Consider the following 288,358-nt stretch of genomic DNA (forward strand, 5'->3'; position numbering starts at 1 on the left):
TTTGGTTCCAACCGCTGTGTCTTTGTGAGACGCAGAAAAGGTGAACGGATGGATTCCACATGCCTGGTTCCCACTGTGAAGCATGGAGGAGGAGGTGTGATGGTGTGGGGGTGTTTTGCTGGTGACACTGTTGGGGATTTATTCAAAATTGAAGGCACACTGAACCAGCATGGCTACCACAGCATCCTGCAGCGACATGCCATCCCATCCGGTTTGCATTTAGTTGGACGATCATTTATTTTTCAAGAGGACAATGACCCCAAACACACCTCCAGGCTGTGTAAGGGCTATTTGACCAAGAAGGAGAGTGATGGAGTGCTGCGGCAGATGACCTGGCCTCCACAGTCACCGGACCTGAACCCAATCCAGATGGTTTGGGGTGAGCTGGACCGCAGAGTGAAGGCAAAGGGGCCAACAAGTGCTAAACACCTCTGGGAACTCCTTCAAGACTGTTGGAAAACCATTTCAGGTGACTACCTCTTGAAGCTCATGGAGAGAATGCCAAGAGTGTGCAAAGCAGTAATCAGAGCAAAGGGTGGCTATTTTGAAGAAACTAGAATATAAAACATGTTTTCAGTTATTTCACCTTTTTTTGTTAAGTACATAACTCCACATGTGTTCATTCATAGTTTTGATGCCTTCACTGAGAATCTACAATGTAAATAGTCATGAAAATAAAGAAACGCATTGAATGAGAAGGTGTGTCCAAACTTTTGGCCTGTACTGTATGTTATAAAAAGCAGTATTTCCACTTTCTAAGAAGGTAATATTCTTCATTTTTCTTGTGATGAAACCCACAAAAATATTAAAACCAACAACGTGTACCTCTCGTAGTGCTTGCTGACATCCTTACCTGTCTGTGGCACTCAACCCTGGAGTGGTTCCTGCGCCCCTCTGCTCACACACATACACATATTCTGTCTGTCTCTTGATGTGCAAAAACAACAAAAAGGCTCACACAACAATGTGTTATTAGTGCTTTTATGAAAACTGTATTTTCTCTTGCACACATAATACCAGCTCCCATTCACACAACATTGGCGTTAACACTGCAAAGTCATACTTCACATTTGTTACATGCTGCTGAAACCCATTCTGATCATATACACTGTAATTACAGTAATCCATGTGCAGCACCTTTCATTACGGCACCATTTTATTAACAGGGAAGCTCCTTTTAAGAGTATTAAGTGATTTACTGTAGCTTACAGTAATTGGTGGTTGTATTAAATTGTTGCAATTAGTGTTTAACCACACTTTTCTAGATGTGAAGGTAAGGACAAGAGTTGGCAACAAACATAATTACACAAAATAGAAAAGAGGCCAAGGAGCCTTCAAGTAAGTATCATTAATATTCAAACACATAAAAACTTCACATGTAAATGCAAAATTGAAATAAGATTTGAAATTTTAAGAGTATAAGTAAATATCAATCGGCAAGTTAATACTGTTTATATTTCAAGTTCATTTGTAAGTTGTGGAAATATACTGTCACAAAATCTCTCTCTCCTGAGAGAAATGAAAAGTGCCAGGAGTATATAATAAGACTAACTGAAATAAAAGGCTCTCATTATATATTAAACCTTCGTGGACAAACTATGAAACACTATTTAAGTTGTATTACATCACGATGAGTGCTGAAACAATAATACAAAACAATAATATTTGTCATTTTTTGATATACATGCTTGAAATCCTACTAATAGCACTTATGAGACAGCCTTAGTTAAGTAAGTACTATTATTATTATTATTATTATCATTATAGTTATTGTTTTGTTAAACAATCCTCAGTCTTTAGGTCAGGCCAAATACTTAATGGAAAAATCTTAGAATATTTCTAAAATCAAAAATACAAAAGGATGAAATGACACATCTTGACTCAGTCAATAACCGCCTACACATGAGAGATAACAACACTGAAATTAATTTGGTAACGAGTCCCAAATTGGTGTATTTCATGAACCGCAATCCACAGTGCCCTGTTTCCAGAGCACTCAGAGCTGACAAGACCAAATACTCCCACAGTGTATCATGGACTCATTATCCAGCCCGAGGCAATTCATTTGCTAAGAGCCAGCACTCTTCTTCATCTCTGATAAACGACATCTTTCCTCCTGCATTGGGAAGTGGTTCAGTGTAAATTGGACCACTTGAGGTCTGGGCTGTGAGACGGGCTGGCAGCAGCAGCCGTCTCTTTCTGCTCACATTCAGAGCTCCTTTTCCAAAGTCCTTTGTTGTCAGAAAATGCAGCTTTCCGTTTAGTTCAGATGCCCATCATGCCTTGCCTTTGGCAATGGCCATGCGCTCGGACACGGTTTTGATGGGAACTCCTCTGCGGGTCACTTTGACATGGATGAAGAGCGTGCCGGGGGAAAGACTGGAACCATCTGCCTTTAATAAATGAACATGGCGATAACCTGTGAAGAAAGAGTATATGACACACATTAGCAACAGCATGCCTCAGTGATGGCTGCTTTATATACAGGGGATCTTTATGAGCACCTGTTCGTAGGCTTGTAAAAGGTAAAGTGAACTGCCCCACAAAGTCATTTTTGGCAGTGTGATCATGGTCCTCCACTACAAAGCGCACCAGGGCCAGTTCAGGGACCTGCAGCTGGAAGCTCAGCGTGCAGTCCCATCGCGGGTTGAAACCTGTAGAGGGCGTACAAGAGCTGTAAATACATCATCCAGGATGGTAGCTTTCAAACAAACTAATCATGGCGTTGGGCAGGAAAAGGATTTGTGCTGCTGTCATCTGTGGCCTTCTGCATTTAAGTCATTACAAAATACGACAATAATGGACACAAAGCACAACAGCGAAACATTCTTTCACAGCTATAACAGTTCAGCATAAAAATACAGTATTATTCCTCTGCTTTAAACATTCATACAGGTAATAATATAAGATTTACACTCTGTTGTTTTTGTGTTTTTTAAGTGAATTGTGGCATCTCAGAATTACCATTGTTGTCAATGCGGTGGGTTTTTTGCTTTGCATTATCAATAGATACGCCATGAATTTCCACCACCACCTGCGGGTCCACAATGGAGCTGGCCTTCTCTGTGTTGATTTTTGGCAGCTGCTGTGCAGATATTATCTGACAAGCAAAGTGTAAGAAGTCAGTTTTCATATCAAATGTCAAATTCTGATGGGTTGTAAAGTCCAAAATCACAAAAATGCCTCACAACATATGTGGCATGCGACACCCTCCATCTTTAGAACCGCATTTCAGAAAAAAAACATAAATGGATAGTTCCGATTTTTGAAGCGGGGTTGTATGAGTCACTTATCCATAGTCAGTGTATTACTCACAGTAGATAGTGGTCAGCATGCCACCAGTTTGAAGCAAGCAGACAGGAGTACTGACACAGAAGCAAAGCAACATACTGCTGTGGACAGGGCAGGAGCAAAACATATTTTAGCCACCTAAAAATGAATCAGTATTAGTTAAGTATATGCTGTATTTAGATTTTTTTCAGACAGCAGTTTCTGACAGAACTGAAGCTGTTACATCGCTCTCTTCAAAGCCAGACTCCAGTGAGAAAAACAGTGATTTAACATAGCTAAACACAGCAGCTGCTGCGACTAAGGCTGCCTCGATCAGTTGGCTTTTTGAGTTATGGTGTGACTTTGGCATTCAAAGTAGTTAATTCAGATTTACCAAAGTCACACGATAACACTAACTACTTGACTGAGGCAGAGGCATACCTGTCAAGTTTTGGATTTGAAAATAAGGGAAATTTTTCGGCGCCCGGGGATCAAAATAAAACAAAAAAAATAAAATAAACCAGCCACCCTCCTCCCCTGACAGTCCCTCCATAAGTAAAGAACAGTCCCTAAAGTGCAATGAGGTTTGTGGACCGTTATCTGTCACAATGAGAGAAATGTGAACGGCTCGTTTCCCCTCTGACACGCCACATACCTGTGTGCCGCCACGGCTCGGTTGTCCAAGTACTACTGGGCAGTCATGACACCAACGAAAGAGGAAATTACTGGACCTGGAGTCGGACTTCTCTGTCGCCAGTAAGCCGTTATCTTGCGCTGCAGAGCACTATGAGCCTCCACCGTATTCCTGTCTGTGACCCCCGTTCAACCCACAACCGCCAGGATTCGCCTTTCATTTCTGCTGCTGGTTGAAACGTGATAATAGGGGTGCCCCAGCGCCCACTCCACTAACTTGATGTGGAAATGAGCGGTAGTCTAGAAAACTGGCGAGTTTTGGAGTTTTTTGTTTATTTTTTTTGTGCGCCCTCACATAGATTGCGCCCTGGGTGGTCGCCCACATTGCCCATAGCAAAGCCCATCGCTGGGTGTACAGGAAATCTAAAATAACCACTTGTCAACCAGACCCGCTGTTGACACTAACCTCGCAAGGCTAGTGACAGAGTTCAGTTTGGAGAGGCAGAGGAATGTTTTGTTTTTTTAAATTATATTATAATACGGGAGATTTACGGGAAAATACTAATACGGGAGGACGGCGGGAAAGAGGGGTAAAATACGGTAGTTTCCCGGGCCAAAACGGGAGACTTGACAGCTATGGGCAGAGGTAGACCAGTAGCCTTCATGTTCAGTGAGCCAAAGTTACTGTTTTTATCAGTGGAGTCTGGTCGCTTTAACGAGAGCATAGATAGGGAATGGAAGCCGTTAACAGCTTCCTGTCAGAACTGGCTGTCTCACAGAAAAGTGCAGCATTAAGAATACTCTCAATACAGCGTACACTTTAACACTTGTCATACATTTTTTAAGTGCAACTTTTTTAAGGTGGCTAAAATACTTTCTGCTGCTGGCCCCCATCCACAGCAGTACATTGCTTCGCTTCTGTGTCGGCATCCCTGAAGCTTCTCCAAACTGGGGGCGTGCTAACAGACATCTACTGTAGGTAATACACTGACTGTGGATAAGCACCTCATACAATTCCATACTATCCTTTTAATAAGAAAAAGGAAGAAATCTTAGGAAGAGGGACAAAGGAAGGATACCGCTTGTACAACAAACATAAAATCACTACTGTATGTACAGTAGACAGAAACAACAATAGTACAATAGAACAATAGTATTACATTGTGGAGAAACAAAATGACAATACTAGGTAAATAAAGTGCAACCATATATGAAGAGAATTAATCTGGATGAATGGCGTCTATCAAAATTGTATTGCAGTTTGTCAAATGACTAACTATGACCATCATTAAGGGTGGACTTTAGTCAACTAAACAGAATTTGCTGTAACATTATTAGTCAATAGGTTACCACTCACTCGTATTGTTAGCTGGGTGGGGATGTGACCGGGGCCTCCGCCCGTGTTCTCAGGGTTAAAGTTGGACGTGAGGCTGCACAGGAAGTCTGGTTTAAGAATGTATCCACAGCGACCATTGGGGAGGAAGCGACCTTGGTTCAGGTCCATTTGCTCCCCGGGGGTCTGGAAGTTCAGAGCCACTGCACGGGAGAGAAAGCGGGGTCAGTAACGCAGCAAGCCTGATCACACGCCAGTAAAGCTCCAACGATTTATCAATTGAGTAGCTGTCAACTATTGATTTAATCATCAACTAATTTAATAATAGTTTAATTGGTTTGACTCATTTTTTAAGAAAAATAAAATCAGAATTCTGTTTCCAGCTTCTTAAAGGTGAATATATTCTAGTTTGAGAGTAAACTAAATGTCTTTGGGTTGTGGACAAAATAAAACCTTTAAGGATGTTGTTTGGGCTTTGGCAATCATTTTTCACCAGTATCTGACATCTTACAGATCAAACAACTAATCGATTAATCAAGAAAGTAATCAACAGATTAATCCACCATGAAAATAATCGTTTGTTGCAACCCTACGTCACCCAAAAGTGGGTGACATCAATGTGTTGTGTTGTAGTAGCAATTTGCAGAAATGAGAGTCAGTATAACACTTCCTTGGCACTTACTGACCACATAATGTTTTCCAAATGAATTGCCTTAATTTGCTGCCATCAGAACAGCATCCAAGCTTCTAGTCTGGAGTACTAACCCATCTGGCAGCCACCGTTCCACATTTCCTGAGGATCATAGTTGGATGATTGGAGGCGCTGGCCGGAGGGGTAGATCCGGCTCAGCTGCCTGCTGTTGTGTCTCACAAAAAGCTTCCCTGTGAATGAAAAGAAGAAAACCACATGCCATGATACACTGGAGGCTGATTATATTTTGTGTAGAATCAGCTGCAGAAAAGCAATGTCAGAAAATCTTTTTGACTTTCTCTCTGTAATGTCAAAATGCAATTATCGCCACCGTTGTACCCGAGTCTTTGATGAGCCTGAGGGCTTCACTTTCGGAAAAGGAGGACATTTCATTTGGAGGTTTTTCAGATGCATTTTCAAACCCGCGGAAGGGGACACTTGTGCAGTACACCACCAGCTCTGATAGCTCTGGGCTCAGTTTAGGACAGACCTGGAAAGGGCAAATGCAAACATAAAAGAAAATTGGCAGATTATCGAAAAAGTTCACTGAACAGCTTCTCTGGCTTAATGACAAGTCTTTCTGTTCTGACCTTTGCAGGATCCTTCTTAGGTGTGTTCTTATTGCTGCTTGCAAATTCATCTTCAGAGCTTGAGGAGAAGCTGGCACAGCTTCCATTCTTGCCCAGCTGGCCCAGGTGGGGATTGTGCTTCTTCCCTTTTATCAGAATGCGCCCCTTCAGCTCCTGCAGCGAAGGTCATTGGAACAAATTACTTCATTAGAAAACCAGACAGCCAGAGGTCTCTGGAAAAGGATCCAACTGTGTGTATGTGTTGCACCTCAGGAGAAGGCAGATCCTTTTGCGACTGGGCACGAAGTGGTTGGGTGAGCAGTTTGCTGCCGAGGATGGTGCGGAGGTGTTTGGCCATAACAGCCTGCTGCTCCACAGAACAGTGGTTCTCCAAGGACAGGATTAAAGGGTATGGGGACGCCTGCAGGGAGAAACACAAGAAAAAAGTCATTAAAATGCAGACATAGCACTGTTATGGTGAAGTATGTCAAAACCAAAATGCCACAGGGTTGCCTCTGAGCCAAGTATGCAACCACAAGAAGCGCAGCAGGCTGTGAAAGAAAGAAGTCTTACTGACTGCCCACTTATTTCATTAGCAGTGACTATGGGTGGATTATGAGACAGTGGGCCCCTCGGCACAGATATGCAAAAGGCCCCACCACTTTTTCTCTGTAGGAGCAAGACACACAGACTTTGTGATGATTTCCCCCGTTTGTTGTTGTTGTTTAGATCTTTTGGTAGTCCAAATGTATCTTTTTGTATTTTCTATCTCTTTGTAGTCATTTTATATGATTTTGTAGTCACTTTGTACTTGTTTTGTGTCTATTTGGAATCATTTCTTGTGTCTTTTTGGTTATTTTGTGTCTCTTTGTAGTCACTTTGTGATTGGTTTGTGTTTCTTTGTAGTCACTTTGTGTCTCTTCGAAGTCGTTTTGTGTCACTGTAGTTGTTTTGTGTCTCTTTGTGGTCATTTTGGGTCTCTTTGTAGTTGCTTTGTGGTTGTTTTGTGCCTTTTTGTAGTCTTTTTGGTTATTTTGGATCTCTTTGTACTTGTTTTGTGTCTCTTTGTAGTCATTCTGGGGCTCTATCAGGTCAGTACGTGTTAATTTGAGTCTCATTTTGCAGGTGAAGGCCACAAGGACCCAAAACACTTTGGCCCTTCTGGGCCTAGTAGGCCATTCAGTAACCCATCCACGGCAGTAACAAAAAGCAGCGAGCATACTTTCAAAGCTGAGGGTTTACACCATCAAATCACCTTGAAGGCATACTGGTTGATGGTTTCGATGACCTCCTTGAAGGGCACTTTGGAGGTGAGAGTGTGGCCATGGTAAATGACAGGTTCACCTTTATCTCCATCCCAGCAGTCCAGCTCCACACAGCGACAGCCCTGATTCAGAGCCCTGCCAGAAGAAGACACACTTAATCTCCCGCCACAGCGAGATCATAAAGACATCTAAATAGGTTTTGAAAATGCTAAAATATGTTGATGTTTTACGAGTCTCTGTCTGAATACCTGATGTATGGCTCGGTGCTGCTGGCGCTGGTGACTTGGTCCTTGGTAAGATAAGTGTTGTGTGAAGAGGAGATGAAGTAGTGGGCCAAAGGGTGGCTCATGTCCTGGTAGACTCTGGCATGGTCAGGGTTAACCACATCATTCTCCACGGACAGCATGTACATGGTGAAACCATTCTGGGTCATGAACTGGTTCTTCTGAGCTGCAATAAACGGCAAAGTGTTTAAAGGATCTTTTAGCTTGTGTATCAGCAAAACTGGTGTGAGTTAAATTAACGGGTTTACACAACATATATTAGGAGTGGGTACAACAAGCCAGGACAAGAGAAGGTTTACACTGATTCACAGCCTCCTACTCACACACATTGAGCTAAATAATCTAGGTAAAACATACCTTGACTTCTTATACTATTTATTTTGACAATAATTTTAAGCTGTCAGTATTGTGATGTTTCTGCCCTGCTCTTCACTTGGCAGTCAAACAGTGTTGGAATCATTGTGTTATATAAACTGCTTTATTTTGGAAACTACTCATAAAAATCACAGTTACTTATGACACACAGATTCTCTCTTTCTGAAACCAGACAGTCATCTGGTCTCCAAATGAGAAACACATCTTTCCACGTACAAATAAAAAGTCAAATTCATAATAAACAAAATGCACCATTGCTCAAGTCAACAGTCCATATGATCGACATTGAGAATATTGGTTTTTAGTGTTTACTTTTTTTATTTATTCATGAATCTGCTGCTTTATACAGGGGTTGACAGGGGCAAACATGCTACAACAGCCTAAAACACATCCAGGAGAAACGTGCTGCAGATTTAGAAACGATGCCAATTCAGGAACAGATATGAATATCCAACACAAGTGCAACAGAAACATGTTACAAATGAAAGATGACTAATGGCAGGAAGCCAAATAAGATGCATTATCAGCAAACACGTTGCAAATACAGAAACGGTGCAAACGCTGCATATCTAGTCAACACAACAGAAGTTCTCAAGGCCTCCAGGGGGAACGCTGGAAGGAATAGCTTGATTTTCAACTCCAGAAAGAGAGAGACCAAATGACAAAATGTGTTTGTTTTCGAAAGCAGTAAAAGTGGAGTGAAGAGGCAACATATAAAACTACGTCTTTACTAAGACCAAATGTAAAAAAGCATATGTACCTTTTTATGTTACCTCTTAACTCCACTTTTCTTCCCATTTCAAAAACAAACTTACTCTCTTGTGTGGTCTCTCTCAACTCCCCAGGAACATCGCCAGGCTTTGAAGCCAATTTTACATAGAGGCCATGGAATTGCAACTTATGGGTCCGTCACATGATGCCATGGCACCAAAGACGACTTTTTCCCATAGACTTACTCTGTGAGAGGGACTGTAAATCAGTGGATACATTTTTTTGAGCATCATCCCATGGAATGACTTGTCTCACTATAAAGATTTGATCCATTCGGTCCAAAAACATACTGAAAGTCTACAAAGTTACAAGTAAATCATTTCATCCCCATTCTAGTTAGAGGAGGCCCTTACTCTTTGGGCCCCACAATGCAGAAGATCCGGGTCCAGGGGCCCGCAGCCAACGCAGTTGAGACGAATGCTTTTTGAGTCGTAAATCAAGCTGTTCACTTCACGCTCCCCCTGGAGGCCTGGAGAGTGGAGAACCTCTGTTGTTCTGGCTATAGTAGCAGCGTTTTCTGTTGAATTTATTTTTCATTTGTGTATTTGCAATGTGTTTATGGTTGTTTTTTAGTGCTGCAACACTCTTCTTGTAATGGAAATGGAAATGGTTTTGGGCCATTGTAGTGTGTTTGCCCTTGTCTGCCATTGTACTTTCGGGCCTTTCTTCTTCTGAGTTCTGAGCGTGTGGCATTCTGTTATTTTTCATTCTAGCCATGGCAGCTTTTATTGCTCATACTACTGCAACTACCTCCTAAAATGTCTTCTTCCTTGAAATAAATCAATCTCACTGCTGGAAACATAAAGTGCATCACATTACTGTGCCGCAGAGGATTCTGCCTCAGTGTTTAGAATAGCAAAGGGTTTCATAGACATAAACTAAATCACTGTTTTGTCACTGCATCAAAAGAAACATCCACAATGTTTATATGAAAACATTGTGGGATTATCCTTTAAAGCCTTTAATGACTGCTTTTAGGACCTACCCCAGTCGTTGAGCTCATAGGTGAGTATGAGACTCTGAGCATGACTCAGAGAGGCGTCTTCTCCTTGGTCTCCCAGGAAGTCTCGCAGCTCAGCGGTGGCGAGCACACAACCATTACTTGAATAGTGTCTGAACACAGCGTCCAGCTCGGGCCGTCGCAGCAGCTCCCTGCAGAACTCCTCGATCTCTGTATGATCCAGGCGATTATCACCAGATCGGTCGCACCTCTGGAATACATGGGGATAGGGATCAGTTAAAAAAGACAAACAATAAAAACACATGCAGAGACACATATCAAACACAGTACTTTTATTTTGGGAGTGCTTCAGAATCCCTGTGGGGAAAGCATCTTCATAATAATTCAACCCAGCTGTGTACGCTATAGGGTTCTCCGAGGAGGGTCAGTGCTGTAAGCTGCATTGGGACGGAGCATAAAAACCAACAGTTGAGCTGTAATAGAGAGCTGAGGGACATAGCAGGCAGTAATGCCCCATAATAAAGAAATAACTGGCTCTTGATTTGTTGTGGGGAAGACAAGGAGGAGGGGGTAAAGATGAAGAGCGGGGCTGGCGGTTGGCTTGCCGCTGGCTTGGTAATTGAACACAGACTCTAGACTCCAGGGTGTCCCAGTAAACTGACACTGGCAAAACTATCAACAGCTCTGCATCTCTGTGCAGTTATTCCCTCTCTTCTCACAATTAATGCTTTCAGCATTCAGCTCATGTGAATTATATCCACTGACGATATTTTACAGGTGCTACAAACGCACACAGCGTACACATCATGACCCTGACCTTGAATAAACAGCGGGCATACTGCTCACTCAGGTCAATGTTGATCATCTGGAGCAGCCGTTTGACCTCGTCGTAGCTCATCTTGCCGTCCTGGTTCTGGTCCGCTCGCTTCAGGTAGCCTCGGATCCAGGTGTGGAGGGTTAAGGAATAAAGCAGACTAAAATCTAGAGACTGCAGTTTATCAATTGAGGCTGTTGTTGTCTTCATAATGTGCAGAGATATGGTTAAATGTTACACTTTTTTGCACTTTACAGTTTCTGTTATCTAGCCTGCCCTCACTGATATTAATTGGGTGGACAAAATAATAGAAACACCGCTCAGCACCACAAACTGCAGCCTCCAAAACAGCGCCGCCATGTACACTGTGCGTAGGGTATCAAGCGCTGGAGGGGGCACCAAAACAGCCAACCATCATCATTTATTATCATAATGATGAACTATTTACATTTAAGATGAAGCACAATTTAAAAAGGCAGACTATTTTAGGAAATATGACATTTATCATTTTCGAAATAAAAAATAAATCAGACATCAGGGTGATTACGTAAAAAAAAAAAAAGAGAGAGAGACAGCAAAAAAATAAAGATTATGGGATTGTTTTGTCTGTCTCTCTGCTGCTGCAATCCTGCTCCTCATACTGTGCCACTTGGGAGTAAGGGGTCAGTGGTAAGAAGGGGTCAGTGGTTAGGTAACTAATAAACTGGCAACTGAGTGTACACTGTCAGGCATAATCCAACTTTTGTTCATTTCAACCATAGACTGTATATTTAAACAAATCTATGATGTCAAAATTGTCTGATTTGTTACCTTCTTCAATTCAGCTGTCGCCTTAAAATCTCCAGGGAACCAGCTCTTAGGTGTTTGTTGGGAGAGATGCAACTACATGTAAATAATGTTTTCAGGCCGAAGCCAATTATTGTAAATCACTTCAGACAAAAGCATCTGCCAAGTGAATGTAATCTCATGTAACTGCACTAAAGAGTCGATAGCAACAAGAGACTAATAATAGTTTGTTGTCACCTGAGTGTGCAGTTGTGCAAACTGTAACACAGAAAGCCCACACATACTCATTACACCGTTTAAGATAAACATCACGCGGGCTGCTGAGAGACTACAGTATGAAACATAATGAATTAGATAACAAGAAATCCTAAACAAGATAATTGCCCTGATGATTTTTATGTTCAGGGAGCTATAAATAGATTAAAAGAGAAGCAGAGATGATGTTAGTGTTATACCTGACACCTACAGTCATATTATCCTCTGGGTATGAGGATTTGCAATTAACAGTGATAGTCGCACTATTTTTAGGCAAGGCTTTTTTATCTAGTCATTACTGCTCATCTTAGCTATGCTGTGGACGTGGGATGGCACATGTGACAGCAGAGTCAGTCACCATAGCAATGCTGCGTCAGCTACACTATATTTATTCTGGCATATTGGAAATTGGGTAGGATATTGGTCCAGTTTTTGCTTCTGACTCATGTTGGCCACGTGCTCCTTTAAAGTGCGGAGCCCTCGTACCCAGCGCCGAGCCTCGTCCTCGCATGGGCACAGCAGGTCCAGGCTCTTCCTGGCTCCTCTGAAAACCACTGTGAAGCACTGGCTGTCCGGCACCAACCCAGACAGCGGCCTCAGCGCCTCGGACTGGCAGCCCTCACGCACACACTCCACCTCTGTCACTGCAACTGGGAAAGGAGAGAGGAAGAAAAAGTTCTTGTTGAGTAAACACAGCCAGGAGATTACAACAACACGAGCAGCGAAGCAGCTAAAGGTCAAATGTGGAGTGTTTTTAGGGATGCATAAATCCAAGCAGTGTGTCATAGCAACAGGATTGTAAAATATAACACATACTTTACATACGTCTCAACAGGATAATTTTAACCTGCAACTTGACTTTTACAACACCCGAACTGGCATGCAAGTGAAAGTTGCACCCTCAGTTTGTGCTCTCCATGCTGAAAGTCAAAGAGCAGTCTTCTTATAGGTTTTATAGTGGTTAACTGCAACCATGTTGTGAAGCTGTGTTAGCTAAATGCTAACATCAGCATGCTTTCATGCTCACAATGAAAATGAAAATGCTAATATGTGGATGTTATGCAGGTATAAACCATGCTCGCCATCTAAGATGAGCATGTTAGCATGCTACCATTTGCTAATTAGCACTAAACACAAAATAGCCTACTAGGCAAGGAGGAAGGACACTAATGATCCAGCTAGTGCATCTGTTAAGTTCAGTAATATAATTGTGTTATACTTTATATTATTACATCCTTGGTAGGAAATCTATGTAAAAAAAAGTTGCTAGACTGAAATATTGTTGATTTGCCATGAAAATTTTCCGTTTTTAGCAATTAATAATTTTACTAATTTTTCAAGCATAAGTGGCAAATATTTGCTAGTTCCAGCCTCTTACATATGAGGACTGGCTGCTTGGCTTTTCTTTTCTTTTTCTTTTTCTTTTTCTTTTTTAATCGCTTTGACAATAAACAAAATATTTTTCTGGTTTTAAACTGCTGGTCGGATGAAACAAGCTACTACGAATATTATTGTGGGAAGCTGTGATGTGTATTTTTCACTACTTTTTGATGTTTCATTGCCTAAAGAATTATTCGAGAAAATAATTCATACATTAATTAATAATAAAAAAAAATAATTGACACCATCTTGATTTCTGGGTGTCTGAGTGACCACATTTGGTCGAGAGGTTGGAGCTGTGAGGGAGCGAGGGGTGGATCTGACTGAGAAGCCGAAGACACTATCGGCAGTCAGCCTGTCACTCAAAGCAAACACACCCTTAATGATGCATAACTTTTAACCTTAATAAAATGTAAAGGAGTGAGTTATATAAAAGTTCACCCTCTGAACAGTTGTCATGAAGGGGGAAATTGGCTATAAAGTCCAAAACCATTTTTTGTACCAGGCTGTAAACATGTTCATTTCTGCTGTAAAGATAAGACATTTTAACATGGTGGTCAGTGGGGACTGACTCGCTTCTGGAGCCAGCCTCAAGTGGCCATTAGGAGAACTACAGTTTTTAACACTTGTGCATTGGCTTTATTTTTCAGCCAAGGTGTTGCTTGCTCTAAACCAAGGTATTGGAAACACTGATGATGGTGCTAATTAAGAAACCGGGAAATCACCTAGATACGTTCGATTTATTTTCTGGGAATCTAGAAGGTCCAGAATGATGTGCCAATACATGCTGTAAATGTTGAGATATTTCCCAGGACAAGTGAAAAAGTTGATTTGCTCTGGGTGCTAGTGGAAAAGTCAGGGGATTACCAAAGTCAGAATGATCCATCCTCTGGGTACGATTAATGTGTGCACCAAATGTCACTACAATCTAGCCAATAATTATTAAGATATTTTACTCTGGACCAAAGTGGTGGTAAAAACATCTTTCTACTTTCCCCCCTTTAATCTGGGTATGATTCTGTCGAAGGAGTCACAGGCCAGGTTGACAATTTTATGTCATCTGTTTATCTCATATTTGCAGAGCTCTGGCAAGTCTGGGCAACACTTTCTGCCCAGAAAAGACAGCCAAACACACACACACACACACACACACACACACACACACACACACACACACAAAGGCTAGTCTAGCTGATCCTAACACAACAACTTTATTCAGCACAGGAGCTCATCTATTTCTGCTCTGGGATGCCTGCTGCGTGGTGATCACTCAGTTAGGGAATAAGCAGTGTCTGCCCCGACAATGGCCTCATTCTCTTGCTGGAGGTCATAAAGCCTCCGCCGTCCACCTCTTTAAAATTACTCCACATTCCTCTTTTGTGGTTATCCCAGAGACATGATGAAAGTGACATGAATGTGTGTGTGTGGTTTAGAAAGGAACAGCAGAAGTGTTAAGTGTTGTATTCTAATGCCAAGTGCTTTTTTGTGCATCAGACGCAGCACTGAACTACAGGCGCCAGATCACAATGGACCTGGAGAACCGCCTGGAGCTCGGAAAAGAGGAGCCGAGCCAATCCTTCATCTCGGATTCATGCAAACGCACACTTAGACACACAGAGATATGGTCCCCAGCAGGCTGCCAGTGTGGCATTATCAGTATCTGCCCGCTGAAGAGGCCATCCTGTTCTCACACTGCTTGTCATCATGAATGTAAGGAGTGTTACACGGTGCAACACGACCACTCTGCAGCTATTTCTGGAGGTGCTGCAGCACTATCAAGACAGCCTTCACCACCCGCTGACCCACAAACCTGCCCTGCACCCACCCTGTCTTTAAGGCTAGCATTAAACTGCATTTCAACATCAGGACGGAGAGCGCAAACAGTGGAGAGGTGCACAAACAGAGACAAGGTGGGAGAGCTAAAGGTCAAGCAACAAGGAAGAAAATAAACTTGGGTGAGAAAGATTCATCCCCCACTCATGTGAAGTAAACATGCATTCCAGGAGAAGATTCAACTCCAAAAAAAGTGACATGTAAAGCAGATTTAAGGCTGAATACACACCTGTACATTCTCTACAGAGTCTAATCTCTTTGTTTAAATACTTCTCTGTGTCAATATGAGGCAGGTCAAATACCTCTGCTGAGATTAGAAGAGCTAATACTGCTCTCTAAAAAAACACCATCTTCTCAGCATTTATATGAATATTTTTATGATTATTACCCCAATCAGTATCTAGAATAAAGTATCTCTTGCAGTTCCTTTATGGTGTGAAAGCAAAAGAACCAACCACATGATTTTATGGTAGCAGATATGTGATTTTAGGATTATTTCAAAAGCCAAACTACTAATTTATTCATCTGCTGATCATAAAATCTGTTCGGAAAGCGATCTTATAATTGATTGTCATAATTCATAACATGTAATCGATTTGCAGTCTAATAATACTTATAATGCTTATGATCAGTTATTTCTTCCTGAGCTCTCTGTGACACCAAAGAACATAAATGTAAAGATAAAAGCATTTAAGTGCTGCAAAAACTTCTGTCAGTCGCCAGAATTTGATTTCCCCACGTGGGTCCTGGTGATGCAGGATAACAAAACTGTCCAGTCAGCAAGGTACCTGTCAGTCTCTACAGCTTCATGTTTACCCCTCTTGATTTGTTTGTGAAAAGTCAGAGTAAACAGGAACTGCGCCTACGCTAAATACAACTAAGTATCTCTTTTCATGTGCATGCCTCAAGGTTCTTTTAGTGCTTCCTTACTGAGAGTATACGTGCCTTTCGTTTGATCATTACAGTTTTGCATTGTTTCACCCTTTTCTTTCCATTTGCAAAGTTTACTGCTATCTTGCACTCGTGTTTGGGTTAAGGCTCCGTCCAATACACATGTTGTCGGCAGAAATAACATTTCACCTAAAAAGGAACTTCACTACCAAATGTCAGATCCATCTTACGTAACACAGGCACCCCAGTCAACCAGTAGGTGGATATTTAAAGGGTCAGTCCACCCAAAAAATACACATAAAATGTCAGTTTGGTACTTAATCTTATCTAGCCATGCAGACCTCAGTCTAAGTCTAGCTAGATCTCTGCCACTACCAGGATACTGGTTTTGAAAGTTCTAAAAGCTGCCCACAGTGACATCTATAGCTCATTCTAAGTAACCTGGAAATGCATTTTTGAGTATTTTCTGTGCATTGTGGGTGCATCAGTGAGCTCATGGCAGCCACTAATCTGTGACTTTACACAGCAGCTTAGCAAAGCAGAAGTGACTGTGAGTGAGTGTACCTGACTCTATGGGAGTCCAGGTTTATGAATCAGTACATAAATTACACATGATTATTGTTTAGCTAGATTTCAGAGCCCATGATTACTCTCCTCACTCACCATGGAAACAAACAGCTCTTTTAATAAGGCAAAGTGGAGAAGAGGGCATGAGATGGAGCCAAGATGAAACAGCTCATCAGCTCTGAACAATAAGCTGGCTGAATGAGTGCGCTGACGCACATCCCAGTTTGTACTGGGCTGGACGAGGAAGGCCTGCTGGTGTGTCTCTAGATTACTGCCTTGTAGATAAGTTTCCTTCCAGGCAAAGCCCTTTTCCTCTAATCTGATCTCGCTTAAGTTTCCTCTCTCAAGACCAATTCTTATTCATGAGCGCTCTAACTTTCAGAGCTCATTTTCCTCCTTAACCCTCCTCACTTCTGATAATTAACTCTTGGTCCTTTGACTCTTTTCCACCTTAAATCCTCCCTCCTGATGATTAGTCTGCTCAAGCAAGCCCCCCCCAACACACACACACACACACACACACACACACACACACACACACGTCTCCGTGCGTCTCCTTTCCTGCTCTCCCTGATCATGAAGCCAAGTTGCAGCAGCACTTACACGTCTGTTGGGCTTTGGCTTTACGAGAGCTCTTGGTGGATTCACACCACACGGTGAGTCCATCTTCCAGCAGCCGCAGGTTTCGGCTCTTCTGCCACCTCGAGGAGCGAACTTTCGTCATGTTGGAGCCCTGCATCATCAAACGTATGTCGTCATTCTCCAGCAACCCTGGAGCACAAAAAATGGAAACGCACACAAAACAAAACAGGAAGTTTTAATGTAAAAATAAACTGTGATTCAGTTTGATGTTGTGTTATCAGCAGCAGAGGGGTGAAAGGAGTGAAACTCCTTTGCACAACTCTTCAATCAGCAATCAGTCCTTATCCATCTGTAAAAGATGCGACCTCTGTCTTCCTATTTGCAAGCATGGATCAAAGAGGCCAAAGATCCAAACAAATGAATAATGAGTGTGATAAAATGAATAGAGAACACTTTCTAATGCATCTTCCTTTACAGTGTTTCAACAGGGCAGCTCAAAAAAGTGTTAAAAGCAAAGTGCCACTTCGCCAAATGTGTCTTTTTAAAAAGCTTGGCAGTGGATGTAGCTTTTAGAAATGATTAACTCTCATAGAACAGCAATATCTCAAAGAAAAAAAGACCTCGCTGACTGCATTTGTCAAGCCGACCTTACATATACAGTCAACACTCTTCTGCTTATACCCTAAACCCAAGGCTGTGTTTGATATACAAACCTCGGAGGAAATTACCTGTGCTGAAGGTTTCAATTTGCTGAGAATGGCTGTCTTGAAAAGTGTTTTATCAAGTTTTTCTGTGCGTTTTCTTCTAGTCTAGACTTTATGAAAATGAACAACATACTTTAAGAGTAAAGCCGAGAGAGATCGAATGCTGAGATGTGATTCAGCCATGATAATTTGCAGATTTATGTCTCTCTTGGGGCAGAAGCAGCCCAACAGACAGTGTTTGCCTGGCCTGCACTGTTCATAGTAGTTCTCCCTTGCTAATACCATCATATGGAAAATTCATCAAGGAGCTAAAACCAATGCAGAACCTCAGAATGGAGGCATGTGATACTATTTGTTGTGAGTACTGAAAGGAACCAGGTGTGTCACAGAGGGAAATAAAAGATGAAAGCTGGAAGGCGATGGAAGGACGTAGGGGAAACACAATACAGGTTGGGCTGGGCAATATGGAGAAAATCAAATATCACAATATGTCTTAGATTGTTTTTTAGGGGTTTTGCCTTTCATTGTTAGTACAGATGGAAAGTGACAGGAAAAGGGGAAGAAGAGAGAGGGGATGGCATGCAGCAAAGGGCCTCAGGCTGGAACTGAACCCTGGCAGCCTTTGAGCATCAAACATTTAATTTCCTGCATTCTGGGGAATTTTTATGCACCAATTTATTACTACTTCCATGTTTTTTGGAGGAAGACAAATGCACATGTCCTAAATATTGAGGGGGAATGATATTGGAACAATATTGTAGGTTTGACTAGCCCAATGGTTCTCAAAGGTGCTCCACAGCACACTGTTAATGCCAATCCAGTGTGCTGTGGGATTTTGTGACAACCACACATTATCATTGCAATATTGAACTGGTCAAATACAAAAGTCATGAATGAATTTTTAATTGACTGTATTAGTATCTTGTGCACACCCATTTCCTCATAAAGAGGCAAACTATAGCTAAGAATGTAATTTAATTGAATTTGACTTAAAAAACCTTCGCTGGAAACCTGTTTGTCACTGTTCAGGCATGGGAATCGCAAGTGTGTGACACATCAAAAGCCCTGACTGGCAGCCAGTGTGAGGGATGATAACATTTAAAAGATGAAAGCCATGAGTGGGACAATGCATCACTTTATTGTACGGAGTAAATTCCAACAAAGCACCAGGAAAGACGACCTACCCCCGAAAGAAAAAAGAAAAAGAATTTATTTTTATTGTCTTATGTCATGACAAGAGTGATGACACATTTTATAGATGCTGTTGTGCACAAATATAAGGTGTCCCTGGAGATTGTGACTTGCCCTTTGATTGCCTTGGGCACAAAAAGTTTGAAAACCATTGGACTAGCCTTGTCATGATGAGATTTGTGATAAATAATCATCAGTAACGTGTGTAAGTGGGTAAAAGCAAATAACAGAAGAGCTGGAACAGTCTGATAAGTTCTGTTGAAGTCCATCACTTTACTGTAATGCAGCCTTTAAAACCAGGAAAAAGACAACAGTTTGATATTACGATATCCAAAATCTAAGACAATATCAGTCTCATATCACAACATGGATAAGATATTGATATGTCCCCCTGCCCTACATACAGGTGTACGTTGAGAGTTGACAGTCAGATAAAGTCCAGTCATGTGAGAGGAAAACAATGTCCTGCAGTTTAGTGCATGTGCCACAGTATATTTTCTAAAAACTAACAAGAGAAGTTTTATGATCAATGACAAAACCAAGTGCTTGTGTGAGATAAGACTCTTCAAGCAATAAGGCATTTCAACATGAGCTGGCTCTGATTACATCTTAATGAGATAAGGACTAAAGTAGAGCTGACACAATCTAATTAATCACCAACACATGATAACTGGTTAAACATTATGCTTCTTATTTGTGAGGATTTTGATTGTACACATTAACATATTTGGGGTTTGGTCTGTTTTGTCCTGCTGGCCTCTGAGAAGCTGTGACAGGATTTTTTATTTTTCTCTGACAATCTATACCCAAACACTGAGATGATTAATCAGGCAAAATAACTGTCAAAATAACTGAGAATGAATAAAACTGTTAGCTGCAGCTCTTGTCTAAAGCTAAGAAGGATTTCGGACTGCAGGGTTGAAGTTGAAAGGACATGCAAGGAGTGTTTACACAATAGTTCAAACATGCCAGACCCACGGAGGGCTCGGGGTGCAATCCAATACTGTGGCGTAGACATGTTTGCATAAGTGAGATGGAAAATTAAATAAAATGTACTCAACTTTTTGTTAATATTTCGACAACTATTTATTTTGGTATGAAGAGTGTGTTTTAAGAAATTACGAAATGAAGTTGCTGTTTCTTATTGAGTTGAGTGAATAGAGTTTTTTGCTATTAATTGATAGCAGCTATCTTAGATTTATCAAAAAGGAAGGGGAGGACGTGTTAAAGGCCCTGAAATTCTGGGAGGCCCTGAAAATGTCAGACATTCAGACTAAAACTGGTTCATAAGTTCTGCATAATGCAAATTTACCTTTCACGAAACGGGTGTAAAAATTAAAATTTACCACTAAAATCAACTGACAGTTTAGTTTTTAAAGGTTAAGTTAGGCTTGTACCTCACTATGACAACATTATGCAACTACAGCTTTACAGTACATGTTTTAATAAAGCCAATCCAGCTATGCCTCATTGCATCCTTTGCAGGGATAAATGGGGCCTCCCACAAAGCATTCCTCTCTTTCAGGACTGTTCAAAGAAAAAGTCCAAACAAACGCTCATTCTTGTCAAGTTATTCTTTGAGATTTAGTCTCTTCTGCTCACCTTGAAAGGTTTGTCCAGCCACAGTTGGCATAACTTTCCCTTAAATCACAGTCCTCATACTGTCAGTGCCAAATGGCTGGAGTTCCTCGCAGGGCCCCCAAAGCTACAGCACAACAGAAACTGCCCTCAGCTCCCTCCCCCCCTACTCAAAACAAAGTGGGTGCAGCCGAGGATCTCTCCCCATCAGGGTCAAACACAAAGAAGTCCCCCCACCAGCCCTCCGTCCATAACAACCCTGTTTTCCCAAACTGTTACTACATGCAAGGCATTCCCACAAGCAGGGCACATGGGCCTGATTAACTGCAGGTCATTGACCACGCTAAGCTGCCCACACAGCCTTAACTGCCTCTCTCTCAACCCGCTGCTTCACCTTTTATTACTGCCTCTCCAGCCTCAACCACATTCTTGCTTTTCTGCCTGCATCGTTTTAATATCTAACCGCAGAGCAGAACGAGTGAGCACAAGCCTGCAAGTATTGGCCAATCCTCACTTCGGTTAAACAAAAGCACATTGACATTTTGATACACTAAACGCTCCTGAGAGTCTCTTTATAAGGGTGTAAATGGAGGGATGGGCATGATTCTTTAGGCCGGATAGATGAATTGTGCTTTCTTTTCATCGTCTCCTGCAGAAAATCTGGTTGACATCCACTTCATCAGATGGTTAAATCCCTGCATGCCGACTGGCTAGCAACCATTTTGATGCAAGCATTTCGAAAACGCACAGAAATTAGAAAAGCAGCAGAATTAGTAACATTGGAGGGGGAAGAAAGCTAAGGCCATAGCTAGCTAAGCTATAGTGTCAGCATACGAAGCATATCAGTTTAGCACAATTGCACGCTAATGTTTGCTAAGTAGCACTTAACACAAAAAAGGCCTACAGCTACACCTGATGGGAATGTCATAGATTTAAAAGAATTCAGTCATAAACGAAAATACTGACAAATAAAAACAGTGGCTTGATAATGGTGCTAGATGAAATGTTGCCACACTTGCAGCTCTGTCACTTTGCAGAGTTGTGTTTTGAGCTAAAAGCTAACATTAACGTGCAAACACGCTTGATGTTAACATGCTTATGTTTCCCAGGTTGCATTGCATTACATTTATTCAGCTGACACTTTTATCCAAGATGGCTTATCTAAGTGCATTTAAACCATGCGTTTGGCCTACAGGTCTAATGTTTACCATGTTTACCTTCTTTGTTCTGTTTTCATGCTAACAATTGCTAACTTGCTATTAACCAAAAGTACAGCTGAGGTTGATGGCAATGTCAGTAGTCTTGGAGGTATGTGGTCAAAATCCAAAGGTGGGTAGGGGACCAAAAAGTGATCATCCTGTGGTGGAAAGGTCAACTGTGTGCACTAAATCTCATGACATAGAATCTCTCTAGAACAATTGTTGAGATAAAAATTGGCGCCGGTCCATTCTGGTAGCCTCAATGTTGTTATAATTCACAGGAAAGTTTTTTTATGCTGCTGGTGGAGCTGGAGGAAAAGTCGGGCAGTCATCAAAGTCCCAAGGATGTAGGCCTATCCACAGAGGACTATAACTGTCCGGACCAAAGTTGTGGACCTGCTAATCGACAGACCAACAGAGGGCAAAACACTTATAAAACAGCTGAATCACTTCAAGATCCATGTGAGAAAATCTGGCTAAAAGAGAAAAAGAAACACTGCTGGATCAGCTGTGAGGAAAATAAACATTCAAATCAATCCTATAAGGAATATGTCTCTGAGGGTGTGTCGACACTGTGAGCAGCAGGAGCGCCTTCGAACCGAAAGGAGGATCAGAAAGAAAATAACCGTATCAGCTGGTCAGTAATAGATTGTGTCTGCATGAGTCCTCTTCACTCAAGCCCACATACCAGCTCCTCCTGGGACACGGTTCACATTTCTCTCAGCATAACAACTGTCACGAGAGCCAGCTAGCGAGGATTCTACACTTGCTTAAAGATAGACAAGTTGGAGTGTTGTTGATGTGATACGGGTGACGAGTCAATTCAATTTTCTAAAATTCGGCACCACAGCTGTCCCCACGAGACGGGTTGGGCAGCAAGTAGGACACCTCTTAACACAAGGTCCAGCCTTTAATGAAAATTATAATATCCAGAGTTAGAGGATGATCTGAGGGGAGATCGACTAAAAAATGACTGTATTCTGGAGTTGTGACTCACAGCAGCTGATCTGAAAACAGATTCCCCAGAAAAAGGATGAGAAACAAACCGAACGTTATTTGGAAATCCAGAATTACTGCCAATGGTTTTTTGGACAGCACACAGTGGAACATGAAAACACATGCAGCCGCTTTGTATTCAGCTGAAAATATGCAGCGCCCAGTTTTTACATTCTCTTTGTTATTCATAATGAATGCTACATCATTCATTTACACATTAATAAGCAGGATATGAACACAGGGAGGAGTCCATAAACAAGGCGAGGATGTATTTGTTGTGTGCAGCTGAGCTAACAGATTGATTTTAATCCGCAATCACAACCTTAATATCTGTACTTTGGTTTTTAGCATCTTTACTAACATTAAAAAAGGTGAATTACCTTGTCAAAACTTAAATTAAGAACATATATGCATATTGAGCACTCATACAGCTCTGAATCATGAGACGTGTCTCACTTATCTCAAAGCCAAAGATCTTGAGTTGCTGGGATTTCTCCTGCGGCTACTGAGGATGGCAGATTAATAAATATTCAGCAGGAAACCAGACTGTATGAAAAGTGGACGCTGAGTCCCAGTTTCTTTTGAATTGTTGATATCATGAGGATTTAAGTATTCTGGTGTACAGATTATCCAAAAAAATTACTTTTTCTTGACTAAAAGCCTGGAAAAGAAGGCAATGTGAACAATTTTATCGGCATTAATTCTGATTTCTGCAGAATTATGATTACACAAAAGTCAAGTATCAATTATTTATGAATGTAAATATGAAGGTCCATGATCTAATTCCTGCCAGACCTCTCTAGAGATGTTCTCATACCATTTTTTCACCAGCCAGTACAGAGTACCAATTTGATAACACTGCTGTATGCCACTATATGGTATGGATGTGAAATGATTACTATCATTGTTGTACGGCACGTCTCAGGTTAAACCCTAAACTGGTGAGACTTTACAGGATAAAAAATTGCCAAATCACTGACATTTTGCTAATAGCAAACGTTACGCTACTTTCAGAAATCAATTCTTCTTCACCACTATACAACAATAGTTGCCAGTGGCTGCACAGCGCAGCTCTTTGTGTAGGTTACAGTTTGAGAGGGTTAAAGAAGAATCAAAAACTGCCATTTTATCTGGGTGTAAAACATCTTTACAGTTTATTAATAACAGTATAAGATTGGTGCATAAACTTGGACACTCAAGGTTACCTAAACAAGGATTTTAGGCAGTATTGGAGGCATTTCCTATACTGGTATCAGCATCACAACAACTCTAGACCTCTTATGAACAAACTGTATGCCAATAACAGCCATTCAGACAGACTTATTTGGGAAGTAATGCACCACTTTCTGTAGCACACATACCTGCAGAAACATTACACCAGTCAACATCATGTTCACTGGGGCTGCAACTAACGATTATTTTCATTGTCGACTAATCTGTCGATTATTTCTTCGATTAGTCGACTAATCATTTTACCGAAAAATGTGTTAAAATGTTGAAAAGTGTCGGTCTGTCTCTCCCAAACCCCAAAAAGTCATCTAATGTCTTGTTTCGTACTCAAGCCAAAGGGTTTTAGTTCACTGTCATGGGAGAGTGTGTAAAGCTGCCAATATTTGAGCGTAAGAAGCTGCAATAAGAGTATTTTGGGGTGCTTTTATAGTACTTTTCTATGAAAAATGACTCAAACCGATTAGTCAACTACTAAAATAGTCACTGATTATTCTAACAGTTGATTAGTCGACTAATTGTTGCAGCCCTAATGTTCACAGGTAATTTTAAAGATAAACTATGCAGGATTCTCTGAAAAAACAATGTATAGACTCATACAGAAGTAATCCCTCTCAATCATCACTCATACACGCCCTCAGTGGGTGGTGGTGTATTTTTCTGCAGAGACTCTGTTTCCTGCCTGTATTTTCTTCTTATTTTCTGTGTTCGGTATGTGTATGGGTGTGTAACCCCACAGTGCTCAGAAGTCAGGGCTTTATAAAAAAGGTAGCAATGGACCATAAGCAGCAGACATCCAAGAGACACAGTGCTGAAAAAAATGTAAACATAGTGAGGAAAAATGCCATATGAAAGTGAACCTGGGGTTGGTCTTTACTTTCACTTTCATTGGTCTTTGCAGTAGTGTTTGAAAATGGAAACACAGCATTCTGGATCTGGTCTCATATGAATGTGTCATGACTTGTAAGTTGATGTAGGCGTGTCATTTGTATACATGACACAATAAAAAGAATTCATTCATTCCGACGATATTTTTAACACGACAATAGATGTTGACTAAGTACAGCTCACAAACTCAGCCCGTAGGTGCAACCTGTGAACTCATAACCTCAGTCCAAACTCTAAATTTAAATTTAGGATTCTTACATTTCTTGAATTTATGGATTCTGTTTGTGTGATTCCTGCTTGTTCCCACAATACACTAATTGGTGTGTTACACTGTCACAGCTCCACAGAGTTCCAGAGTTAACAACACCGCCGACAACCTCGGACTCTCTCTGAAATCAAATCCACAACCCCCGCCCCAGGGGACGTCTGTGGCTGAGAATATATTTATCCATGTGTGCGCTTGTCTGATTCAAACATAGATTATCTCAAAACTAACAGACCTCAACTTCACAGAAAACTTTATCTGTTGAAGGCAGGAATCATTTGACAAACAAGTAGGACGAGTCCTGTGACACACACCACATGACACAAAACCTCTGAACTCTCCTCATTCCATTCTGGTACATGAGCAAACTATATGGTGTGTTTTCCATCTGATGTAAGTAAGGATTAAGAAACCGCTGGGACTTGCTGGGTTGAAGGCCACCTGACTGATTTATGACGACACATGGCAGTAAGGGGTCGGGGTTGAGCAGGCGGGGGGGTGGGTGGTGACCTCACTGGCTTCATTATTCAGCATTAGCGGGACGCTCAAATATAGAGTTGACAGTTGCGTATTACATTTTCAGGCACAGAGATACAGTGTCACAACTCAAACATCAGTAATGCTTCAACAAGAGTCCGCATAGTGTCAGAGTTTCAACATGGTCGGCTGTGTCAATGCCACGGCCTGGACCCCTGCACACACACACAGCTGTGAAAACATGGAAAAGCAGGAGTTCAATGATCAGGAATTGAATGTATGGAGCAGGATTTAGTTACCTGAATCCTAAAATAAATACTGGTGACATGTTACCAGGACAGGATTAGGTAATCAGCTATCATCAAGTTATTTTTGATTTTAAAAAGTGATTAGTTGTTTGTTTTTTTGGAAACTTTGTGCAGGGAAATACTGCATACTTGTAACTATAATTCCACAATAAAATAGTTACAATTATTGTCTTGCATATATTTTAAATGCCTCAAATACCATTGTCAATATAGTTTATATACAACTTTCTATTCTTGATTGCATACTGTTAAGAATATACATCATTTAACAGTGTTATCGGCTGCAAGCATGGTTTACATTTGTGCAGCATATATAGGTCAAATGTCAGCATCATCGGTGGACCAGATTTCCATACATCCAGCGTCTTCTCAGAGAGTCTGACAGGTGCTTTGTCCTGCTCAGCAGGTGTCTATTTTGGGGCGAGGTGTGACCATGAGCTGTGAGGGCTTGTGCGAAGGGGCAGCAGCCCATCAGTGCTGGGCTGGGAGCCAGTATATGCTGGGGTGGACATGGTGAGGAGCCTGAATCACACAAGTGGGCTGGTGCACTGGTGAGTGTGATCAGCTCTTCATAAACACATGATCACTTCAACTTCCTACACCCCCACACACACACTGTCCTGATGTGTCATTATCATGCTGATTACCAGCAAACTGTCATCTTAGAAAAAAATATATTGGACATCTGTCTTATGCTCACTCTATTACTTGATTTTTGGATACAACCAGGCAAGTGTAGGTCACAAGCACATGGCGAGACAGTAAACACAGTCCTGTATGAGCACACAAACAATCCTAACAAGTAGTAACAAGGGACAGTAAGTATTCGCAGCATGTATTTAAAAGGATGCAACACTGGTAGCCTCATAGCAATTATTCTAATAAGACTGACTGTGGAAAATACCAAAATAAAAGCCTCTTTATCACTACAAAAACAAAACAGATATCAGCTGAACTGTTACATTAAGTGTGATTAAGACCACTGTACTCAGATAAGTTCATATTAACAGTCTCAAGGAGAAACTACCACAAGGAAAACACTCAACACTTCAGATACCACAATATGTTTTATATATCTTAGGCTGGAGCACACAGTCACCATCTGCAGCAACAGAAAGGAGCTGAAAAGTTTGGATGTTTCCTTACCGAGTCTCCTGATGGGGTCCATCGTCTTCTCGTCCCCTTTACTCTTCTGCTCCCTGGGACTTGGAGCCGCCGACTTTCCGCTGCCTAACATGATTACAACTCCGGCGAAAATAACTGCACGCTACAACTTTAATACTCGAGCCTCAACTCTGGGAAATACTAAATCTAAGGGGGTGCAGGTGTCTTCCCGCAAGTGCAGATTTGTGCTGTCCCAGAAAAGCCCCCCGAGCAGAGAGAGGAGCAGCCAAGCGCAATGGTTATTCGTTTTCCACATGTGTGAAGTCCCTCCCCGGCGCTGCTGCTCTCCATGCCTGGGCGTAATATGACTCCAAACAAGGCGCACACTTTACGCACTCCCACCTCCTGCTCCTGCCCTAACAAACACTGACAGACTGAGTAAACGAATCATGCACGAGTACATTTACTCAAGTACTGTGCTTGTGTACAGTTTTGATGTACCTGTACTTAACTTTAGTTTTTCCATTTCCTGCTACTTGGAGCTGCTTTCCCCACGCAGGAGACATCATGCACATGCATGACTGGAGCCCAATACTGCTGACACAGCTTTGCTGTACTCAACTGCAGTGATTTAAATCAATTAAAAGTTGCAATTTATAGGCTACCAATTGAGTGTCTGCTAAGACAAATTATATCAGTCTTATTTCTTTATTACCAAAATCCCATGTAGGGGAGAACGGGGTTGGTTGTCACAATGCTTATTACAGCCACACTAGAGGGCACTGTGACATGATGTTGACATCAAACTTTAGGCCTGACATCCTGCTCATGTTGCACTGGCCATTTGGATCACACACAAAGCATTGAGGTGAGGAGACATTTCATAATTTTTATGGGTCAGAGTCATTTTTCATGTTGGTGTTGTTTTTGTATCAACAGCTTGTAGGTTATTAGTCATTTAAAAATCAAACACTTATCAAAAAGTCAAAAGTAATAGCTTTCTTTTGAGTCACCTTTTAGCTAGCAAGCTAAAGCCATGCTAGCTTAACATGTTTGTCAAGAGGTCAGTTGGGGATGGTTGTCTCACTGCTCTGGGGGTTGGTTGTCACATGTGTTGTTGTCCAAGTTAGGCAACTTATTCATAATGATTTGTCTGAAAATAGTGGCTTTAATTAAGAGACTTTTTAGACAATCTCATTGTTTAAACATAAGGGGTATTGATGACAACTATTATAGAGGTGGTATTCATTTCAAAACTTATTTGGTGTGTCTAACTTAAAAAACTAAAAAGTTACACATCTTCTTTTAAGATCCTAATTTATCACTGAAACCCATTGAACCTCTATAGGGACAACCAACCCCATACCCTGTGACAACCAACCCCGTGATGGGGTTGTTTCTTGTTGCAATAAGTTCTAAAAATGAAATGGACATCCATTTCAAGCCAAGACCGTAAGCTTTCATTTAATGTAGGAAATACTGTTGAAAGATTTTTTGACGATGAGCAAGTCATACATGGGTAAAAAGTGTGACAACCAGCCCCGGTCTCCCCTACATTCAAGCTGATTAACAAAACAGAAACTTAACTCTTGTCATGTCTTGCCTAAACTCATACCTGAATAACCTGAATAAACTACAGAGCTGTGAATTTGGAAAGCCTGTTAAACTCAACCCACTCACAGCCAAACCTGAAGATGACCCTCTAACAAACAGTGAGTTAAAATGTAGTGAACGCACTACTCTTCCACCAAGAAAATTAATCCTGTGAAATCATTTAAACACTGGATCAAATATAATTTGAGGTTTTGAAACTTAGAGAAGATGAGATTTGCTATTCATGGGTCTAACCAGTTTATTTATCCTCTGTCAAATCAGTGCAAAATGTACCTTTGTAACTGCAACGTATGTTAATGTTTGTGTAACTTTTGTAACTTTTATTTTTTTATCTATCTAATTTTTAATTTAATTCGATTAATTAATAATTAATATTAAATTATTAAATGATTAAATTATTATAAATAATTAATTTTTATTTTTATTTATGTTATTTTATTTTCTCTTTTTTGCAAACAGGAATGCTGTGTATTGAAAAAACAAATGAATAAATTGTCTTAAAAATAAAATACAAATAAAAAGCTCCAAAGCCGTAAAAACCTGAGCCTTTTTGTACTGAATGTCATTTTAATTTCCACAATTTCATTATAATTATATGTGTATTCCCTGTAACCATATCTTTACTATATCATTTATAGTTTTCTTGCCTGATATATGGCCCTGTTGTGAGTTACCCACTAAATGTAACTCACAACAGAGTAACACTCTGAAGAACAAGATTCAAGATTTAAATGTTTAAATTCAAAATATAAATGCATCACAGCAAAACTGAGTGAGGCATCTCCTGAGAGGCATTGTAATAAAAACCCGCAATAGGCACTTGCTTAGAAGAGGAAGACTAAACCATGAAGCACACAAGAAGGTCATCATGGTAAGTTACAAATAATGTAATTGTATAATATAGTAATGCAAATATAGTTCGACATTTTTGGAAGTATGCTTGTTTGCTTTCTTGCTAATAGTTGGATGAAAGTATTAATACCACTCTCATCTTAATATGAAGCCACCACAAAGTATCATTTATACACTTCTTTTCTACAGGTTGGGTGAAATATGGTGTGCTGGGTGCATCTGAAAGGTGCTGATTTTTTTTATTTTTTTTTACCCTTGGGAAAAACCAGGCTAGCTGTTTCCATCTGTTTCCAGTCTTGATGCTAAGCTAAGCTAACTGTAGTTTCACATTTATTAGCTAGCTAACACTTGGCAAGAGAGCAAATTTATTTACCAAATTATCAAATTCTTCTTCTTTCTTTACTGCAAGTGAGAGTAATGGACTTAAGACATCATTTCCAAATGTTTTTGACCTTGCCTGTCCCTAATTGTGAGGGTGAGAGGTCATTTTCCATTTTAACAGTGAAGTGTTAATATGGCCTAGGTGACATGTAACTGTTATGCAATTACAGCCCGGAGTTAGGTGAAACTGGTACAAGAGTCTGAAGCTGATCGCTGCCAAATACCACATCATGTCTCAAACTGATGATAACACGGAGCCTCTATGATGGCCCATAGCTCCAGATGGCTACATCCCCAACTCTGTGATCTGAGGAGGAGCCCAAGATGGATAGAACTGTCCCGCTGAAGCAGACCTACGACATCCAGACTACTCTGCAGAACCAACTGAAAACACGTGATGATGGAAGAAAGAAGGTGGAAGTTGGTTCAACATACAATTCAAGAAAGACTGTGACTGTGTGAGGAAGCTAACCGAGACAGAATTCAGTACAGCAGAGATCTGTTGATTCAGCTGAACTCTGTGAGCCTGCTGAGCGTGGCAGATGTAACGCTACAGTTAGCGGAATTTATACGGAGAGACTCTGACGGAACCTGTTACTCAATAAGGGAGAGGAAAAAGAGGAAACGAGGCAAACGGAGGGGTCCGACTTCATTTGAGAAAGCGGTGTTTGACCCGGATCCCCCTGCCCTCCATGATTCTGGGGAACGTGCAGTCGCTCAGAAAGAAGGTGGACGAGCTCCAGGGAAATGTCCGGTTCCAGAAGGACTTCGGGGAATGCTGTGTCTTGGCCTTCATGGAGACTTGGTTGACCGTCCGAGACCAGAACCACGATCTGCTCATTGACGGGTTTGGCCTCCCTGTCCGGCTGGACCGACAGGCCAAAACAACGGGAAAAACTCTTGGTGGCGGGGTATGTGTGTAACTCAACGGACGATACTGTAACACTGTGACTGTTAGAGAAAATATCTCCACATCAGACATTGAACTTTTATCTTTAACCTATGTCTTGTAGCGAATTTTGCTCTTGGCGTTTTTAATTATTTGCTTTTATTTCATGCTTTTATTTCATGGATAAAACTCCTTGTGAGTGTTAAAACTGAATGATAGTTTGCAGTTATTCAGAACTTCTTATGTAAGTTATACAAGTCCCCATAATAACTGAATATATGTTAAAATTTAAGAATTTCTAGACCAACCACCTGTCATGAAAATTGACCTAAACAACTGAGAGAGCAAAGGGAAACCATGACGCTTCATGAAACCATCACATCCAGTTTCATTCCCAAAGGTACAAGCAAATGATGTCAGTATGGTATTTTTAATAGTTGTTTTCGCCTGCACAAGTGACAATACAGTTTTCATTTTGAATATTTTTTTTATTTCAATAGAGCGGCCGAAACGTGCGGTGGTAAGTCCTGTGGTTTCTGCAGATCCTGTCATCCCAAAGCACAGTAACTGTCCTCAGGATTGCATACTGTATATATTCATTCAGCGCATTAAGACACTGGGCCTCAGGCAAGAACCACTCACCTGAACAAAACTGTTCCCAAGTGGCAAGTCCAAGTGATTTAAGAGAACGTATCCAGCAGTTTTGTCTCATACAGCAGGTCTGGACTTGCTGTATGACTTACATACTACTCACATACACTTACTGGGAAGTCTGGCAACATTTTTATAACACTGGACAGTGTAATATATCCTTATATGTAGTAAAATGTATCCTCTCTCCATGACCATAATGTCATCTTGAACATCTGCTCTTTGAGTCAGGGACAGCTTTGCTTTAGCAAGACATTTTTTGCATCTACCTTAATGTAAAATATAGCTCCTTTATGTTTGTCACAGTACGGCCCTGCAATGACACAGAATTCTAATTTGTATTTTTTGGTATTTTTTGTACAGACATTCATTATCCTCAGAGGATAAACCCCAATGACGCTGGTGATTCCCAGACTTTCCCACTTCATGAGGTTGACATTTGTGATTTTAAGTAAAATATCTCAAGAAAGAAAAAAAGAAAAAAGATTCCTGCACACTGTTGCCAAACTTGCAAAATATTTAATGGGACAAGGCAGCTACATTTCGGTCATTACAACCTTCATCAGGCAGAGTGCCAGTGAAAAATGCCAGTGTAATAAGCTTTTCCATTTTACCTCCAAGCTCTGTAATAATAATAATTTTAGATGACAATTTCAACTCTAGGGCGGCACGGTGGTGTGGTGGTTAGCACTATCGCCTCACAGCAAGAGGGTTCCCGGTTCGATCCCGGGTGTGGGAGCCCTTCTGTGCGGAGTTTGCATGTTCTCCCCGTGTCAGCGTGGGTTCTCTCCGGGCACTCCGGCTTCCTCCCACAGTCCAAAGACATGCAGATTGGGGATTAGGTTAATTGATAACTCTAAATTGGCCATAGGTGTGAATGTGAGCGTGAGTGGTTGTCTGTCTCTATGTGTCAGCCCTGTGATAGTCTGGCGACCTGTCCAGGGTGTACCCTGCCTCTCGCCCGATGTCAGCTGTGATAGGCTCCAGCCCCCCCGCGACCCTCAAGAGGATGAAGCGGTTAGAAGATGAATGAATGAATTCCAACTCTACATTATTTAGGACAGAAATTTGTACCTGCTCTATGTTATTTGTAATCTTATTTCAAAACTCATATCAGGGCTTCAAAGTCTTATTTTGAGTAGGGATGCACCGAAATGAAAATTTGTGGCCGAAGCCGAAGCCGAATATTATTAAACGCTTGGCTGAATACCGAGTACCAAATACCGAATATCATTGTTTAGTTTTTCATTAGTTTTTGCAGATGAATCCCCTCCAGATTAGTGTTGTCACGGTACCAAAATTGGGACCCACTGTGCGATACCAATGAAAATATTATGGTTCTGAGTAGTATCACGATACCACAGCAAAAATGAGGCAGATGTGCCTTTTGTCATTTATAAAAAGATAAATCACTTTTCTATAATACATCAATGATATTTCAATGGAATAAATTACTTATTGACTTATTCATACTTCAAAAACAGCATCAATAAGTGATTAACATAGGGGGGATCAAAATAAAATAAATAAATAAAATAAAAATCAACCAGCCACCCTCCTCCCCTGACAGTCCCTTCATAAGTAATGAACAGTCCCTAAAGTGCGGTGAGGTTTGTGGACCGTTACCTGTCACAAAGACAGAAATGTGAAAGGCTCGTTTCTCCTCTGACACGTCACATACCTGTGTTCGGCTGGCTCGGCTGTTCAGGTAGCCTACTTCTGGGCAGCATGACACCAAGAAGAGGATATTATTGGAGTCGACTTCTCCGTCGCCGGATAAGCCGATGGCCGCCGTATTTGAAAGGAATACATTAACGTTACTGTCTGTGTCTGTGACCCCCGTTCAACCCACAATCGGTGGGGTTCGCCTTTTGTTTCTGCTGGTGGTTGAAATCTGTAGGCTGCTTGCACAGCGTGCTGAATGATTTAAGCCTACTTTGCTTGCTCAAAACTATTTTTAGTCGCAAATGCGAGTGCAGTGACGGGCGGATCGCCACACTGCCGACATTTTATTCCGGCCGTCACCGCACGCTGTTTGATTGCGTTATCAAAACACACCGTTATTATTCGGCCTTGCTTTTAACTTATTCCACCGAATACCAAATGTGTGTTTTTTTTGCAATATTCGGCTGAATATATTCGGTTACCGAATATTCGGTGCATCCCTAGCTGGAATGCTAAGGGTCTAAACCACCCTGTTAAAAGAAGAAAGGTCTTTTCACATTTAAAACACCTTAAAACAGAAATAGCCTTTCTACAAGAAACCCATATTCACAGTTCAGACAATGTCCGCCTGCTTTCAGGATGGTCGGGGCAGGGATTTCACTCCTCATTTCAAGCCAAAGCCCGAGGATTTTCAATCCTTATCAGTCAGGATGCTTCATTTGAACTGCATAATGTGATCTCTGACAAGTTTGGTCGATATGTGATTATCTCTGGCAAATTATACAACACACTAGTCATACTCGCAAATGTTTACGCTCCTAATATGGATGACGTAGCTAGTTTATTTTGAACGAGTAGCCTATTCTCACTGTTCCCACATCTTAATACATATTCTCTCATACTCGGTGGGGACTTTAACTGTTGGCTTGACCTGGTTTTGGACCGATCCTCTACAAACCCCGGCACAGTGAGTAGGTCAGCCCGTTTTATTCAGGCTTTTCTTTCTGACTATGGTGTCTGCGATGTGTGGTGCTTTTTACATCCATGCAACAGAGAATACTCTTTTTTTCACACATCCATCACACATATTCGAGGATTGATTATTTTTTTATCGATAATCAACTGATTCTCCTGGTTCATTCCTGTGCTTATCAGAGCATTGTCATCTCTGACCATACTCCTATTGTCCTAACCATATCCCTTCCTGGCCTGCCTCAAAGAGTCAGACAGTGGCGATTTAATTCAACTTTGCTGTCGGACAATAATTTCGTTAGATTCATGGAAAAGGAAATAGCCTTTTTTCTCACCACTAATATGTCTTCAGACATATCTAGTCTAATTGTCTGGGATTCCCTCAAGGCTTATCTCCGGGGGCAGATTATATCTTACACTGCTCAAGTGAGGCGAAAATCCTTTCAGGAGCGATCAGACCTTGCCCACCAAATCAAAGAGATCGATAAGCAATATGCTCGGACTAAGTCTCCGGATCTTTACAAAAAGCGGTTGGAACTCAAGACCAAATTTGACCTGCTCACCACTCATTCACTTGAACAATCACTTTTAAAAAGTAAAACCATGTTCTATATATATGGAGACAAATCAGACAAATTATTAGCCAACCAACTTAAAGGCTCCAAAGCTAAACAAAATATTTCTAAGATCCAGTTACCAAATGGCCATATAACTACAGATCACTTACAAATTAATGAAGCATTCAGGGACTTCTATACCCAGCTATACACCTCAGAATCTCAGACTGATTGTGATGAGATTTTTGATTTTTTGAATGGTCTCAGCTTTCCTAGTCTTTCACCAGATCTAAGGAAGAGATTAGAGGAGCCTACATCCCAGGCAGAAATAGTGCTGGCCATTTTCTCAATGCAGTCGGGTAAGTGTCCAGGTCCTCAGGGCTTCCTGGCAGAATTTTTAAAGAAATTTTCCTTGCTGCTTTCCCCGTTGTTATGTTCAGTTCTCTCAGAATCTTGCAGACAAGGTTCGTTCCCTCCTTCATTTACCGAGGCCTGTATTACTCTTATAGCTAAAAAAGGTGAAGACCCGACGGAATGCACCTCCTACAGGCCTGTCTCCCTCTTAATTACAGACTTTAAGATTTTAGCCACAGTCCTAGCCCATAGGTTGGAGAATGCCCTTCCCACAATCATATCCAAAGACCAAACCGGCTTTGTTAAAGGCAGGCAGTCCTACTTCAATATAAGACGACTGTTCAATATTATTTACTTTGCCTCTGAAGATGTCCCTGAATGCATTGTTTCTCTCGATGCAGAGAAAGCATCGATCGTGTCGAATGGGTCTACCTATTTGCTGTGCTAAACAAATTTGGTTTTGGTATAAATCTTAGTTCATGGATTAAACTACTCTATTTGCACCCCACAGCCTCAATTCGTACTAACTCGCAACGGTCAAGACCCTTTAATTTACATCGTGGAACCTGTCAGGGGTGCCTGCTCAGTCCCAATGCTTTTCGACATGGCTACTGAACCGCTTGCCACAACACTCCGCTCTTGCAAGGATATATCTGGTATCTGGAGAGGTGACATGGAGCATGAAGTCTCACTTTATGCTGACGACCTGTTGCTTTTCATCTCTCATCCAGCTGCCTCATTACCCCCTGTTCTGTTGCTGCTCAGTCAGTTCGGTAAACTCTCAGGCTATAAATTAAACCTCAACAAAAGTGAGCTCTTCCCCATCAACAATGAAGCACGTGCCTTGGACCTTACCAGATTGCCTTTCAAAATTAAGAATGACAAATTTTCCTATTTGGGCATATCCGTGACAAGGAAGCACGAAGATCTATTCCAAGAGAACCTTATCACATTGTTAAATAAAACAAAACAAATCCTAACACAGTGGTCACCCCTGTCAATGTCTTTTGTGAGTCGCATCAATTCAGTCAAAATGACCATTCTGTCTAAATTTCTGTACCTTTTCCAGGCCTTACCACTCTATCCCTAGATCCTTTTTTCAACTTCTCGACTCTGTTATTTCATCATACTTATGGCAGGGTAAATGACCACATTTGAACAAGACTCATCTTCAAAAGACCAAGGCTACAGGGGGTCGGACCCTTCCAAACTTTCGCTTTTATTATTGGGCTGCTAACTTACGCTGCCTTGCATTTTGGTCCTCCTGATATGGCCAGCCTGACTGTCCTGACTGGGTGGCGATGGAGTTACAGTCAAATGATAATTTGTCAATTCTTGCACTTCTTGGATCCTCACTCCTACTTCCCTCAAATCAATCCAAAACCCAGTGGCTAAACATTCTCTAAAAATCTGGGCCCAATTAAGTATTAAGTATTTTGGTTTTCACAGCTTTTCTCTCCTAAGCCCCATTGCATCAAACTACCTTTTCAAACCATCCTGTTAGGATTCTGCCTTTCAAGAATGGCACAGGAAGGGTATTATACGTTTTAAAGATTTGTTCATAGACAATAGTTTGGCAACATTTGAGCAGTTGAGTAGAAAATTCAGCCTCCCTAAATCATTTTTTTTTCATGTATCTTCAGGCAAGGCATTTTGTTCTTTCTCAGACACCCAGCTCTATAACATCAATAGACTTGACTATTTTGACACTGTCCTTTCTATAGATCCACTTAAAAAGAGGCTAATTTCAGCGCTCTATGGCAAGCTGTTGAATTTTAGGAGTGCCCCCACAGATAAGCTTAAAACAGCATGGGAGGAGGACTTGGGTATCTCTTTATCAGAGTGGTACACAGGGCTCATATTTCAAAAGCAAAATTGTCCTACATATACCCCGATATTAGTCCATACTGTGTCAAATGCAAACATGCGGAAGCTTCTCTCATTCATATGTACTGGTCCTGCTCAAGACTAAACAAATATTGGAGGGAAGTTTTTCATACACTTTCTTGGGTGCTAAACGTCAAATTAGAACCAAACCCATTGACTGCTCTGTTTGGGGTCATGGAAGGGGAGAAAAAGTTAACTACAGCAAAGCACCGCACTTTATCCTTTGCCTCCCTTCTAGAGGGATCTGCCCATTGGACCGACAGCACATTATTCCGACCATATTGTTCCGAAGTCCTGTTGTTCCAAATTTGACCTGCTCACCACTTGAGCAATCACTTTTAAAAAGTAAAACCATGTTCTATGTATATGTTGTTCCGAAGTCATCATGATGCCCTGTGGTTAAGGTCTGGTTAGGTTTAGGCACAAAAAACACTTGGTTAGGGTTAGGAAAAGATCATGGTGTGGGTTAAAATGAAAAAGAAAGTGGCAAACACATAAGCCGTGAGCCTGCTCCGCCTCAAGCCTTTCCCAGCTGACCCAGAGCCGGTCGCGGCGCACCATCAAGGCAGAAAAAACGCCCGCTGGGAGGCGTTAAGCACCACGGAAAGCTCCCCACACAACCCCGACCCCAGAGTTAATAACAGGGGGTTATGGTGTTTCACTCTCTTCTCTCTATGACACTTGTATCTCGACCAGTAGCCTTCTTTTGTTGCGTTTGCTGATCCTCTATGGTACACAAATACAGTATAGCCTAGTATAATCACATATCGGAACAACGGGACGTCGACTAATGAGAGGTCGGAACAATGAGAGGTCGAAACAATGCTACGGCACCCCTTCTAGCTCAACGAGCACTTCTGCTCAGGTGGAAAGATACTTTCCCTCCCACTCATGCACAATGGCTGGAAGACATCATGTCCTGCTTGAAACTGGAGAAAATTAGATACTCACTTCAGCAATCAAATAAGAAGTTCCAGAAAGTGTGGGGTCCCTTCCTAAAAGCATTCCAGACCCTGTAAAGACATGACCCTTGAGTACAGCTTAACTATGCTGCACACTTTATACTCACTCCTAGCGCAGGCTTCTGGTGTAACAGTGATCTTATGCTATGACTAGTACTCTGGCAGTGACAGGGGAGGGATTATTTTGTACACTGTTTGATTTTTATTTGTTTTTTTATTTTTTCTCTTTTTGCATTTTTGTACATCTCTTATCACCCTCCATCTTAATTTTTACCCATTCACTTCATGTTTATTTGGGTACATTGGTGCATGCTGTGATTGATGTATGCCCGTGCTCATTTCATGTCTCTGTAATGACTATTCAGCACTGCACCTTTGTTATATTGAGAAAACTTCAATAAAAAAGATCTTGAATTAAAGAATCTACACAATTAGCAAACACTATCCTTCCCACCAATGACTAAAGTTACAAGTCCAGGAAGAACCTGCACACAGCAAAGTTGGCTGCCAGAGAGGATCTGGTCCAGTCTTCTGATGCCAGACAACTTGCGGAAACTGTTCCGTCGCTGCAGCATGGCCAGGCAGCAGCACCGCTGAGGGTGGTGCAAAGGATTCCGATGACAGACACCTCAGAGCCAGCCTCCTCTCACCTCCACCATATCATCCCAATGGCCTCCCGGCAGAGCTTCTTCAATTTGGATCCCTGTGGGACGACCCAGTATGGAAGGCTGCAGTTTGACTGGGTAAGGGGACATGATGAGGATGAGCAGCTGAGTGTGTCTGGAGTTAAGATTCAGGATACTGCTTATAAAGATGGCTCTGTGCCACCTTAAGAGGTCTAAATACTGAATCGATTGGCATAAAAGGTTCTACAGGTATTCATGGTCCCAAGAGATTGAATCCCACTGACTTTGATGACACCCTGACTTTTCCTTTAGTTCCTGTCTACAGGTCACAATTGTACATTCTTGACATCGTTGGTTTCATTTGACATATTGGTTACAGAAGTGGCAAAACAAAGACACTTAAGGATAACATTTTATCACTTATTAACATGCATTTCGGTGATCCCAGTACACATCACCATTCACACCTGACATTGTTACTACCTATGTCACTTAAGCTAGAAGGTCAAAGAGCCCTTCATGTGGGTATTATGCCCACGCTCTCACTAGCTGCTCACTTACATGCTCATTAGTCATGTAGCACATGTGTTGGTAAACCAAAACGTCACACAACACTTAGTCCAACCCCCCGTTCAATGATTAAGTTACAGAATGTTAGCGTGCTGTCACCTAAACAACCACCAAGTCCTGCATTGCCAACAAAGTTCTTGCTGGGTACACATCAGGTCACAATAGTGTTCACACTAGAGAAGATATGTGGTTAAATGTGCCGCAGCCCACCTTCGCAAGTGGTTTGAGTGATCGGATCACAACGTGTCTTGGTGGTTGTTTACACTTGTAATTAGTGCTGTCCACGTGTGATCAGATCACCCATTACGGATATTGATACCATGTTTAAACCAGCTTAATAAGGACTGAGATGATGAATCTGAATACAGAAACTCTGTATGTTCACTTATACAGACATTATAGCTGATTAACAAATATAGCTGACATCACCTGCATTGTCTCAGGAGGTTTGAATTAAGTATACAATAAAGACCTATAAAATGAGATATACAATAAGGCATCACATTAACTACAGTGAGAAAACCGAAGCTAAATGAAGGAAGAAAAAAGGCATTGTTCTGTGCGAGGCAGATATGCAGAAATTATACATTTACTGAGATGGCCCTTTGATAGAAACTAATCAGACAAATAATATAATTCAAGACATATGTTTATTTCACAGGACAAGTCATCAAGGTCAACAAGTCTGACAACATGTTTTTTTTATTCTTGTCTTTGTTATATATATTCAATGACATTTTGGATAGCTGTGGATAAACTATACAAAAATGCATAGCATTCACCGGTGTATATTCCTGTACCTATGACTCCTGTATCTCTTACGACTTAACATCTCTCAAAATTACATTACAAGAATCTTATAATTACAAGACTTATCTCATAAAGAAAAAATACATCATAAGTAAAAGATCTGCATCTCATAATTGCCAGATAAAGATCTCATAAGTAGGAGATATGGATGTCGTAATTATGATACAAAGTCAAAATTACAGAATTGCATAATTACGAGAATGTTGTCTCATGACAGATCTTTATCTTGTTATTACAGCAAAACAATCTCATGAGATAAGGTTTCTCATTTTTGTTTTGTTTGTAGAATACAATGGTGCTTTAGTGGAACAACATACAAGAAAGATGTGCATGAATGAGTCCATGATGGCCATTAAACCAGATTAGAGTCAGTGTAATGAGTGTGGCGATACAGCTGTAAAACACTGTTATGGTTTAAATGAATAGTCTTTTACATTTTCAGTTAAGTAAGGTTTATTTGGCTTCTTACATTCATACCACAACAGTAATTCAGCCCAGTTCATAACAGCCAGTGAGCTATTCATTGCTGTTGCCTTTATATTTTATAAAGTTGGCTATACTAGAGGCTGAGGGCGTTCCAGAGGGTCTCCGGAAAATAAAGAACAGTTTATTTTGAGCATTTAATTCACTATAGAAGTGAGTCCAGTGTGAGTAAGAGTCATAAGAGCAACCGTTCTGATCATAGGTTTCACTTCCTCCACAGTTATCTCCTCGAGTGTCGTCAACTAAAGAATTCTGGTGTAAATCATATCCAACAAATACACCAAAATCTTTTCAGATGGAAGTCCCTGAAGTAATAACTTATCAAATGGAGGTCTGTGACTTAATATCTAACAATTTAGGGGTTTTTGACAGAAAAAAAGTTGAGAACCAATGGGTTACACTACTGTATATCCACAACTGTGAAATTGCACCCAAGAAAACTGTTGCTATACAACAGCCCAGAGCAGGTAACTGAAAACAGATGCAGGGATTGCTGCAGCGTTAAACAAGTAATCTCCAGTCATCTAGTGGGACTGTACTTCATATAGGCTCAGTACAAAGCAGCTATACAATCACTTGCTGTGCCACAGGTGGGGTGAAACAAAGCGTTCGCTCAGCTCCTCTGTAACAAAGTTATAGCCTACTCTTAAAAGCAGTGAACCTTCTCGGCTGAAAATGCTGCGTTCAAAATGAGCTGCGTGAGGAAGTGAAGCCATGCACAAAAAGCTCCTTTTATTTTTCAGGAGTCCAACATGATGAAACACCACTCGATCTGAGACCTACACTTCATTATTTCCATGGATAAAGTCTGCTGACTCATAGAGCTGATGGGTGAAAGACTGAATTTACATTTATATTTACATTTCTAAACTTTCACAGCTAAATGAGGCCCATTTCACTGCAGCATCGCCTGCTCCAAACCACAACATGTGCACACATGCTTGGAAATTCATCTCTGGTACCATCAGAAGTCAACTTTTCCAAATGAGAATGCAGCTAAGGGCTGAGAGAAAAACTCCTGAGGTTAGCTTCTCTTCTGCTCCTGTCTGTAGGGAGCAATAATGGATGCTGATGAAACATTCTTGGTTAGAGTGCAGCGTCCCCTGCTGGTCATGACAAGACCCTGCACACATCTCAACAACAACAATCAATTCTGTTAAAGTCAAATTCATATTCTGCGGCCAGATGTATGCACATGGATCTACATGGTAATGTGCTGAGTGAAAGAGAAACCCTTGACTTAAATCCTCTTTGTGGGTGGATGGAGATATGCTCACAGTACCAGAGCGGTGGCTGGAAACTTAATTAAGTCTTTGTAATGGAGTTATAACAGAGAGCAGAGAGGGACAGACCTCAGCTGGGTGGTCCGAAACTGGTCCTGTCAGGAAAAGCAAAAAATGTGATTTCCCCTGATCTGCACCAATCCACAAGCTCACACACACACACACACTCAAACACACACATACATAAACAAGCAGGTTTGGTGGGGTGGGTGGGAGGCACTTAAAGTGGCATGTTTCTTTCACTCAGTCATTTAATGCAGCTGATGTATCCACTGTTTTTTCTCTTTGTCACACTGTCGCAAAAACATGGACCTGCTGTCTCCATGAAAATCTAAAAACAACCCAGCCCTCCTGCACTCAGATGGATATCAGCCATTGCTTAAATTTACACTTCAAGGCCACGCGTAAGCCCCAAAAACAATTTCTATCTTTCATCTCCTCTCAATTGCAGCAACAACCATGTTAGACAGGGTGAGAGATTAAGTCATGCCTGCTAATCCTCACAAGCTGTGATCTATGCAGGAGCAGCTCTGGCTCTGTAGCTGCACTGCTCCTTGATTTGAGAATATGGGAACCCTTAGTATGATTTCTCAATCTCCATGGTCGTTAGGTTTCATATTAACTGGAACGTATCACGTCTTCCTCAAAGGAGTTCCAGCTCGGCTTGCTTATTTGCCAGAGCTGAAACTCTGCCTGCTTCTATTAGTAGAAACAGTAGGCCTGTGTTGTTTGTAGCCATTGGATTCCCAGTCTTTACATGCAGTGTTTTGGAGAGACCCACCATAAGAGGTCACAGACTGGATAATACATTTTACCATTAATACAAGTTAACTGTTTTGTGGAAACTGGAAAAACTACAGTGACACACAACACAGTTTAAGATGAAGTCAGTATATCAACTAACAGTGATCAGAGGGGCACTGAGTGTGCAACCACTTTAAAATGTGTATGCAAAGAATATGCAATCAACCAGAACAATACAAACCCAATATTTTGATATTTATACTCCATAACAAGGATGCCATGTTTTATTTATCAAACAATAATGAGTTGCAGCAGTTCACATTATACACAAACCAACAACAGTTATAAATAAAAGTTATGGATAATGAATAAGTATATCGTTAGTTAAGCGTGTAAACCACAACTAGAGCTTGCTAACCAGCAGTGAACTAAAGCTTCAGTGCTCCTTTGCAAGATCAGGGACCGTCTACTTCCTGAAACTAAAAGAGTTCATTCAGGGTTCCATGTCACGGATTAATACGAACAAGCGCTGTTTTTCGATTTACTTGCATATCTTCACAGGTTATGGTCTATATCGATCAGGCAGAATGAAAGAATGCAAATATTGAAATCAATCGTAATTCTGTAGTGGGAAACCCTCGCGGGAAAAGATTAGGTTCCAGCAATTACGCTGACCCAGTATAAACACATTGGCCTAGTTAGCAGATGGCTAATGTTAGCAATGTCTGAAGCTAGTGGTATTGTGTATTTACTTTGTTGCGTCGTCGTTTGAGCTCTATCTACAAAACAGGTTTTAATAGAACATTTTGTTTAAGACTGGTCCACCTTTTGTGTTTTATTAGTTAGCATTAGCTAGCTTTGCTTTGTGTACAGTATGGCGTTTTAGTTAACGTTTCACAGGACCCGACTAGATACTCCTTGCTTTGTCAATGTCGTCGTGCTCGAACTGACGTTGTACATTTATTTTGTCACGTTAATGCGAATGGCTTCTCATTTTTATGAATTTATTGAAGTGTTTAGTTTGTGAGCGACACAACGCATTTGCTAACTAACGTTAACATTTGGCTAACGTTAGCTAGCTAGCTAGCTTATCCTTAGCCGTTACCACGACACAACCAGTGTAAATCTACCATTGCATATCAGAACATGGGCTGCGCAGAAATACTCAAAACTGATCTACACCACTCCGTCCACTGCTAACAGGATTACTGAGCAAGTGTGAGATCGCCTGACCCACCCTTTAACAACGAGGGGCTCGGAGCTGTGCTCGTAGCTGCAGCTGCACAATAAATGTCGTTTGTTTACGCTGATTCCAGAGTTCCCCCCGAGCCCCTGCCCCACAACGTATCACTCCGCACAACACACAGCATATTCATACAGAAACATTTAATGGTCCAGCTGACACCAGAACGACGCGGTTTTATAATACTAAACATAAAAAATAATTGCGACATGAAAATGAGCAGTATTTATTCATTTTCCTGTGTGAACACTTAAAAAGGACTAGTTTCCGCAAGAGGTTTTCTTTATTTTGCTTCAAGTACAGGGGGAGTTTCATTGTATTACTAATTTGGCGTTAGACTGTGTGCTCTGTAAATATAAATAAGCCAAATCATGTTTAACATAAAACATGCTAATTTATTCCGTTTATAATATGGTGCCATTTGAAAGTATTTAAATTAACTTTTATATTATAACTTTAGTCCATGTCCCCTTCATTTGCAGATAGTGTCGTCCATAAAAATGCGCCGGACTGCTTTCTTGGTGTGGATTACGTACTTTTGATTGACTATTGGACTGTCCAATCAGAAAATACTTTAAGCTTAGCAACAGCAAAGTTGCCCTCTTGTCCAATCAACAAGGGGAGGGGTGGGCTCTATCTCGCTCAAGCTTCTACCATTTGATTGGTCAAAAAGCTGGTCAGTTATAGTAGACTTGTGGACCATGTAGTTTGACGTGTGGGCCACTGACGGTGTTTTAGTGACATTTAAACCACATGACCCACAATGCAACGGGCGCTACAAACAGCAGCATGCGCACGGCTAGAGGCGGAGCAGCTATATAAAGAGCAGCTCCCTCTTCTTGAGCACCACACTGGACACTGTTGTGACGGTGAGACGTCGTCTCCGAGTGAACGGTAGTTGTGACAGCATCGAAACAGTTAATGGTAGTTAGCGACAGTTGCTCTGACAAACCCTTGGAGGAGTAACAAGTGTTTACTGTTCAGAAGTTTACTTTAAATTTGCGAGAGCCTGTTTTCAAACTTTAAAACTCGAACTTTCTGTAGTGATTTCGGCTCATTCTGGAATACCTACATTTTTTGTTAAAATTGAATTTGACGTCTTTTGGCGAACTTTGAAGCTCGGTTCTGAGAGCATGAACATGATCTAAACAGCGCTGAAGCGGAGCCATCAGAGCGGATCACCAGGATGACAGAGCCGGCGGAGCAGCAGACCCATCACCTGAAAACTTCAGGCAGCCCATCAGGTGGGAGCAGCGGAGACGCGTTGGAGCATCTCCCAGCCAGAAACCGTGGTGGACCGGAGCACGGCAACAGGGGGCGACAGAGAGAGCAGAAGCAGCGGGCGGAGAACTGTGGGGATATCAACACAGACAAGTTATGGCAAATGAAAGGCGGACAGAGGGAGGTGTGCCCTGCCGTAGCAGCCGGAAACGAGGTCCCGAAGTGCCCGATTGCAGCTCAGCCCCACCACAAAGCCGATGTTGATGCAGCGGGTGATGGCCATCACATCCAACAGGGGAAAAACGGCGAAGACAGACCGCTGGAGCACCAGGGGCAGGAGGACAGCCACATTGACTCCGACACTGGCTTCGATGCGCGTCTGGGCAAAAAGAGACACAGGCGCAGGACCTCCAGGAAGAAGCGCAACTGGAAACCTTATTACAAACTTAACTGGGATGAGAGGAAAGCCCTGGAGGAGAGGGAGACCGCCAGGGCTTCCCGGCTGAGGGAGGAGATGTTCGCCAAAGGGCTCCCAGTGGCACCCTATAACACCACCCAGTTCCTGATGGACGAGCACGACCGAGAGGAGCCCGACCTCAACACCGAGACCGGGGTCAGGCGGCCGTCAGGGGTCGGTGGCCGCGTGGAGGACACGGGCAGCGAGGAGGATCTCTTCGATGCCGAGGAGGAGGACGATGATGACGGCAGCGGCGGGGGCAGCGATGGCATCGGGAGGCCTGGGAACGCAGGTGGGGAGTTTCTCCAGAGAGACTTTTCCGAGACCTACGCGATGTACCACGTCGAGAGCTTGCAGAATATGACCAAGCAGGAGCTAGTGCAGGAGTACCTGGAGCTGGAGAAGTGCATGTCCCGGCTGGAGGAAGAGAACAACCGGCTGAGGCGCGCCGTGGAGCCCGGGGGTCCGACCGTGGAGAGCTCCCTGGTCCGGCTCGGAGAGCTGGAGAGGGAGCTGGAGAGACTGAGGGCCCAGAACACGGAGCTCCTTCTGCAGAACCAGCCGAGCAGTGACAGGGGCCAAGTCACAACCAATTAAAGGACACGATCCGAGTGGGGAACACCCCTCTTTCTAAAAGGTAAAACATGGGACTGCTGCATTTTTTTTTTTTAAATTGTCACCAGTTTTCTGTAACAAGTTTGTCATCTGGACTCCGAGTCCTTTGCATTGCAATGCAATACTTTACGTTTCTTTTCTATTTGGACTGTAAAGGTGTCCTGTTCCCAAAAATGTTGGTTTTTTTTCTCAAAAAGAAATGTAAATATTTCAAAATAAGATTCTTTTTATAAAGAGAATGTATTTGACAACAATATTTTGTTTGTTCCCGGTTATCATTGACATAAACTGTTCCATTTTTGAATTTACAAACAAACATATGTTGTATTTCCCCTCCAAAAAAAACAACGAATAACAAATTACAGCTAATTGGTTCAGCTTGCAAAGGCTGTTTTTTGCAGAAGTAAATTCCAGAGTGAATATTTTAACAGTTGTGTGTTAACATAAGTTCAAATAAAATTTTGAAATCCTGCTGTCATGTGTTTTAAAGCTCGCCCTAATACACAGGAAGCTGCTCACAAAAGCTGCGGTGTGTGAAACTACTGTAGGTGGTTTCTGTCAGCAACACAAATAATCAACGCTTTTTCTTGTAAGGATCCTGAAATGGGCCAGACAGACATCAGTGAGCTCTGAAGAGGAAGAATACACAGACTGTAGCTGTAGCAGATGGGGGGATGGGATATGATGGAGAGGCTCTTTATGAAGGTTAACCCACTCTGAGTTTAATCTAGTGAGGATATGTTGCAAGAATAAATATTAAACTGATTTATTCCAGTCTTTTGAAATTGATTTATCCCCCAGGATGAGCAATAATCATATTAGAATCCAAATAATCTGCTGGAAATGGTGCTTTAAAGCTCCATATTTGAATAAAATAATCACATTTGAGTATATTTCCAGTATTACAGCTAATTTCCGCAGATTTCATAAATATTAAACCGCTCATAAGTTAAAGCACAGAGCTGCAACAGTTCAGATGAAGTTTCCTTAATGTGCTGAGGCAATCTGTGCCATTTGGCCTGAAGAGACCTTATTCATGTGCAGCCTCTAGAGGGCATCATTCAGCTCCTATTTTAACTTGCCTGGCTTTAAAACATGAGCCTCACTGTAATAGGCCTGCAACAGGCCAATAACAGAGTCCCAGATAGTAATTTAAAAGGAAGACTGAGGGATTAGCCTGAACTAAACATTCACTTTGAAGATGTCACAAGAAAGAAGCCATCATGATATATTTTTAGATACTTTTTCTATCCACTCAGTTTATCTGCAGGACCTTAGGGTGACAGTACTCTGCAATACAGTGCTGCAGGGGTGATGTTTCTCTGTAGGCCTATTGGAAGTAAGCGTCACTCTGATTTTTTTTTTTTTTTTGGATTTGGATTGCAGAAAATAAGCTCTGTGGCAAACACATATTTATGATACTGACACGCTTGGTTCAGCGAAATAATCCTCACAAATTAACACCACTTTTATGATGTTTGAAGCTTAAATGCAATCGGCAGAGGTAAAAAGCTAATGTTCTTCGGTCATAAACGAACTACAACCTGGTTGCATGGCTTCAACGTTGCCATCACAGACCTTATTTCAGGCATCTAACCAAAAACCCAGACTCATGTCAGGGTTTTAGGTCTCCCTACTGGAGGACTCTATTCGGGCCCTTCAAACCCCACCATGTCCAAAAACGAACACACGTGTGCACATTTTTTTTTAAACATAGTTCTGTTTATTTACATCATATAACCGTGCTTTAAAGCACACAGCCATGAGGGAAATGGTTTCAGGCGGACAACCTTTTTTTTTTAAGTCCAGTCATTTTCATATTAGTTATACTCAAAAAAGCAAATTCCAAATGTACACAATACAATATGTTACATATTAAGATAGTATGTACAAAAAGATTCTTTAAAATACAACAAAGAGACATTAGGTAAAAATCACATTTCAGACAACACGCGCCAACTTGAGTTTTTCCTTTTTGATGACGGGCTGTTTGTTCATCTGTTAAGAAATCGGATGTTGTCTGACATGACCTAATGCCGGTTCAGGGTAGGGCTTGTTAGGTGTACCATATTCACACATTGTGGATCACTAGGCAGAAAGAGATGACCTCAGTTTGTTAAGAAAAGCGGCTGAGAAAGTACTATGCCGCTTCCCTCTTAGCAGCATCGGTAATAGCTGTTAACGCCTGTGTTAAAGGCGAAGAGAGTGCATAGACATGTCCTTGGCTTGAAGTGTGCTTCTTTTTTTTTTTCTTTTTACAGCCTCTCAGTTAGACCGCTTGTAATAAATGTACACATCTTTGGGTCAGTGCCTCAGTTATACCGTCAACCACAGGAGAGGAGGGCGGAGACCCAGAAACAACAAAAGGAAACGGAAAGATAAGAACCGACCATGGCACTGCAGAACAAAAACACATTCCAGAAATCAGGCACTTGTAGAAAAAATCTTGAGGTAAGACAAGACTATAACTCATCATTTATTATTATTCATATTATTATTATTATTTTTCACCGGGGTTATTTGGTCAGATGAAAACAAGCCTCATGACTTTTGGAAGTTGCGGCTCCTGTTTATTTTGTGATGTGGAGATGAAAACAATAGATTCATTCTGTTTCCTCTAATGTACCATTTCTGCAGTCAGGCAGGATTTATTACAGCCTGACCGTATGCAAAACTCCTCCTTGTGTAACCCCAAGGTAATAAACGTGCCGACAGATGAACCCTCAGAGGAGATGTGATGAAAGCAAAAAGATCACCACCAGCTGAGGTGAAAAATGCAGCCGTTCGTATGCACGGCACAATAATTCAACAGTCTGTTAAACACTGTCGGGCTTCTCTTTGACGAGAAGGGACATAGTTTGTCTTGAGCTCGGTAAATATGAGCAGATCTGTGGCAATGCTTTGTAATCCCAGACATGAATAACAAAACAAATGAGGTCAGCGTGGCGCTGAGCTGCCTGCAAACTGCCCAATATAATGTAATGATTACCAGATTTATTCTCCTGCTACATGTCGTTGCTAGATAGTTTGTGCACGCGTTGATGCAACCCGCTGAAAGTCGAGTCACCAGAGAAGCGTGTTTCTAAGACTGCGTCTGGTGAGATAAAGGTTTTCTGCACAGTGCTGAGAATCAGAGAGAAAGGCCATCTATGAGGAAATAAGGAACAGGTCAAGTCATGTTTATCTTGTCTCCTGTGAACAGGTACACCCAAGAGGTGAAATCACAATAAAAGTACTTTTTTTTAACTTTAATACAAAATATATATAATATATATATATATTGAATATAAAAAAAAAAGAATATATTAAGGGAAACATTTCAAGTAACGTCTTGAAAGAAATGACTGTGCACTTGTACGCACTTTTTGTAAACCATAAAAAAAGGAACTAAAAAAAAAAAGTAAAAACAAATATGATAACATAATATTTATATTTACAAGGTTAACTTAACAAGGCTTTGTACAAATGTTACAAAAAAATCATTCAACACAAACACCTGCACACTCGGACATGGTCACAAATATTGTTGCACAAACACACAAACATTAACAAGTAGAGAGAGACCACTGTGTTTCGTGTGTCCGTCGCCGACTGTGTGTGTTGTTTATTACAGTGTCTGTGGTCTGAGGAACAGATCAGGAAGACTGATATGACCAATCAGCTGAGATCCCTCTTGAAATGGTTTTAAACTGACCAATAAGCTTTTTGTGAATCGAAGTGTGTGTGACGGTGTCCTCTGGCTCACTGAAGTAGGTTCAGAGAACATTTGTAATAGTTACTGTGAAGTTACTTTGATAAGAAGCACCATTCTCTCAAGAACCAGAGGGACACTGCATTTCAGCATCCTGCTCTGGTCACTTGAAGGGATTTAACCCTTTAATTTATGTCGTCTGTGAGCAGGAGGGTCGAGAAGATGGGGAGGATGCTCGGTTTTTGCTCTAATGAGAATTCTTGGCTGTAACATGGACTGTGATGAGGTCTGTTTGTGTCTGTCGCTGTATTATTTCTATAAAAGCACACATATAGGAGAAAAAAAAAAACTTTGGCAACACTGGAATGCCCCTCGCCATGCAAATGGAGCAAAACAAAAGGGTGGGCTGCACTAACAGACCTGGTCATTGGTACACCGTGTTGCACCTGCCAACTAACCACGACCCTGTTTACGCTGCTGCCGGTCTACTGACCTGCAGGGAGTCAGCGGCTCAGCCCGGACCCCCCTACAGAAGCCACTCTTGCTGAAGCGTGGGGTCAGCTGGCAGGGCTCACAGGTACTCGTGGAATCTAGAGGTGGGTGCTTGACGTGTCGCCGCTCCTTGGTCGAGCCCGTCTGCATCCCGAGGCTGCCCTGGTGGTTTGACCTGGTTCTGAGCGATAGGAGACAGGGGGAACTCAGTGACAGTCAGCGGGGGTCTCTTGTCAGAGACCTCAGTTGGGGAGGCCACCACGGTGTGTCTGCGCCAGGCCCGTCTCTTCCTCCGTGTCTCCGGGGACAGCGGTTTTCGTAGTCCCACGCTGCGCAGGTCGTCGGCTGAGCCCAGCAGACGAGCGCGGACCTGCTCTGCCAGAGACCTGCCGCTAGGGCCGATCGGGGTGAAGGAGGCGGCCTCACTGGGTGGCAGGGAGGGCTTGGGCCGGCTCAGGCGCAGGCTCTCCTGGCTGCTGCCGGAGGAGGGGTTGGTTCTGGAGGTCTCCCGCCTCACTCTGTGTGCACCGTCTGAGCCAGAACCAGCGCCATCAGCCTCAGCCGCAGCCCCAGACAGCTCCATCAGGTCCAGGGAGCGAGCCTTGCCCTTCTCCGACTTCAGCTTCTTCCTGGCCAGGGTGTCACACTGGATCAGCTTGTGGGAGTTGAAGGAAGGCCGTGAATGCAGTCTGTGAGTAGTGGAGGAGGAGGAGAAGGAGGAGGATGAGGGCGTGGTGGACCTCGCCCCTCCTTCGCTCCTGTCTGCAGAGTCTGGTGTGTGTGTGAGCGCTGTGGGTGGGGCTAGCAGGTTTGTAGGTGAGAGTACGGGGGGTTTGTAGTGTGTGTAGAGGAAGCTGCGTGGGGCTGCTGGCTGTTGTGTGTTCACAGGTGATGTTGGGTGTTTATCAGGTCGTTCCTGCGTGAGGGAGCGCGAGGCGAAGCCACTCTCGTTGTCCGTCTCACTCACCAGCTCGCTGTGCTCATCATCAGCATCGTCCCCCCTCCCTTCTGACCCCAGGCTCCGCCCTAACGTGGAGAGGGTGGAGTAACCAGAAACAATGGAGCGAGCATCCTCTGGAGCTCTCCACGTCGGCCCCTTCACCTCCGCCCGCGCCTCCTCCTCATGCAACAACATGGCTGCCTGCCCTTCTCCTGCCTCCTCTTCCTCTTTACAGCGTGGCCGACCACCACTGGGAATAACCGCCACTGCCTCCTCTTCTACCTCCTCTTTCGCTCCGCTCTCAACAACTTCCTCGTCTTCCTCTTCCTCCTCCTCCTCCTCCTCTTCCTCTTCATCTTCGTCGTCGTCCTCCTCTCCCTCTGCTCGAGGAGCAGTGTCCCCTACGGGCGACTCTGCCTCCTCTTCCTCCTCTGCCCCTAAATGTCCGGCTTTGATTGGCTCGTGCTCGGAGTCGTCGTCGGTGCTGCTGCCCACGCGGCGGGCGTTGTGGCGCTTTCTGCGTTTGCGGCCCGTAACAGCTGACATGATGGACAGAGCCAGGAAGTCCTTGGGTGTGATGTCTTTCTTTGACCCCCACGACCCCTGAAAAAGAAATAAAAAAGTTAATGTGACACTGTCATACATCACACGTCACACTTGATATGTTTTCTATGTTAGTACATATGAAACTGCTGCTGACAGTATGTGAGTGGATGGAGATGTTACCTTCGATTTAGCTGAGTCACTGTTGGTTGAGTCTGGGGAAAAGAGAATAAAAACATCAGCGGGTCAGAACCACTGAAGGTAACAAAAGGCCAGAACAGTCATGGCAGAGGACACAGAGGCAGCTGGTGTCATCATCACTTTTTTTGAAAGGACAAATCTGCAATAAATCACAGGAAGCTGCGACTGCATGTTGCACTTCTGTCAACACCAAACCTTGATGTCACAGCGGGTGTCTTCCACCAGCTGTAAAGCGGAAAACACCTGCTCTGACATCACCAAGGGGGAGTGGCTAGACTATAAAATTTTGAGGAACACGTCTTCCTCTGTGCCCTCTGACCGTGACGGACCCCAGCACACAGAAACTGATTTACTCTCTGTGATAGTATGTGGAGGGGAAACAATGACTGGGGGAGCGGGGGTTTGGTGTTGGAGGCATTAGGAAACCACGGCACACACCGATGACATCACCGAAAAAACACTGATGACATCAATCAGTGAGAGAAGCGTTGGAAGGCGTGAAGGCAGAAATTATTTTGAGTTGAAAGTATGAAAAGAAACATTCCCTCACAAACACAAACACACCGATGCAGAATAAAAGCTGGTTTTGTCTTTCATGTAGCGTTTAAATCAAAGTCTTTGGAGAAACCTGGAGACGCCGGCGAGGTGACGCCTGTGTAAGTGGCTCTAGATGGAAATGTTTCTCATGTACCAACAATAATAATAGTAAATATCAGTACAGTTTATTTTGTGCTGCTTCCAGATGGTGGCCAAGCTTTAATAAAATATTAAATCAAATGTATCTCTGATGAGACAGGTCAGAAACGGCGCCACCTAGAGTCCCCTTAGAGCTAAGAGTGGGGTTAGGAGCCTGATGATTGGACTACACCAACGGAAATTGCCCGTAGGATGAGTGGAGCTCAGTGCCTGACAACAAGACCACCAGTGACTGGGAGTTGTCTCTCAGTGACAGACCAGTTTACACTCCAGTGTCAGATACAGAGAGCATCCAGTCAGCCGTTAATTCATTAGTCAATCTGAGGCGACACTGACGTGACATGTTCTTACAGAGACCTCCGCCTGACACTGAGAGGGAGTCACTGATTTTAAGAGAGGTAATGGAGACCATGGAGACACAAACCATCACCAACACTAACTCTCTCTCACCCACACAAACACACATTATCTCACTTTCACAGTATGATGCAGACTCAGTTTGTACACACACACGCACACACACACGTATTGCCAGGGGAGTTTCCATCCTACCGCAGTGGCTGCTCCACAGGCTCAGCTAAGAGAAGGAAATGCAGAAACGTACAGAGAAAGTGAAAGATGAGCAACGTGGAGGGAAAAAAGAGGTCAGCAGAAAGGAGAGAAGTGTAGGCACGCTATCAAACACAGAAACAGTCCGAGTGCTAACACTTTCATTTCTTATGCTGCGTTCCAGTTCGGTTGGAAAGTAGGGAATTCTGGCTTTAAACTGGGACAAACTTCCAAGGAGGAATTACAGTCAAGTGAAGATCTGACGTCATGCCAACATGTCAGCACTTGAGATAATTAACTTTAACATGTTTTTAAATAAGTTCCATGTTTAGTCATTTAGTTTAAGAGACTCGTAGATATGTGTTTACACCGAAACAGGATTAATTTACTAACTTGCTGAATCTTTATCTTGAGAATTAAGACTCATTTCTGCAAAACACCTTGATAACATCTGACTGCTGGTTTCTTTTCCTCAGTTCACTGGAGCGCACAGATCATAACTATGACACACAAGTGGGGAATTTCCTACTTCCAGCTTCAAACAGAAAGCAGCATCAATTTTGGGTGTGCATTAAAGCTACCCCAATGCTATTGGTCGGATGGTCAGAGCTAGCAGCCATTGGTTCAGAGCAGTAAGCAGCGTGCTCACCTGAGGCCTCCCCGAGCAGAGCGGTCCTGCCGATGTTGGATAGCAGGTGGTCGATGTTGGGGGCAGGTTGCACGTCCTCCGTGTCCACCGGCGTCTGAATGGAACAGACACAAAACCAGCAACATTCAATGACACAACAAAAGGCTGCGATTTACAGTGACTTTAACACATTAAAAAACAAGGGGCACCTTGGATGATCAACTGATGTGATTTCTCGACAGATACGGCTTTGAATAGATTTCTAGCAATGTTTTGCTTTATCTGTGCTCTCGATCCCGAAGATAAAAACTACAAGGTCACATTTAAAGTCACTTTATGTGTCACCTTGCAAACCGCACATTGACTTACTGGTTTTATGAAACAGCACGGGTATTCAATGAATCTTTTACTTTGACTGTGAATATGTGACTCATGGTCATGAATGAGTGCAATCATAATGACTCAGCACATTGCTATTTAAATAAATTTCTTACAAAAGTCATTTCCTGACAGATTCAAGGCATATTTTCAATGTTCAGGGACTTTCTTTGTCATCTTAAAACATGATAAAAAGGGGTTGCTGCAGAAAATAATATTTTGCAACACGTTCAAATAGAGATTCTGAGTCATTTCACACCATCTTGGAAAGATGATCAGATAATTAAGTCACAACATGCTGCATATTACTTGCAGGGTTTCAGAGCTACTGTACATCCTAAGCTAAATCTTTGAATTATTAACTCTGTGGTACATTAAAGGGCCACTTCACCCCAAAATTATAATTTGTATATCAGTTACTGACCCCTTAGAACACTGAATTTGAGAGAAAAACATTGTTTTTCTTGCATGCCTCTAGGGTGATGATGAATCCAAAAAAATGGAAAAAATCTTGATGAATTGAAGTCATAGGGGTCCACGTTTAACAACTGCAAAACTATGTCAAAACATCGGTTTAAAAACCAAAATCTCACACAACCCGTGCAGAGTAATCAATGTCACCTCCCAAATAGACAGCCCTTTCAGACAGGGAACTGAACTACAAGTGAAACTTGTCTATGCTCTCTTCAAAGCCAGACTCCACTGACAAAAACAGTAATTAATTTTACCTGAAAAGTGAAGCTGCTGGTCTATCACTGCCCTGATGATTTATTAAGTCTGTGTGACTTTGATAAATCCAAACTAACCCTTTAAAACACTAAAGTTACACAAACAACCTAACTGATCGGGGCAGCATTAGACCAGCAGCTCCTGTCTTCAGTGAGGTAAAATTACTGTTTTTGTCAATGGAGTCTGGCTTTGAAGAGAGCATAGACAAGTTTCACTTTTAGTTCAGCTCTCGGTCAGAAAGGGCTGTCTGTTTTGAAAATACTGGGCATACGGCTGGATTAATAAGACTTGTATTATACAGCACAAGTTGTGTGAGAGTTGGTAAACAGATGTTTTGATATAGTTGTGCTGTTGTTAAATGTGGGCCCCAATGACTTCAGTTCATTAGGAATTTTCTCAGTTTCTGGATTCTTTGTTCACAGGAGGTATATGAGAAAAAAGTTATCTTAATGAATTCAATGCAAAATGGGGTGAGGACCTGATATGCAAATGGTCATTTGGCATTGAACTATATCTTTAAGGTCTAAATTATTGTCCATATGCTATAAAACAACAATATGGGGAACATACCTTTTCATCCTTGTCTTGCTCTTCAGTGAAAAACCAGTTGCACTACAAGAACGACATAGAGAAGAAACATTTAGCATGGAGATGAGTATGAGTAATGTGTGTGTGTGTGTGTGTGTGTGTGTGTTGCCTCTCTCACATGTTGGATGAGCGTCTCTACTATCTTGTAACGGTCGGGCATGTGTGTGACCATATCTTTCATGTTGTCCTCAGACGTCCGAACGAGAGTTGGCCCAAACACCAGAGCCAGGTTACGAGGCTCCATCTGCACAAAGGCAAAAAAGACATTAATACCGAAGACATCACGGTAGTTCATGATTATATTTTCATGACATTTACAGACTCTCTGTCACACACGTACAGCAGACACACACCTTGTTTTTATCAGAGTTGTCGGCTACAGTCTTCAGGTGGACAACAAGGAACTTCAGAGTGTGGTAATAATAATCTGGGAGGTCTCGAATCTGCGAAACACAAACAGGACGAATGGCAATAATGGTAAACCTGTTGTACCTGCCACACCTCGAGCCCAGTTGGTAAATCAAAATGTTCAAATTCATTCATAAATAAAAACAAATACGTACTAGTTTCTTCATGGTTTTTAGTCGTTCTGATGCACTTTCCATTCGATTGGCATCAATGAAGTCGTTGTACTTGTCTGTGCAGATATAAGAAATATTAAAATACATGTAATGGTTTGATATGAATGCATTGCAGTGTTAGGTGTGCATGATGGCGTGTCCTGACATGTTTGGACTCACCGTTGGTGAAAAGAGGCTCTGGAAGTTTCCTGAAGAAGGATTTAAGTAAACTGCTGACAACATTGAGGTCTTGCCACTTCTGTTGACGGCAAAAGAAAGAGAGAGGAGTCAGAGGTCATCGAATTTTAACGTTTGCTAATGATACAGTTTAGTTGAGTAAAGCTGAATGAAACCTCTCAGTTAAAATGTTTATGCTCCATCAATCTAGATATATTTTTCTCTCTGAAGTGGCTTTTCTGACAGTCAGAGCACACGTGTATTTGTTGTTCCTCACCTCCTCTGCAGGGTTGATGTCGACGCCCTTGTTGAGCTGATCCTGGAGCATCGACACCATAGCGTTGTTCCCGGGGACTCTGTAGATTCCCGTGTACTCCAGACCCATGTCCTCCACCAGGCCGCAGCAGATCTCCACAATCAACGGGATGAACTGAGAGGGACACAGACATAAATTAATCACAAATAAAACCTTTAGTAGAAAATCTGTTTGAATGTGTTTAGGTAAGATACAGGACATGAAAACTAACCTTGTTGTTTACTCCCGGCTGACAATCCTCCAACCTCACACCAAAAGCTTTAGGCCCGGCCTTCTTTGCCTTCTTCATGATGTTGATTCCCCACGGAGACTTCGGAGGGCCGCTCTCATCTAAAGAACAAAAACGTATGAAATTCCCTGTTGGACACAGAGCCTCAGTATGTGCTTCTTGGTTTACCTGATCCTTCTGTCTAAGGCTGTTAAAGGGACGGTTCACGCCAAATAAAAAATACACATTTTTCCTCCTACCTGTAGTGCTATTTATCAGTCTAGATGGTTTTGGTGAGAGTTGCTGAGTGTTGGAGATATTGGCTGTAGAGATGTCTGCCTTTTCTTGAATATATTGGAATTAGATGGCACTTGGCCTGTGGTGCTTGAAGCGCCAAAAAAAATACATTTGAAAAATTCAACAGCAATGTCTCTTTCCAGAAATCATGACCCAGTTACTCAAGATAATCCACAGACCTTGTTGTGAGCAGTTTCATGTAGGAACTATATTTCTATCTTTCTACTGAACTACACTCCGAACTGAGAAAGTGTGCATCTATTCAGGGACGAGAGGCTCCAGGTCATGACAGTGAGAGAGTAAAACATTAATGGCGTCCTCCTCTGCTGACCTGTAACGTCAGCTAGCTCAGTGGTGCTAGGTGAGCTTGCAGTAGATGCACGGCTCCTTCTGCACAGTGATATGGTTGGCTGGTGTAGTTCAGTAGAAAGAAAATAGTTTCTACATGAAACTGCTCACAACAAGGTCTGTGGATTATCTTGAGTAACCAGGTCATGATTTCTGGAAAGAGACATTGCTGATGAGTTTTTTGATTAAGTATTTTTTGACACACTGAGTGCTACAAGCCGAGTGCTATTTAGTTCCATTATATTCAAGAGAAGGCAGTCATCTCTACGGTCGTTATCTCCAACACTTGGCAAATCACACCAGAACAATCTAGATGGATAAACAGCACTACAGGTAAGAGCAAAAATATGTATCTTTGATTTTGGGGTGAACTGTCCCTTTAAATATTCTTATGGCAATAGATATATTCCTAAAAGTGATTGGTAATACAACACCTGCAAATGTGGGATGACATAAACTGATGTCGGAGCTAATACCTGTGGAATATCTAACATACGGATTTAGATTTAAAATAGATCATTTCTATAAGACTGGGACATCTTTCATGAAATGTACTGGTCAAAGAATCACAAACAAAGGGATGACATGTTGCATCAATGAAAACTAATGATGTTATTGATAATGGTTCATTTCAGTCTTTCCTAAAAAGTATGAAAAGACATCATTATCAGTGCTGAACCTTGGCTTTAGGTCAGATAGTTCTTGTGTCCACATGCCTTAGTATTAGTAATAAGCTGTGAGTAGTTTACTTATAAGTAGTGTAACAAATTAGACCTATTATTTTTGACATTTTTAGTTAAACTATTAAACTATTTACCCCTTATTTTTGAATACTAATAATTCCCCATGACCGTGCAACCATAATTATCTTTAGGTCATCAAAAGAGAAAGCCTACCCTCTCCAGGTGATAATCAATCTCACTAACATTTGACATTTAATCAAATGTAATGTAATGTAATAAGGCAGTTTTATTTTTGCACTATGAGTAGTGCGTCCATATACTGACCTTTGCCCTCTGGTTTTGGAGAGCGTGGTGCCCCTGCTGCGTTTTCTGTCTTGGCAAGCAGGAAGGGAGGCTTCATGCGGGGCATTCTGGGAGAGGAGTCGGGCTTGCTGCCTGTTGGACTGCAGGGGGAGACAGAGAGACGGGTTTAATTCAAGCTGTCAGTGAAGGCAACTTCATTATGCTCGATTTACAATCGCTTATCAGGTGACTCACCTCTGTTTCCTGTAATCATTCAGCTTCTTATTGATGAGGGCCTGTCTGGAGAAGCCGAGCTCCTGCAACAAACAAACACACCTGCGTTATAGCCACACACTCCACACACAGTCACAGAGGAGGTTGAACAGGTGAAGGTGTGTGCTCTGACCTCGCTGTCCGTTTTGCTGTTCTCCCTGATGACCTTGATCCAGTCCAGCATGTCCTCACGGTCCTCCGCCTGCAGCAGGTACTCGCAGAAGTCCTGGGTGGTCAGCCGCAGCGCGTGCTTCCGTTTGGTCTCACTGTACGCAATATCCACCAGGCAGCCCCGGATGCTGATTGGCTGCTCGTCCTCAGCCGCGCCTCCAATCGTGGCCCCGCGGAGCACCGCCTCCCTCTTGTCCTTGTAGAGGAACAGCGAATGGGAGCGAAGCACCGAGAAGACTCGCTTCCATGGACGCATGCCGCTGCCCACCTTCTGTGAAAGGAAGATGAAATATGAGTCTTTGCCGAATGCTTTTCTGCTTTAGTTACTTTCTCATCAAGCCTGGCGTGCCCACCTTGCCCTTCTCTGTGAGGATCTGTTTGAAGTGCAGCCATCCTTCTCGCCGTACGTCACTGTAAGTGATGTTTCCCAGCTCTGAGGTGGAATGGCGTTTAGATCGAACCTCCTCTGCTGTCCCGAGGTTGTCCAGAGACTGAAACACAAACAGGGAAATAATCAGAACATTTTCTGATGCCTTGAGACCTTAAGAAATATGTTAAATCTAACTTTTTTCACTTTTATTTCAGTACGGTAATCAAAAGGTATGATAACATAAGGCCACCCATTCCTATTAGAACCAGAAAACTCCATCGAAAAAAGGATAAATCTTATAAATCTTCATCTCTCTCTTGCTGGACTAATAATAACGTTTTTGCGGAGGAATCAACATAATGTTCATTTTTAAAGCCAAAATGTTTCCTGTCATTCAGTCAGTGCCAATGAGAGTTTAGTTGTGACCTTTGCTCCTCATGACCAGGTGTTTTCCAGTATTTGATATGAATCTGAGACTTCTCCTCTTACCACATTACATCATGTTGCAACTGTTGCATCAGTAGCTGAAGCAGCGACTATCTGGCCTCAGTTGCCAAATCCTGCCATTAAAACTCACATCGAAAATATGATTCCTGACACAGCTTTATTAAGTTGACGCAGACGGGATATGACTCATTGTTTTGATTCAGGTTTGAAGCACCTTGTCTGCAAAATAAGAGTATGCATTGCGATATCTGATGTGCAGAAATCCCCACAGGCACCGACAGGATGATGATGAAGATGATGAAGATGAAGATGAATGCAAGTTACTAGAGGATTGCAGATTTTTAGGCAACATTTTTTAAAGCAAAACTATGTCACTTTTCAAGCTAGAAATAATAAATGTTTCCTCTGATAAATAAAGAGTTAAGTAAGAAAGCAATAAAACTCTCTCTTGCTTTATGCAATATACTCAGGAGTTTTGCTGCCACAGCCTCACTTGCTCTGGTATGACCACTAGCTCATGGTGGCTAATGTTAGCAAACGTAAGACTTATGTACTTGTATAAGTCAGCTGGCTGACTTTGTCTGTCTAGCACTTGTCTTGCCTTAGCATGCCACAGGTGAACATTTCAATATTTTAATGGCAAAAGTAAAAGTAAAAGTAATGTCTTCAGTGACAAGGTAAGGAGGAAATGAAACCATCATCTTGTAACTGTGGCAACAAGTGGCGCAGGCTCACATAAAACATAAAAACAGATCAGGTGTTTTACAGCTGTGATTTTAACATGGCCGCCGTTTATGCAAAAAGTTTAACAATTAAGTTTTATGCCCTAATTTGTTTAGCTAATTCCAGTTAACTTTCTTTAAGTCGATGAACATCTGTTAAATTTATCTGTGAAGCTGCAGGACGCCCATTTTCATTTATAATTTGTTTTCCTGGTTTGATTTACTGTCTAGATAACACGTGAAATGCTAAACTTGTCACTGCGGCCTCCACAAATAAAGCAGGGGAAAGAACAAGATTTGTAAAAATAAGGTTTTGATGATGAAAAGTTAGAAGAAGAACTCACCCCATCTGTGAAGAAACTCTTCACTCTCTTTGGTAGCCTCCTGTGAAGTGCAACAACACAACGGAGAATTAAATGTCAAAATATCTGCCTGCATATGTAATTTAATAGATGCCATTTAAATCCCAGCCGTCTCAGTCTGACAGTACTCACGAGAAGACTCGGCCTTCCTCTCTGAACGTGTTGAGTCCCTCGTCACACGACTTGGAGCGTTCGGTGGTGATGGCTAGAAGATAGGAGGAACGGCGACCGGATTTAATACTGCCTGCTCGATGAGAGGATGAATGAGCAGAGAGAGAAAGAGAGAAACAAGAGAAAGAGAAGAGAAAGACAGAATTTTGATGTAATGCCAATCACCAGAGGTGTTGGATTATCAGAGGGGATAGTGAGGGAGGGAGCAGGAGGTGGTGGTGGTGGTGGTAGAGGAGTAGGTTGGGTGTGTAAGTGGCATGGTTAGGATGGACGGTGTGGAGATGAGCTGGAGCAGTGGGTTAGATTAAATCAACTCTGGATACTTTTCTCACCACTGGCATGCAGGTGTCGCCTCTGTAAACAAACTGACATGCAATTTTTAACAAAATGTATCATGCAAATCTAAGTTTGTCCAACTTAAAGAATTGACTTGCAGAACCAAACACTCTGAACACACATGTTTGTATTCTTTGTGTCAAACATGGAATCTACAAATTCAGCATGCAAAAAAATATTGAAGTCTCATCTTTGCAAGATTTTTTGTCTTTTATTGAGCCTCAAAAGTCTCATTTTGAAGTGCACTCTGATTATTTCAACCTGCTTCTAGTTGAAATCATCTAAGGATTAAGACATTTGCATAAATTAGGGTAAGTGTCTGCCACTTAATTTTTGAAAATTCTTTCAACAATTTGATGTGAATCAGAAACCAGCTGAAACTGGCACATTTTTCACACCTCATTTGAGAAAAAAATACCTTAAAGACTCAGTAATTGGCAAAAAAATACTTGATAAGATGCCCTTACACCCTCTGGATATTTATAATGTAGTACAACAACCAACTAAAAGGGTTTTAAAATCTCATGCTTCATCAGTCCCTCTGAAATAAACAGAGGGATCATCTTCATCGCAGGTAAACACCACAAATAAGATACTTTTCAGCTATATGCAGCGGGGAGGAAGGGAGGGAAGGGGGGAGAGGAGGGGGACACTCACTGCAGTCGTGTGAGAAGAGCCTAGTGAGGGGGAAGGTGAAGGTGGGGGAGGCGGGGCTGGTGACCACGGCGGGTGCCGAATTCATGCCGCTGGACACCACGGAGGACGCCGGCACGTGGCGTGCACGCAAATCAGCGCCGGGGCTGGTCGGCTCATCTGTTGGAGGGTGGAGGGAAGGAGGGGAGGCAGGAGGAGAGGAGGAAGGAAAAGGCAAGGGGGCAGGGGGGGGATAGGGGTTAGGTGTTAGAGAAAAAAGGTCAGAAAGGAAAAAGAAGTGAAGTAAAAAGGGGTTAGATCAGGAGAAAGCGTGGAAGAGGAGAGGTTTTTAAAGGAGGCGTGGAACCGCAGGGTTACCTTCAGAGATACAAGATAATTCATTTCACAGTTTCCATTTCTTTCACCTTTAAAATCTTTCAAACTGCAAAATCAAGACATACATCAGTCATACTGGGACATGAGGCACATCTAGATTCAAGTGAGACGTGCACAAAACACCACAAGAACATATGATCACTCACAAATCAATTAAAGAAACCGATCTAAAACCTGTGCAGCTGTTTCAGGAAAGAATAAAAATACAAATGCAACCAAAATAAGCAAAGAGTTAACAGATGCACTACCTGTGTCTCCTGTTGCCATACGTAGAGCTATTCAGTCGCTAACATGGGGGGGGGGGGTTTGTTACAGAGCTCTACAGGCTGCAGGTTTCAGTTCTTTATAAAATCTACAGTAGTGTGTGATCTGATACATGTGAGGGTACGTACAGGAGAGAATATCACGATCCGACAAGCACAAAAAAATATTGTGAATAACTGAATATTTAGAGGTAGTTTTGATGCTGAGAGTGAAGCTTCAGTGTTCAGAAGACAAAAGGCATAAAGCAGTTTTATAGGTCACACAGGCTACAAGTCTTTAACTGATTTAGATGATGCAAAGGGATATGAAACCACAACACACACACACACACACACACACACACACACACATACACACACACACTTCCTGACTGACAGTGAGGATGAGAAAGTGGCCTGATATTTGCATAAAGCAAGGAGAAGCTGGATTTGCCGGTGACATTTTAAACTGTCAGAACTGAACTGCTGCGAGGCTTCGGTGTGTTCTCTGTGGAAACTACAGAGGGCAGCACAGCTTCTGCAGGCTGGAGGGACTCAGCCTGAGATCCGCCCCAACAGACCACCACAAAGTCTTTCTCTAAATTCTTGCTTCGGTTTTACCTCATTACTGCTCGGATTTCATTGTGTTTTTTTAACCTCTCCGTCCCTGCAACTTCTCGCAATCATCCCTCATCCTTCACCTTCCTCTCTTTCCCTCTGGCTCTTATCTTACATCTGCCACCTACCACTGCTGCTCTATCCCTCACTCCTGTGCACACTAGAGTCCGACATCAGGCGGAAAACATTTCCAGTCTGGGATGAGGAATCTGCCTGTTTACAGCACTGCCCAGAAATAGCCCGGCTGTGGGTTTAACAAAGGCCGTCATTAACAGAGAGTGAGCTCAGAGCCACGAGACAGAGATGGACCAGCAGAGGGGAGCAACATACTGCAGCATACTTTGCCTCGACTCCACAGGACAACATACATGGAGCTCAGCATTCAGGGAATACATGGGGAAGAGAGATGGAGAAAGACAAGAGAGCAAGAGTGGAAGTAGAAAAAAGTTAAAGAGGAAAAAGATAAAGGAAAGAGGAGCTTAAAATAACCTTAAAAGCACACCTACTGTACATATAAATTTTTTTAAGTGTGAAAATGCACCAAATCTCAATGTCTGGTGATTTTTACTTGTTTAGATCAATTAAATGGAGGAATACATGCCAAAATTAATTCAAAACTCATTACCAAAAGTATAGCAACGCCATCTTTTCTTTCTAGAATTGGAGTCAGGGTACCAGCACTAAAATCACTCAACAAAATAAGCCAAACATCTCAAATATTAAATGTGGTACAGCTGTACGATAACTTTGCATAAATTAAATAGCCTACAATCGACAAAAAAGACAAGACAGGTCGGGCTGTAACTAGTGTTGTTGCGTTACTGGAATTTCTAACTTTGACAAAATACCTTATATCATTTTGATACCACAGGAAAAAACTGACATTAAGGCATACATTTAAAAAAATTAAGGGTTAAAACAACAAGGGTATAACATGACAATAACTTTCTTTTCCTAATTAGCAGGAGACAACACTAGCCGCAACACTGTTAAACCATTTGGTCGATAAAATGGTGAAAATGAACATCGCAATCTTCTGTAAGACGAACGTGATGACTCCATGTTTTCTCCGCCTTACAGTCCAAAACCCTCAGGTATTTTGTTTATCGTCATACAAGACAAAAACAAGCTGCAAATCCTCATAAAAACATCTGCAAAAAAAATCTCTTATTCCCTCTGCGATCTTTACCCTGGATAAATGAAAAGAGGCACTGTACCCTGACCTGGCAACACTGTCCTGGTATTGTTGTTGTAATTTTACTCCTATTTTAAGTGCGTGTATCTATTGTTTTAAGTGTGTTTTAAATGTGCATTGTTTGTTTGACATTGAGCCTCGTCAAAGGGGAATTTCTGTTCACAAAAAAATGTGATCTTATCTTATAATGTAGCAGCTTTTTTTATCAAAGCAGTTGCATGCTTTGATTTATCAGCTGATCATCCTATTGATTAATCAGCTAGTTGTTTCAGCCTTGCAAACAGGACAATAAATCTGACCAACCATCAGATGGCAACTTTTTCCCCTTTTTCCACGATTGCATTGTACGAACAAAAAAAAAAGTTTAATGCTGCAAGCCTAGTAAAACAGCGAAAAGAATACTAGCAATCTAGAATGAGACAAAAAATAGAAGCTGGTGCCTGTAAGACAAAACAAGGGGACGAGAGGCCTTGTGAAAGCAGGACAGAGGCCAGCACAGAAGGTCTTGGTCCTGGTCTGTTGTGTCCAGGGTCCAGCTGGTAAAGATAGTCACGGATTGGACCCTCTCACACCCAGGCAGACACACAAACCCCTTCATCTTCCACAGCAGCACAATAGCAGCATTGAGGGTGGGAGCTGAGTGTATGGGCCCCTACTGTTCCCCACAAGGACCGCCACAAAAACCTCCTGCTAATTTACAGCTTAGATTCATGTTGAAAGACTTCAAGTGGGCAGAGAGTAAAAAGCTGCATCTGTGGACATGCCCATTCTTGTTTTATTACATTGTATGAGCTCCAAAAATAGAAAACAAATACTAAACTTTCTATAGCTCTATACTAGACGTCATAAAAACATATTTTGCTGCAGACATAGCCCGCCTTTGTGCGCTCTACCTCACAGACATCTGTGCTTTGCAGACAAGAACGACAACAGCCCATTAAATCGCATGTTCCCAAACAGGCCCAGATCATATCAGCATCTCCGTCAGAGAGATGAAAAGATGGAGAAAGACAGAGAAGTGAAACACTAAGTTCTCGTCTATGGGGAGAAACTAGCCTAGTTTCAGTTTATGGCCTTCAAACGTGTCTCGGCCTGCAGCTCTGACTGCCTAGTTTCGTTTAATTCAGGTGAAGGTACGAGACAAGAATGTGCTCTGACAGATGGACCGAGAAAAAGAGGCAGAAAGATGCGTCCTGGTTTGCAGATTGCTCTGGATTTTCTCTCTTTAAATGACTTTTTCTGACCGAGCGTGGCTTGGCATAAATATCGATGGTCGTTCCATGTTGGGTCAAAGTGAGAGTCAGCTGATTTGAATCTATTCAGCATTAGGGTAAGCAGCGGTTGTTTTCCTCGGGCTGTGACAGGGTGATGGAGGCACGGCTCGCCTGATTGACGTACTTCATTTTGTGTATGGTTTGACTTCATGGGTGCTGTACATGTTAAGTGATACGAGCCAACATGCAGCCCGTGGAGCCCCTTCTCTTTGAGTCTTTTCAAAGCAGGAAACAAGCCGAGACAAGACCACAATCAGCTGTCACTGACACCAACATATGCGGGCCATAACTGTACAGCAAATATGCATGCAAACAACCTCATACAGACATACAGTTACGTATAGTGCATACACAGAAGCTACTATAGATCATGTTTGTCCATTTATGGCAAAATGTGAGTGTCAGATTTAAAGGTTATGATTTAGGTTTTCCTAATTATACAATTTCATTTGATCTAATTCACTTAATCCAACTTTCATATTAATCTTGTGCCAAAATTACTGTAAATTAGGTGCAAAAGTTTCTGCTTGGTCCATAAAAAGCTGATAATGTCTTTAAATAAAGGACTAGAAGTCATCTTGTCTTTCCACTTATATGTTTTACAGCCAAAATTACATAATGGTCAAAGTGAACCAAACTGTAATGAAGACACACATAAAAAAATATTTTCAGGAGCCCTATTCTATATTCATAATTCCAAATATCCAATAGTTAAGACGAAACAAGGCTACGAGTCTAAAGCCTCGCTAGCTGCTGTGTGAGGCTGTGCTTCGGCACAATGGTGCTGTCACTATGCTAAAAACAACAATGCTAACATGCTGGTGTTTCACAGGTATTATGTTTGCACACTTCATTTAGCGTGTTAGCATGCTACAGTACAGACCAAAATACTAAAATAATTGACAGATTTATCAACAATAACATACTCTTGAGCTGTGGCTCTGTTTATGACCGCTAGCCACTTTTTCCTTCGAAACTCCTCAACTGGTGTGACAACACTGGAGACTTGGGTTTTGGTTAGTTGTACAACCAGTCACACAGCAGCTCTTGGGCTTGCTGGCGTGATGAAGTCACAAAGAAAACCATCCTAATTTGCTGCTTCATGAGCAGTTCTTTGCACTGCTACAAACCGTACCGAAGTTATCTTTACCCCTTGACCCCCAGACTGACAAGCAGACTTTGAGAATACAGTAACTGACTAAAAGATCGGAAAAAATAATAAAGAAAAAGATGACAGGCCGACATACTACAGGTATTAGAGTAAATCTTCGTCACTACCCTGCTCACACACAAACAAAAACACACACACATTCGGGAATCAAGACTCCACCTCATTTCCTCAGCACGGTGAAGTGACCTAAGACTCAAGGCAGTCAGCAGGATTAGGGAACTCCCTTCAGAAATGATTCAATCAAGCTACTAATACTGTCTGCAAGACTATGGGAAGTGCCAGCATTACCCAATGCAAACATTCACAGACAAACACATGCACAATCACAATGAAAGAATGGAAACTGCATCTGAGAAGAGCCTGGAGCCTCAATGGACAGACGAGAAGGAAATTAAGGTAACACACACATTCCCCCCAAACTCATAATTCTGTCTGAATTATAGCCTCTGCATTTCCTCTCTGTTAGGCTTTCATTAACATTCAATAAACACTCAGTGTGGATTACAATTTATAATGGCAGCGATGAAGTCTCAAGGTCAGTTGGAGTTTTTGTGAGGGGATTAAGATGTCAGAGGAGGGACATGAGATGAAGCTCAAACATTCCTTGCTTACCTATGAAGGGGATGGAGGCCAGTGAATCATCCTCTATGGGGAGGGGGGCCAGGTTGCCGTTTGGTTTACGTGGGGCTACATCTCCCATGGAACCAGGGGCAGGAGCTGAGTCCTGGGGATCGGGAGAAAACAAAGAGGGTTCTAGCCCATCCAAGGGCAGCGCATAGTGGGGGTGGCGCATGCCGTGGGCGTTCCTTCGCCCAGTGGGAGGTTTCTGCCTCAGCACCACTTCCTGGGTCTGTGCTGCCACCTCTGCCTGCCCCTCCACTGACCCTCGTTCCCTCTCGTGGTTTGTTGGCCTGTACGCTCTGTCCTGGGATTCGGGAGTGGCGGAGGCGAGAGGGGACGAGGCAGAGGCAGTGAGAGGTGCCGTTGTGCCCTCTGGGGGGCTGGTTTTAGGTGTGTTCCAGTTCATGTGAGGGCCAGAGTACGAAGGGTCCCTGAAAGAGTGGGCTTGCTGCATGATGCGGCCCGTCTTGCGGTAAAAAGAGGGGCTGTAGCTGCGGTAGCCCACCGGCTGGTCGTCCATGCTCTGCCCAGGTGGGAGCCGCCTGCTCTGAGGGGTAGCCTGCTGGGGCTGAGGCTGGGAGTGGGCCTGGGTATGAGTCTGAGGGTGGTGTTTAGAATGTGACTGTGCGTGTCGGGACACCGGAGGAGCTTGTGCCGCACCATGATGGCTCCCTTGCCTCGGGTAGGCATCAGGCCTCGGGGGCGGCTTGGGAGCCTGCTGGTGCCATGGAGGCCGCTCAAACCGAGGCGAGACCAGTCCAGCTGCTGCTCGGTCTAGCATCTCTAACGAGCGGCCATGGCGATCATACTGGGCCAGCAGATTTTCAGAGCGTGTTCGCGTATAGTTAGTGGCAGGGTGGCCCCTTCCCGGGCCACCCTCCCAGTCTCCATAGGACCAGTACGGCTCTCCATGGGGCCCTGGTCCTGACTGTTGTAGTAACAGCAGGGTGTCCTGGGAGGCACTGTGCGGCCAGCCGCCTGCCCGCTGCTGCTGCCTCCTTGAGTCAATGAGCCGATCCTGAGAGTAGCTGCGGTGGCGGGTCTGCATGTTGCGTCCTGGGCGCTCCGGCTGCTGGTTGTAGTACCAGTCAGAAAGGGCCTGCTGGCAGCGCTCGTTGCGGCCGTGGCTTAGCTGGGGCAGGGGGGGACTGGTCCAGGCTGAGCTGGACTTGCGTGGCTGAGCCTGAGAGGAACTGGCAGCATGGTGGTTAGGGTAGTGGACTTGCAGCGGGCTGGACAAAGGGCCTCCTGATGAGGAAGAGGAAGAGTAGGAGCGCCCTCTTGTCTGGCCCTGAGGCTGTTGGCCGGTCATACCGTACTGGATCTCCTCTGTGCGGTGGGCCGGGCTGCTGTGACCCACACCACCTGGCTCTCCTGCACGTCCTTCCTGCCAGCTGGCAGGGCTGCACACAGCAGAGCGGTTGTCCAGGGGTGAAGAGGGGCTGGAAGAGCCTGCCCAGCGACTCCAGTTATCCAGCTGGTTCTGGCCCATGGGGGGAGGTGGAGGGGCTCCAGCAGGGGGCGTGGCCTTTGTGTGTGGGTAACAGATAGGTGGCGGTGGTGGGAGGTACTCAGCTCCCCCTGTGTAGGGTTCGTTGCCTGTCAGGTAGGCATCCTGGGAGTATGCCTGGAAGAGGGAGGGAAAGATGGAGGAGAAGTGAGATGAGACATGACAGGAAGGTGAGTGTGCGCGGCAGTGACGACTTTAAATCTTGTGCTCTTACTATGAACAAGTTTGGCGACAACACACACCATAACCATAAGTCTCTAAGACAACTGCCAATGTACTTTACACAACAAGCCTTTAAGTGGAATGATGTCTCGACTCAACCTCTTCACCACAGTTTGTCCCCAGGGCCTCAGCGCTCAACACAAACACATGCTAGCTAACAAACTGCATGAACTGCCTCAAGCAAAAGCCACTACTCTCACTGAAACAGCAGCAAATGTCACCAGCAACGCTGTGTATACACACATACAGGATACTTATCCACACTGCGTCTCCTTAAGACTATTTCTGCAAATAACAAGTGTATAAACATTTTAACCATTGCATACAATTTCGACTCAACCTCATAACGCCAGAAAAACAAACATACTCTTGCTGACAGTCAGTTTTCCACAGCACGATTAAGAAACACTAAATCACTCAGTCAAGTTTTTAAAGGTTTACCTACAGCGGTCAGCAGAATCTTTCCTCAGCCTGCGTGCTGAGCTTGTAGTCACCATAAACAGATACAGAGGAGGAAGCACAGAGGACGAGGCAGAAGACTGATCCTCACCAACACCTCTGCTGCTGAAACCTGTCACTCCTCTCCCAGAAACAAAGTCTGTTGCTTTTCTTTCTATTACTTTTTTCGTGAGTTTTCTATCTGTTGAGCTACTTGTTTTGTCCTCTGACGGATCCTTCCAAACTCCTTCTCTCCTCCCTCTCATTCTCTGCCTTACTCCACCCTGTGGGAGTGTGGAAGGAGGCGCAGCACTAGTGATGTCATGCTAGGAATGCAGCAGATACAGGCGTAGCAATGAGGGGAGGAGTGTGAGGACAGAGGAGTAGCTTTATAATTTTAAGACATGGCAGTTGTACGTAAATGAAGAACCAAGTTTTGGGCTTTTTCAGCAGGAACACTGACATTTCTGCATGTGTGATCATTTAAACCTGCTGGTATCTGGCTTTGTGTGTTGACATGTTGCGCTGGGTTAATGGGAGGGGCCAGGGATGATGCATGTCTCATCATGTGAGTGATCCATGGAGCGACAAAAATGTGTTGTACAGTACATGGGTGTGCGAATGAACACTTAGCTTTTTTTCTTTTTTAATGTTAGCTTCAACAGTGAGGACAGCAGTAGCTTTAATGAATGTGTGTTGTCATCTAAACACAGAGAATGAAGCCTCTTAGTCACTCTGCAGCTATTCTAACAAAATCTTAACATTCTTTGACAATGACAGGGTGAATCCAGGTTGAACTCTGCTGACAGAATATATAATTTCATGCACTATCCTGAAAAAAACAAAAAAAAAACAACTAACAAATAACTGCCAGTTTGCTCGCCAAGCCATGTGTCTCAGTGTGTAATGCATGATACGTGTAGGTTCATTTGTTTAGAGAAGGTGCGTGAAAAAGCCCATACTCACACTTACCAACTGAAGCACGTCTTCATCTTTTGGCATAATGGAGAGCTCCAAAACACTTTCACTGCAAGACATGTACAGGGGAGGAAGCGGAGGGGAGGACAGGAGGAATTAAGACAAATGACACATAGATGGTGAAAGCTAGGTTCACATCCAATATCCTGACCTGGTGCTTGTTACAAAGTGTGAGACACAGAAATACAAAAAGTATTCATCATCAAATTCAGCTCATCCCAAAATTCAAAAATACATTTTTCCTCTTACCCGTAGCGCTATATATCAGTCTAGATTGTTTTGGTGTGAGTTGTCAAGCGTTGAAGATATTTTCCGTAGAGACGTCGGCCTTGTCTCGAATATAACAGCACTAGATGGCTTGTAGTGCTCAAAGTGCCAAAAAATACATTTGAAAAACTTAACAGCAATGTCTTTTTTTAGAAATCATGACCCAGTAACTTAAGTTAATCCACAGACTTTGGCTGAGTTCGTAGCAAAGCTTTTATTCAAATGAACGGTGGTGCGTGGAACACCCTGTTGCATTAGGCAGGTGTGTTAGGCAGGTGTCTTTTAGTAGGGTGGGGTGAAATTCAGTTAAATCTAAAGAGACTGTACATTGCCAAGCACACAGAGAACATGTACAATAAAGGTGGGTGCATACTGTTGCAAAAAAACTAAATCATAGCAAAACAGTGCACATACTTTTGAGATTGAAAATGCCTCTTCACATAGATCAGTTTCGCACACACTTATTCCTGTAACAATTATGGTCAGAGATCATTTTGTCACACTTACACTAAGATCTGGACCAAGATCCCACACTACATTAGAAAAATAACCTTTATTATACATTTCAAACATGCATATAAACACTATATGATAGAGGGACATATCTGCAACCACCAATTTAAATCCCATATCCCATTTTACACACTCCACTTCAGTCCGCTACTCTGCATTGTCTATGTAGCTGCCTACGTTTAGTTGTTTTGTCTCTGTTGATTGTTTCTGTATTTACTTTGTATTGTAGTGTGTTTTTGTTGCCTAACAGGAACCTACTGAAAACCAGTTTTTAACTGAGTCAGGACAGTTGGCTGGTGTAGTTCAGTAGAAAGAAAATAGTTCCTACATGAAACTGCTCACAACAAGGTCTGTGGATTATCTTGAGAAACCAGGTCATGACTTCTGGAAAGAAACATTGTTGATGAGTTTTTTTAAATGTATTTTTTTGGCACGTTGAGCACCACAAGCCGAGTGCCATCTAGTTCCATTATAATCGAGAGAAGGCAGACATCCCTACGACCAATATCTCCAACACTCTGCAACTCACATTAAAGCAATCTAGACTGACAAACAGCACTATAGGTGAGAGGAAAATAGCCTCAGTCCTGCTACAGTGTGCACCAGCTGACCTGCTGACTCTGTATCAGGCTTCATTGACTTCATCAGGTGGATCAGATATCAGCCAAATGCAAGTGATCCGCATCAAATACACTTTCATTGTCGATGTCTTATGATATCACTCTTTCCGGTTTGATTTACATTTAGTAAATCCCTGGCCTCATGTTACCTTACATAACAGAGACCCTAATGAGTTTCATGCTGTGAGGTACACAGATTTAAATTTGGGAAAAAGAAGGCTCTGGTGTGAGTTGAGGAGTCATATTGGCAGATAGCCTGAGTTCAAGTTTCTTAATTGCTATCAGCAGAGAAAAAGTCAGATTGTACATTCCTAAAACCAGCCAGCTGTAATGTAGCTGATGCTGACCTGTGGATTTCAGGTCCAACAGAAGGTCAGACATTAATATGAATGATAAAAATAGATTTCAGAATCTAACCAAAGCCTTCAGACAGAAAGAAAGCCAAAAAACATCATTAGGATAAAAGAGTTTCACCAAATAAAACCTTACTGGTGTTCAAACATAAGTCCCGTATATGTGTTAGTTCTTCAAACCCCTAATTTTCCCTCTGGAGCGCCGTGTTGTCTCTGTGAGTGCAGAGAGTCCATTGCTTCAGGCTACTCTTTTTAAAGGCAGAGAAAACTAAAACTAGCGACGATGTGTATGCATGTACCGGTATGTGTATGTCATCTCTATGGTAAGCTTGCAAAGCAAAAGCAAACGGATGGTTCACTAAATCAACAAGCCGAAGGCTCGACGCGCTGGCAGGCAGGAGGTCTTACCTGTTCTGAATAAGGGCTATCACCTGCGAGTACGTCTTTCCTAAAACGCTCTCTCCGTTCACTTTCACCAGCCGATCCCCTGCAAGACACAGACATATTATATATATTCAGCACATTTGACAACATACAGGTCTGTGCGTTGACCTCTGACCCCTCGAGCAGGTGTAAGCTGAGAAAAAAAAGTACTTAAATTTTCTACAAACTAAAACTGAAACTAAAACTGAAACTAAAACTGAAAACATGCAAATAAGACACAAATAATATTATCTATATTAGGTGAGGTATTTAAAGTACCTCAGCCTAAGCCAACTCAAATGTAATCTTGCAGTTTTTAGCATTATAAAAAAAATGTAAATGTCTCAAAGGCAGTTTCTTCTGGTGAAACTCAACACATCAATCACATTAAAATATGTCTCAATTTGTCCCCAGACTGCAGATGTCAGGACATCTTATCCTTTTCTGAACTAACGCCCCAGAAAAAATGTTAGATAACTATATGTTCAAAGATTGTAGGAATTCCTGGTGACTTCATGCAAGCTGAAACACATACAAATAGCTCAGAGTATGTTTGCATGTGTTCACACTAGCATGTGACTTTCTGGATATGACAGCTTGTGTTACAGCGTGCACACTGGAGTACTGGTTGAGTCTGTCTGAGCTGCTGGCAGTGGACTGCTGTCCTGCCACAGCAGCAAGACACAACAGGAACACTTCAGTACATCTGTCACATTCACATGGACTTAACTGTTTGAGTCGTCAGACTGGTATCTGTATTATATCACCCAAAGGCGTTAAAAACTAACCTACAACATTGGGATAAATAAATTCTTCATGTAATCTTGTGCCGTTTTCATTCTCGGCTGCACCTCCTCCTGCTCTGAATCGACAGCGTCACATGACCGGAGCTCTCTCCAGCAGATTTCCAATGCAAATCAGGATGTTCACACTCTTGCACCATATATGTTCCCTTTACCTGTGCACAAGCCCGCCTGGTGGGCCGGACCTTTTTCTCTCACACTCTTCACAAATATGGTGTCCATTGGCTCCAGACGACCTTTCTGATACCCTGCATGACAAAAGACAAAGAATAAAAATAAAAATGCATATGAACTTTTTAGAAATAAAACTTTAGGTTGCTACTGGTATTTAAAGATGAGAACTTTTCAATTAATGCTTTTGAGAACTTGTGTTAATGTTTATCCTGGTTAAGGGAATATATAAATCCTAAACATTTACTGGCTATCATTGCTTTCATGTAAATAACTTAATGCAGTCAGACTTGATCACTTTAGATGCAGTGCTGCATGATGTCCTGTAGGGGGCACACATAGGCTGCAGAGCAGAGGTGAAAGGAGGGACTAGAGGAGATCCCAGTTCATTACATCATCATTATCCCGCTGGGCAAGGTGTTCAATTGTTGCCTGATGAGAAAGAAGATAGAGACCACTTACCCTTTCCGTTGCCGTTCTCCTCATCCTGCAAACAACAGAGACAGAATTTATACTCAAATTCAAGCCAGATTTATTTAAAGAGCACGCTGAAAGACAACCAGTGAAGACCAAAGTGCTTTACAGAGGAATTTAAAACACAATTAAATCATTAAAAAAGGATATACATAGGAAACACAACACTGCATGTAAAGATGAAATGGTAAAATGAACTAAATGTGAATATTACAGAAGAGAAATGGCTGTGCATTTGGAGAACACACTCAAAATAGCCATGTTGGAGAAGATGTGGGGCAATAAATGAAGACAATTCAAATGTATTTTCACTTTGAAATTGTACAGTTATGGGGAAATGTCCATGACATACCTCAGCCATATATAACACTGCACTTTGGTAATACATCAGAAGATATTGCGTTAGGGGAAGACAGATATCTGCTGAAAATCTTGTAGGCAGCTTGTAAAAAGGCCATTACACAGAGATGACACAAGGCAGAGCCATTAACACAAGATGGATGGCGGAAAATTGTTAAAGATCTATATGATACAGAACAATTAACCCATAGGTTAATACCCAAGAGGATAAGCTGAGAGAAATGGGAGAAATGGATGATGTTTACATGTCAACAAGATAAACAGAAGAACAACTGAATAAGTCGCAGGAATGAAATGCTCTAAATTGATAAAAAGAATCTGTCTTATTTAGCTTGAGGACATTTGGGGTCATTCATTGACATTTAGGCAAAAAGTCTATCGCCGCCTTCACACAAACAATTCCTCATACACGGAGCTGTTCTGAAGTGCTTATGCTCCAGGTTTAAACTTTACCAATAAAAGTTTGACTCTACTATGACCAGATCTGTAAGGCTGAGTCAATTTCTCCTAATCAACTCTTTCCACAATAAAAAGTATCTCTCAGGTCACAAGTCCACTATAAAGGTATGAGTGACTAGAGTCGGGAGAACTTGAAATCTACACCTCCATAAACCTCAGACCAAAGCAGGAGTTTTAAGTGTCCTTTATGTCACGCTAACCTGCAGTGAGTTGGTTTACTGGCTTCCTAAAATGCCGGTGAATTCCCTGGTATCTCGAGCCAAACCTCCTGAGTCAAACCTGTTTGCTTTTATGTGTTTTACATATTGGAGTGCAGCACCGACACTGACAGTGACTTTCAGGTTAGACCGTCTGCAGGTGCTCAACGTGACGTCATGCGCAGAGTCCGAAGCACATGCACTGAGCTGTCAGCAGTGAGAATGCTGGTGGGGAGATTTGATAGCTGCAGTTTGTCTGATCATGCCCACACACACACACACACACACACACACACACACACACATACACTTACACACGCAAACACACATACTAAGCTGAGTGGACAGTTTGGGGTTAGGGGCACGGTGGGCTGACTGCTGCCTGGCTTTATCCTACGCTGAGTGGGCTCATTCCTGGCTCTGCAGACAATGGTGGGGGGTTTAGAGGCAGAGAAAGGAGAGCTGCCGACCCCAGAATGGAGCTCCGAGCTGGGGACACTCGACAACTGAGCAGCCCCAGTGTGAAAGCATCCCGTACAGAGGAGGAGACAGTGAGAGGTGGGCACAAGACTCTGGGTATATGGGTCAAATGTACACACTTGTAAAACATGAAGCAGCTGGAGGCGATTATACACACATTTAAAACTAGCTATCCTCATATTTCTATTGATACCTGACATTGATAATAAAAATTATGAGATCGGGATTTTTTTTAAATCTATAACACTAATTTTGTTCATTGAAAGACAGAGAAGAATGACCTTCTCTAGCCCTACGCATTCCCAGTTCAGTATACAAGGGAATTTGTAAACGTAATGCTGTATCTTTTTCTCCTCTTCACTATCTTTTAATAAACATGTACAGTCATTTATTTGGAAGAAGTTTTAGTCTAAAGTGATGTACAAATAAGGAAGAATTTAAAAAGTCACAGTAGGTCAGAAGCTGTTGAAAATAAGTGCCACAGGGGTGGGGCTGGGGGCGATCAATTAAAGGCAAAAACGCCCCAAAAAAAATCTTAAAAAAAAAAAAAAAAAGGTCAAAACTCTGTAAAATCTTTAAAAGTAGTAAGAGTATCTGTTAAAGTGAAATCTTGAGCTCCAAACGGCTAATGTTTTTTTTTTTTTTTGAAAAGTTAAGTTTTGCATACATCGTTACATATTAACATGAAAAAGTGCATTTTACTTCTCACTTTACACATTTTACCATCATATATTACCTTAAGTGAAAACAACTTTATTTTAAAAAGGGTGTCTGCCATTTGCATTTAAAAGCCTCCAGGCTCTAGTTTCACACTAAATACATATTTGTTTTTCATATTGCTTTGAGGGGTAGGTCAGATATCAGAGTACTATTAATGCAAATTGGAACAACACCCAAGCAACAGGTGAAAAAGTACATGAGGTTAACTCTGGATTTATGTGCTCTTCAGATGGTGAAGTGATTCTGAGTCGGGAGATTGTTCCTCCAACTTTGGTGTGTTCATGAGCTTTAACTCGTAAAGTGGAAACAACATGAACGCTACACAGAAGATATGTTGTGTTTTATTGCTCAGAGCACTGAAGCTTTGTTTTATCAGGTGATTTTATCCCAGACTTGTTGCTGCACCAGTACATCCCCTGAAACTCCAAAAATATTGCTTTCCCTGGCTAAAGCTAATAAAGAACATTTGTAACTAACAGTTACAGCCTAATACCATATTACAAATTACATGAGATCAAAAAACTGACAAGCAAAAAGTGAATTAATTAAAGGCTTATTATCATCAACTGGACATTTATATTTGTCCGCCATGTTTCTGCATATACGACCTATGGTTTCAGCTTGGTGACTCATGTACCATAATTCTATTGCTCCGACTTGAGGAGGTGTTTATGTGAATTTTCCCGGTTGGAAACTCACTTGTCTGATTATTCAAACACCACATAAATGCAGTATAAATAGCTACCATCACTGCCAGAGTGGTTCTATAGTGTACTTTTTCACCAACTGAGTGGGTTGAGTCAATATTTTGATCATTTTCATTGCTTGTTGCTGTATTTTGCTGTTTAAAATGGCCCTCCATTTTATGAAGGGGACATATCAAAATTATTAAAAAACATGGTAGTGTTTCATTCTACCTAAGGTGTCGGTGTCTGAAAAACTAAAGCCCTTTTGAGGGTTTGTGCCTGTATTAACTGTGTCCTTCACCTTTGAAAACAAAATTCTGACTCCGAAGTGCCAGTTTAAAATTCTCAGTTTAAAATTCCACTTGACACAAAGTTAAAGGGTCACATAGCATGGCAGAGGTGCACTGAATATTCTTTTTTATTTTTAATTAGCAGAGTGCCAGAAAGGTCCTCCAGCTATTTTCAAAGACAGAGGGGAGTTCTGCTGGGACCACACAGGAGAAGGATCCCTGTTCTAGATAATGTAATTGTAGACTCTTGAAGACTGTCAGGACCTGCAGACACCATGAAATGAGTGCCCAACTGGGTCATGCACCCGCTAGGCCTCTGATAATTGGACACTATGAGGGTAATTTGGGAGACTTCCACCAAGTCTCTCCAGATAAGAACGGGCGGCTCTATGGGTCCAATTGTCCCAAAACACCATGTGACCCTCGAGGCAGAGGAGACGAGGACAGAACCGGGGCCAAAGGCCAGCAGTGGGCCTATTGTTCGGGGCTGGCCTGGTACAGCCGGACTGCCAGAGAGTGGTACCAGGCTAAGACAACAGATCTCATTCAATCTGTGTTCCTATCTGCAGCTGCTGGATGGTGGGGTGGTAGAACAATAATAGACGCCTTGTTTCAGCTGGCCCACCCCACCCCAGCCTCCATATCCTTCAATTTCACATCTGGAGCCGTTTGCCCCCACACCTCAAAGAGCTAAATAACCACTCATTCCAAAACACCAGAACAATCCCGACTTCACCAAAGACTGAAAACAAGGCCCGTAAAGAGTGAGACACTGAAAAACAATTAGGAGTTTTCAGTCCGTCTGGCAGAGTATGGACATGCTCTTTATATCCTTCAAAATGTGAAAGTTTGAGTCCTTATTTAGTCTCCAAATCTAGTCCCTCCCTTCTTTACACACACTTTGACGTGCTTGGTTTGTTCGGTCTGTTGTCTCCAATCAGCTTGTTTTCTTTCTGTCTGCGAGTTCTCTCTGCTCAGCTCAACCCAGCTGACCCTCCACTGCAGCATGATTGGCTTTATCTCCGCTCAAATTGGCTCTGTCCTGGGTTCAGCAAGTTAAACGTAAGGCTTTTGAAACCCTTTAAATGCCAGCTAAGATGAAATGGAGACCATGTGTGCTGTAAAAATAAACATGGAAGTTGGAAAAAAAGGACTTGACGACACTTGACACTAAATCAAAAGAAAGAAAAACACTAGATCTGTCTGCAAAACTGTTTATATTTAAAATAATTCAGCACACTTCGACATCTTGATACTCAAATCTTTCAAGGACCTATAGGTCTCACCTTGAGGTTGGTGTGCAGGGCGGACTCTGGGGGGTAAACGATGAAATGGCGTAGCGTGAAGCCGAAACCCTGGGAGTTCTTATGGAGGACCAGCGTCCGGGGACCCTTCCAGCCCATGCCGACCCCCTCCCTTCCCGGCCGGGTCGCCATCGGCGGCCGAGGGTTGTCACCGGTTGAGGAGAGACCATCCCTCCGCCCCTTACCCTGTGGACACAGACAGAGAGATTCAGTCAGATTCAGGATGTTTTTAACACATATTTTCTTATTCGATTAAATGATAAGTAAAGTAAAATCACCAAATCTTAGATTATCACATTTACAGATGAAGAAAACATACAAAATTATTCCCATAATTAGCACAATGACTTAAGAAATATTCCATTTTTTTGATGCAACACTTCCTGATTCTCTGGAGATGCACAAGGCCACTCCAGAAGGACACACCGGTGACATCAACCCCTGACTGCTGGGTATTACATTAGCCGCTTCCTCATGCAGTCCTGAATGTAGCTCAGAGTCAAGTCAGACTTACAACAAGAGCCCATCGCACCTGAGGGGTGCATCCAGACATGACAGAGGAGGGAAACCCAGTTCTGACCACACTGACCTCGGTTGTATCACAGGAAGAGAAGGGGGGAATCTGAACGAGGGAGGAATGAAGGCAGATTTCCCTCCCGCAGTTCTCTAAACATTTCATTCCTGAGGCGGAGTAAATAAGCCCAGCTCGCTCAGCTGACAGACACACGTGAGAACTATCACCCTCATGCTGCCCCAACGACCCACATCTGTCAGTCAGACACAATCACCTGACCAAACAGGCAGGAGCGAGAAGCAGGAGGAGGAGGAGGTCAAGTCTGTTGCGGTTTAGTTATCTTGTGCTGCATGTTCAATTATCAAACTTTTCTTAACTCTGTCTGACTTAAGCAGATCATAAATTCTGGAGACAGCTCAACACTATAATTATCATGTCGTCCCAACCCATCAATCAATCAATCAATCAGTGCACTGTACGAACGCTTCAGCGTACACTATATGTTGGGGCTCACTAGAGCGACAGCAATTTTTAAAAAGCTGTGACTGCATTTCATACAAGTCACAAATAATTGCACCTGGATTTTAGGAATTTTTCTAATACATTCATCCTGAAAAGTGACTAAATTAAATGCTCCTAGACATCACCATGCACATTAAATCTTGAAATGTGCCATCAATAGACACTACTGTCCCAAAATGCATGGAAATGTACAACTGGAGCATTTTAAACAAATACTGAGAAAGAAAGAAAAGAAAGTATTTCACTGCTGGAAACTCAGCTGTCTGACATTGGTGCTACGTGACCGGAGGAAAAGGGCTGTGGCTTTCGCTTTTGCTCAAGCAGTAGAAAAACCTGCTACTACCAGAATGCATTGTGCTGCACCGGACCAATAAATGCTCCCGCTGGTGAGTGATGCAATGCAGCTTGGAGACACAGGAGACAATATGGCGGCAATATGTTGTCATTTTTAATGTAGAGCTGAAAAAAAAAAGTCAAATATTTGATTAGTCAGAATATTAAACTTCTGACATAACATTTTTTTTTTTAAATCCATTAGTTGTTCGAATTATATTTTAAACACAAATGCCCAAAATTCACCAGTTCCAGTTTCTAAAATATAAATGTTCGCTGATTTTCTTTGTATTCTACTATAGTAAACAGAATATATTTGGGTTTTGGACTGTTTATTGGACAGAACAGACAATTGAAATCATTTTGTTTACTATTTTCTGACACCTTATAGACCAGAGTAAGTACTTACACAAAATAACAGGCAGATTAATTCATAATTTGAAAAAGCATTAGTTGCCACCCTAGACTGCTTCATAGCTTATTAAAAATGGTATTGATATAGTTTAGGATGCTTCAAAAATAAATGGTGAATAACCTCAGTAAGAAATAACAGCACTAGAACTCTAGCCCAACAGCTGCACTCATCTCTGCTCCTACACAGCCCCTCTGTTTTAGTTTAATCCACCAACAGCTCACGAGAAACGGGTTTAATATGAGTCATGCTGGAAATCACCCATTCTTGTTATACTAAGATGATGAAGAGTATGACAATGGGGGAAAAGGTCGCCACCTCACAGCACCTCAGTCCACAAGAACATGGACAGACAGCTATATTTACGGCACTCAAGGTGCAGTTTGGTACGCCTGTTTTTCTTGCCAGAAAACTTCAGCCGAAATAAAAGAGAGCGCTCCAGGGGTCTGATTAAACAAAGACAATCAGGTGAACAAGACAGTTGTGATCATGCCCTTAAGGATACAAAAGTCCGGCTGATTCATACATTTACTAAAAATCTTTTGACTTAATACCAGTGAGCTAACCAAAAGACCAACCTCCGAAACTTTTTTGTTTTACGTGTGAGAATGTGTGTGTTTTAATGTCAGTGGGTCAGAGGTGAACATGTCTAGACTACAAGCAACATCCTCCCCAAAATGCACACCCCACATTCTACCTTCCACACACAAACACACACTGATATGCAACAAATACTGACACACACACACACACACACACACACACTTGACCTGACAGGCCTGTATGTATGTGGCTGCACAACAACAGGAAGTGGCAGGCTGGAGGCAGGAAGTGTGGTAGGGTTGTGGGGCGGGATAACCAAATGCTCCTATAAATAAAACCCCTCAGAGATCTTATACTCTCCATCATGGAGGCACATCCACTCGTTCACTCCTGTTTATCCTTCCTTCCATGTACCTCCGCTCACTTCTCCTCCCATCTACCTCCTCTTCCTCTCTCCCCACATGCTTCCATGTGATGAAAATTCGGCTGCGCTAACTTTTCTTCCTCCTCTACTTCAAACGACATTTAGATTTCCTTCTGAAATATGTTTTGCAGATACATGTTGGAGAAAACTTGTTCTATATGTACAAATACCCCTCTCCAAAGGAAATTCTTAAGTTATATATGAAGCGTATATTTTGTAGATGAGCTACATAAATCTTAGTGACACTCAGAGGCTGATCTTTAGTCTGGCAGTCTAAACAATGTAAAGTGACCCCTGCTATTTCCTCAAAAAGGCAAGCGTTGAGGTCTATTATGTTGCATGAGAGCAGCATAAAGAAGTGAAAGGAGGAGTGTTTGGGGTGTCATATAAAAATAAAGAAAAGAAAGAGGAAATGAAAGAGTAAGAGGGTGAAAAGGAGGAAGACACAGAGCGAATTCCTTAGAGGGAGCGGTTTGGCTTGGACAAGTCGAAGCACACACTGTAACAGGCAGAGGAGGGGAGGGAGCACGGAGAGAGAGAGAGAGTGAATGAGAGGAGAAGGATGAGGAGGACGAAGAGGAGGAGTATCGGGCCCCAGCGAGGGACAGGCTCCAGCACGCTGGTTTCGACCGCATGGCCCCTCCCGGCGCTGGGAATACCAAACCCTGTGATTACCCAAAACACACAGGGTCTGACTGGGTCTCTGAGCCAGCACTGTTTCCCACTCGGCTGATCTGGACTCTGTGGGACGTGAGTCTCTGCTCAGCCTTTCTGCCGAGTCTACAGTTCACCTTTTTTCCCCCAAGGCCAGAAAAAATCCACTCTCGTACCTGCCACCTTGGCACAACCAGTTTGTCTTTTACCAGTTTCACACAAAAGCAAAAAAAAGATCCAAACTTGCTGACGCGCTCTGACTTCTTCAGACACTCTATTTAACCAACAAGGCACTTGGAAAAAATTTAGTGGTTTTTAAGTCTAAACTTGACTTCCTATGCAGGCTTCGGGTGCAGAAAAGGGAAACCTCGCTCTTGTTATGCTGAGAAAAGAAGACATTTAGTATTTCCTCCGCTCCGACTGGGAATTTATCCTTCTAACACTCTTTTTGCCCGACACGTTTTCGCCTCTTGAAGCCAATTACAATAACAAAATAAACTCTGAATTCCCTTCAGATAATACAGAGCCTTGAGGGAACCCATTACCACCTGAATGATGTCATTAAAACACACACGCAAAAAAAGCCGCCCTGAGAAACAATTGCTCTTCAATATGCAGAGCTGCTTGTAATGCCACACGACAGCTTCCTGCTTTGAGTGTGTGTTTAGTGGGTAAAGTGGTGTACTTTGACAACACACACAGAAGCAAGCTCTTCCCTGTGGATATTTCCCCTCCTGATTTCAATTAGAGAGCATATCATTAAGATGCATGACTGAAAAGACAGAATATAACTGGTCTGAGGAGAGCGAGGAAGTCCTGCTGACAGGATTACAACACTTCTGTTTTGTTAGAAATGTAAATCTGTATTAAAAAAATGTTCTAACAAACAGTGTCAGTGATAATCTTCCATAAAATCTGGTAAAAATGGATTTTCTGTTTGTAAGAGGCTTTTCTAGGACATGATGATAGTGTCATGCTGCAGTCAAAACTGTTGGTAACCGCATACGGGTTACCAACAGGGTTAGGACAAGCACTCCACTCCTCACTTCATCCAGAGGTAAAGCAGTACGCAGGAATGCAGTGGCCGTCGGGGGAGCTGCGCTCCTGCTAAAACCCCAGCAGGGCAGAACAATAATGCTCTTTTAAACAGCTGAGAGCTGCAACCTGTTTGAAAAGTGGAGCTTTATGCATGTTACAAATGCTGACGAGCCTTTAATCCTGATAGCTGTCTGCACCCACGGCCCCTGAACCGGGCTGCCAAGAGGGAGCGGGACGGTAATGATTCCTGGACTCACTGGCCACACGGAGAGCATGCTGCACCACCTCTGCAGGTCTAAATGCATCCTATGTCTCGTGGAGGAGATGCATGAGTGTATGAATATCAAGCCGAGCTCTTAAATCTCCAACCAAAGTACACAACCTGCCTTTTGAACTGAGCATTCAAAATAAAGACATGCAGCACGAGTTCAAATGCTGCCTATCGCTCTGTAATTTACATAACCAGATGTTTTATGAGCCGAGCATGTGAGTTTATGTGTGTGTGTGTGTGTGTGTGTGTGTATTTGTACGCACGTCTGTGTCAATAAGAATACAGTATGTGTGCTCAAAAACCAGTTCAACCCCATTGCCGGTTCAACTCGGCCAACGGGTGATGATGCAATGACGGTTAAACAGGGTTTTCTACTCAACAGCAAAACATATTGTACTTTTCCTTTGTCTCACTGACACCTGCCACACTGCTCGTGATGACTGGAATATTTTATATGTGTTGTGGTTGTTTTGCTATTCTAATTCAAATTCAGAGCCCAGGAGGAGGAGGAGAAGGAGGAGGAGGAGGAGGAGGAGGCGCTGCAGTTCTAGAATAACTTTTACAGGATGACTTGGTGGCTCGGTGGGCAGATGCACGTGGCATGTAGTTAGTGTGTGACATGATGTGGGTTCAAAACTGGCCTGGCGCTTTTCATCATTCCTTCTTCTACTGTCTGAGGGGATGGTTCATTAAATCCCAATTTTTCGTGCAATTAACAATATAAAAGTGGTGATTCTACACTTCTCAAGAAGGGATATCACATTTCTCCCATCATAAGGGCCGGGTATGCCAGTACCAACACCTGTAGACTCAAAGTGATACTGATATAACGTACTCAATTTGATACCTTTTTTCCATTTCATTTGATACCCATCATGTGAATGGAAGCATTCAGTTGCGTAAAATGCCACCAGACGCCACAGACGTGTAGTACAGCCAAAACTTTTTGGTGACGTCTGGACACAATTAACTGCCAACTTTGCAAATACGCTGTGTGCAATTTCACCACACCACAGACTGTATGGGTTGTAGCTGATAAAGTAGTGGGCCAATCACATGGTGCATTAAATCGAAGAACGCCTGCAGTGATTGGCTGTGAGCAAAACCATGCAAATAGTCTTTTTTTTTTTTTTTTTTTTTTTTAGATCTGGGTACAAAACTGATCAAATGCAGGTGTCGCTTGACTGGAGGAGTTTAGATACTACTTGGTACTGGGTTATTTCAGTTGATACCCTGAAGGTAATGAGGGCAGGTCCTTCTATATTCCCATCAATGTGAGTTGAGGGTGGATTTTGATCATCGTAACACACTATGGGTATTTTTCTAGTTGTGAGGGCTGCTGTCGGTAAGTAAATGCACCACTGGAGAAAAAAACCCTCCAAAAACTGCTCACTGTACGAAGATGGACGCTAATCCTGCGATCACCAAAGGCATATCAACAAAATTACAGCAAACAAAAATCCCGAACTCGTGATGCTGTCTCTCTGTAACAACCCCCTCTCCTTAAACAAACTGTGTACAGTGTGTGTTTGTCTCAGCTGTGTTCATACAGCCTCTCCTCCCCCTACACTCACATTCCTGACTGTGGCATTTCTTAACTGTTTCAGTGAGTCATCATGAAGTGGGGGGATGGCAAAGGGTTAAAAAAAAAAAAAAAAAGAGGAGGTGATATTCTACATAAATGCCCCAGCTAAAATGAGATCATGTGGGGAGGTGATGCCCTGAATTCTGAGGGCACTGTGGGGGGAGGGGACGAGCTATCGCACAGCTTCCACAACACCTCGCTATAAGTAGCACTTAGCAGCCCCTCTTCATCTGCCTCCAGCCACTAATTAGAAACCCCTCCAAGGAAGGAAAGGGTCAATACGCTACACCAACAGAATCACACGCACGAAAACACATGTAAACTGTGGAAAAATAGGACTGAAGTGGCACAGGGTGGAGGATAAATCAACCTTAGTTTCATTTTATCCCTGCTGACAGAGGCTAATGTATATTTTAAATGCACAATTCATAGTATCTATCATTATAAGTGTGTTGACAAACAATGAAAGCTACATGAGGACATAGTCTTTATTGACATAAAATCATGAATAATTTAATGTTTGAATCTTAAATATTTAACTGATCTTTGTACTGATGGCTATTTGTGGCTTGTGGTGATCACTGAGTCACTGTTGACACGACTCTGTTTACCGTTACATCTCTGCAATTGCAAAGTAAACCAGCCAAACACCACAATAATCAGACTAAATATACCCACTCCCGACAAAACAGAGCTCACAGGTAAGTAACAGCTGACGGAAATGTTTAGAGCTGCAATATATTTCATTTTGGGACAATAAAAGTTTGAATCTAACTGCATCTTAATCCATCACCACATCCTTTCCCGGAAAGTCTACAAGACAACGGGCGCCAAATAAAAACAGCCTGAAGGCAACACAACTGTGTGTTCAGAGACACTCTAAGGTTAAAGAATCTGTCAGCAGCCGAGTGGTTAAGAGACTTCAGACAATGGGTACAGTTACAAGGAAACTTGTTGACACGAGTGACTGAAAACATCCCACGCAGTGGTTTCTGGAGAGTATTCTGCTGATATCACTGTGTGTATTTCTGGGGAACCACAGAAGTCACAGCGGGCGGCAAACAATACATTTGCATCATCGTCTAAGTATGTAAAACGCAAGAAGAGCTTCTTGCATGGTCGTCTTAATTTATGGTTAGATGATTAATCGATGAGTTTAGCAACAGAAACTTAATGAGCAACAATTTTTAACGATCCACTGATGGTTTTAAATATGAGAATCCAACATATTTGAAGGTTCAAGCTTCTCCAGTGTGAGAATTTGCAGCTTTTTTCTATCTTACATTGCACAAAACCCCTTTAAACTTATTTTAAATATATAATTAGAAGATGACACCTTTGGCTCTTATTTCCTGACATGGCTAAAACAAAACAATTAATCAATTATTCTGAAACAATGCATAAAAACTGTCCTCATCAGATTATTTTTACAGCCTCCAACTAAAACACTCGATCAGTAAGAGCAAATCCACCAAGCATTAACTGCAGCACAGGACTGATGCTTTAAATCAGTGACTCCATGTCCGGCCACTATGGGAGGACTGGGTGACCTCTCCTTACCCTGGGCTGGTGAGAGCTCTTGCTGTGCCCAGTGGGCATGGCAGGCGATGCGGGCGGCGGCGCTGAACCTGTGGCACTGCGGAGTACTGCCAGCCAGATGCAGCGAGGTTCAGGGGAGCTGCAGTCCACCCCCACCGGGTTCTGGAAGCTCCAGTCGGACCCGGCTGGCGCAGGGCATGGGAGCATAGCAGCGGGCATCGGGGCGTGGAGTTTTCTCAGATCTGCATCACTCGCTGCCCACATGGGCTGCTCACACACTCTACGCAAGGTCGTGGACAATGTCCAGACGCAGAAATACAGAAGATTCGGCTAAAAGAAGAAGACGGGGTGGTTTTAGTGGAGCTTTGCAAATCCTCCTCTGGGATCCTCCAGTCAATCAAGAGTCTGAACTTCCCGTCTCCTGGCTCCAATCCATCGCTGTCACTGCCGAGCCTCCAGAAAGTTTAATCCCACAAGTTCCACATCACAGCCTCCTCCTGACCTCCGAGAATCAGCTCGGCCAGACTCTCACACACATTCAAACACTCTCAGAGGGGTTTCAGTCCAGAGGAAGCAGAAGGCAGCAGATGGAGGAGTGTGTGTGGCGCAGGGATCAGAGGTAGGTCTGGTTTCACTACAGACACACACAGAGAACAACTGACAGCGTCCCTCCCGTTGGTGTCCGGTGATGTTCTGCATACAAAGCCACTCTGTCCACCCCCAAAACACACACTGCTGTCCCAGAGGGCTGGATTCTCTGTCTCTCCTCCCTCCCACTGCCCACTCTCTTCTCTCTCTCTCTTTTCTTCCCTCTTTCTCTCTAGTGCCGAACAAATCCCTTCATCCAACTCTCATCTCTATCCCAAACTCTCTTTATGTGAGCAAGCATCGGCTATTTCATCCCTCACTCTGTTCCTCCTTTGCCGTTTTGCTTTCTCTTTCTTCCTTGTTTTTGTTACTTAATCCATATTCAAACAATTGCTCCCTCCCTCCACACTAACCGGTCCGACAGTCGTCAGCAAACAAACAGCTGTAATGTACAGTAAAGTGGAGCCCTGCGGCTTAATCCAAGAACAGTGGACATCACTGAGTTGCAGTCGAAGGGGCTCCAGATGGAGACATCTCCTGTGTGGGCTAAATCCACTGTAGATCTTTCCTGTGCTGCATAAAGGCTGCACGTGTGCTGCATGTGTGTGTGTGAGCGACACCAACCCAAGTGACAAAGCTGTGATCCCAGGCCGCTAAAACTCCACAAAAGCCTGCCCTGCCTACGCCGCCTCCCCTCCACCCAGAGGGGAGACAAACAAAAAAAGGGAGAGAGAAAGAGGCCAATTTCCAGCACCAAAAGAAAACATTTGCCTTGCTGCTGTGTTCACTGTTTCACTGCCTTTCTTTTCGCTTAAGAGGGAAAATATAGAGGAGGGAAGATGATAATGAGAGGAGAAAACTCTGAAGAAAGAGAGCACTCTCAAAATAAAACGGCAGCTACTGGATGTCAACATGACCTCTTTATCAAACTCCCTCACACACCCGTACAGCACAGTGACACCTAAACACCACACCACTAAATCAGTCAAAAAGGCAAACTCGCCCACGCCACAGAGTTCTCACCAAACAGCCAGGCGTCCAGGAAACGTGTGAGAGCGGCAGACAGGTGACCATGCTGTTGCAGACGTCTGACTTTCCCGTCCAATGTTCATTGTTGTCAACACGCTGCAACATCCGTTACCAACGAGGTTAGACAGGTTTCACCTGCCGCACAGCGGGGCAAGTATCAACTCGACTGGAGCAGGCTGGCGTCGGCACAGAGACTGTACCCTCTGGATATGCTGCTCTTCGCCCTATGAGAACACACACTTCAGGCTTGAATAGGGTGTTAAGACTGATGAGGTGATAAATTAAAGGAAATATGATCTGAGAGCTATGAAAATATATACCGTTATATAAAGAGTGATCATTGTAAGATGATTTTTTTATCTAATCTTACGAGTTACTTTATTACCAGCAGTGGTAACACTGCGATGGCTGGCACTGGTTTCACCTCGTGAGTCTGTGTGTGTGACATCATAGCAAAATTTGATCCTGGTGACACCAACTGTTGCCACAGAAGTCATTGAGTATTTTGCCAGGTGTTTATATGTCTGTCTGTCTGTCTGTCTGTCTGTGCACAGATTTTGTCAACACGCTAACATTGCAATCCGACAGGATGCAGTCTGAGCAAGGGGGCCGGAAGTAGAGGGGTAGGAGGTAGGGAAGGGCTCACTGGTCCCCCTGCTTTATGCCCCTGGCTGATATTTCATTTCAGTCACAGATCACTGTTGTTTCCTTTTGTTTTTTAATAGAAACAGTCCAATGTCACATCACAAAATTTAGCTAATTTGCATGTTTGCAGTCGAGCTTTAATAAAAAGTAAAGTTTTGAGCACTGCCAAGAATATACATGCAGTTACAGGAAAAATAAACAATAAATAGACAACAAAATGAGGATGAAAACACAAAAGATTAAAGTAATTTTCCTGACGTGTTGTCTGTGGGCTATTCCAACACTTTAATATTGCAATTTTATTAATATGAGTGACTCCCAGGAGACAGATTTAAAAGAAGAGAAACATCAATTAAGCAGAGCACAAGATATCCCAAATTCATATGCTGGCTTATACTGGAAAAGATCTAGTTTGTACAAAATGTTGGAAAAGCAAAAGTGGTTATGGTTGAACGGCCACTCTTGAAGGCGGGGTGAAATGCTGGTTGGCTTGATAATTGTTTTAATGTGGGAGTAATGGCGCACATTTTCAGACTGTTTCTCCTGGAAGGCATTCATGGTGTTGCCCTCAGTTATACATATGAAAGTGACCAAAAATATTTGTGTAAAAATGACAGAAGAGAGCTCGAGAGAAGCTTATACCCTGCCTACTTTCTAACCTCCTCTGTATCTGTCAAGTTCTAAAACCCTGGATCCTACACTTCCCATAATGCAACTCAGTAGTACTTGGTTTTAGACCTCCCTGCCTGGTAAACGCCCATGCCATTAAAACTCTATAACCCCAGTTTTCCAACACAGACTCTACATCCAAGATCAAGTCTAATGATATTTACATTACTGAGGGTGTTTTCAGAGCCAGTAGTGCTCCACATGAAGAGTTAACTGATCTCGATGAGCAGTAAGTACCTCTTTAAAGACACTTCTAAAAAGTGTCCTGGTGAAGAAAAGTGTGTTTACTTCTTGAAATGTTTGTTTGACAGAAAACTAACTTACGAATGTCTCAGCAATATCACCGCAAGTTTGTTACCATCAGCTAATAACAGCTATTAAAAGCAACTGTCCATACCAGAGTGAACTGTACCGTTTATAAATTCCCTTTTTTCATCTGCAAAAGGAACATTTTTTCTTTTCAGAAGTTACATAGCGTCACTTTAGAAGACCTTTTCTACAGTAATCACAGACTAGGTTTAGTTGGATCTACACTCCAATTCATCCCTGGTTTAAATAGTTTATAAAGTCAGCACACACTTTCACTAATACACACACACACACGCACATATCATTTATGTGTGAACACAAAGGCTGCGTCTCCCGTGCATGCACGCACACACACAAACACACGCCACATGTCCCACTGAGTCACAGCTGAGTATAAATACACCAGGCTATGTAATTAGGGTTCCTCATAAAGTCAGAAGCTGCTGTGGCTGTGGGGGGTTTCTCTTCTCTCTCTCCCTGGTTCAGAGCAGAGCCCTGGGTTCCACACACCGCCACATGGAACCGCCCTGTGGAGAGACGAGTGGATCCCTGGCGGGGCTCAGGAGGAGGTCCGATTCTTCTCTAGGAGAAAGAGAAGTGAGAGAAGACCACACCCGTGCGCGAAGAAATCGCAGACGGCTGCCAGTGCATCAAGCAGCAGTCGGATCATAGCACAACTCTGGTGCGAAGCCAGATAAGGGTTTAATATCTGAAAATACACAAGCGCTCCGTTTCACAGTGGCAGCTCTGAGTGGGGATTTCATATCACGTTTTTTCACAATAACAGTTAGTGTTGGCAAGGAGGGAGCAGTACCTAATTTGGAAACAAAAGGTCTCTGTCCATCCAGCTCCCTCTCTTTCTCTCCCTTTCTCCTTTTCATGAACCATGGAGGCATTTACACAAAGATGAGGACAAGCGTGAAGAGGGAGGGTGGGAAAAAAGTCAAAGTTGACAAAAGAGAAATGAACAAAAAGGCATTGAGTTACAGTTTACATGTAGGACACACAGTCACACATGAGGAGTTGTGACAATAGCACCCCCCCCCCCCTCCCCCCGTGTGCCTGAAGCAAGCTCGAGCAGGCCGCACATCCATCACCTGCATGTGGGCCTGATGTACATCACTGCAGCATACCTGCATTATCTATTTGACTGCTGAATAAACACACATTGCACCCTGGAGATGACACAAACGCCATATTAGTTATTTTCTATCATAACCTGCAGCACAAAGCTCTCAAAGTCAGGAAATCAGGGCCGACACGCGCTGCTAAGCTCCAATGAGCGACGCTTTGTTGCCCTCTGCTCTCTGATAACAAACACATCAGTGGGAAAGTGAAAGGGGAGAGGAAGGAGGGAGGTGGGGCGGTATACAGCAGAGCACGGTTGTCGGTGTAACGGGCAGATTAGTTTGGTGATATGTTTTAATCCCCTTCACACTCATAACATGACCGCCGGCCAACAGATTAACGCACAGAGGCCTCCCTCCTCTTTTTCCACTGTGGCTTCCTTGCAAGACAAAACAAAGTTTCTTTCCTCTCTTCTGCGCCGGCACACTGAAACATAAAGTGTGAGGAGGAGGAATAAGCTGAGGCTCGACGGGAAATACACAGGAAAGAGAAGAAGACTGCTGAGTGAGCCTTTAGTTGGCGTGTCACAAACAAACCAGGCTGCAGACACAACGATGGGGTGTTTTTCTCTAAACACAGGCTGCGACAATTCAGAAAAAGTACAGACAGGGTCAGTGAAGGACAGGCTGCGGTTGGTGCTCACAATGAAACTCCTAAAAAGTGACACAACAAAGCCTCGGCAGAGATGAAGGTATCCATTTATGCCAGAAAATGAAGTTTTAAAAGAGGAGTTCAGAGACGCGTCCTCAGCTCAGAGTGTGAATCCTGTCCCCTACTGGTGAGAGAAACACTGTACTGGCACGCTCCTGATTCAACATGTGGCATGGGAGGTTTCATGTGTTGCTGCAGCAGCCAAATGAATTGTGTGTGTCATCACACTGGTGCCATGAATGAAAAAAACGTGAACCACAAAAATATGCATGATGCACAGCAGTGGTTTCCAACCTCCCAAAAGGGTTCACAAGATAAATCAGAGGGGTCACAATGTCAGTAAAGGGATGAGGGAGAATCAAAAACATACTTTTACTACACAAAATGATGTGTATTTTTTCATTCTGTTTTCTTATTGTGAAATAGTGCAGTTTCCTGCCTGTAAAAGTATTAAAATAAGGCAATTTTGAGAGGGGAAAGTCCAAAAAGGTTCGGAGTAGGTGTGGGTAGCATTTAAATTTTGAAAAAAAAAAACAACTTTGTGTAAATAACATGTAGTCTAAAATTGGAAGAGGTCCTGGTTTAAAATCAGGAAATATATGATTAAAGAATAACAGGCCCAAGAAACTGATGGAGCATTTGATATAGACCCACTGGTGCACAGTGATGGAGGTCGATCTCTCCATCTAGACAGCCACTATCAGTAATCTGTCTAGTTTCTACACAAAAAAAAAAAGGTGAAAAAATCAGACGCAGCTGTTTTAAGCAGGTTAATTTTAACTTTAATCTCCAGTAAATCCCTGTGTCACAGAACCTATAGGCCTATTTGGCTGCACTCAGAGCAGTAGTTACCACCAGCAGCCACTAGAGGGCAGCTGCAACACAGAGTCTACCAGCAGATGGGTGGGGAGAAGCCCACTGGGACACATGGGAGAGCAAAGGGTGGGGACTCAACATGCAGCACTTACAGTTGCAGTTTTTGATTGCTGCAGCGGCAGGCATAGGGACCTGTGTGCAGGGTGAGCTGACCTATAAGCAGTTATCTGTGCTCTCATGTCTGTTACTAATTAATAACATCAGAGGCGGGGTGGGAGACTGCGGCTGGAGATCAGAGAGGTCACACCTGTTGTGGACTTTAAGGTGGAAACAATCTTGGGATGTCCAGAGACCAGAGCAGGTGGACTCGGAGGCAAAATGTACAAGGGTCAGATATCACATCAACCCACAGCTGAGGGGAGCTGGGTGGTCCACCCCCAACCACCAACCCCCCCTTCCTCCCTGACTGACCAGGACCGATACAACAACAACAATGCACAGCTTACTCCTGCAGACCTGAGGATTAAAGCAGTTAAAGCAGCCCACCTGACCGTGTGCTCCTCCTCAAGACGCTAACGCATTATGCATGCATTCTTTACATGTGCTGGTTCACGCCATGACGCCATGTGAGTGCTGTCAGCCTGGAAACAATTAGCTCGACCAAAAGCCTTGACACAAATATTCACTCTTTATTCACCTTTATGTAAGCACCTCATTCATCTGAATATATAAAGATTAAACAGCCGACACAGTAACACGCTCTTAATGATCAATACAAATCACAGTTCATCAATCACCTGGTCTATAACATGTAAGAAGATAGCGATAAATAGTTTCCCTGAATCCAAGCTAACATCTTCAAATGTCTCATTTTGTCTGACAGCCCAGAATTTAAAAATATTCAGTTTACAGTGACATAAAAGAGTCAAACTTTAGAGAAGCTGAAACCAGAAAATGACTGAATTTTTTGGTCAAGAATTATTGCAGAATAATTTTCTGTCCAGTTGTAGTTTTCTCTGTTTTGGCTCTACAAAAAAAGATATACTGATAATGAATGTCTTTATTTATACATGAGCACATATACAGTAAATGTTGGCTCAAGCAAACTGCAACCGCAGCCAAAACACACACAAAAAAGACCCTTTTGGGCTTTATAACACAAAACCTGACGTGTTCATCATGCTACATCTGCCACAAGGGAACGTGGGATACGTGAGTCAGCCAGCCAGCCAGCCAAGCATCTACATAGGCAAAAAAAAAAAAAAAAAGCCAGATAGAGAGTGGGAAAGAGAGCATGATGGAGGGGAGGGGGGGATAACAGATGTTGGAAAGTGAACACCAGGGGAGAGAATAAAAAATGAGGGCAGAGAGTGATCTAAAGCAGAAACAAGAGTGAGGAAGTTGGAGAGAGCAGATGGTGAAGAGAGAGCAATGACACATGCACATATTTACTCACAGCTACACTCTAATTACCTCTCTTACATCTCTTTATCGTAACATCAGCGGCACTGACTTTATAGAGGCCGGTCTGCGTGACTGACGGCTAAATGACATTAACACACATTTGCTACCGTGTGTGTCAGTCACATTCAGTGGAGTCTTGGTATGTTAATGAATTATTAAACGCTTTTCGACTTGTGTTAGTGTGTTTTTCGCATGTGTACAGTATGTTGGGGAAGGATCAGTTGCATATGAGCCTTTGACCCCATTTCACAAAGTGCAGCCATAGTCCAGAGAGACTTGCGTGATCCAAATCGTAAGTATGACTGTGTGTGTGTGAGAGGCAGTGATACTGATATGGAGAACCGCAGCGAAATAACACAGCCATTATGTTTCCCTGCGCAGTAAGTGGAGAGATGGTGCTCCACTTTAACCCAATTAGCAGGGAGTGTCTGTGTTCTCCAGTGGAGAGCTTTCTCCATGTTCAGGTCACATCTACAACAAAACAACTCAAAAGAAGAGAGAGATACGTCTCAAGTTGTCCACCTCACATGCTCTTTTTCCCTTGGATTTCCTGCAGTTGCAACTGTTGATAGTTTTGGCTTTAAAGATATGTGCCATTGCCTCAATACTAACAGAGGTAAAGAAAACTGATTATGGGGCTCTAAGTGCTGTAGAATTACATTAAAAAAGTGGGTCTGGCAAGTGGGACAGAGATCTTATTTGCATAAAATTATTTTTATTTATCCCGTCACAAACAGTTTTATCTATTAGTGCTTATCGAATAGCACCAAAGACTGAAGATAATTGTCTTGTTTCATTTTTATCCGCCTTAATCTCAAACTCATGGTTAACTGCACAATACATAGGTTTCACCCACATCCTCTAACGCCACCCATAAACTTCGGGGTTCCCACACATTTTCATGGACAAAATATCAAAACTCTTCCATGACTTTTCAAGGACCTATTATATATATTTTTTTGTTGTCCTCTTGACCATAATTGTAATTTTAGCTAGCTGGCATACACAGAAGGAGAGACCGAACATTGGTAGAAAAAAAAAATACGTACGCGATAGTAAACAAACGTCACACATCGATGCATATTAGAGCTACGATACATCGACAGCTTTGGAAAATACATTTTCCATTATGTTACATTACGAGGAATCCATGGAAGACTACTATAACAATTTCATTGCAGACAACAAAATTCAATAACTTTTCCAAAACTTTCAATGATTTTTCAACTAATTCCATGATCTTCCCAGGCCTGAAAATGTGGTTGTGAAATTCCATGACTTTTCCCAGTTTTCCATGACAGTGGAAACCCTGAAACTGCTGTTTCCAGGGTAACTGAACATGTTCACTTGCACTTCAGCTCACAAACTTCGTCTGTCATTGTCTCACAACTACACGGTTGGTATTGCATACATGCAAATCTCAACAGAGATTAGAGGGAAGTCGTCACTGACTCTGGAAAACCCCCTGATGTGTTAAAGTCTAATTTTATTGCTCAGCCAATTGGGCGAGTGAGTTGCTGGAGTGACGGCTCACATGGCATTTTACTTGCCCAGGAAAATTCTTATGTCTGAGCCCTGAACATGTCTTTCCAAAAACTTGCTAGAGCGAGTCTTTTTTTAAACACTCCAAACATATCTTTGGTATTTCTGTACTGTGGTACTTCCCAGCTGAAATACGGCACATTCTGATACCAATATATCTGCATAAAGCTAAAATTAGGTTCATAATAACAAGTCTAACCCCCAAAAAATCTGCATGGACTCATACCACTATAGGTTAGTGAGAAATGATCTTTTCCAGTCACTCAGCCTTCCTACCACAAATGCAGCCACTCACCAGGTTGTCAGGCTTTACTTTGACACCCGTCCTCAACCTAATCACACCCACCCATCACCTCCTTGCTGACAGTTGCCATGAGAACCAACAAGGTGCATCTGTTCCTGCCTGTGAAAAAACCCTGCAGGGAGACAGGTTTGACGGCGAAGACATTTACGCTCATTATAGCTTTAAAATTAGCTTTCACAGCTGGTTTTTCAGAGTGTGAAGGCTTAGGAGTTAAAGTCATTACATTTGAGTCTTCAGGATTACGATTTTTACAACTTCAATCTGGAAATCAGTAGCTAGTCAGTACAACTGTATTATGAATATAGCAACCAAACCAGAGAGCACCACAAAAATGAATAAGCTACAGATGGTGTTTGTTTTGCTTCTGTGCTGATGAGCTTGTAGAACCAACAAATCTGTTTCAGTAATAGGTGTGATATCTTTTTACAGTGTGTTCTCACACTAACTGAAAACATGGACAGAGAGAGAGGCAACAGATTTCCACACTGCCACATCCTGCTGTTTCTGAGTGTCACTGTGAAGCAGCGGCTGGGTTTCATCAGGTAAACTTTCAGCTGTACTTTCCCCCGAGTAGATACATCTGTCTCCCAGTGTGTGTATACCATATATACCATGAGGCCAATGACGACATCTGGCAAAGAGCTAACCCTGCTCCTCTTGCACTGTACCCCCCTCCTCCCTCTTCTCCTCTGTACTGACCACAACCGCTGGGAGCAATCAGAGCGTCACGTCTGAGCTCCGCTGGAATAAGAGCCAACCCCCCCTTTCTTCCTTCTTTTTCTGCCTCTTGGTCTTCTCTTTCTTTCCTGGTTGTTTTCAGGAGCAGGCCTCGGCAGCAGAAAACCACAGGGCTCCAGCAGGCCTCTCGACTCTCTCCACCCCCCTCGTCTACAGTACGTCTGGGCGAAGGACAGCCATACTCGGAGCCCCCCTTCTTTCTTGGCTGCTCCCCCTCTGCAGGCCCAGATATATTTAGCTCATCTCTGCCTCTGTGTAATTAACAGATGAAAATTATAACTTTGGGACAGGCGGATGACGTCGTTGTTCTCCTTGGCTAAGGATGCCGAAGCGCGCATCTCGGCCTACGGGCCCAAAGCCAGGCAGCGGTCCAACATTTGGGGTGTGGTGGTGGAGGCGATGCTGGGCCAGGTTGGGAGGCTAACTGAGCCAGGGAGAAGGGGGGAAAAAAGGAGAGAGAGCAGGACTGCAGAATGGAGTCGGAGTGTTTATTAGAGCAAGTGAGATGGCCTGCCTGCCTCCAACAGTCCTGGAGTTTCCATTTGAGGTCATCTGGTTTTTACATTCCTGCCATGCACCACCGCTCACACCACGCTGAGGAAGTCCTTCATCGTTCTGCTTGCACAGGATCGTACAGTCTAGTGATTCTCAAAGTGGAGTCTGGGGGTGTAAAGGGGCAACCAGGAGTGGCTTCATTTCGTCAAAAAACACTTCTCAATGAGCGTCCCACAGACAGAATATGGTCACCTGGGAATCTCTGGATTATGTCTTGGTATTTGGGGATTACTAATGTGAAAACGTGTGATAACTGCTCCTATATATATTGTTTTTACAGATGTACTCAAGCCTGGTCACACCTCTTAACACAGTTGGACTTTTCCACGATCAAAAAGTTCAAGGATTCACAAAGACTTTCTTGGCCCGTCCCAAATTTCAATTTGTTCTCCAACCCTCATGACTCTCCACTGGCTCACGCCGACCTCTTTTAAGTGCTGAAAATCGGTGGCACCGGACGAAAGATATTCACACACACATAATCGTGAATGCATGAATTTCCAGGCTGGGAAATCAAATCTCTCCTGTAAAATCTACATTTTCTCCAATCTAGTCGAAGCTCAAAGCAAAGCCGATCACATGGGATGTAAAACTTATGAGACGTGATTCTTCTGGCGCTAACACGAGCTTCTTTTCTCACACTGTGCTGACTGGTGAACCTGAAGATTAAAACATTGCTGGCCTTTGCACCCCTTCCCACCTCCTCTCTTCTTTGGTCTCCAGTGGCACAAAGATGGCACACAGACACCGCCTGGCATGTTTTGAATACAGGATCGGCCCACGCTATCGTTTCATCTGCCTGCTCCTTCCTGTTGACACGCTGCAGACTGTAAAACCCAGCTGAAGAGAGGGAGACGTCTCTAGAGGACAGGGATGCTGTTGGTGTCTGTGTTTACTGATTTCTTGCTGATCCCAGAGGCATGTTGTTTGGTTAATGTAATGATGAGATCCACATGCCGGGCTGATGTTGTTTCTGTGTCTTTAGCCTCTGTCACTCTGTATTAGCAACCTTTTAATGCAGGGTGGCAACAACTCAGTCTGAGATTCACCCCGCAGAAATAAACAGTCCTCTGTGGTTTCATGACTTGCTTCACCCTAGAAAAAAAAGGTTAGGCATACGGCCACGAGGGATCATGGGTCTCCGCCATCTCCCTGTTTTGGCTGTCCACTGGGAAGACAGCAAAGGACTGTGACTGTTGATACGAGCTACACACACACACCAACATACACATATGGTTTCACTCTGTTATTCAGATGAAAGACACACTGGCACTGCTTAAAGCAGAGAGGAACGCTAATAGAAACATACCATCCTGTTAGTTTTCATTCTGTAAACTGAGTGAGCGGAGGAGAAGAAGGGAGTGGGTACACAAGAATCAAACAAACCTTTTATGGCACAAACTTACATACAAAAACACCTCCTGCTTTCAGGATGACATCAGAAGCATTAAAATAAAAAACGTCTACAACCGCACATTCAGACAAAACCTGAGAAATGAAAGCAACAACAGCAGTTCAAAGCAGGAATATCCTGAAAGGAGATGACCAAAGAAGGTAACAGAGAGGAGATCAAAGCGGGACGGCAATCACTCAAAGTCAAGGCACAAATTAGGAGACAATAGAGATGGAACTTGCAAAGGTTAGGGTATAAGAAAATAATTACTACTCCATTACAAGGATGGTGACAGGCAAAGGAAACAGAACAGAAGGGGGTGAAAAAGACACAGAAGCTGTGGGAGATGCGAGTGAGAACACAGCCCTGTGTTTGCATGCAGTTAGTATTTTGGTCGAGGTGTTCCCTCCACATCCCTCACAGTAAAGCCACAAAATAAACACAACTGATACCTGTTAAGCCGCAATTAGCCACATTAACAATTATGCAACAAACACTAAAGCAGTTTACTGCCGTGTTTTAATCAAACAGAGTAACCCTTAATGATACAATGCAAACTGATCCCAGGCAGACCATGACAGCTACAAATACAGGATTGTAGTATGTTTACATGTGTGTCTCCTAGCTAAAACAAGAGTGTAAAAATCCAGGTTGGTTCGTTGTTGTAGACAGGATATAGTATTTACCAAGGATTTAAAGTAATTTCTATGTTTAAGCACTCGCATTAAATAATTATTGAGTACTCCAAAAAGAATTAAGATGTAAGAATAGGGTCCAAAATGAACCCCAAAGCGAAAATGTAGGCTGGGGTTAGGGTTAGCCTCTGTTTTTGCGTGGCACAGACTGTAGCGAGAAGCTATTACACGTAAGTTTAATATTACATAGCTCGCACTGCACTGGATATACTTGCAAACATCACTGTTATGCCTGGTTGCCATTTTGCCTGTAACATTAGATCCAGTTATGTCTGACTGAAAACACTGTTATCTGCAGCAGCCCAGATCTGTCAATTTTACTACATGGATCTCTGTATAAATCAATAGATAACAGTTAAATCACTGCATCGTGCCAATAAATGTAATCTTTTAATGCAGAACAGGGTCAATTTACTCATTCATTTTCTATAAGTGGTTATACTGTTGGGGGGGGGGGGGGGGTGTCATGCTCACATTCACACCCATGGGCAATTTAGAGTCCGCAATTAACCTGACCTGCATTGCTTGTGGAGACTCCGGCGAAAACCCAACGGGAACCCTCTTGCTGTGAGACGACAATGCTAACCACTTCACCATTGTGCCTCCCTGGGTCAATTTACTTCTATATTTAATCTATCTCTACATATATTTTCTTTTACAAAACAAAAAGTAATTACTCTATACACTGAACATACACTGATGTCCAAATCAAGGACTGGAATACTCATGCCCATCCCTGGTATTTACATGCACATATAAGAGAAGAAAACAATATAGGCCATAGAGTTATGGCCAGTTTACTACAATATTTACTGTAGTTTGTAGAACACAAGGCAGTGTACCTTTCAACTGCTCTGTTCTGGGAGCTGGATGTGACAGCTGTGAGACTGTAAAGCAAGTTTTCAGAGAAAATTTCTTCCTCAATTTCACTTGTCAGCATTAGGCTTAATATATTGATACTTCAATTATTAAAGAGGTTTTTTTGGCTTGAGTTGATATTACCGTTTAAGGGTGACAGGAAAGAGGGGGAGAGAGGTGGGGATGACGTGCAGCAAAGGGCCAAAGGCTGGAATTGAACCTAGGCCTAATCTAAGTCCTCATGTCAGCTATGGTGGTTCAAGTTTTTGCATTTCTGTTTGTGTACGAACTAAACTAACAAGGTTTAAAGGGTTAATTAATCAAATGTAGAGGTGCTGCTTGGCTGATTGGACAGGGCAGGCTAGCTGTTTCCCCCTGCTTCAAGTCTTCATGCTAAGCTAAACTAATCAAGTGTTGTCTCTTGCTTCACATTTAGCACACAGATATGTAAGTTGATCTCACTCTAGGCAGGAAAGCAGATAAATGTCTTAAAATGGCAAACTACTCCTTTAAAACTGCAACTGACATTTTGGAGCACCGGTACACACAAAAACAAATAAAACATACCAGTATTATCCTCTAAGAGAATCTTAGTGAACATGTAAACAGAGGCGGTGTTGTGCTGGACCAGCAGGCATCAGGAAAACCACAGCGCTCTATCTCTTCCCAGCATCCACAGCTCCTCATTAGCTTCCCGATAATCTCTGTCCCGTGATTTTGCTGGATTGTCAAAACAACGCCCTGGCTGAGCTACAAAACCAGAACAAGCTGTGACTCCTCTGGAACGAGCTGATTACAAACTTAGATGTTTTCTAATCCATTGCTTCACTGCATTACCCAAATATTTAAACACTTAGGGAACAGAAAAAAAGTTTAATTCAAGTAGTGCTCATACATTAATGTGAGCACATTTAAATTACGTGATATTTCTTAAATATGATGATGATATATCAGTTTTTCCACTTACTGCATGCATGAAGCATGCAACATACCATACAAGATGTGGTTTGTTTAACCCATGATTGGGTGATTTGACTATTTTTGTTATCTCATACAGACTGTACAAATCTTTATCTACAAAGGTAACTCTTCCTTTAAAGGGTCAGCCTACTGATTTTATACATGAAGATCAGTTTACTAATGACGAGGAGTATTCAGCCTGTAAAAACAGTCGTGTAATGTCTTGGCTGTCTATCTGTGCTTATGGAGGACCTTTAAGTCCCCAGTTTGAGTTAACTTTAAATGATTGATACCGCATTTCCCATAATGCCAACTCAATGCCTGGTAAACAAACATTTTTAAACATCAAAACCCAAAGTTGAAACACAGAATTTCTGTTACAAATATATAGATTGCAAGCCCAAACTGTAGATAACCATTGTGATGTTATTTTACATCCACACTAATGCGTTGAATAATCGCTAAACTAATCGCTGTCCATAATAACATGCCTGAAAATACATATCACATGACCTTTCACATACACCGTGCATGTGCGTACCGGTGTCAACAGGAAGCAGATTGTCTACTCTGTGGTTGGTTGCCTGGTCATAGAAAATACTACAGAGCAGCATTGGTGAAAAGTAAGACTATAGATTTCTTTGAGTGGACCAACAACGAGGAGAACTGTTACTGAAAATGAACAAATGGGTATAAGGCGGTCAAGGTGGAAGGAAACAGACTGGGAGTTGTCGGAAAACAAATACAACAACATACTAGAACTGTACTGGGAGCACTGTCCATCGCCAGAGGAAGCCATGGCAATGGGAAGAACTACCCACACAAGAAGGAAGAAATCAGAAACGATATGTAGATGTAGCTGTAATGTTTTGGCTTGAAACTTTGTGATTGAAAAGACCCAATCAGGAGGCAACCCTGAGTGTCTGCATCATTGTTTTCATAAATCGCAACCTCGAGTTTTCAAATAAAACTGGGTCAGCAGCGTTTTCAAAAACACCTAAGTAGTGTGGATGCTAGGCGTAAACTTATGGGTTTGAAAATATAAACATATCAGTGTGGATGCAGCCTAAAAGACAGGATACCTCAACGTTAGTGTGATACTAATTCAATTAAATATTTTTGACTTTTTCAACTGTATCTCCACTAAATTTATCAAATATTTTATTAATGATTATTCAGTATTTAAAATTTCTATACCGAAACCATGAAATTTATACTTATCACCCATCACTAGGACAACCAAGAACATCCAAGAACAGAATGTCAGTAAACACTTTCTTGTACTGGTTGCTGCCGAGAGCAGTGTGAAATTTGGCAGCTTTTCTGCAGGTTATGAGTGAAGGATTGTTTGTCTCCACTTTCCATTGCTTCATTGTGTTTTGGCTGTCACACTGGCATCATTCTCCCCCCCTGACTCATCAGGATTCACTCTATTTTGTTATCTTCCTCCGTCCTTTTTCCTCCTTACCCCCTCCTCTTGTGTCTCTCTCACATTCCAGTGCAACCCCGCTGTTCCTAAAAAGCCTGAAAGGCTGATTGGACCGAGACACGGTAAACCTTTTTAGCTTTCTCCAAACATTCTTATCGTTAAGCCTCTTTGCAAAAATGTAAACACGATGAGGACGCAAAGCAAAAATGTGCACATTCAGTATCGAGATGCGAGACAGACAAAATAAGATGCAGGGTTCGATTGTCTGAATGGAGATCAGTTAAACAGCAGCCCCTGCTTAACCCCTGTGGCCCCTGCTGCACGCACTGACAGAGGTTCCCTCCTGCCTCTTTAGTCTACTTACTGGGGACCAAGTGTGTGAGGACAGGGGGCCCCTCACCTCTGAACCTTGACCCTGATTCAAACCCAGTGTCGCTGCCTTCAGGACGATCCCGCAGACAGATACAGAGTCAAGTCTGCATTTCAGAACAAGACCTGACCTGTTCTTCATTCCTCCTATGTGCTGAGCATCACCTCAACACGAAGCCCCTCATGTGGGGTACTGTATCATATTTTCCTGCATAGCAACAACACACACACACACACACACACACACACACACACACTTCAACACAGCATCTCTGCAGGCACACACACACAAAGGGGCACTGATGCAGGCCAGACCATTAACAGGCTGAATTTAATTAGCTCTCATCTGTTTCTGAGAGAGGCTTTGTTTCACAACAAACCTCCCAGTGCCTGAGAGTCAGACGCCACATGAAACGAACCCAGCTGGGACGAGAGAGAAGAAGCACTGCCTACACAAGGAGAAGATGACTGGGTATGAGATCTGACACTTCTCTAGACAGGTACACCTCATATCCAGCTATTATGGTGAAAAAAGGCAAAACAGAGAAACAAGAGCAAATAAAGGTAAAGGGGAACCCGTTCGGATGCGAGTCAAGTACAACTTACACTAGACCTAGACCAGTATTCAAGTATTCACCAAATCTCTTATTTATGTTGTCAATTTTACAACAATCACCTTTAAAGAAAGGCAGAGATCAGGCCATCCATGAGGTTGACAGATTTTAAATGTGGAGAGTAAGAAACTATGGTATCAGGTCAGTATTCGGCAGTATTAAGCAGATACCCCAAGTTAAGGTATCAGTAAAGAAAAGGTTGGCGTTTCCATCAGAGAAAATCAATCCTTCTTTCAGGTAATAACATCACGAAATATCCTCCATTCATTTACACACAACATATACCTCAACTTCTGAACCTAACGGCATCCATTCTTCTTTATTCAACAACATTTTTGTGCTTTTCTAGAAACAAGATGCCTCTGATTACATGCACATTCCCTGCAACCGAAACAAAAACTAATAAACCTCTTTCATCAACCAAACCCACCAGTGGGTCGGTCATGCTGTGTGGCCAAGCTTTGATCAAGCTCCACTGGGGATCCCAAAATTTAATAAGATACCAAACACACCAGGCTGGATGTTTAGAAAATGTGTAAAAAAAAAAAGAAAAAGATACAAGATATCTAAGGTATTTCTATTTGATGGAATGTTGCAGCCATAAAAACACTGAGTCTTCAATCTGGAGTTCAGGCTGTTCTCTTGTACTGTTTGCATGTTTCCCTAGAAACATAATGCACCAAAATGCGTACATATCCCACGCAATGATGAGCCAGTAATTTGAGCATAACTTGCATATTTTGGAAGGTTGCAATCACGTGAATAATGCGCTAATGGGAGTAAAGAAGGAAGCGGTCCAAGTGCTCTAGTTAAGAGGTATTTTGGGGTGATGGATGGATCACAAAGCCCAGGACTTTCCCCACGACACAAGTGTTCAGAACCGTGTGAACTTTTAGTGAACTTAAAAGTATCATAAGGTACGTTCTAACCATTTTTGGTTTTCCAGCCATTGCACCTTTATTTGCCTGAACCTAAAGATGCCTAAACATGTGTCTTTTCCTAAACCTAACCACAGTAACTTAATGTTAATTACGTAACTTTACCATAAGGACCTAACGTCATTTGTATCGTACAAACCGCTGTATGAGGATATGTTGGGGAGTTGGAACAAACTGGTGCAGAAAGAAAAATATTGCAGGGCAGTGTACAGTTGGCTGATTTTTCCAACTATACAGCTACTTCAGGAAGAATTCCAGAGGGTAAACTGGATATTACAGGGTTCAAATATACATATATCTTAACTTTTAACCAAGAAATTCTTTTATCAATCAACAGAATCATGATAATGATCAAGTTCATAGACCTTTACGATAAATTACATGTCAAAAAAACATTGATTCAATTATTTATTGTCAAGTTTGACTCTTTCAGAGAGAAACACTGACTGACTGACAGATAAACGGGAGATCAATAAACAGCCATTAGCAACAGAAACACGCCTGCTTTGCAGAGCTGCAACCGAGCAGCCGCTCCCCTCTCACCACAGTAAACAAGGTCAATGATGACTGATGTCCTTCGCCCACCTATACACTCTCTGCACAATGTTTGTACAGCATCAAGGACTTCCTCATACAAACATAAGAGCAGAAGGACAAATCAGACGCTCCATGGAGCTGGACAGATCTTCAAAACAGAGGGCATCTGAATACAGTGTGTGTGTGTGTGTGTGTGTGTGTGTGTGTGTGTGACCATTTTCTCGGCACCTGCACACAGATTACGAGGTGTGTGTGTGTGTACAACTCTGACCCTTAAAGTGCGATGTCAACATGCTGGAGTGCCTATATTTGTGAACACCTGTGCTTGTGTGTATGTGTGTGTGTGATTAAAGTGTGTCAACACACACACTCTCCAGGTTAATGATTGTGGATGTGAGGTGTGAGCTTGCGGTACAGCTGTCGTCTCGTGGCTCAGGAGTTGAGGAATGCAGCGGAGGTGACGGTGTCGAGGTGGGAGGGCAGAGGTGTAAAGGTGTGAGGGATGTTTTAATGGTGTTTACGGACCGCTGCAGGGCACACACTTTACTATCATGCTCTGTGTGTCCACTGTGGAGCTCCGCCCACTGCATTGACACCGTTGAAGACAGTAAGTGCTCCAAATACCTATCATATTTTGGGAATGTGGCATGTTTAGCCTGGAGAAATGGAAAAATTGTGTGTGCTCGTGCTTTTTAATTCTTCAGGTCAGTGGACAATTCTGCTCCATGATGCAGAGCACAACAGCCAGCCAGTTTCCCAACTTAAAATTTGGCAGAAGTGCTCCATAGTTGCAGCATGAGTAACTTCAGTTGTCACAGGACTTCTGTATCACTCTCTGTGAGTACAAAAGGGTACATTACAGTAATGTCTAACTAAATCAGAATCAGATCGCGATATATTGTGTACTATAAAGACCTGTACATTTCCTGCAGCAGTTCCCAGTGTTTGACTTGTGTGATCCTTTCTAACAATGCAATGTCTGCTTCCAACCCTTCAACCCTTGAGACTGCTTAACTTCAGGGAGACTTTTTCTCAGACTGTTTTCTTGACAAATTTTTATGGGTTAAGAAAAGAAAAGTTAAGTAAAAGCAGAATATTGTGCCGCCAAAACATATTTTTCTTCACCTTGCAACCTCTCAGGTGCTCACCCCCAGGTTGAGTCTTGGATATTCTTTCCGCATTGAACGTCCATGGATAGCTATGTACTTGTACTGGTCATGTGGACACGCACGTGATTCAATTCATACTACCACTGAGGATCCGTGTTGGTCTGGCTTTCCATGCATACGCATTCCAGTTGTTTCACCTGTCTTTGTGTTTCATCAAGGACAAATTATATAAATGTGGGTGGATCTCCTCGCACAATCTCTCTTCAAAACAAGCATTTAACATTTGTTATCTTCTTCCTCTTTGCAAAGCAGCTAAAGGTATATCTGCCACCAACTGAACAAAAGTGTGGAACAAGAAACTATAATTGGTAACTGGAGCATGCCCAGTCAGAGCACTTGCTATACATAAATTCAGCACAGTTACAAATTCTGGGCTCAGGCGGACATCTGCATAGGGTCCACGTGAACCCTCATTAACATGGTAGGACGATGACATTTATGCCAAAGTGGAACCTTGCGTTTGTGGAAAGTATGAAGCCAGAATTAGACCCCACCTGTAGGTAGCACGGGACTGGGATACACTGTACAAAAGAATCACATAAATTCCCAGCATAGCAGTATTGTCTGTGCTATGTGCCCACTACATGGTGAAACCATCTGCTAATGATCACAGAAATGCTTTCCTCTGCAGCATCACCCAGCTGCTTCCAGTTAACGTCGCCTTCGACCAAGAGCTGATCCTGGACCTGCTGACTGGATGTGGCCTCTGTGGTCTGAGGTTTTGCAGCCTTTCTGAGGTGTTTGTCCTGTGATCAGCTGCATCACATAGGACTGAAAGACAGTTTGTGGATCAGCCGAAGCCTCTGTCTGAAGGTTTTGAGACCTTTAGGAAGCCATTAGCAGGGCTGTGCCTCAGCGTAAAGAGAGTACTCAGATCAGGGATAAAAAAAGTCAAGGATCAGCAGAACATAAAACACTCTGTCATCGATACAGCATGCAAGTCATGTCTGGACACACTCGGAAGACTGCAGGATAATGCTGCGTTAGTTTGCAGTGTATCAGAGAACAAACTGGTACACGTGCCATGCGGACAAGAGAGGGGCTTTAACATCGACCGGCTCGGCTCAAGATTTTCATAAAAGCGCTCTCATGTTTCCCGTCATCAATATACTCCGGCGGCATCACGTGGCACAATGCAGCATTAGACATCGTACTCGTCCTGCCCTCTGCCCCGCCCTGCAGTGCACTGCCTCTATTGATCTCACCCACAAACCCTGCACTGCTACATTAGAGCGGGCCTGCTAACAACATCGAACTAGTCCCACTGGACATCATCATAACTGCTCGACGCTTTCATCCCTCTCTCTCTCTCTGCAGCTCAGAGGCTGAACCAGCACACAAGCCTGATTTGCTTTGTGTCTCTATGACAAATTAAACATTTAATCAGACAACAGTGTCATTTTGCATCTGACTGTCTTTTTTTTGTTTCATTTAAATGGATTAGCTGTTTTCTTGGGTGTATTCAGTTGCACATCAAGACGACAGTTTTGTCTGCTGTACAATAAATCTGCCATCATTAAAGTGAGATAACATGCAGACAGAGAAAGAGGCCTGACTAGATGGGGGCTGGGTGTTGGCTGAGACGTGCAGGGTCAAAGGTCAGGTATGAAACAGCAGGTTGGGGACTGAGATTAGACAAGTTGAGGTCAGGAGCTTATGAATAAAGAGACTAACAGTTCAGAGAGAGTCATACCGGAGGACACCAGACACTTTAAATGTATTTTTATGACTTCTTGTTCATTAAGGCGACAGTTTTGTGAGCACAGCAGTTGTTACACATTTACTACAAAGTTTTTTACTACAAACTTCTACGCAACAAGTGTCACATTGAAAGAGATAAAACAGAGTTCATTGTGTTTGAAGGAGCATTTCGGTTTCAGCCGCATACAGCCAGAGAGGTTCAATTAAAGTGTGTGACCACAAAGGAGGAAACGTTATTCTTTGCTGGAGGGGATTAAACTCAACCGCGACAGATAATAAAAAGGGAGCAAAGTAGGTGGAAACTGGGGGAAACTCATAAGCAAAAAAAAATTCTCAGCACAAAGAGTAGCAGAGTGACAACAGAGGGTGATAAGCTAAGAGCGATACTGCAACACACAGGAGAGACACTGGCAAATATAACCTCATAACCCTGTCAAACACACAAACTCTCCACCAGATTCATCCAGCAAAAGGACCAAAGGAAATATCTCAGCAACTCCCCGACACAACCACATCACACACAAGAGCCTCTGGGGTTAAATCAAAGCAGACACACACACACTAAAACACACACACACACACACTCAAACACAGCAAAAGGCCAAGATACCAAACCATATGCCTCCTTCAACGAGCAAACCACCGCCCAGAGTGACATATCTTACCTCATGACTTCACCATGACACATCAGAGCTTCAATACACATTCCTGAAGTCAAACCGGGAGGAATTTAATACACACGTCTCTTTGACAAGGCTTCCAGCACAGCAGACACAATAACACTAATTCACAAGAACTTTTTTTGCAGAATATAATCAGCTATGAAAGATAGGATTCACCTTTATAACCTAAATTTATCACACTTGTATGACAGTTGAGAAGGAGTTTGTTTTCTACCGCTAGCTTATAAATCTTGTGATGCTTATTGACTTAAAGGTCATACTTTTCCAATCTTTTCATTTAATGATATGTAACCACTTGAAATACCTCCACCTTCATGTCGACCACTATTTGATGCACTCTTTGTGTGGGTTTCATATCTTAAAGGGGGACACCACCTAAATTAAGAAACACTAAGAAAAGTTCAATCAATATTTGTGAACATGTGATGCTCTCTCTCAAAGCCAGAAACAAGAAAAGAAAGTCCCAAACTCATGAAGTCATCGAATACAAAGTCTGGTGCTGCTTCAAAGGTGATGAATGTTTTTATTTTTTTATACCAAATGAGCTTTGTTCTATTGTAGTGTCCTCAGCTCTGAAACAGACTCGTGGGTGCTCTCAGGATCATCTGCAACATCTTTGCCAAATTATTGTCTATGGAGCAGTTCCAGACTTTATACCTTATGACATCACAAAGTTGAGGCTTGGCACTCTAGTTTTTGGATTTGGGAGAGTTGTCCAGGTTTACCTATATGTTTTAGCTGTCTTAGACCATAGGAATTACATGTATGGATTTTGAAAATGGGCGTAGTTCCCATTTCAACCCCAGAGGAGCTCCAATTTGCCTGATTAATAATAAAAATCAGGAGATGTAGAGGAAGAAGAGGTGATGGACACTCTCCAAACACCCATCCCTGTTCGGGACGTCCCGTCTCCATTGACAGGCTGTCCGCCTCCTGGTGCAGCGAGAGGCGGACAAAAGACTGAAGCAACCGGGGCGTTAAATGTGACTCTGGATCACTTTTGTGAGGCGGCTGCTAAATTCATTGGGCTGCGCACCATTTGCCGTCCACAATAGTGCACAAAAGCTGCAGCAAAACACTGATCAAACACTTGGTTTCTGTACAGTATATGTCGCCGAGTGTGTGTGTACACAGCAGCTATGTAAACTAGTGTTAATCCTCTTAGGAAATCACGCTCTCTGACCAGCAGCACCGCGCTGCACTTCAGTCCGTCCACACACAATAACGCTATCCCGGTATCAATACAATGATCGATAAGGCAGCTGCGTGTACTTACGTGGTTGTCAGAGTAAGGTGGTATTCCAACAAGGCAAAAAGCAACTCCATTCATTGGACAGCAGAGACTGTTTGGCTGCAACAAGGAGAGGCAGATTTGTTGCTGCACAGGCGGCAACACGAGCAGCTCTGAGAGTAACAGCGCTCCGGTCAGACGCAAACTTATATGTTCAACACTTATCCAGCTTCCTTCCTCCCGAAAAAAACCCCTCTCTGTTCCCGTTGTTTCGGGACGTTCACTGCGCTCACCCCCTCCTCATCCTCTACTTCTTCTTCTTCTTCCGCCAGACCGCATCAGTTGTACATAACTAAATCCCTCTGTGCTCGACCCTGCCTGGAAACTCACTGCAGCGGCGTCAAAACACATGGGGGGGGACACCGGAAGTTAGGAGACTGGGCCTTCAAAGTAAAGGCGTGGGAAGGAATGTGTACACAAAGGAGTTGGCGGTGGTGGAAAATAACTATGTACAGTTACTCAAATACTTTGCTCAAGTACAGTAATAAGATACTAGTACTTTATTTGAGTATTTCAATGTTCCACTACTTTATAGGCTCATTTTACTACACTACATTTCACAGACTAATATTGTACTTTTTTCTTTCAGTTACTTCAGATTCAGATTAATAATAGAAAAATATATTAAAAATTCTGTTTTATTACAATAGGCCTAGATAAAGATAAGACCTGGCTGCTAAAAAAAAGCCCCACCAGCGAAATCACTTAAGTAATGTTCCAGTACAATAATTATAATTCAATTAAATAAACATACACTATGCTGCATATTGAGCACTTTCATTTTCAAGACTTTAAGTATACTTTTATGCTAATATTTATGTACTTTTGCTTGTGTAAGATTTTAAATGCAGGACTTTTATTTGTAACAGAGTATTTATACCCTGTAGTATTGCTACTTCTACTTAAGTATAAGCTAGAAGTACTTCTTCCACCACTGGTGATGGCCCACTCATGACTGAATGTGGGTAAAGCTAGAGTCAAAACTCGCCTTGTCGCATCTCTGGAAACTGATAAACAATCATGGAAATTTGTTTCTAATAGGTTTTGATTGCTTACATGTTTACACTTAAATAAATAAAAGCCCCATTGTTTATACCCTATCCGCACACATAAGGTATTTTAATCCAGTAAAAAAAGTGTACTCAACTTATGTAGGTTTAGTTCAAGCTTTTATAGTAGACATCTTCACCGGAAATGACACATTTGTATTGTGGCTAACTTGACACTCTGGGAATAGAGGAGAGTCAAATTAGAGGAGGGTGCGTTGGGTAAATCTGTGCGCTCCGCCCTGCAAACCCACAGCGTGCGGGCTCCCTCTGGCTGTGCCAAAACATTTGGATGGGAGGGGTGACTGATGCCACCAAGACAGTAAGTACAAGTAAGAATGAGGCGTTTTAATTGTAGGCAATTACAATATATTACACAATATATTAAAATATGTACGACAATGAATCAAGTTTAACTCAAGTTTAACCAGCAAATGTGTTAACAGCTGTAAAACTACCATAACTGCAATGTGATAATACTTTACGTAGAAGTTCTGCATTCAAAAGTACATAAGTATTATTCGTAAAATCTACTGTAAGTATCAAAAGCTGAAGTACTCATGCAGGCAGCATGGCCCATAATAGTATTACATTAGTATATTTGTCTCAAACTATATAATTACTGAAACATTAATATTATATAAGCAGCATTTTAATGTTACGTCTGGTTGAAGTGGAGCTAATTTAAACTATTTCATATACATCCAGGTAATTATATTTACTGTTTGTTTAAGTAGTGGGGTAGAAGTATAAAGTGGCATAAAATGGAAATACTTAAGTAAGGTACCTCAGACTTGTACTTGAGTAAATGTACTTAGTTAAATGCGACAATCACACAGGTTTGTGGGGTTGTATTTATGTCATCAAAAGATAAGCGAGAGAACAACTGCAGGCTGCAATTAATGATTATTTTCATTATCGACTATTCTGCTAATTATTTTCTCAAGTAACTGATTAATCATTTGGTCTATAAAGTTAAATATCTTCACTTGACTTATATAAAAAGCTTTTTAAAAGGCAAAAATTCGCATTTGAGAAGAAACAACTAATGAATTTCTGGCATTTTTGCTTAAAAAAATGATTTAAAACTTCTAACTTAAAATAGCTGTATCAATAAACTAAATGATCAATGATACTGCTCTAATCCCCTTACACTGACACTTACAGTTACCTCATAAATCTGATGTACTGTAAAGGCTGTAAACCCTAGGCTTGTGAAATGGGATGTATCAGACTTATTTTTAGATCAGGGAAATTCTCATCGCCTAATCATATATGAGTGCTACTAACAAAAGGCGCACAAGTCTAACATAGAGTGTGACTCAAATAAATACATAGACTCAAGAGAAAAGGTCTTCACAAACAAAAACATAAGTCACTGAGAGATGTCAGAATTCCTTCCACACCCAGACAGAATAGAATTTAAATCATACATTCTCGGAAATCTTGTATTTTTAGTCCCTCTGGCTGCAGATGAACACTGAATCAATAGATGTGCAGTACAGTCAGGGGAAGCTTACTCATCAACAGAGCAGGAACTTCAGACCGCTGCCAAGAAGTCACACTACCTCATACTACTATATATGCTTCATGGTAGCCATGGCATTATGAGTAAGAGGTGTAAACATTAGCTTTAGTCCTGATGAATGAAAAACAGTGAGAGAAGACCAAAATGTGGAGGCACGGTGCTTCAGCCGCTGTGATGGCTCAAAGCTGGGGGCCCATGTGGCTACTATTACTCTGAGGGGTGCAAGTATCAGTGAGCCACTTCAAAAGCCTGCCTGCCTATGGGGAAACAGACTGGAGTCATAGGGGGGAAAAAGCAGCTTACAGAAGTCTTCCCACGCCAAGAAGTGCAGCTGCCAACTCAGCCTCCATCTCAACATGTCTTCTCTGTCTGCTCACTCTCTCTCCACGGCCTCCAACCTCTGCCTCTGGCCCGCTCTGAGACACACAATACCACAGCCAAAGGCTTACAGAGGACACTCTCCCAAAGTCCTAGTCATGACCTTTGCTCATCCCCCATTTGAGACGGTTAATTACCATACGTGACCCAAATCCTGCCAGGTCGCTCATATAGCGCGGCCAAAGCAGTTTCTGTGAACACACGGCTGGTTGGAAATCCACCATGGCAGAGTGAGAGCCCAGAGAGGCTTAGCAGCAGTATCCTGGTCTTAAGGTGAGAGAGCAGCAGGGCAGATTGTCTCTGAGAAAAAGGGAGGGTGACGAGGCAGACGGGGGGGGGGGGGGGGGGGGGGGGGGGCTTGAGGCTTTTCTATCTTCTCTGACCTCCAATCTGGATCCATCTCCGCAGCATCCTTCTGCAGCCCATGTGTTTCCTATTACGTGATAAATCAGTCTGTGCCTCGACACTTTTCTGTGGGAAGAATGATCCGATGTTAGTGAACCCCTCCTGTGTTGAGGTTTGTCCACATCTTACCCCAGATTGCATGCAGATACACGCTCACGCTACACATCAATTTGCCTGTCAGCCGAGCAAAATGGGCTTTGTATTATTGATGATCTGCTGGTTGGCTGAGAATGAGAGGTGCAGAGAGGAGGAAGGGGGAGTGTGTTTGAGGTGTCATATCTGAGCAGGCGGGTAAGCACATTTTAAAATGCTGATTTTGACATAAAGAAAAGAGCCGCAATTTTATCCACATCTCGCCAAAAGACGAAGGTATTGTCGACATACTGCATTTGATGTCTCTCTTTTCTTCGTCTCTGGGTCAGCCTTAATCACTGACACACAGCCTCAGGCATCGGGTACGTCCCCGTGATTGACTAAGTAAGCCCCGATCTGATGGTGATATGACGCGACACGCCCCGATCTCTTTCCCTCAAGGGCCGGCTGAAGACGAGCAGGGAGCATCCAGAGACTCCCCTCGGTCATTACATAATCACACACGCAGCTTGGCGCCTTGTCGGACAAACCCATAAACAACCATCATCCTATTAACTCGCTTGACCGCACCTTCCCGACTCCCACCTCCCCTCTGCCAGCTTGGCTCGGCAAGTGGTCCAGCCTCCCCGCTCTGCTGCTGAAGCTGTGGAGGCGATTGGGAGGGATGGAGGGAGTTGGTGGTTGGGTATCCCCTGCCATCCTTCGTACCATTCTAGGCCACTTCACAGAGCGTGTGCTGGTATGCTATGATTAATTGTGGTCACTACTTTACCCCCCCGGAAGCTTCTCATTCTTTCATATCTCCTCTGTTTCACTCCGCTTCCCTCAAGTTATTGAATCTGCCCTTTCAGTTAATGTCCGTCACCCCTCTCTGCACACACATACTTTCAGTCTGAGGAGCGTAGTTGCCAGATCTTTTCAACATCATTTACTTTAAGCCTCTGGAGAGTGTGTAACACAGGCCACACTATCCCTCTACTTTATACAGTTGCATTTAATGAAGGTGCTTGGATGGTTTTCCTACTGCTGAGAGCCAAGAAGACACAATGTGCAAGTCCTCTCTCCCTCTTTCTAACCTTCTCTCTGTCGTCTCAAGTGTAATAGAAAGATTATCGCTGTCTGGGCCTGATAGAGTGAAATGTGTCCGGTGAGCACTCGGTCAGAAGGCCCGTTTCCACTGAAGAAGTTCCTGGTACTATCTGGGGGGCAGGAACTACTACAGGAACGTCCTCTCACTCGGCCATCTCAACCGCCGTGTCTCCACTGAGAGAGTGGAGTACGAGGAAGGTTCCTGTAAAGTTACGGGCTCTGGATGTTACGTAATCGTTGCGCGACCATCTTGCCTGGGGCGACGTAGGGTGTCTGTAATAACTCACTAAATGGCCCGTGAAAAAATATTTTTTCCAGTGGATGTCTTAGTTACAACATGATTGAGCTAACTGGAGTAGTTTCATGTCGTATCCGACAATGGGAGGCTTTTAACAGATGACGTCCTGATGTTAGCTTTGCTGCTGCTGTTAGCTGTCCCTGTCAGCTGATGCTTTCTAGACATCGTGACTTCCCATAACTGAATAAATACCACACATATCAACACAAAACTGCTTTGCTAGCTCAATCATGTTGTAACTAAGATATCCGCTGGAAAAAATATTTTTTTCATGGGCCATTTAGTGAGTTTTTTTTACATGGCGGCGGAAGCTATATGAACGAGCTAACCCTCGTCTGCTGAGTTTTAAAAATGCCGGCTATTTTGTTGCTTTCTGTTGTCGTCACATCCCTCCTTGAGTATATCCAATCAGCACCAAGTAATCCCCAAGCCCCAGCCAGGAGTCTTTCAGGGCCGTTCTGAGTACCTACCCCGAGGCAGGGACTTGTTTAGACCCTGTAAAAGTTCCGGAACTCTGTCCTTCAGGGGTGGTTCCTGCGGTGGAGACACGCACCAACGGCCCCGGCCCCGTAAAATTACCCCGAAGTTCCTGCGGTGGAAACGGGCCTAGAGTGGAGAGCCTTAGAAATGTGGAGCTGATAGGAACACACATGCTCGAGCTTAACAAGTAATGTTCAGCTGCTTATTGCTAAGCATGTACGAACACATACATGTCTGTAAGTGTGTGATTGAGACGTGGATGTCGACGATGAGAGAGGGAGAGGTTCGGATATATTTGTACTCGTGAATGAGACATAGATATGTGAGGGGTTCTGCCGTACGTCTCACACTCTGGTCGTCTTTGGCGTCCTGTTGACACAGAGGCTCCTGTGGCACTCCTTTGAAGAGGGTTGCGGGAAGGTTGAGAGGGGGGTTTGGGGTTAGGGTTAGAGCCGTAAATTCCCCCTTTTCTCTGCGACAGGAGGAGTCCTCTTTGTCTGACCGGACAACTGGCACAAGGGGAGGAAACAGCTGACCGGGCAGCACAGGCAGGTTTTGTCACGATTTTCACATAAATTTGTGAAGAAGTGACTCAGAACTGCAGCTTTTTGCATCCTACATCCTACACTGCTCAATCCCTTGTCATCTTTAACAAATAAGAGATAAGATCTTACCAATTACTGAGTCTTAGGAACTTCATTTCATGGCCACAGAATCCCACAAAGTTTCAATGATGCTGTGTTTCCACCAAAACTTTTTTTCCAGTGAGGTGGAAACATTTATGTCAGATTCTGGATATAGTTTTCCTGCCATTTTGGGTCACCATTGGTTTCCGTTCATTTCCCTGTGATACGAAAAATGGCAAGTAGACTCTGGAAACTTACACGGATTAAATCTATCACAGTCTACATTAATTTTTGTTGAGTGCTAATGCAGGTTAAAGGGGACCTATTATGCTTTTCCACATTTTGTGTCTTACATATAGTGTTACAATTTTGGATGTTCATATTAAACAGGGCCAACGTTTTACATAATGAGGTAAACGAATATAAAAGTAATCCCATGCTTCAGACCATTCTGTACACTGTTGAAAACCTGCCTCTTTTCTTTACTCTGGCTACAGTATGACGCGTGCTGGATTTCTTTATACTGTTACACAGCCTACACTGCTAAATGAAGCTATACGATAAGGTCAGGGAAACCCATAAACTTGGTAGCTGATGTTGTAAATTTCTCACCGTAGAAGGTGTCACTATTCTCATTTAACAGTCATTCCCTGACTCTAAGTACACTGCTGACATACATGTAGCTACATGCTAATGTCAGGGAAATACGTCATCTTAGTTGCCCTGATTTTGGATCATATTCCTGCTGGTTTCTGTAGAAGCGTTTATTGGTGATTTTTCACAGTAACAAGTGCTGCTATTCTCAGTTCCGTCAGAGATGCAGAGATACAGTAGACCCAGAAATCAGACAGATGCTAAAATGGTGTTTCAGACAGAGGGTGAATACCACAGACTATAAAAATAATGGACGTCGCTACTGTGACATCACCTATTCATTTGTGGACTCCCATTTGAAGCCTCGAGTTTGGCATTTCGACCACCATTTTGTTTTTTGGGTGACAGGACTGACCATATTTGGGTGAGGGGCTGGAGCTGTGGAGGAGCGAGGGGTGGATCTGAATGAGAAGTGGAAGAGAACAGTGGAGAAGTGGAAGACACTATCGGCAGACAGCCTGTCACTCAAAGCAGCTCGCCCTTAATTATGCGTAACTTTAAGCCTCAATAAAATGTAAAAAGATGAGTTACATAAAAATTCACACCCCATTCAGTTGTCATGGAAGGAGGAAATTAGCTGTAGAGACCTAAACCCTTTTTTATGCAAGGCTGTTAACATGATTATTTCTGCTGTAAAGCTGGGCATTTTAACATGGGGGTCTATGAGGATCAACCGGCTTCTGGTTCCGGCCTCAAGTGGTCATTAGAAGAACTGCAGTTTTTGAGACTTTCGTGTTGGCTTCATTTTTCAACCCCTGAGATTGCCGCTTGAATGCAGGTGTTCCAGCACACACACTGCGAAAAATAAAGTCATTTTTTAACATTAAAGCATGTAAACATGTAGTATAATGTAATAATAATGTAACTTTGATGAAACTGCAGTAAGTTACACAACTCAAGTAAGCTTCAAGGTCCAAACAGAAACCAATTAAGGTCTTGAACACTACAAAATATATTCAAACTTCTAAAACACAGACACACAGTTTACATATCATAAGTTGTGATGTTAAGTATACATGACTCTATATAAATAAGCTAAAACAAGTGAAGTCATAGAACAGGTCTGTACATTAACTGATTTTTGTTGTTCTTTCGCTGTCTAACGATGACATCTACGTCCAGTTTTTGATATCCAGTAATGGCCTATACTGCAGTCTAGCTCATGTCTCTACACTTTGTCTTATGTGTCATCTCTGTTCCTCTGTTGACCTGCTGACCCATCTTCCCTCTGCGCCTCATCCCACACTACATTTCATTTTAATCCCCCTCCTCTCTTGCAGCTGCCTCGCTCATTCTCCCGTAGGCCGTAGTAACTCAGACGAGCCTGTGGACACAACTGGCTGCTGCATGGCTGCGGAGACGGGTTTAAGTCCGAGCTCTGGCTATTGCAGAGGACGTTCGGCTGGGTAGGATACTGGATAGAATGACTCATTGGGGCCAAGAACGCGTGCACGCACACACACACACACACACACACACACACACACACACACACGTAATAAAGGACCACCACAAGCCTTATGACTGGACGTGCTTCTATTTTAGCCCTGTTTCTACAGTTTTTACCACTGATACAGACATTTGTATCAACACCTACTCACTGTTACTGTCTTTTACTGGGTTATATGTGTGTAAGCCTGCTGTCCAAACTGTTCCAAGGCAGTTTCAGTCTTATCTTCCTGTACAAGCTGATACACTATCTCATCCCTACACATGAACTGCTGAGCCTCCTCTTCATGATGTTTTCCTTAACATGACTAGAGCTGATAGAGCAGCCATGTGGGAGTGTTTGAGATAAAGGAACAAAGAGAAGGAAATACCCGAGTCTAACAGGGAAAGTAGTGGATGTTCAGGTGTCACCATTTGCACAAGTGACCACTCATTCAACTCCCCAAAGTCTCCAGTCTGTCTCGATCAATCTATTCCTCAAAGCTCCAGACAACAGCAACAACTGAATCACATCCAGGGTATTCCACTGTTTCTATAAATGTAAGCTGTTACTATAATTGCTTGGCACACATTCATCAAAGGACATCCCTGTAGCCCCCACTCCACCTTTTCGTTTCCACTAAACCTCTTCTGAGAGACAGAAAAGGAAAATAAACAGTAGTTCCAGTAGCAACGCCGCAAGTTTCCTTCCTGCTGCCCGTCACTTCACGTGTTTGCAGCCTCTCTACCTTTCACAGCTTTGCTTCCTGCCTCTAGCATCACTTCCTGCGGCACAGTCAGGGAGACAATGGAAACAAGTTCTAAGGATGAGATATGTCTTCAAGTCACATTCGGGAACCCCTTTATCTGATATCAGCAAAACTGTTTACATCAGATTTTTCTGCTGGTCACTGGTGAGTCAGGAACCTCCTATAATAACTCAGGTAAAATTAGAATTACATGTTATTAGTAGGTGGCATGTTCCCCGAATACACCAGCCTGAATATACAAAGGACAATTGTGGGCGGATTATGAGACAATGGGCCCCTGGGCCCAGACATGCAGTAGGCCCCACCACCGCTCCTACACAGGAGCAAGACACACAGACTTTATAGTTGTTTGGCCTATTTATGTTGTTGTTTTCCATCTCTTTGTTGTTGTTATGCATCTCTCTGTGGTTTTATGTCTCGTTATGATCATTTTGCCTCTGTCTGTAGTCATTGTGAGTCTTTCTGCTGCTGTTTTGCATCTCTTTGTAGTAGTTTTGTGTCTCTTTGTGTTCATTTTCACACTTTTCCTGGTCGTGTCTCTTTTATTTTGCAGGTGAAGGCCAGGGGGGCCCTGACATTTTGGGCCCCTGGGCCTGTGCCCGGTAGGCCCATTCAATAATCCATCCATACGGACAATGGGCATTTGAAAGGTTTGGGAGAACCCTGCAAACTGATATGATCACACATCCTAAAACTTAACTGTTGGATGTTTCCAGGTGACTATTTCACTTTAATTTAGTTAAAGAGAGGATTTTGCTGTCATGCTGGCAGTTTCTTGAAACTTCAACAACTTTTTGGCTGCAATAAATGTTTTTTCACACATTGTGCCAAATAACGGAATTGAGACTGGTCCACTAAACTAATTTTCTGCCCTTAAAAAATATTTGTTTTACACAGATAGACTGTGCATAAAGTATTTATCAGTCAGATTTTTATTGATATGATTCATGCTGCTTGCCAAGTCTCTCTCTCAAAAAAAGGTTTTAATTCAAATAAGACTTCCACCTGTTTGAATAAAGGTTTAGTAAAAACCTAACCTGCAGTGTAAACTTAATAAAACAAATCACAGCCATCCAGACAATTGCTGCTTCATTTTTTATCATGGAGCCTCATTTGAGTATGAATACATCTGTACATCTATACAAAGAAAAAGGTGATTTAAAGAAAGGACCCTGAGGCCAACGGCTGATTTCCTGTGGTACAACAAAAGCTGTAAGCCACACCTCTTACAGAATATACAGTAAACTGAATAATCCCGTATGTTCGAGGGGGATCATATCTTAATCCAAGTGTTTCCCTGGCCTTAAAACTCAGAGATAAGTTTGTCTAGACATGGCCTTAAAGCAGGGTGTTCTCCTTTTGGAGGACAGATTTCCAACCTTCAGAAAGGTCCCTGTTTTCACCCAACCAACCATCAGTGCAGAAATATTTAGTTCATGGGTCCTAAATGCTGTTGTCAGTCTCAAGGAATTGTAATTCTAGTGTTAGACTTCGTGCTTGAGACTAAATCGCAGACAGAGATAAGAACAGAGTGAACAAAAGACTGGCATTGCTCACCTCTTAAGCCTTTAAATATAACCTGGGCCCACACACGGAGATATACTGAATTCAAAAGGAATGTCAACACTCACAGAAACATATTCTTAACTAGCAAAATGCACATGAAGATGATGGTTTTGTTATATTTTCAATGGTGTGTTCATACAAAAGCTAAAGAAAGTATATTCTGTGAGTGAGGACATTGATTTGCATGAGTAGGCAAACATTGTAACACAAAATGTTGCTTTTTCGCTTTGTAATCAATGAGGGTGAGGGGTCACCAAACCAGGGAGGATTATTTATTTCCCATGTGGAATACACATAAATGTGCACTGTCATCAACATCAAAACAAACGTCTTATTCTAGGTTGAATTCTGTAAAAAGAACACCATCTGTTCCTTTGCAGAGATTTCCCTAAACAGATAATCCTCAATCCCACTGAAAAGACAGAAATGGAGCCACAGTTGCAGTTGGAGGCCACAAGGGGGCTCGCTACAGTGCTGGCATGGCAAGGTGGAGTATAGGTGGAGAGTAAAAAAACGAAGTTGTCCTCAGATACAGCTCTATGGTGAGTTTTATTTTATCTCCCTCGGTGGGATTTAGCAGGATTTATGGCAGTGATACTGGTGCAACCTGTCCATACACAATGAGAGGGTAAAAAGGGGGGTGGTACAGAAAGAAGGGATGATGCCTAAAACAAGATGAAATATCTTCAAATTGACGACTCAGATGTAGTTTCAATTTAATTGTCTCATCTTCAGTAGTTTGGAAAAGAGGACAAGAGGTCAGTGGCTTGTTAAGTGCGCAGTTCATTATTGATATGCAGCTGTGGTGCCCACTAACAGTAGGGCAGCTCTGTGGCCTGTTTAATTATCAAAGTAATGAAACAGCAGGCATCAGCTGCACAGCTGTTCGTGCCAGACTGACATCCTTACTCAAAACCTGGATGCTCAAGTCAAGACTCAAGGACATAAAAGAAGGGCAGAAAACTGATTTCAAGAGAAAGAAACAGAGGTCATGAGTTGAAATCTAAAACATGTCAAGCTGAGCGCTGCACATGCCAGACAGGCTCATTAGCTTAAATTGGACAAACTCAGTAGCAAACAGCCTCCTAATTGGACGCGACCAATAAACCTCATCCCCCAGTTTTGTTCCATTTACCCCTCCTCATCCTGTGTCATCAGCCCGCAGATCCCTGACATGGCCTGAACTGATGCAAAGCACTGCTGACAGGAAGGGCTTTAACCACACGGGATAACCTTCGACCCCTGCGGGAGCACCCCCCACCGTTACCCCTGCCATCTGCATCCATTCATTGCTCGCCACTCTAGTGCATTGAGGTTGAGGTCCGAAGCAGTCGTCCTGAGCTGAACAGGAGCTGTTTACTTCCTGGAGATGGGTGTCCTAGTTTTCTTTCACAGGACAATTTGCCCATTGTCTGCCTGCAGGCATCTACCATTTGGTTATCGCCCGCTTGACAATCCAATAGAGCCCGAATTAAGAACAGGAACCCTTTACTAACATCCTTCAGATGCAAAAACATCTTCATCTTACACTAATACTAATAGGTTGACAGTTACATCTAAATATGTTTGTATATATATTTCAAAATGAGGAAATAGATCAAAATGTGTGTAAATTTGCTCTATGTCCCATTCTTTATCCTATAAAGAAGTAGAGGAAAATGTGGGGGTAAAATACTCTTTTTATGTATATATTTTACATACAGACTCCCTGCTTCATCTGCTACAAGCCTTTAAATGGCTGCCAGGTTAATCATATTCTCCCTCAGCTCCATGTCCCACAAATGTCCACACAGTCCTCTGCATGTTTCGCTCACCACATGCAAACTCAACTAAAAACACTATGCTTCTGTCCTGTAGCGTGGTTAATTTTCATTGTAATCCCCCTCGTCTCTGCCATGCAAAACTGACAAACAGGTCAGAGAAGCTGCAGCAGCTCTCTGCATGGGTGAAAGGCTGGGTATATATGCTTATATGTGTGTGTTTAATGTCAATTTTGATGCAAATGCACAGACAAAGTTCATCCTTTCAGTCTCACCCGCTCAGGACAAAGAAACTCCTAAGTGTCCAAGGATTGCATAGGCAGGGGGCTTCGGGGTGCTGTGGGTGGGGCGTCAGATTAGACCACCTGTTCCACCATGAGGCTTTTCCTTTATCCTTCCCTCTCTCACACTTGTTGTCTTCCACATTCCCTGTCACTATCTCGTTTGTAACTTAATAAGAGCCTGTTCTTTCTCTCTCTTTAAACACTCACACACTTTCACTCTCGTAAAACATCTCCCTCCGCGGCTGCTTCGCTCTGAGCTAATTTTGACTGCATTCCACTTCAGTCACATCTATGGGAAACAGACAAAACAATTTGTGAGATAACTCTGGCTGAGAGCCACAGGGACTCACAGTCACACACACTGGTATACACACACACATAGTACAGTTAGACATATGTCGCTGTGCCGCCCAAACTGAGCCTCGAGGGAGTCATGTTCAGACAGCAGCATAAACACAGCAGCGTCACCCCTGTCCACCTCACTGAGGCTCATCCGGCAGTATGAGGGATTCCCTCCACTGCCATGAAACGCTTGCCTACACACTGTACACTCAGGAGTTATGGAGTTCATTGAGTGCAATAAAAAAGAAGTTTGCAGACAACATTATCCCAGAAAATGTATATTTTCTAGCTCTGTCTTTCATGATCAAGCACTAACTTGTCTCTCTGGCTGTTACAACGAAGAGAACTGCTTGTTTTGTCTGATGGATGTGGTCAGGATACTCCAAACCCAGAGTTCACAGGGCAGCCGTCACTGCAGCTCTGCCCAGGTCTGCCTTAATGACTATTGATCTGAAAGCACTAATGACCCAAACTGATTTGCAGTGAGTCTGGCATTTTAATCATCCTCGGGCAAGTTTTTTTTTTTTTTTTCAATGAGAACCATCCTGGTGTCAGCGAGTGTGTTTTATAAACATGTAAAACCAGACACCTCCGCTGAGGATGACTTACATCATGTGCAGAGTGTGGAGCGCGGCATTACTCGGGTGCAGAAGAATGCAGCGCAGACAGACTCTGAGAGAAAAGAGGTGTCCCACTGCTGCCCTTGATTCGCTTTCACAGACACTTTATGTAACCAGCCTTTTCCTGTTCCTCACTGAGCCACTGCCCTCCTTATCACTGTGCGTTTGAACATGTGTGTCTCTCCTTGCATAGAGCTGAAAAATGAGGACAAAGAGAAACGCACACACTGCATGGTGATGTCCTGTAAACATGCAGCCTTTCCATGACTATAGTAAACACTACATGCCTCTGTTTACATTTGCACAGCAGTGTTAGTGCATGTTTACGCTGCCAAATGACAGTGGATCCGTAGAAGCCTCTCAGACATACACATTGTATATACAGAATCATCACGAAACACCAGGCTGACAAAGGCCTGGAGCAGGAAACACAAGTCGAGATAAAGCTCCACAACGACAATGATACTCAGTCACGTGATGAACGGGAAGTGCTATAATCATATTTGGTTGTAACGTCACAGTATGGTCCATCTATTAAAATGACACCAACCCAGCCTTAGCACTGCACCAAGGCCACGCTGTGTCAGCATTTCGCAGCGCTGCGCAGTCTTATAAATAGTTTTTGTTTCCTGTGAGGTACATTGTGCTGTAAGTGACACCACTCTTGGTTTTTGGTGCAGAATGTGAACTGATACTGAAAGTGTTTGTGTGTGTGACACTGAGGCCATGACCCATGGTCAGACACACTGTGTGCTCTGTGTTATTGCCTGAGGCTTCCCATTTGGGGAAATAAGGTAATGAGTGAGAAAGAAAATACACAAACAAGTGAAAAACATGGCATGCCTCCTGCAAACATCTTTACCCATCCACACCCAAACACACCCACAGTCTGACCAGCAGCAGTGATGACATCATCTCTGCTATACTAGAGGGCTAACGTCACCCCAACCTGAGCGAGCGGGCACAGACAGGAGATTTTCCCCTTATGGACTGCATGCATTATTCAGCCAAACGAAGGGTTGGGCTGGGGTGTCTCACCCATACACCCCTCCTAATCTCCCCCTCCTCTTCCTCCTCCTTAATCACGAACCTGATGCTCACAACAGTTCCACCTCAGGAGGAGGAGAGGACGCAAAGCAACAGAGGAGAAGGAGGGAGGGAGATAAGAGGGGGATGAGGTAATCAATGACTAGGACAGACACTAGTAGTGCATTGAGGGCAACGTAGAGGAGATATGAGGAGGGTGTCTGCATTCTCTTCTATAAACCATTCATCACACACTCAGCTAATAGCAGCTGGTTGCCTCCAGCCTGGATACAACAACTGGTAACAGCGGCTGCAATCAGCCTCCACACAGAGGCTGTAAAACACACCAAATATTCCAAAACAGTCCTTAAATACTGGAGAAGTTTAAAGCGAAGGGGTCAAATTGACCAAGCATCAGCTGCTCTCACAGCAAACAAGCGGTGGATGACAGTCTCTGTAAGGGCTGGTGACATGAGTACACAGTGTTACAAAGCAGCAGACACGCTTGTCTGAGCCTCCACGAATGAATGAACGCGGACACACACACACAGCTCTGGATGGGAACCCTGTTGCATGACATCCCATCTCCCGCCTCCATCCTGACTCCAGGCGAGGGTGCCAATTTCTGCATGACATGTTAAGACGGATCACGACCGAGGATGCCTGTTAACCCACCAAACTGAGCCACACCCCTCTTTTTATGCTTCTATTTCCTCTGCCAGAGTGCTGATCTTATGCCCCATATCGGAGATAAGCCGGTGATGTTTTCAGCTGTGTCATCTCTCCAGGGGCCTGGCACTTGCCGGTGGCAGCACCTCTGCCGGCCCCCTCCCCCCCCAGAGTGAAACCTAGCTCGCCAGGGGGTGAAAACAGAAAACACATCGCAGGATAAGCAGCATGCTGTGCAGTTTGTTTTTTGCCTAGAGGGAATGGAAAGGGGGATGATGGATGTTATGAATGCTGCTGCTGCTCTGTGTGTTTTGTGTCAGCAAGGTGTGAATGTGAAGCACTCTAAAGGTGGTGGTCCCCTTCACTTCCCCTTCAGTCCCTCCCTTCCTTTCCTTCTCTCCATCCTCACCTGGTCCATGATTTCAGCGAGCCTCCTCTCTCCTCCTGTTCCCAGTCATGGCACGAGATCACCGGCTGCCTGCCTTGTTTCTTCTTCTTTTCCTTGTTCAGTATTCCCAACAGCAATCCAATCCTGCTCTCCTCACACAGGCGAGGCAGCCTGGCAGCCGACTGCTGCGCCTCTCCACAGAGGCATGGTTCTGTCTCTCCTTGTGTTTCTGAGTGTGACAGTCTGATACATCCAACCAAACACTCCTCTCTTGTCCTTTCCTCTGTCTTCTCTCCTTCTCCTGCTGCTCAGGGCGGAGGCTGGAGGGCAAACAGGGCGTGCGTGGGTTCCTTACCTCTCTCCTTGATAGCCACACAGAGGGAAGAGACTCCCGCTCTCCGTTTTCGTTCTCAAGCTCTTTCACTCGCTCCCTGTGTAAGCTGGCCCCTCGCCTCGCCTCCCTCCCTCTCTGTCTCCACTTCCCTCCTCTCTTTCCATCTCCCCTCCCCCTCCTGCTGCAGCCGAGGAGAGCCAGAGTGAGCAAATGAGAGAGAAGGAGCGAGGGAAAGAGGAGGGCGCTGGGCTGAGATTGGCTGCTGGGGGAATCATGTGACTCCCGGTAGAGGACTGAGGGACCCTCTGCCAGCTGTCCAGCTCATGCTTCCCTGAAAACCTCTGTTGCCATTGACAACAGCTGCCGTGCAACACACCAGCCACAGATCCCCAGACACAAAGCCATTGGCTGCTAGGATTTATGGCCCCCGCCCCCTATTGTGGGGGGAGCATGTTGGGACGTGTAGTCCAATCTGTAGTGAGGCTGGATGGGTAAAGCGAGGAATGCTTTCCCCTGTGCTCACCTCTCTGCTGAAATGTTTATGCATCAGTGTCACAGTGGCGTAGCTCCAGAGTGACATGGCAGGACAGCTGTTCAGATCATTAGCATTGACACTCTGGCATAAAGTTGTATAAAACACACATGCGAAAAGGAAAGACCTCGAGGCCCAGGCATTCTTCATCAACCAGGAAAAAGACATCCTCTGTCGTTTTCCTCTTGGCCCGCACTGAGGGAAACTCCCACCTCACAACAACAGGAACTCCACAGCTGAAGGCCATGGCTAAGCACATATATAGGCAACCCCCCCCCTTTTCTTTCATTGCCTCCTTTTTTCTTTATTTGCTCTGTCTCTGTCCTCTCCGCCCCCCTCCCTCCCTCTCCATCTATTGTATTATTACACTCAATTCCTCGCTGCTTTATCCCCCCTCTTCCCCAATTCCATCTCGTTGGCATTCCAGAAAAGGTTGAAAGAGGTTACAGGTGCCACAGTGGGGAGATGTTATTTCAAACTAGCAGCATGCGTCAAGACTAGCATTGTGTAGCATCAATTTAAAGGAAAAATCCACACTGGGATACTCTCACATTGTTATACATAATGGATTTGTGAGCTCTGCTGCATTCCAGGAGTTACTCTGTGATGAAATGATTTATGATTTTGGTGTGTCCAGTTTTCCTCAGCCTGTGTTGTCTTGGTCTGTTACAGTGACAGATTGCTTATATGTCCCAAGGCAGATCTCCCAGTTGCTTTATTCAGCTGTGGAATGCACCGCTTGCTGTTTTCAAACGTCCAGTGTGTAGGATTTAAGGGCATCTATTGGGAGAAATGGTATATAACTATGGAAATAACAATCGTTGTATAATTGTTTCCTTAGAATGAGCCATTTATATCTACAAATGAAGCAGGTCCTCCACCACGGAGTCCACCACGTTGTTTGCCCAGCATTCACGTTTTTGCATCAGCCACTTAAGTTCTCCAACACGCTTTCCACATGGGAGAAGTTTCAGTTCTGCAACCTCACTAATACTGTGTTCCCTTTACTTCTAAAAGTTGCAGGGACTGACCTAGGAATAATGTCACACCTGAGTTCATTGCGCTCCAGTACAACATGTCGGAAAACCAAGATGTTGCAAACAAGATTAGCTCTAGCCTGGTCATTCATCGTTAGCAATACAAGTTGATAACAATGCATTTTGCTGAATTTTGCACATGCAAACACCGTAGCAACATTTCCACAGATATAAGTTGGACAGTACTGTGTGTATCGCTATTTTAATGAGACACAAATAAGACAGAGGTACTAATTTATAGACTATCACAACAGCTTTCACTACTGTTGATGTGCAGAGCAGCCATATTGGAGTTTGAGGTCATAGTTGGTGAGGTTCCTCAGACTATCCAGGTTAGAAATTCCAGTGTCCATCAGTTCCAGTTTAAATTTCCAACTGGGAACTTTTTAGGACTGAAACAAACTTGATGTTTATTGTTTGTTTTAGATATCTGACATCTTTCATTTTTATCTAATTCTGCACTAAAAACATCTGTCTGTGGTATGTTCATTCTGCCTGTTATCATGCTATCCCAAGGAGTAAGGAAATACAAGAAGACAACAAAAATGCAAGGCATGCTGCCAGCAGCTGCAGCAGCAGCCAGAGTGCCCTATGGGTGGATTTTTCCTTTTAAAGTAATCATAAACACTTAAAAATGTCCCGTATTACCGCATCTACCCAAAAATACTGCTCCATGGGAAAACCAAAGGCCCCTCGCAGCTGAAAAAAAAAGAGCACCTGTTCTGGCTTATTTTGATTCAATGGACACATAACATAGCTGTGACATGATCTGATATGGTAGCTAGGAGCAGTGTGACAGGCCAGTGAGTCAAGGGAGGGGGTCAGGAATGCAGTACAACAAGGTCATGCAACATGCAGAGCTGCAACCAAACAAACCCTGCCCTACTTTCTATAGTCCAGCTTCAATGCATCATTCTCTTTTCTTGACCCCCCTCTACTGTAGACTGCTGCAGCGTCATTTGATCTGGTCGAGCCAAAGATGCTGTTTGAAGTGAGATGACTGCATGTGTGTGTGTTCTCACAGACAGAACAGTGGGTGTATTGTAACGCCGAGAGTGGTAGATTATACTATCAGCAGAGGAATTCCGATTATTTCCCAGAGTGGGTCTGTCAGCACACATGTGGGAGAGACTTTAGCCTTAGTGACTGCAGGAGGAGGGTGACACTGTGAGGCACATACACACAATGTGGACTTCATGCAGTAATGTTCTCTTAATGTTCTCATAATTTTCTGCTAGGAGGACAAATAAGAGTAGTCAACTCCAGATGCACCAATCTACTCTTACACCCAGTGTGTTGAATGATAAATCCCACTTGATCATGAGTCATGTATTAGCATAGGTAACACCCCCTAAACACTATGTAATGACAGTTGTTATGCCGTGTGCAAATACCCAAGAATTTGAGATGCTCCACCAAAAAAGGCTGTAAGAGGAAGTTGTTCAGCAGTAGTGAAGTCAACGTACTGTTAAACTTTTATACTGTGGTTTTCTGGAGTGTCAGTACTGGTGTGAAAATAAAAAAAATAATAAAAAAACAGCAATGGCAAAACATTTGTGATGCTATAAATGCCATTTCAGTAGCAGAGGCGGAAGAAGTATTCAGACCCTTTACTTAGTGAAAGTCAAAGTACTAATCCCATGATGTAAAAATAATCTGTTACTAGTAAAAGTCCTGCATTGAAAATGTTAAAGTAAAGAGTAAGAAATATACGAGTACAATCAGGGAAATGTATTTAAGTATTATTAATTAATTAAATCAATTTAATCAATCAAAATAATTTTAAAAATTCTCATATTTGAGAAACTGAGACCATGAAATGTTTAAGCATGAAAAATCATTTAAACAATTATCGAAAGAGTTGCCAATTTATTTTCTAATCAACTGACCAGTCGTTAAGTAACTAGCAGCTAAATTTATTAGATAATTTAGTGGAGTACAAGGTACAATATTTCATTTTGAAGTGTATTGGGGTTGAAGCAGAAAGTTGCATCAGCTTAAAATACTCAAGTAAAGTAAAAGTGCAGTACTTGAGTAATGTACGTCGTTACATTCCACCTGTGGTCAGCAGAGTGACGCACAGTAACTGAAAATACAGTAACTGGGATCAATTGAGTATAGTGATGTTTCTTTAGCCCTGAAATGTATTGATTCAATCATTAAAATTACTCTAAAGCATGGTAATTTCAACTGTATGTTCCTTAGATATAAAAGTTAAGTTTACTCGCGTTTGTAAAGACAATTTGTGGACTGTGAAAACTGTGGAAAAAAGATGTTAGCGTGCTGTTTGACCGTGAGAGCCAAGCTAGCTGTTTCCCCGTCTCTATGTGCTAAGCTAAGCTAAGCTAAGCTAAAAAGCTGCTAGCTGTAGCTAAGTTACGTAATTAAAGCACAGACATTAAAGTTGTGTTTTTGTTAAGTTTAGGAAATAAAAATTATTTATATGAATGCATACAGTTCTCAAAATATATAAATAAAGAAGCTGACCTGTCACACTGGAGAGTGGTGGACTCCTTAGAGAAAACAGCAACCTTTCATCTGTTGATGAAGTGATGAATCAGAAATTAACCTTGTTTTCAAGCGACAATAGAACTGAGCTCGGGTAGATTTTAAAAATAAAAGTTTTTAAAAACTAATCTAAATAATAATAAATAGATGTATTTTATATTTATTTATTTATTTTTATCAATATTATTTTTAGTGCTAAAAAATAATATTAAAAATAAATGTAAGCATTAATAAATTTATAAAATGTGACATAAATTGATATTGCTCTAGATAATCACTGGTGAATATGTTTTATGTGATCTGGTGCAAAAGGTTATTTTCTAAAAATATAATAATTGACGTAAAGCAAGAACAGATACATCATTAATATAAAAACAACAACACATTCATACCTCTTAAACCAAGTGTTCCCATCCTCTGATTTTCTGATTTCTTCACACACAGTAAACCTGCTGTTTTTCCATCACCTCTGTCTGTTAAATCGAAATCACACCGCTGTCACCCTGTCTCACATCACCTGTTCTCACACACATCTGTGAAGAGCCGAGTTTATTCACATCATATATACATTGCCATCAGCTGATTCCCCACAGTCTACTGTAGGTAAACAGCACCATCTGCAGGACCCTAAGCAGCTCACTGGTGTGTGCTCACACCACCACACCAGTGAGCATAAACTGTCAGGAAATATTGAACAGAGAGCCTCCGTCTGTAAAATATGACATTGGAATTACTCCCTCACAAACATGCATCAGATCTGCATTTCCTCGAGGTCAATGACCTTGGATACCCTTGGATTACAACACTACACAGTATAGACTACTAGCACAGAGGCACTGTGACTCTAAACTGTCCACACACACACACACACACACATACACACACACACACACACACAAATAAACTCATTTCAAAAGCAAAATGTGCGCACAGTGTCCCTGGTTCGGTCATTGGCTGACCATACATATGTATAGAGGGGTGGGGGGGGATGCAGGGGGCAAACTTCCTTTAGACAGATTGTATTTGTTCTCCTTAATACAAAGATAAAAGTAGCTGGGGGTTTTTATGTTGACACAATTTATGCCATACATTGATGCAGATAAGGGACAAATACCAGTAAATTAAGTGTTTGATGCTTCAAACTTTCTGGCATAGGGCCTCCATTTCATGTGTCCTCCCCAGTGTTGAAACAAAACCTATGTTGGTGCAACCAGGGATCCCTAAAGAAAGCCATACCCTGGTATCTCTCCCAAAGCATTTCTTCTTTATATCCCTAAAGTCCCCACCTAATCAGGCAAAATGCCAGAAAAGTACATAGTTTGCTCTTAAAATAAATCACACAGACTTTACGAGTCATTAGAGCATGTAAGATGAGCAATGCTTTTTGTTTTCATTTAAAGAAATTGTCAATAAAAAAAATGAAATGAAATGAAGACAAGCAACTAGGTTTACAGAAATCACCTTTATTTGACATATCTTGTGAAATACTGCCATTTACCTAGGTACATCATCAGTGCATCAATAAACTCAACATTATTTATATAATACACAATTTAATTGAGGTTTGGTGGTAAAACTGAGAAGCACATACAGTGGAGTTATTTCTGTAATGACACCCTCCTGATGTCACCTGTAGCCAAAGTAAGAAACAAAATCAGAAAGACATAACTCTATATAACTAGTTATATGACTAAAATGTTCCCCTTTAACCTGATAGGGAATCTTGATTGTAATAAGAACATCTTGGCAACACGTGAGTAAAGTAACACTGATGTCAAGGCTGAACATATGAAAAGTCTGAGGCTCTTTTGACAAAACATACGAAACGTACAAAGGGGTTGGCCACACAGTCAAACCACACTACATATTACAGTTAGAGCCAACAACTAGCTCACAGTGTTGTCAAAAAGGCAAACTCTACACACTTGTTTTACGCTCAAGTCCACAACACCGTCCTGTATCCGTATCTACAAATTTACTGGACTTGTGCAGAGGTTACATTTCTCCCCCTTTTGAGAGCGCACAACCTTGAGTAGAAACCACACTGGTTGGACTGATTGCAAAACAAGTAAATGGGAGCTCCTGGAGTGAGATTTTGCTTGTAGGATCCTGGGCCAGTAAAGGAAGAGGGGGATGATGACAGAGTGCAAGTGGGAGATAGAGAGGCAAAAAAGAGTTTGGCTTCCACTTCTTCCCCATTTGTTTTGCCCCTCAGCTTGACTGCTCTTCACCTCCTACATGAGAGCTCCAATGGGGAAACCATCGTGGCTGGACCCTGGCTCTTCTCCCTGAAAGAGATGACAGCTGGTATCACACATTCACAGTTTATCGCTGAGAAATAATCTTGTTAGCTCAGTCAGGTGCAACAGTGTGATTATTTCCCACATACATATACACTGGTGACTGCACTGTAGCTATATTATATACATTTAACACCATTTCTAAGGAGCATCCTCCTTTTAATTTTCTAAAAACACCATACTTTGTGATATTTTCTTTGCCTATTATATGCAAAACATCACATTTATTATATGCAATGAAACACTGCCTTACCATTGTCCATGATGGACACCAGGGATGCAGGAGAGGAAAAGCACACATCCTGTGTACTCCTGTGCACCGGCCGCCTCTGTGGCTGAGCAGGACGCTTCATCATCATCATCATCATCATCATCATTATTACAGCAAGTAGATGATGTAGGAAAGGAAGACGAGGCCGACGATGGCGAAGAACATCAACAACAAAATGTCCACCATGATGGAAATAGTGTCCGAGATGGACGGTGTAGACGCGAGGAGGACACGCAGCAAAACAGCAGCACTACCGCCGGTGCAGGAGATTGGCTGAATTCGGAAACGTTCGGAGGAGCAGCTCTGCCCCTCCCCCGCTCGTGTCTGGTGTCGAAACCGGAAGAGAAGGTACTAGAAAAAGATGGTTTGTTCACCTCGTGTTTCAGCTCTCAAATCTCTAATAAACCTTTAAGAAGTACCCCAAAACATTTTATTCAAGTATTAATGTCATTGTTAGGTGTGGTACACAAACCAGGAAACACAAGTATGACCTGACAGGCGAAACTCGGGGTTGAAATAACCCAAAGATAGTTGATTGATTTCCTCCATTATCAACAATACCAATTTATCCAATATAATATCCTACTTGTTCTGACATAACACAGGTCATGTTGTGACCTGCAATATAACTTTAAAACTGGCATAGATTGGTTGGTTTATTTTTTTTATTTATTCACAGAGCAGCATTTTTCAATTTTGTATAAAGATTTGATTTGTAATGGTTATTTATTTTACATACAATGACAGTGAATATGTATATTTAGCAGCAGCTAGGTGCATAAAGTATAGATGTTGAGACTAGATGGTAAAAATAATCGACGTATAGCCAGTGTGACATCACCCACTGGTTTGTGGTCTGCCGTTCTGAGGCCTTTAGTGTGTCTCAAATCACATACTTCCGTTAGTACACTTCCATGTAGTATACTATGTGCACTATGTCCTTATTGGCATAGTGCGCAAATTTCGACAGGGTAGTGTTGTCTCAAACCAAACACAGCTGTTGTGCACTTACCGGAAATGACGACTGCAAATTAGCTAGTTAACTAGCATTAGCATTCCTGTTACCAAATCATTGCAGACTGCTAAATTAACCCAATAAACATACTGCTGTCTTATATCTGACAACAGTATAGTCGTGCTTAGTGCAAAAAACACATGTATAACTTACATTTGTACAATGCAGCAACGTTCACGGTCACATAGTCCTCTGCCGCCATTTCCAGTTTGAAAAGTGGTCCAGTTCCACACTCAACTTCTTGACCGTTTTGAGTGCACCATCCGGGTACTCATAGTGCACTGCATTTTTCCATACTTCTCAGTGTGAACACGCTTATGCACTCAAAATATTAAGTGTAAGTACAGAAGTACGCAATTTGAGACACAGCACTTGAGTTTAGCATTTTGGCCATCACCATCTTGGATTCCTGGAGCCAGCAATGCACATTTTTGGACGAGAGGGTGGAGTAGCAAGGAGTGGATCTAACTGAAGGAGCCAGAGGATACAACGCACGCCCACCTGCACCTGCAACCTGACTGAACGCTGTACCCGGCTTTCCCGTGCTAAATCACTGCTGCAGTTATTACATATAAGAGGAGTAACGCTAACCATGTAACATTATTATAGCGTTAACTGAAGTTAACATTTTTGTGGAAGGGGTGCCCTATTTTCATTTGAGCACCTGCCCCCTGAAATGTCTGTGCACGGCACTGGGCAATTAAAGTAGTAGCAGATTTTTTTATTTTAATACTCTCAGTTGCCATTATTATGTAGTCCTAGTTAAAAAGTGATGCAGTCTAATGTCCTGCAATAAATCCTACCTTCATAAACTCTCAGAGAAGTGTTGATTCAACTGTTTGCAGCAGCACAAAATACACCATCCTAAATTATAATTAAATAGCATCAACACCTCTCTAAAACAGTTTCAACAAAAACTGAACATTAGGACCTTAATGACCGTAGGATTTATTGCAGGATTGAGGATATTAGGCTGCTTTAGTTTTAGACCTAATAATTTGGTTACGGAGTGTAAATAAAGCTGTGCAGGAGCAGTCTTACATTATCTCAACCAAACCAGACTTTTTGCCCCAATTTATCTTTAAAGAAAATGAAAAAAAAATTCTATGCTTATAGTGATAGTAGATCATCAATGAGTACATAAACACAGGAGAGAAGAAATGAATGATTTTCACACAATACTCTTCATCTTGTGGTGAGAGGCTAACATGCAGATGGTGTCTGAAGCAAGTGGGTAAAATCGGGCAACTGCCCAGGAGCTCCAGATGGCCCCAGAAGCCCCAGGTTTACTGTCACTGGCAAGGCAGTAATTAAAATATATATCAGGGTGAGGGGTGGGCATATCTCCCCCAGGTTATAATTAGTCTCGCCACCAGACAATCAGAGATCTCCGCCTTCTGATTTAGTTAAGCAAAGCGTCTAAAGACTGAATTGTGAGTCTAGGTTATAATATGCTTAGAATGTCCCCCCAATATAACGATAAAAATATAATAAATAAAAAAATTCACATGCCACAAAGGGCAACCATTCACCAGCATCTGGAGTAATCACTAGCAAATGTAATCATAACTTAAAGTAAAATAATTGCTGTTATTAGTACTACCAGTTCTATTATCACAGTGTGCTGCAGTGTAGGTAAAGTCAGCACAGTTACGATTTCATTAATTGTAAATTTGTCAAAGAATTCAAAATTTAAAGCACTAAATAAATACAATATCAACTGAGGTGGCCTTCAATTATGACATCATCTTCAGTCCTTGTCTTGTAGAGGGCCCATTTTATTTTATTTTGTACTTACATGGGGCATATTCCTTCATAAATTTGCCATTAAATTACCACAGACTAATATAAAGACAGAAAACTTTGGGTGACAGTATTATTTCAGCAAAAGGAGTTTCCGCTCCGCCTGCCACACACCCAATAGGTACTTCAAGGTGAGAGGGAACAAACAAAAAGTATAGATTGGGAGGTTGAGAGAGGTGGAAAAGACCCCAACAGCATATTTTTGCCTCCATATGGACCTGTCTAAAAGACTAAAAGCCAACCTCAGATTCATTCTTGTTTGGAGTTTTGCCTAACTTGATTTGCGTTTTTTTCCAATGATGTGTCTCTTGAATGCCTGCTGCCTTTGATTTAGCACCTGGTTGCTACTTTTTATAAAGCCCCAACCTCACCTGAGAGTGTGGGAGTACACACCCATAAACATCCAGAGCACAGAAAATAAGAAAACACAGGCAGAGGGCATAGTCCCCTCATGAAAATACACCTCCACACACTTCTATAGGGTCATACGTGATGATTGTGTGGGATTACTTTTGTCCCACTATGCCGCTACACAACAAAAGTTATAGCCCAAACAACAGTCTGAGGAAAAAATGACATTTTATTGAATCTGCAGAATCATAAGTACAATTTGAAGTGCTGTAACAGGGCAACAGGAGATGATATCAGGTCCTTTATTCTGAGTATGTATTCAGAATGAGATTTGAATACAGGTGTATGTCAATGTGCATATGGTATATTTATTTTTTTATTCAAAAAAATAACAAAATTATACAAAAAACAAAAACAATTTAAGATGGAATGCACAAAACCAGTCTGAATGCTAAACCTGATTGTGGATTACACGATTTCACTCTGCGAAGTCTACAGTATATAACCAGTATCATAGAAGCAGGGAATGATTCATCAGAAGCGCAGGAGCCTACAATGAAGGCTGAAGGAAAGAGGGATGTCAGCAGACAGGCAGACAGGATACTAAGACAGAAACTGAATGGAAACGGGGGTTATGATATGAAGTTACAGTTCAGTCGAGTGATGCCAGAGCAGAAGAGCGGTATTTGGCGCAAAGAGGTTAACTCCAGACTAATATCCAGGTCAGACAAACAACTTGCCCTGCCTCACAGCCTGGGAGATAGAGAGCTGTCGACCCCCTCCCCCTCCAGCCTCGCACACTTACATCACCACACACTCAAATTTGCCTTAACGAATCCATCCTGAGCCACACTTACACAACACTGGCCCGTCCTTGGCCACTTTCTTCATTTCATCCAGGACACCAACTGTCACAATCAACGCTCTTAAGGCTAGAGGAAGTTTGGATTGGACCTAATCCGCAGAGTAACAGAGGCTACCAGTGTGAGTAGCTTTGTTATTAAATTAGAGTAAACATCATCATAAGCCAGGAACATCATCATCATTTCACTCAAAGCCAAACCCACCAACTCTCCAGTTTACCCAAGAGAAACACAACCATGAGCTCTAAAACAGCTTTCCCATCTAGCATCTGTTTTGCAAATAAACTTGTCCCGTTGTCAAGTAGAGGTTAATGCAAAATACAGGCATACATACAAGTGTGTTCATTTAGTTTGGCAACCTATCAACCAGTTTGAGGTGTCTTTTTTTTCCAATTAAGTGATAATTTTCATCAGCACTGTCACAATTCATCACATTAAAAAGTTGCAAAATTGTATTAATGTTCAACACCAACTTGCACCAAACTGGATTTCCCCATGAGTCACATTACTTCCCCTCAGCCACATTCACAAGAAAAAAATATGAATCACTTTAATCTGCAGGCAAGCCACTTCCCAGAGCACCATGACCTGTAAAAACATTTTCCCTAACTCACCTTTATGATACATATACAATTGTACAATGTCATCTAGCTACATAGTGAGAGCCTTGTTTCTTTTAATAAAGCTGAACATTTTTCGGCCCCGACCCCACCTTCAAAACGCACCGCCCTGATCGCTCGTCTGTGACAAGTCGCAGTGCATCACGGGAGAATGAAACAGCGAGAAAAGGGGGGAGAGGTGTGTATGGTCAGGGGCCGATGAGATTATTTACACCACTGAGAATTGGTCGAATATCATTTTTTTAAAAATCATATAAGGTCCTCACAGAAACACAGTATCTAAAGTGAATGATACAGCATTTCTGTGTTGCAGCCAGCAACTTAAATGCTTGATTTTGTTGTTTATGAACCAACTTTCTTTACATCATAGTGACCACCACCGACCATATGCTTGAAAATGTTGGTTGGTCAAATACAATTTTGGGATTCACCTGCCAGATGGACAAAAAAAACAAAAACCTTCCTGTGTTGCATCAGTGCTCGGCCCTGTCATGCAGGTGACAGGCCAGGCTTTATAAATGTTCCCAGGACCAGAGCATGAAATAATTACTCATTTCATGCGTACTTTAAATGCCGTTCTGTATCTTTACTCTTTCTTAGAAACTCCAGAATATTAAACAGCACGAGCGAGAGCCACTGATCAGAAAACAGGCTTGAACGTGCCAGCATTCAAGCTGCCAGCACTGTTCTGACCTGCAACTGCAGGCTGGTTAATCCCACAACTGATCTAATACTGCGACTGCACATGTCTAGATAAACACTTCTGCCTTGGTTCATAAATCGAGTTGCTGGTTTATTTTTTATTTAATACACTGACTTTTTTTTCTTTTTTCTCCAAAATAAGCATCTTACAATAACAAGAAAGGCAAAGAAAGGACAGCATGAGAACGACATTTATCACAGCCAAGGATTGAACAGTTCCTCTAACATTAAATGGAAAATAAAGACTGGAATGGTCACTCACAATAACAGTGGAATGAATTTAAAATTTAAAACAAAAAAAGAAAAAAGATTCACAATATAGAGTTGTGCTTGGCCTTCTCTTTTATGAAATGTGTATTCTTTGTTGGTGATTTTGTAGCAAAAAGGGGGGCAAGGACTTGATCTGTTCCCATCTCCTTTCTCCAAAACAGTTGAACCTTGATCACCATAACTCTGTGATTCTCTCAGGACTGAAGGCATTCAGGCTGCAAGAAACAGGATCGAGGGTGTACGCACTGCACACCCACACCCACTGAGGTGACGCGTTCAGCGTGGCTGCAAGAGATGGACTGATAATGTCCCCTAACTTATCCCTGATCCCTCCTGTATCCGACACGCCTGAGGAAGGCAACGACAGGAGGTGCTCTTCAGTTAGGCTACAATTCCAGTTTCACAATACCCACGATGCAGTGCTGAACACGAGGGCGCCTTCTCGAGCGCACCATGGCGAGATGTGTGTCAATCTATACATATATTAAAAACCTCTCTGTTAAGACTGATAACTGGCTGATTGGTGCAGCAGGGTTAGAGGTTAAAGGAATGTACACAAGTCAAAAATATTCAAGCTTAGTTCTGATAGACTGAGATTCTACACTGTGTTTCCAGTCTGGCCAAGTTCACGCTGCAAAATTAAAGAAAGGGAAAAAAAAAACACAAACAGGCCTATGAAAATGCCACACCCGCCCACACTTGAAACTTATTTTCTCCGCAGAACAATGTCTGCAGCTGTGGTGACTGACTCGGGGGGGGGGAAGAAGGGCTTTTTACATTTTTTTTTTCCCTTCCTTATTTTTGCATGATGTTGTGCTAGGACTGTTAAGTGCTATAGCTAGGATGAAGCTATGTGACACGGCATGACCCCTGACATACTGCGATGAACTGTGAGTTTATCTTCTAAGACTTTCATTTTTCCACTTGTGACAGCACTTTGAGAGTGGAGCCAGGTTGGGGAAAAGATAAAGAGGATGACGAACCATCCAAATAGAGACAGACATCAGCACGGACAGGCAGACAAAGAGGCAGGCAGACAGACAGAGAGACAGAGAAAGACAGAGAAAGACAGACAGACAGACAGGTAGAGGGTATCTGTGGTTGAACAGTGAGAGCAGAGCAGGGATGCAGAAGAGGGTGGGGGCGGGGGCGTTCAGGGTCTCACAGGACAGATTAAGGAACAAGAGTAAAATCAAGAGAAAGCGGCGTTAAGATGAGATGGCACTGGGCTTTTCCTTTCCTTTCTTCCCTCCCTTTCTCTACCTCCTCCTTTTTTCTCTCCTCCTTTTTCTTTTCCTCTCGCTCAGATGGCCTCCACGTAGTTGGCAGGCAGCATGCCCTGCTGGCCAGTACGCTGCACGCGGCCGTACATCCAGCCCTCGTCGATCTGCTGCACGTCTATGATGACATCTCCGTCCACGAAGGACACCTCGTCCTCATCGGCAGCAGAGTAGTCGTACACTGCCCTGTACCGCTTCTGTGGACAACAACAAGAAGCTCAGTTAGTTCTTGACGACAGCCGCCACCACGTATGGTCTGCTAGAAAGGAGCTGCAGCGGGAAATCATCTATTAGTGTGTACTTTTTGATTTCAAAAATGCACAACACGTGTCTGCTAAAGAACTAACTACAGTGATAAAATGTGGCTCACTTACTGTCTAAAGGCCTTTGAACACTAAGTCCGTATTTTTGTCCGAAATTGTATTAATCACGCTTACACACAGACTACGAAACGTGTCGATGTAGGTTTTCATGAAAGGGTTAAATTTTCATTGCTATTTTTGCATTTGTTAAAAAGCTTTAGAGAACAGTTTGACCAAGAAGCACTGAAGAAAATGTGGTGTAACCTGTGGGACATATCCTCAATCAGACAGAGGAATGGCGTGCACATAACTCAGATAGCTCACTTCCAACAGGTCAGACAGTGATATTTAGGAGGGTGATGATGACGAGGAGGAGGATGAAATAAAGGGTGAGGACCACACAGACAGAGAGAGAGTGACCATGAGTGGCAACAGCCAGGGAGGTACCTCCGGGGGAGAGAAGCAAGGAGCAAATGTGTCTTTACATTTTGTCTTCTATTGCAAATTTTCGCAACAACAAGAACAATAAAACAAATTGGACTCAGTGTGCAAAGGTTTGAGGGAAGTGGGGGAAAATGGAGGACCTACCCCAGCACTGGGAGGCGGGGCAGCGGCCACTGGTTGCACGGGTTGCACTGGTTCAGGAGTCGGCTCATAGTGGAAGTTCTGAGAGGCTGCTCCAGGCTGCTGGTAAGCCGCTGGTTGAAAAAAAAAAAAAGAAAGAAAGAAAAGTGAAAGGGAGATGAATGAGCTGGGCTGAGCTGTTGCTACTCTGTGTCCGACTTATTGAGAACTGAACTGTGATTGTTTTGGGGAGACTTTATTTTGATTTCGATCCATATAAAGCACATGCATGTGTTTATTCTCGTCCTGATATCTGCACTGACTTTGAGAGAGTGAGGAATTCAAGAAACATCGCAAGCCAAGACACGCATCCAGTAGGTCTTGATTTCCTTGTTGCACAATCTACTAAACAATGCCTCTCTGTGTCTTGGTGCAAACAGCAGGAACATTTAAATACTTAGCTGTAACTTTTCCACCGACCTCCTAATGCGTCCAGTAACTTTCTGACATAATATTGTTCATATTTATGACTTAAAAGTTGCTCATTTTTGAAGCTTCAGCAAGCAATCTTAGTGAAGCCTTAGTGAAGTTGATGAATTTAACCATATCAAGTCACATTATAAATTATTGGAACAGCTTGTCTGACATGATTTTTAAACACAGCAATGTCTACAGCAATGCAACTATTAATAGCTGAAGTGTTGAGTGCAGAGGAGGACGATGGACAAGTTACAACAAAGATCCCTGAGTGGTGTGCTGAGGCAATACCCAGCCTGTTGAACTCATACAGCCTGTAGCAGGGATAAAGCCAGGCACAGACAAGGCAAGAGGCTTCAAGAAAAGTGTAGATTGCTGGTGTACTTTTTACAGAGAACCATACATTGCTTATATATTGGATTGAAGTTCACCCAGATCACACAAAAGCTAAATCTAGCTATACAGAAAATTTTGGTTTTATTGTGAGGACAGTTTTCTGTAAACTATCCTCTTCTCCTACCTGCTGTTGTTCTACTGCTTAAATGACTATCACTACTATTGCTGAGTCTAGAACTGTGGACTGAGTGATCAGTAAAACACTGCCAAGCTTGGGTGTATGTTAGGAAGAATACCTGGGCTGGGGATGCTCGGCTGCTGATGTGGGACCTCTCTTCCCATCTTCCTCTTCTCAAAGTCCTCATGGTATGATATCTGCAAGAGACAAACTCTTTAAAGTCACAGCTAAAGATGGAGAATGCATGCATCTTCACACAAGAGCTTCAAATCTACAGGTGTGGTCGTCTTTTTAGGAAGCTGTCACACGGTGTAGTTCAGCTTTCTATCCACCAGAGGTCTCCCACTCGCTCTCCAGCACCCCTGTGTTTGTGGCGATAGGTGGGGCGTCCTACATGCAAGCGAAGCCTCGGGAAGGCAGCTTGACGCTGAGAGGAAATGACATCTCGGCGGCCGGAAGTAGTGCGAGCTCAGAGTTGCATAGCAACCCTTGCTGACACATGAGGAAGAGCAGGTGATGTGAAAAAAAGGGAACCAACTCGAAGCTTGAACGCTTGGGGTGAGAATGAGCCAGCTAGAGTCAAGTGGAAACGCTGAGAGGTGGAGGAAGGGGGGTCATATGACTAAGCACAGATAAAATTATGGATATTACTACTCTCCCAGTGTAATTGAACATTTTCCTTTTCAATCTAAATTCTAAAGTAAGTAAAAGGAGCACCCGCACTAGAATTTCAGGTACTAAGAGTTCATGATCGACCTCCAGCCGCTCTGGCCAGCGTGACAAAGGCAGCATTCAGTGTTACAACATGAAACAGGGCCACACTGATGAAACTGAAACTGAGTGACTGCTCTATGACTGCACTAAATAACCCGTCCCCCTTATTACCAGGCTGATAACAGACTGACTCACAGTGCCTCGGTCAAGATTTACAACCCTGATTCTATCCTCGCTTACAGCCGCGCTCAAAGAGCCCACTGTGCTGGCGGCGTTAGCGAGGAGTGTGTTCACAGACTGAATGGGATGACGGGAGTGTTTGTGCAAGGACAGTGAGGCGAGTGACTGAGAGAACATAGCGACTGTTCTCAAGTGCAATATGCTAAGTGAGAGTGTGTGAGGGAGATTATTTTGGTTTGTTTTGAAGGGGCAGGTCGAACAGATGGTGTGTGTGTGTCTGTGTATTTACAGGAATTGTCCAGGATGCTGCTGAACTAAACCTCCTATACTTTGTACTTCTCAATCAACCTTTGCTACTTGACATGAAGACGCTGACAGGAAATGGAAGAAGACTCATGACAAAGGGTAACAGATAACAAGAATGATGGACGAGTCAGGACAAGTAAAAGTGAAGACCTTCACATTACTGACATTCTGGGAAAAAGAGAAAAAGATGTAGAATTCATCTGGAGTTGCTCCCTTACGTTTGGCTGTGAATGATGCACTAATTGCAAGCAGATGTTTTGTTTATCAGTTCTGACGAAAACGCTTCAGGATGCGCTCAAATCCCTCTCGCCATAATGCACTTCTTCTCATCTTGATGTGGCCTGTGTGTGTGCACCCATAAATATAGCCTAGGTAATAAATGTGTGTATCTTTCTCTATCTTGCAAATTTGCTCGATCTTAGACATGCGAGATCTTTTGCCACATGAAAGCAGTGATTACCCATCACCCACCACACTAATTATGTCATTAGCAAGGCCAGTGCAGAGCGGGTTGTGTGTAATGACGTATGTTTTGTGTCTGAGTGTGTTTCACATGAATAAAAAAGGCTTTTCCAGCTGACTTAAGTAGTCCAGGGAAACAAGGTAATCACTGCATCGCTTTCTATAAGGCTGTGCCGTATTTACTGAGAAATGGCAAATCAATAAAGGGAGCTGAGGGAGAGAGGAGGGCAGAGTGGAGGAGAATCGTCCATGTGGAGAGTGATTTGAGGAGTATTCAATTGCTATAAATGAGGAGCGGTGTGAGCAGAGGAAGCCTGACATTTACTGATGTCAGTGAGTGACTAAGTAGGAGGATGAAAGATGAACAAACAACATGCAAAATATTATAAGACTTGAGATGTTAATTTGGTGAAGATCTCAGGCCCGACACACCAAACCAACATCAAAGAACGAGTGTCGAAGAAGGCTGACTGTTGTGTCGCCTCTTGTCGCCTGTGTCTTGGCTAAAAAGTTGCATTTGAATACAAAGCAAAGACCGCAGCCAACGACCAACTGGCACATACATTCTGCATCTGCGTGGGAGGGAATAACTTTGCAAAGAGTGCTCCAGAGATGACAGTTTTCTTTAGCCACTCGGTAGTAACCATCCTTTTTAAGACCCCTGAAGGCTTCAAAATTCACAAGTGGGGTATTTACTGACGTATTTTTTTATGTCATAGAACAAAACAGAAAAATCATTTAAGCTTGTGTAACCGCAGAACTTATTTCAGGCATCCCACTTAAGACCCATTCACAAAACCCTCCGACTTCGAGACAAGGGACCCGGGAGTGGCAAACTGCTAACTCATATCTGGATTTTAGGACTCACTCCTGAGGCACATAATACCACCAGTTAGTCTGGGGCACGTTGAATCTCAAAACAGTGTGCGCCATTTTGCTACAGTTTCCGGATTGAACGACATGTGTGCAAAGGGCTCTGAGGTATGTTTTGTCTTGTTTGGTGGGTGTACCAGAGGTGTTACACAATCACAAGTATATCTAGTATATCTTTACTTATTGTAAGTTATAATTTACACTTAGTTTGACAATGTAAACGTGTTTCCCTTGCTAATAAAGCCCCTTTGAATTGAATTGAATTAAACCTACCATATTAAAAGGTAGTGCGACTGCTTAACAAAACACGGTGGTGAAACACACCACTGTTTCTGTTTAAATAAACGTTTTGTCGGGGCTGAACGCCACCCTGTATTCGTCAATCAAAAAGGAAATCTGGAAGGTCGACAAGACAGATTTAAGACATGAGTTAGTCAGTTACCCCAATACCAACACAACCTGATGCTGAAAGAACAAATATTTAACAATTATAGCTGCTGCGCAGCGATGGGTCGGGTCCGGGCATTTTTAGGCAATTCTGAGCAACAAGCAAAAGAATTGGAAGACATTTAGGAATTTAGCAACAGAAGCTTTTGCATCAGCTGAGGCTTGAACTCACAACCTCTGAGACTAAGGATCAATTTCTATCTCACTGAGCTAATTAGTCAGTCACAATTCATGTGTAGCTTCACAAATTGACTAAGCCAGACGTGCAGGTTTAGCAGCCATCCATGCATGGAAGAGCAGATTTCAAACCACTGTAAAAAATTCAGTTATGGAAACAAAAATCTTCAAATACACATATTGCATCTAGACAGCATGGAGATGTTGGTAATTTATTTTAACAATGATTGATTTGCACCATAAGTGAAAAACTGATGTTTAACTAGTTGAGCTATGTGCAAAGTGAGAAGCCTCAGATGGTTTCACACTGAAGTATTGACACTGGACCTTTGTGCAAAGTTTGGTTTATTTTCATGAAGGCAGATTTTCTAGCAGAAAAAAGACTTGAAGATGCTGCACAGTGATCAGTCACGCTCAGGCAATTTTAAGCAATAAGCTGGAGCACAAGAACATGATTACATTACAATGTGGATTCTGCACCAGTTGAGGCTCAAACCTGCAACCTCTGGAACCTAAGACGGTCATCTACCGCTCTGAGCTAATTGGCAAGCAGCAACTCAACAGTGGCTTCACAAACTGAGTAAGCCATTCACTGTTGTGTAGGAAGCAGCATGGAAAGGCAGATTTGAAACCACTGTAAAAAATTCAGTTATTAAGACAAAAATCTGAAAATACACATATTGCATCTAGACAGCATGGAGATGTTGGTAATTTGTTTGTAACAATGATTGATTTGCTCCATAAGTGAAAAACTAATGTTTAAAATTGCCATTTTTACATTGACTCCAACTGTTCACATTAGAGCAAAATTCAAAATGCTGTCAAAAATTCAGTTTTTGAGATAAAATTCTGAAATTTGCCACACATCATCTACCATGACTCTAGAATTTTGTCATTTTTTTCATGAACATTGAAGACTTATTTAGCAAGAATTTGCATGTATATGTTTACAGTACTGTTTACAGTCGAACATTTTGATGCACTGTAGGCTCAATTTTTGATCAATCAAAAATCTGAGAAACATAGTTTTTGTAGGACAGTCTGAAAATGCTCTGTAGCAAGTTTGGTGTCAATTGAGCAAAAATTGTGGGAGGAGATAGGTTTAAGAAGTTTTACAGTTTTTGAAAAAAACTGATGAACTTAATAATTTTTAATAGGTTTAAATGTACAAAAGTTTCTTCAGTATTGGGGCTACAGTTTGATTATAGTTGTGAAGTTGTAGCACGTATGGTTGATTTGTTATGAATTTTCAAAGTTTTGAACTTTAGACGCTTGCTGTAGCGCCACCATCAGGACTATTGGCTTGAGTTTACAGCTGAGGATATCTGGCATGAGACTGGACCTTTGTGCAAAGTTTGGTGAGTTTTCACCCATGGGAAGTATGATTTCCTCGGAAGAAGAAAGGAGAAAGAAGAAAGAAGAAGAATACAATAGTTACAATAATAACCCTAATAACACAAACAATGACAAACTTTCTGCTGGAGAGCTCAGTGGCTAAAAAATAATCTTACTTCATGTGACAACTTTGTTGACCCTCTTGACTTTAGCCATTTGTTTGCTTTCCTCACCTCAGTTTCTCTTCCTGTAAACTGAGTTCAACCGCCAATCAGAGTGATTTTACTCACCCACAGGCTCCACTATGGAGCTACATTTGTTTCTTTATTTTTCAATCATACAGAGTAGGTTTTGCAATCAAAAAAAGATTTGAGAGCAAAAGTATCAATTATTGCAATCAAAAAATGTTTTATTGCAAGTAAAAAATGATTGATTAAAAAATCCCAAAGTTTTGTTTGCAAATCCTAAAGTTTTGTTTGCAAATCTTAAAGTTTTGTTTGCGAGTCATTTTTTTTTCGTTTGCAAGTCAAAAAGTTTTGCGAGTAAAAAGTTGAACCTGGTGGGCGGAGCCTAAACTGAAAGCTGTAAGACACATCTCTATTGGCCAGCCTCAATTGGAATGACAGCTTGCAAAGCATTTTTTTTTTTCTTCTTCTCTCGGTTGGCGGATTGCAAACAATTTAAAGGTGCATACCGCCACCTACTGTACAAGAGTGTGCAACATCATGTCATTTAGCCTGTTTCTTAAATTCTACTCATCAGCCGAGTACGCTTGCAAAGCAACATGGGAGTTCTGAAGTTCACGGGGAATTCAGTGCGAGAGCTGTGGCGAAAATCAATTCTGAAACTGAAGTTTTTCTGGCTCCCAAAAAAAAATCGTCCACACGAGTGGTGTGATAAAAAAATATGATATCCACACGAAACCGCAAAATCCACTACCAAGTGATGTAATACACATGCCAAAGCAGTAGGTGGCGATGTAACTTGGCCATTTTAACCAATCAGAAGTCAGAATCAATACCGGAATAGGGACATGTGGAAAATAAAAACAACCTGATCCACAAAAATAGTGCAACCTAATTCAACAGCAGAGGCGCCTGAACAACCAACTACACTACCACGAAAGCAGCGACGAGCCTGCCAACGGAGGTCCGACCCGGATCCAGAACCTCCATTGGCAGGCCCGTCGCTGCTTTCGTGGTAGTGTAGTTGGGGTAGCTAGCAACAGGAGCCGCCTCCTTCGTTGGTCGTTAGGTCGAGCAGCTGGATATGCCGTCCAAAGACAGCAGATAGCTCACAAATAAAGTTTGTGTGACATATAGACGAATTCAGCGAGCGATTTGTGTATGCTGCCATCTTGCGGAGGCGCCATTGCTGCGGTGACATGTGTCAGTCATCAATTTATTATGCTGTACCTTCAGATTTTATCAGTAGTGTACCCTTAATAGATAACTTGTTTATATAGTTTGTATTGTGCTTCGTGATATAGTTTGAGGGAACTGTAACGTAAGGTAACTGCATACGAGTGGATGCACCCGTCACTAATGCTAGCGTAGTTCCTCAGGGATTTAAGCTGTTATTACTTTAATTTTGACAATCTAACCTGTGACAACACATTAGCTAAGGCTATAAGGACTGTAACTGTTGGTAGCTGTTGTTGATTTTGTTTAAATATCTTGAATTATAATTTTATGGGTTATTGTTGTTATTGTTGTATGATTGAGCTAAGCTAACTGACGATAACGTCAGCTGTCACTTGCTGCCATAGCAACAGTAAACATTCACATACGGGCATAAGTGCAGAGTGCAGAATCAAGCTTCGTTGTAAATAAAGTTAAGATACATTGTATTTAACACAGGATGTGGGATTTTAGTAGTTAGTAAACTTTTAGAAAAGACCTATTTACCGTCGCTCTGACGTAAAACAATGGAGACAGGTAATAAAATACTGCATTTATCCTATCTACACGCAATCGCTGGCACCGGAGTCTTCCAAAAACTTCACCCTGGACTCTGGTTTCAAAGAAACGCGGTTTCGGGGGCCCAAAAGTGCGGTTGCGTGTGGCCAAACAGCCAAATCACATAGAATAATACACGGTTTCAGAAATACACGGGTCCGTGTGGACTAGGCCTAATAATAGCAAGAATGTTTTATTTGAACTGGTGCATGTAGATTGCTTTTGTTTAGCCATGGCAGAACTATTCAGTACAGTTGATGCCCCGGGGTGTAGCAGTAATGTCGACTGTCGAGCGTTTACAGTGGGAGAGAGGGAATCGTGGGTGTAGCCCGCTCTGTATGTGGCCACGTCAAACCCACCAATAAAAAACTCTTCTCTCATCCATCAGCGTAGGCCCCGCCCATTAAGTACAGTTGAACTTGCAAGCAAAACTTTAACTTACAAGCAAAGAGTACTGATTTATAAGCAAAATGATAACACGTTTTTACTTACAAATTTGATTTTTGATTGCAGTTCAAGAAATATGCTCTCAATAAACAGTTTTATATGATTGCAACAAAAAGACACAAAAATACCTCCATACTCCACCTGCTACGACATCAATTTAACACACTGAATCGTCCGGGGGGGGAAAAAAAAAAAAAAAAAAAAAGCTGGCAAGGGCCGACTTCTGCCAGTAGTGCATGACACACCGAAAAACTAGGGCAACAGACGCTCATAGAAGGCCTGACATTGACCAGTGGCTGACCGTCAGCTTGGTGTGTCAGGGCCCTAAGGCCTGCGTTTGAGAAGGTGCCGCCAATCTCAGGAAGTGAAATATAGAAAAGGATTAAAAGCTCTGGTGGCGAAATTTATTAAGTCTTTCAAACAAAGCCAACATAAGTATTATGCAAAGTCTTTAACTAAGCATCAGATAAGCATGGCCTACCTGAAGCTGTGATATCAGCAAATGTCAAGGAAAGAAACTGCCCTTTCTGTTGTGCTTCATATAGACCAATTATCCTCCACAGAGCAAACTGTCCGTTCAATATTGGCAGAGAGATTATATTGATATAGGGAAACTAATCAACTCACACCAGACTGGCTTCACACCAGGGTTTCAAGGGGGAGCACAACACCAGAATAGCTCTAAATGTTTAGTCAACATACTGAAAATCAAGAGCTCTTCTGTTATGATTTAAAGTCATGGGTAACAGAAAAATAAATATGTGTTACGTGTTTGTAACACCACAGAAAAAAGTGTCATTAACCATCCAGCCAAATTTGAATGAGTGAAAAAAATGCCAAGTTTCTAAAATTTGATTTTAAACTTGTAAAAAAAAAAAAAAAAAAAAAAGCTGTATTCTCCACTCTGAGACACAAGGGGCATGTAAGGTGCTGTGCAGCAACCAACTATTGATAGCAGTTAATTGAAAGGTATGTACATGATGGCTATTTAGCTTGTGTTTTTATGACACAGTTGTTGAAGTATTTATTAGACTGAAAGAGCATAGAGAAATTGATGAATGTACCAAACACTCCACTCAAAGGGGATGAACGAGACGACACTGATGTGCTCTAACATTGTCTTTTAACATAGCAGGGGCGGGGTTATATGAAGGAAGACTCCAGTGTGTCAGCGAGCCATGACTTTAGGCCGGCCCAATAAAGATCCTGGACACAAAAACGGTGAAAACAAGCATTTCCCGACAGGTATAATGTGTTTAGAAAGAAATTTCTGACTTAAAAGCAATGAATGAACAGGTTGGTCTGAAACATGATAGTCTTTGGTAACTGTCTTGCTTACACTTACATTGCTGATTTGGTTCTGCGTTTTCTTAAATCTCTCCAGCTCCGGCGTCTCTGCGACCACAGTGAAACCTTTCCCTCTATTCTTCTCAAATTCCTCCTTGTATGAAACCTGCGGAACAAACATGAAGCATGTTAGAAACAAAACTAGGAGATAGAAACATGCCAGGCAAACAATATGTGCCCACATTTTGACTGAAATGAGAACGCACGGCCAGTTTCAATGTGGTTGTGTGAGTCAACAAGGAAATCCGACAAATACTGCGCATATGATTATTTATACATGCTGTGACCTAGATTCTTTCAAAATATACAGATTAATAAAGAAAAAAAAATCACAAAAGACAACTGATGTGTCTTGGTATTTTTCTGCTTCTTTTATTTATTGTCGTGTAGTGCTCTTCATCTATAGTATCTGTCGTAAAAAGTCCACTTTATAAGTCCGTGTACTTGGCTTGTCAGAGGGATCGGTCTTGCACTTTAATTTGGTGTGATAAAGGCTTTTATTTGGCCTTAAAAATACTTTTACAGCAGGGAGGGAAAATGGTTTTATTGTTGACTTTATTACAGCTTGACACTGTTAGATGAAAACGCTGAAATGTCACCTCGAGTGAAAAGCTCTCCTTTTTAAAGTATTTTCTGAACCGAGGATTGACATTTTTTAATTAAATTAAGCACGTGCTACTATAAACATTTTATCACCTTTTCATATAGTCGTATTAGTTGAATTTTTCACTATAAACTGAAGTTTGAAGACAATATAACAAACTAAGTAGTGGCCTTTTAATTCCCAATACCTACTTAGCAGATAATAACCAAAACTGTCTTACGCATAAACTATGACTGAAGTAAGCATTAGCAGTGTGTGTGTGTATGTGTGTTCGTGCATTATGAGTGCAAGCAAAGTAAGGCTGGCCCAACTTTTGTGGTGATGTTCACTTCCTGTTTGCTGGGGAGTGAAGGCCTTACATACAGGACGTGGTAACAACCATATATGGTCATAATGAGAGGTAGTGTATGACAAACAGTGTCTGCATGTGCGAGTCTGTGTTTTTCCAACCTACCCTACCCACCCTATCCTGACCTTGAGGGCAGAGGAGGAAATGTCCAGCCCATGCAGCGTCAGACAAGAATCAAAAATTACAATGCATGGATTTCTCCCTCGCTGCTGCCCTGTGGCTGCTCTCAAGTATTCAAAGCCACAACCACATACGCCGGTTTACAAACCTGAAACAGGAAAGTCAGGTACTTCTTTTATTTTGAAAGAAACAGCTACACGTGGCTGGCTCCTCTCCATCTGATCTCCTCGGCTCTTGTTATGACATTTGAAACAATGACAAATCACTTGATTCCACCTCCCCACACCAACCAAACCGTTGGTCCTGCCTCCATGGTGACTGCACCAACTTCCTCCGCTGTGTAGCGTGCAATAATGCACTGCATGCATTACCAACTAACAAAGCCCTGCCGCCTCCCCACATCCACATATTGTCTGACACTGCTGAACAGAATGCTGACCAACCCTCCTCTTATCTCCCAGCGCCTCATGATGACATGATATGGCTGTGAATCACAGATAATGTGTGTGTGTGTGATACGTCCGTCACCCCTAGCGTGACGTCAACTGAGAAATTGGGTGAAAAGTGCGTCTGATCCTTATTCCACGGAAAATTATACACGGATCTCAAGCCTGCGCACAAAGATAAGTCACGAAGAAGATTAATGTGGCCTCGGCCCATCTTTGTCCTTCAATTCTCGCTCTGCTCCCATCAGTCAATGTATGATCCTCCCCCTATTTTTATTTCTCAGTCTATCTCCTTTGTCTTTTTGATCTGTGCAACAGCTTCTTCTCCTCCTCCAATCATGCCTCTGCTTTCTTTCCCCACCCACACTGCCTTCTCACTGTGCTCCTTTTTCATTCATTCATATTTTACTGCCTCAACAGCAGTCGACGGAGTCGTCTCGTAGAGCTGCAGCTCTTCCTCATTATGGTCCTTTTCTCCGCTTCTATTTGCATTCCTCCAGCTTTCCTTCCTCTGGGGATTTACTTTTATCTCTTCCTCTTTCACCCTGCACTCCTCCCTCTTTCTCTTGTGTTGGTGCCTTCCTGTCTCTTCCTTTTTTTTCCTCGCTCATGTGCGCCTCATTGCTCTCCTCCTCCTCCCCAATTCGCTCTCTCCACTTTCTTTATTTCTCCTTCTCTCCGTCTTGTTTCTTTCTGTTTCCCCCCACAAAGTCTTGTAATGAGGTGTGACAAACCTCTACCCTGCTACCATAGCAATAAGGGTTCCCGTAGCAACCCAGCAGCAGTGTTGGTGAGGAGTTAGTTGGACACAGTTCTCCACAAACACCTTCAACTTCCTTACACTGACACAAACACACTCGCAAAATATCATCTGAAAAATACCTAAGTTAACTACAATATAAACATGCTTGCGAGTAGTAGGGATGTGATTTGATGTCAGTATTCATTCAACATATAAAGTAACTGCCGCCCAAAATCAAACATGGGAACGTTACATTTATATATCCACACTATTCCAGACAGCTAGACCATAGAAACTGTTATGGGTGCCACTTCCATCACATTACCGTCTATGGTTAGTCCCAGTGGCTAATCATGGTGGCCAACCGCCAGTGGTGGTTCTTTCCGAAAGTAATTTGACTTTAAATGAGTAAATACAGCTTTGGTTTATTTAAGCATTTTTTTAAATGTCCTTGTGAAGCTGTGATACCTGTTACACTGTCTGCGTTTGAAACATTACTAACAACCTGACTAAGCTAAAAACGGGGCTTCAACAGCAGTGTTGCACACGCAGCATTAACAAAAACAGACTGTTTCTGTAACCAGTGGCACAGTTTCCATTGCCTACCTACAGAGAGGAATAGGTTGCCATCTGTACTATATAAATACGGGATCATCCTGTATTGTAAAACTCTAATGCCCTGTGCCTTACTGAATCAACACGTGACACGACTTGTGCAGTATTTTCCTGCACGTCCTACTCTAATGCATTCACTGCGTTTTCACATGCTTGGAATGACATACAATATAATAAAACTGAAAGAGCAGAGAAGGTTTAAATCAGAATTTGCGCAAGGGAATGGCAGGTCTCTCACTCTTCGTCATTAAAAGATTATTTTTGTCTTTTCTTGTCTGACTGCACTGTCAACCTACTTTGGAAAACTGCCCATTATAAAATAAACTCAGCAGCACACCTTAAATTGTGTTCCGTCATCTAGTCTGACTATGTGTTACTGATTTGCCATACTTCTTTCAGATCACTGACATTAATGAGGTTTGCTGCCGAATTCAGCATAATGTTTCACTCAGTAGAACTTCGATTTAAATCAATCAGCCCTTATAAAAATGTGTAAACTGTGTCGTCAAGGCAGATGAGTGGCGCATTAGCTGGGAAACATCATGTTGCTTTACTTTACATGGATTAAATTAATAATGAACTATGTAAAATGTTTGCCAAGTGTGTTAACATCTGTTTATGAGTCCCAATAAATCATAACTCCTCTTTTAGAAGGAGTAGATGTGTACTGTAAGCTAACTCAGGCAACATTAAATCTACCAATATGTTAATGTAGCAAGGCAAGCTAATCGCTAACATGCTTGGTTAAAAGGTAAAAAACCAATGCCTTGCAATGGCTGTCAGAGATGGCAGAGGTTTGAGGTGTAACAGATGGTGTGTTCAACGTTTTATTTCCCAGTTGCTCTAAGAAAGAGGATTAGCGTAATGTTCAGTACCGTTATCATTGGAAAACACCAGTTCTGGTTCAGAGCTAGAAGTCGCTCACGCACACATACAAGACAAGGCATACATTGACAAGGCTAACTGTTAGCATCACAAAGCTAACGTCACCCAATGGTTATTAACGGGTTTAATGACAAGATTCAAGCCATTTCAGTGTTGCTGTGAGTTGTGAGGTGAGGTGTTAGATGTAAGCAGCTGTTGCTGTGTTAGCTCATGCTTGTTGAAGTGATCAGGAGAAGAGCACCTCCGAACTTTAGAGACGTTCCTTTAGTGCTGCCTCTAATCTATGTAACGGCAGCATCAGAAAGTTTGCTGATTTTTCTTATGTTAACTTTGAATTTATGATTTAATAGACTAACTGGAGCCTTGTTGTTGAATAAAAGAATTTCAAACTGTACTTGTTTTCTGCTTTTGGTCAACTGACATTGCTTTTCTTATGTTATACTTTTTGGTGCAAGAGTCCAACATTACTCTATAATAATTGAATGCAAGCACGCAAATGTGGATGCTACTTACAATGCCCATCCTTAGTGAGTAGTGTGCATTAGATTCAGTTTTGAAATGGGTAAAAAAAAAAAAAAAAAAAACATTTTAAAATATCCCAAAAAACTCAAATTTTCTGTAGTTTAAGAAGGAGCTCTTTAAAAACAACATTTTCTTTAAGGGAGTTTGGTTAACTTGCAGCATAATCAGCACATTTTTCTTCAGTTTCTGTACCCAAAAGCAGATTTGAGCAATCCTTCTCAGGAGAGGACTCTGTTTACTGTTAACTGTGTTCTCTTTTTAAGGGGAAGTTTTTAATCATAAACCATTTTAGACCAATCTTCCTCTGTTAAAAGCTTTGGGTATCTTTTCTGAAAGTGTAGTTTCCTGTCCACTATGACTACCGAGAAAGAACATCAGTCTTTAGTCATGCCTCCACAAATCCTTCACCATCAAACACAGACATCTTTTGTATGTTAATAATCTCATTCTTAGGCAAGTGACTATGATAAACCATTAGTATAATGACTGTCTCTCTTAGTGTATGGTTGATTGTTTGTGGGGGTTGTTTGGATACACAATCCATGTAGAAAAACACCATCTGTCTCTCGATCCCTCAGTTATCCCCCTCCCCGCATGACCACTGACCCCACCCCAATACTCCACAAAAACCCCTTCTCACACACACCCCAGTTTCATCCGTAGTGTTTGACACTGACACTCGGATAAGACAAGGGAAGTACTTTCTTTGATAAGCCCCTCTAGAAAACACTCTCCTCTGCTACATGTTAAGAAAACAAGCCTCTCCTTCAACTGTTCCCTACGGATCCTTCCCTAGTTTCTTTCTGAGGAGTTAAAAGTCACCCAGATTAATATACCACTCCCTCCAGCGTCTATTGTTATTTTTTGTGATTAATAAAGTTAAAAATGAGTGAATTTAAAGAGGCTTTTCTCTGAGCTGTGAATGTTTCTGTAATTTTTCCTTAAAAGGTGTAATGCAGCTTCCAAGAAGTTTGTCTGTAGTTACTTTAGTGATCACTTTGATAGACAAGTTCCTGAAATACTAAGGAACATGCTCCAGACATCAGTGCATGAATAAGAGAAGTGAAACCTCACATGACAGGCTCCAGGGTTGACAACTGTCTACCACTTGTTTGCTACCATATATAATAACATTTTATAGCCTCTCCATGTGTGATTAGTTATGCTTTCTTTAACCAAAGACAGCCAACCTGGGAAAACATTGTTAAAAGTCGGTTGGTGAGTGTAAATCTCTCTGACTCTCTATCAGAGCCATCTTTATCAAGGCAGTAACACATGACCCAGTTCAGATGGATATTTTGGTCTGATGAGGGTTTTTTTTTATATATTAGATTCTATTTGGGTCTTTGTTATTTTAGCTTCTGGAGACAGAGTCGTAGTAGTGTTTTCTGTGGTTACAAATCAGACTGGGGACCAAAATCCGGGGGCTATTTGAAGACAAACAGGTGCAGAGATAATTTGGGAGGATATGTGGTCAGTACACTGGGGTGGCCCTGCAAAAAAAGGACTGCAACAGAGATGCAAAGAAAAGAGTAGTTCATCTGTTCTGGACCACAGCAAACATGGTATGGTATGACAGCACACAATTTACAAGGCTATTATCCAGTTTGCAACCATCATAAAGAAGCACAGAAATGACAGCCAGACACATTAACACTGCCGAGAGCTGCGGCGTGAAACAAGAGGGCTGTTAGAGTATTCGTTAAGCAGGATTATTATAGAATGTGTGTCTTATTTGAGTCTGGGTGTATCAAAAAGCAAATCCCACCTTACATTTAACCAATCAGTCTCATGGAAGACTTCTGATGACCTTCATCTACACGGATTTCAAAGCGTCAAGGACCTAAATCTGTGATTTTCAGGAAGTTCAGCTTCCACAAATAGGTTCAAATGTGGTCAAGGTTCAATGTGGTCAAGCATAGTCAGAAAGTGAAAACGCATGGTTCTAATCAGGCAAGTTTTCAGGCTGAGCTAAAACGCGAGCTCAGGCAGAATTACAAAACTCAAGTGAAAGGCCAGTTTAATCAAACTAAAAAGATAAATGGGCTTTCCACTACAGTTAAAAACATTTATGCTGCAATGCTTCTTTACGTAACAAGGGCCCTTCTTTCCAACTGGCAATAAAAGGAAATGGGAAGTGTTGCAAAGCAGAGTTAAGCAAGATCCTATTTCATATTTCCAATCTATATAAAAAAACAACTTTTTAATATAATTTAAAGCCACAGTTGGTAACTTTTCTGAAAATAACAGTCTCATTTTTGGTACAACTGTCAATATATTCTGACAGAAGTACATGAGACAGATAGTTTGAGTAAAAAATCATGTCCCTACTCCTCTTCCTACTGCCTCTAATGCATCGCTAGAATCAGACTGCAGCATGGCAGCAACAACAACCAATCAGAGCTGAAGAGTCTCTAATGCAGCTGTCAATCATGTCTGTCAGCACTTGAAAACTGCAGTCTGTCAAATTAGGCAGCGCTGATCAAATAGGAATCAAGATTCTGTTACTGCATTGCCTATTTTAGAAATATATTTAAGTGTACTGTTTAGCTGTAAAATGAAAATGTTCGTGACCTGGCCGCCATGTTGGAAACGGCTGACTTTAAGACTAAGCTCCGCCCACTGGTTAAACCAACTCTCTCATCTTACAGCTGAACAGTGACAATAACTTTTGTCATGTCTCCATGACATCGTATTAATCATACTCTTACATGATCATCAGCCTTCTCTTCAAGTCTCTTACTTGTCCACTGGCAGTCAATTGCATGCTTGCCTTCTCAGGTCTGTCCTCAAGCTGTGAGCACGCAGTTATCTTGTATGTACAAACTTGAATTACACTGATTGTTTTATTTGAAAGGTGGCTTTGTGAGCCAACAGACAAGCCCAGATCAATTTTTACGGTTAACTCAAGTCAGGCTTTCCAAATTAAGCATGCCTCTCTATTGCTTACCCTATGGAACAATGCCAAAATGTGTGCAATCTGTGCGTGTTTTTCTGTTGAAAGCTGGAGTTTGGTAGCTACTAGCAGAGAGAAAGAGTTACCGTGCTCTGCATTTTGCTCTGCTTTTTGAGGCGGAGGTTCTCTGGAGTGTCAGCCACAGCGGTGAACGATGTTTTGGGGTAGTGTCTGTAAAATAAACACACAAAACAGCAAAGAAAGTCAGTACACAGTAAATACACACAGGCAGATGCCAGCTTTTACTCAGACTCCCACTGTGGCGCTCATGCCTAGACTCTAAGAGGAAAAAACAGCATAACTCAAGCAGTGTGCAGTCTGTGGCCCCACAGTGGGGGCATTTGTCATTCAAGGTGGTCCTGAGGTTGAGTTAGGAGCCCCTGTAGACAAAAAGCATGTCAGTACAACACACAATGCTCTGTCAGTGGGAGCCAAGGTAGTCTGAAAAAGAGGAAGTGCAGGCTGGGGCTGTGTGTGTGTGTGTGTGTGTGTGTGTGTGGGGGGGGGGGTGACAGCCTCAAGGTTGCAGAGTTTTGGAGGCGAGCCATAGCAGGTGTGGAAAAAGCTTTCCATGCTTACAAAACACAGGCACACACTTGTGCACATACACTCACACACACACACAGGCATAGCCCTATGGGGGATAACAGGAAGCAACAGCACTCCGCAGACACAGCAACAGGGTCAAAGAGACAGTGGGTGAGTGTGAATGATGTCATGGGCAGCCCCTTTCAGCGGAGCATGAAGGCGAGTCTCTTTTTTGAATGGATTCTGGGAATTTTCTTGACAGTCGCAGACCCATAACCACCCGATCTCCTGCTGCTGGGGAGAAAATGCTCGGCCTGAAACAAACATAAATACACACAAGCAGGCAGGACACACAGACATGCACACATGCAGCACACCAAGCATCCTTCCAAAAGCCATTCATCGCATATTTATTGATTGCCTAAACCGCTGTCAATGGTTTGTGCATGTGAGGCGTAAGTCAGTGTTTTTATACACTGAAGGCTTACGGTCCACAAATAATGGTGCCTGCCAGTTCAGTGTGATCCTTAAGGCAGCAAAACCACATGGCTGAAATCCAGTAGGAGGGGAAGAGTCCTCACAGCTTATCTAACAGCTCATATGGACTGCAGTTCCCAGGCTGCCTCAGGGTGCCGGGTGACCTCAAAAATCTTCAACCACTATCCGTGCCTCTGGGTAACCCATTTGGACTATATGTTTACCGTTTCCTTGACGACATAGTAAACAAACTGAATTAGCATTTGGCCTGGTGTGATTATGGGATGTAAAAACTTGAACAAAAGGATTGTGGTTGGCGCACTTTACATAAAATACTGTTAAAAAAAGATACAGGAGCCACATTAAAGAAATCCCCCAAAATAATTTCAGAGTAGGAAGCGGAACATGGATGTAGTTGGAGAGGTTGATTTAAGTTGGCATTTCAAGCTCTGTGATATACAACGAACCCAAGCACTTGATCCCTGCTTTCATCCCTACAACACAGGTCTGTGCACGCTCAGGCTTTTACAGCTGCTAGCGCTCATTTTCCTGAAATCGCAGCTATCGGCAACATTCAGATGTAGTGGTTTGCTACGTTAGCAGCCGAGGCCGGGCAGGCTGTGAACAAGCTGATCAAACAATGCAAATGAAGCTACTCTTTTATTGTAGTGAGGTATCTAATCACAGAGGCAAAAAGGTGCCTCCTACAAAGACACACCACTGTCTTTTTCATTTGTTAGTCTTATATTAAGTCCAAACCTCCATAATTCTCTATGACATCTGAAATGAAGAGGCAAAGTGGCTACTAGAGTTCTACCAGATGTCACTTTTTTTTAAACATACAAAGCTTTTGATGTCTGTCGTCACATTTTATGCCATCATCACTCATAAAAAAAAAAGCCAAAATTCTCAATTTGATAGGTGATTTTTTGCATTTAATGAGTCTTTAGAGATTAGATATTAGATTAACTTTATCTAATGAATAAATGTAATCCATCCTCCCTTTGAGTGCGGCAAGCAGGAGAGAAGTTTTATAACCCCAGTGAAAGTGTTTTGTAAGGGGCACCAACAAATATGGATATGGGCAGAATAATAAATGTTTTAATAAAAATGTGTTGTGAATTTTGGCAATTATTACATCCATGTTTTTCCAATAATTTTGACTTCTGGACTTTACAACGCTCAGGAGTTTTCGGAAATGTTAGGATTATTTCAGAGACGGGAACAATCCTACGCAGCCAGCACTGGAATCTAATTCTACAAAAAGTATGACACTAATAATATTAGTGCAGCCTAATCTTTATCTGCAGCTGTGCCGAAACACCAAGTTTAAACAGAATGAAAAGACAAATGCTGATTTAGGATTTATATGTCAACTTTAGGTTGGGCTCACAGCTAGAGGGTTAAAACCCACTGACCAGCTGGGGCCTGTCTGTGAGGACTTTGCATGTTCTTCCCATGTTAGCGTATTTTTTTCTCTGGGTTCGCCACCTTCCTCTCAAACCTACACTACGTGCAACTACACTTTTTTATCAGGTCTGAACAAGGCTTTATCTTAATGCTCTTAATTTCCATTGATCAGTACTGTCATTTCCGTCTCAAGAACCCAGCCTTCATATCTGTAAGGCTAATCGATGCTGACTGTCAGTTTCTGAAGAATATAGTTGCATAAGATGAAAGCATATCTGCCATAAATGTTGCCCCTTTAGTCTATTTTACCAGCAGTGTGTTCCTTTTATTTTAGGGGGTTCTGTACTTTGATCAAAGCTCCGTAACTAATAATATACGCTCATGTATTCTCTGGAGTTGGGCGTGTCTGGTTTGTGGTGGAAAACACGCTTCCTTTCACAGAGCATCATTGTGTCTGAAAACCCCTGCTCGTCTGAAGCAGACGGGTGTGTGTGCGTTAGAGCCACACACCCTCACAACCAGTGTCTGTGTTAACAGCGTTGCTGTCATCTTCAATGCGTCTTTAGAAACTGTCCTTGCACTTAAGGGTCAGGAAATTGCTACACAAACACATAACATGGTTGAAGATATAAGCTTGGTGACTCAGTGGGATCTTGCGATGCCTGTCTGTGTGTGTGTGCTCGCATCCTCGTGCCTGTTTTGAGGCTATGAGTGAGTCACAAGAACACTCATCTATCTGTCAGGTTGTATAACAAGGTAATAAGTCGCAGACGGGAGTGGGTGACACATGCACAAACTCAGTTAGCCCTGTGAACGCTAAAGAGGGAGTGATCAGAATGGAGGGGTGGAGGAGTGAAGGGGCCACGCATGTGTAATCACACACACGCACACACACAAACCGCCTACTGTGCAGGAGGAGAGGCCTGTTTGCATAGTGGAACCAGGAGATGTTGTGGCTGGCTTGACCCTGTGAGACCTGGAAAGGTTGCAATGCATCATTCAGCAGGAACATTTCATCTGCATGTAAAATCTGGACAGAAGTCTCATCGAAACACACACATCACAGGAGAGGAGCTGTAGTTAGTGGAGGCAGCATTGACGAAAAGAGGAAGAACACAACAGGCAGAGATGTCTACTATACAGTATGGGAGAATCCATTATACAACAAAGCTCATATATCTTTGAACAAGAGCCCGTTCCCAGACTAATACATGAGGCAGCACAACCCAGGAAGCAGTGTCACGCCACATTGTGAAAGTGGTTATAATCTTCACCGGTTATTTATCAACAAAATGATTAAAGATAGCACTAAATGGAAGAAAACTGCCTGGCACTGTAAATGATAACACTAAATCAAGACATGTCTGACAACTTTTAATAACACCACATTGATGTTCAAATTAATTTCTGGACCATCAGTCATTAAGGCAGCTTCCAACCAATGGGTCCCACAGTCTCCTGGGGAAATGAAGAATTTTTCTGTCCACTTATCTGTCCTCCTAAATCTCCCACAATCCCCCCCGTGACTCCAGCATCTAATCAGGGATGGGACTCTCAGGGAAGAGGTGGGTGGGAATACAGAGAAAACAAACAACGCCTATATCAATTACTGAGGACAAATATAGTGGAGTAATGATAAAGTAGTTATCCCACAGAATAATGACAGAGAGCATAGCCTGAATTCCTTTCCTGAAGCGGGAGGCTCCTCTCTGCTGATGATGTTTACTCGAACAAGGCTTGTTTTAAACAAACAAAAAGAGGCATAATAAACAGGCTCTGAAGGGCCTTGCTCCTGCTGGCGCAGGGAGCATAGGGAACATCGGAGGCAGGAAAGAGAAAGGAAGCCACTTTAATCTGTGAAAATAAAAGGTGATAGAAGGACGACACCTGCTGTGGCTGGTTAACACCTTAAATTGAAAGTGAAAGATTCAAAGTATGGACAGGGTCACAGTGAGATTTAAGGACCGAAATGTTTACTACTACTAATAATATTTGAAAGTCCCCCTCAAGACACATTTTGAAGAACTTTGCTAGGATTAATATTTTGTTTACTATGGTTTTTCCTCCAGCACGGACACAGCGCCATTAGCAATGGGCTGACCTGTAAAAGAGCAGTGTGCATCTAGACGACTTAGCCCTACATGTTTGAGCCCCCATACTTGGAACGTACCAGTCTTCGAACTCGACCTTCAGTGCATCCCAACTACACACCACTAAAGTTTCATGAACCAGGGGCGTTAAGTGTGAGTGCCAGTGGCCCCTTCCCTGCTTCCTACACCCCTACTCGGACCAAACCCATCTTGAACTCTGCCTTAATTTTGATCTAAGCTACACACCTGTAAAGTTTCGTGCCTGCAACTTGCACGGTTGTGACGCAATCGCAGTGAGAAAATCTTTCCACAGACTGACAGACACTTGGCAAAATATTCACAAGAGCTGTGATGGTTGTCGCTACAGTACGTGCCACCACATTTTGCCACGTTGCAACGTTGTCATGGCTGGTAATAAAGCACAAACAGGCCTTTTTCACAGGAGACAATTTGACATGTCAAAGTAGAGAAAGCACAGGTGTAAATAATAAAAGTAATAAGGGCTCAAATCCATTTAGCTGCTTTAGTTTCAGGGTCCTGGTGGTGTTTATGCTGGCTCACTGTCACACCCTCATGGTATGCTGGCGCACTTGAGCAGAACAGAGCCTTCGTTAATGTTATTACAAACATCTGTGACTTTCATGGTATGAAAAAATTAATAATCCAATAAGAAAAGTGCCCACTGCGTGATTTTCAAGTTTACACATGAAGACAGATGCAAACAATCACCTGTGACCTCGCTGCACTCCAGAATCAGATCAACACATTTGGTTAACCTGGAAATTATTTGCATACTATGCAGGGCTCAGATCTAGAGAGAATTTTTTTTTTTTTTTTCAGTTTCATGTTCTCAGGTTAAAATGTGACCTTTCGCAGAGTGGGGAATATTTCTGCTCGAGAGAAAAGTGTGCAATTATCTTGAATGGTGTGACCCAATTTTATGAATATATAGAGCCGGGGAAATAAAGAGTGATTTGAAGAAAACTTGGAAAGAGCTCCTCTGAGTTTTTTAAGTCAGTCACACCCTGTCAGCTTGTTGTTAGCAAGCAGCAAAGACCTGTAATTTCTAAAAAAACAAAACAAAAAAAAACAGACACATTAATTAATGGCTGTTTGTGGCTAGTACACCTATGACAACACTCTAGCAGCCAAATTTGAGTCCCCCCACCCCATGTACAAGAGGGGAAAAAAGTGTCAGTGATATTTTACTCCAGGCTTTGAACAAATTACTTGTTCCTGGTACTAATCATAAAAGAAGCCAAAGCCTATAGAAAACAGCTGACCACAAGCCACCATGCTACTATAGAGTTTCCACTGGGGTTGAGAATGACAATGCCAGCATGACGTCTTGATTTACTTTGCTGGCAATAAAATGGCAGTTCAGGAAAAAATGCAAAAGAGCTTGTCAGAACATGAAGCAACGCCTTCTTTCTGCATTCCCTCGCAGAACATGCACTCACCCTCCAACTCTCTCTCTCTGTCTGTCTCTCTCTCACACACACACACACACACACAGAGAAAGGGAGAAAATCATTATAAGTAATGGCAGAGGGGGATTCCATGGATTCCCGATGAGCCTTTAGTGTGTGAGTATGTGCTGAAGCGTGAGTGGACATGCTAGTTTTCAGTGTGTCCGCCTGTGTCACTGTAGAGGAACTTGAGGAATTTCCTTTGTTGATACCCCCCCCCCCCCCCCCGAGGAGGAGGAGGAGGGAGGCACTTTCCCACACCACTATGGGCCTTTTCTCTGAGGGGGGAGCTGGAATAGTCACTGATAAACAGCAGAGGGATAGAGGGGGCCTTAGTTGGGTTGCAACATGATTACACACACACACACATTCAGAGGGTCCTATTTCCGTCTGTGGACAGATTAAACACTGCTGTCAAAGTCTTTAGGATGCGGGCTGAACCAGTTGGGTACAGAAACATGAAACGCTTTCAATGACATACACAATATGATGAGTTAGGGACAACTTACGCATTGCAGTATGGTTTCTTCTCAAAGCCTTTGTAATTCTTCATGTTTAGAGTCATTTTGCAGACCTCGCAGCTGAAGCATCCTTTATGCCAGTACTGTCAGAAACAAAGAGACAGAGAAGACACAAAATGTTGAGGAGAGAGAGAGATTTGAGACAGTTGTTCTGCTTTACACAAGATCCAAAAACACCACGTGTACAAAAAAAAAAAAAAAATACCCATACACCAGCTAGCACAGGAAAGCTAATTGAATGAGTAAAGCCAGAACTACTTTCTATTCCCTGGAGGTCTCACAGGGACGGGAGCTGGATACAGACTGAAAGAATGGCAACTGTGTGAAATAAAGTGAAGCAATGTGGAATCACAGTTGTTTGTGTGTGCTGACACTTAACTGATATGAAGAAACCAACATCCCCTTTTGCTAGCAATTCTATTTATAAGTAGATAGGGCTGGCTGCACTGGTGCGAGAGGTAAGGAAGGAGCAGTAAACTTTGTGGCTGTTAAGTATGTGTCTGAATTTTCACACCTTTAGAGATACTCCGAGCTCAGACGTGCCAAATGATTACTTTTTGTTTTCTACATATACAACAGAGGTTGCTAACACTGCACTTGGGCTGACACCCACCTTTTGGACTCCCTTTCTGTCCGTCTGCTCATCTCTGCAGGCCTGCATGTTTCTGTACCTCCTCTATACATCTTCATAAGAGGCCGTGCCTCTATCTCCCTCACCACCCTTTCTCCCTTCCTCCCACCCACCCGCCCTCTCGCCTCCTCTCCTTTTCTCTCCTGGCAATGAGCTGATCTGCGGCCTGAGGGTTCAAAGAGGGATCGAGGGAGGGAGGATTGGAGAAAACTGGAAGGAGGGAGGAAACATGAAAGGAAGGGGCTGGAGAAAGCAAGAGGAAGGGAGGGGTGGGCAAGCCAGAGAGAAAATGCCAGAGAGTGAAGCAATGATCTGGCTGATCCCGCTATCGTCAAGGGAAGGGAGAAAGGAGTGAAAAGGCAGAGAGAGAGAGAGAGAGAGAGAGCGAGAGAGAGAGAAAGAAAGAGGGAGTCCTTATTAACATGGCCTCAGGGCATTCTGTCATTCCTCTCCATTCTTTTACCCACTCTTGATCACTTTCTACACCAATTGCCCACACACAAAACACTAATCTTCCAAACAAACAGCGCAGCAAAGATGATTCAAAACAGAGGATAAGACTGCACATCAAAGAATAACATCATCACTTTCTAAACGTTTCACTCACACACACATGGACAATGCATGTTTGATTCCACAAGGTCTTCTCAGGATAACACGCAGGCCTTGCTGACAGAAAAATCCATCACACCCCTGCCTGCAGTGATACAGTTTGATAATAAGCATGTGTAACAGCACTGATAAACAGCTGGCAATAAATCACCAGGATGTTGACGTTTGCTGGCTGTGAATGCTGCAGATGGACAGTAGACACAATCATGGCTGCACTATGTATGGAAACATGACCAAACACACAGCACAATGGGCATTTCACTTCCTCCCATTGTTGAGCAGGAATATGGCTTCAGGCCGGTTTTAAGAACAGTCTTGTCTGTTCTGTCGCGATGTAACGGACCACCCAAGGTGGCGTGCAATGACAACAGGCAAAGTGTACATGTGTGTCATGACATGGGTGTTTGTAGCTGTAGGCCAGCAATATTGTTCTGAGGCATACAAAAGAGGTGGCTCACAGTGGAAACCGAGCCCGGGCTCTGCTCGGCGGGGCTGTGATCCACAGCCAAACACACTGGGCCAAGCCTTCCAATGCAAACTCCTTATCCCTCTACAACCCAATCGGGCCTAAGGGAGTTGCAGATGGACACATCATGTTACTCTTTCCACTGCTCTCCCTCTCCATTGTTCTGGCTTGTACTGCAACAGCAAATCCCTTTACAAACAACAGCACAGTGCAGGCAGATTCCATTTCCTCTAGCTTCAGCTGATTTGCAGCTGTGGAGGCTGCCATCTTTGCATGCATACCGTCTGGTTCATCTACGTGTAGTGCAGCAGCCCAGTATGATATTCTCAACAGAGAATGTTATCCCGTTCTCATTTCCCCAAATCTATGATAATGATAAAGCATGGATAAGCTGACAAAGTACAATGCTAATAGAGAGGTGTGAATGCAAATGTTGTTAGGGGAAAGGTGAGCCTATCAGCTGAGAATGGACTTTGACACTCCTGTTATTTCCCTAAATAAATATTGACCTCGGGTTTATTCCAGAGCACAAGTCCGCTGAACTCAATTGTTTAGCAAACTATTCCTAAGCCCAACCCAACCTGCTAACACACATTCTACCAAGACAACCCTTCCAACCCTCAGGTGAACTGAGGTCTGGCTCAAACTTAACTGCCTCTTAGATGAAGCGACAACAAGCAGACAGCCCTAAACACAGGTGCACAAATGCACTCAGGCCACACATGGAGGTCATCAGGGCAGTATGTATCCACATTTGCAGCATAGTGTGAATACTGAAATGTGAATACATCGCTGACACGTTAAAGGACAACCTGGTGAACTTTAACTTTTAGTCAGTATGCATTAACCTGCTGCAGGCTCTAGCTGTACAGCTGAGCACACACTTTTATATTTTTTCTGCTGAGTGGTGGTTGCAGCTTCTCAGGGATAAAATCAAATGTGCGTAGGGTGGCGTAATATAATCAAAAGTGGTCAGTCGAGAAAAAAATTTGAGATGCATTCTAATGCCACATGTGAACCACCACCTATCTCATCTGAACCCAGACGCTATCGGAATATACAGAATCTGGTAGGAATATATTACATCTGGGACTTATGTTAAGTCTATGATTAAGACAGACGGGTGCCAAACAGGAAGGAAGGGAAAAACAGATGCGGGGTTGAGAAACATCCCAAATGTATGTTTGAGAGGCCATCCAGCACTTAGCCTTGTCCGGCTCCAGGAAAACCTGGCTCTTGGGTGCTGAGGGAGGATCTGGCAGTCAGCTGGAAAATGAGGACACTGCAGAGACAGAGCCCTAGAAATAAAACACCAATAAAAAAATAAAAAAAAGCACTGTCTTCCTGCATTAGTGCAGCTCAAGGGCACATGTGTATGTGTGTGTCTACATGTATGTGTAAGTGTGTGTAGTACTGTATGTAGGTTATATGTCTCAGTGCATGATGCATGTGTGTCAAATGGGATTCAAGACTCCAGTCAAGAGCAAAAATGCTCAGTCAGCCTCGCAGCTCCTTCTTGGTGAGAACCAAATACAAGTTGGCCTGGACAAAAGCCCTGCAGCGATGTGGGAGGCCAACAACAACTTCAGACACCGTGTATGCACACACATCACACACAGAGGGAGGTTTAGTGAGAGTCTCACATCCAAACTACAGACCAATAGGAGTCGATTAAGTGACTAGATCAAAATGCTGCGGGCCTCTTGTGTCAACCACTTCCTACATCAGTATTGGTGTGTAATCTAAATAGGGCACATTTCTCGCTTCATACAACCCACTAACCACAGCAACACATATGCCAAACCATTATTATAATTTTAATAGAAACACTGGTTGGTAGTATTGTTTAAGTACCAAGTGGCTTATAGAGCGGGCGCATATAGGGACTTGACTGATGTTATTTTCTATACTGATGCGATGAAAATCTGTGACAATTATCATATCATTTTTATATAAAAACAAAACATCTATTTAATCTATAGACCGTGCTAAGGGGATTTTTGCAATCCAGTCTTTTGGTAGTCACCAAATTAAACATCAGAGAATTTTAGTGCCTTATAATACTGAAGGACTGGGACCCCAGGGACCCTGATGAAACGTTTCATAAATCAGTAACAATTAACTTCAGTTTAAACCACCTTGTTTTATGCTGCTGATTAGTCCTGCAGTTTGAAAGATGCTGTGATGGCTCTTTGACTCAGACTCTTATTTTAAACCATAAGTGGCTAAATTAATCAGAAACACCACCATACACACACACATGATGGGGCATTACAGCAGCTTAATCTGTGTATATGTGAAAGATTATTCTTGCAAAAGATGGAACATGCCCGAGGACAAAGTGCCCACATCTGGCTGCTGCTAATAAAAGAAACTATCTCATCAAAGCAGGCTGGATAATTATTAGCCTACCTGATGCCGGGTTGGATCAGTTTTGATCCAAGTGAAGGGCTTTGGTACTGGCCAGCAGGCAGACAGTGACTTGAACAGACATACTATGCTAAAGCAGAGTACGCACTTAACACACTTTCCAAACCACTCCAGACTATGATGTGCACTCAGTAACATACACATTCTGCCGCCCCAGCAACGAGACATTAATAAAAACACAAAAAACTCAGCACAAATGATGAGAGATGAGCACATTGAGGGTGAAATGCCAAAACACTTCTGCCTTGTCAGAGATCATCTGTATAAATTCACTTTACAAAACCCTGTGGTATGGCTTATATTAGATAGAACTGTCTCTTTGCCTTCCTTTCTATGATTTTTATTCTACGCCACCGCAACAAAGAGAGTCCACATTTTTCTGTGCTGGTACAAATGGAGAAACAGAACATGTGCACTGGTTCCTTGTTCTGATAAACACACAAAGCAGAAGTACCTGGCCACTCACAGTGGAGTCAACATCTCAGGTGATTTTTTTGAGTGTCATGTGTGTTTGTGGCTGTGACTCAGCAAAGGGAGGTGACTGGTGGTGGCTGGACAGATTCCTTACCTCTTGTGGCATTTGGGCAACATGAATCAGCTCTCAGAATAATCTGTCTAAATATAGGCGAGGCGGTAGACAAATTCCTCTAAAAGTGGAGTCATAGGAAATGTGTTCACACTGGAAGATCTGAGAACAAATACTCCTTATTTAAAATCAGAGCCCTTGCACAAGACTGTTAGCTTTAATAATTGGGTTAGGGTTATCGTGGAGTAAGTAATCTCCTATATATCCTCATGGCTTTTTGGCTAAGAGGTGGGTATATTGTAGACGGCCAGAGAAAGAGATATACCCTCCACTACACCACTGGTCACAACCCCTGAGAAATGACTTGTTTCACAATCAGAATCTGATCCTTTCGGCCCAATAACATTTGGAAAGTCTAGAAGGACCACATGATTGGACCTTTTTCTTCACATTCAAGTTAGTGGAGCACTTAACCAGAAGAGGATGGCCTGGCCGGTGGAAGTCTCTTGTGCACCTGCTATATGGGTCACACAGTGCCGAAGCAGTGCCACTTATCAGGGTCATTTTATATGCAACAGTTGAGGTTTTTTGGCTTAATGTGCCACTGAGCTGCCTTTCATATGAATGAATGGGCCCCCACCCTCAATGGCCTCTAATGCTCCTACCTAAAGTGGCTGCGCCCTTAGTTATGCCTAACTTTAAGCCTTAATAAAATGTAAACAGGCTAGTTATAAAAAAATTCACCCCCTGTACAGTTGTCACAAATGTTAAAATCTGCTATAGAGATCCAAACCGTTTTTTGTACCAGGCTGTAAACAAGTTTATTTCTGCTTTGAAGTTGGGCATTTCAACATGGAGGGCTATGGGGATTGATTCCCTTTTGGAGCCAGCCTCCAGTGGTCATTCAAAGAACTGCAGTTTTAGGCACTTCTCCGCTGGCTTTATTTTTAAGCCCTGGAGGCTGCTGCTCGACCATGATGTAAGCTCCTTCATGCCATAAAGACTGTGCAGAGCTGCATAACTTGCATACGGTACTCTTCTGACCTTTGACCCCCCCCCCCTTCCCAGTAATTTCCTGGGATTGAGACGCAGCAGTACAATTGAGGCTCACATCTAAACCAGAGAGCCCACACTGAAGCCAAATAACACAGCAGCCGATTTGTTAGCTAAATAAAAATGGACCCCAGGCAGTTGTAGCTGTGAAAGCTACAGTACAGTACAACAGTATGTGTCAGATACATCAGCGTCGAGTGAAGCAAATGGTGTATGAAATCTGATTACTACACACACTTTCATTAATGCCAGCTGTGTCTGAATTTTTGAGATCATGTGAACCAAGTAGTGCAGCCACTTTTTTTCTACTACCTACTCAACTAAAGACATACTCTGACATCTCTCCACTTTGTGCATGTATAGGTCCTGTTTGTGCATGTGTGTGTCTTTCAGACCTGTGTGTAATTGACAAGCAAGAGTGAAAACACTGAATTTCTCCTCAGGGGGATTAATAAAGTAAATAAACTTAAAAAAATAAACTTAATAAACTTAAGTTTATATAAACGTGTGATCAAATTCCTTCCTGCAATTGATTATTCTGTGAGTGTAACATCAGGGAACAAAAGCAAGACAGTGTATTTCTTTCTGTCTGCATTGTAAAAGCCTTCAGCGACATGCCGATATGAGGGAAATAATCTCTCAGCTCTCTTTTGTCCATCCATATCTCTTTTGATTCATCCTCCACTGATGGACTGTTTTGTTTTGAGAGAAGCTGTGTCTTATCTATGATACTTGGTGCCATGTGGGAGATCATTTGTTGCATAAAAGCTGTTTCTGAAACAAGCAAGCAGGTCTAGCCTCCGAAGAAATCTTGCCAATATCGTGTATAAACACTTATCAAGATGTTTTGACATTGCTAACATATTCAAGAGCCAGTAGTGATGTTTGTGCTTCATGCTTAGTTATTAAAGGATGAGCTGTTGGAACAAGTCAGCTTCTCAGATTATTTATAGGCTTTAAAACACTACATTCACTGAATTGGTAGCAGATTTACTACCCAGGAACCTGTTACACCACTTCATATTCTACGGCATAATGTCACAGTTAAATATTAATAAATCTCGTGAAGAGATGTAGGAGGGCTGTATCTCTTCACCTGCAGGTAGGAACAGGCTCTGTGATTTAGACATACAATATGCAGACAGCTCGTGGAGATAGTGAGTACACAGACACTCCAGCAGAGTCGAGTGTTTCAGTGAGAGATTAGCTTTAACCACTCTCCACAAATCGCTCAATTTATCTTGAAAATACACACTTCCTGAGTGCTGGAAATGGCGAGTAATCTTAAAGTGACACACACATAAATCATTTCACACCTCCAGACATTGCACAGTAACCTAAATATGACCAGTTTTACTGCCGAGGTTTGCATATTAGGCAATGGTAAACACAGCTACTGTGCCACTTCCTTGTTGCAGTTTTTTTGGCTTAAGCTCAATGGCTTCAAGGGCTAAAAAAGCTAACATGATAGATATGAGCCTGATACTTGAGTCAAATTAGGAACTACTTTCGATCAACAAGTATTTTGAGTACTGAAGAGAAATAACAAGGCAAAACCGTCACCGACAAGAGCCTCAACCAAAATTCACTTCCTGTCTTTACATGTGCTCGGCTGCCCTCCCTCTGCAGGGCCCAGCCCTGCCATACTGGAATGCAGTTGACAGACAAACAAGCCTCTGTGGCTCAGCCTGTCCACACCACAGAGGGATACTATTGAAGAAGACTGTCAGGTAAAGGTATTCATCGGTGGCTGAGAATACCAATGGAAGGACTGGCAGCACCCTTGACTCCTCTGCCTTCCTTCACCTGAGCTAGCCTAGCACACGGAAAATTCCCCAGCCAATGTGGCTTCGGCTGCTTTAAACAAACGAGAAGGGCATTGTGTGTGTGCTTGCCATGGAGAAGGGAAAGGGGAGGTTGTTTTGGCGTGTCTGAAGGGGCAAGCGCTGATGCGGAATGGCAGCAAAGACAGACGGCAGGCTACTCTCCTGAGCTCGGTTCAGAGCAGGGAGACGGCACAGCAGGCCTCTGACAGAGCACGTTTTATGGGAGTGTCTGTCTGCTGGAATGCACTGTGCTTCAGGCCAGATACCAAACACATTCAGGCTGCACTTTTGGCAATTTGGTTCTCATCAATACCAGCCGTCTAACATGCTAACATGACTCGGATTTTTTGGAGGGTTGTGCATGAAGAGGGGGTTCTGGGATGAATCAGTTCCAGTCCGGAGCACTTTAGGAAAACATTAGTCATGGTGCATTCAGGAACACATCCATGCAGGGAGCAATAATGCATCCAATCAAGAGCTGATGTTACTTGAGATAATGTGCCTTGTGTGCTCTTTCCCCACCTTCTCTAGCTCTATCAACCCCGACAGATAAGCATGTCTCAACAGGGATTGATTTTCAATAGCCATTCAGACGTCCATTAGACAGATTATCCACTTGCCTCAAGCTCTGCTTTGTTAAAATACATAAACATTGCTATTCATGTGCCAAACATTGCAGACCCCACCCACCTCGTAAAATGGGTGTTGCTTGTATCTTCTTGTTGCAAAGTTAGTTTATCTGTGCAGCACTGCAGCAGCATGCAACAAATACAACACATGATCACCTTTACCTCCTTGTAGATGAAGAGGTGACAGGAGCAAGATGTGCTGCACCAGTGTTGCCTTAAATTGCTGCACACATGTGAATTAGTGACCTGGGCAGAGTCACTGTGGGTACAATTGATGAGATTAGCACCTTGGCTCAGATTAGGCTACTGCTTTTGACTGAAAACTAATCGAGGCGGCTCCACTGATGATCCCTGACTTGGATTAGCCGGTGAATTGGACACAGACATGTCCAGATCAGTCCACGCTGCCCACGAAAAGCTTGGTTAGGGGACTATATTGTTCACACAGAGGTCTCACATCGTTTCGTATTTCAATGGTGAATCCCCCAGCCACAGAATACGTCTTTCGAGAAGCTTTGAGACCTTAGCTAACGTTATCAATCAGTTTTCTTCAAAGCAGTGGTGCCAGCCAGGCCCGAACCAGGAACAGTGATGCGCTGGTTTAGGCTGAATCAATACCGTAGCCTTAAGTCATTGTCTTGATGGAAAAAAAAATATGTAAATTCTGGTTTCTTAAAGTAATTATAGCCACACGGTGAGGTGTAATGTCGTTTCTGGTCCGCGCTCTGGTGCCACCGCCTTCCAGACGTTAAGCTAGCCGTTAGCTAGCCTCGCTAGCGACATACCTGTCCTGTTGGGGTGTTCAATTCATTCACAAAAATATGTGAAAGGTGTCATTTTGAGAGGGCAGAAATCAGCGCAGTCAGGGTACAACAGGGGGGAAGGCGAATAGAGAGTGTTTTTAAGAGAATACTAGGAAGTAAGACGGTTTTCTCGTGTTCTTACCTTGTCCAGACAATTCACTTTTTCCGTGGGGTAAACGACTAGATTACATCTGCTACACAACGGATTCATGTTGGAGGAATGCTCTTCTAGCTAGTTAGCACGGAAACCGCCGATGAAACTGCTTGTAGCTTTGTGCCGTCGAGTCCTCACTTCACAAACGAGCTATAGTGTACGTTTATGATCAGAAAGACACCGACACTAATCTAGTTGTTTGTAGCAAATCCAGGAGGTTGTTGTTGTCGTTGTAGCCGCACAGCTGGCTGTCAGTCCACTAACCAGACACGGAAAGCGCGCTCCCGCTTCCCCCCTCTCTCCCTCCCTCGACTGCGCGTGTCCGAGCAGAAAGGGAAGAGGCAGTGTGGGAGGTTCAATTATTTTACTTGGAGGCAAGATTTGATCACTAATTTAGAGGAACTACAACATCTATACATTGGGCATATTCAACCGAGTCTCGAGCACTTGTGTGCTGCAACACAGTCCCAGTCTTGTGCAACTGTGGAGAGATCCATGTCGACCCTTGTGCATGTCCAACATGTCTGTCCTCCTCCCATCTGTGCTCGCATAGCAAACTCATGTGATCATCTTCATTGTTGCAGGTTTTTTGGGGCTTTACCAATCCAATGATCTCAAATCACATTTTTACACATCTGCCACGTTCACGGCATGTCCTACTTGATGACCATGTGATACATTTGCTTAGGATGACACCTGCTGACGAAAGAGCTGTACTGTCGCTTCTATAGCCCCATAAATAGGCCCCATAACATATTCTTTTGGGATTTCCACCCCTTTCATGTACAGCTAGGAAGTAATTACAGTATATATTGGGGGAGACACCACCCTCAATATTCAGATATGTTCAAAATCCCCCCCCACCCCACACACACACACACAAGTATATCGATACCAAATATAAAGAAATAAAAAGCTGTGCTACAACAGGCAACTATCAGAATCATTATTTTCTGCTCTAATATTACAGTGTACTGCAGGTCTGGTCTGTGCAAGTGGTGTCAAACACTGTACTGTCCTTATTTCATTACTACTTCAAATGTATTAAGAAATGGAAATGTAATGCTAGTGTTATGCAGGCTATATCACTGTTGATTGTTAGTTCTGGTAAAGTGTTAGTACGTCATTAAAAAATGCCATAAAAAGTCATAATGTGTGCATTTTTCCCGTGCGACCCTCTCTCATATGGTGGCTCCCTAAAATGGTACTCAGTCATCAAAACTTTGAGAACCCCTGAGCTAAGATTTTTGTTCCAAAATGCTCCAAAATGGTCAGTTTAGCTGTAGAGTTTCGAAAATTGTCAGGTGATTATGGCCCTGACGGAGGCTACAGCATCAAGTAATGCTAAATATGATATAAAAAGATAAGACTTGCAAGCTGGGGTACTTATCTTTAACTGTGCAACGTGCTTTTGCAAAACAAAAGGTGTATCTTAAAATAATCAGCTTTGCAAGTGAAAGCAACAGGAACTGAAACTGAAGCACACCCAGAAATGTATTCTTTTCATGTAAAACAGCATGGTTTATCTATTATGTCAAAGGCTGTTAACCTTGTGGCATGCATTGCACAATTGACTACAGTCAAATTACATAAAGTTTTTAAGGAAGGGTGGAATAAAAACACATTTTATCGCAGCAGAGATACACATTTCTAACGGAATTGTTCAATATCATGTAACACTCAGCTATTATCTACACAAACTGTTGCAACAATGTCAACTTTTGGCGATGGAGTCATAAAAATTGGATGTAAAAGTTGAACTGGCTTTGGACAAATGTATATATGTGGATGTTTTTGTAGAAATCAGTTCAATGCAAATATTTATCCATGTTTCCATCTGTCATTTCAACATGGCCCAGCTTCAACAATGCTGTCTTTTTCATGGCCTTCTCCTTCCACTTCTGTGTAACCAGGTTGTTGCTTCTGAAACTTCAAGGACGGCCAGTAGCTCTTGCGTCGCTGAAAACAAAGGAAAAGGTTTTATGTTGACATGTAATCTAATTAAAGCATGTCTGGCTGTTGTCAGAGCAGATGTAGGACACAGTTGGCGCTCACCTGGATGAGGTAAAGTGGTGATGCAGCAGTAGGATGGTAGTTGATGTACAGAGCTACCAGTATCAGAGCCAAAAGTAGCACCAGTGCAGCTGCTATACCGGCTATCACTCCTGTGTTAGCGAACCCGGCATTCTTGGTTGACGAATCTGTCCTCACATCTGCATTGAAGATGAAGCCCCATAAGTATATCCCTTGATACGACTTACCTATAAATGTCTCTCACAGTTATCAACTCACCATTGCCAGTGTTAAATATATGACGTTTGGTCTCATCTGAAAGAAGACAGAAAGCAGTCATTTCCACACTTATCTCACGGCAGAATTTATTTTTACTAAGTGACAAAATTGTTGTGAAATACTGCGTACATTTTACAGTTCCGTATATTGTACTGACACTAAAAATAGCCCGGCCTCACCGTCACTTTCACAGCTTTTTTGCAGAGGAGTCAATGAGGTCATGTCCTCCATCTCTGGTGTGACAGACGAAACAGTGGAGCTGTCACCCCTGGAGTAATCCTCACAGGTTGCATTTTTGCTCTGCCCATACACAATGAAATAAATGCACGAGTCTCAAAAAGGACAATTAAAGCAGATACTTATTCTTAATGTCCAGCAATACCTCTTCTGAACAGGCGTAGTCCAACCATTCTTGTCTGTGTCTATCCATGCCATCTGAACACCTAAAACACACAAGATACATATTTATAAGGGTTACACCTGCACTATATCACAGTTAAAGTTCACACCAAATTCGAAAATACATGTTTTTCCTCTCACCTGTAGTGCTATTTATCAGTCTAGATTGTTTTGGTGTGTGTTGCCAAGTGTTGGAGATATCAGTGGCAGAGCATTTAACTGCAGATTAAGAGGTCCCTCGTTCAACTCTGGGTGCCCTTTCTCTCAGGAAAATGCATCTACCAACTTGCCTACATTGCTATTAAATAGAGAGATAACATCCCACTCACCTCTGGAGTACATGGCACCAGCTACAACCAGAGGTTTGGTTGGATGAGAGGCAGAGCTCACAGCTGTCATGCTGCAGGCAGGCTTGACAGAGAGAAAGAGATGAGCAAGATAACAGAGGTTGTATTGTTTGAGTGCTGATGCAGTGATACGTACTGAATCGTTGAAACTAAACATTTAACGATGATGGATAAGGATCTTACTGGGCAGTGGAGTGAACTCGACAGCAGAGTAGCTGGTGATCTTTGTAGTGTCTATCTCAACCCGATGGTACTCATAAATCGCCTGCCGTTGGGCATCTGAATCAGGAATACACTCAGGTTTATTGCCAAGTAGGTTTTCTTACTGCATTATTCATAAGGGGACAGGCATAAACAATATTGCTGACCTGGTGATTCAGGAGAAGTTGGTGTGACCATGAAGGCATCAGACAAACCGGCCTTCACTGGGTGCTCAGCTGAACCAATCACATCTAGTGACAGAGGTATCTGATAAAAAGACAAAAAGAGGAATCACTTGTACATGCAGCAACGAGAAAGAGATAAAGTATGGAGCACAGAGCACACGTGTGTCTCACATCTCGGTAGATGAACGTGATGGCTCCTGTTTTGTAAAGCGCGGCCTGAAATGTGAAGGCTCCCTCTGACTCTTTTCCTGACAGTCTGACCCGCTCCCACTGGACCACAAACACCTCACCTGAAGACAGTGAATGTCAAACAGGAGTCAGACAAGTAGTCAGCCAATGGTGTTTAAATATCAGGCGCTGTCTCACCATTATCCAAGTACTGCACAATGGATTCTTTGGAGTGGCTGGGGTCAAAATTAGCCATTAGAGGGGCGATATACTGTGTTGCGGTCAGCATACGGTGAGTAATGTCCCCTGTGAAGATAAACCCTGAAAATGGGCAGATGGGAAAAATATGTAAGATTTGAGTATGACTTGCAAAAACACTTCTCAGCTCTGAACATATGCAGGAAAGGTCACTTGAACATCTGTTATAAAATCAAAAAGTACCTCCTGTTGCTATGGTAATCTGCCTCAGGTAATGTCCGTAGAATGGAAAGTCAAACGTCAGAGCAACCCTCTGCAGAGACAGTGGATGGAAACGGACAGAAAGAGAATTAGAGGTGGAGTTCATGTGTTGAGCTGTTTTTCTAAGCATCATAAGCATTTTATTTCACCTGCTGAAAGGTAATTTTGATACATTTCACACCACTCTTACTCACATTGTAACTAAACCACTTGTATTTTCAGCATTTAAAGTTGTAATCCTTAAAGGGACAGTTCACCCCCAAATTAAAAAGACACCTTTTTCCTCTTAGCTGTAATGATATGTATCCATCTAAATGGTTTTGGTGTGAGTCGATGAATGTTAGTGATATCGGCTATAGAGACGTCTGCCTTCTTATGAATGTATTTGGACTAGTTGGCACTCAGCTTGTGGTGCTAAAACCCTTTTTTGACACTTTTTATAGTCTGCAGTTTTGCATTTCCATTCTGTCTTTACCACTTGTCATTTTCATTGGTAGTAGTGGAGTCTATCATTCTCCCACTCAATTCAAATTGCCTTCCCACGCACGAGGTACTCACAGGAATCAATGCAGTGCTATTAACTCTACTGTTCACAACACTACAGCCATGTCAGGGCAGACACTGTCCGCTGTGTAATGACCACGTGTTGCTAAATCACCCTGCTCTGAAATGCTTTGGTACATAACTCAGTCTATTAGCATCAGTTGGAACTGCCTATGTAACACCCACCACTGTCTTTTAACATTCATTGTCTTGTTCAATTTTATTTGAAAATGAGGGGGCACCCGGATTTGAACCGGGGACCTCTTGATCTGCAGTCAAATGCTCTACCACTGAGCTATACCCCCTTGCCTACAGGCAATAATTTTATCATCACATATTGTTTATACAAGGATAAGTGCTTGTGTACACTAGCAGGCTCCGCCTTGCCCTTCACAGGCAGCCTATCTGTGATTAACAGTGTTCTCGGCATGCAGTCTGATGTAACTATCTTGCAATGATCTACTGTGGTTAAAACATAGACACAACTTGGCTGTGTAGGAGCAGGTCATTGAGGTTACTGGGTGTTAAGTTATCAAAACTGATATTCTGCTAAATAACTAAGATCCACAACATCATGATTCACCCTCATAATCCATGTTATCAGTGTCAAGATCAGTAGAGCAAAAGGGAAAACTGACCCGGCTGTAGCCAATAATAAAAGCAATAACCCTTGACGGCAGCTTTAGCTGTATCAAAATATACTAAAAACACCTGTCTTCTGATTTCCCAAACTGCAAGCACATTTTTCTTCTTAGCTTTGTCCATTTATAATCTGATGTTGATTCTCCAACTCTGTAACCCGGATTAGATGTTTCTATAAAGCCAAAGTACTCTGTTTGCACTTGGAGAATCTGAAGTTTTGTCCATCAGCTTTTTCTTAGTGTACAGGAGTTTTCCCTCCCCGTGCCTGATCCGCCACATCTTTCCATATTAAAGTGAGCTGTATGTATTACACAGGTGCCAGGTGTTGGACAATAGAGGTCAAATCTGGGACGGCGCTGACAGCCTCTGGCAGGCCGTGGCCTGTAGCTCTTGGCATGTACCAACATTTCCCAGTCCCTTAGCTCCCCGAGCAGCGTTACCTTATGTTTCAGACTGAAATGTGTCCTGGCTTGCTCTCACATAAAATGTAAGGGCAAAATTTCAGGCTTTTCTCCTTTGACAAATGCAGAATCAGTAGCTGCCCGTGTACTTATATTTGCTGCAGTGTTGTACCTTTGCACTCCACTTTACCAAGGATATAGAAAAGATTGATTAGCTCCATTAGAACTTCTTTTTTAAGATTAAGTTTTAATGATAGGACAGCTGCAGATAGACAGGTACAGTGGGAGAGAAAGGGGGTTGACACGCAGCAAAGGGCTGGGAGTCGTAATCAAACTGAGGCCGCTGCAAAGGACAGTGTGTATGGGGCACATACAGTATTCTACCAGGTGAGCTAGAGGTTGCCCCAGCTTCATTAAAACTTTAAATTAGATTTGATAGAGATCTACAAAAATGTTTGTTGCCATATTAAATGAATGGCTTTAGAAAGTACATATAATAATTTTACAGCATAATAGAACACCAGATTTTAAAGTTTTTTGAGGTATGTGCTACGTTTTCACAGGTAGGGGGCACCAAGATTTGAACATGACTGCAATCAAATGCCTTATCACTGAACCCTGAAAGGCAGGCTACACCCTGCCTCTTACTGATGCCTTTTTAAGAAACCATATGACTAAAAACGTAGAAATATCTCAAAGAAAACAGCACAAAGGGCACATTTATATGTAAACTTATGTTTCAGATTTAATATGTGATTTAATGTGTTGCAGTTTATCTCAACAAGAACAAAAGAAAGAGGAGATTTGCTATCAAACCAGACCAGAGCAAAGAGTATTCCCAGCTTAACTTCATTAAAACCTTGAATAATTTAACATCATTGCAGGTAATTTGGTACATGCTGTTTTCACAGGTAGGGGGCACCCAGGGTTGAACATGAGGACCTCTTGATCTGTACTCACATGCTCTACCACTGAGATATAGCTCCTGTGGAGGGTACATCTGACTGCATATTCATGGCCTTGTAATGACCATATGGATGAAATGTTAACTCATGTTTCAGATCAAATTATCTCCTTTAAATTCAGAAAATTTAAAGGAGATGGAGACGGCCTAAATTCGTCTCTAGCATCAGAAATACATAAATACACACTGTGTTTAAAATGGCCGCAGTGTTCCTCCTACCTGTAGTGCTGTTTATCAGTCTAGAGTGTTTTGGTGTGAGCTGCAGAGTGTTTGAGATATCGGCTAGAGATGTCTGCCTTCTCTCTAATGTAGTAAAATTAGATGGCACTTGGATTCTGGTGATCAAAGCGCCAAAAACAATACATTTGAAAAACTCAACAGCAATGTCTCTTTCCAGAAATCATGACCTGGTTACTCATATAATCTGCAGACCTTGTTGTGAGAGTTTCATGTGGGAACTATTTTCTTTCTACTGAACAACACCCACCAACTGTATCACTGTACAGAAGGAAGCATACATCTGTTTATGGATGACAGGCTCATGCTCAAGCTGAGGGCCATCCAGTTCCATTATGGCCCAGACACAGCTAACCAACATCAAAGAACTAGTGGCGACGAAGGCCGACTGTTGCATCACCTCACGTCATTCGAGTCTCGGCCAAGGAGCATGTGCATTTTGCGCCTGCATGAGAGGAAATAACTCTAGAAAACAATATCTTAAATAATTATTGAACATGTTGTATATAATCTTATATAACAGGTTTGTTTGATCTCTTTAGACTTTAATAGTTTGTTTGCTTTCTTCGCTTCCTTTTTGCTTCCTGTGTGCTGAGCTGAACTGCCAATCAGAGTGATTTTACTCACAAACAGGCTCTGCCGGGTCTGAGACTGAGTCAACATGTTAAATCGGTAGAAAAAAAGCCGACTAGTGCCAAAAGTGCGGTAAAACTAGGGTGACAGATGCTCACCGATGAAGCCATCATTAACAGACAGACGACCATCTACTTGGTGTGTCAGGGCCCTTATAATCAAGAGAAGGCAGACATCTCCAAGGCCAATATCTCCAACACTCGGCAACTCACTCCAAAACAGTCGGGATTGGTAAATAGCACAACTAAGAGGAAAAATATGTATTTTTGATTTTAGGGTGAACTGTCCCTTTAAGCACTCCATCTTGACAAGGACATAGGAGTTCTACATTTATGAGGATTTGTGGAGTTTACTTGAATTTTGACCACTTCAGATATTTAAACACAGGTATGTTCATATAACACATTGAACTTGATGTCACAATTAGGTGACACCCAGATTAAATCTGTGGTCAGATGCTCTACCGCTAAGCCACACCCTCTATAACAACTGTCACCCATTTCTTCTTAGTGGCCTGGTATAATTTAAACTATTTTTTTTTTTACAAGTAACCTCCAAAGAAAGTCAGAGCGTACATGTATTTATTGCGTGTGAGACTCACCACAGCCTGTTTGTATGCATTTGACAGAATGCCATGGACTCTAACTTGGCCATGCCGGACGTCACTCATGTCAACCCATAGTTCCTGTGTGCGCGGGTCCTCTGGGCCAATGCTACGCCATGTGTAATACTTCCCAGAATCCTCCTTCCAGAACAGAAACACACAGGGGATCAGAGGTTGTAATGGTGTGACACAGGCATCAAGAGTTCACTCTGTACACGGTTAAATCACATGCTGTCATGTACTTCTCCAAGTGAGTGGAAAGGAGTAAACTCTGTTTCCAAAAGAGGGCAGTGTTTAACTCCAACTAAAACAAATACAACATGACACAAGCCAAAAGCATAATAAATGCCACAAGCCATTAGAGTCATAAGAAAGACTGCGGTGCAGCTCTCTCACCACTACACGTGTCATGTTGTCTGGCAGGGTGTTGATGGCGAGTCCTCCACCCAGGACCACCCTGCTGAACCTAGCGCGGCCTGAGGATAACCTCTGAGCTCTGTGAGGATGACTGTCTCCTTCGGTTGGCTCTTCATGCTGCTGTGTGGTCACACTGTACCAATTGTCTGTCCAAAATAATGAATATCAGGTTAGTATGTCGTGCTGGTTATTATGGGATGGGATGATACCAACACTTCGGTGCCAGCTGAAGCATTTTAAATGCTAAATCCACTGAAAAGAAGAGAAAATACACCAAACTTGTTTTTTTATTTTTATTTTTAACCCTGGCAGCAGTACCACACATTGTTGGGAAACATATCAGATGCCAGTTTTGTTTAGACTCTTAAGAAAGATGTTTACAGTTGTGGCTCAGTAATCAACCACTCAGCCAAACGACAAATTCCGATTTGCTTTTGATATTGCGAGTCTTAGCCTTGTCAGTTAAAACCATTGTTGAATGAAGACAAAACAATACAAATACAATTTTGTGATGCTCGGAAGGAACTGTCAAATCCTACAAACAATGTAAACCATGTTTGGTAAGCAGACTCGTGGAGGTAGGCTTTGTTTTACAGTTCTGGGGTGTTTTAATTGATGGCTTGTCCTTGTTCAAAGCCACATATCCTGAAAGCCACATATTCCTAGTTGATGTTAGGAGTTTATTTTAGCATCACACTGTGATTTTCTATGGAGCATGGAAAATGACTTTCAGCTGGTACACTGAGACTTGGATGTAGACCTATGGACATCTTGGTCCTTGAATAACCTCAGTCACTGATACAACTTTGGAGCCAAAATGTATCGACCGAGCTTCCAGAGTCATCTTTGTACAAAGCAGAGATGAGGCAGGCTTAGAAAGGTTTTTTCCAGGATATTTTTGTGTTTAGTCTGCAGAAATATTTCACTAACTGGTCACTGAGTCTGTTTAAAACAGCTGGTTGATGGATAATTCATCTATTAAATGTTTAACTATTAAGTGTTTCCCTTGTTCTTATAGTTGTAGCACTTTTTAAAACAAGCGTGCAGTGTTGTCTTGTGTTAAATAAAATGATCAAAATATATTCTTAATATATTATTCAGGAAGGATACTTGGCTTCCACAAAACAGCTCTTCTCCCCTCTGTGTTACAAATGCAATGTTTGCTTTTAGAGCAAGTTTTAAAAACAGTTTTGTTTGTGTTGAAAATGTTCCATACTTCCTCTATTTCCACAAGCCAGTTTGACTTCATAATTAGAGACAAATGTATGTCATGTTCGCAGCAAAGACTATTAATTGTTTTAAAGGTTAAAAAGAAAGGCATGAATAAATTGAGATAACCTTAGTTTGGAGATTTTTCAAATTCATAATCAATACTGAACAACATTCAGACCTCAGTTAAACATGACTCCAACATTTCTGGCAGCTCATTTGATATCTATTTCCAGGTTGCCAAGGTAGCATCATATCATAGCCTGCATTTTGACATCGGTGGAAGAAGTGCTCAGATCTTTTACTCCAGAAAAAGATCCAGGAAACTTTATTCCAGGGTGCTGGAAAGGAGGATCCAACCAAGTGTCGAACCTCTGAGTCAGGAGAAGCATCATGGACTTCATGGACTGGCTGTGGGACAGTGGACCAGCTCTTCAACCTTGCAGGGCTGCTGGAGGGGTCATGGGAGTTTGCCCATTCAGTCTACATGTGTTTTGTGGACTTGCAACTACGTCCTCTTGAGAGTCCTGTGGGGGTGCATGTGGGAATACAGGGTACCAGAGTTGTTGCTATGAGCCATTCGGTCTTAGTGAAACCCCAGTGAGAGCTGTGTCCGCACACTTGGCACCAATTCAAACATGTTGTCAGTGGGTGTTGACCTCCACCAGGGTTGTCCCTTCTCACCGACTATGTTTGTGATATTCGTGGACAGGATTTCAAGTTGCAGGTGGGGGAAGGAGAGTGTCCGGTTTGGGGAGCTCAGAATGGCATCTCTGCTCTTTGCTAGTGATGTGGTTCTGTTGTGTTATCACAGTATAGCCTCCAGCAGGCACTGGGACAGTTTGCAGCCAAGTGTAAAGCAGTTAGGATGAGAGTCAGCACCTCCAAGTCTGAGGTCATGGTTCTCTGCTGGAAAACAGTGGATTGCCCCTTCTGGGTTTGGAGAGAGTTACTGCCCCAGCTGAAGGAGTCCAAATATCTCAGGGTGTTGTTCATGTGTGAGGGTAACATGGAGTGTGAGGTGACAGTTAGCCCACATCACAGTATTGCCCCAGACTGTCATGGTGATGAGGGAGCTGAGCCTGAAGGTAAAGCTTTCGATTTATCGGTCCATCTATGTCCCGACACTCACTTATGATCATGAGCTTTGGTTAGTGACCGAAAGAATGAGGTCGTGAACACAAGCGGCCAAAATCAGATTTATTTTTTGGGTGGCTTTGCTCAGCCTTAGAGATAGGGTAAGGAGCTCAGACATCTGGAGGGAGTTAAAAGTAGAGTCACTGCTCTTTTGTGTTGAAAGGGGCCAGTTGAGGTAGTTCAGGCATATGATCAGGATGCCTCCTGGGTGCCTCCTGTTAGAGGTTTTTCCAGGGCAGACCCCAAACACACTGGGGGGATTATATAGCTGGGAACACTTTGAGATTCCCCAGAAGGAGCAGGAAAGCATTGATGAGGAGAGGGATGTCTGGAGTATCTTGCTCAGCCTGCTGTCCTGTGACCTAACCCCAGATACATGGATGACAATGGATGGATGGACAAATGACTTATGTTATGAAATAGATAGAGTGGAGTAAAAACATTAGCTTCCAAAATGCTGTGGACTAGTAGTAGTCGTTGTAGTAATAATATGAAGTAGCATAAAATGGAAATTGTACCTAATTAAAACATAGCCTACTTATTTACATTCCAACCACTGCATTTAGAGGGTGAATTTTTCCAGATATAATAACAAGGATGTTTAAAAATATAGACACCAGGGCTTGCTGACAGATGCATATGCCAGATCATTTATTAAAGTCGTTTTGCATGGCATCTATCTATGTCTTTTAGAAATGTTACGGTAATATGCGGATTTGGTTTTTTTTAGGTACATTACGGTAAACTGGCGTGACGTCACTAGCAGACTATATAAACCCAGAGACCACTCTCTCCCCACACGGAGTGTTTCATCTAACCCTAAATCAGTGCGGTCTCTCGTACCTAACGTTCGCTGTTTTTTGTTTCTGGCTTTCAGTGAACTACGGGAGGTGTTTGAAGCGGTGCTGGGAACATTTACGAAACAAAAAAGCCAGGACAATCACTCCGTCGTGTTCAGTTTCCCGTCTGAAACACCGTGATTGTTAGGCCGTGGTCAGCTTGGCTGCCGCGAAGAGTTTGTCTCTGCTGCTCTGGTGTTTTCATGTCGGGACTGTTGGTAACTGAGCAGAGTAAAACTGAGCAGGGCAACTCTACCAGGCCTGCAACTGGTCCGGTTAGGAAGCCCAAGCTCAAACATCTGTAAACCACAGATTTTAGTATGTCAATTGTCACTGTTAATTGTGTATGAATGTGTTCGCTTGCTCCCCAAATCATGCTAATGGTAGCTTAGAGCTACAGCTAACGGCTAGTTAGCATTAGCAGCACCGACCCGCCCCCCTCAGTTGCAGGAGCATGTCCTGCCTTGAAAGTGGCATGAAGCACTAACAAAGACAATAGGATTATGTGAAAGTTTAGACACACGGGTTGCTTAAATATTGACATTTTAACTTAATTAAAAAGACAACTAATGCTATTTTTACCATCTGCTGTTGGGAGAAGTCTGCCTGCAGGGTTTTCTGACAGTAAAGAAATAAGAGATTTCTTGGTTTATAAATGGAAAAAATGTGGTTTGATTTGAAATGAAAAGCTTTATGGCAGAAATCCCTAAAGATGAAAGCACATGGGAGAAGCTTTCATTGTAGGACTTTTTTTTTGACTTAAGTCTATTAATTTTAACCCAAACCACAACTTTTTCCCTTGCTTTAATCAAGAGATCCCTTTCTGGTAGGAAACCTTTGATGAAAACTCCCAACTGTGCGCAGAAAGTGGAATTTAGCCCTACCTCCTGCTACCCACGTTTAATTTGAGACCTGTGCTTGAAAAAGGGAAGCCAAAGAAGCATTTTTAACATGGAAAAACACACTTTGACATGATCAGTGCCATGTTCCTCCACTGAGCCACCTGTTCATGTGGTCCAGCTCTCGTACACACCAGATTCATATAAATTGTAATGACATCCTAACTCCCATGCAGTGCATTAACACCATGGGTCTTGAAATATACACCAGGCTATTTTAATTTTGAAACAATTTGCTTGTGCTCGGGCTGAGATACAAATATCTGCCAGCACAGATTTTTGTTTAACACCTTTAACACTGTTTAACACTGAGAATAACACTCCAGAGTACAGATGGGGTGGGGGTAAAGACAGTTAAAGTATGTGAGTGCACATTCAGTAAAGTGTTTGTGATAAAGCAGGAAGTTGAGGTTTTGCAAACCTCATAAGTTTGACTTACTGAGGCATGAGGGTATAACTCTCAGGGGTGTGAAAACATGGTATGACTGTAAAAGTGAACTATAGCCAAACCCACATTATAGTACATGGTGTCTTGTCAACTGTGTTGTTCTAAAAATGGCCATGAGAAGACACCATGCTTATTTCCCCAGGTGTTGATCCCGGCTGACCTACACTGAATTAGGCAGCTGCTTTATATTAAGCCATTTCATCCCTATTTCGAAGCCTTGGGAGACAACAGCAAACCCTCTCGCATGCAGACATACCCCCACCCACTCCCCCACTTTTACTAGCCTATGTTAATGAGAAAATTAACAGACTGGAACTTTATCTTTCCTGTTTGTTAAGCAGAAAGTAGTTAAAGGAGGGAGCTTTGGCTCAATTCAAGGCATTTGTCTTCACAAAAAAGTGGATAATCAGCAAGAAAACACATTTAGGAATATAAAATTTGACATTTTTAGCTTCTAAACAACTCCTTATGGGTGCCAGCACCCAGTGCAGCTCCTCTTATGCCAGCGAAATGCTAGCTGACGTTGGTTTGATGCCTGCATTTCTGTCCTGAGTGTGGGAGGGGAACACAGGACTGTTGGTCCCTCAGCTATGTCCTGTGCCAAACCCCCAGAGTTCAGACTGTGTGGGACATTGGCTGGTGCTGCCTGCTTTAAACATTACCCTGCATTCACACAGTTATAACACTGATGTCTTCCACAGCAGTCAAAACTACAATACGTCATTTAACAAGTCGCTGAAGTGCAACCCAAATGTCTTGACCTCATAGGGAGCTTATTGTATTCGTTCATGAGTGTTTCTCCCCACCCTTTGATTCAATTAAGTGGTGCGTCAATGCGTTCGTGGCGGCTCATATGTTAAACCTAGATGTGTGATTGTTGAGGGCTGGATCCACCCTGTTATGGCATCTATGAGGTAAGAGGAGAGTTGTTGAGTCCTTCAGAGCAGCAGATAAACATATCCTGGTTTATAAAAGCTGGGAGGGGTGCAAACGCTGAATATGAAGCCGTGACTTCTAATATCCACTCTGACAGCCAGTAGTATTGAAACCGCTGGCAGATGACCAAAACAGTAAGATGGGAGTCATATTGTCTCTGCTGTCCAGGAGAAACTGACAAAAACTCACTCTGGACTCAACTATTTCCTTATGAATTATTCACTGCATTGCTAATACTCATGAGTCATGTAACATTCTATGTGCTGTGCATCCTACAGCAGTCACAGAAAAATAGTCCACTAAGTATAATAAAATGATACCAAACTCACCTTTTCAAACATACATCTGACTATTGATAAAGGAGTTAAAACTCTACCCAGGGGGAACACCATCAGGAGAGGCAAATCAGGTAAATGTTTGCCCCCCTCCAAGAAAAATCCGGGAAAAACGGCCCTTGATGGCTACTCATATTGGCACAATTTGCAATGACAACTATAAACCATACCCTGTATAAAAATAATCAACATAGCCACCATAACGTTATCCATTGGTTTGTGGCTCTCGTTTTGAAGCCTCGAGTTTGTCATTTTGGCCAGCGCCATCTTGGATTTTTGGAGCCACAAGTGACCACATTTAAACAAATTTAAACTGATGAGTCAAATAAAAATTCAGCCACTGCACAGTTGCCATCAATACTGAAATTAATTACAGAGACAAAACCTGTTTTCTTTATACCAGGCTGTAAAGATATTTATTCTGCTGTAAACTTAGGCACTTTAACATGGGGGTCTATGAGGTTGATTTGCTTCTGGAGTCAGCCTCAAGTAGCCATTTCAGGAGCTTAATTTTTCTGCTTCAGAGATTTCCACTTGCTTTAAGCCCCCTTAAACCTCCCATAAAGGCACCACACAGTGCACTGCTGCCTAAGTGGATACAACCTACAACTGTCAGCGCAACCATCAGGTTCTTGATGGGCTTTTTTGCCTGCCTCCCCCCTTAGAGTCTAGGATTGCCACTGCTATTCTGATATTCTTTGTAATATTTGAACTCTTTATCATTTTCATAGTGGATATACCTACAGTATAAACACGAACAGCATTGGTATCTTTATTGTAAGAATGTAACATTTTAAATCTTTTAGATGTCTTAAAGTCAGTGATGACATTGCGCACAACATACTACTGGGATAATATGAAAATTATATAGAAATAGAAGTGTATTTTCCCCCGCATATCATCTTTAGAATTTAAGTAAGATGTGATTTGATATTTAGAAGTGTGAGTTTTTCAGATATATCTAAAGTTAGGGCTAACATGTCCATAAGACTTGTCCAATCTTTCCATAAATTCCTGTGTGCGTATAACAGAAATCCAATGGGAGGTGATCGCAACAGAATACCTAAGTGGTGAATCAAGACGGACCTGGATTTGTTTTGTAGGTCTGCTCTTCTTTTAGGAAACTAGCAGGGCGGTGCACAAACAGCTAACCCATACCTCATTGTGCCAGTGTAGAAAAACAGTGTTGGTGAGTCAGAAAGTGAGGAAACCATCATTGGTTAAAGCTGCCCCTGGTCACGAACACCAATGAGGTTTGCACAGCTCAACATGTTTCAGGGTGTAAAGGTTTTAAACAAATTGAGACAATAAGCACAGCACTAAGGATGACAAGTATATGTAGTAAGACCCGGTGAGGTAAAACAGGAACTGCTTTTTGTCAAATGTAGGCAATGAAAGAGCAGACGTTGTGGACAGAAAACTGACCTCTGCCCGCTCTTTTAGGAGCTACCAAACCACGACATTTAGCTGCCTTTTTCTGTGAGCGGTCAGCTCCGAGCGGTCTGAGAGAACACACCCTTCCTGAGCAGAGGCTGGAGGAGTTGGCATGCACTCCTCAACATCACCCATGATAAACATGCATAGTTCATTTCAAGGCTTGTGGTTGAACTGCAGACAAGCAATTTAGATTAATTTCAGGGAATAAGTTTCATCCAGATAATTGAGTCACTTGGCTCTTCAAGTGTTTTATATTTGATTGAAAGTGCATATTTAACCGATCTCCACCACCTCCATTATCAAATAATTGGAGCTGATAATGTGATAGATGTCTTAGTATATATTTTGGCCAGTAAATGCGCTGCTGACACACAACAACAATCACCCTAACTAAATAACACCCAGGAATCTTAAAAATGGCTAATATAATTAATGACATCCCTGAGGGGGTGCAACAAAGTTACATTTCACAATAAAATTATGAAGACATTCCAATTTTGGTCAAGTCTATTTGCATGCATGCATGCATGAGTGCACTGATTGCTTCACTTTTCCTCTGGTACAGTGAAACCAAATCTCTGCATGGGAAAGCTGAAAATGTTAGTTTTTGCTTTTAAGTTGTCTGATAAGCGAAGTAAAAGAAAAGGAGACAGCCCAAAATCTTTTCCCATATAAACACTGCTCCAAAGTACGACATGATTCAAAGAGCGAGCTGTTCAGCTGCTGGCAGATAGCTGATTTTGCTCTTGCCACTTTTTTTTCCTAAAACATGAGCATGTTTTGCTTATCACAAGTCAAATTGGACATGACTTTTACAAAATAAGTCACAGACAATAACATGCTATCTCTGATCCGATCTTACAAAACAATCCCTTTCACTTTGTTTCTCATTTTTCCAGTTTTGTTCCAACATGTCTGGATCAGCTTCAGGCTATTTGTTAAGCAAACTTCTCAGCAGGACAAGAGACGAGAGGCCAAACACTGAGGTCATTGAGGGGTACACAATTCATTTTCGGCTCAGGGCTCGGGTGTTTTTATAGTCTGGTTTAGATGGTGTAGATGGCTCCCTCAGGAACAAAGTCATTATTTAAAAACTGAGCAATATATAATGTTGAGTGACAAGGCAGATAAGAGCGAATTAGGCAAAGAACAGGAGGATATGTTAGGTTAGCACCGACAGCTGACCCCTTATTTTGCAGCCACGTATCTCAGCACCTCCTAATGCTGTTTCATCTGCAACATGTTTCACTCTGCAGAAGAGGAGTACTGGATGATTAAGTGAAATGTAGGGAAAACGCAGGAGAGAGTGACCAGTTAAAATCCTCAGAAATAAATCCATATTCCAAACACACTTCCTGCACATCACTCCACTTCCCCAAACTTGCCCTACAGTATATCAAAAAAAGAAATATTAACTGATGTCCACTCTCCAACTACCTCCAAAAGCTTTCTAACATTCCCTGTGGGAGTCTAGCAGGGAGGCAAGAAGAAAAACAAAGTCTACCATCTAATTTTAAACCTGAGACAGGCTGCTTGTGGGTTGTTGTTTAGACTCAGTCGCATGCTTGTGGAAGACGGTATTTTAATTGTACACTTTATTGCAAACTAGGTCATTCACTTTTGTGTGTAAAATAAAAAGGGCATGGCATGCCCATTTGCTGCTCCATAAAGACTTGTGCTGCAGCTGTGCAGTTTAAAGTGAACTGAAATACCAACAGTAGCATCAATATAAAAATGTATAAATTACATTATTGAGTATTCTTTCAACCCGGATCAAATGGAAATCCAATTAAGAAAACAATGTGCATGCAGAGTGTAATTGCAGAAGCATTAATTGAGCAAAAGATAAAAGGTGGAGAAGCTGCAAGACAGACTTGCAACACCTGCAAACTGAAGCATCTTTAAAGACCAGACAGGTGGAGAGATTATAGCAATGATGATGGAGGGAAAACACACTCAGCTCACCTGTTTGCTGTTGAGCCCAAACTCTTGCCAGCTCTGTTTGGGCGAGACAGAGGAAAAGCATCACCAAACTGAAACACATGTTGGCCAGACAAAGACGAATTAAAAAAAAATAAAAGCTGTGTCTCAGCTCCTTTCTTCTTCTTCCTCTTCTTCTTCTTCCTCTTCTTCTTCTTCCTCTTCTTCTCTTTGGAAAAACAACTTTTCTCTGAATCTCACTTCCACCCGTCACTCTCTTCCTCCCCCTGAATCTCTCTCTCTCACTCTCTTTGCACACCACCCCTGTTTCTAACTACACCCTCTCTCTCCTCCTCAGTGCTGTTCATCCGTTGCCATGGTGATTACAAAGACACAAGGATCAGCTGATGAGGCTTTGGAGCAGAGAGAAGAATCATCTGCACACTTAAAGGCCTGGATATTTAATTATAATCTGTCTTTTTTTAATAAAATTATACAATGTATTCCTTTGTTTGGGATTCAAACATCCATCCATTCAATGGAGTTTCACTGTTAGCAGCGTGTGTGGCGCCTCCGTCTGTCCAAATCTGCTGAGAGGACAGTGAGAAATCTGACATCTGAGATAAGACATAATGATCAGGATGCCAACAATGCCAGGGTAAAATCTGCGCTAGTTATGATATAACACATTCCATATCAAGTCTGTTTATGACTCCTCAAAACAATGTGTCTCTATTCTAACAACAACATCCCTCTGTGGCCAACATGGAACAAGAAAGTCTCTTTGTTGCAGTTTAATTTCCAACGCTTATGAAAAAGCTGTGTTTTTTTTAAATGGCATGTTAAACTGAGTGAGCTTTACAAGCACTGCGGCTGACTCCGTCACCTCTCTCAGCCGTCGCTTTCATCATTTCTATCTGCTCTGAGAGCAAACATGGGATCCTTGGCAGAGAAAATGTCAGCTATTGTCGTTTATTGGATTCACAGCTGGAAAGGCAATCAGTAACCCATCCCATAATGCAGACCATAAACACAGAATAACACAATGTGCACAGCAGCAGGTGTGGATTTTGTGAAGAGTTCATGCTGACTTTAAAGAAACTAATTATTTTTCACATCTTTTATATTTCGCTGTGAAATTAAGATGTTATAGTTACTGGACATAATGCAAGTATCCCTTGTTTCATGAAGTGCGCAGATGAGGTGAATCCTTACAAAAGCCAATATCTGGGGGGAGAAGGCAGATTAGTTAGAAATAATTTGAATACAAATTGCGTTGTGTGCACAAAAGGGAACTGCAAATTAAAGGTTTAGTGGGTAAGGTTTAGTGACATCTAGTGGTGAGGTTGCAGAACTGAAACTTCTCCCGTGTGCTATGTGTGTTGGAGAACAGCTGTGGTCGATACAGAGTATTCTAAGTCTTCTTCATGGATCAGAATATGATCATGGCCCGGTACTGAATGAATGTATTAATTGGTGTGACCAGTCTTTCCTTCACATTAATGTCTAAGACCAGTGAGATGTTTATTGATTTTCAGGGGAGGCCCTGCCTTCCTGCTCCTTGTGTAATCAAGGGGAGGCTGGTGGCAGCAGTGCAGCAATGTACGTAAGTATTTGGACACTGTCTTGGATGATAAGTTGAATTTTGACGTGAACACTGACAAACCAATAGGCAAACCACCACCTATTCTTTTTAAGGAAGCTGAGGAGTTTCGATGTAGGTAAGACAGTCATGAAATTGTTCTATTCTGCTTTTATTGAGTCTGTTCTTTCTTTAAACATTGTCTGTTGGTTTGGTAATCTGAGCCTCAAAAGCAAGAACAAGTTGGAAAAAGTGGTCAAGTTGTGCTGTAAGATCACTGGTGTTACTTTTAATAATCTCCAGCATCTGTATGAGAAGAGGGTCACCTTGCTCAGTCTATTGTCTCAGACATCCCCTCCATGTTGAGTTTCACATGCTTACATCAGGGCGGAGGTTTTGCCTCCCTTAATGTAGCACTAAGCATTACAGATCTGCCCTTTGTCCCATCTGCTATTGCTTATCTTAACCCTATGGGCCCGAACGATGCATAGTGCGTCCAAATTCACACCCGTTCTTCTCTGTGGATTTTCTCCGCAACCGTCATAGCGAGAAGCCACGCATATCACGTGAAACAGCAGAATCGTAGCTTCCCGAGAAGACCAAGCACTCGTCGGTAGTCCAATGTTTTCACAACGAAAAAAAATGATAAAGTTACACTAAAATTATGTGTAACAGAGCTTTCATACAGCTTTGCACACACATTACTCTTGGAAGGATTACTCGCGAATGCAGGCTCGCACAGAAATGCCACGCATATCACATGAAGCAGAGCTTTCCAGTGATACCACACACATCATTGTACTGTCATCCCATCATGCTATAAATCCAGATCAAGTGTCTACAAAATAAAAACCTGACAAATTTCTTTACAATCCATTATACAGATCTTGTTATCAGTCACTTCATATAGTGAGGAATATCGTATCTTACCACGTCTTAGGCTTGCGTGTGTTTCTCCCTGTCTATCCACATTTGTAGTCTGGCTTTCAAGATGCAAATATCTCCATATTGTCCAGTTGACACACATCAAACTTTGTATGACAAAACCAGCGCACTTCACCTTTGCGCACCCAGACAACTGAGGCCTCATTATGCATGCTGACAGGGCCGTAGTCACCATATACGTTGAGGGGGACACGTGGCCCCCCACCAATGCCCAAAATGTCCCCCCAATATATAACTGAAACTGAAAAACAAATATTATCTTGGAGAACATCATTGCACTTGGTTGACTATTTTTCTATGATCTTAGATGTAAATATTGCATGTTTCTTTCAGATAAAACACATTTTTGACTTGTGAATGAGTCAGTGGAATTTCTTGCAATAATGAAAAAATACTGGCAATCATGTCCGCCTGGCACAAACCACATGTTTTGGACAACTGTGAAGTGACAGAATGTCCCAGCATCATGGTTCTTATATTGCCAGATTCCAGAGAGTCTCCCCTCTTCATATATGGCAGAATATGTCATTTTCCAACTTGCTATGCTGAGATACATGTAAAAATGTAAGAATTTAGTCATACGGATTTGTTTTTTTCATTGATATAAAAATTAATATAAAATACAGGCACATAGGAGGACATGTAATGATGGCAAATCTGGTTAGCCCAGATTGTCCTGAAAAAAAAAAACAAGATATAGCATGTGTATGTAGCCTTTATAATGACTGTGATATGAGCTTAAAAGTAAAGGCAGTAAAAATACCCCAAAAAGGCCTAGGGCCCACGGTGACCACTTATTGCAATGTGTGATTCTGGATTCTGTGTGTTATGTATTGTACTGTCTGTTTTGTTTTACTTATGACTACTGTTTGTATCCCAAATTCCCCCCTGGGGACATTCAAGTTTTACCTTACCTTACCTTACCTTAGAAAAACACAAATGGCCCTAAAGCCAGTGTTTGGTTTGTCTATTTTGGGCCACTGTAGAACAACATGGTGGACTCCATGGGGGAGGCGAATTTCCATTTCTTAGAATAACAAAAGAATGGCCCGCCCTTCTCTGCCTTACTCTGCCTCTGATTGGCTTACCCTGACATTGTTACCCTAACACTAACCAATCTCACTCTTCTTGCCCAAACCTAACTTCAATCCAACCAACAAAGGCAGACACAGGCCCAGACACACCAAACCGACATCAAAGAACTAGTGGCAACGAAGGGCAACTGTTGCATAACCTCATGTCAAAAGTTGCACATGAACACATCGCAAAGATTACAGCCACGTTCTGTGCCTGCGTGGGAGGAAATAACTCTCCACACCAGCAGGTGGTGGTAGTCTGTGGTCTTCAAAGGGACACTGTAAGAATGACAGGACAGATTCAAGATGCTCTTTGGCCAGTTAGCACATTAATATCATAGTCTGATGCTGAAAGAACAAATGATATTTACTGTGTGCTAGCAAACAACCACACCAACATTTGTATGTGGGGCCCATGTGGGTAGTGAATGGGCTGAAAATGGGCCCTATTTGGAAATGTCCACATGTTCCATATTGGCCCCATGCCAATTGCCCACATGGGGGTTACCCAGATGGGCCCTATATGGGTCATGCTTGGGCTACCTGAGTACAAAGTGGGTATGGGTCTGAAATTGGCATCTTATCTGGGGCCCACATGGGTAGGTTAATATCATGGAGCCAATATGGAACCTGCGGACAGTCCATATAGGGCCCATATTCCAGCTCATTTACTACCCACATGGGCCCCACATACAAATGTTGGCTGGAGAACAACTGTGGTCGACAAATAGCCCTATCTAGAGCCAGTGTTTGGTTTGTCCATTTTGGGCTACTGTAGAACAACATGGTGGACTCCATGGAGGAGGCGAATTACCATTTCCCAGGATAGCTAAAGCCCTACTCTGCCTTTGGCCAATGTGGAACCTGTGGATAGTCCCATATAGGGCCCATTTTCAGCTCATTTATTACCCACATGGGCTCCACATACAAATGTTGGCTGGGAATAACACCAACAATTACAAACCATTTCAGCTTAAGAGCTTAATGGTTTAAAACAAATCTTTCCTAATATAACAGGTGTTTTTTGAACTCACTCCCTCTTTACGTTTCTTGTCTTGTACACTGAAATGAACTGCTGATCAGAGTGATTTCATGTACTGACAGCTCCACTGTAACACTGATTCAACATGATGAATCGGCCCAAAAAAAAGCCGACAAGGGCCAAAAGGGTGACAGTCACTCACCGATGGCCCAACATTAACTGACAGCTGACCGTCAGCTTGGTGTGTCAGGGCCCGAAGGTAACGAAAACAAAACAATTCTTAATGAAAACATAGTTATGAACATTATATACCATTTCTGCCAATAGATGCCCCTATTCCATACACACTGGACCTTTAATATAAAGAGTTTTATTGTTTAATATAGTAATTTTAATGCATCTACATGTTTAATGACAGCACTATAGGTTCACATCTTAAAAATAATACTGACATCCTCACAAAGGAAGCACAGCAGAGCTCAGAAGCACAGGAACCTTACTGTAGAGAGGCCTTTTATTTACAAGAGTGTGATTATTTCAGCAATATGTGCATTCTTTAATTTCTGTTATAAGGCATAAATCCACAATATCTTAGATAATATTTTGTATTCCTATTGCTTTAAATTAGCAAAACATTTCTTAGGGGTTTAATGTGTCTCAGATAATATAGGCCTTAATTCTTGACAGGAATTCATCAGACATGTTTGTGCAGTCTGGATCAGCTCCACTGTCAAACTCGAATAGAAATAAAACACCTCCCCAGGGAATTTAGACAGACATTGATACATAAAGGAGGAGACCCTGTGATAACATACACATACTTTATCTGAAATTCTTGAAAAGGTTACACAGAATGATTTGAATGTCCAAAAAGCCAGAGAAAGCCAGACCATATAGTGTAAACGTCCAGAGGGGACATCTCAGCTGGAACATGTTAACCTGATTAACCTGCCTGGGATCAGCAGGACTGACTTCATCATACTGCTGCGTTATCTGGCTCTCAGACCTTCACATTTATTCTCTATTCACTGCATTATACTGCAGTATGTGACTTGCATGCAACGTAAGTTGTCACTAAGATGACTATATTGAAAAGAGCTTTCAGGAGCAGTTACCCTGAACAGCTGGGGACTTTTAGTTACTCTACTCTCGATCCATTTAAACTGTACTGTAATTTCCACTCGCCATATGTCTCTATTTACTGTATCCTACGGATTTAACCAATGTTTGGACTGGTGGAATAAATGTCTTGGGACCATTCAGTAGTTGCTACTGTATAATACATGACATTTCTTTTTCTTAAATCTAGTTAACATGTTATTAAACACATTTGAAATACTACCTGCTGAGTGTCTGGGCCCCTATTCTCAATCTTAGTAGTTTATCAGGGTGTCCCTCACTTACCCATAATGTTTCGTGAATTGTATTTGTCTTTTAACAGTTTTTTTTTTTTTTTGGACAAGCTGGGGAGCACTGTGAGGGTCACGTTCTTTGACTTCTCCAGTGCTTTCAATACCATCAGGCCTGCTCTACTGGGTGACAAGCTGACGGCGATGCTGGTGAACCCCCCCCTTGTGTCCTGGATTGTGGATTACCTCACTGGCCGACCACAGTACGTGCGCTTGCGGCACTGTGTGTCAGACACAGTGGCCAGCAATACCGGGGCCCCACAAGGTACTGTCCTCTCTCCTTTCCTCTTCACCCTTTACACCACGGACTTCAGCTACCAGACAGAGTCTTGTCATCTTCATTAGTTTTCTGATGACTCTGCTATAGTTGGATGTATCAGCAAGGGTGAGGAGGCTGAATACAGGGCTGTGGTGAATAACTTTGTCTCATGGTGTGAGCTGAACCACCTGCAGCTCAACACAACAAAGACAAAAGAGCTGGTGGTGGACCTGAGGAGAACGAGGACACCAGTGACCCCAGTTTCCATCCTGGGGCATAACGTGGACATTGTAGAACACTACAAGTATCTGGGTGTGTTCATTGACAATAAACTGGACTGGACTAAGAACACTGAAGTCCTTTACAAGAAGGGACAGAGCCGCCTCTATTTTCTGAGGAGGCTCCGCTCCTTTAACATCTGCCGGACTATGCTGAGGATGTTTTATGAGTCTGTGGTGGCCAGTGCTATTCTGTTTGCTGTGGTGTGCTGGGGCAGCAGACTGAGAGTAGCCGATGCCAGCAGACTCAACAAGCTGATAAGAAAGGCCAGTGACGTTGTGGGGGTGGAGCTGGACCCTTTGACAGCAGTGTCAGACAGGAGGATGCTGTCAAAGGTGCGGGCGATACTTCAGCATGGCTCTCACCCTCTCTACAATGCTCTTTTTTTTTTGCCATTTTGTCTTTTTTGAGGCCAGTTTGTGTCACTGTAGTTTTTTTTGTGACTTTGAGGCAATTTTGAGTCAGCAGTGGTTTTGTGTCTCTTTAACGTCATGTGGTGTCTCTGAGGTCAGGTGGTGTCTCTGAGGTCAGTATATTTGTGCCATTGTAATAATTTGGTGTCTCTGAGGTGAATTTGTTTTTGAATTGGTTCCTTTGTGTCTCTCTGAGGTCATTTTGCATCTTTTTTGGCCGTTGTGTGCCCTTTAAAGGACATTTTGTGTCTCTTTGAGGTCATGTTGTGTTTTTAAGTCATTTTGTGTCACTCTGAGCTACTCTTTAAGTTCAGTTTTTGTCCTTTTTTAGGTTATTTTGTCTTTTTTTAGGTCTTTTAGGTGACATTTTGCTGGTGAAGGGCAGAGGGGTCCCTGACACTCTGGGTCCCTGGGCCTGTGCCCAGTAGGTCCATTTAGTAATCCATCCATGACTTTATTGCTGCCAGAAAAAGACAAAAGACCTAATCTAGACTATTGTCTAACATGCAGATAAAAAGAAAATGTGTAGTCAGTGCACAATCATAATACATAGTGTTAGAAACTGAAACAATGGAGCCAAATTGACGTTGTTAACATGATGTGGAGCAGTAGTCTGATGGCTTTATTTGTTGTTACCTTCAAATGGAGGATATCCCATTGGCCAGCCTCCTTGCTCCATTCCCGGAGAGGCCCATCAGCCCGCTGCAGGAACCAGTCCCCCCACATGGCTGTGACCCTGAGGTGGGTCCCTCTGACCCACCTCCACGTTGCACGTGTACCAGCATCCTTGGCTCACCATCCGGCTCCTCAACCGGTGACTCAGATACGTCCAGTCTCCTTGGAGACACTGTAAGACACTGTATTCTGACCTAATCTTGTCTATTGTCTAACATGCAGATTAAAAGAAAATGTGGTGTCAGTGCACAGTCATAACACCTAGTGTTAGAAAACGGAAACAATAGAGCCAAACTGAAGTTGTTAACAGGATGTGGAGGAGCAGTCTGACAGCTGTATTTGTTGTTACCCTTAGATGGACAAGGGCTACACGTGGATCAGCCATTCCAAACCCAGACCGGCCTGACAGTCCGCAGCTCATCCTCCGGAGGGTCCCGGCACCAATCACCCCCAGTGGCTTACCATCTGGCTCCCCAACCGGTGACTCAGACACGTCCAGTCTGCTGGGAGACACTGTAAGACACTGTATTCTGACCTAATCTAGTCTATTGTCTAACATGCAGATAAAAAGAATATGTGTAGTCAGTGCACCGTTATAACACATAGTGTTAGAAACTGAAACAATGGAGCCAAAGTGACGTTGTTAACATGATGTGGAGCAGTAGTCTGATGGCTTTATTTGTTGTTACCTTCAGATGGAGGACATCCCGTGGGCCAGCCTCCTTGCTCCATTCCCGGAGAGGCCCATCAGCCTGCTGTGGGAACCAGTCCCCCATGTGGCTGTGACCCAGCACCAGGTAAGCCTGTGGAAGCCGGCCCCCCTAAAGGACCTGTGGCTCCAGGTAAGCCTAAGTCATTGCCGAAGGGCCCCAAGCCAAGGTGGGTACAAAATCTTTTTAGACTGAGGAAACAGGCTGGCAGCCACTGGCGGAAGAGGACAGCCGAATCTGAAGGTGAGTCTTCAGGTAAGTGCTTCCATCCAACGACTTCATTTTGATTTCAGGTTTTTCCTCATTCAAATGAACTGAGATGATTTTGTTAAACACATTTATTTATTTATTTATTTGTTTATTTATTTATTTAGTTAGTTACTTAGTTGGTTAGTTAGTTAGATTTATTTGAATTGCATGCTTTTGATTAAAAACCTCCAATGACACCATCTACCAGCAACGTCCATCTACTGCCTCGAAAGTGTCCTGCTCCACCATACACCACTAGCTTCTTAGATCCACTTTCAGTTTTAAACTCTGTGTTCCAACTGCAGCAGCCCTCTGCTGCCTGACCCTCCACCTGCAGGCAGCAAACAACCGTAGAGAAATGCTCAAACTATGACCTCCACCGGCAATTTCCATCAGCTCCACCATCTGAAAGTCCTGAAGACCAATGTGCCATCTGCACCTCAATCAACCTCCACCTTCAGCTTCTGCCAGGAACATGTAGCTGTCGCCTCCACCTGCATATTCTGGCAGAAAGCCTGGCCAAACCTCCATCTACAGCCTCTACCAGCAAACTGTAAGTGTCGCCTCCACCTGCAGATTCTGGTAGACAGCTGCGGCCATGCCTCCAACTACCGCCTCTAACGTGTCCTGCTCCACTGTACACAAATAACTTCTCACAAGAATTTTACATTTTAAACTGCATTCAAACTACAGCAGCCGTCTGAAATGTTCAAACTACAACCTCCACCAGCAATTTCCGTCAGGTCCACCACCTCTGTCAACCTCCATCTAAACCTCTGTCAGCAACCTGCAGATGCCGCATCCACCTGCAGATTCTGACAGACAACTTGGCCAAACTCCAACAACAGCCTCTGCCTGAACCCTGCAGCTGCCGCCTCCACCTGTAGTTTCTGGCAGATAGCTGTGGCCAGCTCTGACAGCAACCTGCAGCCGCTGCCTCCACGTGCAGATTCTGATGGACAGCTTAACAAACCTCCAACTAGAGCTTCTGTCAGTAGTCTGCTGTTGTTGCAGGTTTGGCCAATTATTCATTTACAGCATCATCCAGAAACGCCGCTGAATCCTGTCCTGTATGATGTCCGGATCTACCGGATATCTGCACTGCCTCATCCTATGTTTTTGCCATGTGAAGACCTCAGCTGACCAGAGACCAGAGATGCACCAGGGACCAAAGAGCAGAGATGCATTCATAAATATAACCTTTCAGGTAAGATAGACAATCATAACTGTGTAATAATAGCATACCTGGGCTGATAAATTAAATCAATAATATAAAATATAATTTCTGTGACATTCATTTTACATCATCTTCTTCTAACAGGTATTTCCATACCTACATCTACAGCCTCTGTCAGGAAACCTGCAGCCGCACCGTCTACCTGCAGATTTTGACAGACAGGTTGACAAAACCTCAAACTGAGCCTCTGCCAGCAGCATGCACCCATGGCCTCCACCTGCATATTCTTGCAGACAGCTTAGCCAAACCTCCATCTACACCCTCTGCCAGAGACCTCTACCACGGCCAACTCCACCTGCAGTTTCCTGCAGAGAAATGTGGCCAGAATTCATTTACAACATCATCCAGAAATCTACACCGCTGAATCCTGCCCGTTTGCCATGTGAAGACCTCAGCTGACCAGGGACCAGAGATGCACCAGGGACCAAAGAGCAGTGATGCACACATAAATATAACCTTTCAGGTGAGATAGACAATCATAACTGTGTAATAATAGCATACCTGGGCTGATAAATTAAAGCCACCTGTCTGTTTGTGATGGCTCCTTGGCCTCTGACCTACTTTTTGTTTGGATGCCTGGGATCTAGGGAGTGGCTCATTAGGAGAGATGGCTAACACCTGATTTGGTGTGAATGCTCACCTATTTATATTGGGGACTGCACATTCAGTTTAAATCATCTTCTTCCTCTAACAGGTATTTCCAAATGTTGTGTGAAAGAGCACCCAGCCATCAACAGAAATCGGACTTGCCAAGATGCTGAACTTCATCCACCAGAAAGAGCTTTTCTTCTGCCAACTGGTTTGATATATATCTATATCAGTAAATTTGGCTTGAATTGGTTTGAAAATGCTTGTTTGTCTCTCACTTTCTTACAAGTCATCAGTGTCTACTGTCTACAGTTTAGAATATTAGTATGTCACTACGAAGAGTCTTGAGTTTCAATTCCCAATAAGCCATCAGCAAAAGCTCATCAGTCATCTGCAATTATAACACATGTTAATGAAGTAATGAAGTATTAACGGATTTGTATAGTAATCCATTGATTTTGCAGTTGTAAATGTCATAAAGTTGATTAGAAATTGATTTTGTTTTCGATGGCCTGCAGCCCCCTTCCAGAAGGTCAAACATTTATCTTCCTGATAAAAGGAATTCCAAATATAGCATCATTCAGATCAGATGTAGTTTTATGATATTGAAATTACAGTTTGGGGCTCTCCTGACGTTCTGTGTCTTCTGTGTGTAGAGCAGGTGTCACAAAGTGCTTCACAATTAAAGACAAAAAAGCAAATAAAAGACAGCACAACAGACACAACATACAGACATAAAAAAAGTCAGTGCTATGCCTAGAAACAAACAAAGCACTGTTGATTTAGTTTGTAGGGCACATTGCAATGTTTAAATGCTGCATGTTTTACATACCTTTGTATAAGAGTCAACTTTTCAGTCTTTTTTCCTATAAACAAGTTATGGCAGACCCAGTATTACAATCACTAAAATACAAATACCTCAGGGTGCATGCACCCCTACAGTACCCTAACAATTAAAATGCTAACATGATTATAAAACAATGCTAAAACCCCAAAAAGTCCAGCTTACCAGAGCCACAGGGAATGCACACAAAGACCCTGAGGAGAATGAAGCCTGCAGTCTCACCTGCTGCCAATCAGCTCCTCCTCCAGTTCCTGTCTCCCCTGATGGGTCTCTGGACTAGCGACCTACTGCTGCACTAGTAGGCTACTAAAAGACAATCAAAAAATGAAAGAGAGAAAGGAGAGAGAGGAGAGGCAAAAGAAAGGGTGTCAACATGTGAGCCATTTTTTCTCTAAGAAAGGTGGGTAGCCTATAGTCTGTGAGTGGTAGAGATTAACCTGTTAGCTTAATGTCCATAGTGAAATAAGATAGCTACAGACTAGCGTTAGCCTACACATCACTCCTTTTTAACCTACATTTAATCAGTGCAGGTAAATGTGCAGCAAGATATTCATATTAAATCAGTTGTCCCTGCCCCTTTTACCAGACTCAACAACAGATGAGTCAGAAGCAGCAGCCCTGTCTCCCCATAACTTTACCCCTCCTCATCCCAGTGAAGAAGGTGAGCAACACATGCCAGTTAGCATCACTGCAGGGAGTCTGTGGGAATTTCTCTCTCTCTCTTGCTCTTTTTTACCATTACATAAAAGAAAAGGAAATATTTTTTAATGACAGAAATTCAAACAAATTATTTTTCCACATAATGATTATTATGAAACAAAAACAGCTGACAACTGTCTGTACTGGATGCTGGACAGTTGGAAACATTAAGTAGCCTGTATTAAATTTACAATATTAAAGTAATCCAGTTAGATGCTTTCATTTAGATTGAATTTCAATTTCAACTTTATTTTCTTGTTGGCATATATGTGCAGCTAAGTTCAAAAATCTGCTGTTTTCATTATTTTGAGATGATGATCTTAATTTATTTTGATTGAAAAGTTAATTTATATTTAATTTTTTTTAAGTCTTTCATTAATGTTAAGATACTTTTCCATTTTGGGATTTTACAATAAAAATTACATTTAGACTGTAAAAGATGGCCTTTAGCACATTTTTTATGGTGGCTTGTAATCTTGCATCAAATAGTGAATTGCATACTGTATACAGACTGTTGCATGTACAACTCACTAGCAGTAAATATTGTACTGGCAAGACAGTTGCAAGCTTTCAAAGTTAGAGTTATGTAAAGCTCCTAGATCCTAGAGATGTGGTTACAACAGCTGCGCAGGGGGGCCCAATGTGATTTTTTTCCATGGGGCCCAAAGTTCCTGGCAGCGCCCCTGCGAGTGTCAGTGCCATAATCTTACCTTGGTCTAACCCTAACCACGTCCTTGTATGTACCTAAGCCTTACCACAGCTGTGTCACACCATAAAACCGGATATGGTCGTCGACAATGAGTTAATCTGTAACAGAGGACTTCACCCGCCTCCTGATTATGGCGTCACATCATAGAACACTGTGTGTCGTCGTAACAATTACAAAGGAGCCATTTGTCGTTTAATGTGGAGGACTTTTGAGCCGTCAGCTGACTGAATGTTACCAGCTCTGTGCATGTTGGCCACAAATATGGGCTCATTTCTCCCTCTAGTGGTCATAATGACGCCACGCCTGTTAGAAACCAGTCAAATACCACGGATATCGACAAAATCTAATCGCATTCGGCTAAAAGCAAATTTAATATACTCATATAAATGGCAAAAATAATATTTTTATCATGATGAAAATAAAAATATGAGTGCCAACTTGATCGTAGGGGGTATAGCTCAGTGGTAGAGCATTTGACTGCAGATCAAGAGGTCTCCGGTTCAAATCCGGATGCCCCCTGGAAACTTTTCAGTGACTGTTTTCTTAAAATCTATGCTCTTGTGAAGGTAGCGTGCGTTTCCACAGCCACAAAATCACGTTAATTGCTGCGATGAGGTTTTCAGTAGGCTAACTGTAATTTGGCTCCATCAAATCAGTGACAAACAGAAAGAGAAACTGCACATATGATCTCATACTATATTTATTTATTATATTTTCATAAGATAAGATAAGATAAGATATGATAAAACTTTATTAATCCCACACTTGGGAAATTCACATGTCACAGCAGCTCAAAGCACAGACAGAAAAAGGAGGGTGGCAATGTTACTGCAATAAAAGAAAATTAATGATTAAATAATATAAAAAATGTGTATACAGTGTATATATATATATATATATATATATATATATATATGTATATATGTGTAAAGTAAGGCACTAAAGTGAATTACTGTACACACAAGACTATTAACAATATATATACATCTGTGCAACACTGTCTTAACTGCACAATAATTGGTGCAATAATTCAACCACGCAATATTCTTTTCAGCATCCTAATTTTTATACTATTCTTGAGTGCATATTTAACATATAAAGCACATATGGTACATACATCCAACATTTTTTTCTGTGGACATTACGCCACTAAGTTATTCATGCATTTTTGTCATCTTTTGTCCAAACTCATCACCTCTTTATATGTCCCAACTTGTCTGAAATAAAATGTGGCTCAATCACTTTCAGATTGTCATGTTTTATTATGATTGTTTTATGAATGAAAGATTTATGCCATTGAGTCAAAGTCTTAGTAATCAATTTACAGGTAGGCTACATGTCTGCACACGGGCGGTGTGAAAGAAGCAGGTGTTGTCTTCATTTGAAGAGAAGGGTTTATTTTGTTGCATGGCACTCTGTAAAATACATTTATATATATAGTATTTCTAGAACTTTACATACTAGTTTTATTTATCACATATATATTTTTCATGCTTCTTATTTTCATGCTTTATATTTCTACTTTCTTAAAAATGCCGTATCACAGTTTTCCCTTAGGGATCAATAAAGTGTTTCTGATTTCAATACACTCATATTGCAGCTGTGAATAAGAGTGTTGGCTCAGTACTCACATATTTGTGTCATTACTGTGAGGCTACAGCAGGTATAACCCACCCTTCAGCTCTAGGCTGTGTATGGCTTGTTGAAACAAAGGATATCACAGCTGCAGGACAGACAACACACCCACTGCGTATTTGTAATAATAATATTTATTTAAAAAAAAAATACACAATATAATACACACTTTTTAAATATGACTCATAGTCATTAGCAGCTAGCTCTTTTTATTATCCAGGTAAACAGTTTAAGAGCTTTTCTTTTCCCTAAAATAAATTACTAAACATGTTTAGGTCTTACAAAGGCGTCCTGTTGTTCAATGGCATAAAATATAATTTTATACATCAGGTGCAGACTTGTGTCCCAGCATGGCAGAGTTTCTGAAGTATGTGCTTTATAGTTTCTTCTCAGCTGTGGTAAAGTCCACCATGATAGAAACATAATACTAGGCAGCGTCTAGAAGTAAGGTTGTGATTGGAAAGCTGTTTTGTAACTAGCAAGGCACTAAATTCTGCGGCAGAAGTCGTTCAGATGAATTAAGAATGTCATAAATCACCAATCAAAGGTCAAAATGAGATTGCGGTTGTCAGTTCAAAGCTTAATGTGTTGGCATAGGAGGAATGAAAGGGCACCAGATCAGCCTAGTGACATTTAAATATGAGGAAACCAAGACTTTACCCATAAAATATATGCTTTAGTGTTACCAGTTATCATCTGTGATCTGGCTTTGAAGTGTGGGTTGTGACCTCTTTGGTACAACTTGATACTGTCACTTATTTATCTCAGGTGAAATGAAAGAATCCCAGTGAGACCTGAGTGGAATGTGATATTACAGGTCAGGTCAGATGTCTAACATGCACATGAGGCACCTCTTTACAGGGAAATTTACAGTAAATGCACACAACAGTCCCTCATTGTGAACATCTACGTAACCACAACTGAGAAAAACAGTTAACCAGATTATTAAAATATAACCAAGCTGTGTCTGCACAGTACAAACATCAACATATTGAGTCTGAATTTACTGATATTTGGAGCAGTGTCTCCAAGATGACCCAGATTTCTCTGTTGCTCATCCCACCCTGAAGCCCCACACAGCCTACAGCTCATAATGTAGGTGTGGCGAGGCAGGCTCTATCACAGACGCCATGTTCACAGGACTTTGCCCCAAAACACTGAAAGTAATCCTGACTCAGTGTCTTTGAGGTTGGCTCAGTTTGAGGAAGTTTGATCCACAGGTGCGTGTTCTAGTTTGCAACAACTCGTGACTTCATCCAGTCCAGACTGGCAGGTAGACTGAGAGAGGGCGGAGACAAAGACAGAAGCATTTTGAGTAACAAGAAGTGGTTGTTACAGTAAAAGTTATGAAGGCGTTTTTCTCTTGACTCATACACATGATAACGCCAGACAGAAAGAGAGAGTGTGATGTGTGTTCAGACTCACCCCTCTCCTGTCAGGGCGCAGCAGGCTTGAACATGCCACGAGTGTGATGAGATGGAGTTGAGTGTGAGGCACTGGGAGATCTCTGCCGCCGTCATGGAGCCCTTCACGTCTTGTTTGTTGGCCAAAATAAGAATGGAGGCATTCTGTAGGTCCTGAAACAAGAATAAGAGAGGACGGGTTACCAAGGCTGCTTTTAGCATCAATTACTATTTATATAGCCGAAATATTTCCCCTAGAAAACCCCAGAAATGTCCCCGGGTCAACTATGAGGAACAAAGAAAAGCAACCTCAGCGGAACATTTAGACACATGTCAACACGCTGACTCACACAGTCTGAGCTGAAACTTCCTCATCATGTAGTGTCATGGGTTTGTAACCTGTGGCGCAACTAGTCACACTGAAAGCAGGAGTGTGTCTCAGACGTCAAGACATGAATAGCTGACTTGGGCAGTTTCACTGAATAACAAAAGGGTTTCACGTCAACTTGTGAAAAACAGTCCTGCTGCAGTGGTGAAAAGTAACGAAGTACATTCATGTACTGTACTGTGGTATGATTCTGAGGTACTTGTAGTTTACTTGAGTATTTTATTGTAACTTCCTGCTACTTAATACTTTTACTCCACCACATTTATTTATTAACTTTGGTTATTTTGTGAATTGAGATTAATAATACAAAATATAATCAACAAATATTGCCTAGGGGCCACATTTGCAAAATGACAGGAAGTCAGGGGCCAGTTAATAAAAAATATATATATATATATTTATCAGTATATGTAATAAGTACATTGCTAGTTTTCAACCTTTTGACAATTGCTGTTCTCACTCATCTTTGCGAGAGGTAAATCCAGTCGCAGCAGCCCTGCACAGTTCAAGTGTGTGCAGTGCGTTTCTAGGATTTGAACGACCCAGCCTGGACCTCTGTTGGACCTCGCTTTTTTTTTTTTTTTTTTCAGATAAACAAGCTCTATTTTGATGTTTTTTTATGTGCTGTGGCACCTTATCTAGACTCAAACTTTAAAAAACTCCCAGTGTGAATCAATCGTGGGTCACATCTGGCCTTCAGGGTGCAAACTGACAGTCACTATCCTACAATATGATGTAGACAAGACTTTAGTGATCTTTGGGGGAAAATTCAAAAGCTATCCAGCAGTATAAAGTACTTAAGATAAGCTACATTAAAGTGATGAACACATTAATGCATCAGTCACTATAACCCAATGACATGTTATTTTTAAATGGGCCACTCTACATAATGAGTAATTTTACTTTTGGTATTTTAAGTAGATTTCAATGCTGATACTTTTACTGAAGTGAAATTTTAAATGCAGGACTTGTACAGAGGATTTCTAAACCATTTGTCTAAAGTGATTTGTGATAAAACATCTGGCAGGTAATGATTCTAACACTGACACATTTGTCGACACAGCTGTATTCGTACCTCATGTGCGAGCATTCGGTGCAGCTCGTCTTTGGTGACAGTGAGGCGCTCACGGTCGGTGCTGTCCACGACCACAATGACAATCTGAAAGAGCCACAATCAGTCGTTAGCAACACAGTCAACACATGTTTGACATTATCAGTGTTATCAGGTAGTGGGGACAAGATGCTTCCTACAGACATATGTAATGTATAATAAACGATTATATAACAGTGATAAGTCACTTTATCAATACAGGGAGCAGGAGAGGTTCATGTGCTATAGCTCAGTCAGCACGAGCCTGTAAATGTTTTCAGTCTTAACTCTTGAACATCTAATCTCACACTATAGTGTTAACCATCAGTTATATAACTTTTTAAACAACAAACAAAAGACTAGGAAACTTCAGCTAAACTTTAGATAAAAGCATCAGCAAAATGTTTCTGCCCTTTATGATTCATTTTTAAAATATGAAATGTGTTTCAGTATCCTGTGTCTTGTATGTGCTGCACAGAAAGGGATCCATGTACCTCCGTGTTGCCGTAGTACGAGTACCAGCTGGCTCGAAGGCTCTCCTGTCCTCCAATATCCCAAATCAAGAAGTGTGTTTTACGTATGGTGATCTGCTCGACGTTGCTGCCGATGGTTGGTGATGTGTGGACGGCTTCCTTTGTCAGACTGTTTGTGCGAGGAAAAACATTTTAAATACATATATCAAGGAGATTTTATACTTATATAACACTGTTATAGGCTCAGATAATAAATCACTTACAACTGATAGAGGATAGTTGTCTTTCCAGCATTGTCCAAACCCACAATGATGACTTTGTGCTCTGTGGAAGAAGTAAATAAAAACAGGACTTTTAAAACTAACAGTGCAAACTGGATTTGTTACTCTCTAACCTTGGGTTGCATAATTTGTGTAGGACAAATTGACACACAGATAAGATAAAGGACAGGTGATGTACTGAACAGAGTAGCATGTATCTTATCCACAGTGGAGTTATTACATCACTTCATACCAACAATACCAGGCTTCATACTGTCTGAGTTTCACTGTAAGTCAGAATACTGTAAAAAGAAGTGTGTGTGTTTGAAGTGATCAAAGGAAACTACATGTTGTGACTATTTCTTATAGAAATTTGTATTCTAATTTCATTTAATCTATTGACAACATATGATTTAAGGATCTATATACCCGTATATGCTTAAAATGCTGACATACAACATAAATTATGAACCTGAAATTAACTTAGTCTTACCTCTGTCACCGAACACAGCCATCATCTTGGTCAGAAGGAACCCCATGTCCAACAAGTGTGTGTGCGAGAGGTGAGTGATGAATACAAATCCTCTACTCGGTCGGTTAACAGCTGACTGGCAGACAGACTCTAATGTCTTTATCTAATATCGCTTTCCACTTCTACAAAGCGTCAGTGGGCGGCGCTTCTTCGACACAAAGTCTGTGGTATTTTTTTCGGTCGAGTGAGTCACGGGGAAACGGCGTAGTGGTGATGCGTTGAGGTGCTGTGGGAAACGTGTGAATCATGCACGTGAGGGACCCCCCTTAGGAAAGGTAAACATCTCGGAAGGTGTACATGTTACACCTAGCCAGAGCTAATGTAGCCCAGCTAACACACCAGTCCTGCAAGAAATCCTCCTTGAAACTAAGAGTAGGCTTTATGGTTAGTAGCAAATGGGATTAAATGTAGAGTTTGTGTGGGACATATATGGAAATCATCCACTATATAGCAGTTGTTTATGGTTTAACTAAATACTTTTAAATAGAAAAGTATTTGCTTTAATGTATGACATTTAAAAGTAGTCTTGAAAGTTGATTGATCTTGAAATACACAAACATAAACAACAATAAAAATGAAGTTATTAATATTTTTTTAATATTTTGGTTTATTTAAATCAGAAAAGGACTAAAATGGGTTGTAAGTGTCAATTATGATCAGCTGAGAAATACAAAAAAGCCATTTTAATGCTCACTAATGATACACGTTATTTAAAGAATGAAAAACATCACTGATTTGGTTTATAATGTGTTGCTGCTGATTATTTCTTTTTAATATGCTGTTTTCTGCTTCCGGTTTTCCAAACTCCAATTAAACATATCCAACTCCAAATTCTACTTGAGCCCTCGCATCTCAGAAGTCGGATTCATTCATGAGCACCTGAAGGCAACACACAACACAAGCGTTCTTCTTGCTCACGCCGACGGAAGGAGTGGACTGATGACGCAGCTAATGACTCACATGTCCAGTCCATATTTGGAAAGAGAGATAACGTTGTTCCTGCAACAGAAAGCAAAAGTGGACATAAAAGGAATCTCCGAAAATTTCCGCTGAAGTCTGTCCAGGTATTTTCCAAGTACTTACCCACAGCAGTGTTTTTCTGGTTAGGTTTCCTTTCCCAGCCAAAGTGTTCTAAGTTTATCTGTGTTATTGACATTTTCATTTTACTTTAAATGTCATAATTTCCTCAAAACTACTGTGTTCTACCAACAATAATAATAAAACATCTGTATCTCCTTTTTACCAACTGTATTCTCTCAGCTTTCTGCCACAACAAAACATCTGTGTTCATTACTTTAAATATCTTATTTGTTTGCAATTATGTCCAGAGTTTCAACATATTGCTGTCATAACTTTTTGGCTAGTAAGGTTTTCCATTACTTAACAAAAAAATTAACAGATAAGCATAATCTGAAAGTGGAAAGTACTGTCCTTGCCTACAGTTTTAATGTACTTGTACTTAAGTTTACGTGAGCATTTCCATTTCATGCTGCTATACTTCTGCTCCACTACATTTCAGTGGGAATATTGCACATTTTACCCAGTTACATGTATTTAACACACACACACAGTCACTATCTACTGTACAGGTTTAGGATTATAATATTAAATATATAACAAAATATAATGATTTGTTTGTGGACTAAACTGCCAAACAGTATGTAAACAAGATGTCTAGGTATAAGAACCTTAAATTTAATGCTTTAAAAGATCCTTTAGGGTAATTTAAGACTGATTTTTACACAAATCATCTTATTTTTATTCAAGCATTGCAGCTAAATATAAAGGTAAGTAGTATACGTATATGTAGCCCCGTGCAGTGGTAGGTAGGTTTTATGTAGGAATATGGTTATTAGAGTGAGCTGGGTTAATCTACATACAACAGGTCGGCACAAGTATGATGTAAAGAGACAGTGTGAGGTTCAGTGGTAGGTTTAAAGATCTGTAACATCAGAATATGAACTTTCATGCAGAGGAGTTGACAAAAAAGTAATTTAAAGATGGATTAATTGATTAGATGAAGAGTTTGTGGCAATTAAGACCTCACAATTTCAAATTTGAGATGATTTAATGACCTTTAAGGCCTAATTTTTTTAGGACACAGACACCCTGATACAGTGTATAACCTACCCTGACTAGCTAAAACAGTAATATCCTTCTCTCATGTAAATGCACCTGTAGTAACAGTCCAATCATGTAATAGTTTTAAATTTAAATCACTCTAACATAGGTCATTCTGCTGAATTAGTATTTTACGTGAAGTGAATTTGAATGCAGGGCTTTAACTTGTCACACGCTAAAAGTAAACTGTGGTAATGATATTCTTATTTAAGATACAGTAAATGACATGCATACTTCTTCCACCACTAAGCTGTTAAAGCTTCTGTGGCATATTGCAGCACTCTCTGTACACCAGGCTCTTGCCGACACACCTTGTTAAACAACACCCTGATGCAAAGTTCACGTTTAGGTTTCAAATGGAAACCACAATGTCGTTTGTGACATTTCCTCAACTGCAGATGATGAGATGACAGAAACACTGCGTACGATAAATAAAAAAACCACATCCTGGATACAGCTGCCTTTTAACTTCAGTCTTTTTCTCATTGTGTTTCCTCCATGACGGGAACGCCTAGCAGGCTTGATCAACTGTGCTGCAGTTAGAAAAGAGTGTTGAGAAGTTCACAGTTCCTGTCTACGCAAATGAGGTAACAATAAAGTGACGAAAGTCCCGGTACATTTTGTCTTCCTGTGCCAAGATCTGTTGAGCGGAAGCCAACAATTTGGCTGTTGTTTAGGTTTGGTAGGTTTACACCCATCAAAGCATGTTGACCGGACAGTTTCTACAGGCGGGGTGATATTAGGTTTTATATTAGACACAATATGATTATGTGATCATCTTTTGTTGTAGTAATGACGTTAATGAAATAATGAAGGTAAAGAGAAGCTTGCTCCTTTGTTTTACATGTTTTTTTTTTTCCCTGAACTGAAATAACGTTTTATGTCCTGGGAGACATGAAAGGCAACACCTCTGATAAATACCAAAGAGTACACATACAGGTTCTGCATCTTTCAAATCTGTCTTCACATCTCATGAAGCGACACCATGACATTTTCTGATTAAATTTTTAATTAAAATACGAATTTATCCACAGATTAAAAATGAAAGGCAGAAAAAGCAAAATGTAGCTACAATCAGGCACCAATGATACATGTTATTTCATATTTTTAACAATTGCGATAACGCAACAATAACATTATTTACTGATCATTATTTAATATTTATTTATTCAACTGAAGACAGGCGGGGGCCAAAGCAGCCCACCAAAGACATTCATGGATTCTCCATTATAGATAACTGAGTACTGATCCTACACCCCACCCCCCACCCCACTTGATACTCCTCTCACTACCTCACAAGAACTGAAGATTTAAAATAAAATAAAAAAAATTGCAAATGTCCACAGGAAAAAACAACACTAATTCAGTCAGAAATCAAGAGTAAGAACAGAGTTGTATTTAATATCAGACAAGCTAGCTGTTTGGGTGGAAGTTGGGAGTGATTAACCGCACACACAAGTACTTTTTTTTTTTATATAACCATTAGCCCTGAAAAACAGACGACGAAGCTGGTGCAAAGAAAAAAACGACATGTGCAGGAGAGACAGCATGGGCTACAGTGCAGAGTAGCCACGAAGACACACAAAGAGACACAGATATGGTATGAAAACAAGTGTTAACAAGAGTTAAGACATCCCACCGTGGCAGTGGTGGACATGGCTTGGCGAGACATTCCGGCACTTGTGATTGGAGTTTTCTTGAAATAAGGGTGTTTTAGGGTGCGAGTGACTAAGGCAGGACACTTCATTCACACAACTGCAGTGCTTCCTTGAATCTGCACCACGTTAGAAAAACCAGAGAACAAATGAAAACTGTCGGCGCCCCGCAGCGCCCACGAGGGAAAACAGGAGGACTGGGTCAGACGTGTACAGTCGGGTACAGTGGCTGAACCAGGTCAGGGAAGAAGTAAACGTCTTTGGAGTGTACTCTTTGTTGTTATCAAGCTGACATGAACGTAGCAACATCGATAAATTGTTGTGTTAAAATATGGCAACTTCTCCACCAGCTTTTTTTTTTTAAGGTCTGGGTGATAAGAACGTGGAGGTGAGAGACTCTTAACTTCTGGATTACAGTCAAACCCTGAAATCCAAAAGCGCTGAGTGAGATTAAGGTAAAGAGAAACCCTGACACTGTACATGGGGACGGTGACATTAGACCCTGTTTAAGACTGCAGAGGACAGACATGACGGACTACAGCTCTACCGGCCTTCACACTACAACTGAAGGAGAGATTGAGTCGTACAGATCACAATCAGAGATTCACAATCGTAACAATTACTGTCCTCGTGCTGTCAGTATAGAAATCCATGATAATCATGCAGTATTAACAAAGAAAACAAAAGAACAGACCAATATTTTTTCTAAACGTAAATAAATTGAACTGCAAGAAGAAGTTGATGAAGATGGCATCTGGCAGTTGATGTTTTTCTTTACATTGTACTGGGATGTAAACAGATTAATTTGTTAGCCCGACTGGCGTGGCCCCAAACACACACTTCAGTTCTGTCTGAACCCAAAACCTGAACCCTCCCCGCCTCCCTCCCCCCATCTCTCAGTCTGTCCTGTAGCTTCCTTGCCTCTGTGGTGTGATGCGTGTTCAGCGGATGTAGACGTCCCTCCCCCAGTCGTCCTGGTTCTTGTTGCGGCTCATGTTGGCCCCGGTGTCCACAGGGTCCTGGCAGTAACGCTCCCTCAGCTTGGCACGTCCATGTGGCTGTGTCTGGCTCGGCATCGGAGGGTGGTTCAGGTTTTCCTGGTCCGGCTCGGCGCCTTCATCTTCCCAGGATGCCTGTCTGCCATGATGCTGCGCCAGGTGGAGGCGGCTGCCTCCGCCACCTCGGTAGGGCTCGGGCTCTTCATAGGGGTCAGTCTCAATGTCCATGCAGGAGTCGCCGGCCTCGGTGTAGGCAGAGTCCCGGCTGCCCTGCGTCTCAGAATCGAAGGTGTCTTGCCGTGACAGACCCCGGCCGCTCCCTCCCCGTAGCTGGCCACGAGAGGAGCGCAGGTACGTTTGCTGCTGCTGCTGCTGCTGCTGCTGCTGAGGTTTTCCTCCCAGGTCTGTCTGATAGTCGTGCAGGGTGCCACTCCCGCCGCACTCTGTCAGAGGCCCTTCCCGCTTCTGCTCACCGTGCACCAGGTACGGCCCCTGCAGCCAGCCACAGCCATGCCACACAGCAACCATGCAGAGACACAAACAGCAGAGCAAAACCAAACTGTCAGTGGTTAGTCGGCGGGGTTAGCACGAGGCAGGGCATACAACACATACACATAACATCAGACTCATTGTTCCAGCTGAAGGACCTGTTGTTATAGAAGCATTAGTGCTCATGACAGACATCAGTCTATTATTATTACATGGCTTTGCTGAATACTTGATTCTGATCAATTAGGTGTTCTGTGGACTGCTGCTCTGAATAACAGGCCGCTGCTATAGACACAATTCTATTCACGGTCACAGACTCTGGATGAAGCAATAAAATGCAATTTTTCCAGATTAAAATGTCTGAAAACGACCAGACTATTGTTATATATTTGAGTTGAATATAGTTGAGTTGCGCACTTACATTATCCCAAATGTCACCAATAATGTCCACCCACAGAAATTTGTACATTTACTCAAGGACACAGTCCATGTCATTTAGTTGCCATCGCCTGTCAGTGACGCACATATGTCAGGGCTGCATTTGTCTGCCAGAAGCTGTCCTGGATTTACTTTTAATCTAGTTTAAAGCCACATTTTTATGATACACGTTTTAGATCTTGGGTGTTTTTAACTATATGTTTAAACTGGATGAAGGATTTTAGTGATCAGAGGAGTGGATCTTAAGTTATTAGAGAAACAAGCTGAGCAAATGTTAGCTGCAGCTTGGCTCCAGGGCCTGCTGTGCTCAACAGCACTGGAGAAAGACAGATTTTCTACGTGTCTTTACAGGCTTAAATCACCAGGTGTTTTGTTTTGGAGAAGAAGAGTCCTCCCTGTAAAAACCTACTAAACAATGAACACCAAAGTAATTCTAACCAGGAGACTGCACTGATGGCATTGCTCTGTATTTTGTTAATGTGTTGATGACGCCTAGCAGCAGAAAATCACACATTATACATTTTAAATCAATATTTTGTTTCACATTATTGTTTTCATTAGTAAGTAGCCATGTAATAAGTGGGATAATGTGTAGCGAGCAGGTCATTATTACTGAGACTGGGTGATTCAATGATGAATAAAGACCCTGTATCACCCTGTCAGGGTTAATTGCCCAAAAATGACCTGCTCGCTGTAAGTTATCCCTCACATAACACACACACATTCCATGTTTTCACAATGTGCACACACACCGACTTACACTCGAAAACACAAGCACATTACAGTAATTAGTTACAAATCAGTTACTAGATCTGATTAGTTTTACTAATGGATGGTTTTTGAAATCATGATACCTCCCTGCAAACACACAAGCAGACTGAGTATCTCACATTACAACAGTGCCACCTTCTGGCTGTTTGACCTCATGGCAGAGAATAGCAGAAATATTATTATGACTATCAAATGATTACGTAATCAATTCAACTCTGCAGCACATGATGTTCATACTGAAGCAATTATACTTAATAAGAAAGACCAAAAGATCTGAAGGGCAACTGGGTCTTGTGTTCGTCTTGTTGTCTCTATCATGACAGCCTCAATAAAAATGGCAGCAGGAGATATAAAACATGTTTCCAGCCATTTGGTTCAAGACTGCTGCTTGGGTGCCATACTGTCAAAGATGTAAATATCTTTGACAGTATGCGACTCATCATAATCAATGTGCAGCCAGTAGTGACTAAGGAATAGAGACACAGCTGATTAGTACTTTGCTGTTAAAAAAAGTCTATAAAAAGATTAAACTGGACAGATTGTTAGCAACAGCCTCCACCAAACTAAGCATTTCTGTTTGAAGAGGCGGACATGACTTGCTGTTTTCAGGGGCGGTACCATGGCAACACGGAGGAGGACAGAAAACTGGATTCAGCCTCCCAGAGAAGAAAAAGTGCTGGAGAAAGGAGGCCACGGAGCTAAAGAGGGCAGGGTGAGGGGGGGAGCAGCAGATATCATTTTACTCGTGATTACAACGAAATGGAGGCAGCCCCACAGCAGAGGTGTCTCATAGGTTACTCCTTAAGTCCAGTGTGGTTTGAGTTGAGCTGCTCTCACAGTTTCAGCAGTGCAGGGACGTGAACGCTGACCTGCTAACATACGGACTACGTAATCTGTCTTGTGGGTGTTCTGACAGCTAACAGTTCGTGTGTGTGTGAATTTGGCTCATCTTTGTGTCAGGTGTGTGAATGTGTATCTGTGTTGTGTTTTTATATACAGCATGAACACGGTTTTAATGCACTTTCCCTTCAGGGTAAAGAGAGCAGGCTGCTGGGTCGAGGTTGAGTTGCCGGAGTCGTCCCCCCTCTCCCCCCCCACTCTCTCTGCTCGACTTCAGAGAGCATGTTCTTCCTCTTTCCCCTCGCTGGCTACAGCACCGTCCATGTCAGGCCACAGATCCATATTTCTGCGCAGGGAGGTGAGCACCTGTACCTGCAGGTTGGAGACGGGCTCAGGGGAGGCGGCCAGGGCTGCCGTGGCCATGGTACGGTTCAGCAGAGGGTTTGGAGGGTTGCTGCTCGGGGGATGTGTCGCCTTCCAGTACGCCTCCAGGTAGTCGGCCAGGTGCTCGCAGGCGTCCTCCAGCTGGTTCTCGTCCAGGATGATGTCAAACAATTCCTGCATGTGAATAAAATAACAATTACAGAGCCAAGTAAAACCAACAAGTTTTTTTTCTTGTTTTAACACTTCTAAAACCTGTTAGTTCTGTTACTGTTAGCAAAACTCACAGGTGGACACTGGGCCAACTTGTCTGCTGCCACCATCTGCACATTTAGGTGTTTAGCCTGGGACTTCCCCCTAGACTTGATGAGCCTCTGGAGGACCTGCAGGGAGACAACAGCACTGAAACTACAATTCACTCAAACTCACATCGCAGATATGCATAAAAACGCAGTTTGAATCCAGGGTGGGAATGGCGGACTCTGCAACTAACAATCACTACGTTTACATGCACAAAATATTCCTGTTTTTGCCCTTATTGTGAAAAAGACAATATTCCTACTAAGCTGTTTACACGTCTAATGAAAATGAATATCCCACTAATAGACCCGTTTGCATGCAGCCGTGCATACTCTGATTTAAAAGTCCTAACAAGCAATTTATTATGTCAAAATATGGAACAGTGGAACAGCTGGAGCTGCTTGTCATTTTGCATCAAAACAGGATTTCCTCGAAGTTTGCTACTGGTGACAGACTTGTTGGACGGTGCAAACACAGCCTCCTTCTTTCACTGTTTCAACCACCTCCTTGAAAAGGTTGGTGTTGTAAAATTTGTGCATATCCAAAAACCCATTGATTGAGTCTTTTTTTTTTTTTTAAATAATACTTAAAAGCAGGTGTGTTTTTTTTTCAACCAGAAATGTGGCCTTTTGTTTTAGGGCATGTATCTGCAGCCTGGCAAAATGTTGGCGAGTTAGTTTGTGTACAACGTCTTCATGATAACGCACAGAGCTGACTGTGCAAGAGGCCATGTGTCGTAAAATGCAGTAGAAAGCCCAACTGAGATGCATATTCTAAATTTGCTGAATGTCCAAAGAATGCTATTAAAACCCAAATAATACCAGCAACATGTTTTAATCAGAAAATGCTACACTCGGAAAAGGGCCAAATTCAGAAAATCCAAATGGAATATGCTGTTTGCATGACCAGTTCAGAGAAATAGATGAATGTTAGCGTGCATGTACTCAGTGAAAACAAGAAGAACATTACAGAAGATAAGTACACTGAAAGGCTATCTCTAAAAAAATACCAACCATAAATAGAATCAAAATGAAATTCTTAGAGGAAAAGTTTGATATGTTTTAACATGGACCCTTTTTTCCTTGTTTTTGTGTCACACAAACTGACAAACGAAAGGTACGATAAAACGTTTCACTTCTCTGTTGGGTCTTTTTCCTTAATGTGGTCAAACACTTATAATAACAATCTAAGCCTGGCAGACGTAAACTGACGGTGCACAACTGCCTGTAGCGATTACATTGCAGCCTGTATTGCTGCTGCGGCTCTCTCAATACAGGACCAATTTCAGAAACAGTTGTCTCCATTACTCACTTGGACACAAAAACATGGGAAAAAAGGGTCCAGGTTGAAAAATAATACATTTTCCCCTCAGGGAGTATAACTCTCAGGTCATCTGTTGCCGTACCTTGGGTGAAGCTATTTTGATATAGACAATGATGGGAGCCAGGGAGGTCTTAGCCAGCTGAGAGGGGTGGTTGATGGTGTCTGCATCCAGAGCGACCAGCTGGAGGGTGCGGGCCAGCTCAAAGATACGCTCAATCTCACTCTGCACCTCCGCTGAAGGCCCAGGACACAGATAAGACACGTAAATACAGCGAGACAGCAAAAACAATTGTGTAAGCTACTGTTCTCTTGGAGGAGATGCAGCGCTGTTTATCAGCCATAAGTACACGTTTGTACTTAATCATGCATGTTGAGGTTTTAGGAAAAAAAACAGTTCAAAGCGTATGAATTAGATTGGATCACAGTTAAGGTTCCATTTATGCACAGCTAAATGGAGCCGGCAGCATCCTCATTCTGTTGCCGCCTCCGAACATTCACAATTTCCTTACGTGAATCAGATCTTTTTTAAAGTCAAAGGAAGGAGGCACTTAAGAATGAGATGCCTGTGGCACTTGTAATCACTAATAATAAGGACACAATTTCTCACCATGTAAAAAAACAGAAAAAAAAACACCCTCATCAAACAAATTAAGCGGAACATTAGTTGTTGTTAGCTCTAATGGGCACAGCAGTAATTATTCTATCAGGTGAACTACTCACGTCTGGACTGCTTGGGTGTTTTGTTTTCATTGTTCCTCAACAACAGCCTATAAGAGCTTGTTATTAAGCATTTTGAGCACACAGCTCCCCCCATTTTTTGTTTTTTATCAGCTTGTTGACGTGTAAGGAGAGAGATTAAAACCGGAAACCAGAATGTTCCTCGCCTGTCTGGTCAAACCTCAGTGCCTCCGAGGTGTGCGCGATGCCAACCCAGCGGCAGAGAGAGATAACGGGGGCAAGGCAATCTGCAGAGAGACGGGGCCTGCGCACATTTCAGCAGCCTCCAGAGGGCTGGGGGATCGAGAATTAAAGCTGGAGGCAAATAAACACGACCTCCGCAGAGTGATAAGGAACGTGAACTCCAGCTCACATAAAGAAATAGCAGACAAGGTTTCCATTAACCTCAACAAAGACTTGGACTTTTGCAAATTTGGATTTGACTGCTGAGAGAAACTTGCTCCCCCGCCATGATTCGGCAGAGTGCATGAGGTGAGATCCAGCTTCTATACAGGCTATCCTTGGGTATGACTGCACACATACTGTATATGGATAGAATTATACGTAGGTCACCAAAAAGGGTGAGAGCAATATGGAAAGTATCGGCTTCCAATTTTGCTCACTCCCGCTCACAGTTTAGAGCAGACACCAGCCGCCCTGCCGCCCTCCCACAGATCTCTTCCCGCTTTGGCTTTGCGATTCTTTTCTTTTTTGTTTGAGACTACAGGCTGTCACACAGAAGTATGAGGAACAGAGAAACTGACAGGCAAGCAGACAGGCAGACAAACGATGTAAGAGCAGATGATGAATATAGTTAGAAGGAAAGGGGAGGGCGGAGAATTGAGAGAGGCTTCATTGTTTTGTTGCGAGGAGAGCATACGTACCCAGTACGTCTGAATCAAAATAGAGTGGAAGAAGAGGAAGATGGGAGGCGGGAGAGAAGGGAGGATGGGTGGGTGAAGGGCAGAGAAGACAGGATGAAGAAAGAGAGAGGAGGCCAGATCAGACTCAGACAGTCAGAGCAGGTATATAAGGGAAAGAACATGATGTACAACGGTACCTGCATGGTCTGTCTTTAATTGTCCTTAATGTGAGACTACAGTATGTATACTTGTAAAAAAAAAAATACAGATATTATAATCTGCAATCCTGTATCTAAAAATCCTGGCAGCCCTAACACTTAACCATATGTTACCGCAAGGATTTTAACTGAGTCCAAATTATATTCATCATTTATAATATTTATGAGCTTTTTTTCATTATGTCACTCCTGCAGCATCATGAAAACACATTTTTACTGCTGACCTGCAGTTTTACAGTTTACATTTTTTTTTTAGATGTTTTTCTATGTGTTTGGAATTTCAAACTGCAAACCAAACTACCTCTAACAGCACAGAAACCTCCCACGTCCCATACATAAATTAAAACAGTGCTGAATAAACACCGGTTCAATCAGGTAGTTTTTAGCAACCCACTGAAAAAAAAAACAGTATCAGTCTGTGTACGTGTTCTCCATATTCAGGTTTCACCACTTTACCTTGCTCTCAGACAGTCCCTTCCGACGGGGAAAGCCATTAAGCCATTGTATTTTATCGGTGTCAGTGATTTTTTTCCGCCGATATGCCAATATAAAGTTTTGTTTTCCTTAGCTGCGCTGTTTTGCCCCTGGCGTGCTTCTCACTGCCTGCACGTACCACTCTAGGCACTTAAAAGCAAACTCAAGACCTACCTTTTTAGCCTGGCTTTAAATTGAGCTCTCTTTTATTTTATTTTATTTTATTTTACTACCATTCATTTGTTTACTTGTCAAAGTTTTTTTCAGTGCTGCTGACAGCTCCCTGTATTGTTTCACTGGAAAAGTTCTCAGAATAAATATATGCTTGCATTTGAATGTAGTGCTTTGTCAGTGTTTATTTTTTTTTAATTCTGTGTCAACCATGATTTTTACAGCAGACATATATCGGTTGTAAATATCGGCTATCGGTATCTCGGTTTCAAAATAATCGGTATCGGCATCAGTTCTGAAAAAAAAAAAACACATCGGTCGATCCCTATATCAAATTTATTTGGGATTATCCACGGAAGACTATTTTAACAACTTTATTATACACAACAAAATCCAGTGATTATGAAATACCATGACTTATCCAGGTTTTTCATGACCGTGAGAACCCTGGTAATTTTACTTTGCAGAGCACGGGAATTGCTGGTCTATTGCTGCCTCGATTCGTTAGTGTGTATGGTAAAGCAGTGAAAATATTACAAATACAGCATACACTTAAACTGATATTGATTTTTTAGGGGTGACATTTTTTTAGGTGACTAAAATACGTTTTGCTATGACCCCTGTCCACAGCGGTGCATTACTTAACTTCAGTGTCAGTAGATTTGGTTTATCCAAGATGCTACCAAGTTTGACGTCATAGTTGAATAGATCTATCTATCTATCTATCTATCTATCGGAGAAAAAACAAAGCAATAAAGATATGAAACACAGATAGTGAATTGTATTTAAATGGATGTTTGGCAACATGATGTGATGAACAGAAATGTTTTCCATTTGCTTGACTGCATTATTGTTTTATACGTTACTTTATCATCTGTGAAATAACAAAATAAGAATCTACTTATTGTCTTAACTGCAGAGTTAATAGCAGTTGTTTCTGGTTGTAGTTTGTGAAGATCTGAAGAGGCTTTATGGTGTCTTACCCAGGCTGGAGCGGGTACTGGAGCGCTCAATGATGGTGTGTTTGCTGGGGTTGTTGAGGACTGAACGTTTGGCAAGGGAGATGTCCGCTGTCACCCGTGTGATGGATATCCTGAAACAGATATCCAGTACACCAGTCGTCACCGGGTTACAGACCAGTTACAGCAGAGCCTACAGTACATGATCATGATCTCATTCTTACCTGCCCTCAAACTTGTGTTTCAAAAAGTCGAAGAGAGCTTTCTGCATCATGTCTGTCACCTAAAGGCGAAACATCAGGTGTGAGACATAAACTGTGAAAGTGAAGTTTTGAAACAAGCCAAGTTACTAGTTTTCCTCCTTACCTCGTATCCTTTGAGTGACGGCCCGACTAGGATGATGGGTCTCATGGAGGGAACCACATCATAGGGGGGGACATGCTCCATCTGAGCCAGGGGAAAACAGCACCAAGGTTGGGGTGAGTGAGGTTGTCATGTTGCATGTGAATGTACACTCAAAACACATAGCTCCCACAGACATAAATCAACATTAACTCAACACAAAAGCCCTGTCTTCTCCTCTGAGAGTGGTCACACTGATGGATGGCGAGTTTCAGACGCCAGAGTCCATTCGGTTTATTGACTGCCTATGAATGTTCGGAGGCAGCGATCAATTTCTCACTGAAAGCACTCGCTTCTATTTCTTCGTCTGCAATCTCACATAATTAAAGTGTCCATAATTAAACCAGACGCTCGGGTGTCAGGAGAGCTCTCGTGACTGAGCTGCGGCTCTAACACAGGCGTCATTCTTCACACTTTTCTCTTTTTGTTGTGCATCAGCACTTGTCGAGTTATTACTGCCAACAGTTGCTGAATTGTGATTTTTGTTGTAAAAATGCACTTTTTTTTTCTTATATCTGTGCGTCAACTTTTGTTACTCTAAAAAAAAAAGCCTTAACCCCAAATATATCCATTTAGGACATCTTGTTTTCTGTGTTATGAATGTTTGCCCTCCACTTTTAAATATTTTAAATCAGATTTTCACCTTTTTGTTTCCATTATTTTCTTTATATTTCGAGCTTTTTTCAATAATCAAATAAGCATATATTTTGGAATTTTTACATTAGTAAAAACTGAATAAAGAGAGTGTAGATACTGCAGTCTGCGACATTCCTGAAGCCATTTACACACAAGAAAAGGAGAAACCTATAACGATGGCAGAGCCTTATATAGAACACCCACACACAAACACGATCTATATTGCAGCGCATGAACTTGAGGCTTATTTGTACATTATGAATCACGAAAGGAATGATTCATCTATAAGGACTCCATAAGCATCCATCTTCTTTAGAAACAGTCGGCTTTTCAATGAGAATGGGGTGAAAACAGTCACACATCCTATATACTTTCTGAACACTGGAATTTGATGGTTTTTTTTTGTTTTTTTTTTAGATCTGTATTCCAAGCACGCCCCCTCCTCCGTGCGCGCCGTGCAGCTCTTCAGGCAGGAGATAGTGCTGGAGAGCCTCACTCCACTACATTACATTACATAAAGCAGAACAACGGAAGCTCATTTCACCTCATTTGTATTCACAGAAGCTAAAAATACATATTTTAAAAGTTTCCTAATGGCTCTTGTCTCTAAAGGGGCTGAGCTGGAGCACTGAACATAACAATAGTGCTCACTGGTTTTGAATAACATGAGCACAGTGCACAGTTTTGTGCAGTGAGTAACAAGGTGGATGCCGTACATAATACAGATCTGGATGATGGTTCAATACTATGATTTACTGTCCCTCTTTACAATCTTCTAAAATACTAATGTTTTGGTATTATGGCTCACAGTTACCGTGTTTACAACAAATGGAAATTGTATTTCCTTAAAAAAGACACTTGAAAATGTACTTTTTCTTTTACATTATAGAATCTTCTTCCAGGTAAACATGAAAAACAACATTTGACTCAATGAAATGAACATGAAATGAACTTTTGACATGTGATTTTGAATCAATATTGTTGATAAGTATTGTCAAAAATATAGATTTATTTATATATATATGATTTTTTAATATTTTAAATCATTTAAAACGGTTTTGGTACTCATAATACTCGCAGTATCTTATTACCTCCGCCAAGGAGGTTATGTTTTCGCCGGCGTTGGTCTGTTTGTTTGTCTGCTTGTTTGTCTGCAAACTAACTCAAAAAGTTATGGATGGATTTTGATGAAATTTTCAGGAAAGGTGGATAATGGGACAAGAACAGATGATAAAATTTTGGTGGTGATCGGTTGAAGCAAAGTGGAAAAAATAATAAATAAAGTCTATCATCTGACAGCCTCAGCAGCAATTCCAATTTCTAATGAGAAATCTGGTGGCCGGAAAAGCATGTCTTGTACTTGCTAAATATTGTTGTAATTCTAATGTTCTGTGTTGGAAAAAAGAGAAAGTGAAAAATACAAAAAACATATTATATTCTGTGTTAGTACAAAATAAAAACAGTATAAATACACCACAGTGTCTCCATGGTGAAGGCATATATAACCTAATAATGACAGTGATGCAAATAACCTGATTGTGATGCAGGCTGCAAAATCTGATGCAGAGGGGGAGGGAATATCACCTTCTTGGCGGAGGTCTGCACTCTCTGAGTGCTTTTCTAGTTGTTAATGTTTATAATGGTCACTCTGCCGTTCTCTGCGTCTAACCAATCAAAGAAAAGTCACTGTTGTCATGTTATAACCTTTTTCTATTCATCATTTAATAACATTTTTAATGAATTTTATGCCCTAAATGTCTTTCCCCATGCTAAAAAAATGGTTTTGAATATCAATGTTTTTCTGGGTATTGTTTTGAAGTTAGAAATTCCAGTATCTTGACATCATTGTAAACACATCAGTATCTAAATAATGCTGTAAAAATTTCCAACATAACAAATATGAGTCCTGCTTGCATTGAATAAAATATAAGTTAAATGCCCTGAATAAGATTTTAAATACTCGTTATGTTAGGAAATACTGAAAAACATTTGCCTCAAACAGATTAACATGAAGTTGGCTTAAAAACTTATGAAAATATTTTCAATTTTCAATTTTAATATTGATGTAAAGCTGTGATAATGTCTGAAATCTTAATGTGAATGTGCACACCGCTCACCCATATCATAGCGTGTCTTTGCTCTGCAGCCGTAACGTGTGATTCAAATTTGTGCTGAAAAGCATAAAAACAGCTGACTGTGGGCTTCTGCCACTCAAATCAAGCGTCATAAATGGAAATGAAAGCGCGTCAGGACGTGTTACTGTTACACTCTGACTAACAGGGTCTGGGATGGATCTGCACCTGCATCTGCACACTGACAGCTGTGATACAAGCTCTAGGGAAACAACAGAGGCGCCACTGTGATTTGCAAATGATCCTGTAAATATTTTTTTTTTGCTTTAATGTGCCCTTGGCTGAAGAACATTCTGCGGACTGATTTCTCACCACCACAAGGAGGAAAATGTGAGACAAACAGAGGATGAGAAGTAAAGAGTTGAAGTGTTAGAGGTTAGTCGTGAGAATGAGCCACACTCACCGACTTCTGTTTCTGTTTAGCTGGGCCGCCTACAGTATCATTCCACACAAAAGCCAGAAGAGACACAAAAAAAAGCACAAAACACAAGAGAACACTTAGTTATTGACAGGTTAGGATTAGTGGGGAGAGGAGCTGTTTATTGATTAAAACAGAGTTTACAGTGACTGCCTCCGCTGTGGCTTCATTTTAAAATAGATTCAGACTGATATGCAGCAACAGCCATTTCAGAGTGTATCAGTTAGTTCAACGCCTCTCCCAGCTGACACAGGCACAGAAACAAACATCCAAACATATCTCAGCGTAACCGTCGTGATCGCAGCCTGGGGGGCCCAATGGTGTTAGAGTCAGGAGCTACAGTAGTGGCAGGAACAGATCAGTTGTGAGCAGTTAGTGGGAGGGGGGAGGAGAGATTAGACCTGACCACATTGTGGATGAGTAAGGGACAGATGCAGGAGGGAGGCTGGTGAGGTAAGCGAGGTGTCCTGGGCCCCTAATGTTACCTTCTTAAAGAAGGGCAGTCGGTGTGCGTTGGCCTGAGGGGATGTTACGCTGCCTGACATGGCCTTGGGGGAGCGAGGGTCACCCTGGGACTCAGGGGGCTCCTCAGCATCCAGGTCGAGGGGGTCAACGTCAAAGGCCACAGTGGACACGTCCACGTGGGCTGATGAGGGGGGGGAAGGCAGGCGGGTGGTGCAGAGAGAGGGACAAAGAGGAGAAGAGACAAGAAAGAAGAGACAGAAAAGGCAAAGTAAAAGAGGATGAGAGAAGAGGAAATAAAAGAGGAGTAAAAGCAAAAAGGGGGAAGAGTAAATAGAAGTAAGAATATGAGATGCATCCAGAGAGAAGCATGGAGGAAATTGCAAGAGATGGAATATACTGAGACCAGAAAAGGTGACATAGTATGATTTAAACTGGAAATAACATAAACAAGAGTTTCCAAAAGAACACACCAGATTATCATGAAGCAAGGCACAGATGTGGGGTACGGTAACATGGACAGAGAGTGGATTCAGTGTGACGAGAAAGCAACAAAACTTGAAGTGTAGATGTGTAGAAGAGGATCTGCAGAGGAAAGCAGCGGAAAGGGAAGAAGGAATCGAGCTGAGAGGGAAGCTGGGGTTTGGAATTAAGTGTGTTGGGGTGACTGTTGGTGATGCAGATGTGGTCGGTGTGGGGGTCGGAGAGGGTCAAGGTTGGCAGCAAGGCAAGGTGTGTTGTTTTAAAGGATTTTTTTTGCTGTCTTGCCTGGAGTTAAGAGATGAGAAGATTGATATCACCCTAATACCTGAGAAAACTTTTAGTCTTGTCAATCTTCATTTTGATGAATATATTCTCACCCCAACTCGTCACATACTGCCGCTTGGCCATTACATATGATGCACTAGGTATCCCAGGTGCGTCTGTTGTTGATGTTCTGGGACGCCGTGTCAATTTACGCCTGTTTCGTGCATTGAGTCTTGGACTTTCTAGATCTTTTCTTTCGTGTCTCACGTGGACTTCACCGGCCAAGGGGCGATATTTGACAACGAAATGAGAATGTTCTGATGAGCCACTCCTGTTCTCATGTGGAATATGTGTCTAATGACGACACAAATCTGATACCTGACTTTGGCACATCATGTGTGCATGGACAGAGACAACTCAAAAACATAAAGTACAGAACATTTCAGCCTGACACAGTGTCTGTCCCATGTCATTCAGATCCTCGCATCATCGCAAGACTCAGACAGAGTGTGAGTTACTCAGGAGCATCATCAAGGACTGTATCTTGCAGACAGGCAGGAGCCTCTCAGTATATAACATGCTAACAGCGAAGGACACTGAAGCTTCACAGGTCGACGACATGTCAATGCACAAATTAAACCTTCTTACGAGACACAGAATCAAACATGTCTTTGTGATCAAAATGTCCTTAACACTGTTACCACAAAGGCTGGAAAACAGCAGGGAACAGCTGGCTCTGTCAATGGTAACAAAATCTGCCTACCAGCACCTCTGAAGCACACTAATTAACATGTTATATCTCCTCTGTGTCATCGCACATGTCTAAAAGCATACATAGGCTTTAATTTTGGATCTAACAATGAGATGTAACGTGTTCATTAGTCGGCGTAAAGGATGCTGAGATGGATTTTGTTACTTCTGGACAGAGCTAGGTGTTTCCCCATTTCAGTATTTGTGCTAAGCTAATGGAAGCTAACCGAGATATGAGAGTGGTATCAATCTTCTCATCTAACCCTCTCACCAGGAGGTGAGTAAGCGTATTACCCAAAGTGTCAAACTTTTTCTGTAGGTCAGATCGGCCACTGAGGATGTACGAGATGTATTAGATGGATGTGGTTTCAGTTATACACATATTGAGTTCAGTTCAGTGGCTCTGTTTGATTAACGAAATCCCTTTAAGTCAACCAGAGTATTTTCCCCATGTTTGCACTTCCATCTCTCCTGCTGTCTCTCTGGATGGCGAGCAGCAGCTCTGCGTCGTCCTGGCGATGCACGCACACACAAGCCAGACATACTCATCAAGTTTAATGAGTGCAGTCCATTCTCAGCTCTATTTCAGTCCCGTCCTGTGTGCTAATGACAGACCTCCTAAGACCTCTCTCACTTCACACAGCAACACACTGAGACGCGCCGTGATTCATCATCATGCCTGACTAACTAGCCAATTAAAATCTTCATCTAAATATCAGGCGCCTGTCTCATCTCTCTCGCTTGCTCGCTTGCTCTCTCTCTCGTGCTCTGTAAGGACTGCACACACTCCCACGCAAACACGCACAAAGACACTGTTTTGCCAGTGGATGCGGAGACCCCCTTGACCTTACCTGTGCCTGGTGGGGTGGGCCTGCGGGTTCCCGTGGCAACGTCCAGACTGGAGCTTCCTCCAGATTTACTGTAATGGAGAAAAACAGGCACAAATGATGGTGCGGTGAAACAAAGACAATATGGCAGTTTTACAATACTGATTACACATTGCTCATCATCTTCATCGTTGTTGTTTAAAGTTAGTTATATTTTATGCCATAAGTGAGCATTTGTTAGGTTTCCTCCTGCAAAAGGACACTGATCATCACAGCTGACAGTTAACAAGGTGCTGTAGTGACGTTCTGGTGATAAAAAATGGAGAGAAAATTTGGGAAAGAAGACGTGTGAATGAGCTGCTGATTATGTGCAGAATTCATCTGAGTAATTAAGAAAAAACAAAACAAAACAAGACAACATGAAATATTAATAGTGTGTGCACTGCAAATTGTATTTAAACATACGATCACCCTGATTATTGTGGTATTTATTTTTACAAATAATTTTAAGTGAGTGGAATAAAGCGATACATTCATGGATATAAAAAAACATACAAATAAAGCCAGGAGCACAGAGACCTATATATACATACTGTAGTTGCGCTGTTGAAGAACACAGTGAGTCACTGCAGTGCTTTTGTCTATTTAAGGAAGTTTTACATTGCCTGGTGGGTGAAGTGTGACTCAGGTCTGACCTGTTTTACAAAGCAGGGCTCTCGTTTGTGATGCTGATAATGTGGCTGCTGAGGGATTTTCACGCTTACCTGGAGCTGAGTCGGTTCTGTCTCATCCTCTGCTCCTGCAGCAGACGGGTGTTCTCCAGTTTGACCGGGCTGGGGATGAAGCCCACCTCACAGCCCTCCTTCACCAGACGTCCGATCCACCAGTCGTTGTTGTATTTCTGCACACAGACAGGTGTCAGTAACCAATGATATACCAGCATTTTCCAGTTCTTGGTGTGCAAAGAAAGCTTTTTATGTCCTTTAGGTTTCAGACAACAGTTCCTGATGTTATTCACACACCAGATTTACACACAGATTGTATCATATATATATCTCTATCTTATTATAGTACAAAAGTTTGTTGCTAAACATTACCGCATCGTGACCCCGAGGAGGATAGAGCCCACCTTCTTGCAAGATCATTTTTATGCCTCATGTTTGTAAGCACCAAAAGTAACATTATGTATTCTAAGTGACCAACATAAATATATATGTGTTCAGAAAGTAAGAGCACCACTTTTATTAATTTACTCCGTATTCTACCACATTTGGATCATTCAGTTCTCCTTGCACTGCAGCTCTTGTTCGTGCTAACTCCCACTTATGGCCCGGGTTGGGTTCAGGCAGGAGAGGAGACAGTGCAATAAAATATGATCCCACTACAGGCTGTTCTCACAAACTGTTCGTATGTAATGCACCCAAAAAAGTAAAGCAACCAAATTCTTACATATCCCATGTATTTTGAAAGACCGCGATCACATGACCAATGCGCTGACAGGAATAAACAAGGGAGCAGTCCCGCACGGTCTCGTAAGAAGGCTGGTTGGTGTGGTGGGTGGGTTCACAAAAACAAACTTTCCCCTGGAGACGAGTGTTTGGAACCATGTGAACTTGGTCATTTTAAGGTACATCCTCGCCATGTGTCTCTTCCTAAACCTAACCACGGCAACTTCACCTGCCTAAGCCTAACCTCTGTAACTTTACGGACGTAATGCTAATAATTCGTAGGATATAATGCAAACCGTTCTATTAGAATACTTGGCCAACACCCTGCCAATAGTTTGAATCTCCAAGTAACCATTGTTTGTCTTTCGTTCCTACAACATCCAGCAGCTTCAGTCAATTTGTGATTCACATCAAGTTATTCACCTTTAGTTCAGGCTAAATTGGTAGAATGTTGTGCTTTAAAATACAGAAAGTATTCTGCACATCTCTCTACCTCTATTCTAAGTGTGTATGGTCAAAGGCTTAATGGAGTGTCTGAGAAACTCGTACCTCTTTAATGTGCAAGAAGTCTTTGGCTTCGAAGGATATGGCCATGCCCTGCACAGGAACGTCATCACTGGGGCCGGGGTTGTAACCGACATTTGTCCGCACAGCAAATGCCACCGGTTTGGTCTTGAGCAGAGATGGGAAAGACACACATTAGTATACAGATGGCGGCTTAATAAAACCACTTAACACCGAGTTCAGTGTCCCCTTGACACTGATGAGTAGGTTTACCAGTGTCAAAACAAGATTACGCAACAATGCTGACTATCAAACTGGCGCTGTACATAACAGATGGAGATACAACGGTTGATCTCTCACCTTTGCTTTCTCGAGTGTGGCGAGGGCCTGTCTGTCTGCCTCCTTCCTCAGTGCCTCAGGGTCCTCCTCCAGGGACACGTCTGAGTCTGACGGCCTGCTGGTGTAGGAGTCTGCAGAGCCCTGAAATGCATAATGTTTTTTCATACAGGTGAAGAGAGGAAAAACACAATATGTTCATGGATCAAGCTTTAGGGAGCAAAAACAGGAGCAGAAGCAGACCAATGAAACACAAAAGGGGCCTCAGCCATCGTATGGCATGAAAGCTGACTCTGTGTAATTTGAGGTGGAGAGGATGCATAACAACGGGCTGACACTTCCCGACTGCAGCCTCAGTGAGGCCGAGGTGTTAAGTCTTTTTGCACAGGTACAACAGATTCAGTGTGTGGGTGTGTCAAGTAGAGACAGAAAGAGGCAGAGAGAAAAAAATGGCCTGAGGACTGTTTATAATATTAGGGAGGGATATAAATTTCTCATGAAGTGGCTATAGTTTCCAACACATCCACCACTCATGCACAGTAACTTGACCCTCTCCTGCTGACCCTCATCCAGACACCCATACCATAATAAAAACTCGAGCCTCCTGTGAGCCTGCGGCGCCGGCCCACTGTACCGTTCAGCAGAGCAATGCAGTGAGGGAGGGAGGCAGCCTGAACTTCTGAAGTGTTTGAGTGTTCAACTTATATAACAATCCCACTTATTCTCTTCTTGCTGTTTTTTTTTTTTTTTTTTTTTTGTATTTTATTTTCAGCTGACAGGCTGCCTGGCGCTTTGTAGGAGGTGCTGACAAGAATGCGGACAGCTGAATGTGCCAAGCAGAAGAAGTGAGTCACTAGGTGTGGGCTTTTAAAATAGAGGTGAGAATGCGCAAAGATGACATACACCATATGTAATGATGATGAAAAATTCCCTTTACATGTGTAGTCAGACAACACAAGGAGTGCTCTCAGTGAGTACAACAAATATCTCTGGACTACGGCTGCGTATTGTTTGAATTCTTTCAATATCGGTGCCAACATCATACCTGAGTTCAGGCGCTGACACCAAACCTGCATCAGTGGTAAATAAAAACATTCAAAGGAAACCATGAGGACATTTTCAAATACTGAAAAAGGCAAAAATAAAATAAAGCTCATTAAAGCCCACATTTTATGGGTCCACAACATTGGGCCACCATTCATTGTCTATGAAGCAGCTCCAGACTGTATACCCTATGACATCACAAGTTTGAGACTGACTTGTCTGGTTTCTGGCTTTGAGGGAGAGTAACTCATGTTCACAAGTACTGATTGAACTTTTCTCGGCCAAGGAAATAACATATTGGAAATTTTAATTTAGATGGTGTTCGCTTTAAAGGAGCTGCATATGTCATTCAGATCAATAATACGGCAGCAAACAGCTATTTGCTATGTAAAGATACAGTGGAGTAACTGCGTCCTGAGCTGAGAATGAAGTCACGCTCTCTCTCTCTCTGTGCTTTTATCTGAGCTTCTTTGTTCTTTGTCGTTGGTGCGGCCATGTTAATGCATGTGAGTCCCTGTGTGTCACTCTGGCTTGCTAATCGCCGCTGTTCTGTGCTGCTTTCATAAGGCAATTACAGCTACGGCATCGCTACAAAAGCATGACATCCACTTTCTTTTACCCCCTCCAGGTTAGCATCGTTAGCTCTGTCAGCACTGTTACCGTTGTTAGCACTGTTCATGCTGTGAACATCCTTAGCTGAGCTGCAAACTCAGGTGTCTCCATGTTGAGAGCCGTGTGCAGGCAACCTCTGAATCATGCTCTGAATGATGTACACAGCTCCTTTAACTATAATTTAAAGATAGATTTAGCTCAGGAAATAACCGATGAAAGGATTAGTAAACCTACCAAGGATTTGATGCGATACAAAATTCGCAGTCAACTCTTCCAAGTAGTGAGATTTGATATCCAGTCCTACTCTGAACTCTTGGCTGCCAGCTTACTGTCATTTGAATTGTTCTGCATGCTAATATTGCTTATTTTAAATATGAAAAGAAACCTGAGATGTCCTTGTAGCCTTGTGGTTAAGACGCATACCATATAACGGCAACATCCCTGGCTCGATTTTGGTGGGGGACCTGTGTTGCAGGTCATACCCCTCTCTTCCCCCCTTCTTTTCCTGTATCTGTTTTAACAGCCAACTATCCAATAAAAGTTAAAGAAAGGACAGAAATCAATGGAAGAATCCTTGGTGGCATTCCCCAAGAGGACCATTTCAAACCGAGGTCTAAATATATTCGGAGAGAATAACTGGTCATATGTGGCAGAGTGAATCATCTGTGTGGCGTGTCAGTGAGTTTGCACGTGCATTTATGTGTTATTAATGCTCCTCTACATGTCTGATTACCATCCATGTGTCGCCATATGATTTCAAATGAAACAACAAACACAAATGTTGATTCTAGCTCAGCCACCTGTCGCACAGAGGCGCTCTGTGACTTGGCAACAGCACAATAAATGTAGACACTCCCTGTTGCCAAGGCGATGGCTACCTACTCCGAGCATCCTCGGGCATTCACAAACCATCCGCACTTCCTGTTTCTATTACTCAAACCCAAATGCTTGCGGCAGTGTGCCCGCATCCCACTCAGGTAGGAGGAATGATCCTGTGAGTGGCATGCAGAATCTAATGAGGACAATAAGAGCCACCCCCACTTACCAGCTGTGAGTCATCTTCTAAACCATACAAGTGCATCCCAGCATGGAGCACCGACTAAGTGAAGGTTAACAAACCTTGATGGGGAACCCACGGGAATGTTTTTAGACAGAAGAAAAAAGCCCAAATGACGTCTGAAAACAACCTGGGACTGACCGGCTGACTACAACAGGTCGGTGATGCAGCAAAATGTAGAGCGAGAGAGAGAGTGGGAGGGATTACTCTTTGTGTGTTTGTGTATATGAGTGTGTGTAAGTGTGTGGACAAATGCTTGTGTCTGTGAGTCACTCATCCAGTTGATGCACGTCACATACAACCAGAGGGGAAAAAAAGACTATCAGGGAAAGGAGAGACAGAGAAGGATTGATGGATTCATGAACACTGACACATAAGTCAATATTTAATATGAAAACAGGTGCATGTGGATGGGGGGGGGGGGGGGGCAAAATAGCAGCTGATCAATAACCTCTCTGCACCCTGAAACTCTTTCAAAATGTGTTGATAGACTGAGCAAGAGACTGAACACATGTCCTCCACCTTTTCATAACTGGCACTCTCTTCTTCTTCTTCTTCTACTGCTCCTTGTTCTTCTCTCATGTCATCGGGTTGTGTCTCTAATTTAGCTGCTTGCTTCACTTCACATACAGCTCCTGTTCAAAATAGCTATAGGTCACCTGATGGCGGAGCTGCTTTCCTATTGGCAGTGCCAGACTAGAGACCCCAGCAGTGTCATAGTAACCATCTCTGCAGCGTATTACGAGCAGCCAGTAAAGGCTGCATCAGGAAGGAGATAGAAAGAAGACATAGGGATCAATAGTAAATAATAAATACCCTGAAGGGAAATTGCATATAAGCTTTTCAACAGGTGATCGATGAAGCATTTTCTCACGTCGTGTGAGCAACAGCTGTGAAGCCACGGCCTGGTCATTAGCCTGGAGGATGACATAGAAGTGACTACATCAAACAAAACAATATGGCCTTCAGGGAGTTTTTTCAGAATGAAGATGTCAATGTTTTTACTAACAAGACGACTAAACTGACACTTTTCTATGTCTGGTTGGTAGAATCTGAACTGTACTGTATTGTCACCAACCACAGAAGGTTAAGAACACAGGTAAGGTGCAAATAGGCGAGGCTCAGCAATTATCCCGAAAATGAACTGACTGTGTTTCTTCTCCATTTTCTGCACAGTGGCTGCCACCATGATGAATTCACACCTCCTTAGCATTGATATTGAATAAATGAGTGGGGGGGGTAAAAAGAGAGCAACAGAGCGGGGGGGGGGGGGGGGGGGGGGGGGGGGGTAATGGAATAAGAATTGAGGGAGGGAGGGCCAGCAAAAGCCAAGTGCTTTGAATAATGAGGGTTGAAAAGAGTCACCCTGCAGCAGGGAAATGAGTTAACATTGTTTCTTCTGATGCAACGGCTCATTTGTAAATGGCTTCAAGAAAAAAGAGAAACTGGGAAAAAAAGGGGGGAGTTGAACGAAGTGAAGAGAAAATGCTTCTGGGATGTACGTAACATCTGCATAAAAATGCTTATGAAAATGCTGAACCAGTATAATAATTGGACTAATTTCCTCCTCTTTAATGTCTTTATAAAACACAGGAAATGATCACCTCTCTCTCCTCTTGTTCTTATGTCAGATAACAGCACAGAGGTTAAAGATTTTAATCTGCTACTGCTATAAACAACGGGAACATCGCAGCAGCTGTTGTCACATTGTATGACTAAGAAGTGATTAGAATCTGAGAGCTAACACATACTGCGAACCCCTGCCCTGATAATTAAACAGATAAGAATATATTTGTACTTATCAGCTCTGATCATGTGAAGAACAAAGAAATGAAGGAAAAGCGAGCATTTCGGTGAAGAAGAAGAATACAACATCTCATCTCAGACAGCTGAGAGCCAACCAGAATGCATTATCAGTTGTGCTTCAAGCTCCACTGTGTATTCACGTCACATCCAGAGTGAGATTAGCTCAGTGAAGACGAGTACTAATAAAGAAAACTGGAATGAAAAATCAGAAAAAGGGAACCACGTCTCACAGAATAGACAGATGCACAAACCGAGGAATCACAGAGTACAGATTTCCTGTCAGACACTCATGGCTGGTGACTGTAAATGGCCATATTACCTTTTCCTGTCAAAGCAGCGTCATGGCAACCAGCTGGACAGTGTGGAGATGACTATAAAGATGAGTCATGGGGCTGAACTCACCAGAAATCCCCATTTCCACAAATGAGCAAATATGGTACTCTGATAACAGGTTGCTCCTCAGGGATTAAAAAAATCTAATTAATTTAAAATATAATTCAGTAATAAAATTAGGGCTGGGAGATATCGTTTAACTTAATATTCTAATTTATTATAAGAACATTTTTCAGGGGTCTGTTTTCAGTCATGGCCTTTGTATCATTTGAGATTTTTTACATGACTGCCAACGTAACAACTCATCTTATTCATACTCATTTCCCAATAATTCTCTGTGTCATATTTGAGGTATATAAAGATGTTTTCCTACAAAAACAAATTTTTCATTTAGTAAACTATGTACATTGCCCCAGTGCATAAGTAATTTAATGCAGTGGTAACACAAGCAACTGTACATCACAAAATAAAAGTTATCTCATGAAAGAATACAAATCTGCCCAAGTTTTCAAGTATCAGCTTTGGATGCTTTACATACTTCACATACTCATAAAGTAGTAGGATTAATACCCTGCCAAGGACCAATACCCCAATACCCAGAAGAATTGAAATGATTAGTCAATTAACTGAAAATAAAAAGGCGAAATTTGGACAATTTCTTAATAGTTTAAGTCAAATAAGCCTAATTGTCAGACAATTCTGGCTCTTAAATGTGAGTATTTGCTGTTTTTCTTCGTCCTCCTTTTGAGACACTGCATCTTTTTTGGTTTTGACTGTTGGTTGGACAAAAACAAGTAACTTGAAAATGTCACTTTGGGCTCTGGGAAAGTTAACAGACACTTTTTTGTAACATTTTATCATCTGAACGATTAATGGAGGCAATTAGCAGATAAGTAGCAGCCTGAATACGAAGTAATAATGAATGCAGCAGACTGTGTTCAATTGTTGTGTATGACATCAGACACCTCATAGAAACTTTAACGACTAATTTTGTTTGACTTGGGTTTATGTGTTTATTCTAGGCAACAAAATTTTGTAAGACAATAGTGCAAGATAATCAGACTGATTACTTGATTAAGCAACAATCTGATTAATCGTTCAAGGCAATTTAGTAAAAAAAATGCAGGAGATTCACTGATTCCAGCTCCTCAAATGTGCTTTTCTCCATTTTCTGTCATTATCTAACAGTTTTAAACTGTTAGATTAGACACATCAAGCAATATAAAGACGTCACCTTTGACTCTGGGAATTTCCCGGTGATAAAAAATAATTAAAAATATCCCACACCTCATAGACAAAGGGTTAGTCGCAAAACAACTTCTCAATAAAATTAAAATAAATGCTATCTGCAGCACCAATCATCATGATTCCAGTGAAAATAATGATAATTTAATGAGCCCTAAATGCAATAATTGCAAAAATAATGGAAAGCTAACAACAGAGAGCATATAAAACTTGTAAAACAGCAAAGCCAAATGCAGTAACAAATTAAATGAAGATCCAGCCCAGGCCTGTTTGGGACAGGGGGACAGCAGTGAAAGAAGCCCCCAGAAATGGCCATGGTGCTTCGGCCAGGCAGGCAGTGCACATAGCAGCCGAGGCAACCGATGGCACGGTCTAAGTCTAATTAAAAACACAGCGCCTTTCCAGCAGCTGTGGCCTGGCCCAAAATGGAATCCCACTCAGAAGAGCAAAGAAAGCTGCAGACCAAGAGGTTCAGCGCGATCAGGACATGGGCGGCAAGTTATATTCTCCTGTCATATCTCAGAGCAAAAGTGTCAGCTGAACTTTCACAACTCAATCCAGATCCACACGCTCACAGATTAACTCACACATAAACTGCTTCCAGTTCAGTCAGACGCAGCAAAAAGCTTATCCAGATCCTTCTTACCATGACGGGCCTTTGAATCCTCTCAGTCCTCTCCATACCTCGTTTGCCACGCTCGCCACACCACGGCAAACCAAGGGGGCAACGCCGGAGTCCACAGACAGAGTAATGTGTGTATGTGTGTGTGTGTGTGTGTGTGTGTGTGTGTGTGTGAGAGAGATAGTGGTAACTAATGTGTGTATGTGTCTGCTCGCTTGACAAGTGCAGAAGTGTACATGTGTGTGACTGTAAGTGTATGCCTGTGTGTGTGTGTGTGTGTGTGTATATGTGTGTGTGGTGTGTATGATAGGAGAAAGAGCCAGAAAAGAGTGCCGTATGTGTGAAACTAGGAGAGCGCTCTCTTAACCTCCAACCCCTTCACACACACACACACACACACACACACACACGCCCACCCCCACCTCCACAACCCAGAGGAACGTGAACCTTGTGTAGAGGAAGGGAGCTGGACTGGCTGAGGGTCGGGTTGCAGGACTTGTGCTACATTTGCAAACTGGGGAAATATATTTAGCCCTGGCCGGGCAGAAACAGGGACATGAACACACCGAGACCAAGAAGGAGGCTTGGTATGCAGCCGTCAGCCATTCAATGCTCTGCCTGACGTGGGAGAGGGCTGGGGCAGTGCCCAGGGAAACCCCCCTCCCCATTCTCTCTCTTTCTCTCTGCTTCATTCCTCTCAGCCTCGGACCTGATCTCATTCTTCCCAGCCCCTCTCTCTGTCTGACTTTGGAAAAAGGGTATCAGAGGAGGGATTAAGGTTGGATGTTGGCATTGATCTTCAGATTCGATCCGAGTTAGATTTACAAAGTCCATCCTCCTTGATGATTCAGTTACATCAGACACCGGTGTTACAGAAATTTCTTCTCAGAATTGATCCTGTAAACTTAAAGCAGACCTATTCTGCTTTTCCTTATTTTCTGTCACAAACATATATATATATATGTATATTCTGTATAAAAGGCACAATTGAGGAATGGAAAGACAGAGTTGTCTCGCCTTAAAACTGGCAGCGGAGGTAGTAACAGTGCCAAAATGTAGTCTGTATAAAAGGGACAGTCGGCAGGACAGGACTATGGATGGGTATGACGTTTTGACTACAGGTTACGCATGTGAATCATCACAGGGAGATTTAAAAAGGAGCTGATAGCAGTTAGCAGCTGACTCAAAAAGAGGGACAGTGGCAAATGTCCACGAATTGGGAAAACAATGAGGTCTAGGAGCTCCTTACCCTCAGAGATCAACTGCCATATAACAGGGGCGGTAAATGATTGATATTGCCATGTTAAAGCCATTGTTATTATTTAGAAAGTGCTGCTGATGCGTATATGTCACACACACTAGAGGCAGATGCTGTTGTGTTACATGTTACACCTGTCACGCCTCTTTTGCTTCCGCGATGCTGGCATGCAATCTAAAATCAAACACTGCAGTGGCATTACGCTGCCGTTGTTTGACTATGTGTTAACATGCAAAGGTGGAATAAAGAAGGGACTTTGTAGCAGCCCTCTGAATTCTTCTATATCCAACAAGTTAATTTTATGTATCCAGCCAAATATCACAGCCTCAAAGGGCTTCATAATCTGCGAGACACCCTATCCTTAGACCTTTAATTCGATTAAGCAAAAAACGCTACAAAAAAGCAGAATGTGGAATAAATGGAAGAAACCTCAGAAAGAGCAAAAGAGGAGGATCACTCTCTCAGGATGGAGTGAGCAACTCTGTTGTTCCCTTGAATATACTTTATTGTGTAAAGTGCATATTATAGCCTAAACTGTAAAGGCATTTCCCAGCTATATGACTGTGACTTATTTTCTTTGGCAAATGCATGAGTAAGACAAATACAGCATGACACATCTATAGTTTTTAGGCCTACATATGCAAGACAGTTGAGCAAATATAATACCTGCAAAATTGCAAGGGTGTCATTATGCATATTTAAGAAAAATAAATGCAAAGACAGGGCAGAAACTGTAAGTCTACTGCTAATTCATCTGCACTGTTTGTGTATTGAAATCTGCAGAAAGCTGCAGACACACAAAACACAAACACACTGTTTACTTCAATGGCCTCATGTCTCATAGGCAGACATAATATCTCTTCAACAAACACAAACCGAGAGCTTAGATTCATGTGCAGATTGTTTTTTCAGTCCACCTCTCTCATAGATGTGATATCTAGATAGCCAGTCAGCTAATCACCCCGAGTCATGACAGTGCCACAAACTGTGGCAGGTCCACATACTGTAGCTATTCACATCAGAGTTTATGGGATGGCTGCGAGTCAAAGTGGCTAACATAGCCTGCTGTCAACGATGTTAGTTTTCAAATTAAAATAACCTTTTAGTGCATCCTTTAAAAACCCTGCTGCCACAAAGCAGACATTATACTCATCACGCAGCCCTAAATGAACCAATTATAACAAACACCTGTCAACACATCACATTCAGCACACTTCTACTCAGAAAAGGTGTAAATGCATAAAAGATCAATATCTCATGAGGATTTTAAGAATCAATACTAGGTCATTAAAACAAAAATACACACTTAATCAGATAAGATGTTCAGCTACTAATATTCAATTACAACATACATGTATTACTTGCACACTGACTGACTAGGAAAACTAGAAAGGCTACAGGAGGGAGGTCTACAGGCAGATAGGTGTGGTTAGAGGGGGTGGTGGTGGTGGAGGCCCAGTGCATCCACTAGAGGGCGACCTCTGACACAATGACAGGGGCTTCTCCATGGCTACACACCTGACCGCCTCCTCTTCACTTGTATCAGTAGGTGATGACAACAGAGTCAACTGGGGAAGGTGAATAAATGGAGAGCTGCAAGCAGACCCACCAGTTGGCTCCTCTGCAGCCAGGCACAGCAGCAACTGGGGCTCTACTGGGATTTACATGTCAAGACCGAGAGGAGGACTGCTCTTCTCACTCCAGCATCTGAACCCTCCAGACCATTCACATATTGCAACCAAGCCAAGACACAACCTTGGTTATGGAGCAATGGGGAAAACTTTATGTTTCTTTGTATTCTGGTGATGGAAATCAGTCAGTGTTTGACTGATAACATCTCTGGTCACTGCAGACATGAGAGTTTTACAATTCTTAAATCAAGCACTGGAGTTATTTGGTTTCTGAAACTCTTCTTTCCCCACAAGGATTTTAATTCATGCAAATCATGCTTTTGACACCTTGTGTATTACACAATTTGATATATGTCTGATATCTTTTTACCATGACTATTTATGATATTTGAAAACGAACAACAGCAAATCATATTTTTCACCTGTTGTGCTGTTTATCAGTCTAGATTGTTTTGATGTGAGTTTGAGTGTTGAAAATATCAGCCGGCACTAGACACAGACACAGTTTCGTGTGGGAACTATGGGTGATTTTGCCTTAAATGATATAGGACAGCCACAGATAGACAGGAAAGGCGGGAGAAAGAGGGGGGATGAAGGACTCAGCCTACATAGGGTGCACACACTCTACCAGGTGGGCAGACCCAGAGGTCGCCTGTGCGAGCTGAATTTGAACCAGACCTCATTTCACAAATGCCACTTGCAAATTGTGGTTACATTTGCAAGGACTTGAAAGTATGGTATACTTTTACTCGTCAAATGTACTGAACATAAGGCAAAAGCAAATCATCTCTTGTTGCAAATTGCAGGTAGCATGCCAAACTGAAAAATGGCAACGGGGACACTGCAGATTACGATTAGATGGTCAGTTCACTGGTCAGTTCTTTAATGGAGCATTGAGGCGATTCTTGAAATACCGTGTGACTATGTCGTATTTACCAGAAAATGGCAGTCACTGATAAATGTGTTACAATAAGTGCACTTCTGCTGCCGAGTCTAATTAATGGCAGCCGAGCATAAACTGTTTGTTCATGTTATAAGAACTGACATACTGTTGACTACAGGGCTTTACGGAGAAACGGAAGTTATGTCAATGCTGTATGAGAATGTAGATATTCTCTACTTTTCCATTATAGTTTTGGTGACGCCTTGAAAAGAAATGTTGAATCTTGTAATATAAATGTTGGCATCAGGAGAGGGGAGAAAGTATTTAAACTTTCTCTGCCATTTATAATAACTAGTTTTAGTCTTTATGAGATTAGACTGCAATGTCTGCCTCGTCTTCAGGCCTTCTGAAGGACCCTCTTTTGTTGTTCTCGCCCTTTAGGAGTATCAAACCGCTGAACTGGGACACAGCTGTTACTTGTTCATCATGACAGCCCCTCTGATTTGATTTTATGTTATGATGCTGCCATGCTGTGTGTGAGCATGTGTGTGTTTTCTAGTTGTTAATGATAAAAGACACAGATTCAATTTCTAGGAGGGCAAATATAAGATTTGAGGTAAAAATCATTTTTGCACCACAAAACCATGTTACCCATTGTACACAGCAGCAGCCGCAGACAGTCTCTGAAGGAAGACGGTGTGTTTTTGTTGAACTCGACACACAAACCAACACTGCACAAACACGTAGGCTGCACCCACACACGCGCGCGCACACAAACACAAACCCATCTAAACATCCTCTCTCCTTCGTCTCTCCATCCCACTGTGCCTGCACACTGAGGGAGATTCAGTGGCCCGGTTGCCATGGAAACCAGGCCGAGTGTACCAGCCAGCTCTACCGTTGGCTGATTGTGGCTCTCGTGTATTTGTGTGTGTGCGTGTGGTGAGTGAGTGTGCACTTGCGTAGGTGTGTGTGAGACTGTAAAGCCTATACAGGGCTCTACTTTGAGTTGTTGAAGGGGAGGCTAAAATGGGCTATATGTTCAAAAACCTATAGGGTGCCTGTATGCTTCTTTTTCAGTGATTAAAGCTATTTTTTTTTATCTTACCATCTACAATCTATTCATTAGTTACTAAATCAATTTTTGGGCTTATGTGCAGCATCTCGACTGTTTAAAATCCCTGCATCTTTCACTGCTAGCCTTGATGAGTGAAATGCTGTGCAATAGCATGAGACAGGGGAGGACATTTATCTGGGGAAGCGTTAAATCATCCTTACTACGGGTAATGAGTTCCTTATACAGTGTGAGCGATTAAGAATCCTGCCTAACCCGCAGGCCCCAGTGCACGTGGTCCTCTAGCAAGCAGAGTCAGAGAGTTAATGAAGGACAAGGCAGTGGGAAGGGTTATGTGTGTAGGCGAGGATGCAGCTAACCTTTAGAAACCACGGGAGAGTTTAGCTCCCTGTGTTCACCGACAGCGATGGGATTTTTTTTTTCCTTCATTTTTTTCTAAAGCAACACCGGTACTGAACAGGTAAATGTCATTCAGCACAGGGCAAATCATTTCCTCTCATAAATGAAGAGGTCAGATGGAAAAGGGGGGCTCATTTAGCTGTCACACAGCGTGGCTTTGAGAAATGTCATGACCAGACAGGACTGTGGTGCAGGTCGCGAGTGTGTGATGCTTTGACCCCGCCTCCTGAATGCCCTGAGGACAGGAAGTGTTCCTGAGGCTCCTTGACCCATTCTTGGCTGGAAAATGATGCTGGACAACTGACAAATTTCACTAGATCCTTCTGACGGAGCCAATCAGTGCATCTACATCTACATGTGACCCTGGGGTCAGGGTCAGAGGGGAGTAGTGCTGGGTGAGTCGAACACCTGGGGACTAATAATTGCATCAGAGCCCCGCAGGAATCTCTGCCGATGTCTCTCAACTCCAACTCTGTGACAATAGATCGGTGTAGCTGTAGTCACCGGGTTTTACTGTTGTTAGCAGAGATATTATCGAAGCCATTTCAGTGTGTGAGCTACAGTGTAGTGTGGGGGCCGCATGTGACAAAAACACAGGTAACGAGGGGAAGATACAGACAAGAAAATAATGGGTTTCACAGTGGAAGAAGCGGCAAAGAACTGCGACGTGGCAGATGAACTAGGCTATAAATTGACATGGTAATAACAGTTAACAGCTAATAGTGGGGCAAGTAAAACTACTCAAAATTATAGTAATATCAGAAAGTTTTTAAAGATTACACTTGTTCCTTCAGCCTCCTCTTTGCATTCTTCAGACCCTCTGCATTTCACTTTGAATTATAAACCTCATAATTGTTTAATGGTAGTTATATTTACTGCTGGAAGTGAGCTTGGTCAGTGTTTCTCCTATATTCATACTGTAGCGGTGCAACGCCAGGAACAGCAGTGGCTCGCCGCCATGAGTCCATGAACGAGGCAAGTGTCACTAATGTGTTTTTAGCTGAGCTAGACCTGGGAATATTTGGTCCTGCTCTGATGAATTTGGCATTCAGTTAACACACCAGTCATAATTTTGTCTGAATGAAAACTCCTGGCATTTGCTCCTGGTGTTCTTCACCACTGGTTTGGAAGAAGGAAATAACGAGAGTAACACTGAAACCAGCTTTAGAAATGACAGATTTTCTTTTAAATAACTGCTGAGCGGTGAATCTAATTTAAGCAGACGTGAAAAGTGGTTCATGTGGATTTCGAAAAATAGCCCAAATGGCAAATACTTGGAAAAGTAACTGATAAATATCAAAAGAAACTTTAAAGTGTGGGGTGGGGGTAGGTGGTGGAATGAGTGTCTCCCTCCGGACAATCTGCCAGGGCATAGCAGTCGACCTTGGGGAAACACTGATGTCAGATTAATTACACAGATTTCATTTCCGCACTATTAATGATGCAAATTATGAAGGAATAAATGAGCTTATTCTCCAGAAACCTCAAAAATGTTTAGAGGATCTGAATCCAGTTGAGGTGATTTTATTGTTTTGGAATAATTGGCTGATAATTGATGGGTTACGTGTCATTTCTAAGAAATACATAGAGTCAAAAGGCCAAAGGTAAAGTCTTTGTATTATTTATTTTGTCCAATTAACAGTAAAAACTCATATATATGTAATGATTCACAGTACTTTTTCTTCAATTATATAAAACATAGAAAAAAAGTACCTCCTTATATTCTGACAAGCTGAAAATTGTGAGTGTTGATTGTTGATAATGTACCTAAATGATTCGTCATTTATTAAAACTGTCAGTGGCTACTTTTATGTTGATCAACTTATCAGTTAAAACACAAATAATGTCAGTCCTACTGCATACATCTTCTACTTCCTGTATGTGAATTGTAGAAGTCGGATGTGAGAGAAAGTCAAAAATAATGATGAGATCAAACTGATTTGGTATCTTGATAGGGAGCAGCTGAATTCCCAGCATTAGATGACCTCACTTCGACTCCATTAAACTTTCATATGCTTCTTCATTGAATAAAATGAAGCTGAGACTCAGTCTAGCACCTGGATTAGCGGTCTGGAGGAAGGATTAAGTGTGAAATGTTACCTGTCGGACAAAGCTGTTCGAGGTGGTGTCAGAGGAGGTGCTTCCATCCGAGCGCTTAAATCGGCTCTTCCTCTTGCCGTACTTTCCCTAGGAATGGAGAGGTTGGGAGGGCAGCGGAAAGGAGGATTTGGAAAGAAAGAGAAAAACACAAAAAGTTTAATTGCGTTGCACTATAACAACTTATCTTGACATATCTCATAGAAAACCTTGTTTCCGGGGAGCATGGCAGCAGTTAACATTTGGCTTAGCATTTGTAAAAGCTTCTGAATATGATCAGGCAGTCAGATAGAACCAGAGATAACGCAGCACGAGGCCCCAGACTGAAGAGGAAGTCGAGCGGAGTAAATGTGTGCAGCGCGTCCACAAACAGCCTTCATTACTTGTCATTTTTCATGTTCTGATGCAAACTGGGACCTCGTAATCTGATTGGCAGACCCCTGGCAAATGGCCTACCCGGGTTGGGCAGAGGCCACACATTGCATTACGATCCCACCCTGCCCACGTCGCCATGGTTACACAATGCTGACTAATCGCATTTGTTGGGAGGGTCATCAGGAGACTGGCTGTGTTGCTCTTTCAGTGCTGCTGGTTAATAAAATGCTTAGAAACAAACATAGAAGATTAACATACAGAATGTGTACGTGTTGCTGCATTTACAGGGCCTACCTAACACTTATATATATATCCATATATCCCCCGGGGGTATAGCTCAGTGGTAGAGCATTTGACTGCAGATCAAGAGGTCTCCGGTTCAAATCCGGATGCCCCCTGCTTTTCTGTCACATCTCATATTTCAATGTAGGAGGCTATAAACAGCACAGACTTAAAAGGACCTCCTTATGTTATATACAAAGACAGCATTTCTTTCCTTCCAGACTTCTCCAATTAATTGATTGAATGCAATAAATCAATTAAATGAAGTTTCCTAAACACAAGGTAACATATTCAAATTGCTTGGTTTGTCTACACAGCTGCCCAAAACCAAAATATATTCACTTCACATCAATATAAACATAAAGAAGTAGCACATTTGAGACACTTTTTCTGTCAATCCAGCCAACACAATTTCAGGACAGTTTGCAGCTTGAAACTTGCTCGAGATACTGCTGCTACTTTTGTCTAAACTGTATATGTATGTAGTTGTGAGGTAGTTAAAAGTCCAGATTGATTTGTTGAAAGTCAGCTGTTGTGTTCAGGTGTTGGCTGGAAACATGGTACTGTTATCTGTAACCAAACTGCCCTAACACTGACATGGGGAGAAATCAATGGCTGTCTTTAAGGTAAAAAATAGTTCCCTTGCATGAACTCTATTCTCTTTGCAGGGATGCTTCAGTAAGCACTATCTGTCTGAACTGTTTGGTGTCTGTCTTTATCCACAACTGTTCTCACACTCAAACACACGCACACACACTGGTAAACTAACCAGCCCCCAGTCCTCTAACCTGCCCACACACACACACACACACACACTCTACACCTATGTAAACACTGAATATTACCAAGCAGCTGCTTCAGACCTGTCCACTTCCCTGCGTAGGTTAACAACCACCAACAGTGATCCCTCCTCAACTCAGTACTTTGTTATCACCGACACATCATGTAGAGCAGGCCGAGGCCTTTAAAACAAACAATATCTGTATCACCAGCGCATAAAAACACAATGCGGCCGAGAAGCTTCCAGTTAACAGATAAAGAAGAATAATCTGTTACACGCTCCTCTCCAAAGATGGCGCACACAGCAAACGAAGTGTGATACGCCAAACAACAATTACTGTGTTGCAAACTTGTGCAAGTGTGGTTACTGGCTTTTAATGTTAAAGTTGAACTTGAGGTGATGATGCATGAGAACAGATGTAGACAGGCAAATGTGCTTGGGGCTTAGACGCAATTGATACTGTGAAAAATAGATGTCATCCCTCCTGGCAAATGTTGCCACCTACACCGAGTGAAAAAGTTAGAAAATGCTGTGTGCGCACTGATGACTGTGGAGACAAACTCTAAGACACAGGCTCTTTTGTGTCTCTGCACATTGAACATTAAGATGGTGCAAAAGAAACAAATCACAGTATTTGCCCACATGTTTGACCACGTATATCAGAATATACTATCTAGATAGAATTAATTGATTCTGCATTTATTATGGTCAGACTTAAACATGCAAATTAGTTACACAGTTCTTTTCAAGCTTTGATTTGGACTGCAGGAAGAAGTGGAATTCAGTTATATATCAATTTGTTGGATGACTTTTCTTCTGAAAGGGTAGATCCACCATTTACAAGTCTGTCACATGCCCATATGTATATTGAAACCAAATATGATGGATGTTATCATTCCCTTCCTAATGTACTTGCAATGTCAGAGATGGAGAACAAAATCCAAAGTCCTCGATCTCCGAAAAAAAAATGTATAAACCATTATGTGAAACTAAAATGCGGTTTCAGTAGCATGAGGCAGAAAACATACCAAGCAGCAGCAAAGTGCAGCTGCTCTGATCTGCTGCCTTTTGATTCTGCGGCGAAGTTCAGCCAGTTTGGGAAACTTTTAGTGGGTGAATTGCAGCCAGCGCAGACTACCCACAGCCAATCAGTAAACGGAATCCTGTGACTCTTGTGTGCCTGAACGCCCCTCCCGGCCGCAGACACATATTATTATTGCGGCGAGATGCACTTCGCCGCTGCTTGGGGTGTTTTCGGTGTGAGATACATAGAGGGTATCTTCAGGAAGTTACAGCCTAGTATAAGATTCCCTATTTTTGTTACCCTAGAAATATAAAGAGGGAATTTTACACTGAAATGCACAAACAGTTAAACCTTAGAATATATGTTTGTACAGAATGAGGACTGTGGATTTTGTCCTTCACTTTATACATTGTGCATTTGGGAAGGATGTTTTAATGGCCAGGATGAACAAAAGGAATGATTACAGCAAGTAGAATATGTTTCGCTGTGTTAATGGGCACTCGCTATTGTTTTAAAGGGATAGTGCACCCAAAAATGAAAATTCAGCCATTATCTACTCACCCATATGCTGAGGGAGGCTCAGGTGAAGTTTTAGAGTCCTCACAACACTTGCGGCGATCCAAGGGGAGAGTGTGCAGTGCAGTGCTGCTAGCTACTTCTCCCTTGGATCTCCATAAGTGTTGTGAGGACTCTAAAACTTCACCAGAGCCTCCCTCTGCATATGGGTGAGTAGATAATAGCTGAATTTTCATTTTTGGGTGCACTATCCCTTTAAGAAAGACTTGAAAAAATGTGAATTTATCCTTTAAGAGAAAACTTTGATTTTCATCCAGGTTTGTATCATGACAACGTGGGTATGTGTAACTTAACTATAGCTGACTTTAGCTGAGATATGCCTCTCATTCTCACAAACTCAGATTAAAGATTCTGTTGTTGCGTTGCCTGTTTCTCACCTAAAATGTTTTCAGAAACAAATTTTAGCTCATTGTTTAACTGTAATGCTAGGTCATTTGTTACCAGCTGGCTGCCATATTGTTTCCAGTGTCAAAACAAACAAGCACATATTACATTACATATTATTATTAGTTGCAGATTTTCTACCTCTTGAGCAAAACCGAATGCCACAGTTCTTTTTCTCTGCCTTCTCTGGTCATATGGCACCAACCTCAAAAGTATTTGCATCTTTCTATCGATAGGCAAACCATCTTTCCTGCAGTGAAATATTTCTTAAAGAATGTAGCCAAACTGTAAGATGACATTTACACCAGGCTGAGATCATCACCTGAACCAGACTTCCTTCAGATGTCGACAGGCCTCGCATTCTGATCATATTCCATTCTGCTGCAGACACACTGTATGTGTTTTTCCTTTTACTGATAACACATCCAGACACAAACCTCATGGTAATACCGGGTGTAAATGGGGTCTTTACTCACCATCTTAACTGCTAAGATCTGAGCAATCAAACAGGTTGTAAACAAACCCCCGGTTCAGCTGTTTATTCAAAACCAAATTATTTGGAATTGAAAACCAAGATAAATAAAGTTACAAAGATGTTATCCACAGCTGTGTAACATGCAGGATGCTCGGTTAAAGTTTAACTAGAAAGTAGCTCTGCAAAACCCGATCGTTGACGATGGACCTTTAAAGTAATTGTTTTAACGTCCACCTCTGGTTTCATTTCAGTTTTCATTAGATAACACGATCACACTGTGGATGTTTACCCTGCTGGAGATGCTGCTGTGCCACCAGATATCTCAGCAATTAAGCCGGCAAATAAAATGTTATCGTTACAGATAAGACACCATGGCTAAATCACTAAAACAGGAGCTACGTTGTTAAAAAATGTTCCTTTGAGGCTGTTGTGGTGAGGCAAACTTCACTGTCACAAGTTTCACAGTTACATTAAACGCGATGTGTGTGGGTGCAGGTAGGTGTGTGGGTGTGTGTTTAGAGGGGTCTCTACGATCGGAGCCGTGATGGGGCGAGTTCCTGTCAGCAAAGGGCAGGGAAATGCCAGAGGAAGTAGGGAGGGGAGGCTTCCTGTTGGTAAACATCCTCCCAGATTAAGTGTGTAATTAAAAAGGGTGTTGTGTGTGAGCGTGGAGGGTGGCGGGGTGCACGATATCACGACCACATTACACTCTCCATACATTATTCCGCTCGCTGAGATCGCACTGATCTGCAATCTGACGGCGGTCAGCAGACATGATCTTTAATCTAAGCGACCCTCGGGCGTTGAATTTGGAATCGGCTCTCGGCCCACATTTCATTTCTTCTTCTGTGGTAAAACACTCAAAGCGTCTCCTCCAGGATATTAGAAATGCCTGCTTGTCTCTTCACAGCAGAGTTATAAATACATATACCAGCATGACCCGCTGCAGGTCTGCATGAACTTTATATCTAATTGATCAGGAGTGCCACACACACAAACAAACACACACACACACACAAATACACACACACAACATTCCCTGCTGCCTAGCACATGGAGGGGGTCCATCTGTTTCTCACCACAGCCTCGCAGCTGATAAATATCTAATTTCTAAAAACAGGCAGGACGAGGTGAGATGGTGAGAGCAGGATGGAGATAGTGGGACATTCAGAGATGCAGAAGGAATCTGGAGAGCTGAGGGGGAAGAGAGAGAGAGAGAGAGAGATGAGAAGGAGCTCGGAGGAGTGGGAGTAAAGAGGAGAGAGCAGGACTTGGCATGGTTTGAAGCGTTGGTTGTCTGTGAGGTGATTTTTTTTTTTTTTTCCCCTCCTTCTCCAGAGAGACAATGACTGAGCTCAGCGTGGGTGTGTTGTTCTAGATATTCTCATCGTTTTTTTTTGTTTTTTTTAAAAAATCCATTTAAACTGTTATGACTAAACATGCCCACAACATCATGACACTTCCTAACAGCCGCAGCCTATTTGTAGCTGTAAAAAGAGTGACACCACTGAAAGTTGAAGGATAAAATTATAAATGAAGGAAAGGGGAAAAAAAAAAAAAAAGTTGAATTTCTGAGGGTGGAGGAGGGTGTTGGAGAATATTTTCCGCGGACTGAAAACAGGTCTGGAGTCAGACGCAAGACTCTGAAAACCAAATTACAATTGCTGTTTACATCAGTTTCACCTCTTTTTGTGACTCATGTTTTTTCACATGAAGTAATCTCTCCTCCTGCTGGGAAGTTCAACATTTAGTGCATCATCTACTTGGTTAATTAACGATTACTTAAACAAAGGGTGGTTTTCGTTATAGGACCCAAATTTAGGGCTGGGTGATACGGAGAAAATAAAATATCATATTTTTGACCATATACATTAATATTGTTATTGCAACAATATTGTAGGGTTGACAATTAGTGCTTTGACAAAATATTTACACTATCAGATTTTTAATAAATGATTATTTAATGTGGCTATAATGACTAAGTGGGTAAAAGCAAATAATAGAACAGCTAGAACAGTCTGGTAAGGTCAGAAAATGACATCACTTTACTGTAATGCGGCCTTTAAAAACAGGAAAAAACACTTATACTATTAAGATACGCGAAATCTAAGACGATATCTTAACCGATTTCACGATATCGATATAAATCGCCAAATCGCCCAGCCCTCGACCCAATGAGGGCCAGCAATAAAAACAAGCGTTACATCATATCCTCACATATGGTTCCACATATGGAGACTTGTTAAAACCAACTATATGCCAAGGATGAAATTATAAATCAAAACCACAAGAACATATAATCTAATTTTGCTTCCCTTTATTCTCAGATGAAATAGAGGCTTGAATCAGTGCAGCTTAACCAACATTTCAGACTCCCGAAGGCGCATTAGACGACTTAATTGCCGAACAACCTGTTAATCCTCAGAAGTGAAACAGCTTCACCGTGATGAAAACGCCTCTCTACTATCAATGCACGACACTTCACGCAGTCTTTTTGTTTTTCTGTCATGATATTTCTGCCCCTCGCTTCTTACCTGTGTGTGTGGATGATGGTCGAACATGTCCATTTGGATCTCCTGGGTTGAGGTCGAAGGCGTCCTGGACATACTACTTTTCTGTACCATTGATTTAACTTTTTAAAATCTATTTTCAGTTTCGTGTGTTTATGATGGTGTCGACAGACTCATCTTTTTTTTCTGTTCCAGAGAGGGTGAAGCCGCTGATGTATCTGAGCTGGCTGGTAAAATAATGGCAACAGCTGCCTCCCTCCAGCCTATAGCGTTATACACTGGCGCACCAGGCTTTTACACTACAGTCAAGTCAACGGTGTGAAGCAGCCACACATCCGGTTACTGCTTTCAAAATAAAATTCCTTGTAAAGGTAAAATAAGCAGTGAAGTGACTGAGAGGGTGTGGTTCATATTGCACTATAAGATAAGATGTAGGCTACTTATTTGTTTGTCTTAAAATAACCGTTTGGAAAACATAAGCCTATTAATGTTTATAAAATGGTTTCTCTGACCTTCCGACTATGTTTCCAGAGTTTAAGTATACATATGACTTAGGGCTGGCACAATATCACATATGATAGCCAAAAAAGTTTACCATAACGATATTATCGCCATCTGTAGAAACTTTTAAAAAATGTTATTAATCAAATTAATCCTTCTTTACAGTGCATTTTGTCTCAAAATTTGAGTGTATGAAGGTGGACTTTATCCATAACTGTGCAAAAGAGCAATTACACTTAATGGATAGTGAAAAGGCAACCAGGTGGCGGGAAAGCAAGAACAGAATGAAATGGAAGTGATGTAAGAGGTGCTGGATCATTTACAGGATATTAATATGATATCAATATTCCATCTTTAAATATCACGGTTATCGTCAATACCATTGTACCGCACCACCCCTAATTTGACTGCTTTTTTCCCCCCTGCCTTTTGCACAATTCACATTTCAACAGAAAGCTGCAAACAAATTATTGGAAATGGAAATTTCCATCCATTTTCATCTGCTTATCCAGGGCTGGGTTGCCCTCCCTAACCACCCTGAGTCCATCAGTGTTCCCAGGCCAGATGAGATATATAATCCCTCCAGCATGTTCTGGGTCTGTCCCAGGGCCTCCTACCAGCTGGACGCATCTGCAAAACTTCTAACTGGAGGCCCTTTAGGAAGCATCCTGATCACAAACCTGAACCACCTCAACTGACCCCTTTCAACATGAAGGAGCAGCGGCTCTACTCCGAGCTCCCTCCAGATGTCTGAGCTCCTCACCCTATCTCTAAGGCTGAGCCCAGCCAGCCTTTGGAGGAAACTCAATTCAGCCGCTTGTATCCACAATCTCATTCTTTAGGTGAAGGCTGGGAGGTAGATGGACTAGTAAATCAAAAGCATTGCCTTCCAGCTCTGCTTTGATCAATTTCCAATGTGACTTTCAAAGAGTGTTAAGATTAAATTACCCCATGTCAATTTTTTGTTATTTATCCTGTACTATAAGGTGTAACAAATATTAGGCAACAAAACCCAATAATACTTGTTATATAATATTAGTGAAAGTGTTTGTCATCTTAGCTGTAATATTAGAAATAAAAGCAATAGTAGCCTAAAAGGTTACAACTGAGGCAGCCCTTTAACTCACACGCTTTTATTTTGAAGGCAGACTCCTCTCACTACCGGTGTGTTTCTGTCTTCCTCTGTCTGCCTTGACGTCGTTTTGTGTCTCCTGTGTGCGCTCGACAGACTCCAGCTGGGAGCCGAGGTCCACGCCCCGCTGAACAGACCCCACCTTCACTTATCGATTGATGGGAGAACAACAGAGCAGCCGCGGTGATGGAGGCCGCGAGTGTGGACAGATAGAGCGGGGAGGTTAGGCATCTAAAGGCTCATGCTGATGTAGTTAAGAGCAAAAACACGGAAACTCCAGGGACTATATTCTATAACTGATATGATGTTGACCCAGGGGTGGCTGGAGGAGGCTTTTCTGGGGTCCTGAAACATGCCAGGAATGGTTGATATTTAAAGTTTGAGGCCCCTGGGTGAGTCGTTAGGGGGCCCGGATTTTCTAACAATGCACTGGTGGATCAACACAGTAAAAAGAAATGTTGCCCACTGGGATTATGCTGATACAATAACATTTAAAGTTAAATATGGAAAGCAAGTATGGCTCTGTGATCCCTGTGCAGCAGATTAAAAACAAAATATGTTAAACATTTGTCTCTGGGTCAAAACAGATGTGACAGTGGTTTGTGACAGTGCCCAGAAAGTTAGTGGTTAATGACACAAAATGACTGGACAAGAATAAACAAAATAAATTAAAATTTCATCCTACTATCACCCTCAAATTTGTTGACAGGTGTTTCATGTGGCCTATTTGAATACAACTGGAACCATATTTCTGGCTGCCTGATGATTGCATGCTATGTCAAATATTTACTCACCTGTTACTGGCTGCTGTTCTGCTCTCTCAACGCATTCTCACTTCGACCTTGTCACATATTGACTTTTGTTTCCACGGCCACAAACGATGTGCAAGGTACCCTGGGTGTGTTGGTCAGTGATGTTCTGGGACACAGTGTCAAGTTCTGCCTGTTACAAGTCTTCTTTCAAAATACATTTCCGTTCGACTTTCTCTTGGGTGAAAGTCATGGTTAGTTGGACCCATCCACTACCCCTCCCACCCACCCCACTCAGACCTTAACATTTGTCCGTGCCCCGCTGCGGTTCCCGGGCCCCGACGCGGCGCAGTAAAATTATAACAGCAACCGGCCATGTATCACGCTGATGTTAAAGGATGCCTTTTTTCGTTGGTTGCTGACGCGCAAGTCACTGCCCAAGTTTCCTCAAATTTGGCACAAATGTCCCCTTGGACTCAAGAATAAACTGATTAGAATTTGGTGGTTGAAGGTCAAAGGTCAAGGTCAGCGTGTGCTCACAAAACATGATTTTGGTCTCAAGAATTCATGTGTAATTACAACAAAACTTCACACAAATGTCTTATAGGTTACAATGATAAAGTGATGACATTCAAAAGGTCAAAGGTCAGCTTCACTGTGACATCATATTGTTCTGCAAACACACTTTTCTGGCCATTACTCAATGCTATAACTCAGGGAGACATTTGGTCAGATACTGAATTGGTGACACCAATCTCAGGTGCCTAGCTCAAAACTGTGCTGATTGGGATGAGACTTTGGAGGGAGATTGGGCTCTTGAGTCCAAGGGGACATTTTTGCCAAATTTGACGAAATTCCCTCTAGGTGCTCTTGAGATATCATGTTCACGAGAATGCGGCGGATGCAAGGTCACAATGACCTTGTCCTTTGACTGATGACCTCCAAAACTGAATCAGTTCAATGTGAGTCCAAATGAATGTTTGTGCCAAATTTGAAGAAATTCCCTCAAGGCGCTCTTAAGGTACCGCATTCCCAAGAATGAGACAAACAAGGGCACAGTGTCCTTGACCTTTGACCTAAGAAAAACAAAATCTAATCAGTTCATCGCCGATTCTGAGGGGATGTTTGTGCCAAATTTGAAGAAAATCCCTTGAGGCGTTCACAAGAATGGAATGGATGAGCAGACATATGTACAGACAACCTGAAAACATAATGCCTCCAGTGCTATCACTGTTGTAGAGGCATTAAAAGGCATGTCACATACTTTTGGTAGTTTAATTCATAACAATGGATTATATTTTATAAACGGATTATGTATTTTGTATGTAAAATCTTAATTTGAGAAGTGACTGTGGCTCTAAAATAAATAAATAAAAGTAAAATAGTACAATAAAAAGTGCAATATCCTAAAATATCCTAAAATATTTATTAGTGCTGCTTTGAGTTTTCAGGTACTTTATGACTTTTGTAATGTTAATTTAAAGTATATCGTTATCAGTCATGATCAGTTGAGAGACACAAAAACTGAAACTCTTAAATTGTGAATTTAAATTTAATCATATGATAACACAAATTAAGAAAAACAGATAATGCCTTTAAATTGTTATTAAACATTAACAGTAATGACTATTCATATCTCTCATTGTGCACCCACACTGGTTTCACTGGTGATGAAGACAACTATTGACAAGATAAATACAGAGGTCACACAGATGAAGTAAACCTGAACAAACAAGGGGAAGACTCATCCAGCCCAACCAGCACAATACCATACACGTTACAGTCCCTGGTGAACCCCTTCTATGACGCAGTGATCAGCGCTGATGTCACTGGATTCAACACCCACAAGTTCATCCTCTGTGGCTGCAGCTCATACTTCCGGTGAGGTGGTTACCTCAGTAGGAGGAAGCCTTCATGGCCGTCCTCTTCAAAAAGAAAAAAAAAACAGAAACAGAAACATGATGTACTTTCAAAAATGATGATAGTTGGAGTCACTGTGACTCTGCTGCAGCAGCTGGTCCATGTCCTCCTCCAAGAAAAAAAACATAATGTGCAGCATGAGGACACCGAGTTTCAGGTTGTCCTCAGCTGCTCACTTCCATCGTCTGTGCTGTTGCTAAAGGTAACCCAGTGCATGGACAGTCATCTCAGGCAACAACTCACAGTGATGGCAAGTATAGAATAAAGTCTTGGACTGTGAATATGAGCAAGAAATTCAAACGTCAAATGACCTGTATATTTCGGTTGCTTGGTTTGTAAGTGCTGTTTTTGGGTTGTCATCTTAGTGAGCAGAATAACACTTTGGTAAAGGACAGCAGCACAAGTACACCTGCATTAAAGGACCCCGCAAATGTGGTTCCACAATGTGGCGTCCCTCTGACCCCACTCATATGTCCTCCTGCTACTCAGGGCTGTCGGTTTTGTGTCCATAGTGGGTGAGACACATGATTTGGGGGGGTTGGGAGTTCCTCCATCACAATTTTTTAAGAGTCAGACACTTTCTGGTGAATTTTCATGCACCAATTTGTGCCTTTTCTGCGTCATTTCATGGTGGGAATGTTTTTAATTTCATCAAAATAAGAGTCCTCTGTTTAACTTTAATGTTTTTATTTGGGGAGCACAAATTTACATGTTCCAAATACTAAGGGGATGTGCTCCCTGTGTCCCCCCAAAAACTATGGCTACACTTCTACTTATCGGAGAGGCTTTACTGCTGACAAATAAGTAAACCGTTCTTATACTAAACAATCTGTAAAAATAAAATATGTGACATTTTTGATGTAAGCTGCGTTAAGATGAAAGCGTATCACGGTGAAGTCCTGTTAAATTATTAACCTATGCAACAGATTCAGCCGTAATTAGAGAAAACCTTTGAAGATGTTGGACTCTACGTGCGCAGCTTGCACAACACACCTCTGTACATTCATTCACTAATCAATTTTAAGATTCATTCCAAATTAAAATAAGTGGTTTTGGGCACTATACCCGGACAGTGCTAATTAGCTGTTGCATTGCAAATAAGCAACAAAAATAAACCTGTTTTTTTTCTGGCTGCACAGCAAAGACTGTGATGCTGCTTGTACCTGAGGTGACTCTACACATTTTCCATCATATTGTTTCTATGTGTGTTCGTGTTATGTGTTGCTCACGTAAAACATATTCTGGTTTTAAGAAACCTGCCAGCTGGGGTGCTCTGAGAGATATTTTAACATTTAAACACCTCATTAAGGTTTCTGATCAGTCTAGAAATGAGTGAGTAAGATGTCAATAATATCTAAAAACAACATAAGCCTAAAAAACACGATACGTATCTGCAGAGGTGTGAAATTTGATGACCATGGACTTGACTTGACCAAATGAAAAAAGACTTTCAACTTGACTTGGACTTTAACATCAATGACTTGTGACTTCACTTGGATTTGAGCCTTTTCACTTGAAAATACTTGATACCTTTCTCCACAGCCCAAAGATCAACGAGTATGTTATTTAAAAAGTGTACCATGAGTCATTACATTTCAGCTAATGTTAACATCATTCCTTCCCAGCAAGTCGACACTTAATTCTGACAGCATCCAATCAAGTTGCAGGAGAGAACCATGATGACCTAACGCTAAATTGAAAAAACGATTCCAAAGATACTTTTGTGGTGGTCAACAAAAAACAAGTTGCAGTATGCAAAACATGGGAGTCAAAAAAAACTGTTGTAACAAATAAACAGTTTTTTAAAGCATTCATGCTTTCCATAACTTTGATATATTATAACTCTGTTGTTAAAATGACATTACATTTGATGAAGAGCGCTTTATGACTTGTTTAGGACTCAAAATTCAAAGTTTAGGACTTGGGACTTGAGTGTGAAGACTTGCGACTTCCTTGTTACTTGAAAAACAATGACTTAGTCCCACCTCTGCTAATGTGTGTACAAACAAAGTCAACTTTAAGAAGTTTTATTGGTTTGTAATGGAGTATTTGATTGTTATAAAGTGTTAATAAAAAAATAGTTAATATTTAGAATAGTACATTAACCATCCTCTGCTTAAGAAAAATGTAGCCCATCTTCTTTCACATTTTTTATGCCTCCACGCTGGAGATAGTAGTGGCCAGAGGCATTATGTTTTCGGGTCGTCCGTCCATCTGTCTGTCTATCTGCCTGTCCCTCCATTCTTCCGTTCTTCCATTCGTCATAGTCTCTTGAACGATATATCTTGCAAAAACCTTGTGGGAATTACTTCAAATTTGGCACAAACATTCACTTGGACTCAACAATGAATAGAGTAGTGACCTTAGTGCTCAACGGTCAAAGGTCACTGTGACCTTGCATCTGTCTCAGTCTCGTGTATGCAGTCTCTCAAGAAGGCCTTGAGGGAGTTTCCTCAAATTTGGCACAAATGTCCATTTGGACTCAAGAATAAACTGACTAACTTCACACAAATGTCTAATAGGATACAATGATAAAGTGATGTCATATCATATATTCAAAATATCAAATGTCGACTTCACTATGACATCATAATATTTGGCAAATGCACTTTTCTGACCATAAATCAACGTTATATCTCAGGAACAGAGGGGGAGACATTTGGTCAGATACTGAAATGGTGACACCAATCCTAGGTGCCCACCTTGAAACTATGTTGATCATATAGATCTTCTGTGCCGCTGTGAGGAAGATGTGTGTGAAGCATCCATGTTATAACTGACATGGATGTAAACTGTAAACAGAACTTGACTGATGGGTGGAGACATACAATGGTGAAGTGGTAATTCTAGTTTTTACTTACTGGAAGGAGCATTCTTGTGCAGAGAACAGAGCAGTATCTGTCGAAACCATGGTGGGAGGTGATATCTGGTACTTTGGATCATACTTTTTCCAGAGCTGATGATTTCAGTTATTTCTGGGTTACCTGAGGTGAAGAAGTCACACAAGTGCTCCTCATGCACCCACACAGTGAGCGTGCAGCGTTGCCATGGTGACGGTCTGCTGCTGGAGAGCCAATGATACAACAGTGGCAACCCTAATAAGTAGCCATGTCAGATGGTAATGTGCCAGTTGGCTATTTTTAACAAGGAGCCACTCACTAAACCACCTCCACCAACCTTTTTGTTTTTAATAGAAGCCACTTGAAAGCTTAAAAATACTTATTTTTCCAGTCTCTTAAAATGCTCTCAGCATTAAGGAGAAAAAAAAGTTTATTTTTATTTTTTTGACTTTCCTGACGCTGCATATTTTAGATATCAACTTGTCTCCAAACCTGTTCCTGTTAATTTCGTACTGTTCATTATTTATTGTGGGTGTCTTTCACACCCTTGATAGGCTGAATTTCACAGCGCATCACTTACGGTTTAGGTTGTATGAAGATACTTTGGTTTTGTACGATATTTCAGGAACTCAAAATGTTCTTTCTTGCCTCTCTTTCTTGTTCCTGAATTTTATGATAGAGGTACCCTGTGTCACGACTTGACTTCAGAATAGATAAAAACATACATACAGAAATTAAATGACAAACAGCCAGGAGACAAACCACAAATATATTTGGCATTACATGAGATACAGTGAGGTAATTTTTTGTCAGTCTTGAAGGCATTTCACACTCATTAGTTTGGTGTAATGCAGAATGTGGTTCCCACAATCATTTTCGAGAATAATAGAGAAACAGCAGCTAAATTCAACCATGATTTAAGAAAGCAAACACACATAAACTACACTATAATAGTTAACTGTTATTATTTGGTGGGTATTATAATATTGAATATAGTGTTATTGCATTTTTTATTTTTATTTTTGAAGGATGACACACAAAAAACTGGTCAAATTAAACCTTTAAGAATATACTTTGAATTTCAGGTCAACAGTGCACAAATGTAAGATATTAAGATGTTATTAGCATATATATTACACAGTGGGCTAATCATCATTGCATATTTTAAAAAAATTACATTAAAAGAAGGAAATATTCATTTAATTGAATAGAATTTAAACAGTTTATTTATAGTTTTTTTTAGTTAATGTAATTTTGTTATAGATTGACTGTTTAAAAAAAAAAAAGAAAACCATGATGGATAGTTGCCTTTCTAGAGCAGTAATAGCAAAAAGCACTATTTATAATTTTCCGTGAGTGCTTTTAATGCAGGCGTATATCTGCGGTGGTAAAATATATGTATTTAATTTCTCAATCACTTGTAAGGGCCTGTTCTCCGCCCTCTCTGTTGTCGGAGGGCCCCCCACCCTAAGGGCCCCCAGTGCAACCCCACTGCCCGCATTGTCTTTATTCACGTCCGAGGTGTTAAACATAATATTAATATTGCTAAAAACATCACAATCTAGTTTGGTTTTTGAGTGGAGTCTGACATCAGTGGCGTTTCTGCTCTCAACACCGCCCTCATGTGTTCAAACAGCAGAATGCACTCACTGCACCCACAATGCATTGCAAAAACCACTGGACAGTACCAAGTGTTTCACGATGGGGGTGCAGCGATTTAAACTTTTAAAATATACTTAGGGTTGCCTATATATGTATCAATTTATATCTTTGTATACGCGTAAATATCGCTGAAGAGAAATGTCCACGCTATTAATAATGTCCGTTTTGGTCTAGGCTTACACCGAGGTGTTTCGTGGTCAGAGATGGACTCTCCTCTATAATGGTAGTTTCCAGTCCGTCTCTCGAGCCTTCCTTTTCCAATTGAAGTAGCAGCCATGAGGTAGGACCATCGCGGATGGCACATTAAAAGTCATCATTTTACTGTTTAAATGCACACTTCTTGAACCCATGTCTTGTCAGTAAGACACATGAGTGTCTACTCTACCGTTACACAAAGATTAAATCTAATTCCCAAATCAGAAACATATTTTTACGTGGCTTTGTGTAACACGATGTAGCCCACGGAGAAGCCATGTTGTCAACCCGGCTGGCTGTATAGCTAATGTTAGCTGTGCGGCTAACGGCCACTTAGCCACTGAGGCATTGTTACAACACTATGAAACGTGTCAGCAATGTGGCACTATGTTTGATACACCATTATAAGTTGTTACTTTAATTGTAAGGTGTTTAATCTGGGTTGTGTGTGTCCTGCAGCATGCTCAGGCTCCAGAAGAGGCTGGCCTCCAGCGTCCTGCGCTGCGGCAAGAAGAAGGTCTGGTTGGACCCTAACGAGACCAACGAGATCGCCAACGCCAACTCCCGTGAGTAGTGCAACAAGTGTAGCAGTCGGCATTATATCTTAACCATTTACTGAGATAATGATGTGGCAGCTCTGAGTAGATGTGTATCTAAATCTCTGGCATACGTGCATCAGCGTGTCAGTGATGCTGAGAAACACACTGACTTTTGAGTTTACATACAAGCTCATTCAATTAGGAGATGTCAAGGTAGAAACTTGATAATGGCTATTTGTTCAAGCTCAATCTTGGGGTCCTCTGAGAGAGGGTTTAAAAATTACTGTTGCGAATTGAAGCAGCAGAGTCAAGATCATATACCCTGATAATGGTGAATTTGCTGGAGTTTAAAATTTCTACATTGTAAGCAAATGCTCATGCCTATTAAAGTCCACATTCCCAGTTTGTAGCGCAGGGTTTCTGTTAGGGATGCATCAATTTTGGAAATTCTGGACTGATACTGCTATTCAAAATACCAGTTTGGCTGATAGCCAATATCAGTAGTGATGTTTTTATATTCTTGCAAAATATCTATAAATAAATACAGATAAAACACCAAAAAGAATAAAATAAAAGCAATAAAACAAGGACAAAAATGAAATAAAACTAACTGAAAAAAATAAAATAAAAAGATACCACATAAGAGCAATTACTCCAGGTTGAAAAAAATAGAGATAAAGCCAAACCACAAAAGACAAAACAAAGAGCAGGGCAACAAATAAACATAATATTTTCTTTGCAGTATTGAATTAGATGCATGGAATTAGTCATTTCTCAATGTTATTAGGTCGTAAAAGCTGCTTCCACATTGCTGATGATAATTTCTTTGTCGGTTTATGGGTGCCTATCTTTTGTAGTCTGATGAATCTGTTGCATCCCTGTAGCTTACTTTCTTTCTTCTGTCATCAGGCCAGCAGATCCGTAAACTTGTGAAGGATGGTCTTATCATTCGCAAACCCGTTACGGTCCACTCCCGGGCCCGTTGCCGCAAGAACACGCTGGCACGTCGCAAGGGAAGACACATGGGAGTCGGTAAGTTCAAACCAACAAGTTTGCCGTCCTAGAGGAAAGTTGTTGTGTAATGATGGCTACATTACAGCGCAGACAACATTTATGAATGAGTAAACTTATGACAGATTTTAAATTGATCCAGTTCACTATTGAAATGTAAAAACAGGATAAACAGTGCAGTGTTTTCAAATATTGAGTAACCAGTCTTGTGTAGTGATTGAATTGTGCACATTATCTCACAGTCTGGATGAAGAAGTAAAGTTGACATGCCTTATTAATCTGTTTTCCAGGCAAGAGAAAGGGTACAGCCAACGCCCGTATGCCAGAGAAGTTGTCCTGGATGCGCCGCATGAGGATTCTGCGTCGTCTGCTGCGTCGCTACAGGGAGGCCAAGAAGATTGATAGGCACATGTAGGTTCAGGATATCTTCACTAGTTGTTTGCGCTTTTGTCGATGTGCTATACCCATATTTTAATAAAAAAAAAAAGAAATTAATTGTTTTATATACTTAAAGGTGCAGTGTATAAGATTTAGTGTAGTTTAATGGCATCTAGCAGTGAGGATTGCAGATTGCAACCTGCTGAAACTTCTCCCACTTTGTTCAGGGGGTTTTAGTGGGAGTGAAATTCCCAGAGGCCTCCTCCTCCTCTTCTTCTAAGAAAAGAACCAGGTGACGTAAACGAGTGCAAACACTCAGTAAAGCAGTTTCAGGGGCTGCTAATTATGGTGACCAATGCAAAAACGTGAATGGCCCTATCTAGAGTCAGTGTTTGATTTGTCCATTCTGGGCTACTGTAGCAACATGTTGACTGCAACATGGCCGTTTCCATAGATGAGGACCTGCTCCCTATGTAGACATAAAGGGCTCATTCTAATGTATCGAAAACACAAAGATTGTTTTCCTCCAGTGGTTAGACACTAAGGAAACATAATGATCATATTCTATTTCTGCTAATATATCCCCCTAAATCTTACACACTTTTTCTGACATTTGGCAGACCCACATTGTGAAAGGTGTACTGTTTTTAATACTGGTTTATTTCAAGTTGTGATACATGGCTTATTATACAGTGACCAGATCTCTGAAGATATGTGTCGTCATAAATTGAACTCAGTCAAGCTTGTTGACAACGCTGGTATTACACACATGTATGCTTCAAAGATGTGGCACCTCTGAATCTCTGAATTGAAAGCACTTAATGTATTCTGGTAATGATTTGTCCCCCCCCCCTTTCTGTCCCTTAGGTACCACAGCCTCTACCTGAGGGCCAAGGGTAATGTGTTTAAGAATAAGCGCATTCTTATGGAACACATTCACAAACTGAAGGCAGACAAGGCTCGCAAGAAGCTCCTGGCGTAAGTCACAAACCTCACTTCAGTTCTGTTTTGTTCAGCTTTACATTAAGGCTGTTTGAGCTGCATTTATCCTGAGAAGGTGTTGGAATTAGACGCCTTTCTTTGAGGCAAATAGGGCCATAAAGGCTCAGACACACTAAACCAACGCTGGAGCACTAGTGGTGACGAGAATCCACTGCTTTGTCGCCCCAAGTTGCGTGTCTCGGCCAAAAAGTTGCTCATGAACACACCAAACACATGGCCAACAAGCGCGTGTTCTGTGCATGCTTGAGGACATACCCCTTCATACCAGCAGATGTCATACGTCTGTAAAAGTCAAGGAAAAGGAAGGAAGACCATCTTGATGCTAGTTAGCACATTAACACAATCCAACGTTGAAAAAACGGAGCATATTTACTCTGTGCCAGTGAACAGGAACACAAATCCTAGCAAAATGTTTTTGCTTGAGCTCAGTGGCTAAAGAAAAACAATCTTGCCTGATTTAACAAATTTGTTTCGAGCTCACTCTCTTGACTTAAGCTATTTGTTTACATTTCTCACCTCCATTTCTCTTCTCGTGTGCTGCGCTGATCTGCCAGTCAGAGTGATTTCATTCACCGATGGGCTCTGCTGTGCCGGTGCCGATTTTACATGCTGAATCTGTGTAAAAAGGGTCCTTGAAGGTGGCAGACACTCACCAACGGCCTAACTCTGACCAACGGCCAACTGTTGGCTTGGTGTGTCAGGGCCTTAACATGAAGGCACACTTTAGAAGTATATATATATCCAGTAATCACAATACTTGAATAGTCATCCCTCTTACTCTGTACTGAGTTTTGTCTTAGTGAACTGAAGCATTTTGGGGATGCACACTATAAAAACCTTTAAACAGTGATAAATAGAAGAATTAATATTTAAAGTTTAGCATTTCCCTGGTTCACTAAAACCAAAGCTAACCGAACAATCATTACCACATAAATTAAAACCAATTCACAAGTATTGAATTTACTTTTTAAGACGTTGTAATCAGGTGATGTTTAAGAATATATTAAAAGACACTTGTTATATCGCTCTGCCTGCCCCACAGTGATCAGGCCGAGGCTCGTCGCTCCAAGACAAAGGAGGCCCGCAAGCGCAGAGAGGAGCGTCTCCAGGCCAAGAAGGAGGAGATCATCAAGACCTTGTCCAAGGAGGAGGAGACCAAGAAGTAATCCAGCTCTGTCAATCCTGCCTGACATTACAACCTGTCACATGCCGACAATAAAAGTGTACATAAAGACACTGATGATCTCCTGTACTTTTTTCCTCATGAAGTAAATATCTGATCAGCAGGAATAAAATCAATAGGGCTAACACCTGTGGTGATCACAAGACAACTAAAAGCCAAATATGAATGAATTTCAGACTAACCTCTCTAAGCCTGATGAATTTTTCGTTTGTCTCCAGTTGGCTCTACAGCAGGGTTCAAATGTGCATTATTGTTTCCATTATTCTTCTAATGAACTCAAGTTTTTCCCCTTTTTAAGATAATTTAATTTAGTGGTAGTTGATTTATAGCTGATAAAGATGAGAAAAAGCATAAGCATTCATTTCACCTGTTGAATGCAAGTCCAATATTCACCCTCTGTTTGCTCTCTACAGACTCCTGAGGGAACTATCAGGCTCTTAAGCTGCTAAATGCTCCACTATGTTCACCAGCTAGTTACTGATAGAGCAGATAGTGTACAGCTGGCTTTCAGAGTTTTTTGCTGATAACGGTCATCTACAGTGGCTGAAAATGAAACATTTATGGGCTAGGCAGCTAAACAGTGAGCTGCAACTCAATACAAAGCTCTTTTAAGCCGAGGGGAACTGCAGATTCAGGTGATAATTCTCTAAATTAATCACTATGACCGATTTCACATTGTGATTTGATACATTCTTAGTGTAAAATAACAGTTGGAGCCCTGTTAGTGACCAAATTATCCACAGACCATTGTTCATTTTGTATCCATTAAGCAATATCAAAGCTTTACTGATTAAATTGAAGCTTACAGCTAAGATTTAGTCATCATCAAATCTTAAGTCTAACGTGGTGCAGCTCTAAGGCTATTTTCTCACTCAGTTTTGTATCTTGTTCAGAAATAAACACACGCAGGCCAAAAACAACTGCTTTGTGACGGTGCTGTTACAGTGAGGCTGCCAGGTTGTGACAATTCAAAGGGTCAGCCAGTGGAAAAAGACATATAGTAAATTTTTAAAAAAGCAGCTCAGGAACGTGTTTTCTGGAATTCCCAACTGCACGTGTACTCTTCCTGCCGTCCCCTCTGGCTGCAAAGTTATGTGAAAGAATGTGTTTCTTGCAGAGGGAGCTCAGCCAAGTGCACACGGAGTCCAAAGAAAAGCAGGTTGTTTTTGCACGTTAAACTTCGACCACTCTGAACATTTTTGGTAACTTTGTCGAAAACAACACAAAGTCTGCTTTTATTTTCTTGTATCTGCGGCTGGTGACTGAAAACTCAAGCTCTGATTTTTGTGTCAGACTACTATTCCCAGAGTCTAGAATTAAGTTTTATATTTATCTTTTAAGTCAACATGGACGAGAAGTCTGAAAAGTGCTCTGCATCTGTGATGGAAACTAACTAAGGAGGCTACTTTTACTCAAGTACTCTAATGATGTACTTCACTACATCTCAGAGGGACATACTGTACTTTTTACTCTTTTTTACATTTATTCAACACCTATAGTCACTTATTACTTTTGAGATTCAGATAATAAACAACATATAAATTAGGATGCGTTATTATGGATAAAGGTAAGTCTATTGATACTAAGGAAGAAAATAGCTACCCCGCAGTATATAATGTAATTTCATCTAAATAAAATGTTGACTGCAGGACTTTTACTTGTAACAAAGTATTTTACACTGTAGTATTTCTACTTGTTCTGAAATAATGACTTCCACCACTGCTCTGCATGAACTCTCAACAGCCACTCAAGTCACTGGTTCCCACCCTGGGGGTCCTGACCCCAACTAGGGGTCTCCAAAGCTTCATGGGGAGGTTGCAAGGCCTTTTTGATTTTAAGGGGTATAAGAAAACATTTAAAAATATACTGTATATACATATACAGTAGGCCCGTATCTCTAGATATCTATAGCTCAGCATTTCATTCATTTCTGTGAAAAAAATAAATAAAGTTTAGATCATTTTTCAAGATGTAAACTTAAAAAAACATCTCAACTCACAAAATGAGGGAATGGTAAAGACCTGAACATGAGCTATATTGACAGAGCCCTCACTGTCTGATAAACAGCCTCATCCTGCATCAGGAAAGTAGGCATGTTGAAACAGCCAAAGAGCTGATAGAACAATGGCCAAGCGTCAGGGAAAAGAAAACCTGAATTTGTAAAAACAAAAACAAAGGCAGGTATTTTAGAATAAGCATATGTTAATGTTAAAAATTTAAAAAACATCAGGAAAACTCATCTCTGGTGCAAAATTCACAGGAAATAATCTGCTTAAAATTCATCCAAATCACTAGTTTTACACAACTTGCGTTCACTATTTGGGTAATAATACAGTTTAGTTATTCTGTACTTATATTGTTATGCATTGAATATGGTGTAAAATATCCATAAAATATGTAACTTAGCCAGTGGTCATCAGTTTACTCTGATAAAAAAGGTTGGGAGCCACTGAGTTAGCTGATGTCTCATGGGTGACAGGAAAAAGTATAGTACAAGGACCCTGAGTTGGAACTGCAGACAACCATTTTCAAAATGGTCATGCTTAATCTCTGGTAACATTTAAAAGTGAGGACTGTCATCAAACTAAAAGCATAAAAATTGCATTTGCAATTTCAAACTAAAAGAACAAAAATTATGCCTTGTTTAAAAGTTTGGACTCTACTGTGGCACTTTGTTTAAAACAGAGGATTGAAATGTAATACAATACAATATACAAATACCTTGGTGCACACTTGTTTGAGAAATGTTTTTTAAATATTCACAAGTGAAAAAATGAATTTCATTCAGTGACAAAAAACACAGTTGCTGGTAGTTAATCTGTGGCCTTATAAGGAGATCAAACAAAAGCTGCACAAATTGAATTTAGTACATACTGTCTTTCATTTGCGATATTAAATTTAGTTTAAATGCTGCTCGTCACATGTTTGAGCTTGTTTGAGCCCTCTGATTTCAAGCCAGTTATGATTCATTTTATTTCCTGCTCTCTGAGGTGCGGAAGCCCTTCTGTTTGATAATGTCCTGTGTGGACACAGTGATGACCTGCAGTGACTCATGTCTCCAAGCCCAGAGGTTTTAACTATGAAACAAATCCCCTGAAATCTTTAAATTATCTTGAGATATACAAAACACACAGTGTAAATTAAATGTGTAATTTTAAAGGTTTGTTGCCATCTAGTGGTTACAGCTGATATGAGAAATCCAAAGGTTAAAGGAATACTTCACCTTCAAAATGACCATTTGTAGCATATATCAGGTAGTTATGTTGTGTTACTTTAAATTCACAAGGAACACTTGTGTGTTTCTCTCATGCCTCCACTGACAACAGCTAACATATTGACTTACTGATTGATTGTGGGGTACATTTAACAGCAGAAACAATATCAAAACATCTCTTTACAAACTCCCACAACACTTGTGCCAGTCTCATTTATTCAGCCATGTGCTCAGTACTTCCCAAACACATGCATTTCACTAATAACCTTAGCATTGGAGCCGCACCATAACACAAACATGTGAGTCCCCACCCCCACAGCTAACCATGAGTGGACCCACATCCTGCAGCACAGAGCAGGTGAATTTCAGCATCTCTCATAGTGAGGACACTTAGCATTTGAAACACACAACAAAACTGATGCTGAACAAAGATTATTGAGTAACTGAGGTTTTTAATTATAAAGTGTCAGGGTTGCTGGTTTTAACCCTGGATGGAGGGTTTCAAACCCTGAGGTGGGGAAGGTACTGTAGCTTCCTCCAACACTCCAAAAGTGTCCAAAGATATGCAGGTTAGGTTAACTGCTGACTCTAAATTGGCCGTAGGTGTGAATGCTTCTCACCCAGTGCCAGCTGGGATAGGCTCCAGTCGACCTCCTAACAGGATAAGCGGTTATGGAAAATGAATAAATGAAAGTGTGACTACAGCTGTCAGTGCTAGAGGCACACTGGGCTCCCCCTCACCTGACGCTGAAGCATCAGGGCACACCTTGGTCTCTATCTGATACTAACACTACCGGGGTGTCTGCCTGTTTGTAATGTACTCTTCCTGGTGGTCATTGTCTTTACTGTGGACCTTACATGGAGGCTGTGGTGGTATGTTTTATCAGCCAGTGTTGGAGTCTGACTTAAGTTTCAGCAAAAATACACATGTTTGGGAAGTACTGAACATATGGCTAGATAAATGTGACTTGGATTGTAATGCACGAGTTGTGTGAGAGTTTGTAAATGGATGTTTTGATATAGTTTTGCTGTTGTTAAACATGGTCTCCAGTAGATTAGTAAATAAACACGGCATAACTAAATGATATACAAATGGTCATTTTGTGGGTGGAGTATTCCTTTAAATATCATCTGGGGACATCCAGAGTATAGGGAATGGGCGCAGTGACGTCACCATGGACGTCGCCGCCATGTTGATGGCTACGGGCAGCTTCGCGAAAGTAAACAAATGCAGTAGTTGAGTCGCATCGAGTGGAGAAAGCGAGGAGAAAGATGTTAAAATGCCAGAAAGGAAAGGGAATTTACTGGGATACATTAAACCATGAAGCCCGAGACCGGTAAATGGAGAAAATGAACGCTATAAATGGTTTGGACCCATACGAAATTCCAAATAAAGAGTGGAACAGTGACAAGGAGCTACTGCCGCAGTTCTGTACAACAGACATCTTTGCCTACCTTGTGTGCGGTGTGAGTGCCTACACTTCATAGCAGTTCCTAAGTTATAAATCATTAGAGTCTCATGTGCAGTTCACAAATGGATGGGTGCAGGAGCTTCAGATTTTTAAGCCGGCAAACAATGTGAACACAGTCATTCGGTCAAAGGTACGTGAGCTCTACCTAGCTTAGTAACTGTTAGTGCATAGGTTGTAGCATGTACACATGCGTGCTTTTAACTATGTTTCAAAGTCTAGTAAAGCAATATAAACTAATGTTCAGATATTATACTTTTCTGTATATATAAATGTCATTTATATGTCACATATACACATTACTCAAGGGTTAAAGTTAATGTTTGGTTTCCTTTATGGATTGATGCATAATGAAGTGTTATCCTTCTCTGATGACTAGGTAGAGTTCACGTACCTTTTACCTCACGGCATTTTAACATCTTTCTCCTCGCTGTCTCCACTCAATGCGACTCAACTACTGCGTTTGTTTACGTTCGTGAAGCTGCCCGTAGCCATCAACATGGCGGCGACGTCCATGGTGACGTCACTGCGCCCATTCTCTATTGTACATTAGTGTTAAAAAAAAGGTACACTGGGAACCTGTGGTGTTGTGGTGTTGCAGTCAAATGAACACATAAAAAAAAAATAAGTTCTTCCTGTTTTAAGGTCACTGTATTTTTGTGTAGCTGGTTCGTGCACATACTCTTCAAGTGGCTCTCTCCCACAGATCAAATCTTGTTCGTGCAACTGCTGAATAGATAGTGGCATGTGCAAAGACCTTGTATTGCTTTCGACCACAAAGAAATCTTTGTGACAGATATGCAGGAAATTACGTCTCACTACCTGAGTGCTCGGAAAATACTCTGAGGTTTCTCGACATGTCCTGATGCAAACAGACACACAGACAAAAAACATAAAAATGTGTTTATTTGCTTCAGTATATTACACACAATCAACAGCAATCCACTTCATTCGGGCTATTAAGGCATTCATTGGTAATATGTTGGGATGGAGGGTCTCTCGTGTCCATTACAGCCATGGCAGGATGTGTAAATTATGCATGTGCCCCTCTAAGTGAGCTGTGCGGGTTTGTGCTCAGTGTATTTTGCTCTAACATCATTTGTCAGTTTGGTGTTTTGGTTGTGTGAGTGCTTATAAGACATGCAGGTCGGTAATAGTTCAAACAGGCACGAGGGCACCAGGCACTAATGCTAAGCAGCCGTGGAATGCACCGGGATCAGCTGTTCCTCAACCACGTGACCCCCATTACTGCCCCCCTCAGGCCTGCCTCTTCCATCACACCTCCCCGTGAAGCCATTCACCAGTCACATCCATCGCAAGCGAGGTGGAAGGTGATGACAATTTAAGGGCCCACAGCTGGAGAAAGCCTACAAAATTATTCCATCAGGTGGTTAAGAGGTCCCAGAGCTCCTGGAAACAGAGGCTTTTCAGTCAAGCCTCATCAGATGAGCTAATGAGAGGAAAATGCTGTTGAAAATGCAGAAAACTGTCACATATAATGTAAAAAGATTTAAAGTTAAGCCACATAGAGATCATGAGACAGTCTAAAGAACATCAGCAAACACTAAAAAAAGCCCAATGTTATGACCCAAAGCAGTCTAACACAAAGGTAATTTATTTTACAACGCCTCTGAACAGAGACACACTGCAAATACTCACGTGTGAGAAGCTGAAACCAGACGATATTTGGCATCTTTTGTTTATCATAAGAGTTGATGACACTTTAAAACCAAAAAATATAGTTAACAATAGAGTTAACATTTTGAGCTCCACAACAATCCTGTTTCAGTGTATCTGTACTTGTTCTTCATTCTTCATTTACTGGAAACAAGCCTTCTCAGGTTTAGGGGAGACTGGTGGGTACCCAAAGAACCATTTTCATTCAGATATCTTGAGGTGAGAGTTTAAGGGACTCCTTTAAAATTGACCATACCAGTTGTTCCCTGCAGCATTGTCTACCCCCCTTCCTGACAAGCTATGCTGAGATGGTTAGGACTAATGGATGCCTTAGGTTGCCTAGTTTCAAGGGACCACTAACTGTGCACCACCTCAAGAAAATGTATCAAGGGGGTCATGGCCCCCCCTGGTCGTCCCTCGGGGTCGCCACTGTTTTCAGCACATCAACTTGCTGATTTATTGGCAAATCATTTCAGCTTCAGGTTAATGTGTTATTTTGCTTCTTTTTAGGAGTTTTAAAGGCCTGAAGAGCTGAAAGTCTTTTACAAGAAATAAAAAACAATATTTTGTGAGAGATTTTTGTCTTTATTCCTTTAATCATCTGGTGACCCCTGATTTATCTTGACTCTCAGGTTGGGAACAACGTGCTCTGATGCATGCACTGTGGACACCCATCAAAGCCGTTCTGTACAAGATGTGTAACAGGTATGGGGCATATCTGATGGTGAATAAGGGAAAGATTTGAATAAATTTCAGGGGCTCCACTAATTTACATGTGTATTTTTAAAGTGACGCTGCACTTTTGGCCCTTCCTAACAAAACGTGTTTTTGGTTGACCCCTCTTGTTTAGGAAAACAACACGCCGGGCTTGAAGTGCACAAAGCTGTCACCTTATGATAATCTATTTCCAGACACTGAGTTATTTTTACTCCTCAGCCTCTCACCAGCTCAAAAACATTATACACTTTGGATCCTCTTGCATCATGTGTTTTCACTGGTCGTTTACACGCAGCCACACTCGTGCTTAGAGAGAAGGAGCAAATACATATTTCACAAACACTTTGCCGGCTCTGAGTCATTCTTCTAATAGTACAGTGGACAAAAAGTCCGCCTCACTTAAGGTCTGTGTGGTCTGCCAATGACAGCTCTCAACACTCGAGCACTTCTGCCAGGTCATATGCAACACTGTTATTTAGTGTTACTTACAGGCAACAGGTCTGAGTCAGAGTGTGTGTGGAAACAAGTGTTTATCCTGATCTGAGGGTCTTGTTAGAGTAGAAGTAAAGTACAGTTGACAATGACAGGAAGAGTCACTTACATTTTATCTGTTGTTATTCTGCGTGTGTCCTTCCTTACAAATATATAAAAAACACCTACTGCAAAATTAACACAACGCCTGACAGGAAGTTTGCTGTACTTTGAGGGGAACCCCCATTATTTAGAGATGTTGAGCAGAGATAGAGGCATGACTGATCCACATCCCATCTGTCTTGTAGTTCACCTCATGGATGATCCTGTAACCTGCATTACACAAGAGGCAGAGCAGCATCATCATCACTGCTGAAAGAGGTGGTCGTAGGAACGACGATGTAGGAGGAGGAAGACGAAGAGGATGTATTTATTGCGTGCTGTTTGGGCGACAGTGGGATCTTTGTTCATCTGTCTTGTGATGATGTCACATGGGCTCGTAAGAGGAAGTGCATCTATTTTACTTCCCCCTGCAGCTTATTGCCTTCTCCTCCTCCATTATTGCCTGCCACCCCGAAGCATGCCTATCAGACTTCCTGTCAAGAGCAGCTCACACACACAAACACACATACACACACTAGCCCAGAACTATGCACACTTTTGCCAACTGCCAGCGATTTGAATATGCCACCTCACACACTTTGACTGTTGTCGGCCACCAAGCACCTAAATTTGATTGCCAAAGTACATTTTTGACTACCCACTCAACACAGCCTTTCTTAACTGTGCACTGCAATCAATAAAAGACATTAAAATAATGAAAATATCTTTGTAAACATGTTGTATATTCTCTCACAGTCTCTTAGTTCACAGTTTTGTCATTTCTTTACTTTATTATTATTATTATCATTTATAGCCTGGTTGTTAGTGGCATAATGTAATCATCATTAAAATGTTGTGGAAATAAATAATTAAATTACTTTTGTTAGTTCCATAGAAAATGTCACACTAAAAGACACAGGATAGTAATTTTTTTTTAATAATACAGGTTATATTTGAGTTAACAGCTGTTTCCTATTGTTTAGCTACAGCTACATGCACATTTTGTTATCAAAGTACAAGTACTTTGCCAGGGTACTTCAGCAAAGAATGGGGTAAATGTATCTGGTTATTTACTTGAATTTCTCACAGAAATTTGGTAAAATGTAAACACTGATGTAAAGTGTCGTGTCACTCCAAACTCAGGGAACTTTTAACGTTACCTCCAGACTTTGTTCAGCTGAGTAACGTTGTGCTTATTTACTGTAAACTTGTTGTGTTGTCACAATAAACTGCAGGTCATGTTCATCTGAAGAGAGACTCTCAATCCTGCTGTGTTTAGCTCTGTTAGCTGTCAGCTCTATTAGCTTGGTTAGCTGTTGGCTCCATCAGCCAACACGCCGCCCACTGGCTTCTGACAGCTAACAGTTAACTAGCTCTGCTCCCAGTGATGACAGCTCAGTTTAGTTTATCAGTTGCTAAACTGTAGTTAAACATACAAACAAAACCCCTTTTGTCTTGGGAAAAATCTCTGATCACCCCAAACACATTTTCTCTCATCACTGGGACGACGAGATGGTGCGTCTTGAGCCCTGGCTAGCCAGCGACGAGCACTGTTTGCTGTTTTTCATAAATGGTTGGACTAAAAGCAGAAAATGAATCAGGATGTTTGTGGAACTGTAATGTTGGATTTCAGTGTGTGGATTTGTATTTATTTAACCTTTATTTAGACAGGTAAGCTCAATGAGGCATGATCTCATTCTCAAAATAGGCTTGATAAAAGTTGGTGGGCATAGGGGGCGGCTGTGGCTCAGAGGAAGAGCTTGATCCCTGGCTCCTCCAGTCTGCATGTCAAAGATACTGCATCCCAGCTTGCTACCGGTGGCTGTTTCATCAGCCTCAACCACCAGTGTGTAAATGGTTGAATGAAAGCACTCTGAATGGTTAGCAAATCAGACAGGCACTATACAAGTGCAGGTCCATCATCATTTGCTTACCAGCGGCAGGGTAACTTTTTGTGACCCCGGGCCAATGGAACATGGTTACTGTCGACCTTACCGTTTATTGTTTACCTTATCCTTTTCCAATTATTTTTCACAACATTGCAGATTTTTGCAGAATGTTCAGAAATTTCAACTTTGCCCTGATTCTCCTCTCTGCTACATAACTGATTAATCACAAAAAAAAGTAATCTCAAAAGTTATCTCCTAATTACACAACCATCTATCATCGAGATGATAATTCCAGCATGATTCATCCCTGCTCCAAGAGATCAAGGATTTCCTACAGGCACACAAGAGCAGTGCAACGCTGAGAAATCTCCTGTGTTACAAGATTATGAATGTCAGCTTGAAAAATCACTTCTTTGACTTTAATGTGGTTAAATAGCTTATGGAGTCTTTGGATGGAAATTGCATTGTCTGTAATAAGCTAATGACTGACTGTTGTGCGCAGGAGGCAGCAGGACGGCCTGTAATGAGGGCAAACCAGATGAGAGGTCTGGATATTTGATTTTACAGACCACCAGAGAAGCAAGGTGTTTGTTGCTGTACCTATTCTACCCATTCTGGGGCAGTGGCTCCCTTTTTCTTGCCTACAGCCTTGTTATTATGAGTTTCCATGCTGAAGAAAAAAACATTTTTTCCCACATTTCTCTACATTCCTGCTCGTGTCTCATGATGCACTAAAGGTCATGCATGTATGTAGTTTCTCCAAGAGGCCTCCCTCTCTGGGGTGGGTTTGTTATCTCTTGTCTGGTCAGGATACATCCAGGAAATTCTGGCAAAGCGGGGATAAGCGATTTGTCTTTCCACTCCCTAAAGAGTTCCTTTTAGTTCTAGAGAAGATATGTGGACAGATTGAAAGACTGAATTTGACATCAAACATTTAAAGTCATCTTTAACATAAGAAAATTTGCAAAAGCCATATGGTACCATCATTAAGACATGAGTTTTACATACTACGACAAGCGACACAAACACATCACACATTCACCATGACAGGCCCAGCTGCTCGCTGGAGTCACCAGATCTGCTCATCAGTCGAGGAACCATTACATGAATGTGTTTTTGAGGTAAAAAGCAGGTTCAGTGTAGCTTTTACTTTCCTTAACAACCTTCTGTCTCTATTGCTGCTATTAGCCTGATTTTATTAGTTGCACGACCTTCTTTATTGATCATTCCTTCCATCTGGTCACAGCAGAGCGGCCTCATATAACCCCATCAGGTTTTAGGCAAAACCATGACGTCTGCCAAAATGAAAACTTTCCGAGAGCTCTTTTTGTTTTGGATTTCTGTGTGTGCGGAGGGGGTGGGAGTTGCTGTGGCACAGCTCGGCTTACTCAGCATGTAGTTACGAGAAATTATTGCTTTATTGCTTGGAGCTCAGCGTGGAGTTTTCCACTACGACCTCAAATCAGGAGGGATGTATTCAGGAGAACTGGGTGTGGTCATCTGTTTGTGGGTGTTTATTGTAAAATGCATCCCATATGCTCGACATATTTCCCATGATCCAACTTGAGCTTTACCTCCTTGATTTTATTCTCCCTTCCATCACACAGCTGGCAACGCAGAGCTCCCACATGAAAGCCAAACAATGGATGAGTTATGGCTCCTCTGGGCATCAGCTCCCCACCTCTTTCTGCTTTTTTGTCTCGTCGTCTGACTCCCTTGGACTCTCTGCTCCTCTCATTTCCATCAGCTATTACAATAGCTAGTTACCCTGTTGATACAGCCAGCATTGCTGAGATGTTAGAAGCAAGTTCCAATCTCAGCTGAGAGGAGACTTTCCTTCCTTGGCCCCCCAGCCTCCAACTCCCTCCCACCTCGCACACTGAGCGACGCTCACTTTTTTGGAAGAGAATATGAGTCGATACAGCTGGCAACATTTGACATTGGAATTAAAGAATCTTGTGTGTGTAGGTAAGAGGTCTGGGGGTATTAGGGGTCAATGGGGGGAGTTCGGGGGGTAATGGATGGGAAGCCTCTGCCCCTCGTCTGCTTTGACCCACATTGGTTTTGAACGTGTTTCCTGACACACACACAGTAGTCATGAGGCAAACTGTGGGCTAATTCAGTACTGGGCACTCATGTTACTGCCTTCTTTTTGTGCAAAGGGGAGAGGGGCTTAAGGGGTGTGGGCGGAGGATGGCTGGGGGAGGGAGGAGAAAGCAGAGAGGGAAGGCTGGGGCTCTGTGGTGGGGGCGGAGAACAGAAGGAGCTTTGGGACAACGGTGGAAAGTAGGATTCTAAGTCTGCCTGTGTGGACACATGAGAAAAAGAGGACAGAAGATGGGTGGATCAAAAAGACATGACTTCAAGGACTGAAATAGGATGTGGAGCAACAAAAGATCTGTTTCGTCTCAGCTGACCTGCACACAAACAGGAAGAGAGGGAAGACCCAAGTCGAGGTGCCTAGAAGACACAGAACTTGCCTGAACAAGAGGCAGAAAAAGAAGCCAGGCAAATTACTGAGAAGACGTGCTCTCACTCACTCAAGGAGGGGGAGAAACACTAAGTCAAAGCAGGCAGACAGACAGGAAGAGCAAAAGGAGGAGGAGGAGGAGGAGGAGGGGGGAGTGAAGTAAAAGAAAACATAAGAAAGCAGAGAAGCGAAAGATTAACACTTTCGAGAGAGAAAGAGAGACAGAGTGGGGTTGAGCTGGGGAGAACGAGCTGATGAGGGGGGAGAAAAGCTGAAAACAGAGGGTGACAGAGAGCAGATAACGGGTGAGTGTTGAGCAAGGTGAAACAGAGAGGAAGCAAGAGAGACAGAAGGTGAGGGGGACAGTGAGTTAAGTTAGCAGGAGGGGAGAGGTATGAGGGCACAGTTCTTGAAGTCACTCTTCTCTTTGGTGATCACTGTCTTCTTTCTGGGGAGCCTGCTGACCACTCTCCTCTGGTACATGGTCGACAACAAGTAAGTATGTAGCTATTTCTCCCAACCTCTTACAGGACACACACACACACACACACACACACACACACACATACATACAACAATCCAGCCAGGAAGATTTGGGGATTTTGGGTCTCAGAAGTGTGTTAGTGAGAGCACAAGATAAAGAGGCATGCTGGGGCTTGACAAGAATACAAGACAAGGGTGGAGCAGGTGATAACATCGGGCAAAAATAGAAGCATTTTTAGGTCTCCCTTTTTCTGCACACTTTGGCAGTCTTTGCCAACTTCCACTTAAGTCTTGTAGTTATGTGTCGGTAGTTTTTTGCCCAGGTATGTGTGAATACATGTCATGAGGCACCATCTGTGTTTCAAAGCCATGATTCATCTCACAATACTAAGAAAAATATTAGTGAAGATAATAGTAGTGAAACTTAGATTAAGAAACATATCTTTTTCAATATTAAATAACTGACAGGTTAATTTGTTTTTCAGTGGTGTTAAAATTATTAGAAGTTTAGTTAGAAGTTTCCATCGAAAGGAAAATGAAAAGCAGCAGAGAAATTTTTGCAAACCTCACACTGAAACCTAAAGAGTCATTGAACCTGACACATGAGAGGAAATGACACCAATTCCCACCTGCAATTAAAGGGACAGTTCAGATTTTTTGAAGTGGGGTTGTATGGGTTACTTATCCATAGCCAGGGTTTTACTTACAGTACATGTCCGCTGGCATACTCCCAGTTTGGAGAAGCAGGCTGGAGTCTGACATGGAAGCTGAGCAGTGTACTGCTGTGGATGGTGGTCAGCAACAAAATGTATTTTAGCGAACTAAAAAAGTAAATATCAGTTAAGTGTATGCTGTATAAAGAGTTATTTCACTCACGATCCGATATTGTCACAATACTTAGGTCACAATACGGTATTATTGCGATATGCTTAAGATTGCGATACAATATATTGCGATATATTGTGATTTATAACCTTTTTTCCTTTTTTTTAGTCTGTTCATCTGACTTTAATCATTTTTACTGCAGCAAAATATGATGCAAAGCAGACAGACTGACCAACATAGTAAACATCATAAAACCTGTCAGAAAAGCTGCATACACCTCACAAACTGAACTGATGGCAGACTTAATGCCCTCTGAAGTTTGACATAGATGATGAGGAAATCCCAACAATTAGGGAAAAGTCAGTAAAGAGCTTAGGTAGATGGTACAATGTGGAGTTGAATGATAAGGAACAGGTGGAGAAATTTAGAAAAGATGTGGCTGAAGGATTGGATAGAATAGATAAATCAGAACTTCCAGGAAAGTTGAAATTGTGGTGTTTGCAATTTGGGCTATATCCTAGGTTAATGTGACCATTGTCAATTTATGAAATTCCAGTATCCGTTGTGGAGAGAATAGCTTAGGTTCTGTTAGCTCCTATATTAGGAAGTGGTTGGGTGCTCCTAGGTACCTAAGTAGTGTCGCATTGTATGGAAAAGGGACACTTCAGCTGCCAGTATCTAGTTTAACAGAGGAATTTAAATGTACCAAGGTCAGGACAGAGCTCTTGTTATATGGGTGTAAGGACGTGGTAGATATTAAGGGGTGCAAAGGTAGTGGAAGCTTAGTTGGAGGGACCTTTGGAGTATGGAGGAGAATTGTATTAGATTCCTAGTAGGGGCTACATACGATGTGTTACCAACCCCCCAGAACCTAAAACTGTAGGTAAATGGGGACCCATCATGCCCATTGTGTTCAGGTACCGCAACCTTAAAGCATATTTTGTCAGGCGGTAAAGTTAGCTTGTCATAAGGCCGATATACATGGCGACATAACCAGGTGTTGAAAAGTTTAGCTGCAGGCATCGAAGGGAAATGAAGACAGGTAAATTCAGAAGGTTTTAAGAACAGGAGTTTAGCAATTCAGTTTGTCTGTGAGGGGGAGAAATACAGAAGGGATAAGACACCAAAGTCTACAATGGTAAAAACATGGGTCCCTCAAGAAAAAGGTTGGGAACCACTGGTCTAGTGGACCAAAAAAAGCAATGGATTTTATTATTCTAGTCACAAAAGTTGTATTAAAATGTATATTTGCAAAAATTAATTCTGTATATAATAAAAGATTGATACTTGGCATCTGTGTATCGATACAATTTCGCGATTCAGTGCTGTATCGAGAGCACTGAAATCAGACTGCATGTCTTCTGCTGTTTGATATGAATATTTGACAATTCATTTTCATGTTACTTGTAAAGTTTTAAAGTTTGAACAGGGCTCAGCAGGACGTTCAGTGTGACATCAGTATTCCTACAATATAGTAGCCTAAACAAGCTAACGATACTAACAATGCATCGGAAATGTGCAACAACATTTTTTGCAGACATTAGCTATCAAACAAAGGGCTGTCTTTGAAGAGAGTGATAAACATGCTTTGTTTTCCAGCTGGAGGTGCTGTCTGAAAACAAGATAAAGCAGTAAAAAAAATTTCCAAATAAAACGTAAACTTTTTTAGGTGGCTAAAATACATTTCGTTGCTGACCCGTCTACAGGCAGTACATTGCTTAACTTCGATGTCGGACTCCAGTCTGCTTCTCTGTGCTGATTGATATCTACTGTATGTAATATACTGTCTATGGATGACAACCCCCTTAAAAAAACCTGGATTATCCCTTTAAAGTGGACTCTATCACAGATTTCCTGTCCTCATCTTAGCCTTTTTTAAACTCAATAGCCAGAAGAGAAGAGGATACGTAACTGTTCAAGCAGCACGTACCACGTACCACAGACATTACAAAACAAAGACATGCAGAGGCTCAAGTCTCCTGCTGAAATGTAGCTAAGAAGCAAAGGTCTCTCACTGGTTGTTCATTTATGGTGTATGAAGCTGACAGATTTACCACGACTCTGCCCCATGTGAACTTGTATGATTACTCGTATTTGCTTTAGTGTTTACTGAAATTAGAAATCTGTGTAAACAGAGCTTCTTGTTTTGCCTCGTAGTTGATTGCACAAAAACATTCAGTGGTGCATGTAATGAATATGTGTACAGAACCAGACACTACAGCAGTATATCAGTTCTATCTCTGGCATCAGCATTTAACTCACCTGTTCTGTTCCCGTTGTGCTTGCTGCAGCAATGTGGAACCTCAGAGGACGCCTCCTCAAAAGAAAAGTGCCCCTCCGCCCACTGACCCCTGTAAAGGCTGCAGGTGAGAGCAAACACCATCACTGCTATTTTTGTTTATGGCATCATCATATCAAGCCATGTCAGCATTACAGGGATTACCTGCTTAACTCTGTGTGTCTGTGTGTGTGTGTGTGTGTGTGTGTGTGTGTGTGTGTCACAGGGAGGTCATTGACAAAGTAATAGAGCGTTACTCTCAAACCTGGAAGAAGCAGGAGGACAATTACCAAAAATTCAGGTAAAAAAGACGTCACCCCGTTCAAAGTTTTTTTAATTTCTTTACTTTATTACATTTTCTTTACTTTTGAAACAACTAATACAAACAACCAGAATCCCAGAACATGCTATACCTCCAGTTGCCATAGCTGCAGAAAGGGTCTGTACATTGTCACAGTCCAGGGATGAGTATGGTTTAAAAGGTAGTTCATATTAACTGTACATTATGCCATGCTCAAGAGGGGCACATGGATTTACAATTACTACTTTGCTGCAGCCGAGTCCATTTGCTTTCTGATATAATCAAAAAAGAAATCAAATCTCATCCAAATAAAGACAGAACACCATATCACTGAACCACTTCTTACAAGGAGGTAGATTTCTGCTCTGTCTAGATAACCCTTTCAGCTATTACCACACAAAAAGTTTGTTGGGTCTCATGGCAGCTTTAGGAAACTTCCCAAAATCTATCTATGACGTGTTTGCTTTTTATATGGTTAAAAAGAGGAACAACATGGAAGGAGAAGCGGAAATAGAAATTTGGACTGTAACAGAGGAAGTTACGCGCAAATGTTATGTGGTCTAAATATAACACATTTTAAGGTCATGTGAGTTATGGTAAAATAGAGGGTCTTCATCTGAAACACCAGACTGCTTTTATTCATCTGGGGTGTTTTTATGGAGTCCATGTGGGTGATCTTTTTTTAGTTAAAATCCTGAGATGGAAGAATAAACCTTTTATTTATAACCTAAACAAACTGCCTATTCAATGAACTCTAACTGAATTTACTAAATTATAAAGCTTTGTGTTCAGCAACACTCTGACTGCTTGTATGTTATTTAACAAAGCCCTTGTGGTTTCGCAGATCTCAGCTGAGCAGCAGGTGCCATGGTTTAGAGAAGGCCATCATTACTCAGGCCAACACTCCAGTGGGAACCAAGATTGTGTATGACGGGGAAAAGAGGAGGAGCCTCCAGGTGACCCAGGACATTTTCAGCACCTTTGCAAAGGTATACCTCCAGTACAGGGAATTAACATTCAGCATCATTAAGTCATTAACATCAGCTGCTTGTTTGGTGTCTCGATTGTTGCGGAAATGTTTCACCACTGAGATTATTTCACTGCTTTGCTCCTGCATGTTTTGCCAAAGGTCATGTGTCTACTCACATGTTGGCTCTTGACATAGCATGGTTTTATTTTTGGTACAGTGCTCACAAACTCAGACAGAAGACTCTCCTGAGCTGGTATCAAGCTGTACATACATAGAAACAGAGTGAATAGAAAGGACAGTGAAGTGTTTGCCATGGTCATTTGATGAGCTACGCAGAAAACGGTGGTGGTGATGGTGGTGGGGTAACGCAACAGTACTCTAACAAGTTACTTTTCTCTGTAGGTGTTAGCAGAGGTTAGTTGTTCTGTGATTCTTACATGCGTACCAAATGCTAAACCAAAATATTTGCGTAGTGGGGCATCAGTTCTGCTCAACTGGAACTCAACAGTCACCAGGGGAAAACTTTATTAACACCTTGCTGTGTGACATTACAAAATAAAAGCTCATTTCCATAAGCGAGAACACATTCTTATGTATGTCATATACAGTACAGGCCAAAAGTTTGGACACACCTTCTCATTCAATGCGTTTTCTTTATTTTCATGACTATTTACATTGTAGATTCTCACTGAAGACATCAAAACTATGAATGAACACATGTGGAGTTATGTACTTAACAAAAAAAGGTGAAATAACTGAAAACATGTTTTATATTCTAGTTTCTTCAAAATAGCCACCCTTTGCTCTGATTACTGCTTTGCACACTCTTGGCATTCTCTCGATGAGCTTCAAGAGGTAGTCACCTGAAATGGTTTCCACTTCACAGGTGTGCCTTATCAGGGTTAATTAGTGGAATTTCTTGCTTTATCAATGGGGTTGGGACCATCAGTTGTGTTGTGCAGAAGTCAGGTTAATACACAGCCGACAGCCCTATTGGACAACTGTTAAAATTCATATTATGGCAAGAACCAATCAGCTAACTAAAGAAAAACGAGTGGCCATCATTACTTTAAGAAATGAAGGTCAGTCAGTCCGGAAAATTGCAAAAGCTTTAAATGTGTCCCCAAGTGGAGTCGCAAAAACCATCAAGCGCTACAATGAAACTGGCACACATGAGGACCGACCCAGGAAAGGAAGACCAAGAGTCACCTCTGCTTCTGAGGATAAGTTCATCCGAGTCACCAGCCTCAGAAATCGCAAGTTAACAGCAGCTCAGATCAGAGACCAGATGAATGCCACACAGAGTTCTAGCAGCAGACCCATCTCTAGAACAACTGTTAAGAGGAGACTGCGCGAATCAGGCCTTCATGGTCAAATAGCTGCTAGGAAACCACTGCTAAGGAGAGGCAACAAGCAGAAGAGGTTTGTTTGGGCCAAGAAACACAAGGAATGGACATTAGACCAGTGGAAATCTGTGCTTTGGTCTGATGAGTCCAAATTTGAGATCTTTGGTTCCAACCGCCGTGTCTTTGTGAGACGCAGAAAAGGTGAACGGATGGATTCCACATGCCTGGTTCCCACTGTGAAGCATGGAGGAGGAGGTGTGATGGTGTCGGGGTGTTTTGCTGGTGACACTGTTGGGGATTTATTCAAAATTGAAGGCACACTGAACCAGCATGGCTACCACAGCATCCTGCAGCGACATGCCATCCCATCCGGTTTGCGTTTAGTTGGACGATCATTTATTTTTCAAGAGGACAATGACCCCAAACACACCTCCAGGCTGTGTAAGGGCTATTTGACCAAGAAGGAGAGTGATGGAGTGCTGCGGCAGATGACCTGGCCTCCACAGTCACCGGACCTGAACCCAATCGAGATGGTTTGGGGTGAGCTGGACCGCAGAGTGAAGGCAAAGGGGCCAACAAGTGCTAAACACCTCTGGGAACTCCTTCAAGACTGTTGGAAAACCATTTCAGGTGACTACCTCTTGAAGCTCATCGAGAGAATGCCAAGAGTTTGCAAAGCAGTAATCAGAGCAAAGGGTGGCTATTTTGAAGAAACTAGAATATAAAACATGTTTTCAGTTATTTCACCTTTTTTTGTTAAGTACATAACTCCACATGTGTTCATTCATAGTTTTGATGCCTTCAGTGAGAATCTACAATGTAAACAGTCATGAAAATAAAGAAAACGCATTGAATGAGAAGGTGTGTCCAAACTTTTGGCCTGTACTGTATGTCATAAATGTTAACAACACATAATGCTACAACGTAACTCCAGCAAACTTCAATTCCTCTTTAGCTGCACAAAAGACGCCTCTCCATGCTTCATACTATTACTCCACTGCTTGTTTGGTCGTAACTGCAAAACCTCACCTCGGTGAGTTTGTGGTTTGCAGCAAGTCGGTTTGCGAATATAGAAGTTTATATGGAAGTTAGTCCCCAACAATGGCTGCAATGGCAACGGTTTACATAGAAATGGTCGCCATTCTTACCGTCCTGCTATTGTTTTGAATGAAGATGTCCATACTCTTATGTTATCTCTATATATGCACACTTTTCACTGTGAGCCCAGACCAGAAAACACATTTTGATTTAAACATGCAACATATCCACATACAATGGTTCCTATTATACAAAAAAATGCACATACAACAATATGATATACGAATTAGCATCTGACGAATGACATTGCATACTTAATGTAAACTTGCGTTGGTAAGGTTTAGGCAAGCAAAGTTATGTAGGTTAGGTTTACAAAAAAGAAACATGGTTGGGTGTCTTTACCTTTAGGCAAGTGAAGTCAGGCTATGTAGGTTAGGTTTAGAAAAAAGATCCATGGTGATGACATACCTTGATATGTCTCAAAGTTCACTTGGTTTCACACGGCTCCCAACACCAGTTTCCTGGTGTCCTGTTTTGGAAAATCTTGTTTTTTTTTTGACCCATCCACAACCTTCCCTCTTTACTCCTGTCAGTGCATTGGTCACATGATCACAGCCTTTCCTTTAATGTGGGTTATACATGAATCACTGGCTCATGATTGATATATACGAACTGTGGTGCATTACTTTTTGTTTGTATACGTCCAAAAAGTGCATGAGAACAGCCTGAACCATGCGACACACTTTAAGTAAAGGCAGTGTCTTTAAATGTGAATGGGCAATCAGATTTGATCAACTTTATAAGTTTACAACTCCACAACTCTGTTATTTCACACAGAGAGAACATTAATCTGCTAAATTTCAATTAGTTGTGATGAAAATTTAAAAAACATAATTATGAGGAATAAAGAAACACATAGAACATTCTGGTTTAAATTGGGGATCTGTTAATCTGCAACCAATTTGAGATGTACTCCCACAACAGGTTATGTTTAACTGTATAGAGATATACACAATACTCTGTGTACTCAACAAGCATTTCTGATGACACGTACAGGTCTAATGTTGCAGGTATCTAAATTTTTCCAGGGGGCACCCAGACTTGAACTGGGGACCTCTTGATCTGCAGTCAAATGCTCTGCCACTGAGCTATACCCCCTACTGGTGAAATGTTGTTAGCAAACAGAGGTGTAACCACTGAGCTTTACTTAATACCCTTTTGGTGTATTGAGAGCGGTTGTCTTTACTTCACTTGTGTCCTGGATGGCTGCCATAAACAGCTGGGCTAAATACAATTTTTAGGCCACAATTAAGTGTGGCTAAAACCTCAATTCCTATTTTCATGATCACCGTGCAAACCGTGGCAACACTAAACATTTTTATCCAAGAACAAATGCTGTTGTGAAATCCCATTTTCAGAGTGTGTTCCCTCAAGTTCTGATTTCCCCCCTTAAATGGCTCTTTCACACAGTTTATTGTCATCAGGATAAATGTTATTGTTTTGTTATATTTGTGTTTATTTCAGGATCATCCGTTCTCAAATAAAACATGGGACACGTGTGCTGTTGTTGGGAACGGAGGGATCCTGACCAACAGCAGCTGTGGAAAGATGATTGATTCAGCTCAGTTTGTTATCAGGTGAGAATGATTTTCAGTGTGAGCTGCTGCACTGATAATCTTATTCAACAGAATCCAATTCATCTCTGCTGTAATTCTGTATATAAATCTCTATGCCTTTTCTGTTGCTTGTTCAGGTGCAACCTACCTCCTTTGGAAAACGGTTTTGAGAAACATGTGGGCATCAAGACTGACCTTGTGACAGCAAACCCAAGCATCCTCCTAGAGAAGTGAGCAGGAAGATGATTTGCACTGCATCTTAAAAATGTTCCTTTTGTGTTGTTGCTTTACATCTGCTGTTTATTTTCAGGTATGGGGCTCTAATGGGGCGTCGCCGGCCATTCGTGGAGAGTCTGCGTAGCTACGGCAACTCCCTGCTGCTCCTTCCCGCCTTCTCCTATGGCCACAACACTCCTGTGTGCTTGCGTGCTGTCTACAGCATTGAGGACTTTGAAAGCCCCACACGGCCCATCTTCTTCAACCCCAGCTACCTCCAGAGTCTGGCCCTCTTCTGGCGCTTGCAAGGCCTACGAGCAGTGCGGCTCAGCACCGGCATTATCATGGCTAGTATGGCGCTGGAACACTGTGCCAACGTGCATCTGTACGGGTTCTGGCCTTTCAGTAATCACCCACATGGACTCCATGCCCTGACGAACCACTACTATGATGACAGACAAACAAAAAAAAAATTCCACGCCATGCCAGCTGAGTTTGAGCTCTTGTTGAGGCTGCACAATCAGGGGGTGCTCAGGCTTCACCTGGGAGATTGTCCATCAGGTGAAAGGTAGTTCACAGACCCAGCGGCAGCTGACTGGACAGGAAAGTGCCTTCGTTGTAGCCCAGTTACTCATGAGTCTTTCATACACTTTTGAATGAATGGACAGATTTGTTTTGGCTGGTGACATGGAAGAAGTGTGTCCAAGCAAGATGGACGCTGGAACTTACAGTAAAGTTTGAGTTGGCCTATTAGCAGCCAGGACATTTACACTGAAATCAAGATGCAACAACCATAAGGCTGGAGACATTGTATAAACAGTCTTGTAGTGTATCTAAAATTGTATTTATTACCAAAAATGTTCCAGCTTTAGTCTGGAAGGAGTTATTTTGATTAATATGGGAATCCTTGACGACATGATAGTGCCTTCTTTTGGATCAAGATGAATGTATTTTGAAGAAAATCAAATACCTCCTTTACATGAAGATTGTCTGGCTGAATATCTTAACATTTAATGACAAACAGCTGCGCACTGAATGTAAAGAATCTTTTGACATTTTCGTTAAAAACGCGTCACACATTCAGCCACTTTGGAAAAAATGTCCTGGGAACTGTCAAGAGGAGATGTATGGTACTCACACACAATTGTTAGAAAAAGCTGGTGCTGGCTGAAGAAGATACACTCTCTACACTCTTGTTCTCACTCCACGTCACTGACACTGCTGGATGTGATACAGACATGAGGTAAACCTCTAATCACAGAGTGCCTGCCGGGGTGGTGTCCCAGTCGCCTCAACTACAAGCCTCCACGGCTGCTGCCCTCTGGGGGGACTGTGAGGACCCTAAAAAGTGAGGCTCAGAGCCAAGGACTAAACAGAGACACCACAGAAAGAAACAGGAATAATAACACTACTAAAACCAGGAGGTCCTAGCTCACAAAGGTTGCCATGGTGAGCCTGTGTTACAATGTGCTACCCCTTGTCACCACAGTGACCAGACGTGGATATGTGCTGTCACAAAGTGGCAACAGTCACATTTTGGTACAATGTTAGTGTGGAAGTGAATATTTAAGTTGATGTTTATGCTAAATCAATGAGTGACTCCAATGTAAGGTGATATGATGATTGTAAATTGTGCACTTTGGATGAGAATTGTAAAATTTGGGTAAAAGTAGCATTTGCGTCAAAACTTGTGCAAGTATTGCCTTTCATGTTGATACTTATAAAGTCTTAACAGTGATTACTGTCATCTAGATGACCAAACTTGAGAACTCTTATGAGCCAGTTTTAGAATCTTGTGTTGTTGTATTTTTTAACAGTGTGAGGCAAGAGGGAAAATGAAGATAAAGTGAATCAGTGAATAAATATTTATCACAAAAAGGTTATTTGTATGGAACCGGTGGCTGGAGCTGCATTCGCTTGTCTAACAAGGCAACCAAAGCTTTTTCCCAGACGTCTCAGCTTGCATGATTGAGTGTCTTTGAGCCATTAAGCGCCCAAAACCTGCCAAGATTTGTCATTAGAAAGCCGTATTTCTTCTTACAAACTGCACATTTGGCTGTAACACCATATGATGCAGTGATTTATTAGCATAGTTTTGCAAAGAGCTTTTATATGCATTCTTCTTCTTTTTTTTTTTTTTTTTTTTTACATTTAAACATCTTTTAAACCAGATGTAAGCCATATGCCAGTGTTGTGAATTTACAAATGCATGAATCCATGGTAGTATTTCTTTTCATCATTTGACCAAATATTTTTTCATATCACTGCACCCTCCACTTCACAACGTTTCTCCTGCATGTTTTGCTGCGTGGCATCACACAGTGACTGAGTTGACCAAATATGCAAACTTCTGGATGATGCTTTCACAGACTCTGTGAACAAACTAACCAGAGAAGCCTTGGAAAGTGCTGGATCACATTATTTCTTACCTTACTCTGTTTCTCTCTCAGCCACTCAATAGACAAAACGGAAGACGGTAACACTGAAACAAAGATTAGACACAATACTTTTCCTTTTGCTCCCATTTTGACAGGTTTAAGTTAAAGATCTAAGACTTTTGTCTCTCAATTTCTTTGTTGTGAATATCCCGAGGCACATCTGTGTAGTAATCATGCTGTTTATCAGTACCTTGATATGCCAAGATTATCTTGGAAAAGGAGTGCTCACTAACACAAAATTTTAACAAAATTTCAACCAAAAATTGAGAAAAATATTTCTATTGAGTACATAAAAAGTCTTAGATCTTAAACCTCTGAAAAGTGGGAGCAAAAAATAAAAGTGTTGTGTTTAAATTTTGGTTCAGCATACCTTACTGTGACCTGGAAAGCTGCCTGAATTCCTTACAAAATGAATAAAAATGAAAGTAAATATAAAAATAAGAATAATAGACTTCATTTATGTAGCACTTTTCTTAACGAGGCTATAAAGTGATTTTCATTAAAAAAACTGCAGATAAAAACTGACACAACTATAAAACAACAATAGAATAATCACAAAAAAATACAAAACACTGGGGAATAAAGTAAAGTTAAAAAAGAAGAATGAAATGGCCAAGAGGGAATGATAAAACCCATCAATATAATATTCATAAATGCTTTCTGAAAAAAAAGAAAGTTTTAAGAAAGAGATTTAAAAGATGCTAATTATGTAGCAGGTCTGATCTCTGATTTTTTTACTCTTCAAACAGACAAGTCTGAGCCACATAATCTAGAATAGTTTTGGGGATGTACGGCCAAACTGCTCAGCATGCAGACTCTGAGCAGTTGGGGTCTTTCAGCACCTTCATGGCACCTCCTCAAATCACTCCTTCCTCACTCTCTGAAGTTCTCTGTCCTTTGATAGGAAGTTGCCCTCTAGTGGCTTCAGCTGGCTCTGACAGCAAACCAGCTGCCTGTTATCCATTCTTACTTCAGTGTGCCTCTTCTCTTCCACAAACGCAGTAAATGCTTTAGTTGAGAAACTTTGCTCACTGGGGAAGAATTGAATGAGGGCCTCCAGGGAAGGAGACTGACACTGACTGGGAAACTCTCAGTAAATCACTGGTGGCTTATTGAGATGGAGAGGCATCACTGGAGCCAGTGTCAATCAGTGCTCTGGAGAGCAGCTGACTGAAGTACTGCTGGTGATTTATGGCTGTCCCCTGCTGGTCGGCTTGTTGAACAGACATGTGGAGCCAAGTGGTGAATAAACCAATCAGAGAGACTCCTTCTCCTGGAAGCAGAGATTTACCCGCAAGTATCCAGTCTAAGAGTTGGGCGTAAGACAGGAGAATAATCACAATCCTAGCCTGTTACTTTAAGAAAATGATAATCCAAACCAGTTGGACAGATAGCCCAGATAGAATCAAGGCTATTAAATGATGGCTGGAGCACAGTCATCATATCATTGTGGTACAACACATGGGCAGTAAAATCTGGTCTGCTCTTGTCTAAGGGCTCAATAGCTGGTGCATTATCATTTAACATGGGATAAGTTTCACTGAGGCGTCTGCAGCCAGCCTTGGGTCTGAATATATTTTATACAAAAAATAAGAATATGGGTGAGAATTAAAATTCTGCAATTATTGAAAATACTTCTCCTACAAGACCATAATTAGATGCTTTCTATTTGAAAACGCTCCATCAGATATCAGTCGCTATCCATGCCAGAAAGTTCTGTCAGGGCGAGTGCACCCCACGGCACGCCCAAGGAGCCCCTGACACTAGTGATGGCCAAATGAAGCCTCATGAACCACTTTCTTTATTTTCTGACCCCACCAGATGGCACTCTTGGTTTAAAGATAAAGGCTGAACGACTGGCAATGAAGTGCGCTTTCATACCTTTGTTGAACAGACAGCGCCATCTGGTGGCTTCAGAAAATAAAGACAGTGGTTCATGAGGCCTCATTTGGCCATCACTACCTGA

The 288,358-nt window shown here is 42.1% G+C and overlaps 9 protein-coding genes, 1 long non-coding RNA gene and 4 other non-coding genes across 29 annotated transcripts; 5 read left to right on the forward strand and 9 right to left on the reverse strand.

Annotated features, from left to right (window-relative positions):
* Positions 1 to 965: 965 nt before the first annotated feature.
* On the reverse strand, positions 966 to 27,530 carry plcd3a (phospholipase C, delta 3a). Its single transcript, XM_033645651.2, has 15 exons — positions 27,240 to 27,530; positions 17,282 to 17,449; positions 12,429 to 12,657; positions 10,970 to 11,099; positions 10,177 to 10,402; positions 8,010 to 8,211; positions 7,752 to 7,896; positions 6,765 to 6,917; positions 6,518 to 6,670; positions 6,267 to 6,417; positions 6,002 to 6,118; positions 5,261 to 5,439; positions 2,965 to 3,100; positions 2,505 to 2,654; positions 966 to 2,419 (listed from the first exon to the last, which is right to left on the reverse strand). Exons 1-15 carry the CDS (start codon positions 27,328 to 27,330, stop codon positions 2,277 to 2,279), a joined length of 2,373 nt encoding a protein of 790 aa, XP_033501542.1. The 5' UTR covers positions 27,331 to 27,530; the 3' UTR covers positions 966 to 2,276.
* Positions 27,531 to 44,574: 17,044 nt separating this feature from the next.
* On the forward strand, positions 44,575 to 46,506 carry hexim1 (HEXIM P-TEFb complex subunit 1). Its single transcript, XM_033643933.2, has one exon. It carries the CDS (start codon positions 44,927 to 44,929, stop codon positions 46,013 to 46,015), a length of 1,089 nt encoding a protein of 362 aa, XP_033499824.1. The 5' UTR covers positions 44,575 to 44,926; the 3' UTR covers positions 46,016 to 46,506.
* Positions 46,507 to 47,733: 1,227 nt separating this feature from the next.
* On the reverse strand, positions 47,734 to 125,404 carry arhgap23a (Rho GTPase activating protein 23a). Of its 14 annotated transcripts, none has more exons than XM_078161600.1 (24): positions 124,991 to 125,404; positions 78,592 to 78,795; positions 74,102 to 74,126; positions 73,624 to 73,716; positions 72,651 to 72,729; positions 70,484 to 70,538; positions 67,333 to 68,968; positions 61,849 to 62,004; positions 60,817 to 60,889; positions 60,667 to 60,706; positions 59,137 to 59,274; positions 58,746 to 59,054; positions 58,595 to 58,656; positions 58,382 to 58,500; positions 56,733 to 56,851; positions 56,483 to 56,635; positions 56,209 to 56,287; positions 56,032 to 56,105; positions 55,822 to 55,911; positions 55,587 to 55,712; positions 55,451 to 55,492; positions 53,795 to 53,888; positions 51,883 to 51,914; positions 47,734 to 51,759 (listed from the first exon to the last, which is right to left on the reverse strand). In XM_078161600.1, exons 1-24 carry the CDS (start codon positions 124,997 to 124,999, stop codon positions 50,296 to 50,298), a joined length of 5,271 nt encoding a protein of 1,756 aa, XP_078017726.1. In that variant the 5' UTR covers positions 125,000 to 125,404; the 3' UTR covers positions 47,734 to 50,295. The 14 variants fall into 14 exon arrangements, with proteins under 14 accessions (XP_078017726.1, XP_078017725.1, XP_078017724.1 ...); XM_078161599.1 differs by having other exon boundaries at positions 60,817 to 60,928; XM_078161598.1 differs by having other exon boundaries at positions 60,817 to 60,928; positions 70,478 to 70,538; positions 124,991 to 125,401.
* A 5,423-nt stretch (positions 125,405 to 130,827) lies between these two features.
* On the reverse strand, positions 130,828 to 132,187 carry LOC117268810 (uncharacterized). Its single transcript, XR_004502674.2, has 2 exons — positions 131,934 to 132,187; positions 130,828 to 131,668 (listed from the first exon to the last, which is right to left on the reverse strand). It is a non-coding gene; the product is annotated as an uncharacterized LOC117268810 (long non-coding RNA).
* Positions 132,188 to 138,667: 6,480 nt separating this feature from the next.
* On the reverse strand, positions 138,668 to 172,139 carry lasp1 (LIM and SH3 protein 1). The gene is made up of 7 exons (XM_033644841.2): positions 171,811 to 172,139; positions 162,681 to 162,775; positions 156,284 to 156,368; positions 148,957 to 149,064; positions 140,831 to 140,909; positions 139,746 to 139,855; positions 138,668 to 139,052 (listed from the first exon to the last, which is right to left on the reverse strand). Exons 1-7 carry the CDS (start codon positions 171,877 to 171,879, stop codon positions 138,879 to 138,881), a joined length of 720 nt encoding a protein of 239 aa, XP_033500732.1. The 5' UTR covers positions 171,880 to 172,139; the 3' UTR covers positions 138,668 to 138,878.
* Positions 172,140 to 173,328: 1,189 nt separating this feature from the next.
* LOC117268889 (plexin domain-containing protein 1-like) lies at positions 173,329 to 189,769 on the reverse strand. Its single transcript, XM_033645632.2, has 14 exons — positions 189,520 to 189,769; positions 180,294 to 180,460; positions 179,895 to 180,038; positions 175,856 to 175,925; positions 175,613 to 175,735; positions 175,418 to 175,536; positions 175,229 to 175,328; positions 175,044 to 175,139; positions 174,843 to 174,924; positions 174,497 to 174,557; positions 174,294 to 174,414; positions 174,115 to 174,150; positions 173,878 to 174,035; positions 173,329 to 173,781 (listed from the first exon to the last, which is right to left on the reverse strand). The coding sequence occupies exons 1-14, from the start codon at positions 189,596 to 189,598 to the stop codon at positions 173,668 to 173,670; spliced, it is 1,470 nt and encodes a 489-aa protein (XP_033501523.1). The 5' UTR covers positions 189,599 to 189,769; the 3' UTR covers positions 173,329 to 173,667.
* trnac-gca (transfer RNA cysteine (anticodon GCA)) lies at positions 176,650 to 176,721 on the reverse strand. The gene has a single exon. It is a non-coding gene; the product is annotated as a tRNA-Cys (tRNA).
* A 12,808-nt stretch (positions 189,770 to 202,577) lies between the features above and the next one.
* Positions 202,578 to 202,649, forward strand: trnac-gca (transfer RNA cysteine (anticodon GCA)). The gene has a single exon. It is a non-coding gene; the product is annotated as a tRNA-Cys (tRNA).
* Positions 202,650 to 203,881: 1,232 nt separating this feature from the next.
* On the reverse strand, positions 203,882 to 208,030 carry arl5c (ADP-ribosylation factor-like 5C). The gene is made up of 6 exons (XM_033643966.2): positions 207,873 to 208,030; positions 207,383 to 207,443; positions 207,141 to 207,288; positions 206,632 to 206,715; positions 205,191 to 205,342; positions 203,882 to 205,043 (listed from the first exon to the last, which is right to left on the reverse strand). Exons 1-6 carry the CDS (start codon positions 207,916 to 207,918, stop codon positions 204,995 to 204,997), a joined length of 540 nt encoding a protein of 179 aa, XP_033499857.1. The 5' UTR covers positions 207,919 to 208,030; the 3' UTR covers positions 203,882 to 204,994.
* A 3,380-nt stretch (positions 208,031 to 211,410) lies between these two features.
* On the reverse strand, positions 211,411 to 250,030 carry cacnb1 (calcium channel, voltage-dependent, beta 1 subunit). Of its 3 annotated transcripts, none has more exons than XM_033644525.2 (14): positions 249,785 to 250,030; positions 243,357 to 243,443; positions 229,316 to 229,435; positions 229,001 to 229,123; positions 227,768 to 227,904; positions 227,028 to 227,095; positions 224,203 to 224,231; positions 220,996 to 221,076; positions 220,854 to 220,912; positions 220,654 to 220,763; positions 217,310 to 217,461; positions 215,892 to 215,987; positions 215,596 to 215,781; positions 211,411 to 213,177 (listed from the first exon to the last, which is right to left on the reverse strand). In XM_033644525.2, the coding sequence occupies exons 1-14, from the start codon at positions 249,872 to 249,874 to the stop codon at positions 212,629 to 212,631; spliced, it is 1,887 nt and encodes a 628-aa protein (XP_033500416.2). In that variant the 5' UTR covers positions 249,875 to 250,030; the 3' UTR covers positions 211,411 to 212,628. The 3 variants fall into 3 exon arrangements, with proteins under 3 accessions (XP_033500416.2, XP_033500415.2, XP_078017835.1); XM_033644524.2 differs by lacking the exon at positions 224,203 to 224,231 and adding an exon at positions 224,703 to 224,863 and having other exon boundaries at positions 212,044 to 213,177; XM_078161709.1 differs by lacking the exons at positions 224,203 to 224,231; positions 243,357 to 243,443; positions 249,785 to 250,030 and adding exons at positions 224,703 to 224,863; positions 236,035 to 236,353 and having other exon boundaries at positions 212,044 to 213,177.
* trnac-gca (transfer RNA cysteine (anticodon GCA)) lies at positions 244,055 to 244,126 on the forward strand. Its single transcript has one exon. It is a non-coding gene; the product is annotated as a tRNA-Cys (tRNA).
* An 8,732-nt stretch (positions 250,031 to 258,762) lies between the features above and the next one.
* Positions 258,763 to 262,925, forward strand: rpl19 (ribosomal protein L19). The gene is made up of 6 exons (XM_033643830.2): positions 258,763 to 258,844; positions 259,219 to 259,325; positions 260,208 to 260,330; positions 260,600 to 260,720; positions 261,555 to 261,665; positions 262,732 to 262,925. Exons 1-6 carry the CDS (start codon positions 258,840 to 258,842, stop codon positions 262,853 to 262,855), a joined length of 591 nt encoding a protein of 196 aa, XP_033499721.1. The 5' UTR covers positions 258,763 to 258,839; the 3' UTR covers positions 262,856 to 262,925.
* A 12,212-nt stretch (positions 262,926 to 275,137) lies between these two features.
* LOC117269086 (alpha-2,8-sialyltransferase 8F-like) lies at positions 275,138 to 285,832 on the forward strand. Its single transcript, XM_033645944.2, has 7 exons — positions 275,138 to 275,376; positions 278,481 to 278,555; positions 278,694 to 278,768; positions 279,613 to 279,757; positions 283,647 to 283,759; positions 283,876 to 283,968; positions 284,049 to 285,832. Exons 1-7 carry the CDS (start codon positions 275,276 to 275,278, stop codon positions 284,524 to 284,526), a joined length of 1,080 nt encoding a protein of 359 aa, XP_033501835.1. The 5' UTR covers positions 275,138 to 275,275; the 3' UTR covers positions 284,527 to 285,832.
* Positions 283,209 to 283,280, reverse strand: trnac-gca (transfer RNA cysteine (anticodon GCA)). Its single transcript has one exon. It is a non-coding gene; the product is annotated as a tRNA-Cys (tRNA).
* Positions 285,833 to 288,358: the final 2,526 nt, after the last annotated feature.

This window comes from Epinephelus lanceolatus, chromosome 18, assembly GCF_041903045.1.
Source record: "Epinephelus lanceolatus isolate andai-2023 chromosome 18, ASM4190304v1, whole genome shotgun sequence".
Taxonomy (NCBI): domain Eukaryota; kingdom Metazoa; phylum Chordata; class Actinopteri; order Perciformes; family Serranidae; genus Epinephelus; species Epinephelus lanceolatus.

What these genes read in the sequence shown, in the direction of transcription:
- hexim1 (XM_033643933.2), top strand. Translation starts at nt 44,927, where the DNA reads ATGACAGAGCCGGCGGAGCAGCAGACCCATCACCTGAAAACTTCAGGC.
- arhgap23a (XM_033645902.2), bottom strand. Translation starts at nt 86,708, where the DNA reads ATGTGGGCAGCGAGTGATGCAGATCTGAGAAAACTCCACGCCCCGATG. An exon ending in ATAGCCCTTATTCAGAACAG is followed by an intron (nt 70,539 to 72,650) that starts GTAAGACCTCCT and finishes CATGTCTTGCAG; the next exon opens with TGAAAGTGTTTTGGAGCTCT. An exon ending in GTGACTCAGCTAAATCGAAG is followed by an intron (nt 51,760 to 51,882) that starts GTAACATCTCCA and finishes TTTCTTTTTCAG; the next exon opens with GGGTCGTGGGGGTCAAAGAA.
- cacnb1 (XM_033644524.2), bottom strand. Translation starts at nt 249,874, where the DNA reads ATGGTACAGAAAAGTAGTATGTCCAGGACGCCTTCGACCTCAACCCAG. An exon ending in CAGAACCGACTCAGCTCCAG is followed by an intron (nt 227,096 to 227,767) that starts GTAAGCGTGAAA and finishes TCTCCATTACAG; the next exon opens with TAAATCTGGAGGAAGCTCCA. An exon ending in AGCCCGTCTCCAACCTGCAG is followed by an intron (nt 213,178 to 215,595) that starts GTACAGGTGCTC and finishes GGCTGGCTGCAG; the next exon opens with GGGCCGTACCTGGTGCACGG.
- arl5c (XM_033643966.2), bottom strand. Translation starts at nt 207,918, where the DNA reads ATGGGGTTCCTTCTGACCAAGATGATGGCTGTGTTCGGTGACAGAG. An exon ending in CGTACTACGGCAACACGGAG is followed by an intron (nt 206,716 to 207,140) that starts GTACATGGATCC and finishes TGGCTCTTTCAG; the next exon opens with ATTGTCATTGTGGTCGTGGA. An exon ending in TGCGCCCTGACAGGAGAGGG is followed by an intron (nt 205,044 to 205,190) that starts GTGAGTCTGAAC and finishes GCCCTCTCTCAG; the next exon opens with TCTACCTGCCAGTCTGGACT.
- LOC117268889 (XM_033645632.2), bottom strand. Translation starts at nt 189,598, where the DNA reads ATGTGTTTCAGTTTGGTGATGCTTTTCCTCTGTCTCGCCCAAACAGAG. An exon ending in ATGCATACAAACAGGCTGTG is followed by an intron (nt 175,926 to 179,894) that starts GTGAGTCTCACA and finishes CTGTCTCTGCAG; the next exon opens with AGGGTTGCTCTGACGTTTGA. An exon ending in TGGTGCCATGTACTCCAGAG is followed by an intron (nt 174,558 to 174,842) that starts GTGAGTGGGATG and finishes TGTGTGTTTTAG; the next exon opens with GTGTTCAGATGGCATGGATA.
- LOC117269086 (XM_033645944.2), top strand. Translation starts at nt 275,276, where the DNA reads ATGAGGGCACAGTTCTTGAAGTCACTCTTCTCTTTGGTGATCACTGTC. An exon ending in GACAATTACCAAAAATTCAG is followed by an intron (nt 278,769 to 279,612) that starts GTAAAAAAGACG and finishes GTGGTTTCGCAG; the next exon opens with ATCTCAGCTGAGCAGCAGGT. An exon ending in CCAAGCATCCTCCTAGAGAA is followed by an intron (nt 283,969 to 284,048) that starts GTGAGCAGGAAG and finishes GTTTATTTTCAG; the next exon opens with GTATGGGGCTCTAATGGGGC.
- rpl19 (XM_033643830.2), top strand. An exon ending in GATCGCCAACGCCAACTCCC is followed by an intron (nt 259,326 to 260,207) that starts GTGAGTAGTGCA and finishes TTCTGTCATCAG; the next exon opens with GCCAGCAGATCCGTAAACTT. An exon ending in GGGAAGACACATGGGAGTCG is followed by an intron (nt 260,331 to 260,599) that starts GTAAGTTCAAAC and finishes TCTGTTTTCCAG; the next exon opens with GCAAGAGAAAGGGTACAGCC.
- plcd3a (XM_033645651.2), bottom strand. Translation starts at nt 27,330, where the DNA reads ATGTTAGGCAGCGGAAAGTCGGCGGCTCCAAGTCCCAGGGAGCAGAAG. An exon ending in AGCCAAAGCCCAACAGACGT is followed by an intron (nt 12,658 to 17,281) that starts GTAAGTGCTGCT and finishes CTCCTTTCCCAG; the next exon opens with TTGCAGTGACAGAGGTGGAG. An exon ending in ATGCCCGCTGTTTATTCAAG is followed by an intron (nt 10,403 to 10,969) that starts GTCAGGGTCATG and finishes CATGTATTCCAG; the next exon opens with AGGTGCGACCGATCTGGTGA.
- lasp1 (XM_033644841.2), bottom strand. Translation starts at nt 171,879, where the DNA reads ATGAATCCGTTGTGTAGCAGATGTAATCTAGTCGTTTACCCCACGGAA. An exon ending in AAGTGAATTGTCTGGACAAG is followed by an intron (nt 162,776 to 171,810) that starts GTAAGAACACGA and finishes TGTTTCTGACAG; the next exon opens with TACTGGCATAAAGGATGCTT. An exon ending in AGAGCAAAATGCAGAGCACG is followed by an intron (nt 149,065 to 156,283) that starts GTAACTCTTTCT and finishes TTTGTTCCGCAG; the next exon opens with GTTTCATACAAGGAGGAATT.